Source organism: Acinonyx jubatus, chromosome C2 (genome assembly GCF_027475565.1).
Source record: "Acinonyx jubatus isolate Ajub_Pintada_27869175 chromosome C2, VMU_Ajub_asm_v1.0, whole genome shotgun sequence".
Classification (NCBI taxonomy): Eukaryota; Metazoa; Chordata; class Mammalia; order Carnivora; family Felidae; genus Acinonyx; species Acinonyx jubatus.
Window position 1 is genome coordinate 56,926,537 of NC_069384.1, and position 225,681 is coordinate 57,152,217.

At 40.4% G+C, this 225,681-nt stretch overlaps 1 long non-coding RNA gene across 1 annotated transcript; it reads left to right on the forward strand.

Annotated features, from left to right (window-relative positions):
- The first annotated feature begins 27,621 nt into the window (after window positions 1–27,621).
- LOC113604811 (uncharacterized) lies at window positions 27,622–216,325 on the forward strand. Its single transcript, XR_003426838.2, has 3 exons — window positions 27,622–27,992; window positions 197,834–197,901; window positions 215,690–216,325. It is a non-coding gene; the product is annotated as an uncharacterized LOC113604811 (long non-coding RNA).
- The last annotated feature ends 9,356 nt before the right edge of the window (window positions 216,326–225,681 follow it).

Genomic DNA, 225,681 nt, shown 5'->3' on the forward strand with positions numbered 1-225,681 from the left:
TTATAATGGAGGGAGCAGAGGAGGGGCGCCCAGGTACATGCGCAAATGTCAATCACTCTTTTCACATCTTAAGGAAAGCATTGTTTTACTGTGTGTTCTGGAAGATGAGAGGTATGTCACAGATATTAAAAACACTACCGACTTGTCACATATTAGGAAAGAATGACATAAGGACTAATAAAATAGTACACATTTCCAACCGAAGTTTCAGGAGGACGGGAGAATATTAACACAGATTTCTAATGAGATACCAAAGACACCTTGTGATTCACGTTGTGCTGGCTCTTGTTCTTGTTTGTATGTTGGTTTCCTTTTTTTAGTTGCTGTGCTTTTTCGGACAACTTATCCAGGTCATTCTACCGTCGTCACACATTCTGCCCCTGTTGTCTTGGTGAGCGACAATTCTGGCAGTAAAGACGCTTAAATTCTAACCCAATGCTGTGGCAATTTAAAAGGCCATAGTTATATGGAATTAAAGGGTAAATTCCAAGGACCGCATTGCTCTATCACTGTCCTACCTCAGTTAGAGTTTACTGCCCTTTGTAGCAAGCTGACACAAAACATATTTGACTTCATTTCCATGGAATCCCATCAGTGAATTAGTGTGGCTGAAGGTTCATGAATCCTTGCAACTGTTTTCCAACAGAAAGATGACTCTGGTCAGAGTTCTCCTGGAGAGTGAAGTGTTTTTATAAATACTAGATGTTACAGAGGAGGAGATTCAGTGGGATGTACTTCCTTTAAAAAGCTTTAAAAATGTCTTCCACATTAGGGATGGTTTCTAAGGTCCTGCTGAGAAGCAGCTTGTTGAATTAGCATCACAGAAGTTTATATTGAACCTTGAAGGCAGTAAAGTAAGGTGTCTGTTTGCACTAGATACGGAAGAGCTGGGTTTTCGGAGCCATTTGGCCTGTCTTCAGAGCCGTCCCTACCAAGAAGAACCCCCTATATAATTTTTAACATTCTTGGTGCAGTTCCAGAAAAGAAATTTCAGGGTATAGACTCCCCTCTTACAGCCAGCTTGTTCAGTATCCTCTTTGCTTCTCTGTCAGCTGTAATAGTTTTTAACAAACTGGTAGATTCTGTAGCTGTTGGCCTTTTCCATGGGTCAGATAAGCTGTATAATTGCATGTCCTGGTGTCTCCTGTCTGTCCTCTCTGAATACTGAGTACAACAGAAAGGAGCTTTAAAAGGGTTGGATCAGCCAGTCCCTCAACCAAAAAAACGCCATCCAAAATTAGTCTGTCGATCTCTCAATTTGGAGCTTAGACTACTTGTTGATCCCCATTTAAATTTGGAAGTTAGACTCTTGAAGGTCAGTGAGTGTTAAAATCCACAGCTGATAGGAGATACTCTTCCCATAACTGGTTTACTAAAACACAATGAAACAGAAATAAATCCCCAGAGCGCTTATCCACTTAGGGCCGCAGCTTAACATTTCAACGGGGGGCGTGTGCTGCATCTCAGACACGCAGCCTTTGCCGCCTGTTTTGTAGGCAGCCCAGCTCTGGGAGTGTGCACTGTGGCCACAGGAGTGGGTCCCCAGGTTCTTTGCACACCACTCCGGAGTAAAGCATCTGTACCATCTAGGATCGGCCTGACGTAATGGGATGTGAGTTTAGATTAATTCTCTTCTATGAGGGTTCTGCTGGCCTTCTTCTGTTTTCTAAGTTTGAAGAAGTCTATGCTCTTTGGACTTGTAACAAAACTCTTAACCTGTGATAGACCGCCCTGTGGCGGTGGATACTAATGACATGTCCTAGAAACTAAATGAACTGGTTACCTCATTAATTTTTTATGGCCTTATTTACTCATAAGGACAGTACAGTTTCTTTGTCTTGTGAGGATGATTTCCTAAATTCTCTTTCATAGTCATCAAAAATTGACTTTTATTTTTCATTGTACAGTCTTGCCCTGCACTGGGCTGGTCTCCTCGTACTATTCTTTATATATAATAGAGCGCCCCTTCAAGGCTCTTATTCCCTGGGGTGTAGAGGACAGACTATTACACCAGGAACCAAAAGAACAGATTCTCCCAACTTCACCCTTTCTAGCCATGGAAACTTAGACAAGCCACTTAATCTCTCTAGGGCATCAGTTGCTCTATCCATAAAGGTTACACCTTCCCTGTCAGCCTCTCAGGAATGTGAGATAGGAAACCGTAAGCTCCCTTCAAACTGAAAACGCCTTCTATTATTCTTCTATGTTGAACCTAAACTTCTAGTGCCCTCACCAGCACTGGGGAGAACCAGGTGGTAACAGGCAAATTTCAGTTTGACCCAATTTGAGTATAGCCAAGTGCAAGTGGGACTTGTACTTTCTTTTACTATAATAACTATTTTGTCTTATGGAAAGCTTGATATCTGGGCCTTAACCTTTTAGGCCTTGTCTAAAATTGCAGGCGCATGTTGCTGTATAACCGGTGGCTGCTGTTGGTTTACAGATCACTACACATAACAGTGACATTATTGAGTTTGTAGCATGGTCAGGGCTCCCGGACAAGAATCTTACATGAATCCCCTCATGGATGAGGACCAAACTCTTGTTTTGTCCCCCTTCCAGTGGATGGAAAGGCTCACACTCCTATGAGGCACACCCACAGGTCATGCTAACCACCAGCCGGCTGTTACTTCTTTAAAATCTGCTTTGGGGGAGTGATGCTAGGGAATACATTTTCTTGATTGTTTAATAGACGTGTAAGGAAATACACTGGGGAAAATATATATAAGAAATGTTTATTAAGATGAAAGGAAGTGACTATGCTCATTTTTACTTAGTTTCTGAAGTTCTCAAGATGCTCAGAAAGGCTCATCTCCATTAGATTAACCATAGCTGCAAAAACACTCAACCAAGCAGTAAGGCCACTCCATCCCAGCTGGTTCGGTTTTAGTGGGCACCAACTTTAACGCCTCTTCCTTAACTTTGTTCTTTGATACACTGATTGCTCTATTTAGTGCGTCCCGCCTTTATTGAACTCCCAGGAAGTAGTGGCACTCTTACAGTGGATAGAGGGAAAACTAGCTAGCTTTGGTAAAAAAAAAAAAAGAAGACGAAGACGAAGAAGAAAGAAGAAGAAGGAGAAGAAGAAGAAGAAGAAGAAGAAGAAGAAGAAGAAGAAGAAGAAGAAGAAGGGGAGGAGGAGGAGGAGGAGGAGGAAGGGTATGAAGTAGAAATGCCAAGTAGGCTGGCAGTGACTCAGCTCTGTGCTTAACTGACAAGGTTCTTCATCCTTGTACTGTTTGTAGATCTTGGAGGAGGACCAGGGACTTCGAGTTCTTCTGATAAACTAGAAGCTGCTATTTACAAGCCTATTCAACTATAGACTGTGCCTGGGTTAATTTTACTGTACCCATAAGGGTATTTGTGTCTCCTCCATTAAAGAAAATTGTTGGCCAGTGGACTTGGCCGGTTTGGCCACTTGCAATTGTTAGGTTGTTTTAGTAGCCTTCGGTAGGTAGAGGTGGGTGAGGCCTGTAGCTCTTCTCCCCCACCCGCCCCCCAACCTCACCAGATGATATTTTACACTGGAATCAGCTTTTAGACCATATCTGCCTCATACATGTTTATAAGCGAGCAGGTATCCTGTACCAGTCAGCCTGTTAAGCTGTAAGCTTGAAAATGTCCCAACTCTGTTCTTTTGGGCAACCCAACAATATCTGATGCAAAGGTTCTACTAGAAGCAAATCCAGCAATACTCCAGTGTATTTACTGTCAGGCGATCCAATTCTGTTTTAACTGCTAGCGACAGAACAGGTTAGTAATCTAGGAATCCAGGGTCAGTGGGCTGCTGGAGCCTCACACCTGCCGATGGAAAGGATGGGTAAAGTTCACTGCACTATTTGGCCTCTACTAATTAACACTACTAATTTGACCATTGAAAAGAATTACTTATTAACAAGGTCTCTGGTGTTTAATTACTGATAAAGCTCTTGTGGTAGAAGGCTCTGAAGAGACTGGAGTTTTTCAAATGCTAACAAACCTTTGGAGGATGTTGTTCCTGAAGTAAAATTCTTCAAATGTTAACTAACCATTCCTAGTGTGTATAGTAAGGCTAATGAACATATGCCTAAATAATGTAAATTACATAGAGTGTAACAGGATTTGTTAAGGATTCCTCATGTTATCATACCTGTTGGCATTTCTCCTTAGTGGCAATCTTTCCTTTCTTGCAGGGGGGTGTGGGGGGGATTCTGGGGAGGTGGTATGTGAGAGACAGATGGGCAGAGGGGAGAGGGGTCCACTTAAAATTTGCAGCTGAAAAAAATTTTTCCATTCACAAATGCAAAAAGAACCCTCACGTCTGCAAACACTTCACTATTTCAGGCCTATGTTATATTTACTTTAAAATCATCTCTGCAAAAAGGTTAGAGGTGGGAAAAGAAAGGCCATACTTACCTTGACAGTCAAAATACATAAAATATCAGGTTGATTTCTACTGCATTTTCATTACTAAGTTATTCTCAAGTTTCAGTTTGATTTTGGAAGTTTGGAGCTGAGTGCACTAGGATAAAAGAGCATATCAAAAATTCAGATGACACTAAATATCTTTTTATCATACATTATCCACTGAGACCCTGATGTGGAAGTTCTTTCTGTATCTCAGGGAGGAGGGAAACCACCACCGATAAATAAAAGGACTCTTCATGCCAATGCTTGGGAATAAATCTCTTCCCTCGGTCCCTTCCCAAGAATATTCTAATCAGTGTTTGGGGGCTATGGCCATGATATATATGTATCAAGTTACATACCTCCCTGCACAAAAAAGAACTGGCTATATTCTAGATTCTTTACGAAAAGTTGCCCTCTTGAGGTCTTTTCCAGCACTTGTCATTTCCAGTTTTCACTATCAGGGCCCCTATGGCCCAGAGGATTCTTGGTATCATGACCTAAACTGGTTGTATTTATCATCATGACATGGGATTGGACTGTGACAGCGGGTTAGAGGGACACCCAGAGGGAAAGCCTCCCTGGGAGGCTTCCAGAACATCAGATTTGCTACAGTGGCTTAGAACTGTGACCCATTCTGCTACAAATCTGTCTGACAGCCATGAAGAGATGTTTCATGTGTCTCCCCCAAAGGTTAGGAATATACTTCAAACATTCCTAATGTCCCATAATAACTCACAGTGGATCTATGAAGCCCAGGGTTCCACATGCTTTTCCAAGCGAATGGGCACCACTGTTTTGGTCTTTAATACTGCTGCCGATAATGACCAGTATTTTTTCTTAATCCACCCTAACACACTGATTAGGCTAAATTAAATTCCCCTCGCAAGTCATGTTGATGGCTCGGTGTTTATCATATTTTAACTAGAGGCAGCAGTATTTTGTCCTAAATGCATTAGTTTGCACTTCCCCATACTGTGGCTCATTTATGCCTCTGCTTTCTCGCATGGTCTTATGAGACGTTGCGTATTTCAATACCCAGAAGAGCATTTGTCTTCTTAGGTTTCGTTGTGTACTTGAAGTTCCAAGTCTTTTGTAAAAAAATGTTAAGTAGCTGGTGTTGCTACTGGATCCCTGGATTATTCCATTTGTCCATCCAGAAAAGTTCCTGTTTATCCTCTACCTTCTGTTTCTATTTCTAAGCCAATGCTTTAAGACATTAACATCTGTTCCGGCCTATTCTGTCTCCATGTGGCCTTAACCTCTTAACTTCTGTACTCAGTCTCACTCTGTACATTAGTACTCTGTACCTCGTGGGGCTTTGTGGAGGCAAAAATAAGATGCTTAAGGGTTGTCTTCAAGAGAGGTCCTACTTTTAAAGTGATTTTATAAAAGCCCCTTGGCTTAGAAATGAGAAACTCTAGAGCTCTAATTCTTTTCCTATTCTTGTTTTGCTATTTTTATTTCTGAAAAGTGATCTCTGTCTGAATAGTCTTTACTCTGGTTTTAACTTTCTTCCCATTAACCCTTTTCACACTGAAATTGTCCTCTCTACCTTATCCGTGCTCTGAACATTTTACTTATAGAGCCAAAGCTAATTTTCCCACAGCAAATCCTACCTACTTTTCCTCCCATCACTGAACAAATTACTCCATAAACAAGCACTTGGCCCTGCACACAAGAAATCAGAAGCTAATGAGACTCACTCTGGCCCTGAGAAGATTTGACCTTGTGCCTTGGCTTCCCCACTTAAGCTGAGGTTAATTCTTCTATTTCACAGCACCTGGGTGTTGTGAATTCTGACTAATAAATGGTGGAAAGCATTTTGCAAATGTCCTGTGCTATATAAACATGTAGCGAATAATCTGGAGAGTTCAAGTCGAAATGTATTCTTGTGCAGCTCAATTCAAAATACTAATCCACCCATTGTTTTCGAATAAAATATTTTACTAACCTACCCATTGTTCTCAAAATATTTTACTAACCTGTTTCTTCCCTTTTTTTCTTTTTAAAAATATTTTTAGTAAAAATTAGTTTTCTAGTCGTTTGAACTATGTATAGGAAGGAACCAATAGTATATATTCTTGCTTGTCAGAAAATGCTCAAATTGTCTTTTAAGTGTTAAAACTAGAAGGGTTACATAACAGTGTAGTGATGTAAGGAGGAGGATTTTAGCTCAAATGTGGCAAAACATCGAAATACAAAGATTACCTTTGATTTTCAAGATTGTATTATAAGTAGTAGGGTTAATGTGGTTGTTATAGATATTCTTTATTTTTAAGTTACCAGAAATTATCTTTTATTTTTGAACTCTATGGTTCTTGACATGTTTTGAATAAAGTTTTTATCAACTAAAGTTTTTCATTTACTTTATTATCGGCAAATCAGTTATGTCTGAAATGCATGTAAAAATGGATAACCTAATTACATGACTGTAAAATTCAAGATTTGAAGAACATCTTTTGTAGAAATAATGAATTTCTGTACTGGAATCCATTTAAAAAAAAAAAAGATTTTAAAAATAGCAACAGAAGGGGCGCCTGAGTGGCTCAGTCCGTTGAGTGTCTGACTCTCTGTTTTTGGCTCAGGTCATGATCCCAGGGTTATGGGATCAAGCCCCACTTCAGGCTCCATGCTGAGCGTGGAACGTGCATAAGATTCTCTCTCTCACCTCCTCTCCCCCTCTCCCCCACTCATGTGCTCTCTCTCTCTAAAATAAAAAATAAATAAAAATTTAATAAAAATTTTTTAAAAATAAAACTAGCAACAGAAGTACTTTCATACTTCAAGCAGTATTGGATGTTTTTTAGAACCTGTGACAGGTTACACTTGTAAAGATTACTTAATACTTTTTTTAGTGAAACTAAATTTATTCCACTTAAACAAGTATTCTTCATTCCTGATTAATGTTGAGGTATTAACATGTACTTTCTTTTATGAAATGATATTAGTACTAGCTAGTAACCTTGAAAATATTATTATTTACCAAAAAGAAGTTGGTATCTATGATAGATCCCTGAATTTTGTTTTGGGACTAGAGGCTCTAAAATGTCAAAGTCTAGGAACCACTTAAATTTTTTTTTAATTGAGATACCATAAAATTTATCCTTTTAAAGTATGAAACTCAATGGTTTTTTTCATATACTTCCAGAGTTGTGGGAATATACCAATCAATTTTAGAATATTTTCATCAGGGGTGCCTGGGTGGCTCGGTCGGTTAAGCGTCCGACTTCGGCTCAGGTCATGATCTCACGGTCCGTGAGTTCGAGCCCCGCGTTGGGCTCTGTGCTGACAGCTCAGAGCCTGGAGCCTGTTTCAGATTCTGTGTCTCCCTCTCTCTGACCCTCCCCTGTTCATGCTCTGTCTCTCTCTGTCTCAAAAATGAATAAACGTTAAAAAAAAATTTAAACAAAAATTAAAAAAAAGAATATTTTCATCATCCCCAAAAGAAACCCACTCCCATCCTTCTCTCAACACCCCCCACACCCCTCTTGCCCCTAGCAACCACCAGGCTATGTTCTGTCTCTGTGGGATTGCCTATTCTGTGCATTTCATATAAATAGAGTCATATAATATGTGACCCTTTGTGTCTGGCTTCTTTCACTTGGCATGTTTTCAGGGTTCATCCATGCTATAGCATTTGTCACTCATTTCTTTTTATTGCTGGATAATACTCCATTCTATGGATATACCACATTGTACATTCATTGGTTGATAGACATTTGGGTTGTTTCCACTTTGAGGAAGTAATTACGAAATATGAACAATGCTGCTAGGAACATTCATGTACCAGTTTTTTAACAAGTGTTTATTTTTCTTACACGTATACTTAAGAGTGGAATTGCTGGGTTATATGGCAACACTACGGCTTAACCTTTTGAGGAATTGCCAGACTGCTTTTCCGAAGCTGCTGCGTGTTTTACATTCCCATCACCCATAGGTACAGGTTCTGCTTTTTCCACAACCTTGCCAACACTTGTTATCTGGTCTTTTGGTTATAGTTTTCCTAGTCAGTGTGAAGTGCTACCTCATTGTGTTTTTTATTTGAATTTCCCTGATGGCTCATGTTGTCTGTTTTCTACAGCCCTTTAAAAATATGAAACCATTCTTAGCTCATGGGTCATATAGAAACAGGCTGCAGGCTGGATTTGACCCATAGTTTGCCAATCTTTCTGATCTAGAAGATAGAATTAGTAGATACACACATAAAAATAGGTATTATGAATACATCCTTTATGTTCAAGAACGTAGAGGAAAGCATGAGCCTCTTAAAAGGAGATGTGGAATGTTAAAAAGAATACAAGTGGTAAGGGCGCTGATAAAAGGGTGGATTAAAACAACAACAACTTGGTTTACAACATTTGCTGATTCCCACGGTGTAAACATCCCATCATGGTCAATTTTAAGCTACTGACAAAACATCACTGAAGTTTGGAAGGGACATGCAGGATTGGCACCTGCAAACATATCACTGACATAAACCATTTCTAACTGGACACTCAAGGCTGTCATTGGTCTCCTACTCCTAGTCCTATAGCCAGCCCATAGGAGGGAGAATTTCTACCCTCCCATTGTGTTACTGGATTCCCAAATAGCCTTCATGCCCGCCTTCGTTGCTCTGGGATCACAGCCACATTTCCACAAGGCAGATAAGTGCATACACATGCACACTCCTCAGTGTGCAACAAACGACAAAGCAAGAAAGGGGAACACCTTCTGATCCATCCAGAAGTCTTCCCAGAAAATGCTGTTGAATAGACAGGGAATGGCCTGGTAAATAAAAGAGCAGACATATTCCACACATATAGCTGGTTTGTGCAAGAGTGCAAACGTGGGAGTAGGACAAACACTTGGAGAAGCTTTGTCTTGGTGGTTAGATATGCAATTGTGAACTCCTGTGATCAGATATTTTCCCTGCATGTTTCTTCTTCCCAGAGGTTCTGGGAAAAGCCTCAACTTTAGATTTATCCTTTTACCAAAAAGCACAATATAAGGGGAAATGAGTTCCATGTAAACGCTCTGAAATTACTTTAAGAAAGAGCTAGAGGAATTAGATGGCGAATCATCCAGACATTGATTAGTTCACATGTCAGACTTTAAATAGGCTTTGAACACATTTCCACATGGACATCAGTTCATGAACTGTGTATAAGAATACCCCAGCCTTGTCCACAATCTCCTGGGTCTTCCTTTGCCTTTCTAAACACTTTCTTTCCTACTGATGGTAAAACCCAAAGTTACAGTGTGGGATTGGTGCTTTTGACCTAGATTTGTCAGCTCAAATCAAAGAAAAGCAGCAGTGGGCATTATGTTATCTTGCTCAGTATAGCAAAGGGTGGAGCTATTCATTAGAACTCACAGTTGTTGATTACCCAAATATGAGATTTCCTAAGTAGAAATGTGGGGGCAAAGGGACTTGAAGAATCTATGACTTTTTGTAAACTCCTGTGCTTCTGTTGGCTAAAGCTGAAGAAAAAGCAAAGCCTTTTCTAAAACGCAAAGGACATTCCAGCACAGGTGTCCCCTGCTGTAATTCATGCCAACTTCCTGGGTTTCCTGGCATAGCCCTGCCTTCCAAAGTCAGTCCTGTTAAACCCGTGTTCTGTCCTGAGGTTCTCAAACTTTAGCTTGTGTTAGCATCACCTGCAGGGATCGATGAACCTTAGGTTTTTATCCCAGAGTTTCTGATTCAGTAAGTGGAGTTGTGGAGAAAACTGCATTTCTAAGAAGTTCCTAGGTACTGCTGCTGGCCCAAGGATCCCGTAATCTACACACACACACACACACACACACACACACTCTGCAGGTCAGGCCCCCTTGGCTGCCACTGTCACCCAGCTGCTCACTGGGACAACAGCATCCACCTGGCTGGCTTCAGGCAGTTTCACGCTTGATCTCTGTTAGTTGGGGGTCTTATCATTTGGGGTTCTCTCCTATTACCATTTGTGGTCCTTTCATCGTCGCTGAACACTTTAGTGATGCTGGAGCCCTTCTCATCAGGATGTTCCTGATGGAACATGGTATGGTAACATTGGGAAATGGTATGGCCTCCAGGCCTTTCTGTAGAATGTAATCCCTCGACCGGTTACTGGGCCTCATCTAGTATATAGTACATGTGTAGACATTCTAGTAAGTCCATGTCCCTGAGCCTTTTAACCCTTCCTTCCTCAATCTGCCAAGGAAATTCTTGCATTTCAGCTTCGTTTAGGCCATTGCTTTCTCCATGCTCCTAGGAACCATCCTAGTGCAAGGTGACACCATCTCCTGGGGGTCTTGCCAAGGCCTGCATCCTGTGTCTCCAGAGAGGGCTCCCAAGTCGGCGAAGTCCCCTAACCAGTCCTATGCCCCAGCTCCTCTTGCTCAAGCAGCCTCCGAATCCAGTCCCACTCGTGCTGCCCTGGCGTCAGCGAGTATGTGTTGGCTAGGGCTCGCAGCTCCTTTGGACTAGAGTCCCTTTTCTCCCTTCCTGGGCCCAGCCCGTCCCTGGGTGATCACGCTGTGACTTAACCCTACCACTAGCCTAGTAGCCAGCAGGAGAGGTGGGGGTAGATCTTGAAGGAGGCACATAACTCCTACAAGTCTACCTTGGTTGGGTATTTAACGGTCTCCGGAGGACAGCACTAGATTTAATTCTGGGCTTGGGCCTCAGCTGCAGGATGTGAGAGTATCTTTGTAAATATCAGGGAGATCTTCTGGCTTTCATATTTGGCTTCTATTTGCCTGTTAATTGCCTGCAGCTTTTCATTATCTTTTGTGTATTAATGGCTTTTAGCAATACTCATCCAATTCCATTGTCATTAAAGTCACTGTTTCTCCCTTCTCAACACCCAATAAACCTCACCTGCTAGTTCATTTCTTTTCCACAGATATATTTCTTAATTTAACCACCTATTGGACTATCACCATGGGCCAGGGGATGCCATGTTCTATTTCCCACCAACTGGATCCTCATTGCCTGCTGGGTGGCTAGTGATTCGGCCCCCAAATCCCATCTTATTGACTACATCCTAGGACCACTTCTAGAACTCTTGCACGTTGGGATCTCTGGAAGCAGATGCTAAGACGGGTTTTGGTGTGCAGGGAATTTTTTTTTGAGAGAGAAAGAGAGAGAGAGAGACAGAGAGAGAGAGTCCAAGCAGGGGAGGGACAGAGAGAGAGACAGACAGGGAGACAGAGGATCCAATGCTGGCTCTGTGCTGACAGCTAAGAGCCCCATGTGGGGCTCAAACTCATGAACCATGAGGTCATGACCTGAGCCAAAGTCGAGGCTCAACCGACTGAGCCACCTGGGTGCCCTGTGCAGGGACTTTTTTACTTTTTTTTAAATGCTCTATCTTACATGCAATTTATTTATTTCTTTTAATTTAATTTATTGTCAAGTTAGCTAACATACAGTGTATACAGTGTGCTCTTGGCTTCAGGAGTAGATTGCCATGATTCATCGCTTACATACAACACCCAGGGCTCATCCCAACAAGTGCCCTCCTCAATGCCCATCACCCATTCACCCCACCTTGCACCACCCCCCCATCAAACCTCAGTTTGTTCTCTGTATTTTAAGAGCTTCTTATGGTTTGCCTCCCTCTCTGTTTGAAACTGTCAGGGACTTTTTTAGAGATGACGGCCCATGGAGGGAGGGAGTGGAGGCAAGATCGGGCAGAGAGATGGAAGAACTGTGACGCAGGGTCCGAAAGCCTCGGCCCACCCCCACAGGGATCTCTGGAGTATGTACAGATGGCCCATCAGAGTTACCCCACATTGGGTAAAACAGCCAGGTCTCCATACCCCTCCCTCCCTCAGTCACCGGATGTGGGCTGTCCTGCCTCTTCGGAGAGGAGGCCCCTCTGCAGCAGGGTCGACCTTAGAGGCTGAGAGCGAGGGCAACGGGTTCTTCCTCTATGTCCACTGCTCACACCAGGAGAGAACTTGAAGGAAGCTAGTTACTTTCATTAGAATGGTCGCTATTTCTTTACTGACTACAAAAGCTCTGAAAATGGTAAGATAATGTGTAAATTATGATGTTTTCTGCCTGTATTTTTCCCCCCTTCTCTCTTTTCCCATTCAAGGGGATAGTTTCCTCATGTCAGGGGAGGTTTGTTCTCTTCTTTTCTGAATTTTTCCCTAGCAGTCGAAAACTATTATTCTGAGAATAGAGTTTGAAGAGAAGGCAATTTCTCTCAAACTAAAAAAGATGCTCGGGGCGCCTGGGTGGCTCAGTCGGTTGGGTGTCTGACTTCGGCTCAGGTCATGATCTCACAGTTCGTGAGTTCGAGCCCCATGTCAGGCTCCGTGCTGACAGCTCAGAGCCTGGAGCCTGCTTCAGATTCTGTCTCTCCCTCTCTCTCTGCCCCTCCCCGTTCACACTGTGTCTCTCTGTCTCTTGAAAATAAATAAATGTTAAAAATTTTTTTAAAAAAAGATGCTCTAGGATGGTAGGTCCCACAAGAAATATCCATTTGCACGTTGTTTTTGGTATTTCTGTGCATTAGCGATAAAGACTTAGAATGGTTACCCAGTCAGTGGGGAGGTTGGACTGTCCTGTGTCCTAGTCCTGGCCAACGAGAGCACAGTGGTGGACCCAGAGAGACACGTGGGCTGACACAGCAAGGGACTGAGCAGAAATTTCCCATCGCTTTTGCCACCACCACCTCAGCACTGTGTAGGACCCCAGGACTTTGAAACAACCTTGAAATAGAAAAGGTAGGCGGAAGAGTGTTGCCAGAATAGCTTTGAATTTCCAACTCACCTGTTGGGATGGAAGCATGGCTTTGGAAGAAGTTGACTAGAAGAGGGGCGCCTAGGTGGCTCAGTCAGTTAAGCGTCTGACTCTGGACTTGGGCTCGGGTCATTATCTCATGGTTCATGGGTTTGAGCCCTGCGTCGAGGTCTGCACTGTCAGTGTGGAGCCTGCTCGGGATTCTCTCTGTCTCTGTCTCTGTCTCTGTCTCTGTTCCTCCCCAGCTTGTGGTCTCTCTCTCTCAAAAGAAATAAACTTAAAAAAAATCTATAAAAAAAAGAAGTGGACTAGAAGAAAATAGACGTGATATTTCCTGCACACCTACGTGTCTGGACTGATTCAGACCTGCTTCACATAAAGAAGGGACCCCATCACGTCAGTCCTCCTCTGCCCTCATAATCGCTCAGGTCCCCAGCCCCCCACCTCTTCCACCTGTACCTACTGTGTGCTTAGGCACACTGCCAGCCAGATGCTGAGAGGCTGGGGAGCACTCTATGCAAAGCCTCACTCCACATCCTCTCTTGCCACCTCCACGACCCAACCCCCACCCCCCACCCCCCCCCCCCCGCCCACATGCTGGTTCTTGCATTGACTGCACCTTGACTCTAGTCCCACAAATATTTATTTATAGCACGTCTGGAAAAATCTTGACTCCATCCATGTCTTGTTTTTATCCTCAGTTTTTTTCAGCCGCACAGTCATGTTCCTTTCCTTCGTATCACTCATCTTGTATCTCTTTTCTTGTTTCGTTTCCATTTCCACATATGCGAGGGTCTCTGAGAGTTCTGTGGAACAATGGATTGTAGTATTTGTCATAAGAAATCCTGAAATGCTATTTTAAAAATGAACTCTTTTTTTTTTAAATTTTTTTTAACCTTTTTATTTCTTTTTGAGACAGGGAGAGACAGAGTATGAACAGGGGAGAGTCAGAGAGAGGGAGACACAGAATCTGAAACAGGCTCCAGGCTCTGAGCGGTCAGCACAGAGCCCAACGCGGGGCTCCAACTCACGGACGGCAAGATCATGACCTGAGCTGAAGTCGGCCGCTCAACCGACTGAGCCACCCAGGCGCCCCTAAAAATGAACTCGTAAAACGCATAGAACATGCGCATACTGGTTTTAGAATTCTTTGGAGTATTAAAATAGAATTTTTGGTAGTAATATCAAGCAGAATCAAAGACCGAAGGAGGGTAGTACATGTGTCAAAATCCCATTAGAAATATCCTGGAAAAGGGGCAGCTGGGTGGTTCAGGCGGTTAAGCATCTGACTCTTGATTGCAGCTTACATGATCTTGCAGTTTGCGGGTTTGAGCCCTGCATCGGGCTCCGTGCTGACGGTACAGAGCCTGCTTAGGGTTCTTCTCTCTCCCTCTTGCTGTCTCCCTTAAAATAAATACATGAAATTATTTAAAAGGGATATACTGGAAAGAAAAAGTTGAGATGTGTTCACACAGAAGGTCATTTAATGGGTCTCATCCAGATGCTTATCATGCTTCAAAGATGATTCCCCTTTATAACCCCCGGCCTTGTCAGCCCATGTTTCAGTGAGCTAGGCTTCCACTGAAAGTATATGCGTTTTCCTAACTCTTCCTTCAGGAATTCAGACTCTGACATCTTTGTACAGCTTCTCTATAGTTATCCTCTTTTCCTCCATTCTTACAGTTCTCATCCATTGTGTAGTCTCAACCTTTCTCAGCTTTCTGTGATATTCATTTGTTCATTCACCCACGCATTCATTTACTCGTTCATTCATTCGCTGGTCCAGTACATATGATTGCACACCTGCCAAGTTCTGCTCTAGGTGCTAAGACCAGGGCAATGAACAGAACAAATAGAAACAGAGGAGGGGAGAGACAGTAAACAACTTAATTTTTAAAACAGTTGTAAGAGAGAGATAAATATAAATGAAAAACAAAGTAGGGGAGGGAGTTAGAAAGTTTTGGGGGCATAGTGTTTACAATTTAGATAGAGCGGCCAGGGAAGGCCTCACTGATAAGGTGATATTCAAGTAAAGGTATTCCCCCAGGAGGGCCATGCACCTGGGGAAAGATCCTTGCAGGCAGTAGGAGCAGCAAGTGCAAAGGTCCTGTGGCAGCACGCTGTCCACCACATTTAAGGAATAGCAATGAATGAGTGAGGGCAAAAGAGGTAGATGAGGTCTGAGAGGGAATGGAAAGTAGACACGGGATCAGGTACTACTTTGTGGGGCGTTGGAAGGACTTGGACTTCTCTTTGCATGAGGTAGGGGCCATTGGGAGGGGTCCCCAACAGGGGAGAGATATAGTCTGCTTATGCTTTAACAGGATCACTCTGGCTGCCGTGTTGAGACCAACCGAAGAGAAGCAAGGACAGCATTGGGAGTCTAGTTTAGAGACCAGTTAAAGCATTTAATGGAGAGGTGTGGTGGCTTAGATCAGGGCAGTGACAGGAAAGCTGGTGTTTATACTGAGGCCATACCCTCCTAACCATCTGTCCATGCTCTGATTCTGCCCACGTTCTCTAGGACTGAACCCCTTTCGAAGAGTCCTCTCCTCATGTCGCTCTCTTGCTCAAGAATGTGACAATAACCCCTTGCTGACCAAATCATGTTCTGTTTTCTAGTTCTCTAAACTTTCGCAACTTGGCATTCTACCTCTCTGCTTTATCCCTTCCCACTTCCCAGCACGTGTTTTCCATTCCCACCAGCTAATGTGCTGTTCTCCCCACATAGAATGCCTGCTGTTCTAACCTTTGCCGGGAGAGCCCACACTCTCTTCTTGCCGGGATCCTTTCCACCTTTTTCTTGTTTCTTTCTTTCTTTCTTTCTTTCTTTCTTTCTTTCTTTCTTTCTTTCTTTCTTCTTCTTTCTTTCTTTTTGAGAGAGGGAGAGGGAAACAGAGGCCGCAAGGGAGTGAAGGGGCAGACAGAGAGAGAGAAAGGGAGAGGAAGAGAGAGAAAAGTGGAGCTCACCTGATGTGGGACTCGAACTAAGGAACCATGAGATCATAACCTGAGCTGAAATCAGATGCTTAATGACTGAGCCACCCCGGCGCCCTCCTTCTCATCCTTAAAGCCCATTCCAAGGGCCCTCCTCTTGATGTCTCCCGCAGTCAAAAGTCCTTGTGCCTGTGTTCTCTGGCCTGGCCCTTAGGGGCTGAACCTCCCGTGCTGACAGTTTAGCTCACACCGTTTTGCACTGTTTTCTCACTTGGTCTTCGGTGCCTCCATGAGTTCATAAGCTCCAAAATGTCAGGTACTGGTTACAATATATGTTTGCCTCCTCCATCGCTCCTCCAGAACAGCTGAGGCATGTCATGTATATTTGAGAAACATTTGCTGGGTTGAACAAAATGCAATACATGCTCTTCAAAACTAAGATAGCTCTTTCCCAAAATGCCCTGCAGAGTGATCTGGCAGACTGTCTTGAACAAGTTAAAGACACATGAGAAAACAGGACGACGTTCCCACCACCCGCAATTCCTTGCTCGTGCTCCAAACTGCTTTTCCCTAGGACTCTCCCTAGAGTGGTAGCAGGCTTCAATGCCTCCTCTCCAGGACCATGCTGAGATCTCTCCTACGGCTCTTGTCTAACACCTACCCCCTGCAGACTGCTGCCTGGTGCTCTTCTAGGGATTCAAGAGCTGGCTGCCTTCTCCTGCTTCCCCCCTGTTTCCGCCCCTCCCCACCCTGTCTACCCTTTCCCCCACATCGTGTGGATTATTCACAGGCATTACTTCAAGGATGCATTTCATCAAGACCTGTGGAGCCGCATATCTACACAGTCTCCACATTTTTCTTACCAGCTGTGGACGTTTTTGCAAACTCCACATTACCACCTAATTGAAAGGGCTGCTTGGTTCCATTCTTCTTATTAAAGACAGATTAAGAAAATCAGTTCAATACCTTAGCCATTTTAAAGTCATCGTTAATCTCTTGCTCTTGATTTCCAATCTGGCTTTAAAAAAAAAAGACGTCCGTACAAATCCGTCTCCGGCTTTTCAGTCCCCTCCCCCACCCCCTGCTGGCATCAGAACAAACTCCATTTGACTGCTCTTTCCACTCCCTTTAGCCAGCTTGACCAGTTATGGTTTTTCTTCCTCCCCCATTGGGCCTTTTCTAATGCATACCTTTTTCCTCACCCATAAATCTCTTGTAATTTCTTCTTTGAAGTTTCTAGTTGTTCAAGAACTTGAACGGTGAGAAGAAAATACATTATCTTGAGTTTCATTTAAGGTCTCCTCAAGAGCTCTCTCCTTGTTTTCTCTGATGACGTTCGTAGCCCCTTGCCACCTCCATCTGCCAGTCCCCACAGCTGAGACCTCTCAAATCCCAACTGGTGGCAGGATCTGGGCTTGCTCCCAGGCCTTGCCTGGAGAATGCTTGGAGTTGGTACCTAAGCGTTGAGGATATTCTCATCCAACCAGCCCTCGCCTTGCATGTAAACTCTAGTAACCGGCCTCCTATTTGGATGTTGGGGCCCAAGGATCTGACCTAGTTTGTCCAGATCCTCAGATCATCCAGTGGGTCCCCCTTAGCCTTGCCGGTCTGTCCCCTGAGCCACAGGCAAGGGCCCAGGGGTCTGCCTTTGCTTGCTGCAACACCCTGATATAGCCTCACATTTGGGTAGACAACATATTTAGTTCTTCATGTCCTATCGAGATCAGGGACACCCACCAAGCATCACTGAAGGAACTGCTCAATGCCAAGTGCTGTCTGCTTGGGCGACTGCCAGCACCTCATCCTCCGGATGCGTGCGCTGCCTTCCTGTGTGAACGTCTCTCCACTATCTGCCCCCACATGGGTAGGTCTGACCTGCTTCGTTTCTAGCATGCATGTTGATCTGACGCTCACTGCCATAAGAGGGTTGAATGATTTCTGTCCATCCCCGGGTCCACCCTAGGCTTTCCTCCCAATAGAAATATCCTCCGGACGACAAGCTATTAAACAGTGTGTGTTTCAACACTGTCAATCCTCAAAAACTCTTTTCCATCCTCCAGCACCTCCCTCCCCAGTGTCCAAAGCCCTCTTGCCGGCAGCTCGGATAGGCCCCCCTGCTCCCAGCTTGAGAGCTGTCCCCTTCCTCAAACCTGCCCCCTTCGCCCTCCCCTTCTTTTAAACTTTTGAATTTTTCTAATGTTTAGTTATTTATTTTTGAGAGAAAGAAAGAGAAAGAGGGAGAGCATGAGTGGGGGAGGGGCAGAGAGAGAGAGAGAGAGAGAGAGAGAGAGAGAAAGAATCCCAAGCAGGCACCGCACTGTCAACACAGAGCCTCACAGACCAGGGAGTGTCTCTTGAAACTCTACCCTGAAAACATTATAGTTCCCACCAGATGGTTCTCTTTATGAGAGTTAAGGAAGGCTCTTTAGGTAGACCTACTATAGATGTTTTGAAGAAAATAAGCCATATACGCAATCACGCCTTTTTCCTAACAGAAAAGGAAACCTCTTAGAAACGATGAGACTTGAAACAACAATGAAGTGGCCGTTTTTCACTCCTTAGAGTAATGAGGAATTTTAAAATTATAATATTTAGTATTGAAAGCAGGATAAGAAAGTAATGCTTTTTTCATACACTGCTTCTAGCAACACAAACTAATGCATCTTTATAAAAAGAAACCCATACTCTCTGACGTGAGAATTTCCCATTTAGCACTCTGCCCTGTGGATATAGTAAAACAATCAGACAAAGATTTATGTATTGAGATTTTTATTATATTATTATTTAAAAGACCAAGTATTTGTAAACAATACAAAAACACATTAATTGGAAAAAGGTAATATATAATCATACATTTATACTATGGAACATTGCGCGTTCATTGAAATGTTTTCAAAGAATATTTTATTTATTTTTTTTAAAGCTTATTTATTTACTTTGAAAGACAGAACGGGAGACAGAGAGTGAGAGCATGAGTGGGGGAGGGGCAGAGAGGGGGAGAAGGAAAGACTCTTCAGCGGGCTCCATCTGATAAAGCATGAGGTGGTGACCTGAGCCAAGATCGAGAGTCTGATACTTAACTGACTAAGCCACCCAGGTGACCCAAGAATATTTTAAATCAGAGGAAAATGCTAATGATATGTTGTTAAGTGAAGCAGTAAGATTGAAAATATTGTATCCTGTGATCTCTGTTATGTCACAAATGCTGTGGTATGGCGTGTGTGGTGTGATACAGACATATCACAAATTGTGTATGTGTGTATTGTATAAATGAGGTTGGGTAAATACACTAAATGTTAACAGCGTTCCTTTATAGGATCACAAATGATTTTTATTTTATATTTATGTTTGTGTCTTTTCTCAAATTATCTATAATAAACAAACATGTATTACTTTTATAGTCTCAAAAACAGAATTAAGTGCACAAAGGGGGTTAGGCTTGAGTTCAAGGTAAATGTTAAAAAAAATTTTTTTTAACGTTTACTTATTTTTGAGAGAGAGAGAGAGAGTGTGTGAGCAGGAGAAGGGCAGAGAGAGGGAGACACAGAATCCGAAGCAGGCTCCAGGCTCCGAGCTGTCAGCACAGAGCCCGACCTGGGGCTCGAACTCATGAACCGAGACTCACAAACGGAGAGACCGTGACCTGAGCGGAAATCAGATGCTGAGCCACCCAGGTGCCCCAAGGTAAACATTTTTAGTGGCGGGAGCTGTGGATGCAGGGAGCACCTCCGTGTGGACAGGAGGGACGTCCACACAAAATAGTGCTTCTATCCGTGAGTTTTCCTGCTTCATTGCTGGAGAAATCACATGCTTTCAGCTTCTTGGCTTACGAGTATAACATATGTTCTCACGTTCAAGAGGAACATTCAATGGGTTGAGCATAACAATCATAATGGTGTAAAATTGTGTTTGTTGAGGGGCACCTGGGGGGCTCAGTGGGTTGAGTATCTGACTTGGCTCAGGTCATGATCTCACAGTTCGTGAGTTTGAGCCCCGCAGCAGGCTCACTGCTGTCAGCACAGAGCCTGCTTCGGATCTTCTGTTCCCTTCTCTCTGTGTCCCTTCCCCACGTGCGCTCTAAACATTAAACAAACAAACAAACAGTTTTAAAATTGTGTTTGTTGAGATAAACTCCACACAAGGAAGATGCTGGGACTCTAACTGATCGGCCACCTTTGACCACCGTGTCCCTGTGACTCTTGCCGGACATCCCCGGCGGAGAGTGCTGACCGGGCTCACGCTGCTGGAACCCTGTCCCTGAAACGAACTTTCTTTGAGTGACTTCCTGGAGAAACTGCCCTTCTGTCTTCTGTTAGAGGAGGAGGCAAACGGACAGTGGAGCCAGCCGGGGAGCCAGGGGAGGAAACCTCAGACGCCTTCCTGGGCTGGGCCCACATGTGGTTTTGGTTTTTCGAGGCACAGGCAGCTGTGGTGTAAGCCAATGCTTCAGGACACCCCTTTTCTCCTGGTGCCACGGACTGGTTCCGGTGGGAAGGCCTTGCTGGTGGACTTTTTGAACTCCTTGCCTTTTTGCCCCCACAGGTTCTGGGCAGGTGAAGGACGGCTCTGCCCCGACTCCTGCCCTCGTCTGAGCTCCGTAGCTGTCAGCAGCTTCTCTTCCCTTGGTGGCACAAAGTTTCCCGGCTCTGACTTATGCATTCCTTACTATAAAGGCTATATTTTCCTAACCTCAAACCCGAACATGTGGGGACAGGACACTTTTTCCCAATTTGCCTTGGAAAAGTCTTTTCAATATAGAAATTAGGTCATACGTAGTTATATTTAGCAAAATGCTTCTTTTGAGGAAAAACAAATGCACGAAACAGAACTGTCCCAGCATATCTGGTTCTTGTGGTCACTGTACTTCTGGCTGACTGTCCTGAGGAAACCCTGGAGCATCAGTGGGGTCTGCCCTCGGGCCCCTCCCCACCCAGGTCAGGTGACTCCAACCTAAATGGGCAGCCATGGTTTCTTCTCTCTAATGCTGCTGCTCCTGGGAGAACTTTGGGCAGAATTAGTCACCTCTGAACTAATAGGCTAGCAGTTTTCAGCCACTCCAAGCTTATTCCTAAAGGAGCTTTAGTGTTTACACTGCTAAGCTTTTGGCACAGTCTATGTATTTGATAAACAGTAAAAAAAAGAAAAGAAAAGAAAGGAAAAATTACATCTGTCCTCTCCTATTTTTCAATGATAGTCTTCATTTTCTTCAAAGGTCAACTAAAGACAGAAACAATTTATCTCAAATTGCAAGTTATTTGCAGTGAATACCTGAACAGTCAGCTCTGATGGGGGCATAGGTGGGGAGCGAGAAACTTCAGGGAGCTTCTCACAGTCTCTAGAGCCACACGGGGTAGGTAAGCTCCGCCTCTGTGGAAGGTTAGCTTTACCACCAAGAACTTGCTCTTTAAACTGTGCTTCATGAGGAGCCCCCGGGGGGCTCAGTTGGTTAAGCATCTGACTTCAGCCCAGGTCATGATCTCGTGGTCTTGTGGGTTCGAGCCCCGCGTCGGGCTCTGTGCTGACAGCTCAGAGCCTGGAGCCTGCTTCAGATTCTGTTGTCTCCCTCTCTCTCTCTCTCTCTCTCTCTCTCTCTTTCTCTCTCTGCCCCTCCTCTGGTCACACTCTTTCTCTCTCTCTCTCTTGGAAATAAATAAACATTAAAAAAACACTTTTTTTAAAAAACTCTGTTTCATGAGTTCCAGGAGGGTTCAATGCCTCATAAATGTTGTATGTGACCCAGGACAGGAAATAGGATAAAAGCACAGGAATTTTTCTTAGGGAAGAAAGAGAAAAGTCTCCGGATGTTCTTTAAAAAAAATTTTTTTAGTGTTTATTTATTTTTGAGAGAGACAGAGACAGAATGTGAGTGGGTTAGGGGCAGAGAGAGAGAGGGAGACACAGAATCCGAAGCAGGCTCCAGGCTCTGAGCTGTCAGCACAGAGCCTGACACGGGGCTCGAACTCAGGATCCGTGCGATCATGACCAGAACCGACTGAGCCACCCAGGCACCCCAATCCAGATGTTCTTTTAAAGGCGGTTCCCCGTCTTGGTCCCCTTACTTCAGAAGATGGCAGAGCTGAATGAGATGAGCTCCTACCCCGCCCCTCCCCCCATTGGCGGCTTATGCCCCCTTTGAATCTGTGGCTGGTCAGTACAACACGGAACTGTAACCACCACCTCAGGAGCTTGATGGTCGGGGACCAACACCTGTGCTTTGTGACACGGCTACAGAGAACACCCACGTGTCTAGACTGAGGTAGCCATCTCCAAAACATGTGACCTTGTTCAAAGAGAAGCAGAGCCTAAGAGTATTCAGGAAGAGTGCAAATCCATAAATTCACTCAACGATACATGCCCAACAGTGCCACCTTTCTCTCTGCAAAGGACACCCCTGCTATTACTCTGGGTTGTAGAAGTTTTTCTTTAATATAATTAAATCTGCTGTTTCCTAAAAATGGAAAGCAAAACGGGAAGCTTTTTAAAAGCTATTGTGAGAGAATGGCCTTGAAATGTATTAATGGACTCATCATTGAAGAAGAGAAGGGAGTAAGGATGTCTTAGTTCCATTTTTATTATTCATTTCTTTCCCATAGAGATTTAGATAAACTTGTCTTTGTCCCTCATCATCTCCAAGAGTGGAAAAGGATTTCCTCACAGAATGTTAAAGCAGGAAGGAACCCTAGAGAATGTCAAGCCTGAGGGTAGATTTAGCAGAAAAATCCCACCTTTTTTTCAGATATTCAAAAGAACCTTAGAGCCAGCTTCCTCTCCCGAGAGACGCTCGCAAAGGTCATCGATTCCCTCATTTGAAGCATAATTTCACTTGATTTGGTGGGGGGGGGGGGAAGGAGCCAGATTTACTCAGGTATTTTTAATATAAAACAATGGGAAAAGAAATAGTTTTATTAAATGACTGATAAAAAAAAAAGGTTATTGGAAATAATAGATACAAGCCATGAAATGTGAATTTCCAAACAGCACATAGTAATAATACTAGTCAGAACCGACCCTTATCCATCACTTGCTGCATGCCAGGTGTTGCTCTGAGTGGTTCATACTTCTATGAACTCATTTAATCCTTACGAGGTAGGTATACTATCAGTATTCACACTGCACAGATGAATACTGCTGAAAGAGATGAAATAACTTGCCCCAAGTCACATGAATAGTGCTAGAGCTGGTATTTGTAGGTTGGCAGTTTGGCTTGAGGACCTACACTCTGAACCACTAAACACACTGTGCCTTGAATCAACGGTTGTTCCCGTTCAATGGTCCCACTCCGTTACTGAGAAAATCTCAGTGAGGGACTAGAACAAGCATTTACGGTGTGCCTACTGCATGCCAATTATTGGGCCAATTCTCACAACACCCCAAGGACATCTGTTATCCGAGAAAATCTCAATCAAAGATCTGAGTGAGGGGCACCTGGGTGGCTTGGTTGGTTAAGTGTCTGACTTTGGCTCAGGTCATGACCTCACGGTTCGTGAGTTCGAGCCCCGCATTGGCGTCTGCACAGTGGGCTCAGAGCCCACTTCGGATCCTCTGTCCCCCTCTCTCTGCCCCTGCCCCATGCACTCTTTCTCAAAAATAAATGGACATTAGGGAAAGAAAAGAAACAGATCTGAACGAGCATTTATCCTGAAACTGTGTGCTAGTTATTGGATCAACTCTCAGAAAACTCTCTGGTAGTTTTCCTGATGTCAAATGAAGGACTAGATTCAGAGAGTGAGGTTCAGAGAGGTGTAGTTAATTTGCTCAAGTCACAGCCGGTTGAGAAAGAGAGCAGGTATCTGGACATGTATTTGTTTGATCTCAAATTTGTATTTATCCCACCATCCTGCACCAAGAAGTACAGGCAAATAAGTAATCTGATACCTGAACTTGTTCTGTGGTCTAGAATTTTAGTTTTGTTTTTTTTTTTAGTGTTTATTTATTTTTGAGACAGAGAGAGAGACAGAGCACGAGCAGGGGAGGAGCAGAGAGAGAGGGAGACAGAATCAGAAGCAGGCTCCAGGTTCTGAGCTGTCAGCACAGAGCCCTTGTGGGGCTCGAACTCATGAACCCGCGAGATCATGAGCTGAGCCGAAGTCAGATCACCAACCGACGGAGCCATCCAGGTGCCCCATAGAGTTTTAGTTTAAAAATGTATATAGTTATTAAATTTTCCACACGAGATCTTTATTGAACAATATTACAATGGCCAGTTAACACTAATGACTCTATTTTGACCTAATATCTTAAAACACCTTTGCTTTGAAAGCGAAAGCATGAAAAAGGGCTGAAAGGACAAATGATGTAATTAGCATTTTCAGGACAATACCTGTTTGAGTCATTCAACCAGGTGCACCGGAGATGTGCGTATAATTGTATGTCCAATCTAACTTGAAGGACCTTCTAGAAAGAGAGGTAGGTGTCAGAAATAGAGACCAGAGCTGCTGTGTGAAATCAGCCATTTGCCATTCTACTCTGATTAGGGCTTCTTGCTTGACCAGTAATGAGTAGAAACTGAATTACAGACTTTGGCCTTTTCTGCAGGCTCCCATTATGCCAAAAAGCAGCTGATTTATCCGTGAGATCTGTGTACTAAATGAAATGGCCCAGATAAACAGATGGCCTGGCCACGGTGGTATTTCACAGCAACATGTGTTTGTTTGAATAACATGGTCATAAACCTTTCACTCTGGGTCTAAAATTAAATTGTGGCTTTTGGATCTTACCTGGGGCCACTTAACCGAAAGCAGATTCAAATGTCAAATTTATGGCTTGGTTTCATCAGTAAGTTCTACATAATTTTCTACATTCATTTGTAAGAAGAACTTAAAATGTGTATCTTTCGAGTGTGTGTGTGTTGGGGGATATTGTACCTACAGATCCAAACCCTACAATTCTGATTTTTGACAAAGCCAATTACTGCATAGGGTTTTTGTTTTGTTTTGTTTTGCCTTATCAAATGAAAAATATGCTTCACTGCCATTCTGAACCTGAAGTTTTACATTCTGACACAATAGCCTGCCAAGACTCTGGGATCCACTCTGCTATAATATAGTGACTGATTGTCTCTGTATCTTAAAAAAGTAGGGAAAGAAGCACTCTGTTTCTATAGCATTCTGCTCCAAATGGTAATCTGATGTGGTATCTATGACTCTTAACATCAGTCCTCACAGGAGAGCCAAAGATGATGTTGGTGGTGTGGATACTTCCCCTTATCAATGGTGAAATAGCATGAATTGAGAGAAGAAACAGCAAAGCAGTTCGGTACCATTTTCTTCTCATCGCTCAGATGTACAAAGAATAAATAAGACTGACATTTTTGCTTTGTTAAAATCATGAATTGTTATTTGAGATAGTCTAATAAACCTCATCCTATTCTTTGTGTTTATCCAGCCACTACCCCCAAGAATAAAAGAAATTGCCATTATTGTCAGAATAGTGAATTGGTATTATGGAGATTATGTTCCCTTCTCTCTTTACTATTATAATTTTTAATAACATTTATTTTGAGGTAATTATAAATTCACATGCAGTTGAAAGAAACAATATAGAGGGCTTTCTGTGTACCCTTCACCTAGTTTCTCCTAGCAGTAAAATCTTGAAACAACTGTAGTACAATGTCACAAACAAGAAATTAACATTGATATAATTCGGGCCTTATTCAGATTCCAGTTCTAAATGTACTCATTTTTGTGCATGCACCTGTGTTTATGCATTTAATTCTATGCAGTTTTGTCACACGTGTAGATTCATGTGACCGACACCACAGTCAAGATACAAAACAATTCTGTCATGAGGATCCCTTGTACTATTCTTTTGTGGCCATAGCCACCTCCCTCCGTTGTCCTCTCCCTAACCCCTTCTAACCACTAATCTGTTCTCCATCCTTCTACACGTGTCATTTCAAGAATTCTATATAAATGGAATCATACAGTATGTAACCTTTTGAGATTGGCTTTTTAACTCAGAATAATCCCCCTGAGATCTATCCAAGTTGTTCATAACATAAATGTACCACAGTTTATTTAGTCATTCACTCCATTCAAGGCTAAATGGTCAAAAAACCTGTGCTTTTTCTCCCCCCAATTTTGGCCTATTACAAATATGAACATCTGTGTATAGGTTTTGGGGGGAACGTAAGTTTCATTTCTCTGGGATAAATGCCCAGGAGTGCAATTGTTGAATTTTATGGTAAACGCTTATTTAGTTTTATAAGAAACTTTGCTACTCTTTTCTAGATTGGCTGCACTATTTTATATTCCCAGCAGCAACACATTAGATTGTTCCGTAACAATAAAATCACGTTCCACACACCTTTGAGAGCCCAGGCCAATTCAAGTTCTCCGTGACATCTCTCCCTCATCATTTCCGGCTATGCTTACCCCTCTCTTACATCTTGTAATATTTTGAACCATTCACTAATATTGGTGGACTTTCAATATTTAAATATTTCTTATTTTAAAGCCTCCCCATTCTAACTACACTGTAAACTCGCCAAACCCTGGGATCATTATTTTCCCTTGCTATTTCCCCTGCTGAGTCTGGCACAATAATTAGTAATCAGAAAATGGGTTTTGAATGATTAAAGTTGAATACATAAGAAGTAATAGGAGTCAATTAAATGTGTTGTAGTTTTCAAAAAATTACCAACTTTCTCTTTATCAGACTTAGCTAAATTCTAGAACCATGGTTATTAAGCAAATTGCTACAGATACAGCACACTTAAATGTGTGACTATTCTATTTTGTTCCCCAAATAATCTTGATACTTTCTCTAGGAAGATGTTACACCATTAGTGAAATAGCAAAATATTATATCAATTTTTGCTTAAAGTGGTTTAAATTACGTCTTTTCTCCAGGTGTTTCTTACCTCGTCATCCTAGCATTAGTTCACAGAAGAGCAATGATGTGTTGGTAAATGTTTAATGACCAGCTCTCCGGAAGGAAAAAGAAAATGCCCTCGGGTGTAGCTTTTGCCACTGAGTAAATACTCTGACCAAGGCCAATTTCAAGCTACCATTTTGATATCACTGAACATGATTTAGGGAGAGATGCCTACAGGAAGATCCAGTGAGCCAGTATGAGCTAGCCCCAGCATTCCAGTGCTAGGGGTATATTAAATGCAACTAATGGAAAATGTTCTACAATATATATCAACATTCAAATGAGTCACATGCACTCAAACAATGGGACTTTTTAAATGGTTTCAGTCTCCAAAATCTCTTTGCTCACCAGCAATCACTAGTGTTTAATGCTTTCCCAGAAGTAGCCCACTCTACCCGCCCCCACCCCCCCAGCTGATTTCTAGTCATCCCTTTTGTCTGTGCTCAGAGGCCTTTTTCTTAGTTCCCACTGACCACTCCCTCTCCCTCACGCAACCAGTTTAACACCCGACCACATATCAGAATTTCTCATCACGGTTTTACTTTGCCTTCAGGGTACCATGCACGATTTATGGATATATATTTTTGTTTCTATAATGTCTGAAACCCTCACTAAACTAGATACCACAGGAAGGCTGGGACTGTGTCCCTTTTGTTTATCCGTGGCCCCAGCAGCACCACGAATGAATGGGTGGGTCCATTGCCTTGACTGAGAATTCCTGCTCAGCAATACCTCACAGGTTTCACCTCCTTCTGCCCTGGGGTAGCCCCTCCTCTGCTCGCTAGGCCCATAACTCTTCAGTGGTTAAGATGTAACAGAGCAAAAGAAGCTATTGTGTTTCCAGCCATTTGCATCTGTTGAAGGAGGTCATTGAATGGACGTGACCGCAGGTTGACCCTCAACTCCAGAGCTGGTTTGGGGCAATCGGAGGCTCCTCCCCCGGCCCATCTGTGGAGTCCTCCTTCTGCAGATTCTGCCCCCCAGTTCCAAAGCCGGATCCATTTTCAGGGATACAGACGTGAGAGAGCAAAGCGCTGCTGAGACAACCTGGACGAGTGAGACGCTTGACTTCAGCCAGGTAAGGCCTCGATGCAAACTTTTAAGTTTCTGGCAGGCGGCGGGTGTGGACACCTACCCGTCCTGCGGCTTCTCGAGACAAGCTTCGCGTGTAAGTTCCCTGGCTTATTAAACCTGCCACCTGCCAGCGTGGAGTGGCTGCGTCGTTCTTGTCTCTCCTTTCCTCCCCCATGCACAGGGTCAGTTTCACATTTCACCACGGGAAGCTCCGGAGTTCCAGAACCAACACCGACAAAACGCTCTTCGCAACCACCATTGGTTGGGGTGGGGCAGGTTCTTTCATTCACGTTTCATTCCATCTTATAATGAAATGTTGTTCTTTAATTAACATTTGCCAACTTTTTCCTTCTCCTCTGTTGTTTTTCCTGTCCTTACCATAAAGTCACCTCCTGTTCAGCGGGTCTGTTCGGCTCTGCAAATGAGGCCCCCGCCACTCGTCTTTATTTAACAATCAGGCTATGCTTGTTTTAGCATTATAGAAGTAAAGGAACATTAACTGGTGTTTGTTTCTTTTTGCATTACTCACAGAAGTTGCAAAACTGGAAAGAAAGATTTTCTTTGTTCTTTGTTTTCTCTCTTTCTACACTTGAATAAGACACTCCCTGAAAGCATTTAAAAAAATACTGCATGCTCTATTATTATCTGGGACCTAGAACAGTGCCTGCTACACAGTAGGTACTCCGTAGGCATATACTGAATGAGTGAATTTATTTCTGAATCATTTTCATTAATAAGGAGAGTATGCAGTCCATTCTAGAAAGAAACCCTGAGGACAGATGTTTTATACAAGAATGATACTTAGCTATTTTGAAAAGAAAAACAATCTGTTAATAGAAATAACTGTAAAAATTAGCAACCAAATCTGAAGTTGAAATAAGTGTTAACAGAAGATAAGTCCGTATATTATGGGATCGATCTTGTTTCTGTCCTAAAACATCTTTCAGACTATGAGTGTTGAAAGTGCCAATTTCCTGAATTAAAAGCTAGTAGATTTTTACTTTAATGATACTATTTTACATTCATGTGACGCTAGCTGTGTCTTATGTTGTCACAGTTGATTATTATTCAAACTAACTGGAGAATTTCCTGTGCTTAAAGTCAGGCTATGTGCTACTGAATATAAAAGGAATAAAGATACTATGTCAGATATGTTAGTTAACTTCCAAGATCCATTTCTCCTCCTTTCTTAGAAATAAAGGGCACTAATTTTGAGCTGGGCACACAGCTAAGAATCTATTTTCCTCAGGAAACTTGCAGCCCAGTGTGAATGGGACTAAGTTTTTGCAACAAGTTTTAAGTGATGAGGTGGATAGTTCCTCCCTTAAAGAGGGAAGACATGCTCTTCTTTATCCCTCCCTACATCCTAATGACTGCAGTGCATTTGTGATGGCTGGAGCTTTAGCAATCATTTTAGACTATGAGGAAAAAAGCCACAACCATGTCCATCTTCTCCCTCAGTGTGTTTTCAACACTTAGCACGAGACATCGTATATAGTAGATATACAATAAATATATATTGAATAAATGAATAAATATGATTTCTTTGATCATATTCTCTTCCCCTGTTTTCTTCTTGGAGAAGCTTTGGACAACTATATTCTAAGAAAGTAGTTATAATAGTAAAGGTATTAACATTTCACATTTGCAGAGTCCTATGCCAAGCCCTAAACCATCTCTAGCCATTTATACAATTAACTAGTTTTATAAATTTCCACAAATAACGAGTTTAAAAGTTACACAAGTAAATTTACACAGTTAACTAACCATTTACACAAATAACCTGTTAATAGAATTATTCTGAAGTTGCCATTGTAATTCTTGGGAGAGTCACTGAATGTAAGGCTTCATCATAGCATAAGGAACTCATGCAAGAGAATTTATATCAGCAGATTGATACCAGGTAAAAGATACATGAAGCAAGGACTGGATTGTTACCAGCCTCCAACAATTCCAATCAGCTAAGCTGGGGAAAGGAAGCAGGGGACCTAAGGAGACACTGAGTATGACCAGAACTGGAAGGTAAAGCAAGATTAATGTCAAGAGAGCACTGAGGTCTGCATGGGAAGGTGATTTAGGATGGGGTTATGGGTCTGGGACTGTTGCCTATGTAGCCTTTACCCCCAGAGTTCTTACAGGTGCATTCAGTCACTAATTCCTGCGACTTCATGGCTAACTTAAACGTTCATTTTGGTAGTAGCCATTCTGATTCTCATTACGTTATTGCCTTAAGGTCTAAACTATATTAAAGCTTTTGAGAACAGATATCAATACATTACATTACTGTTCAGTGTATTTCCCAGTGATCATTCAGAACATTCTAAACTCACAAACTTTCACCATTCCTTAATAAATTGCTCAGGCAAACTAACATTAGTGTAGTTTCAAAAAGATTTCAAGGCAGTCTTTATACGGAAGAGTCGTGTATTGTTCCTACCTTAATGGTTTGAAAGATAATGCTCAGCAACATCCAATAAAATCTTTTGAAATATTATGCACCCCCAGTCTTACTGCATCCCAGATGGATGCATTGCCTAATATTTATAAAGATGGATGCTCTGGTATGTGTTTAATGGTGGTATTTTTTGCAGTAACTAATGCCGAAATTCCAGGAGAAGAAATTCGGTGCTGCAAATATTTACTATAGTACTGGCACATAAACCAAGAGCTATTAGACTTTAATACTTTTTTCCCTAAACTTTTTATAGCCTTTCATTTTTAATCGTTGCCAATCTGCTGATTTTATTTTAAATAGATACTTCAAGACTGTGCTTTGTCAAAACAGACAGATGTATCATTAAATTCCCTCCCAAATTACACATTAGGCAATGTCTTTGTTTCATGTGCTACTGAGGTATTTGAATTTGTTATAATCTGGAGTAAAGAGGAAGCCGGAAAGCTGATTTGCAGAGTGAAAAGCTCTATAATTGAGAATTGATTGTTCTGATTGCATATGGCTTCGTGAAATGCCATTTGGCCCAAATGGGGGTGGTCATGGCTCTGTGTGCTCATTCTTGCATGTCATTCTAGCACAGTTTTATTGGGAGAGGCTAGTGGAAGAGTGCACACTAGAAGTCTCTGGCATTGCTTTTCCTGTTTATCAGTCATCTCTTTAAAGAAAGGGGTGAGGGATAATTTGGGTAATTCTCCAATATTCCTTATCAGTTGGGGAACTTCCTGTTACTACTGTTGAAATGAGTGATCACAAACTTAGTGGCTTAAAACAATACAAATTTAATATTTTACGGTTCTGGAGGTCAAAGTCTGAAATGGGTCTTACAAGGCTACAATTAACGTGTCAGAAGGGGTGCGGTCCCCCTGGAGGCTTTAGGGAAGAATCTGCTTCCTTGCCTTTTTCAGTTGCTAAAGGCTGCCTGCATTCCTTTGCTTGGGGCCCTTCCTCCATCTTCAAAGGCAGCAGTGTGGCATCTGGAAACTGTCTTTTACTGTCACCTTCCTGTCTCCATCTTTAACCTCTAAGAACCTATGTGATTACATTGAACCCACTAAGCAAATACAGAATAATTTCCCCATTGCAACATCCTTTTTAAAAAACACTTATTTATTTATTTTAAGAGAGAGCAGGCAGAGAGAGAGAGGGAGAGAGAGAGAGACTCCCAATCCAAGCCCCGATTGCAAGATCCTTAACTTGATCACATCTGCAAAGTCCCTTCAGCCTTGTAAGGTTACATTTTCACAGGTTCCAGGGATTAGGACATGGACATCTTTGGGAGGGACATTATTCTACCTTCTAAAGAGTACTTACTGAATGCATATTAAGCCACTTCTGTGTTTAAGGCCCTTTTATAAATGTGAAAACCCTTGATAGATTTCCTCTCAGCCTGGACAGCTCTGGGAGAAAAGCCATCTTTTTACCAAATAAGTCTCAGTACTGCTGTTAGTAAATGAGAGGAAATAGAGATTATCTTGGGAAGAGAAGCCTGTCTTCCAATAAGGGAAGCATCTAAGAAAGTTGGCTCTCTATAAGAACTAGATGCATATCTTTGTCCACTGCAACCCCGTGCCGCCCCCCCGCCCCCGCCTGATTCCATGACACATAGGATAGTGATGCCACAATATGGTCTTCAGTGACCTTTTGTTTTCTCATCCTATAAAGAAAATTCAAATCCCCCGTTTCAGAATCAGGAGAGAAAAACATTTAAAGAAAGCACATCTGATATACCATACTTACATTTGCATTATGTTTCAACTGGATCAGAGACTGTGGTTAAAAAGACCATTTGAAATCCTCAGAAAAGGCATCTCTGGATGGGAAAATATGAAAACTAGCTTTGGAGGCCCTCATATTGGGGATGATGGAGAAATTTCCATCAACTCTGCTAGCTGCCATGTTTGTGAGCGGTGTGGTCTCCTGAGTTGTGTGAAATGGCCGTGCCTCAGAGTAAGCCCAGGTACTGAGGAGAATCTAGTTGATTTGAATGATAGAAAGAGGACAGAAGAAGAAAGGCAAGCCCTGAATTTTATGTACAGCCTGTCATTGGAGAGGCCTGTGCATCGTCATTAGTAAGCCTTACTAAATCCTGAAAATGTTCTCTTTGCTTCTAAAACTGTCCCTACTTTGGAGACTGAATGTTCTTTCTGTTCCTTTGACTGCCTCTAGGGTACATTTAAACTTTCTTTTACTACCTGAAGTTTGTCATGTGTTGGCCGCTTTGGTTTTTGCTGAGCTCAGTGATACCCCACTGGGTTCTGAAGGCCCCTCCATCAATTGCTTACTGGAGCTCCCTTGTGGCCACTGAATTAGGTTTTCTCTTTACCCACCAGGAAGAGATAGAGACATTTTTTTTTTCAACGTTTATTTATTTTAGGGACAGAGAGAGACAGAGCATGAACGGGGGAGGGGCATGAACAGAGACAGAGCATGAACAGAGAGAGAGGGAGACACAGAATCGGAAACAGGCCCCAGGCTCTGAGCCATCAGCCCAGAGCCTGACGCGGGGCTCGAACTCACGGACCGCGAGATCGTGACCTGAGCTGAAGTCGGACGCTCAACCGACTGCGCCACCCAGGCACCCCAAAGACATTTTAACATCTCTTCCAAGTTCTTTGGACCCCTGAAGAAGGATCTGTGCAGGTTTTCCTGTGTGTTTCCCTCATCAGAGTCATTTTGACTTCCTCTCTGGCGACAAGTCCCGGCACCTGATGCCGACGTGTTTCGCAGACAGTGGGAGATGTTCTACTCTTAAGGTAGTTTTGTCTTTGTTTTTTCTTTTCTCCTGTCAAGGTAACAAAAAGGAATGGGTGTTTATTTCCAGAGGCTCTTTTTCCCAACGTAAAGTGTTAATCATTACTAGTCAAGACTCTTTTAGTTTAGTTAGTTTTTCTATTCTTCCAAACTTTGTTTATTGAGGATCTACTATATATAAGGGATACATATATACATATTCATAAGGATTCTACATCTGAGTCCAAAGAATAAGCAGCATGAACACACAGAAAAGAGAGAACCTAGTTCCTTCTGAGATTCTAGGCCTGGGTTTATTATGATGTCACCAACAGAGTGTGACCTTGAGCAAATCCCGTCCTGTCTCAGGAACTCTGTTCTGCCACTGGGAAAGAGACTGGCACTGGCTGATCTCCAAGGTCACTCCAGCCCTGGGTTCAAATGAGCATAAGTCCAGACATGTAGCTCTCCAGGCCTGCCCTGTTTCAACAAGTGATGGAAAAATCTTAGGAAAGATGGGATAGAAAGATTGCTTCTAAAGGGTGTACACTTTATGGGAAATATGCCCTTTATGTCTACAAGATAAAAAACTTTCCCCTCACAGTGTATTTCAGGAATCAGAGATGAAATCTGTTACGTAAAAAGAGTATGGTAGCAATGTTTAGAAAATTAACCAGCTTTTTTAAAAATTGAAAATGTAACACATACTCACTGTCAAAAATTTAGAAAATAAAAAGCAAAGGCAGAGGGATAACATTCAGCAGTAATCCCAGTGTTCAGAGATATCCACTGTTAACATTTTAGTGTGCTTCCTTAGAGTCTTATAGTTCCTTATATATCCCCCTGCAATTTATATGTTGAAGCCTAACCCCAGTGTGATGGTGTTAAGAGGTGACGTCTTTGGAGGTGATTAAGTCATGAGGGTGGAGCCCTCATGAGTGGGGTTAGTGCCCTTAAAAAAGACACCCAGAGAGCTCCCCCACCCCTTCCACCATACAAGGAGACAGTTACGACCAGATTCTGAATCTACTGATGCCTGAATCTTGAACTTCCCAGTCTGAACTGTGAGAAATAAATTTCTCTTGCTTATAAGCCACCCAGTCTGTGGTATTCCATTACAGCAAACCTAATGGACTAAGTTAAGTCCCAACTAAAATTGGGAATACTTTCTGTATGCTTTTTCCCCCATTAATAGTGTATTGTCAATAATTATAAAATGATATGTAATTTTGGAAACTAATAATATAAAGAAGAAAAAAACAGTTACCTTAATCTTCACATTAATTCTTAGACTCTGATGTGTGGCTCCTGCGTGGATCAGTTGGGTGAGCATCCGACTCTTGGTTTCAGCTCAGGTCATGATCCCAGCGTCGTGAGATCGACCCCCATGGCAGGCTCTGTGCTGAGTGTGGAGCCTGCTTAAGATTCTCTCTCTCTCTCTGACTCTGCCCCCTCCCCTGCTCTCTCTCTCTCTAAAATAAAAAAAAAAAAAATTGGGGCACCTGCATGGCTCAGTCAGTTAAGCATCCAGCTTTGGCTCAGGTCATGATCTCATGGTTCAGGAGTTTGAGCCCAGTGTCGGGCTCTGTACTGACAACTTAGAGCCTGGAGCCTGCTTTGGATTCTGTGTCGCTCTGCCCCTCCCCCACTCACACTTTGTCTCTCAAAAATGAATAAACGTTACAAAAATAATACAAAAATTAAACATCTAATTCTTAGATACTAGGAAGTGTTTGGTCTCTTTCCCACCTTGTGCTTCATCCTTGATTCTTCTCAAAGATCTCATTTGAGGCTCAGCACTGTTTTCAGGCAGCATTGTTTCTTCAGACAGGCGTGACATTCTCCTCTTTAAGCACAGGTAAAACAGTATGTGGTTCTTGCCCTGTGGACACTTCCCATGGCTGGCGCGGTGATTAACCTGGCATCAATTATACTAAATGCTGTTTAAGGAAGGAGGACGTGCAACCTAGAAATTAAACCATTAGCACTAAATTAAGGCCACTGTGTAACTGTCCAGGCACCTTTTAGACACCAATGTGCTTTATTCTCTGTCTTTGTGCTTGACACAGAGATTTGGTGAATTCATCCAAGTTAAGCTGAGTTGGTCTGGGAGATATTTGAACAGACATCTGCACCAGGACTACCTTTCCTTCCAAGAGAATTTTCTGTTACTTTGTGCCAAGTTACTTTGGCACTGGGTGTCAGCCGTGCTGTTCAGGGTTCGTAGACAATTCTCCCCCTAAAAAATCCCCACGTGTGTGATGCTCACTATCTGTTATTAAGCTGTGTGTGTCCACGTGCATGTGTGCCTGAATGGGTGTACTAGAGTGTGTGCCTGTGTTTGCACGTGAAAGTTCACAGACACCCAGGCATTTTTAAGTACATCAGCCTATTATTACAAGTTATAAATAGTATAGAAAGAATATATATATATATATATATATATATATATATATATATATGGATTTGAAGTCAGAATGCATTTTCTTTTTGTAGCTGATATGTGCAGCAATCTTGTTAACTGTGGTTATCGTCTTATATAGAAGGTTTTCCTGTATCACACAGTTTACAATAACCCCCTATCTACTAAGATGTATTGAGGGCCCACCATGTGTCAGACACTCTGCTAGGCTTTGGGGCTACAGCAGGGAAGAAACAGACAAACGCTGCTCTCCCAGAATCGATGCTCTAGTGGAGAAAAGTAAAAAAAAAAAAAAAAAAAAAAGATATTGATTACTGCTGGGGAGAGACAAGGCAGGGGGATACGACATGCATATGAATGCTGGTAGGTGTTGGTGGGGAAGGGTTTGAGGGTGGGTTGTTTTTTTTTAACGTTTATTTATTTTTGAGAGACAGAGAGAGCATGAGCAAGGGAGGGGCAGAGAGCAAAGGAGACACAGGATCTGAAGCAGGCTCTAGGCTCTGAGCTGTCAACATAGGGCCTGATGCGGGGCTCAAACTCATGAACTGTGAGATCATGACCTGAGCTGAAGTCGGGGATTTAACCAACTGAGCCACCCAGGTGTGCCCAGGGTAGTTTTTTTTTTTTTAATTTATTTTAATTTTTTTAAGGTTTGTTTATTTTGAGAGAGAGAGCACAAGGGAGGGGCAGAGAAAGAGAGGGAGAGAATCCCAAGCAGGCTCTGTGCTGTCAGTGTGGAGCCTGACGTGGGGCTTGATCTCACAAACCATGAGATTATGATCTGAGCTAAAATCAAGAGTCAGACGCTTAAACAACTGAGCCACCCTGGTGCCCCAGGGGGTGGGTATTTTAAATAGTGACCACATGTATGACAAATCATGTTCACCACAGATGTGAGTGATAAGGAGGCTTGTGAATGGGGACCTACAGCCTGTGAGGAAGGAAGTCATGCAGCTTCCTGGAGGAAGAGTGACAGAGGCAGAGGGATCCACACGTGCAAGTCCCCAAGGGTGATACACCCCAGATGTACTCGAGGAAGAGCAAGGAGGCTAGTATGGCTAGTCCAGGAGAAGTGAGGGGGAAATGGTAACAAGTGAGATCAGAGATGAGTCAGGGGGTTTGTTAAACCATGGTCCACAACTTCTCTAACATTTCTTCTAGATGCTGTGTGCGTATCATCTCACTCATACTTTGACCCAGTATACTTCGACTTTTGGAAGAAATTGTACAAGAGAAATTCCAGCCAAATGGACTGGTGATTATTTGTTCTCTTGTTTTGGTAATCTGGGTGGGTATATTAGTGGATGACGTTTCCATTGCTGCATAACAAATCACCACACATTTGGTGGCTTGAAACAATGCCCGTTTATCATCTATAATTTCTGTGGGTCAGAAGTTGGATCCTCTCCTCAGGGTCTCACAAACCAAAATCAAGGGATGGACTGGTATATATTCTTGTTTGGAGGCTCTGGAGAGAAATCTGCATCCAAGCTGGTGCGGGTGGTTGGCTAAATTTAGTTCCTTACCGTTAGTTGGAGGACTGTCTTTGTTTCCTTGCTGTCAATCAAGACCTACTCTCAGTGTTTACAGTTCCCTGCAGTTCCCAGTCACAAGCCACCCTCTGTCTTCAAAGCCTGCGAAAGAGAACCTCCCTTTCACAGTTCCAGTCTCTTATGCCAAGAAGGGCCCAGTTCTGTTTAAGGGTTCATCTGATTAGGTCAGGCCCGCCAAGGGTGATCTCTCTACTTGGAGTCAACTGATTAGGGAAATTAATTACGTCTGCAAAATCTCTTCATAGCAACACCTAGATTGACGTTTGACTGAATTACTGGCAGAAGGTGTGTATACACTGGGAGTCAGGAATCCTGGGGGTCCTCTTAGATTTCTGCCTACCATAGCGGGAAAACCTATAGCTAGAGTGCACTGTATGTAGGAAGGGAATGTGTATGACAAACTTAGACCTAAATCCAAATGTACATTGGAAATGGGTGAAGAGGGTAAGTTGAAAAGGTGGGGAGTTTTAACAGTGGTAGCTTTGTGGGGGTTTTGGGGGTGTTTTTGTTTTTAGTATATTTATTTATTTGTTTGTTTTTTAGAGAGAGAGTGGGGGAGAGGAGCAAAGAGGGAGAGAGAGAATCTCAAGCAGGATCCATGCTCAGTGCAGAGTCAGACTCAGGGCTTGATCTCACGACCCTGGGACCATGACCTGAGCAGAAATAAAGATTCAGATGCTTAATTGACTGAGCCATTCAGGTGCCTCCGAGTGGTAACTTTGAATCACCACTGGTGGAGGTGTGAGAAATGAGAGGAGGAAACTTGCATTTGTTGGATACGATTGTGGATTGGATTTGGATTGGATTTGGATTTGGATTGTGGATTGGATTGTTGGATTGGAAAGTGTGAGCATTGGTATGAATAAGGAGGGTAAAAACAGTAAGAGGAAAACTTCTTCAGAGGAAGATGGACGGTCAGGGGGTGCGGGACACAGAATTATGAGTAGCTGAATGGTGGGTTTCATCCTCAGGGCCAGGAGAGGTAGAGCCAATCAGGAAAGTGAAGTTCTAAGAATCCATCTGGGAAGAGGTATGCCAGGATGCCAGCCTAGGCCTTTCCATAGCCCCATGTAGGCCCACCACCCCAGTGTTACTCAGAGTGTGGCCTGCAAATCCCAGCATCAGTACTAGCTGGTGCTTGTTAGACATGAAGAATCTCGGGTCCCACCTCAGACCTCCAGAACCAGAATCTGCATTTTAACAGGATTCCCAGGTGACTCATACCTGCATTAAAGTCTGAGAAGCATTGCTCTACCCAGCTGCTCCTAAGGAGGAAACCTATTGTCTAGGCTCCTTAATCATCTGACAAAAGTTTTGCACTCGGGGAAATCCCTGGTAAACCAGGACGGTTGGTCACCCAGGCTTCTATCATCCAAGGCACAGTGTTACGATTATAAACACCTGGTCGATGGCACCTCTGTGGCCCTGTGCCATTCCCTCCAGAGCTCCACTGTCACCCCAGGATTATATCATTCCTACAGTGGCTTCTCACAACAGGTGGGCTGGAGACAGGAACGTAAGACCCTCTGGGATGAAAATACTTCTTACAGATCTCCACCCAGAGTGCTACCATTGCCATCGCAAGCTCATGGAGGGCATGTCAGACGTGAGAACTCAGGAGGCAGGACTCAATCTGCCCAAGTCGATCAAGCAGAAAGGTTGTCCCTGAGAAGCCGAACACTGTGAGGGATGTCCCCTGGGAACCGGCCAGATGGGAAGGAGCCATCCATCTTGTGAGCTGCTGCTCTAACTCTTCAGAAATAATGGGTCTGTCCAGCGGGATGTGACTAAATGGCTTGAAGTTATAGCTGAGTGCCAACCAAGGGCCTGTCCCCGCTAAACAGAGCTGCCAACAGCCTCCACACAGAACCACCCAACAAGATGAATGGCCAGCCCACTTTGGAACCTCACCACAGCTTGCCCCCCTCTCCTGGATGACAGGCCAGACATCTGGTATGTTGGGATGCTATAAAAACAGTTACACATGAATGAGGGTGGACCACGGCTGGGAACTGAGGAAGTGTTATCCAGTATTTTCTCCCGTAAGCCTCACACCCACTCTAGGGCAGGAGCGTATTTCACGGACGGGGAACCTAGGGTTCAGGAAGGAAAACCACTCGGAGAGCGAGTCGCAGTCCCAGTAGTCTTATCTGGCTCTTTCTGACTCCAAATCTACATTCTCAACATGGCTCTCCTCTGACTTTATCTTGGCCATCTTCTCCCCACTGCAGAAACAACGTACACAGGACACATCCTCCAGCAGAGGGGGCATCTGGAGTCATCACATCTGACAGTATAGTCCAGCGCACCGAACCCTCAAAGTTGTTCTCTGTTAGAGGAAACAATGAATAGGAAATGTGTTAAAATTTTTGAAACACCTATAATTATCTCTGTTTTGAATTATGTGAGGGCATGCTAGGTTTAACAAATACCAGGATGACAATAAGCAATTTATAATATATAAGGGTTTGCTTACACTTATTGTATTCGTTTATCTTTGCAACCGCTTTGTGGTGTTCATGGAAGAGGTATTGTTTTCCTTTATGGGACAAAGGAAACTGAGGCTGAAAAGTGAAACTGGGCTTTGCCGAAGTCATACAGCTAGGATGTGGTCACAAGCACAACCGCCTGCATTCTGACTGCACGTTCTGTGTTCTTTCTGTGACACCACAGTAGAGCCGCGCATGGCGGTGTGTTCAGTTCACGGCTCATCGTCAGGGAGGAAAATAAACTAGGGTCCATGATAGTTGGCATAACTCATGACCGACCCAAGTGATGAATTCTCTACGAATGGCAGCATTTAGTGATCATAAGGTATGTCCACATAAATCATCTAATACACAGAAAATACACGTACTGCTTGTATGTACGTGAGATACTTAGGGCAGTACTGAAGCCACTAGACATGGGTGGCTTCTGGGCGTGTGAAACGTGGCAAGCCCGTGGGCGCCTGGATGGCTCAGTCGGTTAGGCATCCGACTTGGTCTGGGCTCAGGACATGATCTCACAGTTCATGAGATGGAGCCCCACGTCCGGTTCTGCACTGACAATGGGGATCCTGCTTGGGATCCTCTCTCTCCCTCTTTCTCTACCCCTCCTGTGTGCTCTCTCTCTCTCTCAAAATAAATAAATAAACCTAAAAAAAAAAGGAAATGTGGCACGCCCAGATTGAGTTGTGCTGTGAATATAAAATGCAGAGTTTCGAGGACATAGTATGAACGAAAATGTAAAATATGTCAATAAATTTTTGTACCCGTTGCATGTTGAAATAATTATATTTTGTATATGTTGGGTTAAAATGTATTGGTAAAATAATTTTCAGCTATTTCTTTTCACCTTTGGATGCGGCTACTAGGAAGTGTACAAGCACATACGCTTGCCTTTGCGTCTCTCAGACTTGCCTAAAGTCCACAGCACGTTGATATCAGGGTGAAGATGTTAAAGAAGGTCCCCAGGACTCATTCCAGTGAGGACTTAAGAAAACCGTCCCTTTCTCCAGTGGTGGACTCTGTATGGTGTAGAAGCGGGGCTCCGTGGAATGGTACTTCTCAAATTTCAGTTGTGTACAGAACACTCGCAGGTCTTGTTAAATGGCGCTCTCGTTCGGTGGTAGGTCTGAGAGTGCGACCTGAGGTTCTTTGTTACGAGCGGCTCGGTGGTGCTGATGCTGGGGCGCCCACCCACCTACTTGGAAGAGCAGGAATCCCTAGAAGAGGGACAGAAACCGCACTTTTGAGCAGGGGGGCTTTGCATGCTTCTCAGGCCACACCGTGAGCACAATCACTGAGGGAGAAGGCTGCCCCAGATGTTGACACGCGCATTCGGCATGTGCCAGGCACTGAAGTAGGTGAGGGGAACGGGCTCATGCGTGTGGATGGGCTGGAGTGTGACACCTAAAGTCCATGGGAGGAGCAGCAGGGGTGTGATGTGTGTTGTGTACTGTAGGGGGAGGAGGGCGGAGGGGCTTGACAAAGTGAGTCATTCGAGCCAGGAGTGCGCCCCTTTTAAAACTAGGTTACTTGTGTGTTAATAGCTCCCTGAATTTTGACTCTATAGTTGATGTCTTAAACTATTTTCCTGTCTACATAGAACTGGAAGATTTTTTTTTAATGACTAGATGGTATTTTCTCAAATGGGGCTTTAGGTGAGAAGCTTACTGGGGAAGGGGTTTGATTGAACCAAGCAACAAATAAAAGCTCTAATAACCTCTCATCTTTTCAGTTGAGACTGTTTGTAAAGTCAGCCTGCAATTCTTCCTTGTGTTATTTCTGGCTAAGGTCAGTTAATGAAACTCAGAGAGCTTTCTCTCTTCTGTTTCGTTGGGGATTTTTTTTTTTTCCTCATGCAATCTACAATCCCAGTGCTAATGGGATAGTCTGAATTCTTTTTTCTCTTTTTCCTTTTCTCTTCTCTCCCCACCCCACCCCCCCACCCCCGCCCTCCGGCTCTCCCCTTTCTTCTCTTCTCTTCTTTTTCACACTTTTCTTGCAATCTTCTTGGGCTTTCAGCTGCTTGTTTCAGGAGTTGCTTTTGCGCCCGGGGCCCCAGGTTTGCACCCGTGTTACTTAGCACAGTATTTTTTTTTAATATGAAATTTATTGTTAAATTGGTTTCCATACAAGGCCCAGTGCACAGTATTTGTGTGCAGCCCCTAAGGACGGAAGTGAGTCCTCAGGAGAAAGCACCTCTTCGCATTGAGGCCTTCTTCAGCACAGTGGGCTGGAGGGCTGCTGTGGGACTCTCACGATTCTTGAGCTGGAGCCCCCTCCAGTGAGACATTTTCTAATATCAAGTGGGCATTCTTCCCAGGGAAATCGTCTTCAGCCAAATCACAGGCATCTTCTCGCGTAGCATGAAGTTATTATTACTCTTCAGTCTCTTGCCGCTCTATATCTTGTAGCCATCTGGAGACCAAACCTTTATTTTGCAATCTGCAGGAAATTCTGGTAAGAGCTTGATGTTAGAATTCATAATCACTTTATAAGCCAGCTTGTTAGGATGGCAAGAAAAGAAGTTTTCAAATAAAACTCAAGAACCCAATAGGTTATATTTGAGGAGTAGTGGGCAGGTGGGAAGTATAGTGTGGTGTGGCTTTTGAGGATAGGATGCCGTGTCTGTGTTTTCTCATGCTCTATTTTTTTTAGAGCAGTTTTAGGTTCACAGCAATATTCAGCAGAAGGTTCTGAGATTTCCTTTTACTCCTTCCCCCACACATGCGTCCCCTCCCCCATTACCAACATCCCCCGCTAGACCGGTACCTGGTTATAACTGATGAACCTGTATTAACACACCATTATCACTCAGAGTCCATAGTTTTTAGTAGGTCTTACTCTTGGCTGTTGTACATTCCGTGGTCTTGCACAAAATGTGTAATGACATGTATCCACCAGCACAGTATCAGAAAGAGTATTTTCACCGCCCTACAAAAATCTCTGCTTTACTTCTCCACCTCTCTCACTCCCCCAGTCCCTGGCAACCTGCTGATTTTGTGCTGTCTCTACAGTTTTGCCTTTTCCACAATGTCAGGTAGTTGGAATCATACAGTATGTAGCCCTCTCAGTAAGCTTCTTTCACTCAGTAATAGGCATCTAAGCTTCCTCCATGTCTTTTTGTTGTTTGGTAGTTCATTATTTTTTATTGCTGAATAATATTCCATTGTCTGGCTGTGTCATAGTTTATTTTTCCATTCACCTACCGAAGAATGTATTGGTGGCTTCTGAGTTTTGGTAATTATGAGTAAAACTGCGTACGTCTGTATGAAGAGTTTTGTGGGAACATAGGTTTTCAACTCCTTTGAGCAAATGCTGGATTGTATGATCAGAGTATGTCTAGTTTCATAAAAAACCACCAGACTGGCTCCCCGAGTGCCCGTGCCATTTTGTGTTCCCACCAGCCATGAAGGAGTGTCTGTTGCTCCACGTACTAGCCAGCACTTGGTGTTGTAAGTATTCTGGATTTGGGCCATTCTGATAGAAGTATGGTGGCATCACTTTGTTGTTTTAATTTGTGTTTCCCTGGTGACATAGGATGTGGGAGCAGCTTTTCATATGCCTGCTCGCCATCTGTATATAGCCTCTTTACTGAGGTGTCTGACAAAGTTTTCTCAGTAAAAAAGCAAAATTATAAGTATTGCTCAAAACTATGCAGCCGTTTCCCATCTCGCTTAGTGTAAAAGCCAGAAACCTTCCCGTGATCTGGAAGACCCACTACAACGTGGGCCCCTGTCACTTTTCTGGTAGAATCTTTCTGTTCTCCCTGTCACTCACTTCACCTCAGCCATATTGTTCTCTCATTCAGGCTCAGCGTACTCAGGCTTCCAAGATTGTACCAGGAGGAAGCTCTTCCTCTCCACAGGTCCGTGAGTCACTATCTCATTTCTTTTGGATCCCTGCTCAAATACTACCTTATCTAGGAGGCTTTTCCTGACTGCCATTTATTAAGGAACTCCCTCCCCACAGGCACACTGTTCTGTTTACCCTGCCATATATGTGTGTGTGTGTGTGTGTGTGTGTGTGTGTGTGTGTGTGTGTATCCAACAGGTGCTTCTCATTGGCCAAATCAAACTGGGCCGACTGGCAAGGAGGTCTGCGAACTACGGTTTTTGAGCTTCTGATCCCTTCAGTACAGAGGAGAGCTTAGAAAGGTAGGAAGCTTCTGATTTCCAACAAACAATATCCAGCACAGATGGTTCATTTGTTGATTAGGCAACTACTCTAGTTTTGTGGTGGCTACAGTCTGCTCCTGTCAATCATAAGCCACCCAGCACACTGCAACAGCATGTTGTAAAATCAGAACTCAGGGTGCCTAGGGGTTTCCTAGCTAAGACTAGATCTACCTGGCAAGCTTCTTCCCTGCCCCCCAGTGGTATTTCCAGTGTGTTTCTGGAAATAACTGTCAGGAGCATGCCAGACTACTGAATTTTCGTCTCCTCACATTGTGGTCTGTTTGCTTTCCCTTCACTAGAAAACCCAAAAGATGTTTCCCTCCACCCTCTTGCACTAACCCATTCCCTAACAAGTATGCTCTGCTCACCTGATGGGTGCTCTGGGAATCGCTTTGGCTTCAGTCACTTGTAGGTATGATCGCAGCCAATGGGCCAGTGGCACCAAGCATCCAGGTCTCGATTTTTCACTGACAATCCTGACCCAGGCTGGGACCCAGGGCGGGAAGCACGAAACGGAGGGCTGTGCCGTAGAGAAGGCTTCATAACACTCCACTGGGGTCAGAGCAGACAAAGTAAATATTGTCCTGACCCCCCCATGAGAGCCGAAATGAGGCAGAACAACTTGTGGGTGATGGCCCAGTGGCTGTGGTGAGGACCGTCTCTCCTGATGAGTCAGCAGTAGTCCTGCCAGGAAGAGATCTTTGGAAGATGGCTCCCATTCCGTTTTGCTCAGATGGCTCTGACACGTTGGCCTCAGCCAGTTCAGGCGCATCACTGCAAACCAGGACTCAAAATTAGAACCAGCCTCATCTATGAAGTGCTGGTAGGCGTTTTCCATAGTCCTGTTATGTCACTTTAAAAGACTTGGGGCGCCTGGGTGGCTCAGTCGGTTGAGCGTCCGACTTCAGCTCAGGTCATGATCTCGCAGTCTGTGAGTTCAAGCCCCGCGTCAGGCTCTGGGCTGACAGCTCAGAGCCTGGAGCCTGCTTCCGATTCTGTGTCTCCCTCTCTCTCTGCCCCTCCCCTGCTCATGCTCTGTCTCTCTCTGTCTCAAAAATAAATAAAAACTTAAAAAATATATTTAAAAAAAAAAGACCTACAGATAGACTCACTCATACAGTTGGCTGGAGATTGAAGTCAGGCCAACAAAAGGAAACATCACAAACTCCTGGGTACTAGAAATCCCGAGACAGTGCCACTCCTAGCTCAGGGTGGCCTAGTGGCAGCTCACCCAAGGCAGCATGTCTGCCAACACCCCAGTGCCACATGCTCCTCCCCTCTCTTAGGGACCCCCCACAGGCTCCTCCCTCCCTTAGGGACCCCCCACACAGGCTCCTCCCCTTCCTTAGGGACCCCATACACGGGCTCCTCCCTTTTCCTGGTGACCCCACAAACTCATGTCCCCGTCTGATATCATGATTGGTCACTTACAAACACTTCAAAATACTCAAAGCCATGGACTTGGATATTATGGAGAATGCCAAATTCCTTCTCTCACCATGAAAACTGTATTTATTATAACTTATTGGGTACATCTCTTGATTAGATATTTCACTCTTCAGAGGCCTATTCAATGTAAGGGAAACAAATTTCAGACACTAGTATGTGATGCTCTTTCATACTCACATGATTGCTATGTACACATTCTTGGGATTTCACTGCCAAAAAATATCTCTCCCATGAAGTGTGGCCTATTGACTCAAACTGATTTTAGTTCCTTCATTATGTCCCCTTGGCAATTATAGAATCACTAATTTTGTGCTCTGTACTGTTTTGTGGGGACCCTTTCCCCCACACTTAGGCTCTCATCGTCCACAGTCATCAACCTCCCTGTGCCCCCATCCCCACCCCACAGACTCCTTTCCTGTACAAGCCACTTCTATTGGGACATGACGTTTGATTATCCTGCTAACAATTATCCTGTTCATTTTAACCTCAAGGCTTCTCAGCTATGTATTCTCTATTTATGACTGCCTTTCCGAGCCTCTTCTGAGGTGCTTAATACCTTAAAATCTAATTTTGGCACTTGCAATTTTCCTGAAGCATCATCATTTACTCTTAAAGAGCTCTAGTGACTACCTGCTTCCAAGTTCAATAATCTTTTCTCTATATTATGTCTGACATATTTGCCAAAGTCAACTTACCTGATGCTTAGCTGCAGCTGCATGACAAACCAACCCCAAGCTCCGTGATGTCAAACAATAATTAGATATTACTGCTCACACATTTTGCCGATTGTCAGGGGTTCGTCTGATATAGGACGGATTTGGCTGGTGGCCCTTTCTTCAGGCTGTGGCTGCTGCAGTTTCTCTGCTGTACTAAATTCAGCCATGGAGGCTCTTCTATTGAGCGTTCTCTTCCTATGATCAGCGAGAAAGCTGAGACGTGTTCTTTTCCTGGTAAGGGCAGAGATACAAGAAGCCAAGCAGAAACACATAAAGCTCCTTAAAGCCTATGCTTGGAGCTGGCACACTGTCATTTCTTCCCACGTACCACTCACTGGTCAACACAAGTCACAATGATAAACCCGAAGTCTCAGGCAGAGAGGGACCTTCACCACCGATGAGACCATGGTAGAGGTGTGGATGTAGGGAGTGGGAAACAACTGAAGCCATTCAGGTGCTTTTGTGACTCTGCACCATTCTGAGACCTTAAAAGGTTTCTGGTGACCTTTCACTGGATCCTCTACTTACATACTTATGGATTTTCAGCAGTATTCTCTTGTCTTACACTCTTCTCTTCGTCAATAAGATCCTTGAGTTCCTCCATGTTGAATTACCTCTCAGGACTTTACGCTAAGCCTTATTTTCTTACCAGCTTTAGTTTGTTTCCTCTACTAAAATTTTTGGCTTTATAAATCAATATAACCCTAGATTCAATAATTCCAAAAATAATTCAGTATCTTTCACCTAAAAGCATCTTTTCCTCTTATGTTCTTTGACCCTCAGCAGTGGTATCACCATTACACTTTGGAGTTGTCATTTTTTTCCTCAATCCTTCACACTCCATATCATGCACCATATTAGGTCTTAACAAATTTTCTTTTTTCTTTTTTTTAGGTTTATTTATTCTGATAGAGAAAGAGAAGGAGAGAGAGTGCATGGGGGAGGAAGAGAGGGGTATCCGCACTGTCAACATAGAGTCCAGTGTAGGGCTCAAATTCACGATCTGTGCGATCATGACTTGAGCCGAAATCTAAACTCAGACGTCTAACCGCCTGAGCCACCCTTAACAAATTTTCTTGAGCAATGACTCTTCTTTCCTTCCTAACATGGCTTCTGTTTTCCTGATTCCCCAACTCCACTAGTCGTGCTCTGTATGCATCCTTCATAATTCAACACATGGCCCCCCAACTTTTCTGCAGAGCCAGCTTCTCTGACATTTCCAGATTGCTTTTCTTTTCTTTGCTTTTGAATTCCAAACCTATTTCTTTTTTTTTATTTAAAACAAAAATTGTTTTTTTTTTTTTTTTTAGTGTTTATTTACTTTTGAGAGACAGATCACGAGCAGGGGAGGGGTGGAGAGAGAGGAAGACAGGGAATCTGAAGCAAGCTCCAGGCTCCAAGCTGTCAGCACAGAGCCCGACACAGGGCTCGATCTCACCAACTGTGAGATCATGACTTGAGCCGAAGTCAGACACCTAGCCAGCTGAGCCACCCAGGTGCCCCATCCAAAACTATTTCTAATGTGTACTACAAAAGTATCCATATTATCAATTATCAATTTATCAATTCAGTTCTTTCTGGCATAATTTGTTTTGTCCAATTGGTATATATCTACTCTCCCCAAATGGACTGTAACCCAAGGAGGCAATGTGTTGCGTTGAGGAAGTGTAGGATTTAGAGGCAGATAAATCTAGTTTGAGTCTTATTTGACTTATTACCTGTGAACCTTGAGAAAATTACTTAAACTCATTAAGCATTGGTTCTTTCATCTATAAAAAATGGGTTATTTACGCTAAAGAATCTTCGTAAGGAATAAGAGAGATCATGTATGGAAATCACTTGGCACACAGTAGGCTTTCAATAATATTTTGCTTTCTTCCCCATTCCCTCCCTCTTTTTTTGTATCCCTTGGGTTCTCATTGCTATTTAATATGACTTTGTTCTATTTATGTGTTTTCATTCTCTAATTATTTAAAAAAAATTTTTTTTTAACATTTATTTATTATTGGGAGACAGAGAGAGACAGAGCTTGAGCATGGGAGGGGCAGAGAGAGAGAGGGAGACACAGAATCTGAAGCAGGCTCCAGGCTCTGAGCTATCAGCACAGAGCCCAATGCAGGGTTCGAACCCACAAACGGTGAGATCATGACCTGAGCTGAAGTTGGACGCTCAGCCGACTGATCCACCCAGGCACGCTGTTCTCTCTCTAATTCTAAAGCAGATTCTTCAAGGAAAGGAATTTGTCTTTTATATCTCTTAGTTATCTGCATATATGGAAGGTGTAAATCGTGTAGCCCAAGAGTCTGTATCTATTCTAAAACACAACAGTCTTTTCCCTCCAACATTTCTAGAAAAGAAGCCCTGCTTGTATTAGCAGAGCCCAGTGAATTATGGACTAATTGCAGTTTCTATGAGATGTTTCCAGTTATCCTGTTTTGCATAACTTTCTTCTACCTTGTTCAGGAATTCAGTCACTGTTCCTTAATAAAACATTTTCTCAGAGAGTATCTGATACTGGTCATTTCTCACCCAGTGTGAATTTTAGCCTGGGTATTTCTTCTTTCAGGCATCTCCCCAATGATCGATTGAATGATTGATTGATTAATGAATTACTTCATTTTGCTGTTGATTAGTGGCTTTTCTCGGCTTGCAGAGATTACACCAGACCACTTATCCTTGGTAAGCTGGGCCCAAATGATGCCTTACCCCTTCGTTCTCTGCACACGCTTAGGTGTAGCCCTGTTCCTCTCTCACTGTCATCAATTTAAGAAAATACTCTTTCCTTCATGATTTGGATGAAGCTTCCTGTCTGGTTTGTAGCTTTGTCACTGACAGAAAAGTGGGAAAAATAGAATTCAAAGTAGGACAGAACGGATGGAACGCTGGAGTCAACTGATAAGGTAAAACCCAAGAGATAAAGGCCTATACGTAGCACCAAATAAGCTTGATCTTACAGTATTACACACAACAAAACAAAACAGAACCTGACACATTGGGATTCTATGCTGGCAAAGGGGCAGAGTCACTCTTTGCTCGTGGAAACTCTAGTCCCATTTTACTTGGCCACATCTGGAGGACTGGGTTAATGTGTGACGCACTCCAGAAAGGTGGCTGACAGACTGGGAGTGTTAGAGGAGGGCAGCCAGGGAAGAGGTGGGAGGGAAAGAGGGGCCTAGAAACCCTTCATGACGGGAGCCACAGGAGAGACACAGCATCAGGAGGTCCGCCTCTGTGGATAGAGTACTTTGTTTATTCTGTACTAGAAGGCAGGACCAGCGCTATCCAATAATGGATGAGTGTCCTAAGTTTTCCTGAAATTTCAAGCAGGAGCTCAGTTGCCCCTTGAAAATCACAGCGTCCACTTACATTTACTCATTACCAGGCAGTGGTATAGATAAGCACTTTACATATATATTTTCTCTTTTTGAAATAAATTCTCATAATAATTGTCACATAATTATTCAATTCATATTCTCACATAATTATTCCCATTTTAGAGATGAGAAGACTGAGGCTCAGAGTTCATTGCCCGAGGTCACACAACTAATTAAGGGCAGGGCTGGGATTTCAATCCAGGCATTCTAGTATCATTCTGTCTGCAAAAGTTTCTAGATGGGCTTTCCATACGGGATGTGCATTTAGCATGGAGGTGCTCCAAGTTCTCCTTCATCGCTAGGTCTTCCAGAAAGATGGTCCTTCTTACATAAGTGAGAGTTAAAAATCCACCTATGCTTCATCTATGCTTTAAATGATTTTGTAGATTGATTTGAATCCTGTGTATCTTAAGTATCTTATCTGGAGGTAAAGCACAAATAACACAAAAAAAGCAGGCATACAAATGATTTCCTTTTTCTTGGCAAGTGATTACACATCCAAAAGGGTTATAATATACCTCCCCTCCCTTTTCAATAATAAATAAGCCCTGGAGTTTCTTAATGTCTGTGAGTTTTTAGAGCTGCCCAGAGTGATTCAGATGGGAGAATAGAAAGAAAAGATATTTATATATGATGAGGATTTCCTCGATGCCAGGAACTGCGTTTAGAGATTTAGTATATTACCTCACTTAATGCTTACAGTGGGTTAGACATTATTCCCATTTTATACATGAGTAAACCAGCTCTGAGAGCAACTACCCTCCTAACACTGTTAGTAAGTAAGCTGCAGAAAATACCTTAGCACCCAGAGGCCTCTGATGCCAAAATGTGCTTTTCCAATTCTCCTATATTGCTTCTTAGTCACAAACATGTAGAATCTACCTTGGGTTTGGCTAAGTTCAAGAATTCGTGAGGAGTAGATAAACTAGTTCCTTTATTAGCCACTCTCTATGCTAACATGCTCACCGTTTCTCTGTCCAGAGTTTCTAAGAAACTTGGGGAAGGAGGAGAGTCCTGAAAATCTGAGTATTCAGAGGGTAGAATTTTTTCATAAAGTTTGGCACCCGAGGCATATAACTTTATACAACCTTCATAAAGGTTTTTGCTTTTACTGTTACTCCTTATTCTACTATGGCTCCCACTGGCAGCCACTTTATATGGAACTCTACTAAATTGGAAGCATTCTATATTCATATATGCCATGCCATACCTCATTCTGACAACAAAGCTGTGAAGTTAATATTAATAGCCTCATTTTACAGATGAGAAACAAAGGTGCAGTGAGAGAAAATAGCTTTCTCAAAGTCAGAAAATATGGAGTGGTGGGAAGAAAACTTGAACTCAGGTCTAACTAACTCCAAAGTTCATGTTATTTCCACTCTCAAATGCTTTATTTAGAATGTCTGCATGCCAAAAAAAAAAGAGAGAAAAGAAAAGAAAATATCTGTACCCAAGACCCATTGCAGAGCATAATAGGGGGGCAGGCAGCCCTTTATCTGAGGTTCAGTCCCAGCCCTCTTCCACTGATCAAAGCAGTCTACTGGGGGCGCCTAGGTGGCTTGGTTGGTTAAGTGTCTGACTTTGGCTCAGGCCATGATCTCATGGTTCCTGAGTTGGAGTTCTACATCGGGCTCTGCACTTACAGTGTGGAACCTTCTTGGGATTCTCTCTCTCCCTCTCTCTCTGCCCTTCGTGTGCATGTGCTCTCTCTCTCTCTCTCTCTCTCTCTCTCTCTCAATAAATAAATAAATAAACTAAAAAAAAAAGTAGCCTTCTACCACTAATCTATCATACTTGGCAGTCATGGAAATCTAATTGATCTATGCATGTTAATTTTGTATCCTAAAATTTTACTGGATTTGTTTATTCTAATATTTACGTGTGTGGGTGTGGTCTTTAGAGTTCTCTCTACATAAGGTCACGTCTGCAAACAAACTTCTTCTTTCTTGACTCAAACCCTTTTATTTCTTTTTCTTGACTGATTACTCTGGCTAGGACTTCCTGTATGATGCTAAATAGAAATAGCAAGAGTGGACATCCTTATTCTTACCTTATCCTGATGTTAGTGGAAAAACTTTCAGTTTTTGTATGACATTAGCTGTGGCCTTTTCATATGTGGCCTTTATTGTGTTGATGTGAGTTCCTTCTGTACCTAGTTTGTTGAGAGTTTTTAATCATGAAACGGTGTTTAATTTTTTCCAGTGCATTTTCTGTATCTATTGAGATGATCCTGTGGTTTTTATCCTTCTTTCCGTTGATGTGCTGTATTGCATTAATTGATTGGCATATGTTGAACCATCGTTGCATCCCAGGGATAAATCCCACTTGGTCATGGTATATGGTCCTAAACTGTTGGAAATAACAGGTGGCACAAAAATCAACATTTAAAAATCAGTTGCATTTCTATACACTAATAATGAGTTCGTTCTCTCCAAAAAAGAAAATTAAGAACACAATCCCATTTACAATAACATAAAAAGAATAAAATACTTAGGAATAAGCTTAACCAAGGAGGTGAAAGCCTCTGGTGAAAGCAGGAGAAAGGAAGAGGTACAAGCAAAGCTGGATGGGACAGCTCCAGTGATGTTCTAGGACACAAGTTAGTAATGGGCTCACAGACATCCAGGTTATATCCAGCTATAACCCATATAGCTGTTATATTCCTTAGTAAATATCAGATGTTGCATAATAAAAAAGACTGAGTATATCAACAAGGAGGTCACATTGTTGAGTCTAAGATTGGATCAGGCTGGTTGTCGATCAGCCTGGCTGCACCACAGGACCACAGAAGGAAGAGTCAGATCTCCTGAATAAAAATTTCTGATACAAGCTTCATTCAGGCAGGGATATTTGATTCATTTACTTCTGCATCCCTGCACCTGTACCAATGCCTGACACCTTTGGGCAACTATACGTTAAATGAATGAAGGCATGAATAGGAATGAGCCATCCACACTTTACTAAAGCTTCCCGTGTGACTCTATTAGTCCACCAGATAAGACTCACACCTTCCCCTCTCATGCGCCGTAGATCGTTCCTCCTGACTAACCATTTGGGAATCATTACACAAAAGCTCATTTCATGCATAAGGAACAGCAATGTGTATCGTCACCTCAAAGGAAACTTTAAGAGAAAGAAAGGAGATACATACCTTGACAGAGATCATGGGAGATAGGCATCGTACAGAGCAAAATGTAGCTGGTCTATAGTCTCAGCGTGGCTAAGGCTTGAGGAAAAGAGAAAGGGAGGAATAGAGGAGGCTTCAAAGCCTGACCTGACAAGGGAAAACTCTGGTCTCCTGAGCAGTTACCTCCTTCCTTCTCCAGTGCAGCTCATTCTGCCCAGCAACACTGTCCTATTGGTCCCCTCCCTGACACGACACTTTTCCTGAAGTGTCTGCTCTCCTTGTTCTTTTTTCCTAGAAACTCCCAGGAAAGGGTGCCCAGCTCACTCTGTAGCAAGTTGCTTCTGTGTGCTGCTAAATGGTTCCATCCTGTGGGAAAGACCCAGCTTTCAGTATTAACCGTCTGCTGCCGCATGACAAATTACTCCCAACTTAGTAGTTTAAGACAACAAAATGCTTATCTCACAGTTTCTGTACGTTATGAATCTGGGAGCAGCTTAGCTGGTAGTACGAGATCAGGATCTCTCTCGAAGTGGCAGCCAAGCAATCGACTAAATCTGTAGTCTCTGAAGGCTTAACTGGGGCTGCAGGGACCACCTCCAAGCTCACTCATGTGACTCTCCAGGCGACGTGACTACAAAGGCCTCTCCTAAGAGGAGGTTTTATTCATAACCTAATCTTGGAAATGACATACGATTCCTTCTGTTACACGCTACTGATCACCCAGACCAACCCCAGTAAAATATGTGGAGTGGATTATACGAGGGTATGAATACCAGGAGACCGGGGTCATTGGGGTCTGTCTTTGAGGTGGGCTACCACTTTCCACTGATGGGCTTTTAAGTCATATAGACCCTTCAGTTAAAATGCAGGTGTTTACGGGGCACCTGGGGGGCTCAGTCGGTTGAGCATCCAACTTCAGCTCAGGTCACGATCTTGCGGTTCGTGGTTTCGAGCCCCACGTCGGGCTCTGTGCTGACCGCTTGCTCAGAGCCTGGAGCCTGCTTCAGATTCTGTGTCTCCTTTTCTCTCTGCCCCTCCCCTGTTCACGCTCTATCTCTCTCTGTCTCTCAAAAATAAATAAATGTAAAAAAAAAATTCAAAAAAACGCAGGCATTTACAGAGAGGGTTAGTATCTCAACAGGCCATTAGCTAATTAGCCGAGTAGCTGCCACTGTGAAAAGCGGAAAATAGGGAGTACTGTGTGTGTTGGGGGGTGGGGGGCAGGAGGCAGGAGGTGGGGCTGGGAAGGAGGGGCAGTGGGGAAGGATTTTTGTGGGAGGAAGTGTTAAGGCAGTATGATAATAGAGACACCAAAAAAGCAGAATCTGTCTCTGAGATGGGAGAGAGTGGGAGTGGGGAATGGAGAGATGTTCCACTCACTCTCTTTATGCACATCACCTACTGAGACCTTGGCGCTCTGCATCCATGGTGTCTGTGCAGAAATGGGGAAAAAAGCAGGTGCTGAGCCTCACTGCTGGTTAATTAAATGTTGCTTCGAAGGCAGCTGGTGGAGTATGTGCACTATATACTATCCTCAGCTTTTCCTAAATCACACATTTTAATTAACCTTCAAGCCCTTGCTGGGGCTTTGAAAGAACTTAATTGGCCTGCAGGGACTGGAACACACAACAGCCAGAAAAAGGCTATGTCTCAGTTGTTTTCACTCTGAGGACTTGTAAAATTGAAATTATTGTTTTATTTCATTCTTTGAAGCCCAGAGCTACGTGTGGATTCCTATTTGGAACTGGCAGAAGCATCTCTGAATGCTTAAGTGAGGATTGCAAAACTGTATTTAAGCAGCAGCTACATGTGACTGTGTAATGCTTGAATCTTTCATGTATTTTGTGTCTTTGGGTTTACCATAAGAGTTGAACTCTCACTGGTTGTTTTTTGTTTGTTCCTTGTTGGCTTCTTCCTGAGGATGGGAACTAGTTTGACCTGAATTTAATATGCAAAATTCCCGTGGGAGAAAGCTGAAATCAAGACCCCTTAAGAGATTTCCAGATACTTGCAGTTTTGTCAGTCATAATTCTGAGAATCACAGTCAATGTGCAGACAGGCATACCTTGGAGATATTGCAGGTTTGGTTCTAGACCACCACAATAAAGTGAATATCACAATAGAGTGAGTCAGGTGAATTTTTCGGTTTCCCAGTGCATACACCTTAATGCTTACACTGTACTGTAGTCTCCTAAGTGTGACATAGAATTATGTACAAAAAAACCAATGTGCACACTTCACTTTAAAAATACTTGCTTGCTAAAAAAATACTTGCTTGCAGGCTAACCATCACCTGAGCTTTCAGTGAGTCGTGATCTTTTTGCTGGTGGAGGGTCTTGCCTCGATGTTGATGGCTACTGACTGATCAGGGGAGTGGTTGCTGAAGGCTGGGGTGGCTGTGGCAATTTCATAAAATAAGACAACAGTGAAGTTTGTTGCATGGGTTGACTCTTCCTTTCACAAAAAGTTTCTCTGTGGCACGTGATGCTATTAGATAGCATTTTACCCACTGTGGAACTTCCTTCAAGATCGAAGATAATCCTCTCAAACCCTGATGCTGCTTTATGGGTTAAGTTTATGTCATATTCTAAATCCTTTGTTGTCATTTCAACAACCTTCACAGCATCTTCAGTAGATCCTATCTCAGGAAACCACTTTCTTTGCTCATCTGTGAAGCAACTCCTCATCCATTCAAGTTGTATCAAGAGATCGCAGCCATTCAGTCACATCTTCAGGTTCCATTTCTGATTCTAATTCTCTTGCTATTTCCACCCCATCTGTAGTTACTTCCTCTACTCAAGTCTTGAACCCCACAAAGTCAGCCGGGAGGGTTGGAATCAACTTCTTCCAAACCTCTGTGAATGTTGATATTTTGACTTCTTCCCATGATTCATGAATGTTCTTAATAGCATCTAGAATAGTGAATCCTTTCCAGAAGGTTTTCAGTTGACTTTGCCCAGATCCATCAGAAGAATCGCTATCTATGGCAGCCACTGCCTTAAGAAATATGTTTCTTAAGCTGAAGTGACTCTTTGATCCGTGGGCTGCAGAATGAATGTTGTGTTAGCGGGCATGAAAACAACATTAATTTCATTGTCCATCTCCATTTGAACTTTTGGGCATCCCGGTCCATTGTCAGTGAGCAGTGGTATTTTGAAAGAAATCTTTTTTCTGAGCAGTAGGTCTCAACAATGTGTTTAAAACGTTAAATTCAGTAAACCATGTTGTCAACAGGTGTGCTGCCATCTAGGCTTTCTTATTCCACTTCTAGAGCACAGGCAGAATAGCTCTAGCAGAATTTATAATGGCCTTAGGCTTTGCAGAATGCTAAGTGAACATTGGCTTCCACTTCAAGTTACCAGCTCCTAACACGAGAGTTGAGCTGTTTTTTGAAACTTTCAAACCAAGCATTAACTTCTTTTCTCTAGCTATGAAAGTCCTAGATAACATCGTTTTTTCAATAGAAGGGTCTTTGTCTACACTGAAAATCTATTGTTTAGCGTAGCCACCTTCGTGAGTTATCTTAACTAGATCTTCCGGATAATTGCTACAAGGTCCACATCAGCACTTGGTATTTCACCTTGCACTTGTATGTTACGGAGTCAGCGTCTTTCCTTAACCCTCATGAACCAAGGTCTGCTGGCCTCAAACCTTTCTTCTGCAGCTTCCTCACCTCTCTAAGCCTTCGTTGAATTGAAGAGAGTTAAGGCCTTGCTCTGGATTAGGCTTTGGTTTAGGGAAATGTTGCTGTTGCTTTGATCTTCTAGGCACACTATTAAAACTTTCTCTGTATCAGCAGTAAGGCTGTTTTGCCTTCTTATCTTTTGTGTGTTCACTGGAGTAGCAGTTTTAATTTCCTTCAAGAACTTGTCCTTTTCATTCACAACTTGGCAAACCATTTGGCACAGGAGGCCTAGCTTTTGGCCTATCTTGCCTTTGGCATACTTCGCTCATTAAGCTTAATCATCTCTAGCTTTTGATTTAAAGTGAGAGATGTGTGACTTTTACTTGAACACTTAGAGGCCACCATAGGGTTATCAGTTGGCCCAGTTTCAGTATTTTTGTGTTTGGGGGAATAGAGAGGCCCAAGGAGAGGGAGAGATGGGGAATGACTGGTGGGTAGAGTAGTCAAAACACACACAAATTTACCGATTAAGTTTGCCGTCTTATATGGGCACTCCCAGATAATTACGATAGTCACATCAACGATCACTGATCACAGATCACCATAACAAATATAATAGTAATGAAAAAGTTTGAGATGTTATGACAGTTACCAAAGTGTGACACCGAGATACAAAGTGAGAAAGCGCTGTTGGAAAAATTGCCATCAACCTCCTATTTGTAAAAAATGAAATACCTGCATGAGCTTTGCCTGTGTTTTGTTTTCTATACGAAAAGCAACTCCCAGCTAATTCTTGAAAACCAATAACATACAGAGATCAAGGTTATAGTAAACACTTGTGTGTCTTCAGGATAGAGAGGATGATTCTCAGGATAAAGCCAACAGAGCGAGTTCACCAAAGGAGTGAGCCAGAAACAGAAGAGCACTGGTGTGCTGAAATTCTAGAGGGTGAGGGACCAGCACAAGTGACTGGAAGGGGGAGATGTGGTGAGCTTGGGGATGCCAGGAAAGAGCAGTGAAGAAAATCAAGGGAAGCATTTCAAAGATAGGGTGATCAGTAATCTCAAAGCGTGCAGAAATATCAAGGAAAAAAGAAGAGGAAAGGCAGTTAGATATGAGAAAAATAAGAGATGGGAGTGACATGTTTCCTGTGTCTGACTGTTATTTTGTGTCAAAAGCATACCAAAGTCCCTTTATCTAGTGTGTTAGTTATCCACTGCTGGGTAAGAAACCAAGCCAGAAATTAGTGGCTTAAAACCCAAACCGTGTATTTGGTTATAATTCTGTGCATTGGCAATTTAGACTTATGATTCTGTACCCAGTTAAAATGTGTGGGTTCCCCGCCCCCACTGACACCACCAAGCAACTCTTTGACACCAGCAGGTGTCCTACTATTCTACTCAATTCTGGTACTGTCTACACGGAGGTAGTGTCAGATCCCACAGGGTAAGGGCTCAGTCTTACAAGACCGCCCGTGCCCCCATCTGCAGATGTCAGTTACAAGTTTAGGCTGTCACCTGTGCTTTTGATAGACTGGCTATTATAGACTGGAGGTTCCAAGTACCCCCTTCTTGGGCTTGATTAATGTGCTAGAGTGGTTCACAGAACATTGTATTTACCAGATTACGGGTTTATTATAAGAGGACATAACAGGAAGAGCCAGATGGAAGATTCGTGGGGGGCAAGGTGTGGGGAAAGGGGTGTAGAGCTTCCATGTCCTTTTTCAGAGCATGGCTTTCCCCCAGGACCCCCAACATGTTCATCAAGCTGGGAGCCTTTGGACACCATCATTTTAGGGTTCTTGGAGGCTTTATTACAGAGGCAGTATTGATTAAATCATTAGCCGCTGGTGATTGATTCAACCTCCAGTCCCTCTCCCTTCCCTGGAGATTGGCAGGGTGGGACTGAGAGTTTCAACTCTCTAATCACATGGTTCATCCTTGGAGCACCTAGTCCCAGTCCTTAGATGCATCCAAAGATCACCTCATTAATAACAACAGACACCTTTATTTCTCGCATCACTTAGGAAATTCCAAGGCTTTTAAAAGGCACCAGAAGTGGGGTCAAGACCAGATAAATATTTCTTGTTATAAATCACAGTATCACAGTGCTGGACTCACCTAGGAAATTCTTCTACTTTTTTTAGTGTTGGCTAGGCTCATTCGTGTTCTCAGATAGTTGGTTGATCAGCTTGGGACTGGCTCGTCCTAGATGCCTTCATTCCCATGTTGGGATGGTTGGTATTGCCTCTTGGCTGGTCCTCTCACTTTCTGGTATAGCACAACCAGAAACTTTTGAAAGGATCAGTTTTCTGACTCTGCCATTTCATGCACATTATTATTATTATGATTATGATTATGATTATTATTTTAGACACACAGAGAGCATGAGCAGGAGGAGAGGGGGAGAAGGAGGGAGAGAGAATCTGAAGCAGGCTCTATGCTCCACACTCAGCGTGGAGCCCGACATGGGGCTTGATCCCGTGACCTTGAGATCATGACCTAAGCCGAAATCAAGAGTCAGGCACTCAACTAGCTGAGTCATCCAGGTGCCCTCATGCACATTATTATTAACATGTGTTCACATGTCTGACTATGTCCTACAGCGGCATGTTGCTTCTATTCTATTAAGAAAAAGTTAATGAGAGCACCTGGGTGGCTCGGTCGGTTAAGCATCTGATTCTTGATTTTGGCTCAGGTCATGATCTCAAGGTTTTTGAGTGTGAGCATCTTGTTGGGCTCTGTGCTAACAGCATGGAGCCTGCTTCAGATTCTCCCTCTCCCTCTGTCTCTGCCCCTTCCCTGCTGTCTCTTTAAATAAACTTTAAAAAAAAAAGGTTAATTCATAAGTGAAGTGAACACATAATGGATAAGTAATCAAAAGAACCCTGACCTTGGCTTAAACCCAGATTCTTGCTTCCTGACCCATAGGTACTATCTTCCTTTTCTTGTTCAAGGAGACAACCACTTTACTACTAGCAATTTTCTGAATCTTTGGTGGCTGAGACTGGGTTAGAAGCAGACCTTTGCACTTCGCTGCATCAGCCAGAGACCTCACTTAAGGTTACAGGGGAGACCATGCACTTTGCAAGATCAATGGGAATGAACCCATTGATCTATGAAGGGCCTCCAGTCACTGGATTTGAGCTCCTCTCTAATCTCCATCCCCTTTAGCCATCTCTTTCTTCTTAATATTCCAAAGAATGAATGTTACGTGAGTTACGGTATGTGTGGATGGCAATTGATTCGAAAGGATTTACTTATCAACGATGCCCTGAAAAGGGAATATTCAGACTTGACAGGCATCACATCTTCCCTCAGCATCATCCTGAAAAGCTGGGGTTCAGTCCTTGGCGAACAATTTCATAATCAAAAGCTGGGAGTAACTTGGCCCAATAAGAAGCCACGATGACAAGAGAAACAAAAGATGCAAGGGCAAGGAAAGAAAAGATCTAACTCTATCCTGAACTCCTGTTTTGATCTAGGCACTGAGGTAGGCACGTAATCCACAAGCTCTCACTTTGCTCCAGAACTATGGGTAGGACAACTATGGGTACGATTAAAGTTTCAGGCTGTGAAACTTTAATCCCAGTTTCACAGGTGGAAGAACCTGCAGCTCAAACAGGTTAATCACTGGTCTCAAGTCACACAGCAAGTACTTGATGGAGCTTGGGTTGTGACTACATTTTGATTTCAAAGTTCGTGTTCTTTCTGTTTCCCCAGAGTAATAGATTCATCTTCACAAATAGTAAAGTCTCATTAAGAAAATCATGTTCTTCATGTTGTGCAGGGTTCTTTTGTTTTCTCGTAGTTTAAGTTTCATGTTCTATGAATTCTTGAATCCATGATGGTTTAAAGTATAAAGGCTGTCATGATATCCTCTACGACTGTTTAAGTTTATCCTGACCCAGAGTGTTTTCTTCCTTTTTTAGAAAGTGGTGATCAGGACAGACAAAACATGCAAATGCTAATCAGTCCATTTGGATTGCTAAAACAAATTTATGGTTTTATTTTTCCAAGGGACATCAGTTGCCTGTGTTATCCGCATCCACCACCATTCTTGGGAAGAGATGGTCATGGCCTGACTACTTTATAGCCTCCATGATTTTGGGAAAAGAAAAAGAAAACCATAAAGGAAGGCCATGCAAAACCCTGGGGAATTCATTTCATATGAGTGCAAACATCTCAGAAATTTCATTCCAAGGAAGAAGAAAGGTCCATCTTCGGAAAACTTTAATTGATTTTGCTTATTATTGCTAGCAAATTGGGAAGCTAGGGAGGAATTATCTTTGTCACTTTTGTGCCTCTGTTTAACGCTTATTCAGGCTTCTACTCAGGCTGTCTAATTGGTTCTCCGTTTCATTACAAAAAAAAAGAGAGATGCATAAACCTGGGCAGTGATTTTGTTTCCAGTTCATAAAATTGTTTAATTATAAATGCATTTGTGTCTCATGATTTATGCATCTGAGATATTCGCACTAAATCTTCAACGTATCTCCAGCTTCAGTGTAAGAAGCAAGTCTTCCTATTTTTCTACCTTGTCATTTCTCCTGTGTCCCTAAAATCATGCTCACCAACCAGGGACTGTATTGAGAGAGGGGAAATGTACAATAATAACTAGAAACGGTGTTCTTGGAGTACTTACTGTGTGCCTGGCTTTGGAATTAGGCTTCTTGTACCTTCACTGAATCCTTACCACACCTCTGTGGGATGGGTGCTATTAACCCCGTTTGACAGACAAAGGACTTCAGGTTCAGAGAGGTTAAGGCAGTGGCCAAAGTCAAACAGCTATTAATGATGAAATTGGGAATGGAAACTTGTTCTGTCTGACCACAAACTCAACTCTCAACTGCTTTACTGGCCTCTTTAAGGATTTTTTTTTTAATGTTTATTTATTTTTGAGACAGAAAGAGACAGCATGAACGGGGGAGGAGCAGAGAGAGAGAGGGAGACACAGAATCCGAAGCAGGCTCCAGGCTCTGAGCTGTCAGCACAGAGCCCGCCGCGGGGCTCGAACCCACGGACCATGAGATCGTGACCTGGGCTGAAGTCGGACGCCCAACCGACTGAGCCACCCAGGCGCCCCAAGGATTTTTTAAAATTAAACTTTTAATTTTGAAATAACGATAGATTCACATGCAATTGTAAACAAAAATACAGAGAAGATACTTTTACCCTGTTTCTCCAATAATGTCTTACGAACTATAGTACCAGATCACAGCCAGGATATCGGCATTGCTACAGTCAAGCTACAGAACGGTCCCATTACAAGGATCCCTCTTGCTGCCTTTTATAGCCACACTCCCTTCCCTCTTGTCCCTAACTCCTGGCGGCTACTATCCTGTTCTTCATTTGTATAATTTTGTCCTTTCAAGAATGCTATATAAATGGAATCATGCACTATGTCACTTTGGGGGACTGGCTTTTTAAACTTACTACTATTCATACCAAGTATTTTTTTTTTATCACAATAGAATGAAACTAGAAATCAATAGCCGAAGGAAAACTGGAAAATTTACAACTGTGTGGAAATTAAACAACACCCTCTTAGACAATAAATCAATCAAAGAAAAAAATCACAAGGAAAATCAGAAAATATCTTGAGACGCATGAAAATGAAACACAATATATCAAAATATATGGGATATAGTGAAAGCAGTACAAAGAGGGAAGTTTATAATGGTAAATAAATCCATTAAAAAGGAAGAAGAATTTCAAATGAACAACCTAATTTTACACCTTGAGGAAAGAGAGAAAGAAAGAAAGAAAGAAAGAAAGAAAGAAAGAAAGGTTGGAGTAGAAACAAGTATAACAGAATAGAAAAACAATAGGAAAAAAAATAACAAAACTAAGTTTTTTTTTAAAAGATCACTAAAATTGACAAGCGACTAAATTATCTATGACAAAAAGGGAGAAGATTCAAATAAGTAATATCAGAAAGGAAAGAGGAGGGGCGCCTGGGTGCTGACAGCTCAGAGCCTGGAGTTTGCCTCAGATTCTGTTTCTCCCTCTCTCTCTACCCCTCCCGGGCTTGCTCTCTGTCTATCTCTGAAATGAGGGGTGCCTGGATGGCTCAGTAGGTTGGGCATCTGACTTTGGCTCAGGTCATGATCTCACTATTCATGAGTTTGAGCCCCTCGTTGGGCTCTGTGCTGACAGCTGGGAGCCTGGAACCTGCTTCAGATTCTGTGTCTCCCTCTCTCTGCCCCTCCCCTGCTCGTTCTCTCTCTCTCTCTCTCTCTCTCTCAAATATAAAAAATAAAACATAAAAAATATTTTTAAAAATTCATTGAAAGAGGAGACATTGCAACTCACCTCACAGGGAAAACAAAGATTATGAGACTATGCCAACAAATTAGATAACCTAGAAAAAATGGATAAATTCCCAGAAATCTACAACATACCAAGACTGAATCATGAAGAAATAAAAAATCTGAGCAGATCTATCACCAATAAGGATTCTGAATAAGTAATCAAAAAACTTCCAACAAAGAAAAACACAGCATCAGATGGCTTCACTGGAGAATTCTACCAAACTTTCAAGAAGGATTAATGCTAATTTTCCTCCAACTCTTCCAAAAAGTTTGAAAGGAAGGAACACTTCCATACTCATTTTATGAGGCTAGTATTACCCTTACCCTGATACCCAAAAATATTATAAGAAAAGAAAGCTACAGACCAATATCTTTGATGAATATTAATGTAAAAATCCTCAGCAAAATAATAGCAAACTGAATTCAACAGCATATTAAAAGCATAATACGCCATGACCAACTGAGACTTATTCTTGGAATTCAAGAAGGCTGCAACATACAAAAATCAAAGGTAATATACCACGTTAACAAAATGAAGGACAAAAACCACATGATCATTTCACTTGACACAGAAAAAACAAAATGACAAAACTCAATACCTTACATGATAAAAAAAAACACTCAATAAGCTAGAGTAGAAGGAAATAACTCAATATAATAATGGCCACGTAAGACAAGTCCATACCTAAAGTCATATTCAATGGGGAAAAACTGAAAGCTTTTCCTTTATAATCAGGAAGAAGGCAAGGATGCCCACTCTCGCCATTTCTGTTCAACACAGTCTGGAAGTCCTAGGCAGAGCAAAGGGGCAAGAAAAGGAAATAAAAGACATCCAAATCGGAAAGGAAGAAGTAAAATTTTTGTTTCTAGATGACATGACTTTATATGGAGAAAATACTAAAGATTCCACACACACATATACATAAAATTGTTAGAATTAATACATAAATTTAGCAAACTTACAGGATACAAAATCAATGCACAAAAATCTGATGCATTTCTATACACTAACAATGAACAATCTAAAAAGGAAATTAAGAAAGCAATCTCATTTATAATAGCATCAAAATGAATAAAATGCTTATAAATAAATCTAACCAAGTTAAAAGATACTGAAAACTGCAAAACATGACTGAAAGAAATTAAAGAAGGCACAAATAAATAAAAATGTATCCCATGCTCATGGATTAGATGACATAATATTGTTAAACTGTTCATACTACCCTAAGTACTGGGTAAATTCAATGCAATATCTATCAAAACCACAATGGCATGTTTTGCAGAAATAGAAAAAATTTTTAAATTAATATGGAATCTCAAGTGATCCCAATAGCCAAGACAACCTTTAAAAGGAACAAAATTGGAGACCTCACATATCCTGATTTTAAAACATATTACAAAGCTACAGTAATCAAAACAGTATGGTATCAGCATAAAGACATACATATAGACCAATGGAACAGAATAGAGATCCCAGAAATAAAACCCCATGCATATGCTCAAATGAACTTCAAGAAGAGTTCTAAGACTATACAACGGAGAAAGGACCGTCCCTTCAACAAATGGTGTTGATATCCACATAAAAAAATAATGATATTAGACCCTTATGTTACACCATATATAAAAATTAACTCAAAATAAATGGAAAACTTAAATGTAAGACCAAAAACTAGAAGACCAATAACTAGAAGAAAACAGAGAGTAATCATGGCATTGGCTTTAACAGTGATTTCTTTCTTTTTTCAGCCTTATTGAGGTATAATTAACAAAATTATCAATTCTAATGTTCTGATTGAATAGTTAATTTGAGTTTTAAAGCTCAAAGAGGCTTTTTTCTTTTTAAATATTTTTAATGTTTTATTTTATTTTTGAGAGAGAGAGAGAGAATAAGCAGAAGAGGGGCAGAGAGAGAGGGAGACACAGAATCTGAAGCAGGCTCCAGGCTCTGAGTTGTCAGCACAGAGCCGAACTCAGAGCTGAATGCAGGGCTCGAACCCACCAACTGTGAGACTGTGACCTGAGCCTGACTCAGACGCTTAACCGACTGAGCCATCCAGGTGCCCCAAAGAGGCTTTCTTAAAGTTAATTTTCTTTATCTCATCTTAGGACCTTTGAATGTGGAATAGTTCAGTGTTTTAGAGAGTGTGTGTGTGTGTGTGTGTGTGTGTGTGTGTGTGTGTGTTTAGCTTCACTGAAGTATAATTGACAAATAAAATTGTAAGATATTGTGAAAAGATTCCCACCATTGAGTTAATTAACACATTAATTTCCTCACCTGTTACCTTTTTTGGGCAGAGGGGAACATTTAAATTCTACTCTTTTAGCCAATTTCAATTATACAGTACAGTGTTATTAACTAAAATTGTACAGCGTATCTTCAGACCACATTCATCTTAAAACTAAAAGTTTGTACTGTTTTACCAACCTCAGCCTATTCTCCCTCCACAACTGCTGGCAACCACTTTTCTACTTTGTTTCCAGGAATTTGACTTTTTTTTTCTTTTTTTCTTTTTTAGATTTCACAGGTGCTAGATGCTAGGCAGTATCTGTCTTTCTGCATCTATTGATATATCCTTAGAAATTTTCACATAGTTCTATACCAGGTCAGGATATTTGGATGTTTGTATACAAATGGAAATTTGATTTTGACAACTTGAATCCTATTGTCCTGTTTCCTTGCCTGTTAGCTTCATTACCTTCCATTATCTCCCCCAAGAACTTTCTGGCGCTATTCCAAATGAGGGTAGACAAATTTCTGTGAATGTCCAAACAAGAAGTAGTTTTTCTTTTTTTTTTTAATTTTTTTAACGTTTATTTATTTTTGAGACAGAGAGAGACAGAGCATGAACGGGGGAGGGGCAGAGAGAGAGGGAGACACAGAATCGGAAGCAGGCTCCAGGCTCTGAGCCATCAGCCCAGAGCCCGACGCGGGGCTTGAACTCACGGACCGCGAGATCGTGACCTGAGCTGAAGTCGGACGCTTAACTGACTGAGCCACCCAGGCGCCCCTTTCTTTTCAAGTTTATTTGTTTATTTTTTTGAGAGAGAAGGGGTGTGTATACCTGGGGTGAAGGGGGTGTGGCTGGGGAGTGAGGGGCAGAGAGGGAGGGAGGGAGAGAGAGAGAGAGAGAGAGAGAGAGAGAGAGAGAAAGAGAGAGAATGAATCCCAAGCAGGCTCTTCATTATCAGTGGGGCTCAAACTCAGGAACCTTGAGATCATGACTTGAACTGAAATCAAGAATCGGATGCTTAACTGACTGAGTGGCCCAGGCACCCCAGACAAGAAGTAGTTTTAACAGTGGCCTGCTGGAGATCACATGTCCACCATCAGCATTTTCCGCCATGTCTCAGCAGCAGGTGTCTGCACAGGTGCTGGGCCAGCCCAGCCTGTGCCTTCTCAGCGGGAGCTTTACTTTCCTCCTGTGCTTGTCTTTATGAAACAGGTGCAGTTCTGTTTGAAGGGAGAACCTTAGGTAAACAACTTCTTAGCATCCATTCTGGGTCTATAAATCCATATTTTTACTCATCAAATAGAAACATACTACGTTTAAAAAAACAACAAGAAAAAGTTTTCCTACAATGACAGTATGTCTTAGCAGCTTAGCAGTTACAACATTTACCAGGCAGTGATCCTTAACCTGCTTCTTCATAAATAGAGGCACCGTATTCAGTGTCATTTGCTTTAAAAAGTAAAGTGAATGTCAACCGTCCTTCCCTCCCTGCTTCCTTTTTTCCTCTCTTTTTGCCTGCCACTAACATTGAGTAAGCACTAGACACTGGAGTGATGGAGAGGAAGGCTTGAGTGATAAAATGGGGCTCAATATTTATTTATTTTTTTAAGGATTCATATTCCATGATGGAGACATTTGTTCATAAGGTAAGAGGATAAAAAGCAAAACCTCAGTGTTACAAAAGTTATGGATGTGTCTCCTAATACTCCTTACATCTGCAGGACCATCATATGCTACATAATCTACTAGATGTTTACCATGTTATTTCTCTTAATCTCCCGGTGACCAACCTACAAAGTAGACCTACTTTACAGCTAAGAAACCCAACTTCGGATGGCTATAGTCACATAATTGGAAGAGCTGGGGTTTGAAACCAGATCTGTCTCATTCCAAAGCCTGGGTCATTTCTACTACACTGTGCCACCTGGATACTAAGTTTAGAGAAGGGAGAAATACCCATCTGTTGGGACATTCATGGAAGTGTTTGTGGAGCGTGTAACCTATGACCTGGGCCCTGAGGGATGGCCAGAATTCTTGGCAGTTGGAAGGAGCTAGACAGAGGGAGTGGAGGCCATAAGAGTAAATTTGAGCAATAAAGAAAGATAGAATTCAGGATATAGCATGCAAATCTGCCTGCAGGTTGAAGCATATGATTGTTTTTGCTATTGTAATATTTCTAGTGGGACTCAGTGGAGCAATAAAAGGAAAGGAAATTTGGGAGAAGACGTTGAGCTATGATTGCCAGGCCAAGAACTTTATACCTTGTTCAATGCTCAACTGGTAATGGGAGTTTTATTTTTATTTATTTCTGAGCTTTCAGACTCTCTTATACCTGTTGCCATAACACAGATAGGGTTGGCTGAAAGATATGTAAGAGACTGGGACATTTGAGTGATTGGAGGAGGAAATCAAGACTGCTTAGAACCTGAGAAAGTGAAACAAAAGGGTTACGTTACAGATTACCATTCATAGTTTCGTCTGAGAAACCGAGGGTTGATGGCAGTGTGTGGGGGAGAGGGGAAAATGGCTGATGGGCATTGAGGAAGGCACTTGTTGGGATAGCACTGAGTGTTATATGTAAGCGATGAATCACAGGCATCTACCCCCAAAACCAAGACCACACTGTTATATACTGTATGTTAGCCGACTTGATAATAAATTATATTAAATAAATAAATAAATAAATAAATAAATAAATAAATTTCACTTCGGTTGTGACCGGTAAGGCTTTATATACACATGGATTTTAAAAATTGCTAAAAAGTCTTCTTTTAGCATTTTGGTTAAGCTAAACCTTAAATATTTCCAAAAATTTGATTTGTGGCTAAATCTATGATGATGATGAATGAAATAAAATGCTCACTATTACATTTAAATCACTCCCTATTAGTTTAACCCCTCAATTATTTGGAATGTCTTCCTCAAAAAGAAAAAGGAATGTCTTCCTTGATTATATTGTAATGTAAATGTTTATTATGTTTGTGTTTAAACATTTAAAAATATCTTCTAGGTTAAATAAACAATGTCTACACAAATGGTTTGGAAATTTGAGAGTAAGGAGTTACTTTTTTTTAATTAAAATTTTTTAAAATTTATTTTTCATTGAGTTTTGGATTTTAACTCCAGTATAGTTAACATACAGTGTTATATTAGTTTCAGGTGTACAATATAGTGACTCAACAATTTTATACATTACTCTGTGTTCATAGTGATGAGTATACCTTTAATCCCCTTCACCTATTTTGCCCATCCCCCCACCTCCCCTCTGATATGCTTTATTTTAAATGAGTACCATCAGTTAAAGTTTTGTTTTTGCTTTTCTTTTTTAACAAGAACATTTGTTATTTGAAGCATACTTCAGAATATATGGTTCCAAAAGCTATGTAAAAAACATGGAATGGGAGTTTTAGTAGATTGTTACTTTGATAGCCCAGAGTGAATCATGACTTCTGGAATTTCACGCCTCTGTGATTTCTCTCTCATGTTGATTCTGGGCTATGTGATTGGCTATGTGACTTTGGCCAGTGGCTTTGGCCATCAATAAAAATGATGCAAGCAGAGGCTTCATATACACTTGAGAATTGGGGTTTGCCTTCTTGGAAGAAGGGGGCTGCCTTCATGCAAAATCACATGGAAGAGAGCTGAGGTGCCTCAGATCTAGTTGAATAAGGCCACCTTGGACCATCCGCCCCAAGTCAGCCTGCCATGAGTGATGCCAGACAAGATCAGTGGAAAAACTGCCCAGCAGAGCCCAGCCCAAATTGCAGATTCATGAGCCAGTAAGTTGTTTTGTTTTCAAGTTTGAGAAATGTTTGTTAACCAGCAGTGAATAACTTACTCACAGATAAGAAAATTCATTGAGGGTAGGACTTATCTCCTGTGTGTCTACATAAGTAATCTCACGATTGAATCAGTCACCCTGCAGCAATGAGTGCAAATCTATAGTTACCTGGAAAAAGTAGGAACACTGACATAGAGTCAGGGATTGCCCCTGGGAAAGATACACAGAGACCTCCTAATGAGCCCTTCAATTAGCATGATGGGTTACTTAAAGAAAAACTCACTTTGCCCCAAACAGTAGATTGTTGCCTAATTCAAAATACCTCTTTGTTCTGTGATCGCTCAGATGTTAAGATTTCATCTTGCATATTATATCTTCATTTAAAAATACATTTTCATTGAAAGAATGTAGCATTAAAATGAGCAACGTTATGATCCATTTCGTTTCGCTCCTTGTGGTCTGGTTAACAATCCATTTCAATAAGCAAGTAGTTGGGGAACTACTGTCCGCTCATGTAAATGAGAAGGTACACTTATCTTTATTCTTCACTGTGATTACCTTTTATTTATTTTTGAAAGCTTCCTGGATTTCAGCTCATTGTTCAATTGGGAATCATATCTGTTCTATTCAGAGCAGTATTTTAATTTTTAGATTCTGAGCAGACATTATTTCTGTGATTCATTTTGCTCTGCCTTTTTGCTCTGGTCTTACTGAATGTAATTTCTACCTTTTTTTTTTTTTTTTCCTGTGCCTGCTAGCAATTACTTTAACTATGAAGTCCCAGTCTTTGCTCTCTCCCTCTTGCTTTCCACTCTCCCAATGGAAAACTCCCTTGGGCCTGGGGGAAAATGGGAATTTTGTGGGGTAAATTTTGCTTCCTAATGTTTTTGTTTTTGTGCATGATTACCTTAAAGCTTCAGTGATGGGTACATATTATGAACCAAGAAGGTGGAAAGATAGTAAGAAAGGAAGGGAGGAAGGAAGGAAGAGGGGTAGGAAGAAAGGAAGGGAGGAAGAAAAGAGTATTACAAACCAAATGAAATTACCAGTAGCTCCTAGGAATATAAAGTGATGAGAGAGCATTTTATTCCATACTGTTTTTCAAAATAACTGGTGTCCAGGATAATACAACATGTGTGAAGAATGACTTACTGAAGAAACCCTGTAACAGACTGGAGAAGGAGCTGGAAAATGAATACATACTGCATGGTATAAAATAGTGTGCTCTGAGGTACTAACTCCCTTTTGGAAAATGCCATGAATCATGTTCCAAACCAGTGGCTCTCCACTGTCACCCATATCTTTTCTTCACAGCAGTCATGACCTGCTGTGTCCCTCATTTGCCCTCACTGTCCCTCGGTCACACAGAATCCTATACTATCCTGGAACTGCAGGACATCCGAAGAGGAGAGGTGTGTAAGGAGGAGTCTCCAAGTAGGTTTCCATAAATTCTGTGATCTGCTCTGTTCATGCCAAGTGGGGCTTTCTAATGTCAGTCTGAACTCCTGCTTATCGTGACTATGGACCCGCTTATCATGACTATGGACCCGCTTATCATGACTATGGGTCCCTGGGAGGACCCGCTCATTGGACCCGCGTCTTCCCATTAAACAGGGCCAAGTTCCCGGTGATCATCTGTTGTACTAAGTGTACTTAATTCTTTATGTGAGTATACTTGCACTCTGAGCCACATAAGCTGACTGGAGTCACGGCTCGTCTCTTTTAATCAGCATTCTGCCTTCTTATTGTGCATAAAAGTGTATAAAACAATCCGTGTTACTGAAATTAGCCTGTACAAAATGGAATTCTGGATGGAAGGATTTCAATTGCCAGGGCGGTGTGCGGTTATCAGTGTTCCTGCTACCTCCGATCTCATTCAGTAGCTTAGATTCTCCATCCGTATACCTGGGATGTTTCTCTCTCAGTCCCCTCCAGTCAGGACTATCTCATTTGTAAGGAACAGAGACCCAGTGAGATCAGATCGAGTAAAGGTGGGAGAGCTCTGTGAGGACACAGAGCTCATATAGGGATCTGAGGATTGGAGCTGAGCCAGCGTAACTAGGAAACAATGGTCACCAGGTGTCAAAATATCTTCCTTGGTCACTCAGGGCCTGATGAACTACCAGCTCAGTCCTTCGGTGCACATACTCTCCATCCTTTCTTGAAATATTTATTTTCTCCTATTCGTCAGTTTCCCAGTGACCCCTCAAACTGCTAAGACATCCTACAATCTTCATGATCTTTATACTCCCAACATTCGCCCCCAGCTAACAGCATAGCTTGTACTTTAGTGGAAATATTGAGAGAATGTTATGGGGCCAGTTCCTTTGTGTAAGCCAGAGCACTGAGGCTGTGGACTGGTAGCCTCTGGTTGGGATATTTGTCCATATTCCAACCTGTCCTAGCCTAGCTTGGGGTGGAAGCGTGTAGTGCATAGCACCGACCCTTTAGGAACTTTAGGAAGGACAGGTGCACAAAATATACAGATTGAGTCCCCACCACAGGGGAGAGTAGAGAAGTGTTAAGTCCATAGAGAAAAATACCAGAATCATGCTGTTAACACCACAAAAAGCAGTTGTGCTGTGAGCTTTCTGGGTTGAAAGGATACAGGTGCACTCCATATCTCTATGGGCAAAGATAAACTTTGTCCTCGTGGCATAATTAAGATTTCGGTATAGGTGTGGTTGGTAATGGGTGTCTTTATTTATTAAGTACACCCTGCATGCATCAGAGGGCAAAAGAAAGGATTGTAGCTGGAAGTTAGGCAGAAGTAAGTTTTAGAGCATTGTATAGAAAAAACCCACAAAAAACATTCTCACATTTAGAGTGTTTTAGAGTGTTTTAAAAGCTACACAGCCGTCTCATTTAATAGCAAGTCCCCTGTCACTGTTGCTGTTCATAGTCCAACATTGAAGGACTACCTTCCAATTTTCAGATTCCAATTCTCTGACTGTAACTTTGAGTTGATTGGTCTTTTAAAACACAAATGAATTATTGACGAAGACTTGATGCTTAACACATAGGCTGTTAAAACTCAAATTGTTATCTTTTTTTCTTGATGGTTTTCAGTGTAGTGGTTCAGCTAAATCACTGTCTCAAACAGGTTGTGGTACCAGAGGAGCAGGAGTGGGGGTGTCAAGGTTAGTATCCTGTAATAAACATTAAGGAATCTGACTGATATTCTGCTTAGCAAAAATCCATCTCACGTCCACAACAAAAACCAAGGCTATCGTCAATCGACAACCCAGATCAGCATTTTAGACACGTTTAAAAGATCTCAGTCTTGCAGTGGCCCCTATAAAGCATTCACTTAAGTACAGCTGACAAATTGTGATTAAAAGAGGCAGGCTATCTATTCACTGCTCTAGGTTCTTCAAACTCTATCCTTGTGTAAAATAAGATCATCAGGATGTTATATACCAGGGCTGTTCTCTTAACTTCCCACAGAGCTACCTTCATGCAAACTTTCGAAAAGATTTTTTAATGTTTATTTATTTTTGATAGAGAGAGAGAGACATAGCACAAGCGAGGGGAAGGCAGAGAGAGAGGGAGACACAGAATCCGAAGCAGGCTCCAGGCTCTGAGCCGTCAGCACAGAACCCGTCGCAGGGCTCGAACTCACAGACCACAAGACCATGACCTGGGCCCAAGTCGAATGCTCAATGGGCTGAGCCACCCAGGCGCCCCCATGCAAACTTTTCTTTATGTTGTTGGATTTTCATTAAATTTTGATATAGGGAGGGACTCTTTGAAGAATATCTCATGATCACCTCCAAAATTTTATTTTTTATTGTGCCTACTCTATTGCTTACTGTTTCTTACCCAATGTGGAATGGAAAACCATTGTTCAGGAATTTAGTGCCATAAAAATGTCTTCCCAGATAAAATGGTGGGCTGCTTTTAATATAGCTATATAATGTTACGTTTAATGTTAGCCTTGACTGCTAGGAAGCTGGGAGATAAAATAAATGTTTACTTGCAGTAATGATCTCATACTAGTAATGGATAAAATTATTCTTTCTCCCCTAATTTGTTTCTTTAATCTTCATTTTAAGTGTATGTATTTAAATCATGCAACATTCTTTTTAGAAGCAGATACAAGTTAAACGGGTAGAAGTGGGAAAATAAAGGAGACAGCTCCTCAACCACGTAGACTATCAAGTCGGTTAATATAATAAGAAATTCCAGAGAATCCTTGATATTTGAAATACGGGTGTTTTTGTGAGTCTGACCTAACTCCATTTTCCCTTGCTCTGCTAAATGTGCTGCAATAAATTGCCAGCAATAAACTTCAAAAGGAATGTAACTTGGAGGAAAATGTTCTAATAATCTCTAGGGTTATTTTGGATAACAGATCAATGTATTTATTTGTCATCCAGAAAAAAAATATCCTACTGACAAAATGAAAACCTTAAAATGCAATCTGCGGTGCATTGCCAAGAAGGCTGACGTTGCCAAACTGAAGTAAATACCTATGTTAGTACTTTATTAGTTTGAGATTTTATTCTGCATCACATATTATACTTATGTACTTATAATTAGGGTTTCTACGTGTTTAGTCTTGCCACATTTTGCACTTCAATCTAAGCATTGACTCCTCTTCTTGGGGGATGAGGGGTAGGGATGTGTTTATGGTGGTACCTCGGACAGAGTCACCATAGCCACTCCTGTTGATGCTGGAGCGTAGCCATCCCCAGATGGATATGAAAAACAAAAACAAACAAACAAGCCCCACACAATTTTCAATAATAGTAGTGACTCTATGTAAATCGGGTATATTTTCCCCATACTCGTAGCAGGAGTGATTTCTTTTGATGCCTTGATCACTCTTCTACCCTTGGTGCCTAAGACGGTATACTCTCAATAAATACTGCAGTAGGCATGTTGGCTGACGCACAAACGAAAAAGCTTGTTTCTGTTTGCAACAGCAGAATCACAATAATGTGCAACGGTGGTTTCAGATAGATGGAGAGAAAGTTAAGGAGTAGTGCAAAGGGGTTTGCGTAGGTGAACGGGGAGAAACGCCAACTAGAGGTAGGTGCTTTCTTGTAGAAAGCTATTAATGACATAATTTTCATATACCACAGGAATGGTGACATAAAGCTGTACTTGATTTCTTCCCCAATTATCAAGAATAACCACACGTCATATCTTTAATTATGGTGGGCATTACTTAAAAATGAACACTATTTTCCAGAGATTTCTGGAAATTTCAGCCACTCAAATGTGCACCTGTGAACTTCATCTGTGAGTCTAGATCTCTCATGACTCCTTCTTTTATTCCCTCCATCAATTTAAAAACAAGGACGTCATTGGGGCGCCTGGGTGGCGCAGTCGGTTGGGCGTCCGACGTCAGCCAGGTCACCATCTCGCGGTCCGGGAGTTCGAGCCCCGCGTCGGGCTCTGGGCTGATGGCTCAGAGCCTGGAGCCTGTTTCCGATTCTGTGTCTCCCTCTCTCTCTGCCCCTCCCCCGTTCATGCTCTGTCTCTCTGTGTCCCAAAAATAAATAAACGTTGAAAAAAAATTAAAAAAAATAAAAATAAAAAAAAATAAAAAATAAAAACAAGGACATCATTAAAAAACAAAAACAAAAACAAAGCTTCTGCTGCTAATAATTTTCAACCCCCATTCTTTTTTTGGGCTTATTACCCAGGGCCAGGGGACTTCACTACATTTCCTACCTATCTTTTCTAGATATTTTTATTATTATTATTAGCCCATTGTCCAGTCCCAAATGCTGTTTTCCAAGCAGCTGAGTGGGTCTAGTTCTTCTATAATGTGAAGAAACTTGGTTTTCTGGCCCCTCTTTACTAGGCATGCAGTCTTGAGAATCACTCACTATTTCTGAGACTTTCCTTACCTAGTGAAAGCAAAATGGTTAGAAGACCAAGTAAGCTACTCTATGTGAATGCACTTTGAGAACAAAAAGGAGATATTACAGAGAGTTGTAGTAATTAAAGGGTGCAAACCATGTACCCAGTCACTGTGGAGATTTGAAGGACGCAGAGAAGAGATTTTGTTCCCTCAAGGCTTTGTGAGGGTGCAGTGTTGCTTTCCCCTACGATAAAGAGGTAGAATCTAATGGAGTTGCGTGCACCATTACTTGAGTTGCTCACCTGCCAGTGAGGAAGTGATTGTATTATTGCTTCTTCCCCAGTCCTGTGAATGCGAGAGAATTCCCAATTACTGCAGACTAACCAGTATCGATCACCTGATTATTCCTTCCATTCACTGTGGACTAACAGCCTGGGCCAAAAATAAATTAAGAGGAAGATGGATCAATGTATCTCAAAGGAAGAAGATGACAGCAACCTATGAGAAGGTCTGAGTTTCTGGGAAGGATGCACCGTTTTTTTTCTACTAGAGATTTTCATGGTTTGCAAATACGTCTCAGAAGAAATGAATTCTACAAAATGACTTAGTAGAGTTGCGGTTATACCCCAACACATTATTCTTTCCTGTCCCCTGCCTCCACCAAATTGAATTGTACCTTCCCATGCTACAATGTTCTCTGTGCACTTTGCAACTTAAACAATGAGTGATGCATGATTTAAGATGACAATCATTTGAGTGAAAATCTTAAGAATAAGGGTGATAATTATCCAAAAAGACAGGCATAGCAAAACATAGAAAGACAGTGGCAATCTATTCATGCCATTATCCCTCTCACTGCTTTTCTTTTGTATTTTATATTTTGTCTGAATTGTAAGTCATGATTTTGGAAATCCACTAACAACCATGGAAGCTCTGAAGATCCATGAGGATCTAGGTGATCTAGATGAGGTTTTTCTCTGTGGATCCAGGAGAAAAATGGGTTAGGAAATTCAGCTTTAAGATGAGTTTCTGGGGTGAAACACACACACACACACACACACACACACACACACACACACATGCACACACAACCCTCTAACTATTGAATATAAGTTCATTTCAAGATTAGGCCTTACTTTAATGATTAAATTTTTTTTTTAATTTGAGTGTAGTTGACACCCAATGCGACATTAGTTTCAGGTGTACAACATGGCAATTTGACATCTCTATACTTCATGCTATGCTCACCACAAGCATAGCTACCATTCAACCCCATACAACATGATTACAGTATAATTGACTATATTTCCTATGCTATACCATTACCTTAATGATTTTTAAAAAATTAAACCATGTATTCTTATTGCATATAGAATATATTTTCTTTATTTAAATTCAGCTCTGGGTGCCTGGGTGGCCCAGTTAGTTAAGCTTCTGACTCTTGGTTTCGGCTTAAGTTATGATCTTGCGGTTCAAGTGTTAGAGCCCCTTATCGGGAGCCATGCTGACAGTGCAGAACCTGCTTGGATTCTTTCTCTCTCCCTCTCTCTCTGTCCCTCGCCTACTCTCGCACATGCTCTCTCTCAAAATAGATAAATAAACGTAAAAAAATAAGAATATAAAATAAATAAATTCAGTTCATTCACCAAATATTTGTTGAATACTGCCAGGTGCCCAGGTCTGCCCCCTGCAGGACCCTTCTTTCATTCACAAATTTCTAAAGGACCCAGGTCAGGCAGGCTCTGGCCTCTGGACATTGGACATCTCTGCCCTCTTGACATTCACCAGGATCTGCATTAGAACCAGAATTCCATGATTTCTCAGGGAACTTCATTTGCAATGAGATTAGAGTCGTTTCCCAAGCTGGGGGTTCTGGAGCCCAAGTTGTGGTGCAAAACACGTAGGGAAGAAGACTCTTGGTTAGAAGGAAATCTGCTGTATGTCCTCACACTGCTTTCCCTCAAACAGACAAATATGGACAAGCTGTTCTTTCAAATAATTTCACTATCTTGCAGACGACCTTCTGGCCCAACCTCCTCTCCTGGTGGTTCTCATTCTTTTCTGTCTCCTCCCCTCTCTCCCTTCTCTCTCCCTCCCACTGCCCACTCCATCTCTCCCTCCTTTATGCACCATAATATACTTAATTTCATCAATATGGAGTATCCTGAAAGCTAAGGTGAAACCAAAATCTGGCTGGGAGCCCAGTTATCACTTTCTGAAGTGACAGGCCCCTGGTATTAGGGAGGGTTTGCAATTATACAGATCATTGCTTCGACCTGGTGCAAAGTCAACCAGGCCACGATACAAGAACAAAAAGGCTTGATTTCTGCAGCTTCCAGAAGGGCTCCAAGCAATGCCTCAGTATTCACTGACCTGCTGCTATGTTAGCCAGCTGGTTTTGCTCTTCTTTAGTTGAAGCCTCTCCATAAACAGTTCAGTTCCTTTGCTGTCCCCTGTGATCTTCTGTCTTGTAAAGTAAAAATTGAGGTCCTTATTACATATGTTCCTTTTCTCCACAATCTATTCAAAACTATTTGCACAAATCAACAAAATATACTCTTACTGGTGTCAAGCTCTATATTCTAAATATCTGATTAGCTCTACCTTTTGCATCTTGGAATCAGCTTTGAGAGCATTAGAAAAGGCAACTTTTTTATCTTCAAAGTAAAATGTCTGCTTTCGGGATAGCTTGCATGTGATCTATGTAGAATGTGGTGGGCAAGAGGCTTTCTTTGAACTATTGGGGGACATGGTTCAAAATGAGGACAAGATCTCAAATTGTTTGAGTGTGCTTATCACCCAGATAAGGAGATTGTGTGGTCTGTAACTGAATCCCTTATTACCATTCACTTTGACTTTTCTCAATTTGTCTTGTCTTGAGGCATCTTTTTTTTTTTTTTAAGCTTTGGGGAATTAGAAATTTATTTATTAAAAAAATTTTATTATTATTATTATTTTAAATGTTTCTATTTATTTTTGAGACAGATAGAGGCAGAGCATGAGCAGGGGAGGGGCAGAGAGAGAGGGAGACACAGATTCCGAAGCAGGCTCCAGGCCCCGAGCTGTCAGCACAGAGCCCGACGCGGGGCTTGAACTCACGGAGTGTGAGATCATGACCTGAGCTGAAGTCGGATGCTCAACTGACTGAGCCATCCAGGCGCCCCTAAAAAATTTTTTTTAACATTTATTTATTTTTGAGAGAGAGACAAAGCATGAGTGGGGTCAGGGCAGAGAGAGAGGGAGACGCAGAATCTGAAGCAGGCTCCATGTTCCCAGTTGTCAGCACAGAGCCTGATGCGGGGCTCAAACTCACGAACCATGAGATCATGACCTGAGCTGAAGTCAGATGCTTAACTGACTGAACCACCCAGGTGCCCCTGGGGAATTAGAAATTTAAATGAGGTGTGGGAGAGGGAGGGGTGCTCTCCTGTGAGAAAGCTTTGTGTTTCTGGACTCAGCAGTCTAGGGGGTGGGGAGAGAGCCACCTGAGAGTCAAGAGAAAGGAATGTCCCTCAAGCTGCAAAAGTGCAGCCAGCCTTTGGCCACACACAAAGTCTTTAGGAGTCAAGATGTGAACTGTTGAATAATTCGCACTTTTATGACTTGTAGACTATGACCTGATGAAATTAAGTTTATTTCTTGTTTTTCCTGCTTCCAAGACCTTGTATCAGGTCTAGCTGTTCTGGTTTCCATGTCTTGGGAATACAGATAATTGCACTTGGGCCTCGCAGTCATGTCGAGCTGGGTTTGTCTTCTCAAGGAGCAGGCATCAGTGGTAGGCATGATGCACACGTTCCCATCGTCCCTTCCGAGGGAAGGCTCCTGGAGAACCTGCATCAGAGCAGGTCTGTGTCTTCCACACAGTAGGACTCCTCATCAGACCCAGCATGGTGAGCATACTCCCCCAGTGTCTTTATTCTTTACTTTCTCACTGCTGTGCTCAGGAAGGAACTCAACACTGTGGAGCAGCTCAGGAGTGGGGAGTCAGGGAGAGCTTTTTACCTTTAGTACCTGAGTCCTGATTTGGGAAAGGGAGAGATGGAGCAGGTAATTGTGTTTGTTTCCTAGGATGTCATAATAACCCACCCCAAACCTGGTGGCTTACAATGATGCAAATTTATTCTCAGTGCCAGGAGCTAGACATCTGAGGTCAAGGTGGCAGCAGGGCTGTGCTCTCTCTGCTCCCTCTTAAGGCTCTAAGGGAGAATCTTGCCTTGCCTCTTAGTTTCTGGTGGCTCCAGGGATTCCTTGGTTTGTGGTAGCATCACTCCAGCCTCTGCCTCTGTCTTCACATGGCCTCCTCTGTGTCCCTCTGTGTTCTCTCCTCTTCTTATAAGGACACCTTCCAATATGTTTAGGGCTCATTTTTTTTTAGGTTTATTTATTTTGAGAGAAAGAGAGAACCAGTAGGGGAAGGGCAGACAGAGGAGGGGACAGAAGATCCGAAGTGGGCTCTGTGCTGACAGCAGAGAGCCCGATGTGGGCCTCAAACTCATGAACTGCAACATCATGACCTGAGCTGAAGTTGGATGCTTAACTGACTGAGCCACCCAGGCAACCCTCTTTATGGCCATTTTAAACCTAGAATGATTTAGGGGCGCCTGGGTGGCTCAGTCGGTTAAGCGTCCCACTTCGGCTCAGGTCATGGTCTCGCGGTCCGTGGGTTCGAGCCCCGCGTCGGGCTCTGTGCTGACCGCTCAGAGTCTGGAGCCTGTTTCAGATTCTGTGTCTCCCTCTCTCTCTGACCCTCCCCCATTCATGCTCTGTCTCTCTCTGTCTCAAAAATAAATAAACGTTTAAATAAATAAATAAATAAATAAATAAATAAACCTAGAATGATTTAATCTTGAGGTCCTTCACTAACTGCATCTACAAAGACACGATTTCTAAATAAGGTCACACTCCAAGGAACCAGGCAGATAAGAATTTTTGGGTGATATTATTCAACACACTACAATAGTAGAAGCATGGAATGTAAAAGCTGGAAGGAAGGAACCTAAGATCATCAAGGTCTTTATTATGCAGATGAGTTGTGCAGCTTCACCCGAGTTATAAGTGATAGGAATTTTTTTTTAACCTTAGTGCTAGATACACTCAACTATGTTGAGAGAGGAATAAATTTGAGAGGAAAGAGAATGTGGCAGTTTATAAAATTGGCTGCAAATTCTTTGACACTCCTCCTTTTGAGTGTAGAGGGACTTGACTGCTTTGATCATTAGAGACGGTGGTGGTGATGCTGTGTGAGTCCTGAGCTGAGTTCTAGATGGGGAGGCAGCACTGTCTCGTTCACTGTAACACTCTAATTTGGAGGCCTGGACCACCATGGAAGCAGTCTCACAAGCCTGAGACCACCATGCGGTGAGGGAGTCAAGTTACAGGGACAGACCTCATCTCAGACAGAGCTCTGGTTGGCAGTCCGGGCACCAGATATGTAGAACCTCCAGATAATTCCAGCCCCAGCCAGGAAGTCATCCCCAGGCATTGAGTCTTCTCAGATGAGGTGCTAAGCATCATGGGGTAGAGACAAGCCATCCCTGCTGTGCTGACTGCTACTGTACTTCTCACTCAACATATATGATAAAATGACTGTTGTATTAAGCCATACATTTGGGGATAGATTGCTACAAAGTAATAGTAACTGGGAAAAGTCACCTTTGTGATGGATAATACATACTCATCTCTGTTCTGCTAGGCAGAGAAATAAGCACCAAGATTTAGACTTATCTTAATTCCAACAAAAATAGAATCTCTAGGGGTGCACTCTGATGAGAGAGGAGCTCACCACACTGCTCGTGGGAGAGGCAGGGTGGTTTGTTCGTTGACATTTGTAAACTTCACTGAGGATGTTTCGCGGTCCTGGGAATGGCCAAATATTTGTTGTCTTTCGACCACCCAACTGGAAAGAATGCATACTGGAAGGATTGAGTTTAGTATTCAAGAGAAACTGAACCTGAAAACGTATAACCTCTTCTCTCTGGGTTTTCAGTGCTTAACACAAATGAAATCTGGAGTCTGGTATGCCACAACCACCCTGAATTCTTAGGCAGAAATGAAAGTAAAACCAGAGGTCACTCACTGGCTTTTACAGAGACACGTAAAAAAAAAAATCTGTAACTTCTAACTTGTCTCAAAGGCTGAGTCGGTCCACATTCACCTTTTCAGGCAGCATCCCATTGATTAGTCAAATGTGAAGAGTACCTGGGGGCCAGGTACTTTTCTAGGTCCTAGGAATACAAGTACTCTGTATACAGGAGTAATGTATATGTGTGACAAAGACAGCATTCCTTTGTTATTGCAACCTACCTTCTGGGGGTGGGGGGAGAGATGGACAATGAATATATAAATAAATAATATTTGGATAATGTGAAATGTCTTGAAGGCAATTAAATAGGGTAATGTGAAAGGCAATGTATGTATGAAGGGGTTCTTAAAAAAGAGTGCTTAGAAGTCCTCTCTTGTAAAGTAACATTTGAGTTGCGTCCTCCGTGATCTAGAGGAAGAACATGACCCGTGGCATCAGCTAGATGGCTTGGTTTCTGCAGGTGGCTGACCTGTTTGAAGATCAAGTAGATATAAGATTTCCCAATTTCATGAGTACTTGTAGGACACAAGTTATGAATCATGGCTGATTGTAATACCTGTTAGTAGTAAGTGCACCAGGAGACTAGAATTTTCCAATTCCATTGGGGACATTTAAATTCTGAGTGAGTGAAATGCCAGTGTTGGGATTGTGCCTAGGAGCTAAAGTGCCCCCAGGATCTATTTTAAACAAAGTTTTGAGATTAGTCCCTAAAATATCTTGTTCTATAAAAGGGATGGCGTTTATAATGCATGTAGGGAAAAACAAAACCCCAAACAAACTACCATCAATCACTTTCTATAAAGGAAGCAGACAGCAAGTGAAAAATTGATGAGTGAGCAAACGAATACATACATAAATATGACTGGATAGAGAACCCCAGATGAATAAATGTGGTAAAACATATTTTATATTCGATCTCTGATATTTTGGGTATCTGCATTCTCTGCAGGTCTGATTCCCTAATTAGTTATTTCTGTGTCACCCGTGCTGTCTTATTCCTGGAGTGTTAATGCCCTTTCTTTTTCTTTGCTCTCTTTCTCCCGTTCCTTCCTCCCTTCCTCCCTCCCGTCCTTCCTGCTTTCATCCCTCCCTCCCTCTGTCCTTCTCTCTTTCTTCTTCCTTTCCTTCCTTCCTTCCTTCCTTCTTTACTTCCTTTTCCTTCCTCCTTCCCTCCCTCCCTCCATCTTTTTCTTTCTTTCTTTCTTTCTTTCTTTTTCTTTCTTTCTTTCTTTCTTTCTTTCTTTCTTTCTTTCTTTCTTTCTTTTTCTTTCTTTCTAGTTTTATTGTATGCCTGTAGTGCTTAGAACTTTATTTGTGGAATTCCTTGAGGTTTGTGTTTGAAGTTTGCTTACCAGAGGCCATGAGTGTTTGCTTCTGCCAGCTAGGGATCACTTTAAACCAGAGGTCAGCAAATGCTTTCTGTGAAAGGCCAGGTATTAAATATTTTGGGCATCATGGTCTATATGGTCTCTGTCACAACTACTCAACTCCACTATCATAATGCAAAATGATCTGTAGACAATATGTAAATAAATGAGCATAACTATGTTCCCATAAAACTTTTTTGGACACTGAAATTTGAATTTCACATAATTTACATGTGTCATGAAGTGTTTTTCTCTTTTTATTTTCTTTCAACCATTTAAACACATAAAAACCATTTTGGCTCATGGACTATACTAAAGCAGATGGCAGCCTAGATTTGGCCATGAACTATAGTTTGCCACCTTCTGATTTAAACTAAAATTTTGGTGTGTGGTTTTTTTATGGGTCTTATGATCCATGTAGATTCCAGGCGTCAATTTGTGTGAGGGCAAAATTGTGGTTAAGATTTCAGAGGAATCATTTTCTTTTTCACCCCTTTTCCCAAAGCCAAGGCCAAAACATATTTATCCTCTCTCTGTGAGGCAGTTTTTTCCCAATTTTACCCACAGAAGATTCCAGGAGCCCAGCTTGATACAGAGATCCCTGATCTGAATGTCTGTGATGTCCATACGCTGGTTGTCTCCTCATGGTTTGCTCAAGTATGGTTCAAGGCCATTAGGATTACAAGAGGACAGATACTGACTTTTCATTTCTCTATGACAAATTCTGTTTTTTAAAATGTTTATTTATTTATTTTGAGACAGAGAGAGAGAAAGTGCACACATCGGGGAGGGGCAGAGAGAGAGAGGGAGAGAAAATCCCAAGCAGGCTTTGCCATGTCAGTGCAGAACCCAATGCGGGGCTTGAGCCCACAAACAGCAAGGTCATGACTGAACCAAAATCAAGAGTCAGACACCCAACCGACTGAGCCGCCCAGGCGCCCCTCTGTAACAAATTCTGATAGCCCATTTCTGGAGTTGAGATTTCCATTTATTCTGACCTCTAAAGACATCTCTTATTTTCCAGCCAGTTCAGCCATGCATTTAAAAAAAAAAAGAAAAGAAAAGAAAAGAAAAAGGTTTTTACATGTGTCCCAGAATTTTTAGGCATTCTGTATACGTAAAAATATTGCTGTAAACAAAAGTCACTTTGGAATCTATGTCCTGCGCTCTTTTCTAGTATTTCACTCAGGTGGGTGTTTCATGCTAATCCAGGAGATTGGTTACATTTAGGAACAAAGTTGTGGGGGACAGGGAAGTTTTGAAGACCATGTGCATTCTAGAGGGTAAGGAGGGATGGGGTCACCAAGGGGTAGAGTGGTAAAGAAGTGAGAGACTTTTAGAGAAGAAAAAAATTCCTGAGAGGCAGCCGAGGGCAAAGATACAGTGAGGAATACTGAAGGGGCTCGAGTTACTTTCCCAGGGAAGGAGCCTTCAGAAGTAAAGGAAGTGTGTCATATTGGATGGAAGAGGAGGGAAGGTAACTTTGCACCAGAAAACAGAGCAATAAGTAGCCTGGAGGTAAGAAGGAAGGAGGCAAATTCAAGACATGGTAAGGTAAACTGGCAGTGGAAATGGGAGCTACGTGTATCCAGAGATGGGGGGATAGAAGTACCTGCATGAAATAAGAACCATTTTGTCTTTGCAAACAGCCAAGAGACAAGATGAAAATTACGACTTAGGGAAGATGAATCCTGTAGCACATGAAGATGGTTTGGGCCAGAAAGCCATTGATGACAAAGGAGACCAACTAAGCAACTATTGCAGTAATTGAGATGTGAGCGTTGAAGAATTTTGCCCGTGGTGGAAGCGAGAGGAACAGGCATTTCTTCCAGAAACGTGGAAGAGGAAAGTCAGCAGAATGTGCTAACCGACTAGAAGAGGGAGCTGAGGGGAGCAAAGTCCAAGGTGGGAGAGAGCTCACAGATTCTCATGTGGCTTCTAAAGTTTCTTTTAGTTCTGAGTCAACCTCTAAAGGTATAATTTCAAAGCTCACTCAGTGGAGAATCAGGTATGTTCCAAGACACAAGGATCTCAAAGGTTTCGATTTGAGTTTTATGTTATTTTTTTCCCCTTCCAGTTGACGGAGCTGGGAGTATGATTTTCTCAGAACATTCCTATCTTTATATCTGAGCCTCATAATGGTGTGAGCAGGCTCCCTTGATGTTTTCCCTAGCAACAGGACCACCGAGCTTCCTTGAAAACCATTGTGACAGCTGAGACGGCTGCTGGTCTGTGCGCTGCCTTCCCTCCAGTGCTCTGATCGGTGACTCAGAGGTGACACTTCCTCACAGTGACACAGATCAGATGAGGAAAACTCATCTTGTATGAACCAGGGTCGAAAATTGAAAATGTTCCACCTTAACTGCTTTTCATGCTTGACACACTTCAGAAGCTATTCTTTCTGACAACATAATCAAGGTTAGCGTGGGGCTTAATGTTTGTTTTTGCCTTCTTTGTTATGAAGATGCTGGTGCAGTTTCGAAGCCACTGATGCCAAGAGTAACCTTTTGGAATGGCAAAGCCATTTTTCAGAAGGGGGCAGAATGGACTTCCCACTTTATGTTATGGTACCTTTCTGTGCCGTGTGTGTCCGTTGCCTTTTAAAAGAGCCTAATTAATTTATGAAATAGATGGTCTTGGAGGTGAGGCACACACTTGGCTAACTGTGTAGTTAGGAGGAAAATAGTCAAGATCAGAGGCAGAATGTTACGCCCAACATGGCCGTACGGCAGTGCAGCTAGAAATAACATGAGCACTTCTCTCCTCCTCCAGTGAAGTGGCCCCACACTCCATTTTGCTTCTGCTGAGACGTTTCCAAAGGGCCACTTGAAGGAACAATCATTTCCTAACTCACTTCTTCATGGGAGTTTGCATCCATCTTCAAATACAGAGGAAAGGAAACATGTTTCTTTCCAGGGCAAGAAGGCCTAAAATTTGAATGGTAGGGCCCTAACAACTAAAAAGGTTGCTCATCGTGACAAAAAGGAATGAATCTTGTAGTACTGAAAATCAGGATCTTTGGTTCTAGTCTGGGTTCTGTCCCTAATTATAACAGCCACCTCTTACCATGTGCTTACTGTGTCAGACACTGGGCTGAGTGTTTTTCATGAGTGCTTTCATTTGATCCTTTTCACATGTCCTAGAGGAGAGTACTATTCTTAGTCCTGTTTTAACAGATGCAAAAATTGAGGCTCAGGAAGGTTAAGTAGCTTGCCCAAGGTCCCAAAAGCAAATGTTGCTGGTCCTGGTGTCACAACCCGTGTGGAGGGCTTTGGACTGGTGCTCTCAATCATTGTTGTCCAAAGGGTACTGGGTCTTGGAAGACCAACCAACCACTCTGAATATCAGTAGCATTTAAAGCAAGGACATTGGCCTTGATGATTCATAAGGTTGCTTCCAGCCTCAAAATCCTGTCCAACTCTGTCTTCTGAAGGATACAGTATAAAAATGGTGACATGACATAAAAGATTAAGAGTATTATGTCCCTGGCCTTGACAACTTAGAGACCAAGTAAATTCCTTTGGGAGGGGAGGAAACCAACAACAATAACAACAACAACAACAACTGAGTAGTTAAGTCCTAGGAGAATCCTGGAAAGATTTCTGAAATATTGTATGTTGATATGTCTCAGACAAAAAAAGGTGAATCTTAATTTTGGAGAACGGACTCATGGGAGATTCAAACACATTATGTGGTCTCGTTTCCCGCTTTATTAATTGGATGCTCAGAAGACAGAGCCTGAAGTTCTGCAAAAATACAAGAGATTCCATTTCGAGGGATTGCCAGGTAATCTGCCTTAGTTCTTGGGATCTTCAGCTTTCTGGAAACCTTTCATCTCATTTTGAGGTGGATTAAGCATTCCCTTCTTCATACTGAACCTGAGTCGAAAACGAACCAAAGACCAGTAAGGCCTGTAGGCAGGAAAACTCAGAATTAAATGGAAATCCAGCTGTACCTCCCTAAATGTGGGTAGGGGTCTCAGCATGTTCTCAGTTAATCTTTAGAGCATTGAGAGTCATTTTAGTCCAAATGTAGTGCTGTGGATAGATATGTCATTTAAGTTTCCTTTTTCCTCCTTTCCCTCTACCTCCTACACATTTTTTTTTTCTGATCATAAGCAATGTTATTGCCCTTGAAGCACAACAATAAAGTAATATTAACAGCCAGTCTGAGTCCAGGTGTCCTCCATTTCTTTTTCATCTTCTGCTAGTGATAGAAAGCTGGCTTCTCCACTCCAAACATTTCCATTCAAATTTTATTTTATTATTTGCATGATTAAAAAAAAAAAAAACATTCCAAGCAATAAAGTTGTTCTAGTGAGCTGATGGCTAATTGCGTACAGGGTAATTACAATTTAGCCAATATGAACGATTGTTTAGAAAGAGATGACCTCTGTGCTCTTGGTAACTGCAGTTTAGGACCCAACCAGCTGCTGTGATGCATGAAAAACATCTGACTTCATTACGATCAAAGGAGCTAGTCACTTATTCGCAGTGCTGATTTCTGCAGCTGAAAAAGTAGTTACACCAATTAACAACTTTCTAAGGCCCTCTGCTTGGATTGTTAACCTTCACATAAGCTATCTCTGTGGAAATCATTGACGATACACCCACTTGTCTCAGAATTCATCTGCCTGATCTTTATTGAACTTGATGTGCAAACATTTAAATGATAATTGAAACACTAATTAAATACTGCGTCTGGGCACTAGAGTTGGGAATTCAGAGAGAAAGGCTGACTTTGACTTACAGTCGACAGTATCAGCAACCAAAAGCCCCAGGTGCCGCCAGTTTTCCGCAGGAGCAGTTTGGATCCTGTTTGGGTTGCCCTGATGTCTATTGATGCCTGCAGGGCACTGTGTCTACTGTGCTATCAGACACAACACAGGGGATACATACAGCGTGTAATCCCAAATGATCAGCAAAGATATTTACCATCCATCCTGGAGATGTGGTATCAGTGACTTTAGTCTTGAGTGTTGATTCAGATTGAGGTACAGAGAAGCAGGTGGAATCATATTTTTGGATCAGGCCAATTGTTAAGATTTTTATTTGTCTCTTTGTGTCCAGCATGCAAATTTTTCAGTTAGAATTTGGGAGTATTGGGTATGTAATCTGTTTACTTTCTTTTCATTCAATGGCTTAAAGCAGTTCTTCTCAACCCTGACTACACACCAACATGAATTAGAAAACGCTGATGCTAGGGCTGATCTCTGGTGATGAGGCAGGTGCTGGCATTTTAAATGTTTAAATGTTTATTTATTTATTTTGAGAGAGAGAGCTGACTGCAAGCTAGGGGAGAGGCAGAGAGGGAGAACCCCAAGTAGGCTTCCTGCTCAACTTGGAGCCTGACCTGGGGCTTGCCATGGGGCTCCATCTTACAACCTTGGGATCATGACCTGAGCCAGAATCAAGAGTCAGATGCTTAACCCACTGAGCCACCCAGGCGCCCCAAGTTACTGGCATTTTAAAGTAGCTGTGCAGGTGATACTAATGGGAAGTCAGGGTTAAGAACCGATGTAAGTCCCATTAGGGCAAGGACTATGTCTATTTGATTCACCCTTGCATTTGTAGAATGTAGCACAGGTCCTGACATGTTATAAATATCCAATAAATATATTTTTAAAGTTTTTATTTATTTACTTGAGAGAAATAGAGTGAGTGGGGGAGAAGCAGAGAGAGAGAGAGAGAGAGAGAGAGAGAGAGAGAGCATCCCAAGCAGGCTTTGCCCTGTCAGTGCAGAGCCCAGGTGGGGCTTGAACTCACGACCCCTGAGATCATGACCTTAACCAGCTGAGCCACCCAGGCGCCCCTCAATAAATATTTTTGAGTGACGTGCTTCGTAATACTCCCGGGTAGAGGCACACTGCCTAGGGCCTCTGTGAGTGTTAGGGCAAATTAGAGAGTGTGGCAGTATTCCTACCCCAATTTTACCGTTGCTTCCCAACTCCAGAAGACACTCTTAGAGCCAGTTATAGGAACCTGAATGCCTTCTAAGCTGCAATGTTTCCCTCAATCCCCACAAGATATGCTCCCTTCCTGTGACTCCTGCGATTCCTCTTCACTTTCTCATTTCACTACAGTTTCCTGCTAGCACTAGCACCTTGCCCAGGATCCAGCCTTCTGTAAAACATGCTCCCCAGCCACTGGGGGTGCTGCCCACAGACCCTCCTTAGCTATCAACCAGCCATCAGTAAGAGAGTTGCCTCATCCATAGTCACGCCCCTTAGTGCGGGTAGCCCGTATCTAATGACTGACGTGAGGCTATAAAGGCTCGTGCTTTGCTCCATCTGAGGGCAACTCCACTGGACTGTCTCAGCTCCCAAGCTCCCGTGGGTAAACTGACGCCATGGTTGGGCTGAATTGACTTCTTCCTGCGCCAGCCCCTCCTTCGCCTTCCTCTGCAGGTGTTGGTAAGAACACTTCCTGATGAACTCTTTCACCCTAATCTCCATGTCAGAGTCAGGCTACTGAGGACACAAAGACAATGGCATGAAATGCTGCCCGTGCCCCCTCAGATTGAGCCCAGACCCCTCACACCCCTGTTCGCCATGTACCACATGTCATGGTGGTAATGATCAGGACAGACAAAATCCCCTCCCTCATTAAGCTTACATTATAGTGGGAGACACAAGCAACAGACATATAAATCTGAGTGATGAAAGCTGTTTACAACAATAAAAACGGGGTAAGAGAACAGAGAATGATGGCAGAGTAGGGGCCGTGGTGTGCTAGAGCTGGCTCCTGCTGGCTTGTGAGAACCTATTGTGAAATCCAGAGCGATTTTACAAGCCAGTTGTTAAACAGAGCTCTTATTAAGAAATCGATTCTATGAACTTAAAATCAAATAAATCATATTGGGAACTGGTGTAATGCATACTCAAAACTCATCACTTTCTCATTTTACTACATTTTGTGATAATGTACATTCTTGTGGTTATTTACATTATTATATCTGTGTGGTGGAAATACTATATAATGGTGCCTTACTGCACATCCCTTCCTAATTATACATTCGATGACATCAATGAATCTGAACTGTACGTGTTCAATTGCAGTCATAGATTGGCTATGGATACAAGAGTATGTAAACAATCAGCAAAAGCATTCTATGCAGATCAATCGACTCTGAAGAATTTATGATAAACAATAATGCTTAGTGTTATTTTCATTTCTAAATAGTTTGATATACATCTCTTATTTCAGTAAAATTATAGTAAACACATATGCATATATATATACGTACATCCCACCCATCCCACCCCAGAGATCTGGTTGTAAACATTTACCAGCACATCACGGGGTAGGGAAACTTCATGTCAGGAATATTATGGAAGAGGTGTATAACATTTGACCTGATACCTGATCAAATTCAGGGAACCTGTGTTTATTACTGTTTATAAAAAAAAAATGCTGTCCAAATCCTTTGTATTCTCATTTCTTATTCTTGAATGATGGTCTCTGGACAGTTTTGTTAGTACTTTACCCATATGGAGGATTTATCTCTCTCAACCTCTATTGATTTCTTTTAGGATTTTGAGAACTTCTGTTGGGTCACAGCTCAAGATCTTATCTTTCCTACTGAGGCTAAACTCAACTTGCATGCTTCATTATTATTTATGTTCTAATAACCCTTTTCATTTGTAATCGCCTAGCTGTAAATAGACGTAGTCATCCCTAGTGGATGTTACACTTTAGTGGATAGAATACTGGTAGTTACAGGTATTTTTGTAAAGAATAGCTCTGTTAGTTGTAAGTTTTGTCTCTTTCAGGAATTTAGATACTTGAGTATTAAGTTAATTTTTTGTTAGCCACAGCTAAAAGGTAATCGCAGGAATAAAAAAAAACAGGTATTATTATAGAAAAGCCATAGAATAAAAAAGTTGGCTGTCTTGAGCCACTTCTTGGCTTTATGACCGTGAACAAACCACATGACAACCCCAAACCTGTTTCTTAATCTGCACAATGAGAATTTAATTTGGCAAATTTGTTGGTCATTAGGACAAATAAGGTATGCTCCATGCCTTCAATTTAGAGCTATTAACAACCAGCCCTGGAACCATTTCTAATTCTGTGGGATGAACACTAATCGTAGCTGTAAGATGAATACAGAAGTATGTACAAAATCAAATGATGTAAGTGAACATATTTTGTGAACGTGGAAAATACTGTCCCATAAATATGTAAGATGCAGTTGCTCATAGAGCTTCAGGGTGCTGGGTGCATTCTGGCCCCTGACATATGTGTACCATGAACTGAGTAGTGAAGGCATGAACCGAGTAGTAGGCCACCGGGTTATTTAGGGAAAGCCTACTGTGTCTTTTTAAGTCTTGCTCCCCTCTGTGTGGTTATGTCTAAACTTCTTAACGCATGGTCACACTGTTCTAAAATAAATATATGGTTACAGAACTTAGTTTAATTATAGTATAAGATAGTCAAGTAAACAAAATACTCATTTAGTAGAATCAAATCGTACTATTTGATCTGTGACTTTTCTAGGTGTTTAATCTTAGCATTTGTTATTGCCACATATCGGTCTTTTCTACAGTTTTCAGAGCGATGGTAACTACCCTGCCACTTCATGTTACAGATGAGGCATCACGCTGGGAAGTGATAGCAGTTAGAGGCCAATATCAACAAGCGTTTCATTAGTTGTGAGAAAATGCTTGCATGTGATTGAGTTTTTTAAAAAATGAAAAGAAAGCTTTTCCCTTTCTACAGATTATGCCTGTTTACAAGAAAAAATTAGAAATGACTAAAAAGTAGAAAGATACTCATCTGCTATTTCACTGCCCCAACACCCTCACTTTAAAAAAACTTTTTTTTTCATGTCTATTTATTTTTGAGACAGAGAGACAGACTGAGAGCAGGGGAGGGGCAGAGAGAGAGAGAGAGAGACAGACATAGAATCTGAGAATAGGCTCCAGGCTCTGAGCCATCAGCACAGAGCCCAACACAGAGCTCAAACCCACGACCATGAGATCATGGCTTGAGCCAAAGTCAGACGCTTAACCGACTGAGCCATCCGGGCGCCCCCCAACACCTTCACTTTTAACCTTGTAGTGTCTATTCCTCCAGTCTTTATCTATGTATTTTTCTGTGGTTGCAGTAACACTTGATGTATGATTACATACTGTGCTTTTTCTAATTTAGCATTTTAACAAAAGCATTTTCTAAGCTATTAAACATCTTTTCAAACATCCATCAAAAGGACAGCATGTATTTCACTGTAGCCAGTCTTTGGATCACAATACAAAAACTTACTTGAATTAATGAATGGTGACTCTGTTTTAATTAACTAGGAAGACTGTATTCTTATTCCAATGACTTTACCATTCTTAGATTATTTTTGAAATGAGGTTTTGGAAACACCTTCAAAACAACTCAGAATATTGGTGTTGTTCTTAATATATAATTTTTAAAATTTTATTTGTTTATTTATTTTAGAGTGAGCACAAGCTGGGGAGAGGAGCAAAGGGAGAGAAAGAGAGAGAGAGAGAGAGAGAGAGAGAGAGAGAGAGAGAGAGAGAATCCCGAGGTCAGTGCAGAGCCCAACATGGGGCTCGATCCCATGACCCTGGGATCATGACCTGATCCAAAATCAAGAGTCAGATGCTCAACCAACTGAGCCACCCAGGCGCCCCTCAATATTCAATTTTTAAAACAAAAATATAATTTACATATCTCATTCCTTCCAATTAGCTAAGAGTGACTTTTGTCTATTTCTAATAACCAAATCCACCTTGAAGAAAAATTATCTGCCAACACCAAAGATATTAAAAAGAATTCCGCACAGGTTTTGGTAGCAATTTCCAAAGAGAAGTTTGAAAACACTTTGTGAATATTTATATTAGGATAAACTGTATTTTCTCACAGAGCAACTACTTGGGTTAAAAAATGAGGTGTTTTATGTTACAGTCACCTTTTCAGCTCTGAAGACCCTCAAAAGTTGATTATTGATCATGGCCTGGGAGGTTAAAGTCTTTCTAGCTGCTCTGTCAAGTGGGTCCTCGAGTTTCAAGGTTCCAAGTTCGAACATTGCTGTTACACTACTGCTCTTAAAGACTTCTCTGCTCTGATGTTAGAAGTGAAGGATCCTGCAAGCTCTTGAGGCAGAAGAGAATCCGTTCTTGGTTAGATTAAAAAAAAGAGAGAGAGACAAGAAAACAAAGCAAAAACAAAAAAAAAAACATTGCCTTGGGCCACTTTTCTACAAGAAACTTGTGCTGTTCAGCGTGTCACTTATGAATGACTGCTAGGTGCAAAGTCCTGTGTCAGGCATCCAAATTCTTCCCTGATGGGGGAGAATAAGAGGAAATCTTTAGTAGGTTGACATTTGTGTGGAATGGTGAAAAGAGCAGTGGCTTTGTAGTCATGGGCCCTAAATGCTAAAAAATGTTACATCCACTTCCAACTTAGACAAGTCTCTTTCTTTTTCCCTCTGTTTTTCCTTTTGTAAAATAGTGGGAATGGTGACTTTTTATGAGATGATCTCCAGATCACCATTGAGCTCTACGGCTCCTTGGCTCTACTCGTATGGTCAGGAGTGCAGGGGAGATCAGGATGGTTTTAGCCACAGCAATGTTTGTTTTACTGAGCAACAAAGACTCAGAGGTACTTTCAAGGGCACAAGCATGGAAAATGAGTCCCAGTGTTGTATGAAAGGGATAGAAACTCTTCCAAATGAATAGTCATATTCTTGATTTGCCCCTGTGGGCAAATATTCCAGTATCAACTGGAATTTTATCTATTGTTGAAATGTTTTTCTACCCTATGAATCAATAATCTGAAATGTAGAGATTACTTCTACTCAGTTCGCTCTTTGTCATCAACTCAGTGAGGTGAGGCTTAGTTTGGGTTGGTGTGGGTGGTGATGGGAAAGGCTTGTGATCTTTCTATGAGATTCTCCAGGGCCTGTTCTGTGCCAGCATTAGGGGGAATTCAGACGCTGAGACAGGGTGAGGTTAGGATGGATTAGGATGACAGAGGGAATTTTTAATAGTTTCCCGGGAAAAATAAGAGGATAAAAGTCTCAGGGACAGTTGAAGAAACACTTTTCAAAAATGAAACTCGTGTCCAATCTCTGGTTGCCTGAATGTCCAAGGGTACGAGGAACAGACTGAGATAGGGCTTCAAATGTGCACTTCAGCTACTATGGGTACATCGCATGGTGTGACAGTGTATTGAGATAGGGCACGATAAAACAAGGAACAGGATTCTAGAATATGGGCCAGCAGGAATAATGCTGGATAACAGCCCCTATGTCTTACTCAAGGTCCTGGGTAGAATTCTCTCAGATAGCAAAGACTCTTGGGTTCCACCGACTTAAAAAAATTTTTTTAATGTTTTTATTTTATTATTAAGAGAGAGAGAGAGACAGAACACAAGCAGAGGAGGGGCGGAGAGAGAGAGGGAGACACAGAATCTGAAGGAGGCTCCAGACTGTCAGTACAGAGCCTGCCGCGGGGCTCGAACCCATGAACGATGAGACCATGACCTGAGCTGAAGTTGGACGCTTAACCAACTGAGCCACCCACTGGCTCTGAAAGAAGGAGAGTGGTCTCTGTAAAAGGGATTTCTCCTGTGCTGTCAAAAAATACCAGAGGGCCAGGTTGACCACCCACTTGGCCCTAGGAGCAGTGAAAGACTATCGTTATGTAACTCCTTTTGCTTTGGGCTGGGCGGTACTACCCAGCAGCCTGTAATGGTGCCAGGCAGTGGGGAATGGCAACCTGCAGAGTTCGACAAGGCTAGCATTAGGAAGAAGGACTGAAACCCTATTTGTCAGCCTGCCTTTTGGGGGAGGTGGTGATGGAAGAGGGTGGACAAAGGGACATCGAAAGAGTAAAAACTCCTTTTTCCCTCTTCTACAGAGCACCTCAAATGGGGCAGTCTTCCTTTCCTGTGTGTCTGTGCCTCAAAGAGTCATGTCTGTGTGCGGATGCTGAAAGCCTCAGGGTGTTTGCATTCATAAGCCTGCTTAAAAATGTCAGTTGGGAAAGGCTAGAGACCTTTCCACCAGCCACTTTTCAATCTTGTCATTTTAGTGCTTGCCTCCACCCTAGGCTTCACAGAACTGTAAAAGGTAATGAAGTGTTCCACATACTGTTTTCTGTCTTTTTATCCTAATTTAAATCTATCATTTAGTGTGTGCTTTAAAAACGATGTTTACGGAGTTGGAGTGCTATTTCGTGCAGCCCAGAAATGCTTATCTGGGCTTGTATTTTAGACACACCAGGTATGCTGTCATTGCATACCATCAGTGCAGTGGGAGGAGAAATATATTTTCAAACCTTTAGGCCTCAGTTTTAACCTGGAAACCTGAGGGTTTTCTGTAACAGAATCCATGTAGGTCAAGCTGGACCTGCTACTGTCTAGTATAATAGCAAACGGGATGGCGTGCCCACACTCCCGAGTCAGACACCCCTGTGCTTTATCTCAAGGCTGTGACTTCCCTCTCCCTTGGCTTTATTCTTTTAGCTATAAAAGGGGGGGGGGAAAGGACTCCTGGTTTCTGTATTATGTTGTGAGTGAAGAAGTATTTTATTAATAATAGATTGCTAAGTGATCATTCTGATTTATTGAGCATATACTACATGTCTAATGGTGCGTGTGCCAAAGGGACCAAGTCCCTGCCCTCCAGCAGCTCTCAACCCAACGGCGCAGGTGGACTGAAGGAAAACAACACAGTGCAGTAAAGGCAAGAATGAAACTGAGAACACTGTTCTAGGAATTAGCGGAGAGAGCAGTGAATGCCACCTAGACATTTCAGGAGAAGGGACAGGAGATAGTAGGGTCCAGTTTGAAAGGTGAATAAAGGAGAATGCTGGAACCATCCAGACAAAGGAAGGAACATATGTATAGAAACCATTAGAAAAAACTTGTGGGGAATAAGCTTAGGAATTCCCTGAGCTTGTACCAATGGGTTGACAAGGCATAAAGAAATAGAAAGCCACAGGATGTATGCATCCAAGATTAGGTAAAACAGATCAGGGAAACAGAGCAAAAGTGCCCAGTATAGGACAAAGACATAGGAATAGAAAAGCCTCAGGATGAAAACATCAAAAATGAGGTAAACAAGATTAGGTAATCAGGGCAGAAATGCCCCCCAACTTAGTACAATAGCAGAAAGCTGCTTTCACAGGAAGAAAGAACCAAAATAGGTTAACAGGTAAACAGGGCTATGGACCTCAGCAGGGTGGAGTTGCCCAGAGTGGAGCTAATTAGCAAAAGAAAGGTGCCTTGTTGACCCTGAGGTGAAATGCTCTGCCTTTCATGTCCCCTAGGCTAGTTTAGGTAAACAGAGGTGAAGCCTCATGTCTGTTGTAAATAACCTTCCCCCAGCGCCAGGATTTTGTTTTGGATTGACCCAAACCCCTAACGCCACATATCTTCAAAACCCCCTTTCCCTCACACCCATGAGTTAATGTTCACGATTTCATTGCCTCTTTGTGCACATCCATCACACTTGTAAGCCTTCTGATCCTAATAAAAATGGAGCAAGGACCCTTACTCGTGGTTCTTGTCTCCTCCAGGACATTAGCCTCTCTCGCATTTCAATCCTGGGTCTGCTCTCTTGCTGGACAAGAGAGAACTCCAGACCCAGAGTCTATGGCAAAAACTCAGTGTGTCTGGGAACCAGTGAGAAACTGAACATGGCTAATGCGCAGGGACAATGAGAGAGTCCAGGATAACCCTGCAAACAAGAATGAGATCCGTGGGGAATACCAGGCACTGCTGTGAAATGCATTTAGACTTATTCCTTAGCATCTGAAAGCTAGAAAAGAAGTTAAGTCAAGACGCAATGCAAGAATTGATGTGTTTTAAGGGTATCTGTGTGAATGATGGGTAAGGAGGGGTGCACCGGTGATTATTGAGTTTGGGTGAGAAGTAGTGATGGCATGAATTAAAGAAGTGATAGTGGAGAAGAGGGAGAAAGACCACAACCAGGACATGTTTCTAGAATGGAGTTTATAGTATTTAGTGATATTTTTAGGTGGGAATTAAGTAAGAGTTGGCTTTAGGGAAAAATGTGAAAATGGGTAAAATTTGTTTTCAGTCTTCTGGAATCCACTTTGTGGGCTTTGGCTTCTCTATAGGACCTTTCATCAAAATCTGCTCTTACATCCTTCATTTATGGGAATGTGAATTTAATGATTACTGATTATAGCTTGACATAAATACTACTCCTGAATGGTAGGACTTATATTTTACTTCTTGTTTTTACTATGATTTGTAATTGTAATTTTAGCATTTATATTTTACTATGAAATATACTTCATAGTATATAAATATAAATCAATATGTTTATGATATATCATAAATATATATCAATACATTTATTTACTATAAATACATTTGTCATGTATATTTTACTATTTATCTTTGTGTTCACAAAGATGTTCATAAGAGTATTTTTTATGTAAAGGAATCATTGAACAGTAGCTTAACAGTAAACAATTTGTTGAATCAACAGTGATACGTCCACAGATGATATCTAGAACAGCCATCTAAAAATATGTAAAAACACATTTATTGTCTTAGAAAGTTGTTTAAAATATATTAGAAAAAAATAACATTTTACTAATTGTATGTACAGTATAATCCTATTTTCTCAAAGTATATATTTTTAAGTGTGTTTCTAAGCAAAGGAAAAGGACTGAACAAGTATTCCCCCAAATGCTCAGTGGTTATATTTGTGTGTGAAGTCAAATTATCAAAGACTCTCGTTCTTCATCATGTGACCCGTAGGTTCCAAGTTTTCAATAATAAGTGTGTTAGGGTGTTAAATTGGAAGTTTCCCATGTACGCACCAAGCTATAATGGGTATGACATTCCAAAGTGAGATTCTAGACCAAATTATACAATTGTAAAAGTAACTTCAAAACACAGTTTTACAAGTTTGGAACCCCTCATCCACAGTGAGAGTGTAAAGTGCCAGGTTGTTGAAGATTAGTAGGATGGGACTTCCAGAGGGATTTCTTTGAAAAGATTTGTACTGTTGATTCCTGTCTCCATCAAGGAGGAGAGGTAGAGGGATACTGCTCTTTCCTCTCTAGCCAAGAAAAAAGGTTTCAAGAGGATGACTGGAAGAATTTGATATGTATCTTCTTTGAAGGAGAAGAGACTTGTGTCTGACTTCTACCTGAAAAATTGAAAGAGAGAGAGAGATGGACAGTGTAGATCCTGACAGAGGAGCTCAAGTGAAGGTGCTGGGGGGGGAGGGTTGCTGCTTTAGGATCTGCCTACATTCTCAGAGCTGTGAGGACAAAGCAGATAATTACTTCCTGTGGCTCACAGTGGGCCACCTCATAAGAGAACCAGCATGGGCTCCCATGAGGCCCTGTTCAGTAGAGAGCTGAAAGAACAAAAAAAAATAGTTCAACATATTTCTGGACTCCTGGGGACTATTGGAAGGGTAGGCGATGTGATCAGGAATAATGAATCATCCACGTTGTGGAAACTACATCTTAGAAACCCCCAATGCTGGCGATGGCGTGGTCCCTGGGGAAGCCAAGAAAATGCCTGCTAGAGAACGGGTCAGTCTCAGAAACCATGTAGGCCTCTTATAACAGTACCAGTCCAAACAGGACATCCGCAATTCCCTCCTTCCTCTCTCAGATTCAACCCTGGTGGGAAGAGGGCGGTCAGAAACCAGAGTTAGTAAGAGGAAGAAGGGATGAAAGCTTAGGACAGGAAAAGAGAAAAGAAGGACGATGCTTCTGTTTCCCAGGTTCCTGCTTGCAGCTGGGAGAGGATTTAACTTTCAGTCACATTTGGAATTTTGATAATGTAGGATTAGACACTTTTAATATAGCATCAGGATTAGGTTTGGGGATTTAGGGTGAACGTGGAATTATTACCTGAGAGTGACTGAAAAAGTCATGGAACTATTTGAATTTTCATTCGTGGGCATGGAAAAAAGCATCCTCCCACCTTATGTATGAAAATATTTTAAGGAGGGAGTTGGAGAAGAAGAATTCCTTTATAATTTTTTCAACTAAGTTCTGCTTATTTGGTGTTGGCTTTTGAATATATATTATTTTTCTAACTCCCAGGTCAAGTGTTTCTTTTTAAAGTTTGTCCCACTGGTTACCATATAATATTGTCATTGTTGTAGGGGCAAAAATAAACCATGGCCCCTGTCTTGAGTGACTTTCCCCAAAGCCACGCAATAGCAAGAAAATACTTTTCTTTGCTAATAATGATTGAAAGATCTTGGACACTGATTCCACACGCAAGCGGGGTAGCCTCTCCTCTGTCCAGTTAAGGTGTTTCTCCCACCTTCCTTTGAAGAACACGAGACAAATTTCCCCTGGAAAACTAACTTGCAACTCTCTGGGAGTTAAAAGAACAGACTACTCCTCTTGGATTCATTTCTAGGAGGCACTAGTGAGCATTGCAAATTAAGCACTCATCTACGAAATGCGCAAACAAATCTAATAATCACCTTGTGTTACAACTGCTTTTGAGAAACTTGAATAAGAACTTTCTTATGGCAAGTGAAGAGGAACAGTGTAAATCATTTGAAAAATTGAATTGGATCACTTGTAAACTGAAAATCACTGTGGGCGATACAATAGATGTAAAATGTGTGTGTGTGTGTGTGTGTGTGTGTGTGTGTAGAGGTCAATAAGAATATATCCTGAAGGTTGGACATCAATTTAATTGTATCTGTTATATTCAGCTAAGCTTTGCCTCTGCTGCTACAGACTTTCATACTACAAAAAACGTTTAGCTGAAAGATGATTTTGGATTAGGAAAGGATGAGAAAACCAAGATAGAATATAAAATACCAAAGGTCAAGACTCAATAAGCCTTCTCTTGATGTTGACAATGGTACCACAGTAAGATGACCACTAAAAGGATAGAAGCAGCAACAGAGGAGAGAATTCATGTCTCCTAAATAAGCTGGCAACCTATCAATTAGACATGTAGGCTCTGGGCCACTGGCCCAGCAGAAGCTGTGTCCCTGAAAGCTCAGTGCAAACTTTCAGCTCCTGGATGAATCTTCTCCTGCTGTGGGGATCCCATAGTCCAAAAGGTGTACTCTACTTTGACGTTTGCTAAAGGCATGACCAGTGATGAGAACTTGTAGTTTTAATGCTCTGTTGAGTGGTTTATACTTGGATTCCTGAACCACTGTTCCCAGGTCACCCAAAACGAGACATGGAAATCATTACTGTCCCTCCTGAGTATGTATCTGTTGAGTGGGGTGGGTAGGCCATTTCGGTGAATATCACAGAGGAGAAAATAGAGACCTCAGGGACCTGCTTCTATTGAACTTTCCCTTCAATGTACTCATCAGGCAGGACCAGACACCCAACTACACTTGTTTTTTCTATGTGGTTCCAGATGTAGATGCAGAAAGCTATTAAAGGTACTTAGAGCACCTTATGCAGAGTAAGAGCTTAATAAGCATTGCTTATTATGATAGAAAGAAGAAAGGAAACTAACACCTACTGAGCACCTACCCTGTGCCAGGAATTGTGCTAAGTACGTTCACATTTCCTCATTTCCTCTTCATACCAACTCTAGAAGGTAACTAGTTCAGAGAGCTTTGATGACTTACCCCAAAACAAGCAGCTAATCTGTGACAGATCTTGGATTTAAAAATCAGGTCTACTTTATTACACAATAGGATAGTTCTTGTCCTCTGATTCAGTGTTTGAATCACAGGAAGAAAAAGAATAGATGTTTATTTCAGAAGTCTCTGGATCCTCCTTCAATTAAAGATGCTCTAAGTAGGAGTGTTTGGGCCCTGCCCACCTGTATGAGTAAGGGAAGCCTTGTTGCTGGAAGAGACAACTGCAGATTTCAGTGGCTTTACACAGAAGTTTATTTTGCTCACGTCAAAGCTGATCAGTGTTGGTGGATGGGTGGAGATGGGGCTTCTACATTTAGGAACTTAGGTTCCTTCCTTCTTGCCAGTCCTGGAATATTTCTGTTGAATCCTCTGCCTACAGCTAGTAAATGAGGGGAAAAGGTGAGTTTGGCACATTGGAACTGCTTACGATCCAGGCCTGGAAGTGGACACATCACTTCTGCTCATATTCCTAACTGCCAGAACTTGACCACATGAAAAAGAGACTGGAGAAGCATTTTGGGTGAGACAAGCAGGAAAATAGATTTTATAGATAGATAGTCTATGCCACAGTCTGTCTTGTGGTCACTAAATATTAATTTCACTCTTCTTTCCATATATAGAACCCACTGTTCCCCTACCTGAGGGAGAAAACCCTAAGTCACAGCCAGTTCCTACATTCAGTTCAAAGTCCAGGATCTCTGGGCAAACCCAAAGTCCCTATCAGGCTTGGATGTAGAAAGTCAGGTGAGCTCTAACGTGAAAAACTAAGTATCATTTCCCACTCCTCACCCCTCCATGGCACTGCATTTTCCCTCAGTTGGCGATGGACACTTTCTTCCTTCCCTGTTTTCTCCATGGTTACATCTGAAGTGTGCACAAAGAAATACATTCTCCCTGGAAGCTTTCCAGCTTTCACAGCCTGCTCTCCTGCTCACATAAGTTCGAGAGCTCAAGTACGGTGTTAAGCCTTAAACAATCAGAATTCTCATTAGCTCCAACTTGTGATTAGTTTGGCACTGTAATTGACTCAAGGACTCAGTAGGCTTCTGACCTATTTGCTTCTAATAAGTAACCGCATTCAAGATCTTTACGAAACATAATTCTCCAGTTTGATTTCTTTCTTTTCCTTCATCCCTGCATTCCTTCTCTCAACTTCCTGGCAGCTAACTTGAAGCTCACTGAAACAATAGCCTTGGATACCAAGATATTCCTTTAGGCTGATCTTTGCTACAAATTCAACTTGTGAGCAAGAAGTCTTGGTGGGTCTCTGTAGCTCAGGATCCTGTCCAGTCTTATCTCTTACCATTTGGAGCACAGTCCAATCAGCTCTTCCAAATTTGTTCTTGAATAGCTCTTTTTTTTTTTTTCCAACGTTTATTTATTTTTGGGACAGAGAGAGACAGAGCATGAACGGGGGAGGGGCAGAGAGAGGGAGACACAGAATCGGAAACAGGCTCCAGGCTCTGAGCCATCAGCCCAGAGCCTGACGCGGGGCTCGAACTCACGGACCGCGAGATCGTGACCTGGCTGAAGTCGGACGCTTAACCGACTGTGCCACCCAGGCGCCCCATGTTCTTGAATAGCTCTTGATCTTTGTACTTTTTCCATTCCCTTCAATCTCTGTGTGAAAAGCACTCCTTTTTTTGTCTAAGCTCCTGTACTGAAGGCATTTAAGAGTAATCAGCATGCTTTTCTGTGTTTTCCCAACCGTTTTCCTCACAACTTGAGGCTCAGAAGTATGTGGACCTTCTCTTAAGCTACTGCAGATGACACTTATATAATGTATGGCTAGAGAATATCAAGGCTCTCTAATACTCTAACTTGCTTTTTTATTTCTTCCCTGTCTGCTATCTGACCACTAACACAATACCACACATTTAGGCTTTCACTAAGCCAGCACCCCACTTTCTGTCCTGATTTCTGTATTAGACACAGAAGGCTAACAGCTAGAACCAATAACCCCAAAATATCAGTGGCTAACACATTAGAGGTTTATTTCTTCCTTACGTAAAGTCTAATTGGCTGCAGGTGTAGAGCAGGGCTACACATGCACTCAGGAACCCAGGCTCTCCCACTCTGGTTTTGTCATCTCCTAGGCCTTGATTTCACTGTTCAGTTTTCTTTATCAAGTTTTATAGTGCCCAGAAGTGACTCCTATCACCCACATTTGGTGGGCCAGAACTTATCAAAGGCCACATCTAATTGCAAGGCAAGGTAGAAAATGTTGTCTAGCTTTACACCCACAGATAACTGGATCCAAGTGTAATAATCTGTCTCCACTCTACTGCCCTTGCCCTTAGATGCTGAGATACCCTCAGTTGTAGCATCTGAGAACATATGAGATGGAGTATAATGTGATGGAAGGAAAGCCCCTCTCTTGATGGACACAAGTCAGTCCCTTGGGACAACAAATTCATTTCCCCCGACATTTTATATTGAGTAAAATCCTTGAATATGGGAGGGCCAATAAACACAACGTATACTATCATATTTTCAGTATTCAATAATTGTTCAGGTCTTACTCTGCAGAAATAGACAGGATTGGTTTGGCTTTCTAGAGAACTGACTCTTCCACAGTACTCACTTCTAAAGCTTTTTTTTTTTTTCTAGAAAATACCCTTGGCATATACAAATTCCTCCCTGTTTTTCCATGCCAGAATGTTTTACATAAAAGTCATTATTGTCTCCTTGTTATTATAGGTACTTACATTGTAGGAAACATAAGATTCTAAATAAAGTAAAATCAGCAATATTATAGCTCATTGTCTCTAGATGATTCCAAGCCGGCAACATAGGAATCCAGTTATGTACTTTGATAAAATCCACATGCTGGGATCCACTTCTGGAGATGAAACTTGTAAAAAAAAAAAATCCAGGATGACCTTGATGATTGGTCTGATTTGGGAATCATTGTTCAAGAAGACGAGGTTGCCCTCATCTGTCTACATTTTGAGTTAGTACCTTCGGGTTGACTATCACAGGAGACTTTCAGGCTCCTCATTCTGTGGGAGTTTAGGGTTTTTGTCTCTGACACTTCTTCCTGGAGCCAGGCTGAAGGACCCTCTTCCTCCTTTTATCTGGTTGAATTGCTGAATGGTTCCTTGTTCCCTTATCTATTACCTAGGCTTGTGAGTTTTCTTATAGCTAAATGATTAAAGGCATCTTTCCAGTTTCCTAAAAAAGAAAAAAAGGCTCATTGTGGTGCTGGCCTGATTTCGAAAACTAAACCACATTTCTCAGATTTGGAGTTTCTCTTTATATGAGAGTACAAAGTAAAGAAGTACAAGCAACTAACACACTGGAGACAAGCTACAAACTTGGGGAGTTCTGGTGGCATACACCATGTGAAAGAGTGAAATGGCTGAGTTTGCAAGCACTCTGCTCCTTTCTCATCCAGTGCTATGCAAAGGCCCACCCTGAGTCAAGGATGTTGATATTTAATAACCAGTAATCCAGAAATGGTGGAACAGGGATGCACATGACCATTGCCCCCTAGTTCCAAGACAAGAAGAAGTTGATCAGAGATGCCCTCCTGTTCTTTGTTTCTCAGGCATGGAAATGATGGACAGGAAATAATGGCTCTGGAGATTTCTTGTGTGATCAGAGGACGCTGCTGCCTCTTCCACTCTTTTGTCCCATCACTCCTCTTTGTAACAGTAAAAAGAACATTGGACTCTGAGTCAAAGAGCTGAAATCTTGTTCTGGCTCTGTATTTAGCCAGCTTTGTGGCCTTTGGGAACTTACTCAACATCTCTGGGAATTTTTTCACATGTAAAATAAAGAAGGAGGAATCTGGGAATTGCTGGGATCCTTGGTAATTCTACTGTTGTTGTAGAGGTTGATTGTGACCTCTCCTCTACGAAGGGGGACCTCCAGGAAGTTATGATTGGTTCTGGCACCATGGGCTATCCTGTGGGGAACCATTGCTTGGGTGATGTTTTAGCACATGCTTAAAGATGATAGTTTGGAAGAAATGGTTCTAGGTTGACCTTGAGTATTTTGTGGAAGCAAAGGCATGAGTGTCTTGACTTCCTCAACCAAAAAGCTAAAGAGTTATGTCATCAATAAATGTATGTCAGAGATGATTGAGAATTTTCCTGATGACACAGCTCCTTACTCACGTTCCAGGGCACCTGAGGAAGGCAGTTGGGGGGCAATTCCTGTGACGTGAGGTGGTGAGATTTCTTCCAGAGCAGCAGCGACAGCTATGTAGTCCTTCATCCTCTGCCTTCAAAAGTGTTAAAACCCCGGGCTATCTTTTTTCCCCCCACCAAATAAATACTTTTCAAGGAGAACTAAGGAAATGTCTAGTAGCCCTTAGGTTTCTGATGCTGACTTAAAGGAGAAATGCACTCAGAACCCAGAGGCAGAATGGTACAGAGTGGGTTCTGATAGGAACCCGGGGTGGCAAAGGCCAAATTTCTATGACTCATTTCAGTATTTAAAAATGATGTTTTAGGGGCGCCTGGGTGGCTCAGTCAGGTAAGTGTCTGACTTCGGCTCAGCTCATGATCTCACAGTTCCTGAGTTCGAGCCCCATCTTGGGCTCTGTGCTGACAGCCTGGAGCCTGCTTCAGATTCTGTGTCTCCCTCTCTGTTCCTTCCCCACTCGCACTCACTCTCTCTCTCTCTGCATGTCTCTCTCTCTCTCTCAAAAAATAAAGATTAAAATTTTTTTAAATGTAAAAAAATGATATTTTAATGTGGGTTTTAAGCTGTTTCATGGAGAGTAAGTTGACAAAGTTACTCAACCAGCTGTTTGAGGATGACGTTGAATGGAGTGGGTCTGGGTTTCAGCCCGTGTTTGACAACTTCTTCTGTGTTGCCCAGGATGCAAAATGCAGGGCTGTGAGCTAGTGAAAGTACAGGTGGATGGCTTAGTAACTGGCTGAGTGAGACCAGAAAGATTAATGAATGTATCAGTGTTGATTGAAATTCTTGTCATAGGATTTCTTCTTGACCCTGTCCTGTGTGTAACTTGTATTATGGACTTGAGTGAGAATATTGAATGGCAAACTGAAAACATAAGTCCACTTTGGTGAGGTGAAATTTAGCAAAGTAAATGCAAAGCCCCTCACCTGGCATCAGGATATTAGCTTCCTAAGAACAGCATAAAGGAGGCATATTTTAACAGCAGGATGTGAAACTCATTTACATCCTGTTACAGTTGGCCGTAAGCTCCGTCTGAATCAATAGTGGGATACGCCTGCCCAAAAGGCTGATGAGGTTCTGGACACCATTAGCAGAACCTGAGCTCTGTGCTGGAAGAAGTGTACTTGAAGGAGAGCAGGCTCTTTAGGGCCCTGGACTGAGGAGCAGAAGCTGGCAAACTGACAGTACATGTGGACATGCTGAAGGAATGGAGGGAATTCACATTGGATTAGGAGAGGACACAAGGGTGGGTCATTCCCTCATCAATCTGTAGCACTCTTCTATGGAAGAGCACTTTCAGACTTGTTTTGGGTGGCTCTAGCGTGCAGGACTAAAGCTAATAAGGACAAAATACACTGCAGCAGATCTCAACCCAACACATGGAATTGCCTGATCTACCTAAAAATTAAATACACTAGCTTAGGAGATAGTGAATTTCGCATCCCTGGGGTGTCCAAGCAGAAATGGATGAATACTCCATGAACAAACTACAGAAGGGAATTTATGCAACATATGGATAGATGATGCCTAATGTCTAACCTTGGCATTTAGTGTTTAATCGGTAGGGTGGGTATAAAGTTGCAGAGAAGCTTATAGTTTTGGAGAAAATCCACCTTCACATGGTTTCAACTTCCTGGACAATCCTTGAATGGTATTATATTGGTTCATGAGCTGGGGCTGATGTAATTTTTAGAAGGTGGATTAAGATTTTTAGGAAACCATTGTAAAGACGCAGGAAGAGCTCTGGAATGAAAATTAGGAAGCCAGAGTGTGATTTTTGGTGCCAGGGTTGATCTTTAGGAGTCACCAGGCAGTTTGCTATGACTCAGTGTCCTTAACTTAGAACAAGAGTCAACTCTTATTTATTCTTAGAAGCTTTGAATTACATGTTGTGCTTCGAACAGCCCCAGGGCAGAGATATAGTAAATTATGAAAACACTTTGCGGGACTGTGGTGTGTATTACCAAGGAGGAGTTCCTTCTGAGCTTGAATTCCTTTGTTGAACAGATCTCTGTATGAATACAAATAATCATTAGAGAGACAGCTGGCTGCTGCTGTGCATCACCGATAAAACACTCTTCACACATCCCTGTCTTTTCTTCCTGGGAATTTTGCCAGAAGGGCTGGGAGCAAGTGTTTGAGTAAGCAAGTGGGGTCTGCTATCTGCTTCTGTAAGGCCCCGTGGGATGTATTGATTCTCCTACATCTGTAACATCAGGGATGAACATGAGTCTAACAGACTGGGATAAATAGACTATGCAGGGCCAGCACTCCTGAGCTGTCTTTGTTGATAGGGAGGCCAATGAGATTAAAGAAGCAAGGCCATTTGCACTGTCAAGAGGAGAAGGTTTCTGGGACTCCTGCCTATTGAGGCTGTTGGGAGGAGCAGACATCAGAGAGAGGAAGATCTTGGAGGCCAAATGTGTCCTTTTCTGTTCTTACCCTACTGTACCTACACAGGAATTGCAGCTATTCCCGTGGTTGCAATATCACTTCTGAGCCAGTGACCTCCACATCTTTATCCCCTGATCTACATTTCAGACCTATGAAGCCAAATTCCTACTTGACATCTTCATCTGAGTATCACACAGGAAGCTGAAACTCAACATGTTCAAAGACATAATCACTATTCCTCTGAAATCACTTCTGCCTTTACACTTCCTTTCCAAGTGAATGACATCGCAATCCACCCAGTCATCCCAGAAAGAATCTTTTATTCATTCACTCACTGATCTGAAAAAAATATTTATTTTACTCCATACCAGACAATGTTTGCTTGATGTCAATATAGTCGTTCAAAAACAAAATCCCTGTCTTTAAGACAGTGCATTTTAGTGGGACGAGATTAACCACAGTGTGGTAAGAATAACAATAGACATAAAACAAAATAAGCACATATATAAGAGAATTTCAGATAATAATAAGACCTAAAAAGAGCAGTGAATAAAGTGGGGGAGTGAGGACTTGGGGTGTGGTCAGATGCTTCTCTGGCCAGGGTGATCAGAGAAGGAAGTTGAGGAGCCGACATTCCAGACAATAATGGAAATCTGCTGCCATACAAAGATCTGGATAAAGGTTAAATGCAAAGACCCCATACGTGTGTTTGTGTGTGCACAGAGAATATAGGGGTGTATGTGTATATGTATATATAAATATATATAACATTGCATATATACATTTTGTGCATGTATACATACATACACATGTATGTGTGTATATATATAATAAATTCTAATCCAATTAGAATAAATTCTCATCTAATCTACATAAAGGACTGAATAAAATTTCAGAAGGGTTAAGTAAACTTATATAGGGTTAAGTAAACAAATTACCAAAATAAATGGGGAAAGATGAACTATCAGTGATTTATATTTAAAAGTAAGAATAGCAAAACTTTTCTGTATTAGGAGTAATATACCCACTAATGAATACTAGTAATATACCTACTAATGAAGTTCTTTCTGAAAAGTTCTATCAGGTATCAACTTCTCTATATTAGTAGCAATATACCTAAATAAATAGTAGTAATATACCTACTAATAAAAAGTTCTTCCTGAAAAGTTCTAGAAGTCCAGTCATCTGCCTGTGCCCCCTAGAGAAGAAGAGCTTTACAGTTTTGTCAAGCACTTTACATCTACCTCATTTCTCAATAAATCACTGAATCGAGGGACCTCAGGAAAAGTTAAGGAACATGCTAATTTTAAGTTTAGCAGGTTTAGAAATATAATTCTTATGAATACAATTAATGAGCTACAAGTAGACTTCAGTATTATGCAAAAATTAAAGTCTATAAGCTATGAACGACACAGTTTTTCATTCAGCCAACATTATTGGGAGACTAATGTACCAGGTGCTGGACTGAACCCTGTGAAGTATATGATCACTGATCAGATACAGAACTTTCCTTTACCAAGCTCAGGATCCAGTGAAAGGGAGGAAGATTGTACATAAATGACTATAATTCAAGATAAAAAGACATGAGTCTCTTTTTAAGAGACGTGAGATTTTAAGGTAGCTCAGAGGAGAATGAAAACAATCCCCTCTGGTGGAGATGAGAAAAGACTTCAGGAGTGACATGGATTTTAAGATGGTCTTTGAGGCATTGGTAGAATCTCATGTGTGGAGGAGCAGGAGGAGGTTTCCAGGAGGTGGAGCAGTGGGAAATGCCAAGAACGTACAGGGGTAGAGCCGTTTAGGAATTTTCACACATATTCTGCTTCTCACTTCCTGCTAGACACATGTGTACATGCCAGGCAATTGGAATTGTGTCATGGCCACATGGCTTGTTGGTCATTGAAATGTCATCGGAAAGGATGTGCGTTGCTTCCTGGCAGAAAGAGCCCTCAAATCCTCTAATTCCCTATCCGGCCACAGTGCTCATGGAAGCACGACTCAAGATGGAATTTTCATCACCCTGGCTCACTTAGTGTTTACAGAACCCTCTCACTTCTGACAAAGCTGAACAAAAACTATTCAATTTGTGTGTGTACTGAGCAACTGAAATATTGGGCTATTTGTTACCGTGGCATAAGCAAGCGCATCCTGACTAAGACAAGGAATGTACGCGGTTCGATCTGACAGAGGCTTAGGATCCGTGAAAGGCAGTGGTGGGAGAGCAATGGCAGCTATATAGTTGTATAAACACAGCAAAATGTGAGAAGCCCTCTAATCCAGGTTAATCTCAATATAGAAAGATCTTGTACAGATCAGCAATAAATCCCTTAGACCAAAATAGATAAGAACAAAGAATAGGTACAGGTGTTGATTAATATAATAAGCATTTAAAAATGTTAAACATTGGTAATTAAATAAATGTACATGTAAATATAATAAGGTGTTACTTGCCTTCAATTTTGGCAAAAAATATTAAATATAACAGTATCTTCCCGTGTGCTTACTGATGAGAATGCAAACTTTAGAGATTTCTGGGGGACAGTGAGGCAACATGCATGAATGGCCCTACATTTACTTTGACCAAGTAATACCTCTTTAGGAAATATTACTGTGCAGTTTTTACTAATTAAGTTTCTTTTGTTTGAAAGTTACCGAGACAAACCAGAGATAGCATGTCAAGCAAAGGTATTTATTGGAAGGATCCTGGGTGAATCTGGGGACACAAGGAGTGGTTAGAAAGCCAGGCTTTGGGAAGAAAGGAACCAGAACAGCTTTGGGGATCTCGTCTGTGGGATGAGAACGCTGCTGGTCATGTGGCTTGGCTAGGAATAACACTCAAGTTTCTACGTCTCTTGGGTTAAAATTCCGAATTCCAAAAATAAGTAAATCAGTTTGGGTCTGGTATACAACATTGCAACCAATTAGTTATGGTCAGAAGGTCAGGATTCCACAGCGTAAGTGTAAATATAGGGGCCACCTGTGGGTGCAGCAGATCGTTCTCGGAGAAGAGATGTGTCCTAAGGGAGTAATCAGAAAGAGGAAGAAAGATTTATAGGATGCTCACCCTAGGATTATTTACAGGGGCAGAGAAGGAGAAACCTCAATGTCTGGTCGGAAGGGAATGTTTCTGTAAGTTAAGATCAACTCTTTTTAAGCCAGTTAGAATTATGTTCATGACGAATTCAATGATGTGAGAAAAGTACAAATGATATAATAAGTGAAGCAATTCTTATGAAAGTTTTAAAAATACCACAAAAACATCAAAATACAAATTGAGGTTTAATGTGAGTGGTGGTAAAGACTATAGAAAGTTAACACTTTGATTTTAGTCTCTTCTTGATTTGTGGAAATTCCCTGCAATGGTCATGTGTGACTTATAATCAGCAAATTGAAAAACTGTTTTAAAGAAGACACTTACTAGAGGCAGTATTTTGTAGTGTCAAAACTGCAGAGTTAAACACTTGTGTTTGTATTTTGCTTTTGCCACTTACTAGCTGAGCAGTCTTGGTCACGTGGATTGACCTCTTTTAGCCTGAGTTTCGTTCTGGAAAATGGAGAAATAGTAATTCCTACTGCCTAGAGCTTTGTGAGCGTTAAGTGCGTGTAAAACACTTAGCCTGCTGCTGTGTCTAACATCTGACGAAAGTAACTATTTCAATACCTGGAGAGCACAGATAAGAGACAACTAATCCTGACTACGAGAGCAAAAGGGTGTGACATTTAAACTGGCTCTTGTTTCATTCATATTTCTTGAAATACAGTGCTACTGTGAATTGGATTTTTTTAAAAATAAAGTTGGAAACCAGCCAAATCCATTAATATAAACATTCCCATAATGTATGGATCTTCTTGATCTTAAAAATTAACCGGGTGGCTTCTCAGCTATGCTCACGTGGGAAGGTCCATGGGTCTAAAGCAATGCAACTAAAAGGTCTAATTCTCCCTGTGTCCTCTTGGCCTTGAGCCTCTGCAGTGGGACAAGCTAGGTGAACATCCTTAAAACGTCGTAACAGTGTGAACTCCAGCCTCTGGTGCAGGCAGGCCATTCATTAGTCTTTCCTACACTTGGCATGGGGATTGGCCTAGAGGTTGCAAAGGCAGGATGTACTAGGTACGTACATAAGAGGTAGGGTAATGAGGCTGTGAGCTGGTGGTGGTGGGGGGGGGGGTCTCTCCTCAGTCCTATTTCTGCCTTCATGCTGCCCTTCTTCCTTCCATATGTGTATCTAGAAGTGGCAACAGGGTTCAGAATTTGAAGCTTTAAATAGGCAAATAGTTCTCATACATTTTCCACATAAGCCTTACTCTTTCATTCTAAGTTTTTCTGAGCCTCCAGGTACTTCAGATTATTTGTGGATAATAGGAAAAGCAGAACCATATTAATAATTTAGAGGCCATAAGCATGGAAAAGAGTAAGAGTGCCCAGCTGCTGTTTATTTTTGAAAACCCCCTAAGCTTTGAAAAATTATGTTTCAAAGTAACGCAAAACTCAGGTACACTGAAATTAAAAGAACTTTCGAACTTTTGGCATTTTCTTAAAAAAAACCACTTTATTGAGATACGATGGACATACAAAAAGCTGTACATATTTCATGTATGCAACTTGCTGGATTTGGAGCTGCATATACGCTCGTGAAACCATCACCGTAACCTGCGCTGATCAACATCCTCACCTCCAAACCATTTCTCCATCCTTCTTATTATTATTTTCACGTGCGATTAAAACTCTTAACATTGTGTGCACTTTTGGCAAATTTTTATGTATACAACAGCGCGTTGTGAACTGTAGGTGCTATGCGGTACAGTGGATCTCTACGATGTATTCCTCTTGCGTAACTACAGCTTTGTAGCCTTTGACTGATGCTGTTTCCATCTCCCTCTATGTCCTGGAAGCCACCATTCCATTCCCTGCTTCTATGAGTTTGACTCTGTTAGATTCTGCACAGGAGTGGTGTTAGGTGTCACTTGTTCCTCTGTGTCTGGCTGATTTCACTTAGCATGATGTCCTCCACGTTCACCCTCATTGTCACCAATGGCAGGATTTCCTTTTTAAGGCTGAATGATATTCCATTGCGTGTGCACACCACATTTTCTTTATCCATTCATCAATCAGTGGACATTTAGCTTGCTTCCATGTCTTGGTTATTATGAATAATGCTGCAGAAAACATGGGAGTGCCAATGTTTCTTTGAGAAACCAGTTTGAATTCTTGGGGGAATATACTCAGAAGTAGGATTGCTGGGTCATATCGTAAGTCTATTTTTAATTTTTTGAGGAAACTCCATACCGTTTTCTTTAATGGCTGTACCAGTCTACATTCTCACCGGCAGTGCAACCAGGGTTCCCTTACTCCGTGTCCTTTACAGTACTTATCTTTTTTCTTTCTTTTTTTTTTTTTGCTTATTTTAGAGACAGAGAGAGAGAGACACAGGGTGCAAGTTGGGGAGGGGCAGGGAGAGAGGGAGACACAGAATATGAGGCAGGCTCCAGGCTCCAAACTGTCAGCACAGAGCCCCATGTGGGGCTCAAACTCACAAACCGTGAGATCATGATCTGAGCCAAAGTCAGATGCTCAACTGGCTGAGCCACCCAGGCGCCCCATCTTTTTTTCTTTTAATAACAGCCGTTCTAGGGATACCTGGCTGGCTCATTTGGTGGAATGTGTAACTCTTGATCTCAAAGTTGTGAGTTCAGGCCCCATGGTGGGTGTAGAGATTACTAAAGAATAAATAAACTTTAAAAGAAATAACAACCATTGTAATGGATGTGAGGTGATATCTTATTGTAGTTTTGATTTGCATGTCTCTGATGATTAATGGTATTAAGTATTTTTTCATACACCTGTGGGTAATTTGTATATTTTTTTGGAGCAATGTCTGTTCAGGTTCTTTGCACATTTTTAAATGACAGCATATATGTTTTTTGCTATTGAGTTGTGGGAATTCATTATATATTCAGAATAGTAACCCTTTATCGGATATGGTTTGCAAATATTTTCTCCAATTCTGTAGGTGGACATTTTATTTTGCTGATTTTTACCTTTGATACAGAAGTTTTTTAGTTTGATGTAGTCCCAGTTGTTTATTTTTCCTTTTGTTGCTGTACTTTCAGTGTCCTATCCCAGAAACACTGCCAAGACCAATGTCAACAAGTTTTCAGCTAAATTTTCCTCTAGGAGTTTTACAGTTTCAGGTCTTCCATTTAGGTCTTTAATACATTTTGAGTTGATTTTCATGTATGGTATAAAATAAGAGTGCAATTTCTTTTGCATATGGATATCCAGTTTCCCAACACCACTTATTAAAGAGACTGTTCTTTCCCCATTGTGTGTTTTCGGTGACTTTGTGAGAGATTAGTTGACCATATACATATGGGTATGTTTCTGGGCTGTCTATTCTATTCCATTGATCTAGGTGTTTATTTTTATGCCAATATCATACTAATTTGATTAGTTTGTAATACAGTTTGAAATCAAGAAGTTGCCTCCAGCTTTGTTCTTCTTTTTCAAGATTGCTTTGACTACTTGAGGTCTTTTGTGGTTCTGTAGAAATTTTAGGATGTTTTTTCCTATTTCTGTGAAAAAGTGCCATTGGAACTTTGATAGGGATTGCATTGAGTCTGTGGATCATTTTTGATTGTGTAGAATCGTAAAATTAATTCTTCCAATCCAAGAACATGGGACATTTTTTTCATTTATTTGTGTCTTTTTCAGTGTCTTACAGATTTTACTTTATAATCTTTCACTTCCTTGATTAAATTTATTCCTTAGTATTTTATCATTTTTAATGCTATTGTGTATGAGATTGCTTTAATTTTTCTGTTAATTCACCATTAGTGTGTGAAAATGTTATTCATTCATATTGATATTGTGTCCTACAAATTCACTGAATTTGTTTGTTTTAACAGTTTTGGGGTAGAGTCTTCAAGGTTTTTAAAAAATACATGAGATCATGTTTCCAGCCAACAAAGACAATTATTTAATTTCTTCCTTTATGATTTGGATCCCTTTTTCTCCTTTTTTAAATTAATTAATTATTTTATTTTATTTTATTTTATTTTATTTTATTTTATTTTATTTTATTTTTTACTAATTGGCACTTCTAGTACTATGTTGAATAGAAGTGGTGAGAGTGGGCACTCTTATTTCTAATCTTAGAGGAAAGCTTCCAGCTTTTACTATTGAATATGATGTTAGCTGTGGGCTTGTCATCTATGCCCTTTATTATGCTGATATGTTTCTTCAGTGCCTAATTTTTTGACAGTTTTTATCACAAATGGATGTTAACTGATCAACTACTTCTCTGCATTTATTGAGATGATCATGTGATTTTTTAATCCTTAATTCTGTGAACGTGGTATATCACATTGCTTTATGTATGTTGAACCATCCTTACATTTTAGTGATAAGTCCCACTTGGCCACGGTGTATAATCCCTTTAATGTGCTGTTGAATTTGGTTTGCTAATATTTCTTAAGGATTTTTATATTCATTTTTATCAGGGATATTATCCTATAGTTTTGCTTTTTGTGATATCTTTGGCTTTTATGCGTTTGATACTTTTATTTTTTCAAATGGCTAAAGAAGGAGTGGTGTTCATTCTTTAAATGTTTGGTAGAATTCACCTGTGAAGCCATCTGCTCTTGGAATTTTGTTTTTTGGGAGGATTTTGAACAACTTCTTTTATCACTCCTTGTAAGGCAGTTCTAGTAGTGACAAATTCCCTTGGTTTGTGTTTATCTCAGAGAGTCTATTTCCCCTTCATTTTTTACAGGACAGTTTTGCTGGGTATACTATTCTTGGCTGGTAGTTTTTTTCTTTGACACTTGGAATATGTCATCCCAGTCTTTCCTCACCTGCAAAGTTTCTTCAAAGCAATCTGCTGATTATCTTCTGGGTTCTCATCTATGTCATGAGTTGCTTTTATCTTGCTTCTTTCAAAATTTTCTCTTTATCTTTGACTTTGACAACTTAATTATAATATGTGTAGGTATAGACCTCTTTAAGTTCAACCTATTTAAGGTCTTATGAGCTTCATGAGTATGGCTCTTTTGTCCTCCTTAGACTTTGGAAGTTTGCACCCATTATTTGTTTAAATAAGCTTTTTACCCTTTCTCTTTTACTTCTCCTTCTGAGACTCCCATAATGCTCAGTGTCCCATAAATCCTATAGTTTTCTTTGATTTTTTCATTCTCTTTCCTTTTCTCTCTGTACACTATCAAATTACTTGGTCTTTCGATTCACTGATTCTTCTACTTGATTGAGTTTAGTTTTGAAGTTCCCTAATGAATTTTTTGTTCAGTCATTGTATTATTTAGCTCCAGAATTTCTGTTTGATTCATTCTGATGGTTTTTCTTTGTTGAACTTCTCATTTGCTCATGTAATGTTTTCCTGATGTCATTTCTCATTCTGTGTTCTCTGGTAGTTCACTGAGCTTATTTAAGATGATTATTTTGAATTATTGGTCAGGCAGTTGGTAGACCTCCATTTCTTTTCAGTCAGTTACTAGTACTCTGTTTTGCTCCTTTGGTGGTGTCGTGTTTTCCTGATTCTTTGTGATCTTTGTAACCTTGTGTTGGTGTCTGCACACTTGAAAAAGCAGTCACTTCTTCTCCACGCAGGCCTGATTTGTGGGGTCCACTGGTGGGCCTGATGCTGGGATTCATAGATGGGTGGACCTGGTGTCAAGGTCAGTAAGTAGGCTTGCTCTTTCTTTCCCCCAAAGGAGAGATTGTGGGCCAATGGGGTCTCTCTCAGCTCTGCACTGTACCAGGTTGAAAATGCAGTGATGCAGGTAAATGAAATTGTTCTTACCTTTTTAATGAGTCTTTTCTTGTTTCTGAGGTCCATTAGGGTACTGTTACCTCACTTGAGTTCTAGAACTCAAATTATTTTTGTCTGTGGATAGTTGTTATATCAGTGTTGGTGTTGGGGGATGACAGCTGGGACCTCCTGTTCTTCTATCTTCTCATATTTTCTGACTTTCTCCTTTCCACCCCACTCTCTTTTTTTTTATTTTATGTTTTAAAAATATATGCTAAGTGTGCCCAGTTGACCATTCAGTACAGATCTGGAAGAGAGCTGATTTTGTCTGGACCCTCACCTTCTCTCATTTGAATACTCTTCAAATCATAGTTGTGGTCATAGCCTTAGAAATCATCTTGCCTAAAACCACAAAAGACTATTAAATACAGAGAGCAAACTAAGGGTGCATGGGGGTGGGGAAGAGGGAAAATGGGTGATGGGCATTGAGGAGGGCACTTGTTGGGATGAGCATGGGTGTTTTATATAAGCCAATTTGATAATAAATTATATTCATAAAAAAAAAAAAGAAATGGTCTTGCCTAAACCTTTTCATTTTGCAAATCTGGAAATAGATCCAGAGATACTAAGTTACTAATACTTATTTAATACTTATATAATACTAATACAGTTAGTATATTAAGTATAAATAAGCATAATTAAGTATAAATAAGTATAATTAAGTATATTATAAGTATAATTATAAGTATAATTAAGTATATTATAAGTATAAATAAGTATATTAAATATAAATAAGTATATTAAGTATAAATAAGTATAATTAAGTTAGTATAAATAAGTATATACTAATACTTATTTAATACTTATTTAATACTAATACAGTTAGTATTAAAACTAGGTCTGGGGGCTCCTGGGTGGCTCAATTAAGTGTCTGATTTTGGCTCAGGTCATGCTCTCACAGTTTGTGGGTTTAAGCCCTATGTCAGGCTCTGAACCAACAACGTGGAACCTGCTTCAGATTCTCTGTCTCCCTCTCTCTCTCTCTGCCCCTAGCCTGCTCATGCTGTCTCTCATTTAAAAAAAAAATGAAAAAAATAAAACTAGGCCTTTAGGCATTTCATTGTCTAAAAAGTGAAATACAACTGAGCTATGCTTGGTTAATTAGCTAATTTACATCTTAAAGATTTCTTGCAGACTGTAGCTGAAATGGATCATGAGATTGGACAAAAGTAATTTACCTCATTACAGCTTCCTCTTTATTTTTGCTCCATATCTCTAAGACAGTAGTTCTTAGTTCAAAAGCACATTAGAATCAACTGGGAGATTTTTTTTTTTAAATAATGATATGAGGTCTCATTCTAGCTATTAATTCAGAACCTCTGGGGACGGACCTAGGCATATATATTTTTTTTAACTTCTCAAGTAATTCTAATGTGTATCTAGCTTTGAGACCTACTAGGCTAAGGGATTGTTCCCTTGTTTTTGGTTTTAGCTTCACATTTTTTCATGTATGTCTCTTTTCCCCTTTTCTTTTCCTTATTTCCATTCTCTTTTCTGATTCCTTCTTAACTGGATATCATACGGATTTATAGTTTATTGTTAAATATTTGTTACATATTTGTTACATGTATTGATTTTATTTCCTGCTTAGTCTTAATTTTTAAATCGGGTCATTTAAATCTTTTTTTCTTCCCTTTAAACTATCTCTTTTCACCCTCAACTAAACTTAATTAGGCTATTGTTACATGTAGCCTTCAATTAATTTATTTTCCTGTGTGAAATAGACCTTTGTAGAAGAAAAAAATGACACAACTATTTGGAGTTTTGAGAGGCATTATTTAGTAATTACAAAAACATCTTTGACAGTCTTAACTACCTTTTCTTTTCAATACTCCTGAAATTGCCTCGTTCTGGTTTTTGACCATGTCCTGACTGATCTTTCCTGGCTTCCCTTTCTCTTCCTGATCTAATAGCCGTTTCTTTTCTCATTGCATGCATTCCACATTGGTGATCTCACCTACTAAAAGCTTCAGTCTCATGTCCTTCCCTTAATCTCATTCTCACTCTATCTAACTTTATTATTATTGGTTGAACAGTCTTCATCTTTACCTCTTTTAGTTCTTCAAAATTACATGAATTCGTCTTCTTTTACTTTCTTTTTTTTTTAATGTTTATTTATTTTTGAGGGGGGGGAGGAGCAGAGAGAAAGGGAGGCACAGAATGTGAAGCAGGCCCCAGGCTCTGAGCTGTCAGCACAGAGCCCAACTCAGGGCTCGAACTCACGGACCGTGAGATCATGACCTGAGCTGAAGTCAGACGCTTAACCAACTGATCCACTCAGGCTCCTCCTCTTTGACTTTCTTTACCATCTCCACAAAAGTTTCTTGTTCCATTTATTGATGCACATGGTTGTTAATTTATGAATATATTTGTTTAACTTCTACATACATATCAATTAACTATCTGCAATATACCAGGCACAATGATAGGCCTGGTAAAGCAGTTGTGGGAATTATATTATCAACAAGAATTCCTTCCTTCCTTCTCCTTGAGAAGGCTATACATGCTGCTCATTGCTATGATTTACATCTGTTCTGTATAAAGAATAATAGTTCCCTGCTATATTAACTTTGGGCTTAGCTGGCCATGTAAAATATTTTAACCAAAGGAATATGAGATGTGATGTATACCATGAGTGATCAAATTTTTTAGAAAGTGTCACAAATTGGGGCACCTTGGTGGTTCAGTCATTAAAGGTCCAACTTCGGCTCTGGTCATGATCTTATGGTTCATGAGTTCAAGCCCCATGTCGGGCTCTGTGCTGACATCTTGGAGCCTGGAACCTGCTTCAGATTCTGTCTCCCTCTCTCCCTCTGCCCCTCCCCTACTCATGCTCTCTCTCTCTCTCTCAAAAATAAAAATTAAAAATTAAAAAAAGAGAAAGTGTCACAAATTTGCCAGCGCTCTAGCTCCTGACTTCTTCCAGAGAATGATATTTTCAGAGAGGGCCTACCTCTTCAGCCTAGGTTCTTGAATGAGGGACCTATTCAACAGAGCTGCAGGTGACTCACAGTACGCTTAGAATGTGAGCAAGAAATCAGTGATTGTGCAAAGCAAGTGGTGCTTTGGAATTCTTATAGCAGCTAGCTTGACTAACAGACTAATGATGAAATACTGTTCCTGTCATCAGTGGCTCAGTATTCAGTAAAATATCTCCAGCTCACTAAGATTTATCTCTTCAGATATTTTCATATTCTTCCCTTTTTCACTGCATCCCACTTTTTATAAAATTCAGTTCATCCTCTAGATTTAACATCCATGTTGTCAACCCCTTTTTACTATTTGCCATTTTCTCAACTATAGCAATGACCCCTGTTTGGTTTCCTGGCCCTTAACTGCTTCCTGCACCCGATTTTTCCTGGTGAACCATTGCCACTTTACGTGTTGATTATGAATCCATGTTGAAAGTTGATCAGAATATCAACTCAAATTAACCTAAACATTATTTATGTAATACATGTAACTAAAAATGTTGAGGTAGGAATGACTCAGGGAAAGCATGTTCCAGTGACTTCAACAACACCAAGGACTTGGTTTCTCTGTATCTTTTCTTCCTGACTTTTTCTTTTTCCTTAAAAAAATCTTTATTGAGGTATTATCCACATACCATAAAATTTGCCTGTTGAAAATATACACTTAAGTGCTTTTTAGTATAGTCACAGAGTCTAGCTGCCATCTCCACAATCACTTTCAGAGGATTTTTCATCACCAACAAACAAACAAACAAAACTCTATATACTCTTTAGCTGTTATCCTTAGTTCTCCATGCCCCCTCCCTTACATCCCTAAGCAACCACTAATTATTTTCTGTATCTCTAAATTTGCCTATTCTGGTCATTTCATATAACTAGAATCATATAATATGTGATTTCTTATGGCTGGTTTCTTTTACTTAGAATCTTTTAAAGATTCATCTGTGTTGCAGCATATAGCATATATATAGTTATATAGCATATAGCATAAAAAAACTTCATTTTTTTTATGACTGAAAAATATTCCATTGGATGGATATACCACATTTTGTTCATCCATTAGTGACCTGATAGACATTTGGGTTGTTTTTATCTTTTGGCTGTTATGAATAATGCTGCTATGAAATGAACAGTTATGTATGTTTTTATGTGATCATATGTTTTCAATATTCTTGGGTATATACTAGGAGTGGAATTACTGGGTCATATGGTAACTATATGTATAACTATTTGAGGAAATGTCAGATTGTTTCTGAAGTAGCCACATCATTTTACATTCCCACTAGTAGAGTAAAAGGGTTTCCATTTCTCCACATCCTCACCAACAATTATTGTTTGTCTCTGTTGTAGCCATCTTAGTGGGTATGAACTAGCATTTCATCATGGTTTTGATTTGCACTCTGTAATGGCTAATGATGTGAGCATTTTTCACGGCTTGTTTGCCATTTGTATAATCTTCCTTCTTTTTTTATTTTTATTTTTTATTTTTATTCTTTAATTTTTTTTAAATATGAAATTTATTGTCAAATTGGTTTCCATACAACATCCATTGCTCATCCCAACAGGTGCCCTACTCAATACCCATCACCCACCCCCCATCAACCCTCAGTTTGTTCTCAGTTTTTAAGAGTCTCTTATGCTTTGTCTCCCTCCCTCTCTAACCTCTTTTTTTGTTGTTGTTCCTTCCCCTCCCCCATGGTCTTCTGTTACATTTCTCAGGATCCACATAAGAGTGAAAACATATGGCATCTCTCTTTCTCTGTATGCCTTATTTCACTTAGCATGACACTCTCCAGTTCCATCCACGTTGCTACAAAAGGCCATATTTCATTCTTTCTCATTGCCAAGTAGTATGCCATTGTGTATATAAACCACAATTTCTTTATCCATTTGTCAGTTGATGGACATTTAGGCTCTTTCCATAATTTGGCTATTGTTGAGAGTGCTGATATAAACATTGGGGTACAAGTGCCCCACGCATCAGCACTCCTGTATCCCTTGGGTAAATTCCTAGCAGTGCTATTGCTGGGTCATAGGGTAGGTCTATTTTTAATTTTTTGAGGAACTTCCACACTGTTTTCCAGATCGGCTGCACCAGTTTGCATTCCCACCAACAGTGCAAGAGGATTCCCGTTTCTCCACATCCTCTCCAGCATCTATAGTCTCCTGATTTTGTTCATTTTGGCCACCCTGACTGGCGTGAGGTGGTATCTGAGTGTGGTTTTGATTTGTATTTCCCTGATGAGGAGCGATGTTGAGCATCTTTTCATGTGCCTGTTGGCCATCTGGATGTCTTCTTTAGAGAAGTATCTATTCATATTTTCTGCCCATTTCTTCACTGGGTTATTTGTTTTTCGGGTGTGGAGTTTGGTGAGCTCTTTATAGATTTTGGATACTAACCCTTTATCTGCTATGTCATTTGCAAATATCTTTTCCCATTCCGTTGGTTGCCTTTTAGTAGTGTTGACTGTTTCCTTTGCAGTGCAGAATCTTTTTATCTTCATGAGGTCCCAATAGTTCATTTTTGCTTTTAATTCCTTTGCCTTTGGGGATGTGTCAAGTAAGAAATTGCTGCGGCTGATGTCAGAGAGGTTTTTTTCCTGCTTTCTCCTCTAGGGTTTTGATGGTTTCCTGTCTCACATTCAGGTCCTTTATCCATTTTGAATTTATTTTTGTGAGTGGTGTAAGAAAGTGGTCTAGTCTCATCCGTCTGCATGTTGCTGTCCAGTTCTCCCAGCACCATTTGTTAAAGAGACTGTCCTTTTTCCATTGGATATTCTTTCCTGCTTTGTCAAAGATTAGTCAGCCATACTTTTGTGGGTCTAGTTCTGGGGTTTCTAGTCTATTCCATTGGTCTATGTGTGAGTCTGTTTTTGTGCCAATACCATGCTGTCTTGATGATTACAGCTTTGTAGTAGAGGCTAAAGTCTGGGATTGTGATGCCTCCTGCTTTGGTCTTCTTCTTCAAAATTACTCTGGCTACTTGGGGCCTTTTGTGGTTCCATACAAATTTTAGGATTGCTTGTTCTAGCTTCAAGAAGAATGCTGGTGCAATTTTTGATTGGCATTGCATTGAATGTGTAGATAGCTTTGCGTAGTATTGACATTTTAACAATATTTATTCTTCCAATTCATAAGCACGGAATGTTTTTCCATTTCTTTATATTCTCTTCAATTTCCTTCATAAGCTTTCTATAGTTTTCAGCATACAGATCTTTTACATCTTTGGTTAGGTTTATTCCTAGATATTTTATGATTCTTGTGCAATTGTGAATGGGATCAGTTTCTTTATTTGTCTTTCTGTTGCTTCATTATTAGTGTATAAGAATGCAACTGATTTCTGTACATTGATTTTGTATCCTCCTACTTTGCTGAATTCATGTATCGGTTCTAGCAGACTTTTGGTGGAGTCTATCGGGTTTTCCATGTATAATATCATGTCGTCTGCAAAAAGTGAAAACTTGACTTCATCATTGCCAATTTCAATGCCTTTGATTTCATTTTGTTGTCTGATTGCTGATGCTAGGACTTCCAACACTATGTTAAACAACAGTGGTGAAAGTGGACATCCCTGTCGTGTTCCTGATCTGAGGGAAAAAGCTCTCAGTTTTTCCCCATTGAGGATGATGTTAGCTGTGGGCTTTTCATAAATGGCTTTTATGATCTTTATGTTCCTTCTATCCCGACTTTCTCGAGGGTTTTTATTAAGAAACGTTGCTGAATTTTGTCAAATGCCTTTTCTGCATCGATTGACAGGATCATATGGTTCTTATCTTTTCTTTTATTAATGTGATTTATCACGTTGATTGATTTGCGAATATTGAATCAGCCCTGCAGCCCAGGAATGAATCCCACTTGATTATGGTGAATAATTCTTTTTATATGCTGTTGAATTCAATTTGCTAGTATCTTGTTGAGAATTTTTGCACCCATATTCATCAGGGATATTGGCCTGTAGTTCTCTTTTTTTTGCTGGTTCTCTGTCTGGTTTAGGAATCAAAGTGATGCTGGCTTCATAGAATGAGTAAGTTTTTCTTCCCTATTTTTTTGGAACAGCTTGAGAAGGATAGGTATTATCTCTGCTTTAAATGTCTGGTAGAATTCCTCAGGGAAGCCATCTGCTCTTGGACTCTTATTTGTTGGGAGATTTTTGATAACTGATTCCATTTCTTCACTGGTTATGGGTCTGTTCAAATTTTCTATTTCTTCCTGTTTGAGTTTTGGAAGTGTGTGGGTGCTTAGGAATTTGTCCATTTCTTCCCGGGTGTCCAGTTTGTTGGCATATAATTTTTTCATAGTATTCCCTGATAATTTCTTGTATTTCTGAGGGGTTGGTTGTAATAATTCCATTTTCATTCATGATTTTATCTATTTGGGTCCTCTCTCTTTTCTTTTTGAGAAGCCTGGCTAGAGGTGTATCAATTTTGTTTATTTTTTCAAAAAACCAACTCTTGGTTTCATTGATCTGCTCTACAGTTTTTTTTTTAGATTCTATATTGTTTATTTCTGCTCTGATCTTTATTATTTCTCTTCTTCTGATGGGTTTAGGGTGTCTTTGCTGTTCTGCTTCTATTTTCTTAGGTGTGCTGTTAGATTTTGTATTTGGGATTTTTCTTGTTTTTTGAGATAGGCCTGGATTGTAATGTATTTTCCTCTCAGGACTGCCTTTGCTGCATCCCAAATAGTTTGGATTGTTGTATTTTCATTTTCATCTGTTTCCATATATTTTTAATTTCTTCTCTAATTGCCTGGTTGATGCATTAACTCTTTAGTAGGATGTTCTTTAGCCTCCATGCTTTTGGAGGTTTTCCAGACTTTTTCCTGTGGTTGATTTCAAGCTTTATAGTGTTGTGGTCTGAAAGTGTGCATGGTATGATCTCACTTCTTTTATACTTATAAAGGGCTGTTTTGTGGCCCAGTATGTAATCTATCTGGAGAATGTTCCAAGTGCACTCGAGAAGAAAGTATATTCCACTGCTTTGGGATACAGAGTTCTAAATATATCTTTCAAGTCCATCTGATCCAATGGATCATTCAGGGCCCTTGTTTATTTATTTATTCTCTGTTTAGATGATCTATCCATTGTTGTAAGTGGAGTAGTAAAGTCCCCTAAAATTACCACATTCTTATCAATAAGGTTGCTTACGTTTGTGATTAATTGTTTTATATATTTGGATTCTTCCAAATTCAGTGCATAGACATTTATAATTGTTAGCTCTTCCTGATGGATAGACCCTGTAATTATTATATAATGCCCTTCTTCATCTCTTGTTACAGCCTTTAATTTAAAGTCTAGTTTGTCTGATATAAGTATGGCTACTCCAGCTTTCTTTTGACTTCCAGTAGCATGATGGATAGTTCTCTATCCCCTCACTTTCAATCTGAAGGTGTCCTCAGGTCTAAAATGAGTCTCTTGTAGACAGCAGGTAGATGGGTCTTGTTTTTTTATCCATTCTGATACCCTATGCTTTTGGTTGGAGCATTTAGTCTATTTACATTCAGTGTTAGTATTGAAAGATATGGGTTTAGAGTCATTGTGATGTCTGTAGGTTTCATGCTTGTAGCGATGTCTCTGGTACTTTGTGGTCCTTGCAACATTTCACTCACAGAACCCCCTTTAGGATCTCTTGTAGGGCTAGTTTAGTGGTGATGAATTCCTTTAGTTTTTATTTTTTTGGGAAAACCTTTATCTCTCCTATTCTGAATGACAGACTTGCTGGGTAAAGGATTCTTGGCTGCATATTTTTCCTCTTTATCACATTGAAGATTTCCTGCCAGTCCTTTCTGGCCTGCCAAGTTTCAGTAGATAGGTCTGCTACTAACCTTATGTGTCTACCTTTGTATGTTAAGGCCTGTTTACCCTAGCTGCTTTCAGAATTCTCGCTTTATCTTTGTATTTTGCCAGTTTCACTATGATATGTCATGCAGAAGATCGATTCAAGTTATGTCTGAAGGGAGTTCTCTGTGCCTCTTGGATTTCAATGCCTGTTTCCTTCCCCAGATCAGGGAAGTTCTCAGCTATGATTTGCTCAAGTACACCTTCAACGCTTTCTCTCTCTCGTCCTCTTCTGGAATTCCTATTATATGGGTATTGTTCCATTTGATTGCATCACTTAGTTCTCTAATTCTCCCCTCATACTCCTGGATTTTTTTTATCTCTCTTTTTTTCAGCTTCCTCTTTTTCCATATTTTTACCTTCTAATTCACCTATTCTCTCCTCTGCCTCTTCAATCCAAACTGTGGTCACCTCCATTTTATTTTGCACCTCATTTATAGCATTTTTTAGCTCCTCGTGACTATTTCTTAGTCCCTTGATCTCTGTAGCAATAGATTCTCTGCTGTCCTCTATACTTTTTTCAAGCCCAGCAATTAATTTTATGACTATTATTCTAAATTCTTGTTCCGTTATAGTGCTTACATCGTTTTTGATCAATTTGTTAGCTGTCACTACTTCCTGGAGTTTCTTTTGAGGAGAATTCTTCTGTTTCATCATTTTGGCTAGCTTTCAGTCCCTTATACCTTTCAAAAGCTTGTTGTGTGCTCTGCACCTGTGATCACTGCTATATTAAAGGAGGGTCATACACTGTCCAGAGCCTGGCCATTCAGGAGGTGTTTTCTAGAGATTGTTACTTGCTGTCTGTTGTTGTGACTTTGGTAATTTTATTACCCTGCTTGTAGTGATATTTTGGAGCCTCCACCAGGTGTGCTTAGATTTGTTCCTTGGATAGCCCTGTGTGGCATGGCAAATTTTCTTTACCAAATATTTCCTTGTCTCATCTTCCTGTGATCTGCCTTTTTACCTTTTGAAGCGCCCAGACCCCCTCTCCCTTTCCTTAGCTCAGGATGGTATATAAGGTTCAATTGCTTGCTGTCATTTTGGAGTCTCATATCTTTGTGGGGCTCCTGTACATAATTATAATTGCTTTTCTACCATTAACTTTACTGACTATTGTGTTCCATTTGTTGTATTTTTTTTTGTTTTTTTACATTTATTTATTTTTGATAGAGAGAGACAGAGCACAAGTAGGGGAGGAGCAGAGAGAGAAGGAGGCACAGAATCCGAAGCAGGCTCCAGGCTGTGAGCTGGAGCCTGGCTCCAGGCTCCGAGCACAGAGCCTGACATGGAGCTCGAACCCACAAACCGTGAGATCATGACCTGAGCCAAAGTCGGACAGTTAACTGACTGAGCCACCCAGGTGCCCCAAATTCTTTTTGATGCCATTGAAATGGGTTTCTTTTCTTAATTTTAATTTCTGATTGTTTATTGCCAGCACATAAAAATATAGTTGATTTTTATATACCAACTTGTATCCTGAAATATGCCAAACTCATTAGTTAGTTGTAATAATTTTTGTTCTTTTTTTGGTAGATTCTTTAGGATTTTCTAAATGGAAGATGATGTCACGAAGAATTAGTGATAGCTTTACTTTCATTTTTCTGGATTTTCTTTCTTTCTTTTGCTCTTTTATTCTTTCTTTTATTCTAGCCCAAAATGATCTGGTTATAACGCTTTATGTTGAATAAAAGTCGTAAGAATAGACCTCTGTCTTGTTTCTAAAATCAGGGGCTACAACTTTCAATCTTTGTCCATTAAGCATGACATTGGCTGTGGATTTTTGCAGATGCTCTTTGTTAGGTTAAGGAAGTTTCCTTCTATTCCCAGTTTTCTTGTTGTTTTTGTTGTATTTAATCAGGAAATGGTGTTGGATTTTGCCAACACTTATATGTTGCCAGAGGGAATATTAAATGGTGCAGCCACTTTGGGAAACAGCCTGATGGTTCCCTAAAAAGTCAAACACAGGAGCACCTGGGCGGCTCAGTCAGTTAAGCATCTGACTTTGGCTCAGGTCATGATCTCCCAGTTTGTGAGTTTGAGCCCCGTTGTTGGACTCTATGCTGACAGCTCAGATCCTGGAGTCTACTTTGGATTCTGTGTCTCCCTCTCTCTGTGACCTTCCCTCATTCATGCTCTGTCTCTTGCTCACAAATAAAATAAACACTAGAATTTTTTTTTTAAGTTAAGTGGAGAATTACCATAGGACTCTGAAATTCCACTCTTAGGTATAAATTCAAGGCAATTGAAAACATGTTCACGCAAAAGCTTGTAATATTCATAGCAACATGATTCATTATAGTCAAAAGTGGAAATAATCTTTTTTTTTAATTTCTTTTTTCAACGTTTATTTATTTTTGGGACAGAGAGAGACAGAGCATGAACGGGGGAGGGGCAGAGAGAGAGGGAGACACAGAATCGGAAACAGGTTCCAGGCTCCGAGCCATCAGCCCAGAGCCTGACGTGGGGCTCGAACTCACGGACTGCGAGATCGTGACCTGGCTGAAGTCGGACGCTTAACCGACTGCGCCACCCAGGCGCCCCAAAAGTGGAAATAATCTTAATGGCCATCAGCTGATAAATGGATTAAGAAAATCTGGTATATCCATCCAATGGAATATTATCGGTAGTAAAAAACTATGGCGTACTGATATATGCTACAACATGGATGAATCCTGAAAACATAGTGCCTGACACCAATGACCACACAGTGCATAATTCTATTCATATGAAATATCCAGAGTAGGCATATAAAGAGAGAGAGAAACAGATTAATGGTTGCCAGGGTCTGGGGGAGGGGCAATAGGGAATGACTGTTAATGGCCATGGCGTTTCTTTTGGGGGTCAGGAAAAGCTCTAGAATTAAATAGTGGTGATGGTTGCACAACTTTGTGATATAATAAAAATCATGGAGTTGTCTGCTTTAAAAGGGTGGGTTTTATGGTTTTTGAAGTATATTTCACCGAGAGAATTCTGCCCATTCTTTAAGCTACATTAATCTTCTTCAGCATCCACCTCAATCTAATGTGTTCCATTCTTCCTTTGAACTTTTATCTTTTAGGCAGAAATCTTTTCTGGTAACTCCGGTGACCTCGTCATACAATTGTTTGTGTGGTTTTGAAGGTTGAAAGGGAGTTTGTATTGAAATGGACATCACCAGGAGGGGCTGGGAGGTTATCCACACAGCGATTGTACAGGTAGCAAATTGTATGACCACAGAGAATTTGCTGTGGTCCAAGCAGTGATTCCAGTCTCACTAGCAAAAAATTTTGTCTTGTCAGTGTTCCAGAGCCAATCAGACTTACACAGTTTGTAAATGCCTAAGAGTATGAACGTGAGGTCAGAATGCCATTATGTTAATTTTGATTGAGATCAACTGTCTGGTGGAGTGGTCATACCGGTGCCTGTCCTTCCTCTGAGTATATACCAACGGGGGTAGCAAAAGCCAGAAATTTGCTTGGTTGGCACGTAATCAGAGCAATGCTGTGATCCAAAAGCTTGGTACAAAAGACCTCTAGTCAAAAGCAGCTTCCCAGCAGGGCTAAACCAGACAACAGAACTGGAGAGTGTTTATCTCTGTGGCTCTCCTTTACCCAAGAATCACCTGATTCTTGTTCATCTTGCCATCTTCAAGCCAGAAATCATTTCATCTCTAAGTTGCCTTTTTGCAGGCTTCTGACCGTTCCTTATGTACCGATTGTGTAGTTTAAATCCTAGAGAGCAGTTTTGCTGTACCCCTAGTAAATGCTCTTTTTTTTCCTCCATGAAACTGTAAGTTTCATAAGGCAAAGATTGCATAACTCATCTTTGTATCTTTTACAGCATCTACCCTAGACTTTGTATAAGTATGATTGAAATGAACCATAACTTGAGATCATTTACTATCTTCAGAACATATTGATTGGTAATTTTCTTTCCCTTCCCAGTGTTGTGTATGCCAGTAGAAGAAGTTTAAAATTCTGTACATGTGGCTAAAGTCGGTTTCTGAAATTATATAACAACTCTATCGGTATATTGAGTATATTTATTCTAAAGTTACTCCAATAATGTGAAGTTACTCATATAATGATATCTCAAAAAGAGTTATTGCAAGTGTAGTATGTCCCATTTCAGTAGTCCTCAAACCTAGTTGTGAATCAGCATCACCAAGAGAGCTTGCTAATACACAGCACAGGAATACACAGATTGCTAGGCCCCAACATCAGAGCTCCTGTAGGGTTTGGGGCCTAGCCATCTCTGTGTTAGAGCTTCTTCAGTAGGTCTGGGATGGGGGCCTAGAATCAGCATTTCTGATCGGCTTGTTCTCAGGTGATGCTAATGCTGCTCGTGTAGGATTAACTATACTTTGAGAACCACTGCTCTATTTATTTCTACTTCTTGGTCGTCAGTGCTTGAGTTGGAGCCCCAAAGTGTGGTCTGTGGGCCACAGCACTGACAGTAATCTGCCAGAGATTTTTAGAAATCAGGGATCTCAGGTATCACCCATGACCTCTGAGTCAGAATCTATACTGTAGCACAATAGCTCAGGTGATGACTTTGTAGTCATTAAAGTTAGAGAAACACTGACTTAGAGCACTGAGAGCGGTCACTGGCAGAGCAGGCCAGAGAAATGTTAAGAGAAAGATGTTCTGATGAAAAGTATCAGGAAGCTACAGTGTGCTTGATTGTGTATCTTTGAACTAAGGCAAGAGAGCAGAGAAACAAGGTGATTAAATCAGTCAAGGTCCCAGCAGAACCCTATCTGGACTATCTGGAGAGTCCTATCTGGACTACTCAAAGAGGAAATTGAAGAAACTTTACTGAAGATGCTATTTGCAAAGGTGTGGGCAGGATCAAGCTAACGTTTAATAGATGGTGATACATTTAGATATTAATAAAAGCCAAAAGCTGTTACCACCCTTAGCCCCGAAGGGGCAAGTGGAAGAGCTGTAGGGGGTAGAGGACAGATAAATATCCATACCTTTTCATTCTTTAGGATCCTCCATGTGTCCTTCACAGGCCAAATCCACCTAGAAATTAGAAGGCAAGGATGCCTAGCCCATACAGTCCCTAGAAGTCAGCCTCCCGGGGACACAGAGAAAAGTACAGACAGGTGGAGGGCTCCTCCTTAAAAGAATCATATATTGTTCATGTACTAGTCAGGTAAGTCAGGCTGGTGGTTATAGCCCCCATTTATTTTTCTCCAAGAAGGTATGTGGGGAAAGTGTCAATTATCTTGACACAGAAAACCCAAATATTCCCTTCCACCTGTAACCTGAGAACACTTTAATGACTTCTACCAAAGGAAAAGGGATATAAAGCAACATGTAATGATAAATTAGTGACCAGAGGGTCAACTTGCTGATCATATTTGTCTGCAGAGCTCATGTGGTAGGTTGAGGCCCTGCAGTGGTAAAATAAATAGGCATCTGATTGTATCAGTGACTCCAGGGCGTGTGCAAAGGCTGGTGGGGGCAGGGGGCTCTGTTGGGGCAAGCATAAATGATCAAGAGTTCAAGTCAGAACCCAATATGAGAATGAGAGTGAATGGGTAAATTATTCTGTTGGATAATTAAAAAGTGTCTTAGTGTGGATTCTCTTTATTTGTTAACAGTTTTATTGAGGTATATAATTGACACAAAAAGAACTACACATTTAATGTGTGCACTTGGATGAGTCTAAACACATGCAAACACCCATGATACCATCACCACAATGAAGGCAGTAGAAATACCTAACACCTCCCTAAATTTCCTTTTGTGTTTTGTGTGTGTGTGTGTTGTGTGTGCATTTTAGAAACACTTAATATGAGATTTACTCACTTAATAAATTTTGAAGTGTACAATGCCATATTGTTAACTGTAAGCAGTGTGTTGTTCATCAGATAGCTAGAACTTACTCATCTAGCATAACTGAAGCTTTAAACCCACCGCCCCACTCTCTAGCTCCACTCCCCACCTTGTGGCAAGCACTGTTGTATTCTCTGCTTCTATGAGTTTGACTAGTTTATATATCTTATATAAGTGGAATCATGTGACTAGCTTATCCTGTGACTAGCTTATTTCACAGCTTATAAAACTTATATATGATGTCCTCTATGTTGTCATAAATGGCAGGATTTCCTTCTTTGGTTCAGGATGAATAATTTCCATTGTATGTATATATCACATTTTATTTATTCATCTGAACACGGACACTTGGACTGTTTCTATATCATGTCTATCATAAATTAGCAAGAGTTCTCTTGAAAGCTGATACTCTATGTGTCGCTTACCCTAGGTCAGAGCATCTCCAGTTTTAGTAACTGCCTATAAATTGCCTGGGGATCTTGTTAAGATATATCTTCTCATTCAGTAGGTCTGGAGTAGGACCTGAGATTTTACATCTTTAGCAAGCTTCCCAGCGATAGTGAGGCTACAGGCTATAGGAACACACGTTAGGTAGCAAGGTCCTAAGGTAAAGAAAATCCAGAGCAATCCTGATTCCACTGAAATTGGAATGTTTCTGTCTTTGGTTTTACAAAATGGGTGGTAAATTAGAGAAGATCCGTGAAAGGAGGAGAGGATGGCTCATAGAGGCAATAAAATATCATGAGTTTCTTGTAGTGCCTAACTCATTCTCCTTCTTTAATCCCCAGGACAAAGCTATAGAATTTATTCTATTTCAGATATTTTATTTTCAACTTTATATTAAAAAATGATATTGTTTTACCCCTTACCATTAGCTCCATAGCCCTTTGACGTATTTACCCTAACAACAATCCCTTCAATCTCTTAATGAATTTAGTTTCACCCTATTATAGATGTTGAAACATGAATCACAGTTCTAATTGGGTTTGTGTTCATACTTCCTTGAAAGTGGCTTCTCATTGTACATAGCCTATGTGATGCAGGGAAAGAGGTCAATTTAATTCTACTAATTTTTAAATTTATTTCTATCCCTCTGAGCAGCAGGCATAATGGCAATCTATAAGATGGCATCACTCAGCATCCCCCTGGACATAAAATCCTTGGAAGTCAGTCGTCACCATGGCACAGGCATGCTGGCCCAGGCAAACAGTGAAAACTGTGGGTAAAGGATTTAAAGGGGCTGCAGGTCCATTGGCAGTGAATCAGCCAACCAACACTCACTGAGCATGCACTCTATGCCTTGCATTATGGCATAGAAGATGCCAGAGATCCAGAAGATGACAACATCAGAGGGAAAGTCAACACATGAAGCAATAATAAATTGTGAAGTAATAATAAATTGTGATTGGTCAGGGAGGACGTTGTTGTCTCAAGGTTCTACACTCTACACCATACAAAAGAAAGAGGACATTTGGCACTGATTCACGATTTCAGACATGAACCACTTGCTCCTCCAAACTCATTCCTCCTCAGCTATCAATTTTATAAATTCATTCTGTTCTTCCTTTGCTATTTGACCTGGTTGTGACTGATCTCCCCAATCCCAGCTTTAGATTAATCTGGGCTCCTTTCAAGTCTTTTGGTTCTCCACCCACCTGTGCTGCCTCAGGCCACCTTGACTGACACCTTGTCCCTGAAGACCAGCCCATCTCATGGTAGGGGCTCCTACAAGCTAGACCCAAGGTCATGGGTACACTAAATAAAAGCAATATTTGAGTTGTGCATTGAAGAGAAGAGTTTGTGAAGTAAAATATTGGAGAGAGAGTTTATGGTGGTGGTAGGTGTGGTTTTTAAGCAGTGACGATGGTAAGGAATATGTTTTGATGACAGGTGATAATATCAGATATATGCCAGGGAATAGTGGGAAATAATACTGACAAGCTGTTCAGAAAGGGCCATGATGTGATCCTTCTACTCTAGAACTATACCCATTGTCCTTCTCTATGTTTTGAGACCTCTGCATCCAATCCAGCTTGCGGTGAAGCTCTGTGCAGAATAAACCCCTGATCTTACTGACATTAGATTCTACTTTGAAGCAGATGTGTTCCTGACTTTATGTCGTGAGGAGTCCCAAGACTGGGAAAGCCCTTGTGACTTCCAAGCCTAAAAATGTCCCTAGACTGTCTATAAGACCCATTGGTCTTCATTGACCTTGAAGACCTAGACTGTCTATAAGACCCATTGGTCTTAATACCCATTGGTGGTATTAAGACTATTTGGGACATCAAGCAGGCATTGACAAAGAATTAAACAGATTTTGAATGTTTTACTAAAATATAATTTCGGCCACAGATCCTCATGACCCTGTGGACCTTTGTCTCCTCAGAACACCACTAAGATCAGTCAGTGATCTCATAGTCTAGCAATAAGATTCAAGTTTAAAACGGCATACTACTAGAGTGTCATATTGTCCTATACACCGGGACAAAATATACCCAGAACATTTGGTTCATATGGAAACCAAAGAACCAGAGGCAAATCCATGCAGTGACCCATGGAGAGTTGACACATGGTGATTCTCTGCAGCCATCATTTTGGGGAGAACCCCCAGGTCGATTCTATACATAGTTCAGCAGAAGCCACATCTGTTCTCTTTCACCAAGATGTAACTGTGCTCTGGCTCAATCAGCTGTCTCAAGATTTTAAGGTCTTTTTGTCCTTTCCCAATATAAATAGCAAGGCAGGGCCTTTTGACTTCGCTTTGGAACACTATCAAATCCCAACAGGTGTCAGCCTTTGCTGACCTCTGGGGGCCTTTCCCCTTTCAGGGAAGGGACTGTCTATGCTTTCCAAAAGGAATAGCCCCACAACCTGACACCACAGGATGACAGCTGGTCTCCTCTCACCACACATGCCAGCAAGGAGAAAAGCTCAGAAGAGACAGCCGAGGATACACGGCACCAGCCGCTTCTCCTTATAAACCACCCAATAGGGAAGGAAAAGAAACAACAGAACTGCTGAGAATCTTGTTTTCTGTGAATGCAATTACCACAGATGTCAAAGATTTGGAAAGTTACAGGTTGCCATCAGGAAAAACAAAAACAAAAACAAAAACAATTACATACAGGTAAAAGTAGTCTTTGGAACATGGTAAATAAAAATGCAAATCAAAGTTGTTCAAATTAAAGCTGTTTTTGTAGGGAGGGACAGAGGATGGTGATGCTGTATGTATGTATGATGATGATGATGATGATGATTTTGACTTTGAGGCATTGACCCTCAAATTAAAATTGCCAGATTATGCAAGTAAAATAGAGTGCCCATTAAATTGTGATTTCAGGTGAACAACGAAAAATGTTGTATAAATATGTTTCAGGCAGTATCTGGGACATTCTTGTACCCAGGAGTTATTTGTCGTGAACCTGAAATGCAAATGTGACTGGGTGTTTTGTGTTATTTTTTTCCTGGATTTGGAGTCCAATGGACAATCTATTTCCCTTCCTGATTCCTGATTATTCTCCTCCTAAGACCAATAGTGGTGCCACCAAGCCGAAATGCAACTGTTTCCCAAGCTTTCAAGAGAAGTGGGGAAATGCATAACTGCAGTTGAGAGGCTTTGACTCTGTCTAATGCTGCTCCCCTCTTTCTGCCCACCCCAATTTTAATACAAGTTCAAGGAATCATTTGTTTTACAATACCTTAGAAACAACAGCTTTGTCCAAAGAGCTGACAAGTGTATTAAATCAAATTTTATTTAATTTGACTAATATTTGTCTCATGCTGGGTCAGGCATGATCTGGAAGGAGAAGGGCTGGTGAGGTAGTCCGTCAGGAATGTTCTGCTTATTCTGGTTCTGATGGACTATGGAATTACGCTCAATATAAAAAAGAATAGATCAGTGTGGCCTGCCACTTGGCTCTGTTAAGTAAACACTCAGTGCTCACCATGTACCATCTGCTGGGCTAGATGCTGAAGGGGTGGAAATGGACAGGCCTTTGCCCTAACATGCCGACAGTCTTGGAAGAGGTACATAATGAGGGAAAGATGCCTTTATCTGGTAGCATCAGGGGAGGATTGACAGAAGTGACGGAAACAGCAATTCACCCTCTTGGGAAGAGTGTATCAGGGACCAGAAATTCTGGGAAAGTAGAATAGGCAGCCTGTTACGGGATTTCTCTGGCCTTGTGAGTCCTCCTGTATGTACCTGTGGGGTCATTTGCTTCATTCTATGGGAAACACTACCGTATTTCCTGCATGTTAGTAGGGTTTATTGCCAAATTTTAGAAAGTTAGCATAAATTTGTAACTGTGGTGCAGGGAATCCAGGCACTGAAAGTTTATGAACCTCCAGAAATTATCTATAAACATTTATATGTATTGATAATACAAATTTTTCTAGGGAAGTGGGGTTTATAGTTTGTCAAGATCCTCTAAATGTCCTATGACCTCCCAAAAGTTAAAAATATTTGTCACAGGGGCGCCTGGGTGGCTCAGTCGGTTAAGCGGCCGACTTCAGCTCAGGTCACGATCTCGCGGTCCGTGAGTTCGAGCCCCGCGTCGGGCTCTGGGCTGATGGCTCAGAGCCTGGAGCCTGCTTCCGATTCTGTGTCTCCCTCTCTCTCTGCCCCTCCCCCGTTCATGCTCTGTCTCTCTCTGTCTCAAAAATAAATAAAACGTTAAAAAAAAATATTTGTCACAAAGAAATCAATAGAATGTTCTTCCAAAATAACACAGCTCACTATAAGCATAAATCTACTTTGAGAAGCAACTTCCCCCATAGCTGTTATTAGAAGTTCCGAAGGGAAAATAAGAAGAGGCATTGTGCTTGTGTAAACGTAATCTCAAGCTTTGGGGAGAAAACTGAGAACATGTGACCAAAGTGTTTATTTAGAATCATACTACAGGGGGGACACCAAAAGGTTTTTCTATTCCATTGAAACTAAACTTAAGCTCACCAGTGAGGATCTCCTTGGCTCCATGCATCTCCAGGTAGATCTTTCCATAACTGTCTCAACATCTTCAACATTTATAATACTCATATAGACAGACTCTTCAAACCATGGCTTAATAAAATTTGGAGTAGACCCCCTAAATATACTCATATCTACCTTTTCTCCTACTTTTATTCTTCACATTTTGTTCATAGTCTATTTGTAAGAGAATATTTATTCAGTAACTATTTGTCATTACAACAACTCTGTGAAGCATTAGATTTTTAAAAAAAAATGTTTATTCATTTTAAGAGAGAGAGAGAGAGTACACATGTGAACAGAGGGAGCAGAGAAGGGGAGCAGGAGGGAAGGGGCACAGGGAGAAGGGGAGAGCATCCCAAGCAGGCTCTGCACTGTCAGCACAGAGCCCAATATAGGGCTTGATATCATGAACCATGAGATCCTGACCTGAGTTGAAATCAAGAGTCAGATGCTTAACCGACTGAGCCACCCAGGCACCCCAAACATTAGATTTTTTAATTCCCATTTTACACATGAAGATATTGAGACTCAACAATATTCAGTTACTTACCTGTGTCAGGAGAGCTAGGAAGGGTTTCTGAGTGAAGGATGCCAAAGGGAATGGGACCAGGTGAGTATGCAATGAAGTGGACAGGTCCAGGCTGAACAGAGGAGTTGAAGAGAATCATGTTCCATTTGATGAGGACACTTACCTTGATGCTGTCTGTATTGGTAGGTCTCCTGACCCGTCTACCATTATCCCATGATACACTGATTGGAAATTACTGTTTTTAGTGCTTTTCATTTTATATGTTACTGAATGCAAATGTTGTAATCAAAAACAGTATAATTTTGTGTACAATGGACTAATGGAACACATTATCGTGGTGTTTCCTGGACTTCAGATATTTGACAAGATAATCACTCTATGGAGCCAAGTGAATCAAGGAGGTAGTGATTTTATTCTGGTTGAATGATATAATTTAGATTAAAACAAAACTAGCAAATAAAGATGAAATCAGGCATTTATCCAATAGGCATTGAAATTTGTTAACTTCTGGTTCAACATTAGGTCCTTGTGCAAAGGCCACTAATACCAATTTCCATGTGCTCTTCTGCATTTTCTGGCCTCCCTTGCAGTTAAACTGAGGCCGCATGCCTGGCCTATGCCATGCACTGCTTCCAGATGGAGGCATTTAAAAGCCATGGTGCCACCACCATCCTTTTTATCTCCTACTCTGGCAACTTGGGAGGCCAGAAGTTCCAAATGACATAACTATGAGATGGAAGAGGGCCATCCAATCCGATCCAATCCACACTGGGCTCTCCATGAGTGAGAAGTATACATTTGATGTGTCTGGTCTCTGAGATTTGGGGAGTTGGTCTATCACAGCTGCCCTCAGAGTATAGTTACAGACAAGCAGTGTCAGCCTCCCCTGGAAGCTTATTAGAAATGTAGTATCTCCAGGTGTGCTGATTTGAAGGGGCACGTGCACCCCCAATGTTTATAATAGCACTATCGACAACAGTTAAAGTATGGAAAGAGCTCAAATGTCCATTGACTGATGAATGGATAAAGAAGATGTGGTATATGGATATAATGGAATATTACTCGGCAATCAAAAAGGATGAAATCTTGGGGTTCCTGGGTGGCTCAGTTGGTGGAGCGACCGACTTTGGCTCAGGTCATGATTTTGCAATTCATGGGTTCAAGCCCTATGTCAGGCTCTGTGCTGACAGCTCAGAGACTGGAGCCTGCTTTGGATTCTGTGTCTCCCTCTTCCTGCTCCTCCCCTGCTCATGCTTTCTCTCTCTCTCTCTCTCTCTCTCTCTCTCTCAAAAATAAATAAACATTTAAAAAAATGAAATCTTGCCATTTACAACAACGTGGATGGAATTAGAGTGTATTGTACTAAGCAAAATAAGTCAGAGAAAGACAAACACATGACTTCACTCATGTGGAATTTAAGATACAAAACTGATGGGCATAGGGTAAGGAAGCAAAAATTATATAAAAACAGGGAGGGGGACAAAACTAAGAGACTCTTAAATACAGAGAACAAATTGAGGGTTGCTGGAAGGGTGTTGGGTGGGAAATGGGCTAAATGGGCAAGGGGCATTAGGGAGGATACTTGTGATGAGCCCTAGGTGTTATATGTAGGGGATGAATCACTGGATTCTACTACTCCTGAAATCATCATTGCACTATATGCTAACTAACTTGGATGTAAATTTAAGTAAATTAATGAAAGAAAGAAAGAAAGAAAGAAAGAAAGAAAGAAAGAAAGAAAGAAAGAAAGAAAGAAAAGAGAAAAGAAAAGAAAAAAAAGAAATTTAGTAGCTCTTTCTCTACCTTAGTGATAACTAACCAGAATCTATCTTTTAACAAGATCCCTGGGTGACTGATCTACATATTAATTTGAGAAGCTCTGTTATAAACTTTACCAGAAATTCTGGTCATTTGGACCTAGTACTCTTCAGGTCTGGGAATTCCAAACCTGCTTTAACATCAAAGTCAATAGCATAGATTTTTAAAAACACAGAGATATGAGACCTACTGGATATGAATCTCTAGAGGTGATCCCACACAAAACCTTATTTATTAAAACTTCCCAGTGATTCTGATAATTAGCTAGCCTTAGAATTTTGTCAGTTTTTTTTTTAATTTTTTAACGTTTATTTGTTTTTGGGAGAGAGACAAAGTGTGAGCGGGGGAGGGGCAGAGAGAGATTGGGAGACAGAATCTGAAGCAGGTTCCAGGCTCTGAGCTATCAGCACAGAGACTGATGTGGGGCTCGAACTCGCTAACTGCGAGATCTTGACCTGAGCTGGCCACTGAACTGACTGAACCACCCAGGCGCCCAGAATTTTGTCAGTTTTAATTGGGAATAGAGATAAACTCATATCATTAGGTTAATTTTTGCTATTTCCTAATACTTACGAATTCTAGAACTCTTCAGAGTTTAGTAAATAATCTATGAGGAGGCCTTAGAACTTATCTGTAGAGTTGATGCAATTCATCATTTTTGTCACTTGCTTTCTGATCTTGAGATGCAAAATGACTCCTCTCTTTTCTTAGCCCTGGAAACGCTGGGAACAGAGCAGTTCAGCAGTGGGGAGGGTGCAGCATGTCTTGGAACTACCTTTTCCAACTAAGTGGCTTGCTTCAGCCCTTCCCGAGCTAAACGTGTTTTTGAGTTTAAAAAGACCCCGCAGCTCTCTCCATTGAGCAGCTTCCTTATCAGAATGAGACAGCTCCATTTCCATTTGTGTGCAAACATCAAAATACTGGCTTTTCCCTTTTTTATTTCTGCCTTTCTTCCTTGCAGATCAAAACTGCATTAGAAAGGAAGCATTGTAATCCAGTAAACTCACCAAAGAACTGGGAAGAGCCTGGCTGCCTCATGAAACAGCCAGTTAGAGTCCCTCTTTTTAAGTTTCTCACTGGGATGATGGTTATTTGCAAATCGTTTCAAAAACATCCTCTCTGTCTCCTAAAACTAGCTCAGCAGGCTTCAGATCCCTTTATACCTCATCTTGGCTCCCAGCCTTCTGTCTGTACATGCTCTGCAAGCATGTAACACCACAGAAAAATCTTTAAATAAGGTTTTGCATAGCTGTTTTCTCATGACAAGACCAGTTTTAGATGACAGAAACCCCTCATTTTTTAATAGCATGACACATCAAAAACAGTCATCCAAGATGGGGGGGGGCACAGCTGAGTAGGCATTTGCCTGATTTCATGGAAGCTTCGAGCCTTGTTTAGAATAGAGTATTTCCAACACGAACACAAACTATGGAAGCTAATGAAGGTGTGCCATTTGTTTCAAGGACTTTGGGATGCGAAACGGGGCTGGGGATGAGGAGGAAGCAGAAGTCACCACATTTCTGGACTTGAGGGGAGAAGGAGGAGGGGGAAGAAAAGGGGTGGAATGTAGCAGGTGGCAAGGAATAGATCGTGAGGAGACAGAGAAAGGGAGCAATGTTGAAAGTAGGGGTAGTATCTTGTACTGATTAGGAAGCAAATCCTTCTCATGGAAACAAACAAACCATAAAACAAAACAAAAAAACAACCAGTGATTTGTTTTTCAGTACCCAAAGGGTAGATATACACAAAGCAAATTGGATGGAAGGTAAATAAAAATGTGTCTTAATTCAAACAACTGGTTAATAATTGGTTAGTATCTGTGTGGGGCAGTGGTGGTGGTAACACGTTTCTATGTAGATACCACCTTAAATGATCATTTATTCTTCGTCCACAGCCTAATCAAACACGGGAAATATTTAACGATGGCAAAGTTGTGAAGTAGTGTTAATCTTTTTTTTTTTTTTTTTTTTTTAATGCCTCCACAAAGTAGAATTCTCCATTAGGATTCTCTCTCTCTGTCTCTTCCTCCCTCACCACCCTCTCTGGTAACTTTTGGGTTTTGTCACCATTTCTACTCAGACACTTCTCTGACCTGGAGTCATGCTAAACTGAGGCCATTCTTTGCCTCTGTTTTTCTTCTCTTTCTTTAAATGGCTTTCTTGTGTTCTACCTTGCCCTCCCAGCTTTCCCTTCATATCCTCTGCTCCTCCCTGGAGGCAACGTTTCTTGCCTTCCTTGAATGCATTTTAAACAGCCAATCCACAGCAGCCACCTAGTGCTCCTACCTAGAGCCTGAGAGGGGCCTAACAGTTTTGCAGGAGAAAAGGTGAGTCTAGATTCCCTCCATGAGCAGTGCCAAAGTTCTCTGAACTCGTGGTGGAATGAAGAGGGAGTCCTGTGAGCCATCAAGGGAAGATACAAAATAGTTCTTCTCTCGCAGAGAAATTCCTGGGTTAGAAGCTCAAAAACAGGGTTCATCAAATCCTGGAAGCTACCAGTATAAGAGAAACCATAAGGTTGAGACCCCAGAGAGCTTGATTTTCAGAACCAAGCATAACCAGACCTTTGTAAGAAGGGCAAGTTAATCAAGAGATGCAAGATGGAAATGCATTACTACCTACCCTTAGGGCATGAGATAAAATGAGTCCCTAGAGTCTAGATTTCCAGTTCTGTGAAGAGGAGGGAAGAAAGGGAGGAAAGGAGGGAGAAAGGGAGGAGGGGAGGAAGGAAGGAAAAGAGAGAGGGAGGGAGGGAGGGATGGGGGAAGGAAGGAAGGAGGGAAGGAAGGAAGGAAGGAAGGAAGGAAGGAAGGAAGGAAGGAAGGTGGGAGGGAGGGAAGGAAGGAAGGAAGGAAAGAAGGAAGGAAAGAAGGAGGGAGGGAGGGGGGAGGGGGAGAGGGGGGAGGAGAGAAAGTAAATAAAATGGCAAGATATGACAAACCCACCCTGGGCAGAAAAGAGTTAGCATTAGGAGACCTGAGACTGCTATCCTGTCAAAGGTTGGCCCTTGGCAGGAGTCTGCGAATTTCGAATTTTGGAAGAGTCTCACAATTTGCTGATAAGAAAGCCTCACCTGCCTAAACTGTTTGTGAAAATGATGTGGTCTGTGTTGAATCCCTGTGTGCTTTCTGGGAGTCTGGATTTTGATACACGCTCAGTAGAGGGAGCTTCTGTGACCTTGAGCTCTGAGTCTCTAATGGGCTTTCCTGAGAGGCAGCATTTCACGTGTGCTGTCACAGTTCCTGGCAGGAGGAATCGTGTAACAACACACTGGCAGAGGATTTTAGAAACTTGAGCTTTGTTTTCTCTGGACTTGCCACCATGCACCTTTTCTCTTTCCTGATTTTGTTTTGTATCCTCTTGTTGTAATTAATCATAGCTCCAAGTACAACTCTATGCTGAGTCCTGTGAGTCCTAGCAAATTATGGAACCTGGCACTGGTCTTTGGCACTGGTCCTGACACATCGCCATTCTGCCATCATTTAATTCATTCAATTTTAAAAAACTATGTGGTAACTTTATAAATGGCCCAGGAGAAATTTTGATTCATCTTTTCTGTACTCACGAATTTCAAGTTTGTTTGAAGAATGTGGTCAAAATGAATAGTCTTTTGAAATGTTTAGAACGTGAGACCGATGGGGAATGCTAATGTTCTTTGGATTATATACAACGAATTAATTCACGATCAAAATGTTATAGAGATCCAAGTGAAAAACAGGTCAGAGCAGAATCATAAATTTGTGTGTGAGGCTTGGCTCTACTATCTAAATCTAATTGCTCTACGACTTTATAAAAGTTAACTTTTCTGAGCTGGAGCTTTCGTTTTTAAATCTGTAAAAAGGGACTAGCAGTACCCATTTGTTTTGGGGAATTAACTTGAATGCTTATGTAATACACTTTACATAGTGCCTGGCACATTCTAAGCACTTAATCAGCAGCATAAATATATATTGTCAATGAACAATGAGCTTGACGCAAAGATGCTGTCAAGTTCACTTCTGGCACAATCTGAGAAGGAGAAACTGATAGCTGATTGACTGGACCTGGGAGGCTCCATTCATGTCTAGAGCAGCCCCTGGAGGTGTTGTTTTAAGACCATTCTAGGCTACTCAGGGGTGAGCCTACACCTCACCGTCCTCTAACCAAGTGTTCCCCGTGTCCATTCCCAGTCTTTCTTGCATGATCTCAGGCTCTTGAAGCTACCTGCAGGGGCAAGGGAGACTTTTGGGGTTTCCTTAAGTCCTTTCCCTAAGCTTCCATAATGCCACGATGCTAGAAATGTTGAGTGATCAAGGTAGAAAGACACGTGGGCCTCTCTCTGTTTGTTTCACCCCATACGACCCTGGGAAAGGCACCTCTCTGAACCTCAGTATGCCTCGCTGTAAAATAGATTAATTAAAAATATAAATTTTCTGGGGGCACCTGGGTGGCTCAGTTGGTAAGGCTTCTGATTCTTAATTTCGGCTCAGGTCATGATCTCACGGTTTGTGGGCCCAAACCCTGCATTGGGCTCCGCGCTGGCAGTGTGGAGCCTGCTTGGGATTCTCTCTCCCTCTCTTTCTCTTTCCTTCCTCTGTGTGCGCTCTCTCTCTCTCAAAAAAAATAAATAAAGTTAAAAAAATTTTTAAATAAATAAATCCATAATATCAACTCTCTGTCATCTCCCTTGACACTTGTTGAGAAAGAAACCTTCTGAAAATGTTGGTAAAAGTGCTTTGGAGTTGTAAAATACTACACAGAGGACCACTCAGGGCCTGCTCTGGGTTTTTTATAGGGTGGTTGTGGAAGCCATCATCCCTGGTTGTTTGGGTATTTGGCAGACGAAAGTGACAGGAGCCTGGGACTTCTTGCCAAAAGAGATACCATGCTATGACATTACTCTTAAAGATATAAATTGAGTCCCATCTACTTATTTAGAGGCCACAAAGTCTGACAAATATTAGATCCCCCTCTAGCTTCAGCCGGAGTAATAGATAAGGAAACCCTTGCTTTGGTATTTCATTGCAGTAGCTGGTATCACTTTTTTTTTTTTTTTTTTTTTTGTACAATGAAGCGGCACAATTATTTGGGATTGATTTATTGCTTTGTTGTGAAAACTTGTTTTTCATTGATTTTTTTTTCCCTTCAGTGCTCTTCTTCACTAATTGATTGATTTGATTGTTCGAGCTTTGACTCCATCTCTGAAGATGGATTGGAATAATTATTGCAGCCTGCTGTTTAATCATTCCACCACACAATTACTGCTGCTGTTGCGCTCTGCACCAACACTTTATCAGCTGTAGTAATTGTAGTCGAGTTTACTAATTTAATACCACATTTGGAGGTGACAAGTCGGTCATTATTGCAGGGGCACTTCTGGGGAACCTGCAGGCTCCTGGGCAGGGGAAAGGTCTGGTTCCCACTGGTGACCTTTTAAGAGGTGCTTGAACTTTCCTTCTTCCAGACAGTTATAGCCCCAAATGCCCAACCTGGAACAGGCACTCGCTAGCTCAGGGGACCCCTATGGGCATAACTTCCTTGAGTGGCGTCATCCCCAAGCCTTGAGATTACGTAGATGCTACGCGGGAAGAGCGTAATGTTCTTTGTTAATTGTGGCTCATGATATTTTTTGATGAGCCTGTAAAGCCCTTCTCCAAGGTTCTTTTTTTTTTTTTCTCTGAAACCAGAAGAAGTGAAGCAGGGTCATCTGGAGAAATAAGTACAGTGATTTATCGTTGTGCGGTGAAGCATCCTTTCTCCTTCCATTGCCTTGTTACACTGAGTTGGGCGAAGTCTCCCTATCACCCTGGCAACCCTATACGGAACTTGCCCTGTCCACCTCCCTGGGAAGATAGACCATAACACATGCCCGAGACTGCTCTGGATTGATCTAACTGTTTCACATCTCAAGATGGGCTCCCAGTCCTACTTCAGCTGCACATCAACCACGTACTAAATCATTCACTCAGTGTTTGCCTTCCCACATCATGTAGACAGCCACGCTTGTTGGTGAAGATACTTGAGATTCTCATAAAAGAGTATTGTTTACTGTTAAGTTGTATTAATAGTCTGCTTTATCAGTATTGCCTAGATTGGAAGCAAAACACTTTGGAAGCTAATTCTGATTTCCTACTTTGTTTTCTACCTTAATCACAATTTTGGCATCTACTAAATCAGTTGGGAATAAAACAGTTTTCAAAAAGCATTTGCTGTTTAATAACCTGTAGTTCTTTCCCTTCCTTCTCCTTCTCCCTCTCAGTCTCTGTCTGTTTCTCTCTCTCTCTCTCTGTTTCTCTCTCTCTCTCTCTCTCTCTCTCACACACACACACACACACACACACACACACCACTGACTTCACTACTTATTCCTGTTATCTCTCATGTTAATATCCTGGATTTTGGAGCTTATAATGTGGACAAATGATAATCTATACACCATAAGGAGATAAACTATTAGGACTTGATTTGACATTCATAACTATACAGTTTCTGTCCTTATTTTATTTTATTTTATTTTATTTTATTTTATTTTAATTTTTTACCATTGAGGTATCAGAAAATTATTGGAAGGGACGCCTGGGTGGCTCAGTCGGTAACGTGTCTAACTCTTGATTTCGGCTCATGTTATGATCACACAGTTCATGGGTTTAAGCCCCACATTGGTGCAGCCAGTGCAGAGCCTGCCTGGGATTTTCTCTCTCCTTCTCTCTCTGTTCCTCTCCTGTGCTCTCTCTCTGTCTCAAAATAAATAAATAAACTTTAAAAAAAGCTATTGGAATATAAGAACCTTTATGTAAAATCCTCTCTATTGTCTTATGCTTAGAAGAAATTAATTTTGTAGAATTTTTGCAATTGTAATTTCTTTATGTTAATTTTTTTAATGTTTATTAATTTTTGAGAGAGGCATAGAGCTTGAGTCAGCTGGGGGTGGGGGATGGGGAGCAGAGAGAGAGGGAGACACAGAATCCGAAGCAGGCTGCAAGCTCCAGGCTTTGAGCTGTCAGCACATAGCCCGATGCGGGGCCCGAACTCATAAGCTGAGCCATGAGATCATGACCCGAGCCCAAGTCGGATGCCTAACTGACTGAGCCACCCAGGTGCTCCATAATTGTAATTTCTTTTATTGATTTTTGTTAGCTCAAGAATCTTTCCCAGTCCAACTACACCTGTATCAAGGAAGCATGTTGGCTGATGAACAAATTGCTAAAGTTGCAAACAAATGCCATACACAGAGACCTGGCAACAATCCCTAATATGACAGCAAGCCTTTTCTATTTCAGTAGAGCATGTTGACAAGTTGAAAAGAGACACCTAGGTCTGAAAAAAAACTAATCTTTCCTATCTTCTGTTCTGTGGCAGCTTCAGGCACAGATAGATCTTGCTGTGATTTTGCGAGGAGGAAGAGAGACAGGATGCAACCCTGTATGTCTATGTCAAATAAAGAATCATTGGGGTGATGTCAAATAAAGGCACATTGGGGTGCCTGGGTGGCTCAGTCAGTTTAGCATTTGACTTCAGCTCAGGTCATGATCTCACGGTTCTTGGATTCGAGCCCTATATTGGGCTCCGCTCTGACAGCGAAGAGCCTGCTTGAGATTCTCTCTCCCTCTCTCTCTGCCCCTCCCCTGCTTGCGCTCTCTCTCTCTCTCTCTCTTCCTCTCTCTCTCTCAAAAATAAATAAACTTAAAAACAAAGAATCAATTATAACAGCCAACTTCTGTGAGCTACCCCCTGACCCTCCTGTACTTCTACCGATCTTCAGAAAATGTATCTGATTAATGTTGTTTCCAGGAAAGCATAATGGATTATTTCTCTTATGAGTTAAGTGGAGGAAGCTATAATCCTGTAGTCCTTTGTTTCCTCACATGTGTAACTTTAGTAGAAGCTTAAGACATAAGGATTTCTTGGTCTGCTGCGATAGATCTTAAGTACTGTGCATTTTGCAGAGATACCAGATACTTTGATTGGGTATTTAGTGTGTGTAGAATTACCCATACCACTCCATCAAGTTTTTCCATTCCAGTGATATTAACAATGGTATGGTAGGCTGAATAACGGGTCTCCAAATTATCCAGGTCCCAATCCCTGGAATTGTGAATGTTAACTTATAGGGCAAAAGAGACTTTGCAGATGTGATTAAATTAGGGTCTTTGGATTGGAAGGTTACCATAGATACTCCAGGTGGACCCTACATGTACTCACAAGTGTCTTTTTTTTAATGTTTATTTATTTTTGAGAGAGAGAGAGTCAGAGTATGAGCGGAGGAAGGACAGAGAGAGAGAGGGAGAAACAGAATCCAAAGCAAGCTCCAGGCTCCGAGCTGTCAGCACAGAGCCTGACGTGGGGCTCAAACTCACGAGCCACGAGATCATGACCTGAGCCGATGTCATACGCTTAACTGAACTGAGCCACCCAGGTGCCCTGCAAGTGTGTTTATAGGGAACAGGCAGAAGGAGAACAGATCCAGAGGAGGAGACCATGTGAAGGAAGCAGAGAAGCAGAGTGGAGAGGGATGCCACACCTCTGGCTTTAAAGATGGAGGATGGAGCAGTGAACCTAGAAACACAGCCAGTCACTGGAAGGTAGAAAAGATAAGGAAATAGATTCTCCACTAGAGCATCCAGAGACTGTATGGCCCTACCCACACCTTGATTTCAGCCCGGTGAAACCCATTTTGGACTGCTAGTCTCCAAAACTGTATAAGTGTGTGTTGTTTTTAACCACCAATTTTATGGCAATTTGTTATGGCAGCCAAAGGAAACAAATACAGGTGGTACCATGTTGACCATTTGCTGTTTTACTTGCTAATCAATAACTTTGCTAAATATTCTACATGGGTTTTTAGAATTTTATACTCACAAATCGACGTAAGATGGGTATGAAAATTATTCTCACTTTACAGATGAGGAAACTGAGTCTTAGAGAAGAGCTGGTATTAAACCCATATCTGTCTGACCCCAAAACCACTTCTCTGAATCTGTACAGGGAAGTTGTGCCCCCCACAGTGTTAATATTCCAGGAGGAAACCACTGCTGTCCCCAGAGGTGGCTGTACTGTTAGAACTCTGTCATGCTGGGACAAAGCTCCTGATGTCTATAAGAGCAGATTAAAATGATCATCCATTCTGGAGCACCTGGATGGCTCAGTTGGTTAAACCTCCAGCTCTTGCTTTCAGCACAGGTCGTGATTTCACGGTTCATGAGTTTGAGCCCCACAGCGGGCTCTGTGCTGATAGTGTGGAACCTGCTTGGGATTCTCTGCCTCTGCCCTTCTCCCACTCATGTTGTCTCTGTCTCTCTCAAAAATAAATAAATAAACTTAAAAAAATGATCATCCATTCCTTCTTCAAACATATTCTGAGTACTGTCATACAGATGACATAGAGTCCCTATCATCTTGCAACTCACAATTTTTGTGGGAAAAACAGAGAAGTAGATTCAAACTTGAGTCTTTCATAAGGATAACATTAGGCCTATGCTTATGGTAGTGATTCTACCAGTATTAAGATGGGGTGGGTAATAGAAAAGTCTTCCAGAGGCAGTGACATTGAGTTAAGCCTTGAAGGAGATATAGGACTTGTCTAGGTATGAGGTCTTCGAGGCCTTCTGGGTAGAAAGAATAGCACACACTCTAAGGCCCCTGGGGTAATGGAGACTGTGGAGTCCTGAGCAAATTATGAGTCACTTGTTGTGGCAGTAAGTACTGCATTTGGTGGGGAGAGAGGGTAGGTAGGTAGGGGGTGATGCGAGAAGAAGCTAGAAGGGAGGTTAGGAACCAGAGGTCACAGAGATCCTTGAAAGCTCCCCTTCCCACTGTCTCCTTTTCCTTAGATCACACGCTTCTTAACTCATTCCAGTCTGTGCTTTCCTTGCGTTAGTTCACCTCATCATCTCTTCCACTGATGACCTCCATCTGAGGGGTGTTTTCCGGAGCTCATCCTATTTGACCTCTAAGAAGAATGTGACATAAGAACCACTCTTCCTCTTGAAATGTTCCCTTCCTTCTCACATCAGCGATACTGTATGATGCCTCTGACTGCTCCTTCTCAGACTTCCTTATAGTCCATACCCCTCCCTTCACTAACCCTTAAATGTTGAACCTCCCCAAAGCTCAGTCTTAGGTTCCTCTTCTTTCTTACTTTATTCACTTATTCTCCAGACTAGATCAGGCTCTTCTGCTATCTGCTTTCACAACACCGAATTTTTTTCATCATAACACCCCAGTTGGTTATTTTGTGCAAAATCTGTGATGATTAATGTCTCCATCCTATATCTCTCATGAGAGACTGTAAGCCCAGGAAAGCAGATTTGATTTTCTCACCATTTCCTGGGATGTTTTGGCTTCATGTACACATGCATCAAATATTGGTTAAACAAATGAATGAATGGAACTTTTATCCTAGTCAAGAAGAACCACTGAGGCATCTCAACTAGGTCAGATTTGCATTTGAGATAAAACACTGGCTGTGATATACAGAATAGATAAAAGACAGACTGGAGGGAGTTAGAAAGTATTGTTATAACCCAAGTAAGCAATACTGAGAAAGCATCTGTGGAAGGGGAGAGAGGAAACATACCTGAGGACTAATTACGATTTAGAATTTATAGAACTTGGTGACCAACTGACTGTGAGAATGAAAGGAAAAAGAGAAGACAAGAATTGTAAGTAGGTTTATGGCCTAGTGACTGGCTATGTGGTTATGCAATGCAGTGAGATAGACACTATATGGGGAAGGCTCTTTGTGGATTACATGTAATGAATTTAGATTTAGGAATGTTAAATTTGAAATGCCTATACTGGACATATATCCAGGATTTTGGATGTGGTTCTGGCACTCAGGAGATATAAATTAAAAAGAAATGTGGATTTGTATTCACTTTCCCTTCCCACTTATTTTTTCTTTTGTTGTCCCAAAGCAGATATCAGATAGTTGAAATGAAATGAATGATTGATTTCCTGCTTCCTTTAAAAAAGGAATTGAGGCAGCAGTACAGGGCTTAGTTAAATACCTTCTGTTGGGAGAGAAATTTTCATACTAACTCCATTACAAAAAAGCCAGTGTGGACCCTCTTTTCACCATGAAGAGGCATGGGGTCTCATGGTAGAAGGATAGTCTGTAGTAAGAAGTTCAGTCTCAAGTAGATTGTTGAAACTTGATTGGGAGAGGTTTATTCACACAACGTATCTGAGTATTTTCTAAAAACAGTATGAAAAAAGCTATTTTTCATCCTGTGGGTTTTGCAGTTTTAGCATTTGGCTTATTCAGGGGTAGGGGTATTCTGATCTGGGCTGAAGGAGAATGAGCTAAAAGAAGAAAAGAGCAAATTCATATTCTTCTGCTAATGAACCCTCTTCATATTCTGGTGAGGTACACAAACAAGGCTCAGTGGGTCTAGGTGCATTTGTAAGAAACTACCATTGCTGTATAATCTAAATAAGTAGAATTGGAAATGAACTCAAGCAGAAAACTTCAAATCTACCATCCACAAATCCCTGCCTAAACTCTTCAAGACAGGATGGTTTTGAATCGTCATATACCTGCATGCTGACTTTCTTTTGCCCTTATATCCAGCTATGAAGTTATGTCAACTGGATTAGATCCTTCAACATCCAGATCTTGATCCCTCTTTTAGTCATGTCTAATTAAATGTCAATATAAAGATGTTTTCTTCTATCTAGTATATAAACTATAGTGACATAGGATGCCAAGGACTTTAATTATAGAATAGGTAAATATTAGAGGTAAGGTTGACCCATCAGGATGAAAGGAGAGTTTGGAAGTGCTCCCCTCCACTCTTTATTAGATCCCCTCTACACCCTCTGCACTTTAGCCATAGGAATTAGGGTAAATGTGGTGATGGACTAGAAAATGAGATGGGATTTCTGAGAGAAGACTTAAGAAGCTATTGTAAATTTTGGAGTTCATTAGCTGTTGTTTCAGCCCCTCTCAGATTAGCTTCGATTGGGTCTTTTTATTTTATTTTATTTTATTTTATTTTATTTTATTTTATTTTATTTTATTTTATTGACTATCCCAGCATGGCAGATACCATGTTGCCTATAAAAACTCCTAATATCCTGCAGCCTGGTAGTCCTTCTTCTAATGTCTGATGCTTCAGGATACCATGAAGCATAGCAACAGGGGATATGATGCATCTTTGTCTCTGAAGCATTCATGCCCTTTGAAGGACAGTTTAGGTGAATTTGAAAGCCCTTTCTTAGACTTGCTATGTCTAGGGATCCTTCACCACTATAGCATCTAAGGAAAATGTATTTGTAAACAAAAATGTAGAAGCTAGCATCAAACGGAATGAGAAGTCAATAGTCTGAAATAAAGGAACTGACACTGGTCCCTTTAAGACTACTGATGAGTTAGATGGAGAGAGTGAAGTTGCTTCATATGATGCCACTTTGTGACATCTGCTTGTGGTGGTGCTCACTGTCATATTCTTTCACCCCTAAAATATTTTGAGATTCAAAATTATCAGTAGCTCTGTGAGCATGGCAATTGGTTGATTTCCTACATTCCTACTTTGCAAAAGCTTAGGAAATATTGTTGGTTACTGCTTCCTTACATGCACCCTAAGCTATAATCAGAGAGACAGAAGTGGTAGTTCCTTGAATATGTCCTCTCACATAATGTATTCTATGCCTTTTTCATTCCATTTAGGGAAATTCTTAGCTAAAAAATCAGGAAAGACCCTCTTCTTCCTCTGTCCTAGAGTAATTAATTTTTTATAGATAATAGTGAATAAAGGAGTCAGTACTTCAAGAATGATCAGTGGAAAAATATTTAATAAACTCCTATTTATTTTCTATACAAGACACCATTAAGTAAAAAAAAAAAAAAGGTAGGCATTATCTACACTAGTTTCGCAGCCCTTTGCTATTGAGGCATCTTTTGCTTCAATAATCTGAGTAGTGGAGACCTTCCCTACTTTAAGAGTAAAACGATCTCCCATGACTAGCCCTTTGGAACCCACCTGCTTATTATAACAGACCTGAGGTAGGTGACTTCCTTTTATACTCAAAATGGTTAACAGTGATAATATTGAGTTGCAACTTTTTCTCTTTCACTTAAGGCATGGGGGAGTGGGCTTTATGTAGTCCTAGGTGGACATATTACAAAGTATCAACCACGCAAAAATTTTCACAATATACAAAATAAAAACTGCCAGGCATCTCCGATTTTGCTGTCTCATATTGTAACTATCCTCACAATGGAATAGCCCAAGTTCTCCTAGTTTATCTATTACCCAGGTGTCATGGTTGAATTGTGTCCCCACAAAAGGCATATTGAAATCCTAACTCCTGGTATCTTTGCATGTGACCTTATTGGGACATAGGGCCTTTGCAGATGTACTCAAGTTAAGATAAAGTAATTAAACACTAATGTGATTGCTGTCCTTACAAAAAGAGGAAAGTGCCATGTGAAGACAGACACACATAGAGGGAACGCCACTGGTGACAGAGGCAGAGGTTGGAGTGGTGTGACATAGGCTAAGGAATGCCAGAAATCAATGGCCACCCACCAGAAACCAGGAAGATGCAAGGCAGAGTCTCAGGAAGGGATCATGGCCCTCTTTGATATCTTGCTTTTGGACTTCTATCTGCCAGATTGTGGTTTTGTAAGCCGTTCAGTTCGTGGCACTCTGTTATGGCAGCCCTAAGAAACTGATATACCATGTGTAGGAGAGATGATCACTTGAGAAACAGCTGAGAAGTCATAATACGGGATATTTCAGGGAACTCTTAAACATTCTACCCTCCAATTCCTTCTAGTTCTTGGGGAGCAATGGGTGTAATACCCTAAGGCATCATAAAATCTTGTATTAGACGTTGTCCAAGGCAACAATGTTAAGGAAGGGGGCTGGCATTTATCTGACCTAGAACAGCCTGGAATTGATAAAATGATGATATTCAGGGTGACATAGACTAGTGTCCATAGCTTCTAGTCAAGGATGTTTTCACTCTGAGAGTTTGGAACCAACCATCCAAAGGTTTAATGGGTTTCTAATTTATATTTATATTTCATCTTTATCTCATGTTAGTTTTTTCTGTAGTGTCAGGTAAGATTGCTTCCTTTCAGTGTGATCTATATCAAAGTAACTACTTCTGTTTCATCTCATCCCATTGTATCTAAGGATGATAATCCTGGCCTTCATGAGTTTTAACTGAAATACTGAATGAAATGGAATGAATACTGAATGGAATATTTTCTTTCATCTTGCCTTGGAGGCCAGAGTACCCACGTGAGTATTAACAGTAACATTAGTTAGTTTAACTTTAAACTGACGCTTGTAATTTATCAATCAGCATTAGATATGTCTAGGCATTTTTTTTCAAGTGTCCGAGAACATTTTAAAAAACCTATAATAAACAAATACCACGGTTGAGCCAGAAAAAAAGTACACTCCTGGTGTAGTGGTAGCTAAAAATGGGACAATTACAAGTGTAATACAATTGATTGAAAAACACAAGTGAACCAACACTTCTGACATTGCATTGAATAATTTCCAGTCTCAATTCTTAATACAATTCTTAACACAAAATTATACCATGCAGTTGAACACAAAATGTTTTCTATTTATAATTTTATTTTATTTCATCATTTTATTTTTAAAATAACTTTATTGAGGTATGATTGACATGTAAAAAGTTGTACATATTTAATGCATATAATGTTGAGCTTGGGCATAAATACACATTCATGAAACCATCATCGTTATCAAGGCCATAGACATATCCATCATCTCCCAAAGTGTCCTCTTGCCCCCTTATTATTAATTAATATTTTAGTGGTAAGAACACTTAATATAATATCTGCCCTCTTAGAAAATTTTAAATGTACAATAAAGTAGTGTTAGCTATAGGCACTCTACTGTATAGAAGTATATCTCCAGAACTAATTTCACATAATGGAAACTTTGTTCCCTGTGACCATGACATCCTCATTTGCCTCCTCCTTCAACTCCCTGGCAGTCACCATTCTACTCTCTGCTTTTATGAGTTTGACTGTTTTAGGTTCCACGTGTAAGTGGGATTGTATAGTGGTTGTCTTTTTGTGTTTGGCCTATTTCACTTAACATAATGGCCTCCAGATCCATCTAGGTTGTTGCCAATAGCAGAATTCCTTTTTTAAGGCTGAATAATATTCCATTGTATGCATATACCCCATTTTTTAATCCATTTATTCGTACCTTGACAGATTGTTTCCACATCTTAGCTATTGTGAATAATACTGCAGTGAATATGCGAGGTATCTCTTCAAGAGTCTGCTTTCATTTCCTTTGGATAAATATCCAGATGTAGTATTGCTGGATCGCATTGTAGTTCTACTTTTGAGTTTTTGAGGAACCTCCATACTGTTTTCCATAGTGGCTGCACCAATTTTCATTCCCATCAGCAGTATACCTGGGTCTCTTTTCTTCATATATTTGCCAACACTTCTTATCTATTTTTTTTATAGTAGTCATCCTGACAGGTGTAAAGTGAGATCTCATTGTGGTTTTGATTTGTATTTCCCTGATGATGAGTCATGTTGAGCATCTTTTGGCCATTTGTATTATTAATTCTTTGGAGAAATGTCTGTTCACATCCTTTGCCTGCTTTTTAATTGGGTTTTTTTTTTTTGAGTTGTATTTTGGATTGTAACCCTTAATCACATATACGGTTTGCAATATTTTCTCCCATTCCATAGGTTGCCTTTTTATTTTCTTGATTGTTTCTATTGCTGTGCAGAAGCTTTTTAGTTTGGTGTAATCTCACTTATTTATTTTTACTATTCTGGCCTATTCTTTTGGTGTCAGATTCCAGAAATCTTTGCCAAGACCAATGACCTGAAGCTTTTCTTCCATGTTTTTTTCTGGGAATTTTATAGTCAGGTCTTATGCTTAAGTTGAGTTGATACTTGTGTATACTTGTGTGTACTTGTGTTAAGATAAGGGTCTAATTCAGTTCTTTTACATGTGGATGTCCAATTCTCACAGTGGTGTTTACTGGAGAGAGAATACTGTTACCCACTTTGTATTCTTGGCACCTTTATCGAAGATTAGGTGACATACACACATGGGTTTATATCTGGGATCTCCCTTCTGTGTTGTGGGTCTGTGTATCCTTTTTTATGTCAGGCCCTGACCTGGTGCTGGGGTGGGCCTGGCGCCTGGGTCCTATTTCTCCATTTTGTTATATCTGAGTTCACAGATGTAATCTGTCTCTTATTACCTCTGTACCAGCAATTCTTCCTATATAGACTCTAAAATTATGTTAATAACTCATTAATGTGCATTCTACTTCCCTAAGCAAATTTTAAAATTTCGACGATAATTTCTACTCAATCCTCAACTTTAGCTTTTTGAGCAGTTGCAGCACAGTGGAAGTTTGCTTCCTACAGTGGCTCATTCTTATTTACTTTGTGCCCTGGCTTCAGAAATATAATTAAATATTGTATGATCTCACAGCACTGTGTTTTGACTACCCAAAAGTCAAGATTTTAGCAGAAACCTAATGCAACCCATCTTTTCAGTTTATACTTTCAAAGCCCTTCTGCTAAAAAGGCTCAAAGGGCCATACCCTAGTCCATGGAGTCCTATAATTATATTAGATTCATTGTTCTGAATTTGAAGTATGAGAAGGAGTTTCTTTGAGACCTGTATTACCCAAGGTGGCAGTGAAATGAAATGAGTGCCTGAATACTATTTAAAGATTTATTTTATACTCTATTTTGTTGGAGGTACTCCATTATACTTTGTCTATACAACACAGTCTATATCTAATGTGGACAAATTATGTCTATACAACAGTCTTTCACACTGACTTAAGAGAGTTACACCCATTATTTTTAGCATTTGTTTTAATATATTGATCACATCCTCTGATTACTATACTAGGACAATTTGGTCCTTTCTGTAGTTGGATATGTCCTCACATAGCCTAGCCTCTTTCCATAGATATTCTGCAAGTATTTGTTTTTGTAATTTTGTAAATCAGAGCCCCCTGGCTGGTCTCCATTCACACTACATTGTGACATGGGAAGATGTGTACCTATTCCAAGAGACTCTGGGTCAGATTTCTCTTTATAGGCTGGATAGCCCCATTAATACCATACACTTAATTATTTAACCAATTTTGGATATGTTGGAGTAATAAATTATGACTTAAGTAAGCCCCATCAAGATCTCTATGAACATTTCTCAAAAATATGCATTTCAGAGAATTGCAGCTAATAGAATGTGTAATATTTAAGCTCCTATGATAATTGTTTATTAAAAATGAAAATTTGCGGGGTGCCTGGGTGGCTCAGTTGGTTGAGCGTCTGACTTCGGCTCAGGTCATGATCTCATGGTTCATGGGTTCCAGCCCTGCATCAGGCTCTGTGCTGACAGCGCAGGGCCTGGAGCCTGCTTCGGATTCTGTGTCTCCCTCTCTCTCTGCTCCTCCCCTGCTCACACTCTGCCTCTCTCTCAAAAATAAATAAAGATTAAAAAAAATTTTTAATGAAAATTTGTAAATTAATGTTTTACTAGAGAATAAGGAGAGAGAGAGAGAGAGAGAGAGAGAGAGAGAGAGAGAGAGAGAGATCTAACTATTCATTTTATCTAAAATGAGATGATGGACTTAGCGTGAATGTTATCACTGTCAATTGTACCTGCCCTTAGAGAAGTTATACCAACGGCCAATAAACTTTCTCCCCTTGAAACACATGTCTGATTTTGAGAAAAGTTTGGAGAACCACCTCACATCTGCTCTGATATATAAAAAAGGGAAATGTATAGTGAGTAGAAGACTGGGATAAAAGTGCTAATAACTGAACGCAGAGTAATATTTTGAAAAATTTGTAAGTTTATTTATTTATTTTAGAGAGAGAGTGAGGGAAGGGCAGAGAGAGGGAGAGAGAGAATCCAAAGCAGAGATGTGGGGCTTGAACTCACAAACCAGGAGACCATGACCTGAGCCAAAATTAAGAATCAGATGCTTAACCGACTGAGCCCCCCAGGCACCCCTATAGATAAATATTTTTTAATGTTAAGACAGAAGGGAATAGAAAAACACTATACTAGTCTCTCATTCTCTTGGTAACTTTAAATATCTGCCTTACGGCATTTCGAAAATGCCTGTTTAGAAAAACAAAACAAAACAAAAATTAAGTCTAACTCAGAAAGAGATGCCATTCCTAAATTGGCAACTATTTACATACATACACACTATCATCTCTCTTGGTACATCCTACTTTTTCCTTCCAGAGCCAGCAGCATCCACATGGCTAATTCCCTTAAGACTCCCGTCAAACATCACCCTCACCGTGAGGCATCCTGCAAACTTGTTTTTCCAGCAGAGTTCCCATTAGATCCTGCATGCATCTTTCCAGTAACCTTGATTGCACTGTTTTTATTATGGTGCCTGCACATGGCTTGAGAGTTGTGTGGGAAATGAACGAGCCAAGCTTATCAAGTACCCGTGAAGGCCATGTGATTGGACGGGTGGTGGCAGGGGACACCTGACTTTCGAATCACTTAACACTGTCATATGATAAATCAAATTATAGAATACTTCCAAGCTTAAATTTTAAACAGACACACTCTCACTTTCATCAAAAGTGGGAATCAACAGGATGGAATCTACCAAAGACTTTATAGGAGCAGAATAAGAAAAAAGAAATTCCTTCATAAGCATGAGGAATATTATTTGTGGGATGACTATGATTATTTTTTCCATTCATCTACATAATATGGTGTCTTAGCCGCATGCTTTCCAATGGGCCTTGACGCTGGCTTCTCGGTGTTTCCTCTATATGTACTGTCTCCCCCCAGGTCAGTTTATCTGCTGTAGGGAGGCTCTCATGCTCTCGATGGCAGCATTTGCATTTTTTTTTCATTTCCATAGAAACATCTCCACTGACTCAGAACCGCCTCTGTCCTCTTAAGACAGAGATATTTGTCTTTCAAACAGTGAGATATATGTGACATAAGATGGACGGGACTGCTTTCCCTGCAGGCCTCACCTTGTAAGACTCTCCTTTTTAGAGGAATTTATGATGGTCTGCCTTTAGATTATTTATTTATATTTTGCTCCTTGACCGCTTTTCCAGTAATGAGTTTAAATATAGGCAACATAAACCCATCTGGAAATAAAATTATGCACTAGCTTCACGACAAAAGATAATTACATTATAATCAAGCTGTCATTTTTGGAGATAGTAGAAGATGAAGCGTGCTATAAACTGACATGTAAAGTGTATAGATCGTTCTTTCAAATATTCTCCACGGTGACTGGGACCACAAAGATTCCTAGTGCATAATATCAGACTTTGTAACTGGAAATTTTCTGGGAGTGACCAAACATTTAGTCTCTGAAAGTAATGGCTGCTAACCCTCAGAGGACTAAAGGCTAGGATCAGAATTCCTGTGCTCTGGCTTAGACCTCAGTGTGGCTACACTGAAACCACTTGGGTCGTGCCTAGTTTCAGAGCCTGAATCTTCGTTTTATCATTGTGTTAAACTTGTCTTTATTCTTAGGTTGTTCTTTTATTTAGGTTGATAGGAACTTGACACTGGGATCTTTCTGACATGTTTAAACAGAATGGGGAGGGTCGGCTGATGTGGCAGAAACTGATATTTTTAGGAAAAAAAGAAAAGAAAGACCATCACTGAAGTTACTCTGCACCGCTCTGAGCTCAGTGTTTTTCTCCGGCAGCAGTGAGATGGCTCACTGGTTTTTTATGTGTGGGAGAACATTTGCTCTTCCTTGAGTTCAAGATAGCTGCTGTGATAAAAGGACACAGTCTGCCTCCAGCCATGTACTTGGCCAGGCCATCAGGAAAGAGAGAATAGCATAACTGAGATGGGAATGGGCCAGAACACTGGACCAGAAGGGCACAACTAATACTTGTCCTCTGTCACTGCTTCCGCCACGATGGAGAGCCTATCATCTCAGAGCAAATACACTACCTAAGGAGTCCCAGGAAGGTAGGCTTCTAGAAACCACCATTTTCCAAAGGGATCAGAGAATGCCTATCGTAGGATGGCATCATGCCATAGGCCTCCTGGGACTGTAAGCCCTTAGCTGCTGCTGACTGAATAGACATTGACTTTGAGTCACTTCTTTGTCTTCCCCAGCTTCTCTGAACCCTAAATACGAATTTCTTCAATCTGCACTCAATTTCCCCACCCCACCCCCTCACCCTTATTTGTTGGTGAATCCCGAAGAAGCGAGCAGTACCTTGCTCCTCCAAGTGTGGTCTCCAGGCCATCTGTATCAGCATCATCTGGGAGTTTGTTAGAAATAATTAAGGGATTCAGTTTGCCAACCAGTGTGATTTAGCTTTGGTCTTGCTGCACCACACCCCCAATAGGCTGAGTCAGGTACACATGGGATATGCCATTGTTTATTGGCCTAGTCTTTGCACCCTGGATTTCTGTTCTGGATTTAAACTTTCTGTTGGATCCAGAGCCCTATCCAGAAGCCCAGACTCTTTGGCTAGGATCTGACCTGTTTAGTTCCTACGACCATCTCCGGTGGTGGGTGTGGTAGGAGAAGGCTGGATCCTGGCTCCTGGTCCCTGATTTCAATAGCCAGGTGACCAGAAATACGAGTACCACTGACCTGATTTCCACTAGCTCCAACTTTCTGTCCTTCTGCTGCATGACCATCTCCATATTGGACTGCTTTGTATATTGATGATGTCATTTCAAACTAAGACTGTTTCCATGGCGTTTATAGTTATAGTACATCAGAAGTACTAAGAAGGCCACAACTTATGGTCACCTATGTTAATGGCCGTGCCAACATCCTCCAGATATAATTGCACCATCCTTGTTTTCTTTACTTTTCCTACAACTCAGCCAGCAGAGTTTCAGTTCTCATGATTATGTTCAGTTCAGTTTTGGCAGCTGGCCACTGAAAGGCAGTTCTCTTCAAATGAGAGATGAGAAGACTCAAGTTTGAAGTACATTTACACACCTGTATTCCCTTCTGTCTTGGAAAGATGGGCTTCCAGTCTTTTTTGTGCAAAATATTTGACTTCGTGGATCCTGGAAATGCAATCTGTTAAGAAAGCAATCTATAGAGCCTGCGAGGATTCATGATGGAATGATATACAAACCCTTGACTGAAAACAAAATGAGAATGAACAAGAACGATTTTGAACAGTACACTTTGCCTTGCGGTTTCCTCATCATGACATGTAGACTAGGACCCATTAGAAAATCAGGGAGAGGAGAAAAGGTAGGAAGGAATGAACACCCATCTTTCCATCCTCCAGAAAGAAACTTCTGTTTTATGTTATTTTTTTAATTTTTTTTAATATTTATTTACTTTTGACAGAGAGAGAGACAGAGCATGAGTGGGGTAGGGGCAGAGGGAGAGGGAGACACACAATTCGAAGCAGGCTCCAGGCTCTGAGCTGTCAGCACAGAGCCTGATGCAGGGCTCCAACTCACAGACCGCGAGGTCATGACCTGAGCCGAAGTCAGACGCTCAACCGACTGAGCCACCCAGGCGCCCCATGGAAACTTCTATTTTAAATGAAACTTGATAAACATCACAGGGAAATGTCATGTGCGGAACACCTGATTCCATGTTTGCCAAAGGTCAGATGTGGGTCTGTCTTAAACTCTGCTAAAATAAATTACATACATATTAATGTGTTACAGAAATCTTTCTGTAAGATGGCTTTGCACATTGAACCTTCAGCATGATGTTTCAGAGGGTTAGGCAAAAAGCTAAAGAAAGCAAACAATTCAATTAGAAAATGGGCAAAAGAGGGACGCCTGGGTGGCTCAGTCAGTTGAGCGGCCGACTTCAACTCAGGTCTTGATCTCACTGTGAGTTCAAGCACCACGTCAGGCTCTGTGCTGACAGCTCAGAGGCTGGAGCCTCCTTCGGATTCTCTGTCTCTGTCTCTTTCTGCCTATACCCTACTTATACTCTCTCTCTTTCTCTCTCTCAAAAATAAATAAAACATTATAAAAATAAAAAAAAGAAATGGGCAAAAAGATATGAACACGCATTTCACTGAAGAGGATATACAGATGGAAAGCAGGCAAATAAAACGGTTTCCACATCATTAGCCATTAGGGAAATATAAATTAAAACAATGAAAAGAAGAGAAAAAAGAAAACAACATGAAATATCACTACAACACTACAATACACCTATCAGGATGGCTAAAATTAAAAAGAAAAAAAAAGATAACAACACTAAATGCTGACCAAGATGTGGATGATGAGGATGTTAAATGGTATAGGCACTCCGGAAAACTGTTTGGAAATTTCTTAAAAACTAAACACATGCTTCTCATATCAGTCATGATAAATTACACTCCTGGGCATTTATCCCAGAGAAATGAAAACTCCATGCTTAAAACCTGGCGCTACTGAGACCCTGTGCACCAGACCAGGAAAGGGGACGCGTAGGGTATCTGGGCTTGCCCCTCTCTAGCCCTATTTCCACCTATTAAGGTTTTGCCAACCTTTAGGAAACATAAAGTAAAATAGACAGGAAGGACAGAGTCACCCGACCTGCTCTCTGCCAGAGAAGCTACCAGAATAAAGGTTTCTACCTGGTTCTGAATGACTACAGAATGACTAGCAACATTGCTAAAAAATAGGATTTTGATATCTGTTTGGTATTCATCAATGTCTCTATTTTAGTAATCTATACTGAGGTTTGGGTTGTAATGAAAAATAAACTGAAATAGTAAAACAGAAAGGGAGGCAACATTGGGTGAGGTAAGAATGTGAGATTTGAAAGCAAAGCCATTTAGACTAAAAGGGGTCCAAAAGAGGTCAATGATCAAACAGTCCCCCCACACCCCTATCTGTAGAAATGGATTATATGCTAACCCCATGTCTCGGATCATGGAACATACCATCGAGTTATGGGCAACGTCCTGATTGCTGCATCAGGACTCCTGTCCAGATTTCCGTTCTCTCTGACGTCTCTCCCCTTTGGGAATACTATGGAATAATAATATCTAATATTTATTGTGCACTTACTATATTTCAGGCCTTGGATTTAACCCTCTATATGTATTAAATCATTTGTACATGAGTACAAGAGACGTTTCAGAGCCTGTCGCCGTAACCACTGATTTGTCCAGCTGGTCTAGATAGGCTACCTTAGAATACATTATGAGATTTGGTTAGGATCGTGGTTACAGGGGAGAAACAAGAGACACTATAGGAAGTATAGTATACTAACAAGCTGGATTCTTAATGAGATATAACCTAATCCCCTGGCTATGCTGAGCCAAAATCCAATAAAAACTGACTAGAGGAATATTTCCAATAACTCCATCTCCGGTTTATTCTAATTAAGGCCCAGGGAAGCCACATCTACATGGATGGGTTCAATAATAGTCAAGCTGAAACTAAAAAGGTAGAGTAGTGGTTAAGAGAAGTGAATCAGACCTGAGTTCAGATCCACCTCCATCACTGACCACCAGTAGACTCCTCTGCCTCAGTTTCCTCATTTGTCAAATGTGGCATGCGTGTCATAAACCTGTTGTAAAGATTAGATTAGTTTATAATCAGTTCTTGAAACATGACAAGCACAAGTTACTTAGCCCCCTGGACTTTAGCTTCCCCAGCTTTGAAGTGGTGATAATAATACCTACTCCATAAAGTAAGAATAAAATGAGATAACATATATAAATTACCTGGCACACAAATGAGCACTTAAATATTATAAAAAAATCAAAGCATACAGCAATAGCTAATATTCGTCCTATGTCAGCTCCACATATTCAGCTAATTAGATAAGACACTTATCAGGATAATTGAATAAATTTTATTTTGGGACCTCATTAAACTAAAAGTCCCTTTCCATCTTACAAATTGAACTTTTAGAAGATGATCCATTTGAATTGCAATTAAATAGCAGTCATCTAAATAATTAAACAATAGGGTATCTATGTATAGCAACTATTAGACAGTTTTTCACTATCTATTTTAAAGACTTGTGGGTGCATGCTATGCAAATGGATTTTCAGGAATTTTTTTCATTAGCATAAATAGGCTGTGAAATTTAAGTAACTCAAGCAGCACAGACCGTGTGAGTCATAGTATTTTCATTTTTTTCTCAAATGCCTTGAGTTCTATGACAGCCATATTTCAGGAAACCAGTAAAAATGGGGCCCTTGTAAAGGATCCAGGAGATCTGAAAACATGTATCGCACAGAGTGCTTTTACCTCAGATACTCAGATGTGCCCTGAGGTAGACTCTTTCCACCCACAGAGTTTCATGGAGATGAGACACATTTCCCCATTCTGCATGGTACACGAAACAGCAAGTTTATCAGATGGGACGGTTCCTTCCTAGATACCGAGCAAATGGACTTCCACTAAGTTGATGTTTTATAGTTAGTATTTCTTACCGGTGAGTTAACATCATGACTATGGTCAAGACCAAAGGTGAGAATCCAATAACAAATGACTCAGGATAGGTCAAATTAGCGAATAGACTGGGAATATACCTTCTTTACACTATTTAGTCCCATCACCCTCTCATACAAACTGCAGTGAAATATTTGCCTTATGTGTTATGGATTTAGTTAGAGAAGAAACATTTCAGAATCAAAAAGCCTTCAGGCTTTTAAAAAATTTTTGTCTTCCCTAACATCAGATGGGAAGAAAGAACATATAATCTTGGTATGGATTGTTTTGTCTAGTTTGAAGCAGCAGTGGTGAGGAATAAATCTTTTGCAGTCTCTGTCTCTTTCTCTCCCCACCCCCCCCACTCCTCTACTCTGACCTGAAATCTCCACATGGATGGCTTATTCTGTGTCACATGCACAGAGTTCTGGGTCTTTGTCATCTCTCCTCCAGGTAGCTCACCTTCATTTCGCGCTGGCAGATGCATGGGCAGCCATACCTTGAAAGTTCTCTTCAGGCCTAAGTGTGTCGACTCCAGTATCTCAGACTTGAAATTTCGTCTTTTTAATGGACTTCTGTTTCTCCTCTTTTCTCCCTCCTATTCCTCTTTGACTTACCAGCCACTGGAAAGTTGGGGAAAGGGCGTGGGTTGCACTATCAGACCCAAGATTGAAAGCCGGCCCCGTACTTCTATAATTGTGCACAAACTATCCAACCTCTCCACACCTCCGTTTTCTCCACTGTAAAAGAGTGATAATGTTACCCATGTCAGAATAAGTGTACACCTGAGGCACCTGAATGGCTCATTGGGTTGAGCATCCAACTCTTCATTTTAGCTCAGGTCATGATCCAAGGGTGGTGGCATCCAGCCCCACGTTGGGCTCGGCGCTGAACATGGAGTCTGCTTAAGATACTCTCTCTGTCCCTCTCACCCACTCATGCTTTCTCTCTCTCTCTCAAAAAAAATTAACTTAGCTTAATTTAATTTAATTATAAAAAGGAATAAGGGACACCTGGGTGGCTCAGTCGGTTGAACGTCCAACTTTGGCTCAGGTCATGATCTCGCGGTTGGTGAGTTCAAGCCCCACATCAGGCTCACTGCTGTCAGTGCAGAGCCCGCTTCTGATCCTCTTTCCCCCTCTCTCTGCCTCTCCCCGACTGTGCTCTCTCAGAAATACGTAAAACATTAAAAAAAAAGAATAATTATACAATAAAGAGGAACTTTCCCCTGCTTTTCCCAACCCCCACTCCCCTCCCTTTCCCTTCCCTTTCCTTGTATCTTCCTCACAAAAGCTCAGAGCTCCCTGATGTTTCCCTTTGATTCTTAGTCATTTCTGCCTTGATGTTCTCTCAGCCCTGGACTCTATGGTTCACATTCCAACTCTGCACTCACTAGATCTCAAGATCATGTCTCTTGAATCTCTGCCATACTTTGATAATCCTTTGCTCTGGATAAATCCGAACATCCGTTCACTCTGGGTTATTGAGTATTGATGGCCTAAGTCACATAGTGGTACTTCGTACTGAGTTTTAGTGGTGATTTCAGAGAATATTGTATCATAACAGCCTCTTCTATTGCAGGTGATCCTTGACACACTTTGGCTGAAGTAGACTACCATTCCCTTCTGGAATCATTTGTTAGTATGACACAGTTGACATCCAGTTGGACTAGAAATGGATGTAGAAGGCACAGGAAAGATGGAGTTTTACAGTTTGTCAAGTGTTTCATAGTGGAACTTTATCTTCTCGCATAAAATCCATCGACCATACTTCTGACCCCCAAATTATTCTTGGCTGCCGCCATAGAATTCTAAAAGTTGCCTGGCAGTTCTTTCATTCTCTCCTTGCTGGCTGACTCCTTACATCAGTCCTACAGATCTTCTAATCTCCTCCTGTTCTTTGTAAGTAACCAACTCTACTCCAAACTGCATTCCTTAATTTTGGCCATTCAAGTTGGTTTGTAATGGTACCTGTGTGAGTTTACTAAGGCTGCCATAAGAAAATAACATAGACTGGGTGTTTTGAACAACAGAAATTTATTTTCTTATATTTCTGGAGGCTAGCCATTTAAGATGAAGGTATTAGTAGGCTTGGGTTCTTCTGAAGTCTCTCTCCTTTCCTTGGAGATGGACACCTACTGCTGCCTCTTCATATGGTTGTCCCTCTCTGTACACAGATCCCTTGTGTCTCTCTGTGTGTCCTAATCTCCTTATTAAGACACCAGTAAGATGGGATTACAGCTCACCCTAACAACTCAACTTAATCATTTTTAAAGGCCCTGTCTTCAAACAAAGCCATATCCTGTGGTAGTGGAGGTTAGGGTTTCAACATATGAATGGGGGGGCACAATTCAGCCAATACAGTACCCCAATTTTTCCTTTATTTTGGAGGACAATTATGCATGGATTTCTCATGTTTCTGAACATTTTGCAAGCAGAGGCACTGACTGCCCTTTTATTCTGAACTACCTATTTAAGGATGTTTGGATGGTGATCAGCCTTGGGAAGTAGAGGCAGCTCTCCTGAGGTATGAAGCTGACTTTCCAGCTCAAAAGATTGAAGTTCTCTAAGCTCAGAGTTCTTCAGTTATGATTCAAACAAATTGCATGAGCGGCATTTTTCCAATCTTAGGAGAAAATCATTTAGTCTCTTATCATTAAGTATAATGTTAGTTGTAGGCTTTTTGTAGATGCCCTTGATCTGGTTGAGGAATGTTCCATCTATTTCTGTTTGCTGAGAGGTTTTTTTTTTTTTTTTAAAATCAGGGATGGACTTGGAATTTTGTCAAATACTTTTCCTACATCTAGTGACATGATTAGTAGATTTTTCCTTTTTAGTCTGTTAATATGATGAACTACATTGATTGATATTCAAATGTTAAAGTAACCTGGCATTTCAGGGATAAACCTCACTTGGTCATGTTATAAACATTTTTTAAGAAATTTGCATCTATGCTAGTAAGGGATATTATTTTTCTTGTTATGGCTTTGTCTAGCTTTGGTATCCCAGTAATGTTGGCTTCACGGAATAAGTTGGGAAATATTCCCTCCTCTTGAATATTCTGTAAGAGTTTGTGTAAAATTAATGTCACTTCTCTCTTAAATCCATAGTAGAATTCAAAGTTCTCTTAGTCCAGAGTTTTCTTTGTAGTAAGATTTTTCACTGTAACTTTAGTTGTTTTAATAGATAAAAGGCTATTCAGGTTATCTGTTTCTTCTGAATAACCATGAGTAGCTTGTAGGTTTTAAGAAATGTATGCATTTAAGTTGTTAAATGTATTGACTTAAAGTTGTTTGTTATATTCTTTTATTATTTTTAATACCTTGTGGACTATTGATGTCACTCCACACTCCTGATATTGTTAATTTGTGTCTTCTTGCTTTTTTCCTGATCACTCTGGTTAAAGGTTGATGTTAAACAATCAGCTTTTGGTTTTATTTATTTTGTGCTGTAAGTTCCTTCTCCATACTGCTTTAGTTGGATCCCACAAATGTCTATGTTGTTTTCATTTCCTTTTGGTTAAATGTACTTTCTGATTTCCCTTTTGATGTCATCTTTGTCTCGTGAGTTATTTAGAAGCACGCCAGTTATTTTCCCAATAATTGGGTGGATTTTCCATATATCTGCCAGTTGTTGATTTCTAGTTTAATTCCATTGTGGTCAGAGAACATACATTATATAAATTAAATCCCTTCAAATTTATTGGTATCTGTTTATGTCTTCAAATATGATCTAGGTTGGTAAATGTTCTGTGTGTACTTGAAAAGAATGTGAATGCTTGCTGGTTTTCTGTGGTATGCTCAGTAAATAGCACTTAGTTCATGTTGATAGATTGCATTCATCAAGTTTTCTATATCCTTCCTGATACTCTATAACTTAATAAGAGAGAGGTGTTGAACTTTTTTACTACAATTGTTGATATGTTTGTTTTCCTTGCACTCTCTCAGTTTTGGTTTTATGTATTCTGAACTTCTGTTATTAGGTGCATAAAAGTTCAGGCTCATTATGTCATCTTCATGAAAAAACTATATATTATTAGGAAATAATCATCTTTATCCCAGTAACTTTCTTTACTCCGATAGATACTTTGATATGAATAAAAACATTCCATTGCAGCTTTCCTTTGATTCTTAGTAGCATGGCATATCTTTTTTATTTTTCCACTTCTAAGCTATTTGTGTATTCATATTTTAAGTATGTTGTTCATAGACAGTATTTAGTTGATTCTTGTCTTTTTACCCAATCAGCAACATACAATGTAATTACTGACATGTTTTGGTTTAAATCTACCAAGCTGTTATTTGTTTCTATTTGTCCCATCTCTTATTTGTCCCCCCTTATCCTGCCTTGGTTTTTGGATTCGGTGATGATGTGTTATAATTTCATTTTATTTCCTTTGTTGTTTTATTAGCTATAGAAATTGGAATATTATTTTTGTAGTTGCTTTAGGGTTTATGGTGTTCACCTTTAATACATCGCATCCTACCTTTGAGTGATGTTATACCACTTTCCATAAATCACAGAACCTGAATAGTACTTCTTTTTCTCCTCTGGTGCCCTCTGTTGTATTGTCATTTGTTTCTCTCTTACATACATCATAAATTCCATAACACATTGTTATTACTTTTATTTTATGTAGTAATTTTTGAAGGCTGTGAGATAATTAGAAAAACACGCTTTATACTTACTCACATAGTTACTAATTTTTTGTTGTATCCAGATTTCCTCTGGCATCATTTCCTTATCATTTTCTTATGCTTGAAGAGTTTCCTTTATTATCTCTGTTAGTGCAGATCTGCTGGTGATGAAGCCTTTCAGCTTTTATATGTCTGAAAAAGCTTCCTTTCACCTTGGATTTTGCAAGATATTTTTAAATAAGTGTAGAATTCTAAAAGACCGTTTCTCCTGCTCCCCACCCCTCACACTTTTTCCCTTACATTAATGATGCTCCTTTACTGCCTTCTGGCCTGTATTGTTTTCCAGAAGGAGAAATCTGGTATCCTTGTCTTTCTCTCTCTGCACATCACATGTACTCTGGCTACTTTTAACACTGTCTCTATATAACTAGATTTAAGCAAATTTGAAAAAAAATTGGCCATGATTGTTTCAATCATTTTGTTCTGTCCCCTGCCCCTCCTCTTTTTCCATGATTCCAAAAACATGTATCGCAGACAGCTTGGAGTTGTCCTACAGTTCAGTGATGCAGTTTTCTTCTTTTCCAATCGTTTTCCCCTTCTGTTTTCATTTGGGGATAATTTCTTCTGCTATGTCTTCAAGTGCACTACTCTGTCACTAACTGTATTCAGTGAAGTTGGCATCTCACATGTGTTTTTCATCTCTGTAATTTCAATCTTGATCTTTTTTACCTCTTCCACGTTTTTGTTTAACATGCTTATGATTTCCTTTAGCTTGCAGAACATAATGAAATACAGTTATGGAAACTATTTTTATATCCTTGTCTACTAATTTTATCAATTTTATTTTATTTTATTTTGTCAGTTTTGATTGATTGGCTTTTCTTCCTCTTGCTCCAAGTAGTTTCCTCACACAGATGCGCTGATCAGAAGCATGAAAAGGTTGTCTCTGCAGTTCTTTCTCGGTGCAGGTCTCTCTTCTCTGGGACTTTGCTCTAGTAAATTCTGCCGCCTTGGCCTTCCTGGACTCCTAGCTCTATCTCATAGCTGATGGGGTCCGCTGGGCTCCACATGTGTTTCTCTCCCTGCACTATGACTCCCAAACTCTCTCTAGGCAGGAAGTTCGTAGTTATAGCTCAACTCATTTGGTGGTTTTTTTTTTTTTTTTTTTTTTTGGCCTCTTAGTGACTACTCTCCTTCATTGTCTGTTGTCTACTGTCTTGAAAACCATTTCAAAAATATTTAGTGCAGCTTTTTAGTTGTTACAAGCAAAAGAATAAATCCAGTCCCTGTTATTCCATTTTGGCAATTAGGTATTATAAGACCCTCCTAACAGGTCATACTCTTCTCATTCATTTTAACAAACAAACAATAACAACAGCTTTATCTCCCTCTGTGGATTATAAGATCTCAGGCTTATCTGTTGCTGTATTTCCTCAGTATCTAGCAGAGGATCTATGTGGAATAGACACCTAATAAATATTTGAGTGAATAAATTTGCCCATTAGAGGAATGGAGACATGATCAATATAATAAGAAGAAATAAATTATTTTAAGTAAAACAAAATCTATTATGAATCAGAGAATAAGGTGGTGACTGGGGAGGAAAATGAGAGGGACAAAAGGGGGCTTAATAATTAGATGGGTCAAACAGTCCAAGAAGGACTGAGGAAGACACAGTTAGGACAGAGGAGAGCTGGGAAGAGGTGGTGAGGATGAAATCGGAGAGCATATTCAAAGGCCCCCCACCCCCACCCCAATAAACAAACAGAAAATCCCACCTCCAAACAGGCACAGAAAAATATAAAGAAATGATGGGAACTTTGAGGCAATAAAGGAAGAGGAACAAAAGAGACATACAACATGAATGATAGGGTGAGAAGAGAAATGAACATTTTATTTGTAACCATCTCTCTAAAATCGACATGTATTAGTTGTTATGTATGATTTAATGGGCTTACCAGAACGACTGCCACTTTATTCTTCAATGTCCCGGTTATAAAACAAGAGTAACAATAATTATGTCCTTATTCCTACAGATTCAGCCAGTGTAAGTATTTCCTATAGCCTGTAGGATAAAGGCCAGGAAATGATTCATATTTCACAACTCAATTTTTGGCTGATTCTCTAAAATTCAAATGTCTCCTCTTTTTTTTTTTTCCTCTGAAAAATGTAGTTTAGTTGAACAAGATTTAGCCTTGGCCTTTTACCCAAACACTTTAGAGTAAGAGCTGTGTTGACATGCATGATATGGTTATCTACAGTAAGGCCGTGACTCAATGACTGTGCTCTCTAAAACACAAAGATGTGAAACAATGAGAAGTGGAATTGCTAATACATCTCAATGAGAAGCAAATTAAAAATTTCTTAGGGAGCTAACAGTGTGGGATCCTGAGAAAAAAATGCCCCAAGAAATGTTCTAGCTATTATTAATTTTAGGTTTGGAATAGGGTAGACACTTGAGATAAGCAAAAAGCATTTCACAGAAAGAAGAATCTGAAAATAGTAAGTATGGGTGTTTGGGGGATTGCCCTTTGGCAGGGAAGACCGGCTTCCAATTTGATTCAGACCAAATCTGAGTTTCTCTGTGTGGGAAGATGAGTTCATAGCAACAGCTAAAAAATGATGTCCTTTGTGAATCACCTTGGCCAGTTATGATCTCAGCTGTTTGCCCCAGTAATACCCTCCTTCAAATGACCAGGCCTATTGCCTGGGAAGGTGAGATGATGCAGAGGGGCCCTTGGTCCTGAGCCTTCACATCGAGTCCAAATCTCCAGATCTCCTTGGAATATCTTGGGAGTTGAAGCTGGTCTCTCCTCAACCATAGATACAGCATTCTCTTTAAAGAACAGCCTGGATCTTAGCAGAACTCAGGAGGCCCTTGGCGACATGGCCAAGGCCTACTCACGACCTCAGGGATCATGTGGTCCGGCAACAAGGAACTATTGCAATTACTGTCTAAGCTACACACTCTCTTTCAGACTTCCTGAGCAACAGAATCTGCGTTCCCTGCTTAGAAGTCCCTCCCCTTCTCCTTTTCCATCAGTGGGAGGACAAACTTTTGTCTTTTAAGACATCTGAAATGCCACTTCCTTCATAAGGACTTTCCTCATCACAACCTCAGTGGATCCTGACCCTTTTTCTTGGATACGCCCACCAGGCAGGGTTCAGTGAAGACTTGAGGCCCAACCATGAAAACAATGATGCAGGCTTCCCAATGGATAATCCAAATAAGACATTACTAAATCCCAAAATGGATACAAGGAGATTTTTTTTTAAGTTCTGAGTTTTTCCAGATAACCTCAATTCTTTTTAAAAAATATATCCCATTTCCCTGTGAAGACTCATGTCTTGTCTTTGTATTTTATCTGTTTGAGTGACTAGCACAGAATAAGTGTTCAGCAAAGGCCTCGAGTAGAAAAATGAGTCCTTGAACATTTATACACACATACTAACTATATATATATTTGAGAGAGACAGTGGGGGAGGGACAGAGGGAGAGAGAGAAAATCTTAAGCAGGCCCAGCACCAAGCTTGATGCAAGGCTCGATCTCATGATTCTGAGATCATGACCTGAGCCAAAATCAAAAGTCAGCCACTCAACCGACTGAGCTACCCAGGCGCCCTTCCTTGAACATTTTTATTTGTATTTTATTTATTCGCTTTTTTTGAAAACAACAAGAACCATTTCCCAAATCTCCTGTGTTTTTTCCCCTTTGTGTAATAATACCTCATAAAGGAAACATTTAATAGGGTATAGCTTAAAATGAAAGGACAAAACAACCAAAAACAAAGAACGGGTTAAAATGTATCTTTAACTTCTGGGATTGAAAATCTTCTTGTAGTCTATACATTAAAAGTAATTCCCGAGTGAAATTCTTGGAGGGGGGTGGTGCTTCATTTCAGAATACTCCCATTCATTACCTTACCTTATTCATGCCTGAATGTGATCGTCATCATTATTATGATCGTTATTACAACACACTGAAATGGGCAAGTCCGGGACAAGGAATAATGTTAGGGAGAAAACGATCTGATGGCAGATCGAAAGGGAGCTGAGCACCTTCCGAGTGAGCTGAGGACACCAGAAGGCTTAGGATGGGGAGGAGGGGAAGGAAAATAATGGAGGTGGGTCTTGAGCACAAGATATCCCTCTTAGGGTGGTGGGTGACACTATAGATTTCTAAAAAAAGGAGTCTACAGTGTCCTGATTCTGCTCCTACCTTCAGACTTTATGCTTGAGGTTCTGCTGCTTCTCCCCGAATATAAAACATGTAGTCATAAAAGACTAACATCTTTTGGAGGCTTATTATGTGCTAGGCAGTGTTGCAGGAATTTTACATGTACTTGCTTTTTAAATTTTCATTAAAAATCCTATGAGATAGAAACTATGACAATTTCCATTTTACAGATTAGAAAGCAAGCATAATGGGTGTAAATCTAGGCGGGCTGGCTGTAGAGCCCTCACTTTTTAAACCTCTGTGCTATTGTCCCTGTGTCTTTTAAGTAAGAGATGGGAAGAGTCCTTAAGACCACGTAACCAGGCTCCCTCATTGTACCGGCAAAGTCTGGAAAGGTTAAGCAATTTACGTGATATCACCCAGTTAGTGAGGGGTGGAGTTGGATTTGAACCCAAGCAGTCTGTGTGGTAGCCCTTGCCTACACCTTCGCAGCACCTGAGAGTGCATACTTGACCATTAGTGCTGTGTGCACAAATATAGGAAGATGGGCCAAGGATGAGGATCAACTAAAGCCAGAGTGCAATCTCACCTCTAGTCACACGTTCTTTCCACTACACAACTGTGTCTCTTCTGTATGTATGACCCAGCCAGATTCCATCTCAAACGCAGCACTGGGATCTTGTTTACTCTCAGACCTTTGGGAGGTCCTACTGAAGAGCGGAGGCACGAAAGGATACTATCCAAAGGCATGCAGCTGTGTAGTGGGAGAACTGGGATGTGGACTCAGCTGTGTCTGACTCCAGGGTCATGATCCTCCTGGCAGCTAATCAGAGCAAAGACAGGTCAAGAAAATTATTGCGAGCATTTAGAAATCGCGTTAATAAGCATTTGAATACAATTAAGTAGAACCAGATGATTGATGTTAATGCTATAGCCATCTCTTGGTTGGTAGTCAAGGAACTGCATTTGGTTCCCAAAGTCCCAAACCAGAAAACACTGCAGTGTATTGTTATACCCAAGGCTAGGAGAATTTTGCTATGGTGTCCGGGCTGCCAGAAGGGGTGAGCATGATATCGCTGGTGAGCATTGGATCCCTGAGAAAATAGTGTGCAGTCTTCCTGAACAAGAGCTGTACATGAAGATGAGCCTGGCCTGCAGAGTCAGACATACCCTGACCACAGCAGCTCGATGCATGAGAACCTGAGAGGAGCAAAGCTGAGCACAAACCACTGTTTATAGTTATCAGTTTGCAACAGGAAGTGAAAAGCTTGTGCTGCTCCTTGGCCAGCGCCGTCAAAGTGGCTGAGGTTACCTGAGTGGTTCAGAAATATTTCCCAGCTGCTGCTTCTTACAGACAAAATATACAGGAGTTTTCCACCGCTTTTCTTCTGTGTCTGGAGACTGTGAGATATATCCTGGAATGTAAAATCGCCTCTGTAGAAAATTGTAATTGTAATCATGAAAAACATATGTATCTGTTATATTGTGGTGATGGAGATGCACTCAAGTGCTTTTACAGGTAGTGGAGGAAAGGGCGAGTTAGCTGAAATGGAAGTCTGTATATTCCACATATGTAAACTAGGAGAGCTCCATAAGTGTGAGGGGAGGAACATGAGCACTTGACCTGTATGATTAACCACAGTGATACAACAGTGAGTGTTTCCTGAGCCTTTCTATCGTCCAGGCACTAGACTAGTTTCTGTGACAGGGGGAAAAGATGACCGAAACGCATTCCCTACTCTTGAGGACTTAACGGTCTAACAGGAGGTGAGACATATACCTAACCTTAGGATCAAGTCACGAGGTGACCTTTCTCTGTTCAGCAGAGGTCTTAGTTTTACCAGGTAATAAGGGAGTTCAAGACATGGAGAAGTAAGCCCAAATGGGCATAAATTAACATTTGAGCTAGGTCTAGAAGGAAGGGTAGAATATTAGTAGGTAAAATAGGGCATCAGCTCTTCAGGAACAGGAAACAATCTTAGCATTTTCTGGATAGATGATTATACTGTCTATAAAGAAAGACCGTTTTCCCCTTTCTTTTCCAATCTGGATGCCTTTTATTTACTATTCTTGAATTTTCCTGAAAAGAGCCTTCAATATGATGTTGGATAGAAGTGATAAGATATCTTTCATTGTTTGCTGATCTTGAAGGGAAAGCCTTCAGTCTTTCACTTTTAGGTATGATATTAGCTATAATATTTTCTTATATGCCCTTTATCAGGTTCAGTACCCTTCTATTCCTAGTTTGCTGAGAGAATTTTTTTTTAATCAGGAATAGAGTGTTTCTTTTTTTTTTAATGTTTATTTACTTCTTGAGAGATAGAGAGAGAGAAAGAGAGAGAGAGAGAGAGAGAGAGAGAGAACAAGTGGAGGAGGGGCAGAGAGAGGGAGACACAGAATCTGAAGGAGGCTCCTGGTTCTGAGCTGTCAGCACAGAGCCCAATGTGGGGCTCAAACCAAAGAACTGTGAGATCATGACTAAGCCAGTTTTACCAACTGAGCCACCAGGCGCCCCAAGGAATAGAGTATTTCTTTATAAAACGCTGTATCTGTGTCTATAAAGAATGTAATAGAGACTTTTTTTCTTTTTGTATCTATTAACATAGTATATTACAATCGTTAAATTTTGATTTTTGTCTTCCTAGAATACATCTCATTTGTTTATGATGTATTATACTTTTATATATTAGTGGATTCAATTTGTTAGAATTACATTAAGAATTTTAGAGTCTATGTGGATGAGGAATGCAGTTTCCTTTTTTGGATTTGGATGTACTGGCCTCCTATTAAATTAAGTTGGGAATTAGTCCTTCCTCTGATTTTCTGGAAGAATATGTGTGGAATTGGTATTCTTTTTCCCTTCAACATTTGGTAAATTCATCAGTAAAAGTCATCTGAGCCCAGAGTCCAGTTGTTTGGAATCATTTTTTTTTTTTAACTGTAAATTCAATTGCTTTGATCTGTGCAGCTATATTCAGGTTATCTATTTCTTCTTAAATGAGCTTTAGCAGCTTTTCTCTTTTTTTAAGATTATTTATTTTGAGACAGAGAGACGGGGAGAGTGTGAGTGGGGGAAGGGTAGAGAGATGGAGAGAGAGAGAATCCCAAGCACTGACAGCTGACAGAAAATCCACACTGACAGCCCGGAGCTTGATGTGGGGAGTGATCTTACCTACCGTGAGATCATGACCTGAGCCAAAATCAAGAGTCAGATGCTTAACTGAATGAGTAACCCAGGTAGTTCATTGTGTCTTTTAAGGAATTGTCCCTTTCATCTAAGCTTTTAAATATATTGGCATAAAGTTCTTCATCCTAAATGTTTATGTACCTAATAAAAGAGCTTCAAAATCCAAACTGATAGAATTGCAAGGAGAAATAGAAAAACCCACAAAAGCATTCAACACTCTTCTCTCAATAACTGATACAACACGTGAAATGTCAACTGTGTCTGGTTGACTCATAGTCTTCAAGTTCTTCAACGTTCCTTGTTCTATCAATTTTCCAAATATCTTTTTGTTATCAATTTCTAATTTAATTTCATTGTGCTAATAGACACACTTTGAACTATTTGAATGATTTTAAATTTATTAAGTCTTTTTTATGGCTCAGAATGTAGTCTTTCTTGGGAAATGCTTCATGGGTTCTTGACAAATTTGTACTCTGCTGATATTGAGTTCTATAAATGTCAGTTAGGTCCATTTGATTAATAGGATTGTTAGTTTCTCTTGCGAATTGGTCAGGCAAATTTTTTCTGCACTGAAAATATTTTGTCTACTATTAATATAGCCATTCTAGAATTCTTTGATTAGTATTTACATGGCTATGGAAATGGTTTTTTTTATTTATTTTGTTTATTCTTTTACATGTAGCCTATATATGTCTTCATATATTTTTGTACACAAGATAAAATTGGGTCTTGCTTTTTGATCCAATATGACTACCTTTCTCTTTTCGGAGCATAGTTATATGATTTACATTTAATGCGATTATTGATATGGTTAGGATTCAGTCTATCATTTTGCTGCTTATTTTTCCATGTATATCATTGGTTGTTTATTTCCTGTGTTCTCTGTTTTTGCTTTCTTTTGCAGTTGAGCATTTCCTTTATGGTTCCATTTTATCTCTTTGGTTGGATTATCATCTAAGACTTTTGGTTGTTTTACTGTAATGGCTGCTTTAGAGTTTATACTGTTTAACTACAATAAATAGTGTACCTTCAAATAATACGATGTTGCTTCATGTACAGTACAAGAAGCTTCAAACAATAACTTTCTATTTTCTATTCCCAGCCTTTGTATTTTTGTTGTTCTACACTTAAATTCTGTATCTATCACAAACCTCATGATATATGATTCTAAGTTTTGTTTCAAAAAATCAATTATTTTTTATAGATATTTAAAAGTAAGAGTAATGTCAATTTATATTAATACACTCATTTACCAGTTCTAGTGCTCTTCATTCCTTTGTGTATATTTAGATTTTTCATCTGGTAATGTTCTCCTACCTGAAGGACTTATTTTAACATTTCTTGTATTACAGTTTTACTGAAATATTTCAACCCTAATATGTCTAAAAAGATATGTATTTTACCTTTGTTTTTGAAGGATATAGTCATTGATTATAGATTTCTAAGTTGATAGTTTTTTTTCTTTTAGTACTTTAAAGTTGTTACTCCATTTTTTTTCTTCTAGCTTGCATCATTGCTGATGAGAAGTCTTCTATCATTTCTATCTTCATTCTTGTGTATTTAGTATGTCTTCAAGTTCACTATATTTTTTTCATCAGTATTTTTTCTGTTGTCAATCCCATCACTGTATTTTTCATTTTAGACTTATTTTCCTGTCTAGATTTTCACTTTAGGTCTCTTTTGCATCTTTCATGTCTCTGTTTAACATGCTCAGCTTTTATTTTTTTGAACATATGGAATGTTCAAAACATATAATGTTAATAACTTTTAATACCCTTGTTTTTTTAATTTTATGATCTATGTCCTTTCTTGATTGATTTTATTGACTTATTTTATCCTTCATTATTGGTTGTACTTTTCTGCTTCTTTTCAAGCCTGGTAATTTTTGATGGGATACAGACATTGTGAATTTGGGGATGCTGGAGATTTTAGTGTTTCTACAAATGGACTCAAACTATTTCTGGAATTTCATTAAGCTTGTTGAAGGCAGGTTTTTTGTTTGTTTGTTTTTTGTTGTTTTTGTTTTTGTTTTAATTTTTTTTAATGTTTATTTATTTCTGAGACAGAGAGAGAGACAGAGAATGAGTGGGGGAGGGGCAGAGAGAGAGGGAGACACAGAACCAGAAGCAGGCTCCAGGCTCTGAGCCATCAGCACAGAGCCTGACGCGGGGCTTGAACTCACAAACCGTGAGATCATGACCTGAGCAGAAGTTGGTCACTCAACCGACCGAGCCACACAGGCACCCCTGTTGTTTTTGTTTTTGAAGCCACCTTCTAAGCTTTGTTAGGTGGGATCTGGAAAATATTTAGTATAGGGCTAACTTTGCCCCATGACTGAGGCAATACTTTCTTCCTAGTTCTGTATGAATTAAGAGTTTTTCTATTCTGACTATACGAACATGTTATTCTCAGCCTTATGTGGACTCCAGGAATTATTTATTTTTATCCTTTTGGTTGATTGTTTCTCAATCCTCGGGTACTCTCCTCATACATATTTGCTGCTCAGTACTCGGGACACTTTGCATATCATCAGAGATTTTTCTCTATGCAGATCTCTCTTCTCTAGTGTTTTGTCTGTTCACTGTAGCCAATCTGACATGTCCAGATTCCACCTCCATCTCCTTCACTCAGTGAATTTTCTGGGACCTTCTGGGCTTTACCCTCCTTGTAATTCAGTCCAGAAACTCCAGGAAGTAAAGTTAGGGAACTTACAAGGCTTATCTGTTTTTCCTCCCCTTTCTCAGTGATCACTGTTCTGTGCCATCTGATGTCTAATGTCTGACAACTGATACTTCATGTATTTTGCCTGGAGTTTTAGTTGTTTTTGGATAAGGGAGTAAGTCCAGCACTCATTACTCCACCTCGCTTAGATATGGAGGTTTCACTGTTTTTCCTACTCCTAGATGTTACTTCCAAGGTTTTTGTTTTTATTGAGGTGTAATTGACATATGCCATTGTATTAATTTAAAATTTTTTTAATGTTTATTTATTTTTGAGAGAGAATGAGAGACAGACAGAGTGGAAGCAGGGGAGGAGCAGAGTGTGGGAGACACAGAATCTGAAGCAGGCTCCAGGCTCTGAGCTGTCAGCATAGAGCCTGATGCAGGGTCAAACTCACAGACCCATGAGATAATGATCTCAGTTGAAGCCAGATGCTTAAATGACTGAGCCACCCAGGCGCCCCAACATTGTATTAGTTTTAGAAGTACAACTTAATGATTTAATATTTGTATATATATTAAAGTGTTCACCACAATAGGTCTAGTTAACATTGTACATGGTTATAAATTTTTTTCTTATGATAATAAGTACTTTGAAGGTCCATTCTCTAAGCAACTTACAAATATGCAATCCAGTATTAACTATAATCACATGTTCTATGTTACATCCCCATAACTTAGTCCAAGCTGTTTTAACACATTTTGGTTTTCTTTTATTTTTTTTAATGTTTTATTTATTTTTGAGAGAGAGAGAGAGAGAGAGAGAGAGACAGAGAGACAGAGAGACAGAGAGCACGAGTGGGGAAGGGGCAGAGAGAGAGGGAGACACAGAATTCGAAGCAGGCTCCAGGCTCTGAGTGTCAGCACAGAGGCCAATGAGGGGCTCAAACTCAGAAACTGTGAGACCATAACCTGAGCCAGAGTTGGACGCTTAACTGACTGAGCCACCCAGGCGCCCCTGATGCATTTTAGTATGTATCTGATTGTGACATGATTTTGAGACTCATCTCAGTTCTACAACTTCATTAAGTTACCTAATATTCCTAGTCTAAATGACTTCGTTTCCTTATAAATGATATGATTGGACCAGGTCAGTGATGCTAAATTTTTTATCTTCCTCAGCAGATCTGAGTAAAATTACAGAAATTCTCTCTGGGAGTGATTCTCAGTAGGTTAGGATGAGGTGGGTGTTCATTCCCTTTAGGGGATGAGATAAAAGGAGTTGTGTACCTTGAAAATGGGTCTTTAGTTGGATGTTCCATTCTTTCAATGGACACTCTCTGGAGTAGATGACTCAGTTCTAGGAACATCTGTTTAGCAACTTGAATATATATAGAATCATGTGTAGTTCTGAGAGAGGGACAAATATTTGTAAAACTAGTTTCATATCCCTAAATAATATAGAATATATAGTGATAATGTCTACAGTTCTATCACTAAAATTATCTGAAAAGTATTATATCAGTTGGGATAATGTGTAACTGGTGTTAGAATATTAGAACACATTGCATTAATAAAATTTCTTTCTTGGCTCTCAGATTTAAAAAAAAATTTTTTTTAATGTGTATTTTTTAGAGAGAGAGCGTGCGCAAGTAGGGAAGGGTCAGAGAGAGAGGGAGACAGAATCCAAAGCAGGCTTCAGGCTCCGAGCTGTCAGCACAGAGCCTGACGTGGGGCTCGAACTCATGCACCATGAGATCATGACATGAGCCAAAGTCCGATGCTTAACCAACTGAGCCACCCAGGCGCCCCATCTTGGATCTCAGATTTTAAAAAGCACACAAATGCAGGGGGTACATGATATGGCACTTTGCATTGCCAATTAAAATCTGGAAGAGTTCTATAGGACGCTGGGATCTGATAAACAATCTAATCTATGGAAAATAAATATAGTTTTTTTTGCACTATTATATTTTACAAATTTATTTTCAAAATAATTCTAAATCTCAAACTATTAAAACTATATCAAGAAGATTCATATACCTCTTTGGGAGAAATTCACCATCAATGCTATTTATCCATAATTCATTGACTCAACTATAGGAACTAATTTATCTGTATTATGTGTTGGAGACAGTTAAACACGTGCCATTTTACCCAATGAACTAGAATAGTTCAGTAATTTTCCCTCTTAGTAGACTTTTTTATTTCTTACCTACAGAGTCTAATACAATTAATGCATTTATGGATTAGCCGTCTTAGACTTTGAAACAGTTGTTCCAGAAACCCCACTAATCACTAATTACTGTAGATCCTTTCTGGAAAATCATTTTCAATGTGTAGACCCAGGGGTTTCTAATCTGGTTAAAGGATTTCCAAGTGGGATATGCAGCATTTCTGCCAATCTGTACAAACTGATGACTATGTAGCTAAGTGGCACAGGAACTTAATCAAAATCATATGGGCATAACCAGAGACTTGTGGATTTATACACAGTTTCTGGATGTGAATGAAAAGAATTGTTGAAGTATGACCTGGCAACAGACCAGCTTTGTAGTCTAACCCAAACTCCTGTTGCCATCTGCTTACTTTCTCCTGCTTTATTATACTAGTATATATTTTGTACTATAACCTGATTTGTGTTTTATAGTTTCCAATTTTTCTTTACAAATAAGACCTGTTCCCTGGTAGGAGAGAAGAGAGTTTAGCTCCTCAGGAGAACTAAGGCTAATTTCGTGTTGTGACCATGGTTCAAATACACCTGTAGTGAATATTAGTGTGTGCTGTCTTAAGGCCAGCTCTCCTGTCTTCACTGTGCATTTGAATTAGTCAAAAAGTTGCTTAATACAAATTTCTCTTCCTGTCTCAAGAGATTCTGATTCCCATAGGTGTGAGGTGCATTTTTAATAAGCAGTTCAAGTGACTCTGATAAAGGTGGACTATAGAAAGACTGCAGTAGATTTGGTTTTCCAAACTTTCCTCACTGCTCTATATTACCTTTTTTTTTAAATTTTTTTTAACGTTTATTTATTTTTGAGACAGAGAGTGACAGAGCATGAACAGGGGAGGGGCAGAGAGAAAGGGAGACACAGAATCTGAAACAGGCTCCAGGCTCTGAGCTGTCAGCACAGAGCCCGACGCGGGGCTCGAACTCACGGACTGTGAGATCATGACCTGAGCCAAAGTTGGACGCTTAACCGACCGAGCCACCCAGGCGCCCCACTCTATATTACCTTTACTCAAAACTCAACTGTTTTCTTTTGGGAAAAAAAAAAAAGCCCAAACAAATATAAGACAGGTGCACACACTCACACCTTGATATTTTAATTAGTAAACATCCTTCTTCCTCCTCTCCCTCACATTACATACTTCCAGTCCACGGGTCCGTTGAATGTAAAATGTCTGGCACTTCATTCTATGACACAGAATGAAAGGAACAGGACAAAAGATGCTGCAGTAAGAAATAAAAAAAGTTCAAGTTTCTTTTTAACGCTTAAATCTGTGGAAAAATGCATTTCCCCCACGTTTCCGGGTTCCATGTAGTAAGCTCCTGCTAGAAGTGTCTCTCACCCCAACTCCTAAGTCACTCCTTCCCAAGGAGGCAGACTGTAGTATCTGGTTAACAGGTGACATGAGGTTCTGTGTCTCAGTTGGAGGAAGATAGTGTACTAAAATCCATATGTAGTCGGGGGTTAGGCTGTCTTCCTCCCCTGTTCCCAAGCGTGAAACAGAAACTTGGGTACGTGTGACTAGCAGAGAGATTCACTTTTCCCTTGAATGCCAGGACTGGACTGGGAGTAGGAGAAGAAAAAGTGCTTGTAAGTCTATCGAGCCCTCCCACTAAGCCATATCATCCCAGTAACTTATAAGCAATAAAGGTGATATATTTTTTAATCTGTATAAATGACTCCTGTTTCATCTCAATGTTTTTGAACTTGAGGGGGAAAGGGGGAGTGTTATTTATTGATCCCTACCTCTCAGACCCTAGTGCTTGGCTTACTAACTCATTTACATGTCTCCCTTTGCATGAATCTTTCTATAAGTCAGTTTCTATCCATTTACATGGTCATGTATACTTGTTTTCCCACAAAACTTTCCGCTAATGAAGAAAAGTATAAATTAATGAAAAAGAGCAATTTGCCCTTCTAAACCATGCCAGGGAAAAAAGCTCTAAACTATGGGTAACTGTGAACGATTCTGTGCTAACACTAAGCAGTTTAAACCAAGGCACCAAAAGCACAGCGATGAATTTATGGCAGTGTAAGAGAAAGAAATTTATGTACAGAGCGTCCTCAATTTATATTTGTGTTAGGCTTATAGAGCCAAGTTCTCCCTGACCAGTCCGGAGCTTGTGTTTTTATAGAAGCACAGCAGTCCCCAAAGAAACCCCAATCTTTATTCACTTCTCTTGAACCATTTAAAGGGGTTTCATATATATGGTCTATGTAACCTCTTCTTAACTTCTCTTGTCCTTTCCCCCCTCTAGCATTTCTTATTTTTATTTTTTTATTTATATTTTGAGACAGAGACAGAGAGCAAACTGGGGAGGGGCAGAGAGAGAGGGAGACAAAGAATCTGAAGCAGGCCCCAGGCTCTGAGCTGTCAGCACAGAGCCCAACACGGACTCAAACTCAGGAACTGAGAGATCATGACCTGAGCTGAAGTCTTAACCGACTGGGCCACCCAGGCACCTCAACCTCTTTTGCATTTTTACTTGGCAGAAGCCTTCCTCTCTCTGAGCCCAGAACTTTCTCTTTGACAGCATCGTATCCTACATGCTCCCTCTCTTATCACTGTGTCCTTCAAAAAAATGCCACTGGCACATCATATCTCCCTGCCATGCAGAGCCCCACAGAGGTGGCTCATCTTTTTTTCTGGATTGCTTACGGATTTTGTTCTTTGTTCGCCTGGAGTACAGAGGACTCTGCAGGCTAAGCAGGCATACCAGATCATTCTGTTTGGGGAGTATGTGTGGGGAAATGGCAGGAGTGGGGTGGGGAGGTTGGGGGAAAATTGGGAGCCTCTACACCTCCGTAATGTTTTTGTCTCATCACGCTTGTAGCATGGAAAGCCACCAGAACTATCTAGATGCACTATATTAGCATGACATCCCATCTTCACAGAAAAGCATTTATGAGTTGACATTCAATGCTGTGTGTTTACTTTTATGAAATACACAATATTTGTCCAGGCTCCTGAATGATTATCTGTTCCCACAGTTTGAGACATTGGGGGGAAGAGGGAATAGAGAGTGGAGTCATCCACTGGATCTGCTGAATCCAGCTTTAACAATGCTGTGACCTGAGACATGAAATAGATTTGGATCAACATTTTTCAGATTGTCCGCGGATCCTTTTGAAGAGTTGGATTCCTCCCCCACCACATATACACACTCTTTGTAAATGGAATGTGCCGTTAGCATGTTTACTTATGTTTCTGTCCTTACATGTTCTGACTCACCTGCGCTTTGCAGAGAATAAATCACGAAAAATGTTTCCTTTGAAAATGTCCCTTTCTACATATACCCCCTCCACCCTTTCCTGCCCCTCCTCTATCACAGCAAGTTCAGAACCAGGAGAGATTACTCTAGGGTTTTAAGAACATCAATCAGTTTCACAGTTGGAGGCAAAACACTTTCCTTGGGGAGCACTTCTTAACATAAAGCAGAATACTTTGTTAGCCTCTGGCTGTGTTGAAAGGAGGGAGAACCAGAATTCACTTTTCTATTCCTGTTCAGTTGTATTTTTCCTCATTTATTTTTTTCTCCTTTCTTCCACTTTGGCTATTGAGCTGTGAAGCTCCATGATGGTAAGGAGAAAAGTCACTTCCAGCCTTGCCCAAAGACATTGGGGCACCAGTCAGAGCTGAAGTGCTGACTATCCTTCCTCTCCTGGGCCAAAGCATGCTAAATCTTTTCAGAGACCCACAAGGGGGAAATAATCCTATAAGTAAAAGCTGCTTTTTAATTTCTGGGAAATTTGTCTGTATCTATCTGCTGATCTCCATACCTATTTATCTCAGACATATCAGCACTGGCAATATCATGGGCGAAGGGAAAACGTGAATAGACATATGTGTGGGAGACCAGTCCAGATAACTTGAAGAACTGCTCAAATAATGAGATGATTTCTTCGAGTGAGATAAATGTTGGCATGATTATCATTCAGCCATGATATTTGTGCAGGCTAATAATGACAACATTTTTACATCCTTAATGTAGCCTGGAGGTCAAAATAGAAGGTTATCCCTTGCCTGGATTGTTTTGTTTTAATAAATCACGATAGGGCTTAGTAACCCTTATCTGTGTCTGCTTTACAGTGTTAATATTTGTCTTAGAATTTGAGAAATGAGGCTGTACACACTTCTTAAGACTTCAGAAGAGTTCTAGTTATTATCTGTCCCTGGTGCATTTGGAGGGCAGCGCCAGGAAAGCCTGTTCTAACACTTTTGGTGCCCCAGCAGCGGGAGCTTCCTATCTTAAATTTGTACCTGTCTAAAAATATCCTGCCTGGCCAGGTGAATTATTATGGGAGTCACCTTACTTCCTAGTATTTGTCCTTCCATGTGGGTTTTACTTGGATTTTAACAGGAACGCTCTCTCTTTCTTTTAACATTTTATTTATTTTTAAGAGAGAGAAAGAGACAGAATGCGAGCAGGGGAGGGGCAGAGAGAGAGGGAGACACAGAATCCGAAGCAGGCTCCAGGCTCCTAGCTGTTAGCACGGAGCCCGACAGCAGACTCGAACTCACGGACAGTGAGATCATGACCTGAGCCGAAGTTGGATGCTTAAAAGACTGAGCTCCCCAAGCTCCCCATAAGAACTCATATATATATAAATGTCTGTATATATAAATATATTTATTTATTTATTTATTTGTTTATTTATTTAGAAAGAGTTAGCACGAGCAGGGGAAGGGCAGAGAGAGAGGGAGAGAGAGAATCCCAAGCAGACATTGCACTGCCAGCACAGAGTCCCATGCGGGGCTCAAACTCTCGAACTCTGAGATCATGACCTGAGCCAAAATCAAGAATGGACGCTTAACCGACTGAGCCACCCAGGCGCCCCTTAACAAAGACTCTTATTTACAACCCATGTGCCTTCTGTGACCTGTGAGCTTCTGTGGCAAACAGATTCTACCCTAGAATGCTGCTTCCATGTCTGTCCCTGAGCTAATTCGCTCAGGCTGTTTGCCACACGTGGTAGTGTGTGAGAATGCAATTTGAAGAAGCCAAAGAGTGTAATTCCTCAAATTGGGTGGAAATGCAGTACTGGCCCCAGCAGTGGTTGTGCGTGGGGACCTCCAGGAGTGAAGTTAACTGGAGCGAAGTGGGACAGGCAGTGCTATGTCGAGTTGGAGGGGACTGGGAGAGAGCAGCCAGAGTGGGAAGAAAAATAGAAAAGGAAACCTTTCCTTCTACTTCCTGCGGAAGCTTCAGTGAAATCTCCTTTGACTTTGCGTTCACAGGATTGGATTTGTAGGTTTGGGGGAAGAATGGCCTTGGGAGTCAGGTTGCAGCAAAGGCTGAGAGCAGCCTCGGGACAGAAGAGTGAAACCACAGGCTGCCTTAGGGAGCTCAGATGTAACCTGGGTCTACCAGTGCCAAGATAGTTGTCTGTCTGTCTGTCTGTCTATCGATCTAGGTCAAGAGTGCACAGAAATATAAAAACTGAACTAGAATAGCATTTTTCTGCTATTTACATGGATTTTAAATATAAGGACCTTAGAGCAGTGAATATTAACCTATTAACCCATCAACCCATGATTTATTTGTACTGAAAGAACCAGTTCGATTTCTGACTTGAGTCATGGAATGGGTCTCAAGCACTAGGCAATCTATGTCACTCAGCCAAACACACTTCCACTTTTGTGACGTTTCTCTAATTATTTGATACATCCCTCCCTTCATTTCATTGATAACACTCTGCCCCTTCCCCCGCCTAAACGTTTTTCCTCCTTCATCAACACAACACGGTCACCGGGGTAGTTTTCGAGAGCAATGACAAAGATTCCATTAGAGCCACAAGCACTTCACAGGCTTAAATTTCAAGAGTCTGTGTGTAAATCAATTGTTTCATAGTGTGCTTGCATTTTTGCCTTTGAAACTGTATTATAAATTGTGTAGCAGACTTCATAAATCTGTGGCCTAAAAACCCTTTAAAACGTGCTCTCTTCATGTGGTGAGATGAATCCTTTTTCTTCTCCTGAGCCTGCCATATATTTAGCTAGGTTAACTGAAATAGGCCTTTGGTAATGTAACTCAAGTCAGGGAAAGAGACACTATTTAATAAAAGAACTTGGGTTAGTACACAGTCAAGGCCCATCTTGGCAGTGGGGCCAAGGTGGCACTCCACCCTGAAGTTAGACGACACCACAGCGAGACCTTTACCTGGTACTTTACACTGCCCCTCACTTACAACCTGGGTGAAGGCTGAGTGTAAGGGCAGGTAGGATATTAAGGAGGGCAGGGAAGCAAAGGGGTTAAGCAAATAATGGGCCATGCGGTTGGAGGAGAAAAGAGAGAAGACCAGAGAAGGAGAGGTTGTCCTGATAACTGGATGTGGTAGTCACATGGGATGCCCTCACTGGAGAAATTACACCCTGAGCGCATTAGCTCAGGAACAGACATGGAAGGATGAACAGAAAAGAGAGAAAACATGGATAATAGAATAGAAGGAACTTTTAGCAGTAGCTGGTATTATGTAACTTAAAATTCATTTCTGGGAACCTTTCTGTGTAAAACCCCTGAACTAGCTCTTACAAGAAATTTATAGAAAATACTTTTGTTATTCTCTGATACACCTGATGTCAGTTTTGACTGTGATCCCATGCGGACATTTACTGGGTGAGAGTCCAAGATATGTCAGTTCAAAAGGCAGAGGGGCACCTGGGTGGCTCAGTGGGTTAAGCATCCAGACTCTTGATTTCTGCTTAGGTCTTGATCTCACGGTTTGTGAGTTCAAGACCCGCATCCAGCTCTGGGCTGACTTTGCGGGGTGTAGTTGGGATTCTCTCTCTCTCCCTCTCTCTCTGGCCCTTCCCTCTCTCTCTCACTCACTCAAAAAATAAACTTAAAAAAAAAATTTGTTTTAAAGGAAGAAGCTGTTTGTACCATTGAAAATTTACCTTTTGCCAATTCCGAGGAAACAAATATGAACAATTTTATTATGAATTCGTCTTAAAAATAGAGCTTAGAATACATTACCAGCAGCATTTATTAAAATTCCTGATACCAGTACCATGTTTCCAATGATTCTAAGCCTCCAAGATGTGAATCCTGGTAGATAACAATTTGAGGTAAATCAATCTACAACTTCTGTCAAAAGGAGAGGAGGCTGATGAAAACATACCTGAGGCCTTGAGGCTTCTCTGGAGCTAATTTTCCAAATGTCTTGAGTCCGCAAGCACTTTTGTGAGATGCAGGGAGAAGAGCAGGAGAAACAACACAGGAAGACTTTATTGCACTAAATCTTCATTTTAGGAAATTAGTTTTTCAGTGGTCTAGAAATCTGCAGAATCGTATTACTCAATGTGGTTAGCAGTTTATGTTAATGGAACCCCAGCTGTGGGTGTGGTTACCCTGGAAGACTCTCATACAATGCCCCCAGGCTGTGTTCCTGAGCAAGGTGGGAATGACAATACGAATTTATAAAAAAAAAAAAAAGGCTGGAAAATCAACTTGGTGTAGACCTATCTACTAAGGATCACTAATCACCTTCACTTACGAAGGATAGCGTCTCTTCACTCCCCTGGAACCACCATTTTCTTTAATGTCCACATAGACAGATTCAGCCCTCCAACCCGCCTAACCTTGGAAAGTCATGATTTCCCCCAGAAGGGCAATGTGGGATGGTACTTATCTTCTACCGTGGTCGATGGTCTGTCAGCTTTTTCTCTGAACTCACCCTCCCAACCAAAGTCCCAGGTTACCACTGGTGTATTAATTGTTACATTTTTGTGGCCCAAGTAGGGAGAGACACCTCTGTCCTTTATTCTTCAAGGCATGAGACAATCACGAAGGTCCTGTGTATCATGCTTTTACTCAAGAATTAGAAATAATGGATTGAAATTACAGTAAAGAAATCATTTAAGATCAACTGTTCATTTCAACATTCTTTAAATCCTTCTTCCAGCCCCACCACAGAGGGATGTTGCAGGAGGAGTTCTTTAGAAAGCAGAATCTTAGACAGAATTCGGTGTGCAGGATGGGAGTCCTCTTGGAAGGGCTGTGGAAAGAGAGGTAGAGAAGCGGTATTAGGCAGACAGGTTCAGCTGTGATGCATCTCCGTGAAGGCTTCAGAAGACTCCGTGGAGAACTCTGAACCTGGAATGGCCCTTCTAAGTTACCTCAAGCTGGGGAAAAATGGACAGTCCTTTATACCACTGTTTCATTGGAGCTGAGTTGCTTCAGAAGGATACCACTGGGTGAGGTAATGCTCTTCAGTCTAGCCTGTTTTCAAAGACAACTGACAGCTGAGTGCTTTCTGTCAGTAGTCCTCCTACCAGCTAGAATAAGTGTTTTCTAAAAGGGGATCTGAAGGGGCATTACAGTGTCGACTGCAGGAGGCTTTGACTGGCTATCTCTCTCCATGCACATGGTTACACCCATTTGGCCAGATCCCACTTTCTGTGTACTTAGCCCCCTTTTCCATCATCCTCTCTTTTCTCTGAGTCCTCTCTAGGCTAAGTACTGTGTCTTACCTTTAATAATGAAAATTTCTATGAACGTTGCTCTCCTTAACAGAATAACTTCCCTTTGGGACCACGGAGAACAACCAGAAGCTTTGAAATCACAGATTTTCCTTAATGAATCTATATGTTCCATATTAAATTCTTAGGTGGGGTGACCAAGATCAAATTCACTGCTTCTTTCATTTGTCTGTACTGAATTTTAAGTGCAAATGATAGTTTGGGGCTGATAAAGTTATTCTTCCCCTTTCCAGAGCAAATGTGAATAACTTTTGTGTATGTGTATTTCTTTTAAAAAAACAAAAACAAAAACAAGATTAAATTTTCAAGACTTAATGATACACAAAATGCATATAGTATTGTATCTTTTTAAAAAAATTTTTTTTAAATGTTTTATTTATTTTTGAGATAGAAAGAGACTGAGCATGAGCAGGGGAGGGGCAGATAGAAAGGGAGACACAGAATCTGAAGCAGGCTCCAGGCTCCGAGCTGTCAGCACAGAGCCCGACGCGGGGCTCGAATTCACGGACTGTGAGATCATGACCTGAGCTGAAGTCGGACACTTAACCGACTGAGCCACCCAGGCGCCCCTAATATTATATCTTTAATACACTCCCTCCATTAATATTAAACAGTATTTAAACAGCTTATCTTTTTGCCTTGTCTGTATGTATGAGACACACTCCTGAATACAGGTAAGATTTACACTGCTCCTTCCTAAATAAAAATTAAAATTAGCACCTAGAAAACAAACAAAAAGAAAAAAGTCAAAGCATAAAACTTTAGTGAAATGAAAGCTCTTCTTGTTGAGTATTCAACAATAATATCTGGGGCTGTGAAATTACATTTTATTGGCCTAAATTATATTACAATCCATTGACATCACATAATGATAATCCAATTCCATTTCTTAAATAAATACCACAAACAATACTCATGTTCAGATGTCCCTACACAATTTTAAATAAATTCAAGAATTTGTTTACATTCTGATTTGATATATCGGTCAATAAAATCTTTGGACAAGTATGTAACTTCCAGGATGTCGCTGTAGATACAGATAGGAAAAAAACACCTTATAAAGTAATTTATCTTGAACAGTGAGTTAAGCTTCTCCTGATATATTTAGGTTATATCAGTCTACTATGGCTTTCTTCTACTTAGCAATGACTTGATAAAATGACGTTAAAAAACAAACACACTCTAACAACATTTTTGCACAATTTGGCTCCATGTAACAAAAAAACTGGCTCCATCTTTAAATATAAAGCCTAATCCTGATTCATAAAGTCTCAGTTGTGTGTGTATTTCAGTTTATTTTTTCCCTTCCCATTACACACAGATAAGAGTGAGTGAAATAAATTTGCATTCAATACTAGTAAAGCAGTATGGTTTTATATACACACATATATATTTGTTATAAGTGTGTGCATGTTCATATACATACACAAAAATAGTATCTTCTTTTAAAAAATGGTTAGAGGTCATCAATGGCTAATATAATTCTGACAATGAAATTTCATTTAATCAAGTTTTGGGTTTTTTCTACATACAGAGAGATGCTCAAAACATTTGTGACCTAGTGGGTTATAGATGTAATATCTTGATTCAGGGGTGATTTTGGAGACATTGAAAACATGTATAAATATGGAACTTTATGAAGACCTTGAAAAATATAAATATAGCAACCATCTTTAAGGTTGTATTTTGTCCCAGCCACTTTGTATATAACATCTCATCAAATCCTTGTAAAAGCTCTAAAGCTATTGTTGGTGTTGTTATATTTTACATATGAAGAATTTGAAGCTCAGAAGACAAAGTGATTAACCCAAAGTGAGGTTAGAGATTTTAATCCAAAACTCCTTAGCCCCAAAGACCTTGGTTTTTTTACTCTTCAACCATGATGCGGCTACGGGGCCCATGTTTAAAAACTGACTAGTCCTGGGCTTTGGAATGGTCAGTTTGGCATTTTCAGCCATTATCATTTTATCTCTTAATTCAGTAAACATTTATTTGTGCCTATGGATGCTAGGAAATATGATAGAATCCAGTGTGGCTGAACCAGCTAATTTTGGGTATATGCTTAGGTAATTTTTTTTGGATGGGGGCGAGAACTTAACAGTGGAGTATTTGGTCGTGTCATTCAGTCCTTGTCATATGCATGTTTCTGGGATGGTGTTAGATATGAGCCTATTTAGAAACATGAGATTAGTCCCGATAACACCTTAAAGTGTCTGTAATCTTTTCCTTTTTATGAAAACAAAATGAAATCATTTAAAGCTTGGGAGAAATTTTAAGTTGGCACAGAAAATTGAGGGGAAAATGCATATTCATTAATTTCCTAATCTAATTGAAAGGACACCTGCAGGTTTTATTGATTAGGCATCTTAGCAATAACTCGGTTGCCTTAATTAGTTCTCTTATAACTGCAATGGAGATTAATTTTCACTCTGAGTATCAAATCACAGAAATCAAATAAAAATATTTATTGAGTGTCTTCTGAGTGTAAGTCATCATGAAATGAGAATTGGAAAAATCTGTGAGTTCATCACATTTGTCCTCCATTTAAGAATAATGCTATCTGTCTTCTCCAGTATTTCTTCCGGGACCTTATCTGATGTGATTTTGACTATCTTATCCTAAGTCACAAATTTTGACAGAGGACTTTATTTTTCCAGATGAGCAGTTGAGCAGTCGATTCTGTCTTTACCCACTTGGAAAACCCTCTGGTTCTTACCAGGAAAACCCTCCATTCTGTTGTAAGCACTAACATTAGCACATAGCAGAGTAAGTAGCTCCATTCCCTATTCTATTAATAGCTCTCTGGTTTCCTTTTCCAGAATCTCCCCACATCACTCTCAGCCATGGTGCATAGTGAGTCTAGCAATAATCACAGGCTCCAGCAAAGGCCATGAAACCTAAGCAAAACTGGTTAAAACCTTGTTCATCTGGATTTGTTTAGGGATGGGAAGGTAACCGACTGGGTCAATGAGAACCCTTCCCCAGGATTTTCTGGTATTATCGTGGGGAGAAACTCTCTTTCATCTTAGAAGATCTCAGTCTGCAACTGCCGGGTGCTACTCTGTGGATGAGGCCTATCTGTGAGTGAGGTCACTCCAGAGGAAGGTAGAGATAAGGAAGGAGAGAAGAAAATTACACACTAAGTCTAGCTTTCATCATTTCAGCCTTTGACTGGAACTAGACCTACTCTTGAACTTTTCTAATACATGAGCCAATTAATTACCATTTTGAAATAGCGAATCAAGTCGGATTTCAGTACTTCTAACTGATAGCCACATGATAAATACACAGATCTACCTGGACAAATGCATCAGTGGGAAGGAAGAGACAGCACCACCCTTATTGTATACAGTCCTTCCTCTTCTCATCTACTTCTGTCCTTGTCATTTATAGCATTTCCCTCTAACATGCTTCCTTCCCTTTAGCATCTCTACTAAGGTGCCAATGGGGAATTTAGTTTGGCAAAGTCTCTCTTGGCAATCTGCCCTATACCTGAGCTACCACTGCTTGAAGAAGTTTGGGATCTGCCCAGACTACCTGAAATGGGAGTGATGCAGGAATTGCATTTGTATGAGATCATTCTATCTTAGGACTTTCTTCTGTAGTCTTCAGAGCTGTCACATTACTTTGTTCCTGTAGTTCACTGAATCTTGACAGCTGTCAGGCAAGACTTGATACAGTGACAATACAATCAATTAAGAGGCTGGGAAGAAGATGCTGGCTTCTTCCTAGCACATGAGTTCACCTGTCTCCACCAAGCACTAATTAACTATTCTGTTTGGAGAATGCTTCACAATGTGGCAGATTACAAGGGTCTTCAGACAAGCTTTTGATGAGGAGTTTTGTCTGGCTTGTCCAATTGTGCCAGTGAATCTCTTAGAGTTCAACTTTTCTCATATTGCTTAATATCACTCAGAGCCGGTGCAGTCATGTGCTGTGGTTACAGACTCATCTGGAATGGTGACCCTTTCTTTTAGGGCTCTTGCTCTAATCTGCGGTTATGTGTTGTATGTTTCTTGATGAAGGCTTACCTACCTATCTATGCCATTAGCTACATGAAACTAACTCATCTTGGGGTGCCTGGGTGGCTCAGTTGGTTAAGCATCCGACTTCGGCTCAGGTCATGATCTCATGGTCCGTGAGTTCGAGCCCCACATTGGGCTGTGTGCTGACAGCTCAGAGCCTGGAGCCTGCTTCAGATTCTCTCTCTCTCTCTCTCTCTCTCTCTCTCTCTCTCTCTCTCAAAAATAAATAAACATTAAAAAAGAAACTAACTCATCTTTGAATCTGCAACACCTAGCACTGTGCCACACATATGAAGGTATTCTGTGAACACTTGTTTAAAGAAAGGATGAATAAACAACTAAAAGAACGAAAAGGGTATAAAATCACATTTAAGGAGATGAACTGAGAACATCTATTTGATAAAAGATGGGGAGGACAGGAAGCAGAACACATATGCAGTGAGATAAAGAAATCCCTTTCATTGAGAAAGAGTACACATTCTACCCATGGGACCCCTTGTGTCTACTCTTTTAACCCGAGTGAGCACTACCTCACACTAAACCTGTGGTAGAGGCTACAATCCCCATGCTGCTCTGAGAATAGGGAATAGGGAAATCTTTGTGAAGGCCTTGCTGGAAAGGGGGTGAGATGAGACAAAAGGAGAGAAGTTCACGGATGCATCGGTCTTGGTGCTAGAAAGTACTTGAGAAGACCACCTTGTACAGCCTCCCACCTTTTGCAGGAATTTTTGCATTTATAGATGTGTCATCCATAGGGGTTTGTTGATTTTTATGAAGTTCAAAGTCATGGTTATCTACAGGAAATGGCTTCAGTCTGTTTCAGAAACAAACCAATTTAGACTCTTTTCAGAGTACAGTTGGGCAGTTCCCTGTTAGCCGAAAGATGGAAACTCGAACTTTTTGAAACTTCTTTGAAAATGACGGATATGAGTGGAATGAATCACCATGTCTGTCCACAGGGGGAGTTTCCCACAGCTGTGATGCAATACTAAGAGACGGTGTGGGGGGTGAGTGTGGAGAAAGGTGTAGAGATGTAAGAGTCACATAGGGTGGTTCCAATTCTCTCCTGTATCAGCAACAACAACAACACCATGAAGGAGAGAAACCCTAACTTTCCTTGCCTCTGTGAAGGAAGTTAAATTGCATGTGTAAACCCAGAGCGTGGCTGAGTATGATCATTTCAACACCATAGTGATGGAAAGCTCTCTGGAGGAGATCCTGCTGGCCGTGTTGGAGTTTCACAAGATGGCTGTGAAAATGCCCAGTGCTGCCCAGACACCTTTACTCCATCACACCGTGAAAGGACACATGTAGCAGGAGGGAGACATATGCTTCTCCACCTAACTGAATCCTAAATAGAACATTCCCCGAAGGAGGCAGAGCAGTGTGAAGACTGTATGACAGCACCACAACATTAAAAATATGGGGAGGAACCGAAACCTTTTCTGATCAGGATTGTTGAAAATCCACGGAGAATCTGGGGGACCCACCCTCCCGTTTAACCCCTGGGCAAGGCAGAGCCCACAAGCAGTCTTCTGAAGGATGCAGGGGTCAGAATGGTTCAGATGGTCTGTGGTGGGGGACACGGGCGTGAGCAGTGAGGGGGCCTGGATCAGGTCCTCGTGCTTCTTCACCACGGAAGCTGCAGGTCACACACAGGAAGCTGCTGTTGTGTGAGCCCTAATGCCAGGTGAAGAGAAATGTAGAAGACCAACCGGTGATCCGTCCTTGAGGACGATGTGGGATGTGGTACAGCCAAGCTCCAACTAATGAGGAACAGCTTCACCAAAGTGGCCACATTCAAGTCCATTATCCACATTCAAAATGGGCTTGGGGCACAGGAGTAGGAGGCAGAGGCGGGTAAGGGTACAGGCCAGGCCTATTGATGTGGGTATGGGTGAGGCTCGAAGGGTGGAGATAATGTCTTCCTTCCCCTGCCTGGGATGCACAGGCAATTAAAAAATGGTTTTTATCTTAGACTGCTAATTCTTAAGTTTCAGTGTGCCTAAGAATTACTTAGGGGATGAACCAGATGCAGATTCCTAAATTCTATCACCAGAGAGTATAAGAAACTCTTTCCAGGAGAGACTGGAAATGCAAAGCTTGAGATTTTTTTTATTTGCATGAAAGCTGTCATTAGGGAAGAAAAAAAATATACGTTGGAGTTTTCAAAAGCGTTTTCCTTTCTATTATGACAGTTTTTGCATGCTTGTACTTTTACACATTTTTATTGGATCTTGGAGTAAGCCTTGTCCCTCACATAAGCAGGGAAAAATTGTCATTGGATGACATCATTGTCAATCATCTGGATCAAGTGCAGGAAGCTGGTGGCCTCAGCAAGGACAGGTTGTTACTAAGTTGTGGGCTTTATTGAAAAAAAAAAAAACAAAAAACAAAACACAACATAAAAAAACTTTCTGAGGGATGTAACTGTTTGAGTTCTAAAGCTTTCAAGCCACAGCTTTATAAAGAGAAACTGAATTACTTGGGGTATGGCAAGAACCAGAGTCTTTGGCCAAGAATTCCCCCAAATAGCAGGTTTGGACTAGGGAGCAGGAATCTGCATTTGTACACATCATTTATTATTTGATCCTTGTGCACACTTTCAGAAACACTCCAGAAAAATGTCATTATGTGAAATGGTTCTTCAATTTTCAGTTACCTCTTTTTTTTTACTTAGTAAGTACTGTAGTAATTTTCAAACTACTCCTGAGTCTTATGAATCCACAGAGGTGTCTCTTGAACCACCTACCAGAACCCAGCAAAGAATCTAAAGAATCTAAAGGTTCTTTGTACCTTGATCCCACATCAGAGCATCTGAGCTTTTATGTATATAGTCATTTATAAAGGGGTAGCACATAAGAGTTCATATGAAAAAAGAGTGCCACTGTTAACAGGAAAACAAAACACCACTGTGAGCAGTAACAACTTGAAAGTCTCTGGACCAAATAGGTTCATTGTAAAGCTCTCTGTGTCAGGCTCCACCTGCCCTTCTGCCTTGTCTTTCCAGCTTCCTGGAACTTTCGGTGGGCCTCCCCTGCAGACCTGCTGGTGCCATAGCCAATCCTGTCTGGGACAGGAAGCTTCTCAGCTGCCTCAGCACCACCCTCTGGTATGCCTTAGATTCCATGGTGCTGCCTGCAATGGTGCCTGGGCCCTGATGTCACTAGCAGGTTGCTGTGGCCCCCACGGACAGGCTTGAGTGGGTGCCCAGTTTCCTGGGGAGAGGCAGTAAGGCTTAAGAAAGAGGAAAGGCTTTGAAGTCAGACAGACTTAAGAGTCTAGCCCTGACTCTGCCATTTCTTAATTCTCTGATCTTAAGCAAACTGTCTCATGTCTCAAGGTCTGCTTTTCAAGTGTAAGCATAAGAGCATTCACCTTTCAGGGTTGTTATGAGATTCAATTAAATATGTAAAGAGCCTAGCACAGTGCCTGGTATTAGAAGACGCTCGGTGAGCTTCCTTTGAGTTGCAGCTTAAGGCTTGTGCTGCCAACGTGTCCGTGGTGCTTGATGTAACTTCACTAGACATTCCAGACTTCCCAGGAGCTTCATATTTAGTTTCAGTTGGAATTTGAAGTTATTTGGAGGTAAAACATATTTAATATGATGGCATTTACTAAAGTATAAAATATTTGACAAATGTCTCATCATAAAAGATCAGGAGGAAAAAAATTCACCAAGAGCCAGGAAGGTTTGAGCAATATAATGGAGAAGTTCGGGGGAATCAGACATCAAGTAGAAGCGTCTTGTCTCTCCTGGGTTTGTAAAAACCTTCGCCGAAATTAGTATCAATTTTTACCCTAGATATAAAACATGTAGTGCCAATAATAATACATCGTTTCAGTTTGAATTCACTGTATTAACTCCTTATAAGGAATTCTGTAGTAGTATTAGACTTGCAGATTCAAATTGCAAGGCGACCTACTTAACTGCTATTATTAGCTTCTGAATTCTCTTGACTGCTTAGATGGCTAGGCGTTAGGTTAACCTTTTCACACACAGATTTCATTTAAACACCAACAACTCTATGTCTTAGGTACTAATGCCATTCTCCTTTTGCAGAGGCGGACACCGAGGTCCACAGGTAAAGAGCTTGGCAGGGTAACAAAGCTAGTGAGTGGCAGGGGTGACGCTCAAACCCTGGTTGTTGGACTCCAGACCCACAGTGAACATTCCTGGACCCGTAGCGTAGCCGTTCAGTTCCTTTCAGTCAAGGCTTAATCAGGAAATGAAAAGCAGAGCTCTTCCTAATCCAGAAATGCCCCCCACCCCCCATCTCTTTTTTCTCCGGTTCATCCATTTTCTCAATTAGCAACAATTCAACTGTCAATGATCAGGCATTTGAGAAATGAAAGAAAGGCAAAATTATCATTAATTGATTTTGAAGCGGGGGGGGGGGGTGACGAGTGCTTACATTTCTGAGACTGAGATCATTTCCCTCAACGTAAACATAATACCCGTCAGTACTGAATGCTTGCACCAAGTGCATGACACGTATTGTTGCCTGGAACACACAGGTCATCCCGTGAGATGTCGTCACCCCCATAGAGCCGACGCATAGACATTTTGAATTACTTTAATGTGGTCACTTGGTCAGCAAGCGGTGGAGCCAGGAATCCAGCCCTGATAAATCTGATTCTGAAGTTTGTGCTCTTAACGTCTATACCACGTGTCTTCAGTTTTGGGAAGGAATTTTCATTTCTCATTCACTTTTATCTTCATTAGATACTAAGTATCTTGAAACCTCACTTTTTCTTTCCATTTCCTTTCACTTTCCTACAGAGTGCATTTCAAAGTGGTCTCCACGGCAGGGGCTCTGAGTGACTCCTAAGAGACAAAGGGGGGAAGGGAGGCGCATTTATGACCCGAAAAAAATGCCAGTAGCCACATTTGTTTTGTCCTGCTGATTCTTGTGGACAAACCCTCACCTATGGAGGAATCTCATAAATCTTGAAAGATGTGTGATTAGATCTTCACTGGGTGTGTAGTTTATCAGTCCACTTTTGTACCTTCCTGGTAAATGTGCATTGATTTACATGACTATCCCTGAGGGCAATGAATTACTGAGAAACACAGATAAAGTGGAGTTTCTCTGAGTGGAAGTACACCAGGCTCTGAGCCACAGGATCTTGTTTACCCTTCTTTCTAAACATTCATCAGCTGAATGGCAGTGCATTTGCTTTCTGCTATACAGATGTTAATGTCTTGTCTCTGCATTCTTTGAATTTTTATTATCCTTGTAAAAAAACACAAGGCAACAAGGCCAACTGCATAACCCAATTTCCTTCTAAGCTTTCTTTCTGAAAACTCGCCTCTTCTTGAGCTCCTATTTACAGTTATTGGTTGCAGTTCATTCAGTTATTCATTTTTTTTTTAAGTCCACAAATCCCTATAGAGTCCTGGGCACCCGGGTAGACCCGAGCTAAAAACACAGATATGGTTTTCACATTCATAAAACTTACAGCTCGGGGTGCGTGGGTGGCTCAGTCAGTTAAGTACCAATGCTTGGTTGCAGCTCAGATCAGGATCTCATGGTTCGTGAGTTTGAGACCCGCGTCGGGCTCTGCGCTGGTGGCACAGAGCCTGCTTGAGATTCTCTCCCCCTCTGCCTCTCCCCCACTCATGCTTGTGCGCAGTCTCTCTCTCTCAAAATAAATAAATCAACTAAAAAAAAAAAAAAGAAGGAAAGAAAGAAAAAGAAACACGGACATTTTATAGTGTTAAAGAATAAAATTTCAACTGAGTAAATTTAAACATCGAATTGGGTTTATTAAGCAATTCCTGAATTGGGCAGCATCCCAGCTAGCAAGCAGAGGGGAGCTCTGAAGAATTGTACAAAATGGAAGGTTTTTATAGGAAGGAGGATGGGGCAAGAGGTTATTAACAAAAGAAAAGGAAGGATTATTTCAGGCCAGGACGTCATCTTTTTGGGGAAGGGAGTAGGCAGGGTTTTTAATTATACTGATAACATCACTCATGCTGATAAGGAAATTTCAGATTTACTGTTAAAATGTCACATTCTCGGAATAGGTTGAAACTGTAAGTCTTGGCTTGCTGTTTTGGGGGCCAAATGGCTCCATTTTGGACTTTTTTTCTTTCTTAACAATTGATATTATTTTCATAGTGTTGATTAGTAAAATTTATTAAGCCTTTCCATACAATCTCTCTCGTTTAACCCTCAAAACAGCTCAGGAGGTAGAGATTACTGTCAGTGTATAAATGAGGAAAATGAGGTTTTCGGGGTAAATAATTCACTCAACTGACAGAGCCAGCAAGTGGCAGGTTTGGGATTTTAACCCAGTTCTTCGGCAGAAGAGTCCATTTGTCCTTTCTTAATGCTATGGCGACATCACATTAGTTAGTGTTGCTTTGAACTGGTGCTCACATTTTTACCTGACTTTTAAAATCTTTTCATCTCATTTATCTCTATTGCGCATTCATAGACCCCTTATGCATAATTATTGACACAACACTGAGAAGTCCTAGCTAGCCCCTTTAGCCAGTTGGATTATTCTCTATTTTCCATTCCCCAAACTCCCTCACTATAGCTCGTCACAGCACCTTCCTTTGGCCCATCAAAGTCGAGGACTTCTTGGATGGCAGTTATGCTTATGATTATCTGTGGAAAAGACTGAAATGTATGCTGAAAATTGTTTATGTTTTTAATGTGGTCATATAACAAACTTCTTGGGTGAACTTAACAGTGTGATAAATATGGTGGTCTTCTTTCATTTCCATTTGACTTGTTTTTAAAATATTAGGCTTGTGCAACAGAAGAAGCCCTTATGCCATATGAGAGCAAGTTATATATGCTTTCTTGAGCCCTATGCAACAGAGAGGCAGAAGGAGGAAATAGATTGGCAGATGAGATCTAAACATTGTAAAGGTTCTCCTGAATCCTAATTTAACATGTCTAGAAGGTCCCCTTGTAGAGACTGTGTTAACATTAAAAAGATCTTTGCTAAAATAACAGTACAAATGTGTCTGAAAACTTATTAATGATTGTAACACACTTAGTAATATAAAAAAATGTTATACAACATACGTTATACGAGGGCCCCTGTATGTTCTTACAATGGGGTTTGGTAACACCTGGATTAGAATGAAAATACAGATTTCTGCTGCCTTAAATGCTTTTTGAAGTAACATGAGTAAGTAATAATTAAAAAAATTAATTTCTCTTGAAGTCAAACTAACATAAGCCTGATTCAGAATATCCTTTGGCTTTTTGTAGTTCATGTGGAATAAATATTCTCTAATTGGGACTTGGCTTTTGAACCCGTTGGTAATAAGCAACTGTTTCATAATACTATAAATCTGTCACTCTAAATGATCTTGATTATCGTGAAAGTACACGGCATTTATTCAAAGCATATTTATTGTGCATCTACTATAGGCTGAAGTATGAGGTTTTGATTGCATATAGTTTGGCTGCTGCCCCCACCCTCACCTTTCTATTAATTGAAAGCTATCTTGACTCTTTCTGCAGGATTAATGCTTAGAATGTCAGCAAATTCAACCCATCACCCCTCTGAATACATTCATCTTCCTACCAGGGTAAGTGCAATGTTCTTTTGGGTATTTATTTTATAACCTGTAACCTTGGTGAGCTCTCTTATTAGTTCTAATACTTTTTTTTATCTGATTCCCTTAAGTTGCCTAAGTAGGCAACAATCATATCTTCTTCAGATTAAGATATATTTGGCTCCTTTTTTCCAAAATATGTATCTCTTAAATTCCATCATAGCATTAGGTAATAATATCGGTAATGGCCAACATTCTCTGCTTATTCTGTATTTTAATAGAAATACTTTAGAATTTCACAATTAAAAGTAATATTGACTGTTTACAATGGAAGTCCTTCATCAAGTTAGAGAATTATCCACCTGGTCCCAGGAAACTAAAGGTTTTAAGCAGTAGTGGGTGTTGAATTTTATCAAAAATGTTTTGGCATCAGCTGTGTAAGATATAACTTACAAAGGTAACACTTAATCTTTGTTCTGAACCCACTAGCTGCGAATCTTGTGTGAAGGCCATTGTGATCATTGGGATGAAAGGAAATAAGGGCCTAGCCAGGCAGTTACCTGACCACCAGCTGCTGGAGAAGAATCTGAGTAGGAAACAAGTCCATTAATTCCATAGGCACGGAGGGTTATATACTTGGTATGTGGTGCCTAAGAAAAATATAAGAATGGTATCTACTATATTGGAGATGCCAGTTTGAGCCACATGTATATGAGGAAAGTATTATAGGAGTACTGTAGTTTTGAATAAAAAGGAGGTCGGTGAGCCAAAAAAAATGAAATCAAGCTGTAACAAGTCAGAAAAAGAAAAAGGAAAGGTGGTAACAAATGTGAAATCAACTTTTCTTAAACTGACCAAAGTAAATTGGAACGACCTTGAATAGAATTCAATAAACATTAGCTGTGGTTTATGAGAAAGGTACAGGTTGGAGAAAAAGGTCAGCAAACGATTTGAACAACAGCAGTACCTCAACCATTGAGAGTTAATGCACTTGCCAAGGGCCAGAGCCACCGAAGTGAGCAGAAAGCTCAAAGATGCGTTCCTCAAGAGGATGGAAACCTGAACATTTTTGAGGATAAGAAGCCAACAAAGAAAAATTTTGAGCAAACCAGATATAAGGAATTACTGGCGGAGAAAAATCTGCAGAGGTGGGCTAGTGGGAGGTTTGGAAATGGAGAGAGGGAATAGGACCAGGAGGAAGCAGATGTAGGAGTTAATTTAGGAAAGAGGATGAGTGTGTAAAAGTACATAGGAATGTGCCCAAAATATATACATAGATATTTTCTGGAAGAGAAAAAGAAAAAAATGGCCTCAAGCTTCACAGTGACATAATAAATGGGGTTCTCTGCTCTGAAGATGGAACTAGACATAGGACAAAAGAAAAACTGGGCAACAACTACAATGTGGAATTTTCCATAGTGTTAATGAAGGGTAAAAAGAATTTTTGAGCATTAATTAGGAGCCACTGTCTGAATCTATTAAGGGCTAAGAGGCTAGAAGATGAAGTTTACTCAGTGTGTGACTTTCTCTAGCTGTTTTCTAGGGCAGGGGTGATCTAGGGTTGAGGGCTGGTGTGAGGAATAGGAAAGAGGTCCAAGGAGGCAAAGGGATCAGGAGTCATAGTTTCTCTAACATCAAAGGGCTGACCAAAGCCTCAAGCCAGGGTAGAAATTCAACCATAATCTAGTAGATTATTATAGATGATATGTATTCAGCCTTTGTATGTACAAGTTAAAAAGACAGAAATAGACATAATTGCTTAAATCTTTAACTGCAGAGCCCCACTGTAGACACACATCAATAAGGTTGGCCCTTGAGCTACCTAATTTCAGCAGTAGAGCTTTTATTAACCACGGTTTATGTTTGAGTTGACTATGTCATGACATTGCCATATATATATATTTTTTTATATATATTTATATATATAAATTTATATATATTATATATTATTTATATATATTTATATATAAATAATAAATAATAAATATAAATAAATATATATAATATATATAAATATATATATATAAAATATATATCTTGTCCCTGCCCAGTAAAGTAAAAGGAAAATTGAGCTAGTAATCAATAAGTGTAGATTTTTACCCTTATCTTAGCCGCACAGCTGTGTAATTAGGGTAGACCGTATTATTGTTTTGAATCTCAATTTCTCTATCTATTAAAGGGAGGGGATGGGGAGAGAGAGGGAGGATGGGGGAGAAAGAGGGAGGAAGGCAGGGTGAGAAGGAGGGAGATAGAAAGGGCGAGAGAGAGAGAGAGAGAGAGAGAGAGAGAGAGAGAGATTAAGGTAGATGTGTTTTAAAGATGTCCTCCTGGTTCCAGCAGTTCATAACCATAAACCAATGAGTATTTTCTGTGGACTTAGAATGCCTTTAACATTCTTTTTGAATGAGATCCTTTTCTTCCTCATTAACTTTTCATGAAAATTGTCCAGCTTGTCTCCATTTTCCTCTTTATTTAAAAATGTTCACCTCTTCCTCTCCTCCCCACCCTCCTTCAACAACATAGGCTAAGAAACATTAAGGTCATGATTTCTCTAATAAAATTATTTATGCAATCTATTTCCTTTTTTTCTTCCTTTGTTTCCTCTTCTTATTAGGGTATCTTTTGACTATTTTTAAAAGATAAAGGTATCATTTTTATTACCATTATCATGATTACGGCATTGATGCTGCCACAATGCCTTATATGAAAATTATTTTTACTTCCAATATCTCAGGTAGCAAGGTTCCTGTTAGAGAGACTAGCAGAACTCTATGGAGACCTCAAAGTTAAGCTTTTATTTCAAGAATCAGCCAATGAATGTTGCCATTCTTTAATTAACAGGAAAGAGGTGAATTGGTTCCAAGTTCTAATTAAAAACATGTAATGCTCTTGTACCAGAATGTTTATTAAGGAACCAATGATTGCTTGTTGACTTATTATAATACATCAGGCAAATATTTTTATTGTCAGTGTTACTTAATGAATAAATTGATGACTACAGGTATTTTCCTCAGTGTTTCTGAATGGAAAGATTCTCAAAGCATGTATGAAGACACGGACACAGAATTTAGTCCACCTAAAAGTGATTAGCTCAAACCCAAACAAAACAAGATCAAGGACTTCAAAGTGTTTCTTTAATTTTGCTTTAATTAATTTATATCCTATGTCATATCCTCCCCCTTCTGCAAAAAAAAAAAAAAAAAAAAAAAAGACCACTCCACTAAACTCAAAGCAGCCTAATAAAGGTAATAAAATACAGCATGATAAAATAAATCTAAATGTTCATATGCTATACTGCAATATGTTAACAATCATTATCCAAGTGATGGGATAATCTTTAATTTTCTTACATATTGTCTATCTGTATTCCCTACATTTCTCAACAGTGAACACATATCAACAATATAAAAATAATACAAGTAATGCTAAAATAAAGGTACAGTAATTTAAAATGAAGTCAGGAGTACCTTACTCAGTTGAGCATCTGACTCTTGATTTTGGCTCAGGTCATGACCCCAGAGTTGTAAGATCAAGCCCCATGTTGGGCTCTGTGCTGAGCATGGAGCCTGCTTAAGATTCTCTCTCTCTCTCTCTCTCTCTCTCTCTCTCTCTCTCTCTCTCTGCTCCTTTCCCCCACTCACACATACTCTCTCTAAAAATAATATATAAAATAAAATAATAAAATAAAAAAGCAAAATAAAGTCAAAAGTAAGATTAGTGCTTGGGATGCATGCTCTGACTTTAAATATGCTTGTTTGATGCCAGTCACGAATTTAACTGAGTTTTCTAGCATCCAATGCAAAAACGAAAACAGAACCAATTCCGTAATCTAAAGGGTTTCTGAGTTTAATTTTTTTTTAACGTTTATTTATTTTTGAGACAGAGAGAGACAGAGCATGAACGGTAGAGGGGCAGAGAGAGAGAGGGAGACACAGAATCTGAAACAGGCTCCAGGCTCTGAGCTGTCAGCCCGGGGCTTGACGGCGGGGCTCGACGGCGGGGCTCGACGGCGGGGCTCGACGGCGGGGCTCGACGGCGGGGCTCGACGGCGGGGCTCGAACCCTTGGACTGCGAGATCGTGACCTGAGCTGAAGTCGGACGCTTAACCGACCGAGCCACCCAGGTGCCCCAAAGGTGTCTGAGTTTAAAAGCCATCTATTTCTCAAGAGAGGAGCACATAATCCTGTTGTTGATACTTAAGAAATATCTCATACCTGGATTATACTATGTAGTGTGAGAAATCATAACTCAAACAGTATTCTAGAAACCACAGTGATGAGTTTAATGGAATGGTCTGTGTAGGTCTCAATTCAGACTAATGACATTTTACCAAAGAATAATTTGATGTAAGGCAATTGCCTAGGAGGTCAGCATGATGCCCAAAATGTATTGGGCATATCTGATAACATGTTCATTCCATACCGAGATTTTTGGACACCTAGAGAAATGGATATACTGAATATCCTCCAAGCAATTATACATAAATATTGTCTCATTCAAACTTTTATTTTTAATTTATTTTTTTGAAACATTTTAATTTATTTATTGTTTACTTTATATCCAAGTTAGTTAGAATATGGTACAATAATGATTTCAGGAGTAGATTCCTTAATGCCCCTTATGCATTTAGACCATCCCCTCTCCCACAACCCCTCCAGCAACCCTCTGTTTGTTCTCTATATTTAAGAGTCTTTTATGTTTTGTCCCCCTCCCTGTTTTTATATTATTTTTGCTTCCCTTCCCTTATGTTCATCTGTTTTGTGTCTTACAGTCTTCAGATGAGTGAAGTCATATGATATTTGTCTTTCTCTGACTAATTTCACTTAGCATAATACCCTCCAAATGGCAAGTCGCAAATGGCAAGATTTCATTCTTTTTGATTGCCGAGTAATACTCCATTGTATATATATACCACATCTTCTTTATCCATTCATCCATCGATGGACATTTGGGCTCTTTCCATACTTTGGCTATTGTCAGTAGCTCTGCTATAAACATTGGGGTCTGTGTGCCCCTTTGAAACAGCACACCTGTATCCCTTGGATAAATACCTAGTAGTGCAATTGCGGGGTCGAAGGGTAGTTCTATTCTTAATTTTTTGAGGAACCTCCATAGTGTTTTCCAGAGTGGCTGCACCAGTTTGCATTCCCACCAGAAGTGCAAAAGAGATCCACTTTCTCTGCATCCTCACCAACATCTGTTGTTGCCTGAGTTGTTAATGTTAGCCATTCTACAGATGTGAGTGTTATCCTATTGTCATTTTGATTTGTATTTCCTTGATGATGAGTGATGTTGAGCATTAGTTCATGTATCAGTTGGCCATCTGGATATCTTCTTTGGAGAAGTGTCTATTCATGTCTTTCGCTCATTTCTTCACTGGATTATTTGTTTTCTGTGTGTTGAGTTTGATAAGTTCTTTACAGATTTTGGATGTTAACCCTTTATCTGATACGTCATTTGTAAAGATCTTCTCCCATTCTGTCAGTTGCCTTTTAGTTTTGCTGATTGTTTCCTTTGCTGTGCAGAAGCTTTTTATCTTGATGAGGTCCCAATAGTTTATTTTTGCTTTTGTTTCCCTTGCCTCTGGAGACGTGTTGAGTAAGAAGTTGCTGCAGCCGAGGTCAAAGAGGTTTTTGCCTGCTTTCTCCTTGAGGATTTAGATGGCTTCCTGTCTTACATTTAGTTCTTTCATCCATTTTGAGTTTATTTTTGTGTATGGTGTAAGAAAGTGGTCCAGGTTCATTTTTCTGCATGTCACTGTCCAGTTTTCCCAGCACCACCAGCTGAAGAGACTGTCTTTATTTCATTGGATATTCTTTCCTGCTTTGTCAAAGATTAGTTGGCCATTCGTTTGTAGGTCCATTTCGGGGTTCTCTGTTCTGTTCCATTGGTCTGAGTGGCTGTTTTTGTGCCATATCATATAACTTTTTAAGTTTGAAAACAGGGGGTCTGATCCTTCCAGCTTTCTAATTCTTCCTCAAGATTTCTTTGGTTGACATAGGTAGGGTCTTTTGCGGTTCCATGTGAATTTTAGAATTATTTGTTCCAGTTCTGTGAAAAATGCCATGGAAATTTTGATGGGGATTGCATTGGACCTGTAGATTACTTCAGGTGATATGGACATTTTAACAGTATTAATATTCTCAGTCCCCAAGCACAGAATTCCTTTCCATTTATTTGTCCATATCCTTTAATTTCTTTCATAAGTGTCTTACAGTTTTCATCTCCTTGGTTAAATTTATTCCTAGGTATTTTACTCTTTTTGATGAGGTTTTGAATGGTATTATTCTCTTGATTTTGGTTTCTGGTAGTTCATTATTAATATATAGAAATGCAACAATTTTGGGGGTGCCTGGATGGCTCAGTTGGTTGAGCATCAGACTCTTGGCTCAGGTCATGATCCCAGGATCATGGGATGAAGCTCCAAATCAGGCTCCACAATCTCTTTCTCTCCTTCTGCCCCTCTCCTCTCTCTCTCTCTCTTAAAAAAAAAAGAATTGCAACAATTTTGTATATTGATTTTTATATCCTGCAACCTTACTAAATTCATTTATGTGTTCTAATAGTTTGTTGTTGTTTTTTTGGTGGAGTCTTTAGCCTTTAGGGGAAATTGGTCTATAGTTCTCCTTTTTAGTGGGGTCTCTGTCTGGTATTGGAATCAAGGTAATGATTTCATAGAAAGAGTTTGGAAGTTTTCCTTCCATTTCTATATTTTGGAACACCTTGAAGAGAATAGGTGTTAACTCTCCCTTAAATGTTTGGTAGAATTCCCCTGGAAAGCTTTCTTGCCCTAGACTCTTGTTTTTTGGGAAATTTTTGATTACTAATTCGATTTCCTTACTGGTTATGGGTCTGTTCAAATTTTCTATTTCTTCCTGTTTCAGTTTTGGTAGTATATATGTTTCTAGGAATTTGTCCATTTCTTCCAGATTGCCCATTTTACTGGCATAATATTGGCATAATATTGGCATTTTATTGGCATAATTATGGCATAATTGCTCATAATATTCTCTTATTCTTGTTTTTATTTCTGCTGTGTTGATTGTGATCTCTCCTCTTTCATTCTTGAGTTTATTTGGATCCTTTCCTTTTTCTTTTTGATCAAACTGACTAGTGGTTTATCAATTTTGTTAATTCTTTCAAAGAACCAGCTTCTGGTTTCATTGATATGTTCAACTGTTTTTTCGGTTTCGATAGCATTAATTTCTGCTCTTATCTTTATTATTTCCTGTCTTTGGCTGGTTTGGGGTTTTATTTGCTATTCTTTTTCCAGCTCCTTAAGGTGTAAGGTTAGGCTGTATATCTGAGATCTTTCTTCCTTCTTTAGGAAGGTCTGGATTGCTATATACTTTCCTCTTATGACTGCCTTTGCTGCATCCCAGAGGTTTTGGGCTGTGGTGTTATCATTTTCATTGGCTTCAATATACTTTTTAATTTCCTCTTTGACTTCTTGGTTAGCCCATTCATTCTTTACTAGGATGTTCTTCAGTCTCCAAGTATTTGTTACCTTTCCAAATTTTTTCTTGTGGTTGATTTTGAGTTTCATAGCACTGTGGTCTGAAAATATGCATGGTATGATCTTGATCTTTTTGTACTTACTTAGAGCTGATTTGTGTCCCAGTATATGTTCTATTCTGGAGAACGTTCCATGTGCACTAGAGAAGAATGTATATTCCACTGCTTTAGGATGAAATGTTCTGAATATATCTGGTAAGTCCATCTGGTCCAATGTGTCATTCAAAGCCATTGTTTCCTGGTTGATGTTTTGATTAGATGATCTGTCCATTGCTATGAGTGGGGTGTTGAAGTCTCCTACTATTATGGTATTACTATCAATGAGTTTCTTTATGTTTATGATGAATTTATTTACATATTTGGGTTCTGCCACATTTGGCGCATACATGTTTACAATTGTTAGGTATTCTTGGTGGATAGACCCCTCAATTCTGATGTAATGCCCTTCTGCATCTCTTGATACAGTCTTTATTTTAAAGTCTAGATTGTCTGATATAAGTATGGCTACTCTGGCTTTCTTTTGTTGACCATTAGCATGATAGATGGTTCTCCATCCCCTTATTCTCAATCTGAAGGTGTCTTTAGGTCTAAAGTGGGTCTCTTGTAAACAGCATATAGATGGATCTTGTTTTCTTACCCATTCTGTTACCCTATGTCTTTTGATTGGAACATTGAGTCCACTGATGTTTAGAGTGAGTACTGAAAGATATGAATTTATTGCCATTATGATGCTTGTAGAGTTGGAGTTTCTGGTGGTGTTCTCTGGTCCTTTCTAATCTTTGCTGCTTTTGATATATGTATGTATATATATTCATCTTTTCTTCCCTCAGAGAGTCCCCCTTAAAATTTCTTACAGGGATGGTTTAGTGGTCACAAACTCCTTTAATTTTTGTTTGTCTGGGAAATTTTTTATCTCTCCTTCTATTTTGAATGACAGCCTTGCTGGATAAAGAATTCTTGGCTGCATATTTTTCTGATTCAGCACATTGAATATATCCTGCCACTCCTTTCTGGCCTGCCAAGTTTCTGTGGATAGGTCTGCTGCAAACCTGATCTGTCTTCCCTTGTAGGTTAGGGACTTTTTCCTCCTTGCTGCTTTCATGATTCTCTCCTTGCCTGAGTATTTTGTGAATTTGCCTAAGATATGCCTTGTTGATGGTCAGTTTTTGTTGAATCTAATGGGGGTCCTCTGTGCTTCCTGGATTTTGATGTCTGTGTCTTTCCCCAGGTTAGGAAAGTTTTCTGCTATGATTTGCTCACATAACCCTTCTACCCCTATTTCTCTCTCTTCATCTTCTGGGACCCCTGTTATTCTGATGTTATTCCTTTTTAATGCATCACTAAGTTCTCTTATTTTTATTTTCTCTTATTTTTATTTCATGCTCTTTTGCCTTAGTCTCCCTCTTTTTTTTCTGCTTTATTATTCCCCATTGGTTTGTTCTCTATATCGCTGATTTGCTGCTCTGCCTCATCCATCCTTGCTGTCATGGCATCTGTTAGAGATTGCAGCTCAGTCACAACATTTTTTATTTCATCCTGACTAGCTTTTACTTCTTTTATCTCTGCAGAAAGGGATTCTAATCTTTTTTCAACCCCAGCTAGTATTCTTATTATCGTGATTCTAAATTCTGGTTCAGACATCTTGCTTGTATCTGTGTTGATTAATTCTCTGGTTGTCATTTCTTCCTGCTCTTTTTTGGTGAATTCCTTAGTTTCGTCATTTTGAAGGAAGAAACAGAATTAATAAAGTAAAAAAACCCTTAAAATTAAAAAGTTAAAAATAACAGAAAGAAATCAAATTAAGGATGCTAGAGCCTAGGTGTTTTTTGGTCTGGTTGTTGAAAGAAGTTTGATAGATTAGATAAAAAAGGGGAAGATAAGAAAAGAAAAAATAGACAAAAGAAAAAAAGTGGGGGAAAGGAAAACATTTGAAAATTTGAAAAAATGGATACAATAAAACAGAATAAAATGAAATGATGAAAGTAAAATAGAATTGAAAATATCTACAAAAAAGTAAAAAATACAGTAGAAAAAAATTGAAAATCTTTTTCATAAAAATGGAAAATAAAAATATTTTTTTCTCTTTTGTATTCAAGAATAAGAAAAGAAAAAGGAAAAAAATGAATAAAAGGACCAGCGAACAGAATGAAGTATGATTGAAATTACATCTGGTTTCCCATAGAAGTCAAGCTATAAAGCACTTTATAGTCTGTAAACTAAGCAGGTGGAGAGACTTGTGTTTGTCAAGAGTGCAAGAGCTCTCAAGAGCTCTCAAGAGCTGGGTGGGGTTTAGTGTAACGGCTCCATTCTCTACTTAGAGGCACTGTTTAGCTTACTGGGGTGGATTGCTGTGGCATGTCTAGGCATGTATGTGCATGCGTGGGAAGGGTGAAAATAGTGTCACCCAGCTACCCAGTCTCAAGTATGGGAACTCTGTGCTTTCCACAACCAGCAATCAGGCATCCCTCCTTTGTCTCTGGCTTCTTTCCACCCCTGCTTCTTGTCTGTGACCAAGCCATCAGGTGCCAGGTGGCACCATCCTCCTGAGTTTTATCTCAAATGGGGCTGCGTTTCTCACCCCCTCACTTCTGAAGGACTGTGGTTTTGATCTGCTCAGGTCCTCTGGGGGAGAGTCTCACTGAGCAATGGCCGGGTGCCCGCCCACCCCCAGGAATGTTTACAAGACCACACTGATGCCAATTCCCACACTGATGCCAATGGGCTGGGTGCTAGCCCACCCCAGGAAAAGTTCATGTGATCTTGTAGCAGCAGTGTTTCAGGGTTTATGGAAAATCACAACACACATCTGGCACCAGGCTTCACCCTTAACATCCTTGTTCCAACACCAGCGAATATGGTTGTTCTCCAGAGTCCATTGGGACCTTTGTCTGTGTGGTGGCCGCACAGCCTCTACCAGATGTCCTCCCAGCAGGAGAACCACCTCTCCCCGTGTGGCCCGAGGACCCCTCGGACCTCGCTCTCTGCTCCTGGGGATTCGCCCTTCCCACCAGAGCACCACTAAGTACCAAGCTACGGAGCCTCAGACTCTGTGCTCCCCCTATTTATAGAGTCTTAATGGAATTTAAACACTCTCCTTTATCCTTTCTCCCTTTTTTGTTCAGTCCCTGCAGCTGATTCCACTTTTTCACCTTCTCTCCAGCTGCTTTTGGGGGAGGTGCTTTTCCTGTACTCTCCCCCCATGTCTCTGTCCTCTTTCCACAAGCAAAAACAGCTCCCTGCCCTCCATGTCTTCTCTCTCCCCCAGTTCACCTCTCCATGCTGCATACCTGCCAAGTTCTGTGGTTCAGGTTGTGAAGATTGTTGTGTTAATCCTCAAATCAGTTTTCTAGATGTGCAAGATGGTTTAGTGTTGATCTGGCTGTATTTCAGCAATGAGAGACGCAAAAAAAAAACTTTCATGCTTTTCCACCATCTTGGCCCCTCCCCCCTCATTCAAAATTTTAAATAAGCAATAATTAATTTGTTATTATCTCTCCTGGAAAGCCTTGAGAATGGAATAATCTGATGATATTAGTTAATACATAGACATGTTTCCTTTAATAAAGTAGTGGGAAAATGAATACCTTTTATAAAAATTTAAGGTTTTAACAAGGACAAATGCATGGATAGATGGAGATCCCATCTCTCTCAGAGGCTGTCAGCAAAAAAACACTGTGGAAAGAACCAATGCTCTCCTTAGAAAGTGAAGTTGGATTTATTTTAACACCATTAAATGCGGGTTTAACTCTCTTTTAAATGTGTGAAGTTAAAAACTGAGTTTAAATATGTTATTTTTAAAAATCTAAACTTGATATGTTACCTTCATCCAGCTTCCCCTAATGTTAGCATCTTATATAACTCGAGTACATTTGTCAAAGCTAAAAAATTAATCTTGTTACAATACTGTTAAACTACAGACTTGATTTGTATTTCACCTATTTTTTCAACTTATGTTCTTTTTCTGTTTTAACTGTATTACATGTAGCCAAAATGCCACCTTACTGTCCTCTAATCTGTGACAGTTCCTCAGTCTTTCCTTGTTCCTTATTTATTGAGAATTTTGAAGAATAGTGGTCAGATATTTTGTAGAAGGCCCCTTGATTCTGGTTTGGTTTGATGTTTCTTTATGATTAGACTGGAATTATGGACTTGGGGGAGACATGCTGAGGAGGTGAGGGACCGTTTCATTATATCATACCATATTGGATACATATTATTAACATGATTTATCACTGATGATGGTACCATTGATCTCTTGGTTAAGGTGGTATTTGTCATGGCTCTCTACTCTGAAGTTATTATTTTTCCTTTCATATTCTATTCTTTGGAAGTGAGTCACTAAGTTCAATGAACACTCAAGCAGGGGAGAATTAAGCTCTGCCTCCTGAAGAGGGGAAGAACTATATATATATATATATATATATATATATATATATATATATATATCTTAGAATTCTTGCCTATGGAAGATTTGTCTCTTCTCCGGTATTTATTTCTTATTCAGTCATTTATTTCCCTTAGTATGGGCACATGGATATTTGTTTAATTCTTCGAGTGTTAATCCAATGCTATAGTTCTTTATTTTGTTGCTCAGATTGTTGCAGTTTTGGCCATTGGGAGCTCTGTTGGGTTGGTTCCTGTGTCCTTTTGACATATGTCCATCTTTTTTCCTTTCCTTTTTCTTTTGTTCTTTTATTTTTAAATGCCTTTCTTTCTGGCACTACAAGATACTCCAGGTTCATCTTTCTTTTTCCTGCCCCAGCCCAAGAATTAGCCACATCTCCAAGGAGCCTTGTTAACGAACTTATTCTTTATTCATGAACTCAGAAACTTAAAATAAGCCTTATTTTCACTTAAGTGTCTGAAAGCTGAGGCAAATATGCAGATGGTCCATCTTATGCATATGGATCTTCCCTTGATCATTTAACTTTTACAGTGTCAGAAATCATATCTGACATGCAATTGAAGAACTTGCCAGTTATCAGAAAGCTTATTTTTATGGTTTTAGCCAGATGAATGCCATCTACACAAGGTCTGAAAAGGTGAATATTATTCCTGTTCAGTCAGATCTTTAGTGACCAGGAATAATTTAATTAAATTCTGCTCTAAGCAATAATGCAATGGCAATTTGTGTTTTCGAATATAGTAGAGATTAGTGCACATTTCTTAGCTTGCACTTTCTAAATATATTTCCTAGTTTATATGGCCTGAAATACGTTACCAACATTGTTGAGCTCTGGACAGCTGGCCAGAGCTAAATGCAAGCTATTCTCCTCTATGAGCCATATGTTCTGGGAATCACATTGCTGATGGATTTAAACCCTTTGCTGTGATCAGGAAGAAAGTAGGTGTGTCTGAAATATTCTACACAGAATCCAGGCACGACCAGGGAGAGACACAATTTATTGCCACTTCTCTGGTCTTATGAATGCAGAAAGGACAGAAAGTAGATTGTCAATGTGGAAAAAGACTACAGTACAGATTGCATTTTCAGGAGATCACATTTTTAAAAATGTTTCATTGTTGAATTCATTTCTTTTCAAAAAATATTATTGCAACCTTCCTAGATAAGTTCAATTTCTTTCACTAACCCCCACATTGAAATACCTCACAGCACAATATCCTAATATTGAAAAGTTAGGAAAAAAACCTCTTTCTTAATAACCTTATAGTCTCCATGATGCAATGTTCATTTGATTTACTGCTTCAATATGTTCTCTTTAATGACAAGTTGCTTTGGTAATGGTCAAAAATCAGTAGTTTTATTGTCATGTTCCTTAATTTTAATGGCCTATATATTACTAGGAGACAGAAAGAAGACATATACTACGGTAAAAAAATGTTGGGCAAAGAACTAATTCATGCTTATGTTTGGACATGGAGAACCAGTCTGGCCTTATAAAATGAATTTATCAAAACCTTTGTTTCAACACTCCTGCTTTTACATTATTGAAAGAAATTTCTGATAATCTCATTTCCTGAATAGTCTGAATGGGCCACACTGGTCAAGTTTCCATTCTGCCTCATCATTCACAATATCTTTAGCTCCATGGAAACCAGCAAAACAGAGAGAAGAAGAGAGAAAGGTAGGTCCTCACAATAATGTTAATTATATAACCAGGTTTTATGCTATCACAAAATGCCTTCTTATGTGCCATCTCTTTTGATACTCTTAATAAGTTTTACCTAGACATTGATTCAGGTAAATCACTGAAGCTCTGATTCAGAGCTCCTTGGGCGTCATTTGAAATACTGAAGTGCTATTTACTAATGGCAGGACCAGAGCTCCAAGTAAGGATGGATGGATCTCAGGGTCTTCTTTACACACCCAAGTAGCCTAAGGATTTCCAGAGAAGATAGCTCTCCCTTAGCCCACAATGCCTTTAGAACGTGCATTGAGCCAGAGATACCAGAAAATAAAAGGTACACAAATACAGTGAAGGGATTAGTGGGATGGCATCAACTTCATTGGAGAACTGGAAAATACGAATGGCCTAATCATAAGGATATAAAAGATCATATTTGCTGTTACTGTTTCCAGTTTTATTGACTTGGTGAACAGCCCAAGGAGAGATATGGTAGATAGGCCATGAAAGGGGCGATGGTGACAGAGATCCTTTGAAGTAGCCAAGAACACCAAAATTCCCCCATTCCAATAGCACCAACTGCAGCCAAAGATACACTTGGTATGACTGAAGTACCAGGTTCCAAATTTAGGAAGAGCCTGAGACATTCCCTTATTTTATAAATGTGAAACAAAGTTGAGAACTTGTCCAACTCCACTTAGACAGATGGTTTCTCCTACTTTGAAAACCTCCACAAAAGTGTAGTGGAACCCTCTCCTCCATACCCCTTTCTGTGTTCATCATTGTTAACTATCATGATATTTCTCCCAAGGTTTAGCTTGAATCTCTCAGGCTGCATTTTATGCTCTTTCCCTTGAGAAAAAGGATAAAATAAAATATATATACTCTTTTTTGTGAATCTTCTTATCTCAATGGAACATTCTTCAGTTTTAGATATGATTGGGGAGAATCTTCTTTTTAAGACTGACAAAAAAAAAAAATCTGATTCATACCTACCTCATTAACCCATCTTTTTCAAGCAAGTCCTCTTTCCCCTTCTTCACTGGAGCTTTGTTTTTCACAATAGACTGTTCTCTTATGCTAATACTTTTGTCTTAAAATGTTAAGCATGAATGCCACTTCATTTAGACAGACTTCTGTCAATAAAACTTACATGACATGTAGCAAAAATACCTAGATTTTTATTTTTCATAGCTTTGCAGATTATTGCTCTGCCACATGGCAACATTAACTTCATGGAACAATGACAGTTAAGACTCTACTGGGGAAAAGCACCATTGCAAAGTTCTTCTTGAAACCACATCAGCATAAGGAGTTCTTGGCAAAGACTTATTATCTGTGGATAATGATAGAATGCAATTGTCATGAAAAGCTAACCTTAATCTAAGTTAAATTTCTCTCACCAGGAATGTGTAAACTAATAGATCCTGATGTTAGTTTACATGTTAATCCAAATTTAGCGTGGAAATAAGGACATTTTTTCACTCTAGAATCGGCCAAGTTATAGAATATGTTTTAAAGAAAGTGGATATTTGGTAAGCATTAGCCCATCTAGTACAGAGAAGACATGCCTAGGACACCTACATGCAGGAGGGAGGCATCCAGTAAAGGTGTGGTGCTCAAGTTGACTTGTAACAAGGAGAATTAAATAGCCTACAGTTACCGATTACTGAATATCCAAAAATGGCCATTAGCTCCTTGGATGTCCTTTATCCAAACTCATGGCTATTGGGAACAGCTTCCTGTTGGCTAAAATAATGACTTTGGAACATTGTGGGTATTACTTCCCTCTTTGTCATTTTCCTTCCAGCTAGAGCTCATTATCTGGTATTATGCAGCTGATGCTAGTTTGAGGCCCAAGATGATGGGATGAGACGTTTTGGCAACTTTAGTAATGAGGGCAGATTCCCTAGGTGCTGCCACTGTTTCATACTGCTGTATTTGGAGAAGTCCTTGCATGTCATCTAACATCTCTTTTTTTCAGATAAGAAACTCTGGCATAGGCAGATTGAGTTACTTGCTCAGGACACCTAACTTATTAATGACAGAGCTTCAAAAAAAACAAAAAACAAAAAAGCACCACCACCAACAACAGCAAACCCCAAAAAACAACCCAGGTATCCTGACTTTCATGCTGGTACTATCCAACTATAGTTCACGAAACTACCTCTTGATCCTCTAAGTGAGAGGTGAGAGGAACTTCTAATTCAAAGTCATGGCAGCACCATGTAAAACTCAGTGTATTGTAACCAGAAACACTGTAGGGCAGGGGGGTGGAGTAGGATCTGGATCTCATAATGAATGAGTGCAAAAGCACTAGGGAGGGCTCCCTGGGAGATCGCATGGAGAGGAGGGCAGGGGAAGAATAGGAAAATGCCTGGGGCTTGAGGAACATTCTACTATTTTTTGTTCTTTGCTTGTTTTATTTCTTTGTTGTTTTTATTGTTGTTGTGTAGTCTCACCCCTTTACATTAGAAGCCAACCAAACCTCAACTAAGGCCTTCAGTGTTTAAATTTCAGTGCCTTAAGCAACAACAATAAACACCCTTCCATTTATTCAATGATACGGGTCAGAAAGTATGTTAAACCCTTTAACTGCCTTAGACAATTTAATCACCATAAATTTCTGGGCATGCAGAAGGTATCATCTTTGTTGTTATCCTCGGGCTGTACTTCCAACCTTCCATCTGCCTTTCCAGAGCTTCATATCTAGATTCTGTCTCTTTGTGCAGCAACTGGACTGAGTTTGGGCTCTTCATTCTGGCTGCACTATGGACAGTCAGACTAAGGAGCTATCTCCCCTAATACTTGACTCCATGCAGGCTCCAGAAACCCTTCACTGGTCTTGCCTCCTGAAGGTAATTACTGGCCCTAGAATTAGAGCGTCTACTGCGAACCTCCTTCCTGAGAGCCGGGAAAACCCACTGGCCCTTGTTATCCTCTGTGTAAATGTGATTTAATGTCATTTTTTTTTTCAACTGAGAAATTCCATGTTAATTCAAAGTTAGTCATGTAATATGATAGTACAAACCTCACTAGGCTAGAGCTGCCATCCTAGGCTTGAGGTCCCCTTGAGTACCAAACTGGTTATTTACCCAAAGTTCACATACTCCATGCTAATTTACCTCTGTGACTTTGCGCTTGCTATTTAGAACACTTTTCTTCCTTCATCTATCTGGAAGTGTTGAACTCTGTCTTTCAAGCTCAGCTAAAACGTCTGTTCTGTTGACTTCCCCAATCACTCTGGTTTTTTTTTTTTTCCCCACTGTGGGGAGACTGTATTTGTACAGGAAGAAAAGAAATTGTGAAAATGGAGTTCTAAAGTTGTCAGGATCCTTAAAGGTCAATTAATCAAGCTTCTAATTTTATAGGGTAAAAGATCAGGGAAATATAGGAGTGGTAAGAAGATCAATGAATAAAGACTTTTCGATACAGAACAGAAATTATGACTTAAGTTGCCTCATTTCTAATCCAGGGTCTCTTCAACATGTAGGTTGTAGCCACATTAAATTCTAGAATTTAACATTCTCGACAGAGGAGATGCATTTGGCTGACTGCCTCGTCACTGTTCTGTGATTACAGTGTGCAGGGCAGTAACTTCTCTTAAAAAGGAGGTTGAGATGAGCATTTCACTTTGTGTTTCTGACCACAGGCACATTAATGGAGCACCCTGAATGTCAGATTAATATTATCAGAAAGGGGCAGCATAATCTGCCTGCTCAGGAATCTGTGCAGCTTTGAAGAATGAGGGGAAAGAAACAAGGACCAATGAGGATAGATCATTGAATAAGAAAGACCATGACAAACTGATTTTGTGAATTAATGCACAAAGGAAAGATCTCCAGTATACCAGTTCCTTTATGACTGGCAGGTAAATGTCTATCTGTTGGTAGGAAAATATTCACTGGACAGTAGAGTAACCAGTACTATTTGAGAAAATGAAAAGCTATTGAAAAGGAATAATAGAATCAAACAGGCAGTGAGAAGTTCAGAGAACTCTTCAACAAAAGGAAAGCAAGCAACTTTCTAATGACAACCTATCCTAAATGTAGCTGTATATCCAGAGGGGGGGAAAAAAAGATTGAGAGCAAATTCTCCAACAATTGAATTTATGGTAATGGAATGTAAGCACATCGGCTCACTAGGACAGAGGACTCAACAAATAATAAAGTAGGGGAAAAAATAACTTTGCCCTTCAGAAATACATTTTTTAACTTTAGGTAGCAAGAGTGGAGAGATTTCTTGATGCAAAATGCCTGAAGTCCTGCTATTGCATTAGCCTTTATGGTTGGGAATTGGACGATTCACCAGAAGCACCGAGGGATCAAAGCAGAAGGTGAATGCCCCGAGTCTGAGAGAGCGTCGGACGCATGAGGAGAAGCAAAGGCAAGTTTTCTGTGAATGCCAAGTGCACGTTCCCCTGGGTAGAAGGGAGGACAGCTGTTAGGTTGCTCCCTGATGGAGTTAATCTTGACAAGCTTTTTGGCAGTTGTTTCATCTTTATGATACCATAAGATAAAAATAGTAATCTCTGTTAGAGCTTTATGGTTTTTTAAATGCTTCAAATTACATGACTTTTAATAGCCTATGCTCACAATCACCCTGGGAGTTAATGCATTTTTATTGTCTGGGCTGATCTGGGACAAGTCACAGTCCCCTCCACTTTGTTCCTAGCCATCACCACTTCGTGTGATCCTGACCCTATTGTTCCCTCCATTAAGGCCTGACTTGTCTCTGACCCTTGCCTCTGACTCCCATTTTCTGGTCTGCCTTTGCTCTTTGAACTTTTCAAAATGCTCATGGGTGCACAGCCAGACTCCAAGTCCTCCAAATACTTGAGGCGACTCATCCAGTGCTTTCCACTTTTCACCACCAGCCAAGTCCCCCCATTCTCCCTATCCCTCACCCAGGTAATTCTCTTCTTTACCCATCCAGTGGGTGAGAAATAAACCCGATTTCCTGATTGCCTAGTATTCTAGCTGGGCCCACTTTTTAGACAAGGAAACTGAAGCTGAGAGAAGTTTCCTTGACTAGGAAGATCACATGTCTCATAAATGCTTGAATTATAACCCAAATTCAAGCTACCTCTAATTATCAATAGGCTATACATTAGCCACCCTTTTTATACTCTCCAATCATATATCACTCAACAGCAAATGCTTTTTCAATGTAAATTAACTGTCTTTCCTCTAAAAATGTCAAGACAGGGGCTGCCTCGTATCTCTTAATTTTGCAAGTTTAGTGGCAGGACCATGCACGGGCTGGGTTGCTTTGGCTTAGTGTAAGTTATATCAGATAGGGATAACATCAGACAAATCCAGACAGAATTATGTAGTAAACCTACAGCCACAGTTAGGGACGTTTGTATGCTCACATGTGTGCATGTATGTGTAGCTTGGAGGGGAAGTTCAGAAGCAGTGGTCAGGGATCCAGTGAAGAACATGGCCGAGAGTCTCGTCATGGAGGGTCTGTATATAATATTAAGAAATTTACATCTTAAAGACGTGAAGACTTGAATGAGACTTAAAGTCATTTTCAGCAAAAGAGTAATAGAATCACATTTATGGTGTTTATATTACATTTTATGCCTTCGCACTTGTATGTACCATGTATATACTCCCAACAGACTTAAAAACATAAACAAAATGGTCAGAGTCCTGAGGGGATTCTCAAACCATAAGCACAGCCAACAGGATCATCTTTCATCAAGCAAATTAATTCCAGCATCCCGGTTTATATCTTCTTGATGATTTATAAATTTCATACAAAACAAAGATTAAATTATGTGCAAAAACATATTTTAAATCAGATATCAGCTCCAGAGTTATGGAACTATTTTCCATTTCATTTTAGAATACAATTGCAGAAAGCATATTGTGTATTGTATACCATTTAATGAATTTAATTTCCATTAATAATAGTACCTTTTTGGAGATGTCCTTGGCTGACCTCTCTTGGTTTCCCAAAAACAGAAAGACAGATAACAAGTAGGCTGTTCATCAAGTGACATTGCTTTTATCTGGAAACATCCCATTGCTGTTGAAAGTTTTTTTTTTAAATAAGTTGAAAGTCCTGAATTGCCTGAGTTGTAGTTTTCTCATATGAATATATAATAAATCATCCTCAAAGTCTGACTGTATAAACAAATAGTTTCTGTTCTAAAAGGGCTTGCTCTGGGGCCCAGAGAATCAAAACAACTTTCAGGGAAACTAAAATAAGGCTGTCAGCCTTTATAAATTATCTCTTGGATTGTAATAATAAAAAAGCAATGCTTAGACCCAAACAGTGGCATCTACTGTGTCCTTTGCTTCTACTTACAAGTACCAGGGGTGACCCATAAGGCAAAATAATCAGCATCCCAGACAACCAATCCCTGAAAAGCAGAGAGATGGCTAATTTCTAGGAGATTAGCCAGGACAACAAGCATAGACACAGAGAGGTTGTGAAAAACCTCATTAATCATGAATAAAGCAGGAAGCCACCATCGGTCATTTCAAGAGCTATAACTTCATAAGAAACCCGAAAAGCAGAGTTTAATCAGTATGTTAAAAGCTGAACCACAAAGACCTAAGTCAGAGCAAATAATGCCAAGAGTCGGAGAATTTAGAGAACTTAATCCTGAAAAGACATGCCTCTTGTTTAACACCGCATCGATGTTACTGTACAATTGCATATTACTATATAGTACAATTTGAATATCCATTATAGTACAATTTATAGCACAATTTGAATATTCAATTAAATATACAATTGAAGACTCAATTGCTTCCCATGCATGTCCCAAACAGGCTGTTAAGGTGGTAGCCGTTATAACAGATATTTTTCTAACTCGTGGTTTAGAACTTATTGAGAATGATTGCTCAGGTATGTGAGGGAAGGAAAGGGGAAGAGGTCCCATTGGTAAACCCAGATTCTGTATTTTGCTCATCAAAACAGAAGGCTGTAGTTAATTTGTCTGGTCCTTCCGGGAAAGCAGTTTAGGCATCATCTGTTGATACATATCCCTTGAGGGTCTTCTCCTTCAGCCTAAGTTATCAAAATCATCCTCCCAAACACATGCACACCCATTCCGTATTTCATCCCATTTAAGTGTTCTGATAAATAAGGTTTTCTTCCTCCTTTTACATTCTATGTAACATGTTACTGCTCTAGTCGGTTGCCAGTTGACCTGGCTCTGATCACCACTGAATATCATCCATCTGAAGAGCAATCCACAGTAAGTGCAGTGTTCTATAGCATATTTATAGTTTATCAAGCTTATTCAAATATATTTATTTACACAGCCCTCTGAACATTTGAGAGAGAATAAATGGCATGTCCGAAGTCATATAGATCATAAATGGCAGAGCTAGAAACTCAAGTCCTTTGACTCTAAATTCTATAATTTATCCTTTAAAGTATGGTTCTAGATTGGGCCTTACAACCGTTCTCCGTGCCTAGAGGTCATTGCAAAAGGAAAAATTAAAAGACAGCCGCTGCCTTAGGTGGTTATGATACAAGTGAAGGGGGACTTACAATCTAGGTCAGTAGCTGTGGCATCTTTCATGATATGGCAGAATGTGTGTGATGGTCTAAAAGAGATCTTCTGATACTAGTTGTCTTTGTGACTCTAAAAAGAAAAGATACTGATGGGTAAAGTAAATAACACCTGGAGTAAACCATGACTTGAGAGCTCATTAACTCCCATATGTCTCTTGACAATAATGGAAATTTTGTAAATTGCTGCCTCTAATATGACCAAGCTGAATGCTTCACTATATATTGTGAGCAATTTGGTAGAGTGAACTAAAGAAAATAATGATTTGTATTTTACAAGTGCACAATTTCCAAGACTTTTCAAAATTCCATTTATTTACAAGTTGAGCTTTCTTTAAAAAAAATAATAGAGGGGCACCTGAGTGGCTCAGTCGGTTGGGCGACCGACTTCGGCTCTCTGTGGAGAGATTCTGTGTCTCTCCATCTCTCAGCCCCTCCCCTGCTCATGCTCTGTGTCTCCCTGTCTCTCAACAATAAATAAACGTTAAAAAATTTTTTTTAAAAAGTAATAGAGAATTTCAACTAGAGTAAGATTTGTACAGGTAAACAAAAATCTGAAGTTTAGATGTATTTTTTACATGTGAATTTTATCACTTTAATGTACTCATAATATTCAGAACTAGGATAATATAAAGTTCAAAAATAGCATAGTAAAGTAAGAACCAAGGACAACTTAATTTTTATTTTATTCAGTTCTAAATCAATCATGTTTACTGGGCACTAATTAAATAAAGAGCCCTGCAGATGACATAGGAGTCCCTGCTCTCGAGACATTTAAGGTGTGGCTTCATCGTGAAAATATGGAACTTAAGATGGTGGCAGGCTTGAGCTGTTTATGTCAGCTCTCCCACTTACCATTAAAATATCCATGAAAATATGAAAAGTTTTGTTAAAAGCTGGCAAAATCACTGTAAACTCAAGACAAGAGAAGACCATATGCCAGATCCGGGTGGAATTTCAACTAATTGCATCAGCCGTGGGGATAAATTCAAGAAGTACATTTTTGAACTGCACAACACATGCTTTAATCTCTGAACCAAAACAGGCCAGATGGACCTAGTAAGGTTAGAAAAGGCTTTGATTCACCTTCTCTGTAAGAACTTAATTCTGCAACAGTGAAGATGGACTGACTCAGAAAAACAGGTGGCCATTCTCCAACTCCAGAGGAGTTAATTTTGTAGCCACATAGAGCCAAGGTCTTATCCCCTCCACATGTATTCCCTATGACATTCTTTTTATTGCCATCATTTCAAAATGGCAATTCCCAGAACACAGCACAGAAGGAAGAACATAGGGATGAGAAGAAACTTGATAAAACAGAATATGGTCTGTCCCCTGAACCTGGAAAGAGATAAGAAGAATGTTAGAAGTGCAGGCTGGGAGCGACGGTCTTTCATGTAATTCCACTCTTCAAAATACAAATTACATCATACCCCCTAGTTTAGTGAGAGAATCTGACAGAGCAAGAGAAGATCCAGGAAACTTGCACTGGATTCCTGCCTTCTAACAATGATAAAATGAGTAAGAACAAAACTTAACGTTTATGTTTAAAATTTTTAATGTTTATTTTTGAGAGAGACAGAGACAGAGCATGAATGGGGGAGGGACAGAGAGAGAGGGAGACACAGAATCTGAAGCAGGCTCCGGGCTCTGAGCAAGCTGTCAGCACAGACCCTGATGTGGGGCTCGAATCCACAAACCGCGAGATCATGACCTGAACTGAAGTTGGGCGCTTAAGTGACTGAGCCATCCAGGTGCCCTTTAACGGTTATATTTTAAGGAAACAATTCTCCAGACCCCCAGGAGATAGTGATGGACCTAGAACATATACCAATCCTTTCTGATAGCAAATCCTAACACTTCATTTGTGTCTCCCCTGACAGAAAAGCTTAAAAAGACCCACACTGAGCCCATAAAAAAAAAGTCACACTAAAGAGAACATTGTTGTGAAGATTCACAAGGAGAAAACTCTTAATATGATTTTCTATAATAAGCCAATGAAAGTTTCAGAAGCCTCTACTTTGTATTCTCAGAATGCTGTGATAGAAGAGTATTTTCAGTTTTAAAATGGCTGTAAAAAAAAGTGGTTTCTCCTTTCTACTTTTAGATATCACACAAAACTCAGAGAATGAGAAACAAAAGTACTCATCTTCATTTTCAACAAATTTCTAAGAAAGAACATAGTCAAGGTCTAATAGCATTATGGAAGAAACTGAGGACATGTACTCATATCTGTAAATATCACACAAAGCTGTCAAAGCACAAATCCCCAAAGTAATTGGCACCCTAACCAATGAGCTCTCATTTGGAATAAGGAGGATGAGAATGTCGTCTGGTAGCCATCACTTCTCTGGATTATTTCACCACAGTATTTTAAGCAGCAAGGAAATCAAGGGTAAATAAGAGATCACACAGAAAAGCCATATTTGCTGGAAGATGGCTACTGGTAAGGCAGGGGATGAGAGAATTTGCATATGGTAAGTTACCCAACCAGGTTGATTCCAGTAGGTTAAGGAAAGTAGAGGCAAAAAGAAGTTACACACACACATGTCATAAAGAGAATTTCTACAAACTTGAAACATAGTCTTAGTCCTTAATCCATAGGAAACTTCAAAGTCTAGGAATTTATAATATGAATTATATGAATTCAAAAGAAGTAATAAAATCAAAAGAAGTAACACAAGATCGTTACAAAGATATTACAGATAAACAGAGGAGAGGAATTTGGAAAGAACTTACAGATAAAATACCCTCGTTCTAAAAAGTTTTGTTGGAGCAAATACCAATTGTGAGCAAGTGGACCCCCATAAAAATTAAAAATCAGAAGCTTAATTGTCTCTAAATTGCTTTTAAAGACGTTGTCTCTAAAGTAAAAGGAAAGAGGGGTGCCTGGGTGGCTGAGTAGGTTAAGTGGCAGGCTCTTGATTTCAGCCCAAGTCGTGATCTCAGGGTCTTGGGATCAAGCCCCACATTGGGCTCCTCCCTGAGCATGCAGCCTGCTTAAGATTCTCTCTCTCTTATTCTCTCTCACTCTCTTACTCTCTCTCTTCCTCTGCCCCTCTTCCCACTCATGGTCTCTCTCTCTCTCACTCTATAAAATAAAACAAATAAATAAAATAAGAGGGAAGATATGACAGGGCAACAGAAGGAGATAAAATTTGATCTTTTACCAGGTAAGAAGTAAACAAAAAATGTTTAAAACCATAACAGAAGTAAAAGATACATCAAAAGCAGAAAACTGCACAAAACATTTTCAAATAAATGAGGCAAATGATAGGCTTGAGGAAAAGGATCAAAATGAAATTAAAATTAGTAAAATGAAAGGTACTAGAAAGAAGATTATCCATGTGGAAAACAGATATGGGAAATGCAGCATAAGTATAATATGTATCTCCCTCTGTACCTACCATAAAAAAGAGATCTGACATAATGTGACAGAAAACATATAAAGATATTTGTAATGTTGCCAAAAATGTTTTTAAAAAACCCTTTCATCTGTAGACTGTAAGGGCACACCATGCCATGGAAAAATGTTTACATAATCATCAGCACTAAGAAATAATATTCTGGGGGCGCCTGCGTGGCTCAGTCTGTTAAGCATCGGACTCCTGATTCTGTTCAGGTCATGATCTCTCACGGTTTTGTGAGTTCAAGCCCCACATGGGCTCTGTGCTGACAGCAGGAAGCCTGCTTGAGATTTTCCCTCTGTCTCTGCCCCTCCCGGCTGGCACCCTCTCTGCCTGTCTAAAAATAAAAAAACTGTAGGGAAAAAAAAGAAATAATATTCTGGCAAAATGATCAGTTTCAAAGATAAGAAAATAAGACTGACCAGTGAAAGCTAGTCATCTGTTATGGGGAAAAAAAATAAGATTCATTTCAGACTTTTCCATAGCAACTTCCAATCTAAAAGTGTTATAAAATTCTCAAGGGAAGAAAATGTGATCCAAATATTTTATACCTAGCTAATCCACGATTAAGGTATAGAGCTGACAGATAAATAGTGTGAAACATGCCAAGTCTAAGTTTCCTTGAGCTTGTCTTAAAGACACTTGAAGACACTAAAGAAAACTTTACTCAACTGAGATTTAAATGCAGACCTTATAGAAAAAGGTCTGGCATGAACATTTGATTCATTTAGCTATAAATCTGAAACTAATGCAAATATGAGGATAACAATCACAGAGCAGAAGATGGAGTTTATAAGCCCAGATTATGTAGAAATTAAGAACCTAATTAATAAATCAGAAAAAGGTAATTGCAAATAATAATAACCCTAAGTAAATGACTAGGAATTAATTAGTTAAAAATCACAAATGGATATCATAAATCTGAGAGGTGATTCTTTGATAAAATGAAAACAATGATAATAAAATAGAGACAGATAAATTGATAAAAAACTAAATTAGGAGAAATGAGTATAGCACAAATTTACAAACTAAATATAATAATTACAAGGATGATTTTATCAGCTTAAGAGAATATGTTCTAGGATTTAGATGAAATGGTTGATTTTCTAGGAAATTATAAATACCAAGCATTGACCAACATTGACCAAAGACAAAATATGAACAGATCAAATACCATGCAGGAAACAGAGAAAGATGTCAAAGAGATTAAATAAATAAATAAATAAATAAATAAATAAATAAATAAGTAAATAAGCATCAGTCCCCAAATGGTATCACAAGGGAATTCTACTAAGGAGAGGATAACTTCAGAATTGTTTAAAATGTTCACTGAGGTAGAATAAAAAAGACATCTACTAAATTCTTTTACCAAGTGAGTATAACATTGATAGCTAAACCCCAGGCAACGAAATGAAAACAAGAAAGTTATTTATAAAGGAAGACAACCAGATGAACCTTAAACTTTTTTGACATTGAACACCAGGCAACCACAAAATAGTGGAAAATGTCATGACCCAAGAATGTGAGTCACAAAATGTGGTCACTTAGGTGTGAAGGCAAGAGAAAAACAATCTTTTAGATATTCAGTGGCTCAGAAAGTATACCATCTACCTATTACATTTGAACAATCTATTTCAAGATATTTTAGCCAACTGAGGTAAATGAAATAAAGAATTAAGGAATAGGGAAAAAAATCATATAAGAAGATTGTCATTAACACTGAAAGCAGTTTATAAATATATATGTATATGTGTGTGTGTGTAAAATGTACATATATACAATTTTATATATAAAATGTATATAAATATATAAAATATGTATAAATGTGTGTGTATATATGTAAATTTGATACCAAATGTTCATCTATTAATTTATTTAATAAATATCTTATGACAAGAAATAAAAATTTAAAGAGACACTTCTTCCAAGTGGAAATGGAACAAAAAAAATCTGTAAAACCACTGGATTGAAGAGGACACCAAGAGTACAATTATAGATTTTTGGGTTCCTGTAGGTCAATTGCAGTTTTCTAATTCAAATCTCTCCATACATTGTCAAAAAAAGCATGCAGATCCATATGAAGAGTAAATAAAACTACTCACCACTTGGGGCTCCTGGGTGGCTCAGTCAGTTAAGTATCTGACTTCAGCTCAGTCACGATCTCACAGTTCGTGAGTTCAAGCCCCATGTCGGGCTCTGTGCTGACAGTGTGGAACCTGGAGCCTGCTTCGGATTCTGTGTCTCCTTCTCTCTCTGACCCTACCCCATTCTTTCTGTCTCTCAAAAATAAAATAAACATGAAAGAAAACTAAACAAGAACGATTCACCACTGGTTTTTATAGCAAAACTAGAAGGCAGGATGTAATATGTGAAATTACATGTGTATATGAGGAACAAATATTCCAGAATATTCCAAAGCCAGCTCTAGAGCCATGCCATAACAGACAGTACATAGGAAACCGTTACCCAAGTGAGAAACCAACATGGCAGTACACAGATAAAATCACTCCCATAAAAGAGAGTCCATTCCAAATGTGGACAATACTTAGAACAGGTCTAAGGCCAAATGGATCAGAACATAACTACTAAAGGATCAAAAGGAAATAGCTTGAAGGATGAAGAAGAAATTTTGGCAGTCTTGGAGAGATATAATTTCTATGGGAGAAGAGCCAACTTGGAAAGGAGAAGCATTCTTTGGATGCTTGAAGATAAAAGGAAAGAAAGAAGCCACTTATACACAGATTTTTTTTTATACATACAGTACAGTTCTATAAATGTATATTCTCTTCCTTTTGATTTTCTTAACTTTTTTTCTAGCCTACTTTATTGTAAGAATATAGCATATAATTCCATATAACATACAAAATATGTGATAATGGACTATTTATGTTCCCAGAAAGGCTTTCAGTCAATAGTAGGCTATTAATAGTGAAATTTGGGGCAGTCTAAGCTTATACATGGATTTTCAGCTGCAAGGAGGGTCAGTACCCCTAACCCTCATGTGGTCCAAGGGTCAACTGTATACATAATCAAATTTCTAAAAAAGAAAAACAGAACCATGGACAAGAGAACTAATATTTAAACTGTAATCCAAGAAAAATTTCATAAATAAGAGAAAACTTGGGTCCATGAATTGAAAGAACCCATTGTGTACATGGGAAAAAATGGCCTAGAATGGTCAACTCTACAACATAATCTAATAAACCTATTAGACATCAAATATATAAAAGCAATCTTCTGTGCATCCACATGAAAAAGCCAAGTCACAA